This window comes from Salvelinus alpinus, chromosome 23, assembly GCF_045679555.1.
Source record: "Salvelinus alpinus chromosome 23, SLU_Salpinus.1, whole genome shotgun sequence".
NCBI lineage: Eukaryota > Metazoa > Chordata > Actinopteri > Salmoniformes > Salmonidae > Salvelinus > Salvelinus alpinus.
In genome coordinates this window covers 45,629,679-45,918,036 of record NC_092108.1, presented here as the reverse complement: position 1 = coordinate 45,918,036, position 288,358 = coordinate 45,629,679, and the positions used below count along the sequence as shown (strand labels likewise).

Genomic DNA, 288,358 nt, shown 5'->3' with positions numbered 1-288,358 from the left:
CTGAGGACGCGGCTGGGGATGCCGTCTAGGCCGGCAGCCTTGCGAGGGTTAACACGTTGAAATGTTTTACTCACGTTGGCTGCAGTGAAGGAGAACCCGCAGGTTTTGGTAGCGGGCCGTGTCAGTGGCACTGTATTGTCCTCAAAGCGAGCAAAGAAGTTATTTCGTTTGTCTGAGAGAAAGACATCGTGGTCCGAGACATGGCTGGTTTTCCTTTTGTAGTCCTTGATTGACTATAGACCCTACCACATACCTCTCGTGTCTGAGCCGTTGAATTGCAACTGTACTTTGTCTCTATACTGACGCTTAGCTTGTTTGATTGCCTTGCGGAGGGATTAGCGACACTGTTTGTATTCGGTCATGTTTCCGGTCACCTTGCCCTGATTAAAAGCAGTTGTTCACGCTTTCAGTTCTGCACAAATGCTGCCATCAATCCACGGTTTCTGGTTGGGGAATTGTTATGTAATTTAGTAATTCATGTTCATAAATTGCAATTATCTTTTTAGGTCTGAACCCCAGAGGTTGTAAAGTTCTGGTTTAAATGAAACCGACAGAATTCCCATCTCACAATTAGTCAGATACAATTTTATTGGCGAGAGCTCTCCAGTGCATATACAAAAACATTCCTTTTATACTTTGCTCTTAACCTACACACATACATACACACTAATATATGGGATTTTCCCCTGGAGTCTCACCACAGTTTATTACCACTCAGCTGACAGTTCCAGTCCCCCCCAGATACGGGAAACCTGGAGGGGCTCTCCCTGTCTTATCTTATCTCCCCAGAGTTTTCGCTGGGTTGGTTCAAACATCGGTCAAGGAGTCTCTTTGCTTTCTTTCGGCACACACATACATTCCTTTCTTCCCCAATGGTTATCATTTTGAATTACCCCTTGTCCATGCTACATAACCTCTAATCCTAATGGTTATGTTTCCGGGTAGAATTATTTAATAATTTATCTTAAACCTTGATAAAATATTTTAACAGGAATGTTTTTAATAGACGCTGTGGGGACAACATCCCCGATGCACTTGCTAATAAACTCGCTCACCGAATCAGCATATTCATCAATGTTATTGTCCGACGCTATGCGGAACATTTCCCAGTCCAAGTGATCGAAGCAATCTTGAAGCGTGGAATCCGATTGGTCAGACCAGCGTTGAACAGACCTGAGCACGAGCGTTTTCTGTTTTAGTTTCTGTCTGTAGGCTGGGAGCAACAAAATGGAGTCGTGGTCAGATTTTCCGAAAGGAGGGCGGGGGAGGGCTTTATATGCGTCGCGGAAGTTAGAATAACAATGATCGAGGGTTTTGCCAACCCGGGTCATGCATTCGATATAATGATACAATTTAGGGAGCCTTGTTTTCAGATTAGCCTTGTTAAAATCCCCAGCTACAATAAATGCAGCCTCAGGATATGTGGTTTCCAGTTTACATAGAGTCAAATGAAGTTCTTTCAGGGCCGTCGATGTGTCTGCTTGGGGGCGATATACACGACTGTGATTATGATCGAAGAGAATTCTCTTGGTAGATATTGTGGTCGGCATTTGATTGTAAGGAATTCTAGGTCAGGTGAACAGAAGGACTTGAGGTCCTGTATGTTGTTATGATCACACCAAGTCTCGTTAATCATAAGGTATACACCCCCGCCCTTCTTCTTACCAGAGAGATGTTTGTTTCTGTTGGCGCGATGCGTGAAGAAGCCAGGTGGCTGTACCGACTCTGATGACGTATCCCAAGTGAGCCATGAAACGTATTGCGTTTACAATAATTTTTATTGTAACCCTGGACAAGCACACCAGATTCAACTTGTCAACTAATCATCAAGCCCTCAATGAGTTGAATGAGGCATGTTTGTCAAGGTCTACAATGAGACTATGTGCTGTTGGGGGTACTCGAGGATCAGGGCTAGGAGACACTTCCCAAGAAAGATGCCAGTGTTCCTGAGTTGGATGACCGTTCAAAAGGTTTTTCCCAGTAGGAGCTCATGTTTTCCCGAGTTCCCAGTTGTCTTGAACGCGCTGAAGTCAGAAGTCAGAGATTTCCGAGTTCCCAGTTGTCTTCAGTTAGGCAATAACTTTTAAGCTACTCCAGGAAGTGACGTTGCAGGCTAGCTCAGTGCTGCCTCCTCTCATTGAGCAACTCAAATTGAAGGCCGACCGGGGTACTGCAGACTTCCATTAACAACAAAATTATTTTTATAATTTCTGTGTGAGATTTTAAAATAATCTGGTGTATTAGAAGAGGTCGGCTTTGAACTTCCGTGTCATGCACATTTTTTCACTTGAGAAATACTGCACCTAACATGTTAGTTAGATGTAAAATTGTGCGACTTAGATCTCCTTGGCAAAACCATCCAAATTAATGACAGTTTTCTTTAGTTAATTTAGATTAATTCTGACTATTGTCAGGCAGTATACTGGCTACGTCATCTCAAGATGAACACATAGGCACTTCCTCAAAACAGTCCGAATGAATCTAACAGAACTCAAGAAATATTAATATTGACGTTTTTGCCGAGGAGATTTTAGTCGTGCAAACTTGAATGCCTCATCTCCGACTCAGCCTCCCGAAAAAAACTTATCCCAAGCGGGTGTGACACCTACTGGCGCTGCTGCACTGCTGATCCCACCTGATGATCTGTTCCCCGTCTGCCCTGGCCTGTCTCCCCCTGTCTTGCACAAGTACAACCACCACACTTCCCCCCTCTCTCACGAGCTTTCGCTTGCCTCCAGCTTACACGCACATATACACACACGGTGTGCATGGACACACACACGGTGTGCATGGACACACTGATCTGAATTTTAGATAGGCTAATTAACTTGTGAAGCTTATTATGTGAGCTTCCTCAGAAACTCTTTAATTAACTAGTATACAGTAGGTGTACTATTTATTTATTTTATCTCAAACTTTTATAGCCTACAGGACTCATTTTTTTATATATTTTTATTTATTTAACCTTTATTTAACCAGGTAGGCTAGTTGAGAACAAGTTCTAATTTGCAACTGCGACCTGGCCAAGATAAAGCATAGCAGTGTGAACAGACAACAACACAGAGTTACACATGGAGTAAACAATAAACAAGTCAATAACATGGTAGAAAAAAAGAGAGCTACTCTCTCAAGTTATCTTGTTGGGGCAAGTGACTCTTTGAACTTACAATGGCTAGCCCCAAGTCGTTTTATTTTTTTCTTGTGCTTTATGCTATTTTCCCCATGACTCTTGCGTGCTTTGTTGTCTATGAACTTACTCATTTACCCAACCGTGGGACAGAATATGTTTGTCCCCACACTCGGGACTCTGACCCTCTATTGGTTACACGGACTATTGGCCTCCCATCCTATTCTAACCACCTTTCGCTGGCTTTGTATTCATATTACCTGAGGAAATTGCTGTACAATATGATCTGGTTACCACCTGATGCACATTCAAATGTCATATAAAATCAACACTGCAGAGCTCTCCCTGTCCTCTGCCGTGCCCTGAAATATTACTGCTGATGACATCTGGAAATGTGTACATACACCCTGGCCCATTTCTGTTACTAGCCCCAATTATGACTTGTGCTCTGATTTCTGCTTCACTGATTTCTGCTCTCGTAAAAGCCTTCGTAAAAGCCTCTCGTAAAAGTTTTCTTTACATTAACACGAGAAGCTTATTACCTAAAATGGATCAATTTAAAGTGTGGATTCACAGCTCCAATCCAGATGTGTTGGTCATTACTGAGACATGGTTAAAAAATAGTGTTTTGAACACTGATTTTAACCTTTCTGGTTATAACCTTTTTCAGCAAGACAGATGTTCCAAACGTGGGGGAGTGGCAATCTTTACCAAGGATCACCTTCAGTGCTCGGTTGTCTCTACCAAGTCTGTCCCCAAACAATTTGATTTGCTGGTTTTAAGCATTAAGCTTTCAAATTTCGCTTTGTTGACTGTTGCTGGGTGTTATCATCCACCATCAGCACCGGCCTGTACCCTACCTGCCCTAAGCTCTCTCCTGGCCCCTTACACTAAGTCTGAATTTGTGACAGTGATCACTGTTTTACAGCCTGTGTTCGTAATGGCTGCTCAGTTAATTAAACGACCTGTCCTGATTTGTCATAGACGCTTGCTAATAAACTTTAATGAGCAAGCCTTCCTTCATGACCTGGCCTGTGTAAATTGGTATAGAATCAGCTTGATCCCCTCTGTCGAAGACGCTTGGACCTTTTATTTTCAGTGGTATTGTTAACAAACACACCCCCATAAATAAAATTAAAATTAAAAACAGGTTCAGCCCCTGGTTCAACCTTGATCTGGCAGAGTTATTCCACCTCAAGAATTCCATTTGGCGAAAGGCTCGGCACACGCATACTCAGGCTGACTGGCTCTCCTTCAGGCAAATGAGAAATAAGTGCACTCAGGCTATCCGGAGGGCCAAAGTTAGTTACTTTAAGGAGCACTTCTCTCTCTCTGTGGGTCTAACCCCAAGAAGTTCTGGAAAACGGTTAAAGACCTGGAGATTAAACCCTCTCCTCACAGCTGCCCATGTCCCTTAATGTTGGTGATGTGGTTGTTACTGACAAGAAACACATTTTTTTATTTTTTTAACCGTTATTTTACCAGGTAAGTTGACTGAGAACACATTCTCATTTGCAGCAACGACCTGGGGAATAGTTACAGGGGAGAGGAGGGGGATGAATGAGCCAATTGAGGGCCAGATTGGGAATTTAGCCAGGACACCGGGGTTAACACCCCTACTCTTACGATAAGTGCCATGGGATCTTTAATGACCTCAGAGAGTCAGGACACCCGTTTAACGTCCCATCCGAAAGACGGCACCCTACACAGAGCAGTGTCCCCAATCACTGCCCTGGGGCATTGGGATCTTTGTTTAGACCAGAGGAAAGAGTGCCTCCTACTGGCCCTCACACACCACTTCCAGCAGCACCTGGTCTCCCATCCAGGGACTGACCAGGACCAACCCTGCTTAGCTTCAGAAGCAAGCCAGCAGTGGTATGCAGGGTGGTATGGCTGAACTCCTTAATCACCACTTCATTAAGCCAGGATTCCTATTTGGCTCAACCATGCCTCCTTGCCCGTCCAACATTTCCACATCTCCCAGCCCTTCTAATGCGACTAGCCCGGATGCTCCTCCCTCTTTTCCCCCTGTCCCACTACAAAGTTTCTCTCTGCAGGCGGTCACTGAGTCCGAGATGCTAAAGAAGCTCCTAAAACTTGACCCCCAAAAAACAGCTGGGTCAGAAGGTTTAGATCCTTTCTTCTTTAAGGTTGCTGCCCCTATCATCACCAAGCTTGTCTCTGACCTTTTTAACCTGTCTCTCCTTTCTGGGGAGGTTCCCATTGCTTGGAAGGCAGCCACAGTGCGTCCCTTATTTAAAGGGGAGATCAAGCTGATCCTAACTGTTATACGGCAATTTATATTTTGCCCTGTTTATCAAAAGTGTTGGAAAAACTTGGCAATAATCAACTGACTGGCTTTCTTAATGTCTATAGTATTCTCTCTGGTATGCAATCTGGTTTCCGCTCAGGTTATGGATGTGTCACTGCAACCTTGAAGGTCCTAAATGATGACACCATTGCCCTTGATTCTAAGCAATATTGTGCTGCTATTTTTGTTGACTTGGCCAATGCTTTTGATACGGTAGACCATTCCATTCTTGTGGGCCGGCTAAGGAGTATTGGTGTCTCTGAGGGGTCTTTGGCCTGGTTTGCTAACTACCTCTCTCAAAGAGTGCAGGGTATAAAGTCAGAACATCTGCTGTCTCAGCCACTGCCCGTCACCAAGAGAGTACACCAAGGCTCGATCCTTGGTCCCATGCTCTTCTCAATTTACATCAACAACATAGCTCAGGCAGTAGGAAGCTCTCTCATACATTTATATGCAGATGATACAGTCTTGTACTCAACTTACCCCTCCTTGGATTTTGTGTTAAACTCTCTAAAACAAAGCTTTCTTAGTGTCCTACAAGCTTTCTCTGCCCTTAACATTGTTCTGAACAACTCCAAAACTAAGGTCACGTGGTTCGGAAAGAAAAATGCCCCTCTTCACACCGGTGTGATTACTACCTCTGAGGGTTTAGAGCTTGAGGTAGCCACCTCATACAAGTACTTGGGAGTATGGCTAGATGGTACACTGTCCTTCTCTCAGCACATGTCCAAGCTGCAGGCTAAGGTTAAATCTGGACTTGGTTTCTTCTATCATAATCGCTCCTCTTTCACCCCAGCTGTCAAACGAACCCTTATTCAGATGACCATCCTACCCATGCTAGATTACGGAGACTTAATTTATAGATCGACAGGTAAGGGTGCTCTAGAGCGTTGAGGTGTTCTTTACCATTCAGCCATCAGATCTGCCACCCTTGCTCCTTACAGGACACATCACTGCACTATATACTCCTCTGTAAACTGGTCATCTCTGTATACCAGTCGCAACCCCCACTGGTTGATGCTTATTTATAAAACCCTCTTTGGCCTCACTCCCCACTATCTGAGATACCTACTGCAACCCTCATCTTCCACATACAACAACAGTTCTGCCAGTCACATTCTGTTAAAGGTCCCCAAAGCACACACATCCCTGGGTCGCTTTTCTTTTCAGTTCGCTTCAGGTAGAGACTGGAACGAGCTGCAACAAACACTCAAACTGGACAGTTGTATCTCAATCTCTTCATTCAAAGACTCAATCATGGACATTCTTAATGACACTTGTGGCTGCTTCACGTGATGTATTGTTTTCTCTATCTTCTTGCCCTTTGTGCTGTTGTCTGTGCCCAATAATGTTTTTAATATGTTATGTGCTGCTAACATGTTGTGCTACTTCCATGTTGTGTTGTTGTCATGTGTTGCTACCATGCTATGTTGTTATGTGTTGCTGCCATGATGTGATGTTGTCTTCGGTCTCTCTTTGTGTAGTGTTGTGTTGTCTCTCTTGTCATGATGTTTGTTTTGTCCTATATTTGTATTTAATTTATTTTTAATCACAGCCCCCGTCCCCACAGGAGGCCTTTTGGTAGGTCGTCATTAAAAATAAATAAAATAATGTGTGTTTTGTCCAATATATATATATTTTATATTCCCAATCCCCATCCCAAAAGGAGGCCTTTTGGTAGGCTGTCATTGTAAATGAGAATTTGTTTTTTAACTGACTTGCCTTGTTAAATAAAGATAAAAAATAAATACAAATAAATACATGTTCCGGATGGGAGCCTGAGGACGGCTTTACACGTAGCTGATGCAACCGGCCCCTGATCCCTACAGTCCAGTAGGTGGCGGTAATGCACCTTTGAAGTTGGTTGCTAGGAGCCAATAAACATCATAGAAGAAGAAGTCCTCATTGGCGTCGCCCTGTGCTGAAAGGTGTGCTTCATGGCGGTGGCTGTTTCTGCGGTAAATAAATCGAATAGCATTGTTTTTCGATTATATTTTACACCAATGGTCCATCTCTGATGGTTAAAAGGGATTATTGACCATATTTTGCACAGCTCATCGTTGAATGCGTACAGTACAAGCTTGTCCTGCACTCATCCTGTTCCCTTATTCAGTTGGCTAACGTTAGATGGCTAGCTAGTTAGCTTGCTAACCCAGCTTGACACTGGCTCGTTAGTTAGCATAGCCATTACTGGCACTACAAACCCAACCGCTAGTTAGCTTGCTAACGTTACTATCGAGTAAATGTGAATTGAGTACCGTTAGTTAACTAGATAGCAAAGAGCGGGATCTATAGACCTAGCTAACTATGAAGCTAACGTTCGTTCGCTAGGTACTAACCAACGAACTTGCATCTTTCGATAATAGTAGTTAACTAACGTTGGATAATTACTAGTAGTAGCGTCCCTCGCGAAACTGGGTAGGCGCCAGCTAGCTATCCAAGTCGGCTGGATGTAGTTAACTAGCTACCTAACTAGTCAATTAACGTTAGTCAGGTAGCCGAGCCTGACAACGGTCTGTCATAGCTAAGGTTAACTAGTAACGTTAGTAGCTAGGGAGGTCGAACGTTCAGCCTGCTACACACCCTGGCTATTGACGCTCTGATATAGAGCGCCTGGTTAAATTGTGTTTAGGAGCCTTTCTCCGTGGTTAAAGTAGGAAGAACAATGTATTGCATTACTTTGACATATTTCATTATACTACGTTAATGTCCCTATGGTGGACAGGAAGTGTTAGTACATTAGACTGACGTTATCAACACACAAGAACAGGAAATACACATTTTTACTTCCGATTGGTGATGTTAGTATCAAGTTTATAGTCATAACGAGCTCAAAATTCCATTGCTTAAAACAGATCAATAACTTTGGTTTAGTACCAGTGTTTTTGTCATACGCGCCAGGCTGTAGTGGGATTTAACGTAGCTGTCATTTTCAGACCACCGTGGCTAGGGAAGAAATCGGTAGCTCCTTCCGTAAGTCTCTGGCCTCATGAATTCATGGATTTGAGGATTAAACTATCATTCAAAACCTAGAAACTGGTGTAAGGTGGTGATTGGTTGAAATGATCCTGTGAAAACGGTTTCCTTTTCCGTATTGGCCATCATTTTCTCACAGAGATATAAGTTGATAAATGGCTACAACAGGTTGTCGTTTATCAACACACATGTAGTGTGTCCAAGTTCATTGAGGTTTGTCTGTTAGAACATAGCTTCCCAAACTTGGTCCTGGGCACCCTCCCAGATGTCCCCCCCCCCCCCTAGCACTACACAGCTGATTTCAAATGATCAAAGCTTGATGAGTTGGTCATTTAAATCAGCTGTGTAGTGCACTTAGGTTGGGCCCAGGATCGCGTTTGGGAAACGCTGTATTAGAAGAGTGCAAATGGTACATGTCGCTGCGGTTATTGTCCCAGTTCCATTGATTTCAATACAATATCAACGAGAGAGATTCATTTGCACGCACTATTGATTACAGTAGAACAGGGCAAATTAACTTTTTGGTCCACCAGTCACTGTGACAGGTAGATTTTAAAATCTATAAGTCACTCATTTTTTACCAGCCAAAATATACATTTTCCCTGCTCAAATTACACCAACAAAAAATGATGAGCATGCTTTGTAATTTTTCTAAAACAATACATGTATTACTAGTAAGAAGTAATGTGGTATATTGTTTAATTGCATTTTTTGTGATCTGAGTCTTTTAACCAAAATATCACAGATGAGACACAAATGTTTCCCTGCCCCTTTTAGGGTGAAATGTTATTGCGATAACTCGTCATGTTTGTGCCTGTGAGATTGAGTCTGCGTTCTCTTCTCTTTGCGAGCAGTTGAAACTCAACCATAGAAAAACCATCTTGCTTGTGAACAAAACCATGTAAATAGCCAAGAAACACAAGGACAAAAAGTCTCATTTCAGTAGACTTACCTTTCAAGTAAATTAGACCAACTTTTATACCTGTGCGCTGTGCTTCTAAAAATTAAACTTTCTCTCAGCTCTTCACATGCACACAGCCCCCAACCAGGCAGTGTTGCAGCGTGAGGTGGAATAGGTTATATAGGATTCATCGTTCATTGACTTTGTGCGATTCATTTACCAGCTATGAAACAGAATGGAAGAAATACTTTGAAAACAGCTGCTGCAGCATTTATTTGACTATAAATGTGGGGTCATACTTGACTATTTTCATTCACAAATGTGATTGAAATGGTGCCCTGAACATCCGCCAACGTGGCCAGTGAAAGGGACATCTTACCCGCCACTGCCAAAATCTACCTGCATTTGGCTGGTTGCGGGTGTTAATTTTAGGCCCTTCAGTAGAACATGCTAATCAATAACGCTTGGTAAATAATGGTGCGTGTGCAGTTTAGAAGGTACTAATTTAGTGTGAAATGTTCGTAGGGAGTAACATTTATGTATTGGTCTTCAAAATATCACAACTTATTTCAGCATATTGATTATTAATTTGGACATCTAAAACCGGTGTTTTGACACTCGGCCATAAATCAAAAATCCAAAAAGTCAGGAAGCAGCAACAGTATAATTTTCAGTGTATGTTTTAGGAATATAAATGGTTGTTACATTTTATACAGGATTTTACATTATTAGGTCAAAACTACCGAATGAGCTGCAAAATGTGCTAGGATTGATTGATTTCAATGATGTGAGTGAAATTGTGAAAATATGTTTGTCTTAGATACTCGTATGGCAAATTATTTTTGGTGATATCTGGTTTAACATCAAAAATCAATCAAACCAAGTTTTTGGACTCATTCAGCTGTTTTTACATAATTAGGTACAATACCATTTGAAATTAATGTTGGAAGTGAAATTTCTATTCCTGTTGACAAGACATTTTGATAAATAGCCCAATGACAAATTGCAATTTTAATGTGTCAATTAATAACCAATATGCAGAAACACTTTGTCATATATTGAAAAGTGAAAATGTACTATCTACACGTGTAACAATAGTAATCATATTACTTGTATTTTTTTTAAACGAGCACCCTATTAACTTCACACATACCAAAAACCCTGTGGATTTGACAAGTGGCAATAAATCACTGATATCGATTAGGGGAGACATCAGGTTGTATGAGTTTAAAAAAAAACATCAAAACTGGATATTTCTTTTACATCACTGGTTAGAGGACAACCTGCAGCAGACAGTCAGCTACATTTTGGAGTGATGCATTTGAATTTTGGGGTTGCCAAAACGGAAAGAGAAATTCAACACTTTTTTTCAATCACACTAGGGCTGGGGGTGATATATGGCAAAAATATATCACGTTATTTAAAAAAATTGGACTGTGGTATTTTTAGTTTTTGAGTAATAAAAGATCTACATTTGCTTTGAGTAGTGAGTGATCCTAGGGTGGCAACACATACATTCTAAGTGATTTCAAGTAGTCTTTCTCCAGTCTGATTGGTTTATACTGTTCAATTCAACTTCAACCAAACCAAATTCCAGCACTTTTATCATTTCTGCATTTGCTGCACTCAATTGCAGTGGTGTAAAAAGTACCCAATTGTCCAACTTGAGTAAAAGTAAAGATATGTTAATAGAAAATGACCCAAGTAAAAGTGAGTCACCCAGTAAAATACTACTTGAGTAAAAGTATTTGGTTTTAAATATACTTAAGTATCAAAAGTAAATGTAAGTATAATTAATTAAAAATGTCTTATATTAAGCAAACCAGATAGCACCATATTTAGTTTTTTTTTAATGGCTAGCCAGGGGCACACTCCAACACTCAGACATAATTTACAAACAAAGTATTTATGTAGTGAGTCCTCCAGATCATAAGCAGTAGATGACCAGGGATGTTCTCTTGACAAGTGTGTGAATTGGATAATTTTCTTGTCCTGCTAAGCATTCAAAATGTAACGAGTACTTTTGGGTATCAGAAACAATGTATGGAGTAAAAAGTACATTTTTTAATTTTTTTTACAGTATAAGTAATAGTTGTCAAAAATAGTAAAGTACAGATACAAAAAAAACAATTTAAGTACTTAAGTATTTTTACTTAAGTACTTTACACCACTGCTCAATTGAGATAATTTCCACACTTCACGATATGGGCAAATAATCTAGAACTTATTTTTAACCAAATGTTGCAATTGCGATTTGACTTGCTAATTACAGCAAAACTGTTGGAATCATGGAAGTAGAATGACTATTCTAATTCTATAGTTAGAATACAGTGTTGTTTGAGATGACAACGAATTAAAATGCGAGGGAAGAGTTATTGTGACAGGGTAGGAACTAAAGTGTTGATAAGTGTTTCCTAGGGGACCTTATAAGCTTTTGGCTACATTGCATGTTTTTTTCTTAGCTACTTCATGTAGCTTACATATTCTTGCTTTGCATATTCCTCTTTGATTTAGAAGATACTGTTGCACAAACAACATGCTGATTTAGGTCTACACCGTCATTAGTATTATCAGGCTGTATTAGCTAGCTACGTTTGCTCTTACTCAGTACATTTATTAGCTAGCTAGCGTGGCTAGGTCTGTGTGGAAAGTGGCGCGGAGAGAGATGACTCAAGTAGCGAGGTAAACTATAAAAATTGACATTACACATGGCGTATCACATTTAACAAACCAAACATTCAAATCCCGGTATAGAAGTTAAAGTAAAATCCCAAACCAGTCCCTGCATCAATACCGGTATATCATAAAATACGGTATACTGCCCAGCCCTAAATCACACATATCGATATAATGTTGAAATCAATAAAACAAGAGGGGGGAAGTCAGGTTGCACGTCCTGTTCAAACCACAGGCAATCTGGGAATAATATATATATATCATTGGTTTAGGACTTGTAGAAGACCGCCAGCTACATTTTGGATTGTTACATTTTGTTTCAAGGGGGTTACCAATACGGAAAGGTTATCATGTTGGTGCTGCCAAAATGTTTTATTCATGAAGGCTACATTGTCCTGCAAAATCATCCCTTTGTCCCGTATTTGGGTATTTTAAATGTGGTCATCTTAGTTGTATGCGCTGTTTAAAATAACATTATACAAAGACAGCACAGAAACTTGGAATAATCTATATATGGTTGGTTAGATGAGAATTTGTAGAAGGCTGCTATCTATATTTTGGGATGTTGATTTTGGGAAGCTGCCAATGCGGAAATGGGAGCAAACCACTTTTTCAATTTTTGGACTTCAACGAATCATGACCTGGCATAGGATATTAACACTGACAAGGGTTGGCTGTTAGTTTGACTCTCAAATCCATGTATTGGTGTGTGGTCAGCAACTTTTATAGAGAGACCGCCCAGAATTATCTGTGCCATTTTGAGAAAGAAAATTATTAATGTGTTCCTCAGTGTGTGTGGCAAAATCAACAGTACAAAACAGTACAAATTTTCTTCACTGGAACTTAGGGACCATGAAAAACAGCCCCAGACCATTTTATCTTCTCCACCAAACTTTACAGTTGGCACTATGGATTGGGGAAAGTAGCGTTATCCTGGCATCTGCCAAACCTGGATTTGTCCGTTGGACTGACATATGGTGAAGCATGATTCATCACTACAGAGAACGTGTTTCCACTGCTTCAGAGTCCAGCCGACACTTGGCATTGTGCATGGTGATCTTAGACTTGTGTGTGGCTGCTCGGCCATCGAATACCATTTCATGAAGCTCCCGACAAACAGTTCTTGTGCTGACATTGCTTCCATAGGCAGTTTGGAACTTGGTAGTGAGCGTTGCAACTGAGGACAGACGATTTTTACACGCTTCAGCACTCGGTGCTCCCGTTCTGTGTGCTTGTGTGGCCTACCACTTCGCGGCTGAGCCTCTGTTGCTCCTAGATGTTTCCACATCACAATAACAGCACTTCCAGTTGACTGGGGTAGCTCTAGCAGGGTAGAAATGATACATTATTTGCCACGGCTATAGAGTGCGCCGTACGTCATTAAGTTGGAAAAATGGCAGAGAAAGGCAAGCGACTGACGCGAACAGCCTGCTCTGCTCCTATCGAGTCTGCTGCTGTGCTTTTAACTCAGTGGTTCCCAACCTTTTTCGTTTACTCCACCACCAAGTGAAATTTGCTCTGCCCTGAGTCCCCCAGCATCTATGGTCTCATGAGTCTTCTCAAGTACACCCTGTTGATAGGCCAGGTACCCCAAAGTGGTCATAGTACGCCTGGTTGGGAACCATTGTTTTAGCTGACCCAATATTAAAAAAGTAGCGATTGGTGCTTTGGAAACATGCTGGGAACGTGTCTACAACTTCTTCAACAAGCTGTCAAACTATCCAGGGCTCTATTACCCTTTTTCACAAAGAGCACGTGTGCGCCAAAGTTGTAGGCGCACACAAAGAAATATAGTAGCACAACGAAAAATATTTGAGGTATTAAAGATAGAATTTCAAAAAATTCTAGGCGCAATGGTTCTTCTTAATAAAACTTTGAGGTCGCACAGCTAAATATTTAGGCGCATATCTGAGTAAAATGTTCGCAGACTGTGGAGCCTTGCTGTCGTAAATAAGTGATAAGCTACACGCTTTTTGTCAGTGCAGCGCCCAACCTTGGCTAGCTAGCTAACATTACTTGCCTGTGTTTGTCAGTGAAGCTAGCTAGCGGCAAGCAGGCTACAGCAAACTAAATCAGCTGATGAAATCACCGATGACCGAAATACAGTGTATTCGGGAAGTTCAGACCCCTTGACTTTTTCCACATTTTGTTATGTTACAGCCTTATTCTAAAATGTATTAAATCGTTTTTTCCCCTCATCAATCTACACACAATACCCCATAATGACAAAGCAAAAACTGTTTTTTAGAAATATGAAATATCACATTTACATAAGTATTCAGACTCTTTACTCAGTACTTTGTTGAAGAACCTTTGGCAGCGATTACAGCCTTGAGTCTTGGGTATGACGCTACAAGCTTGGCACACCTGTATTTGGGGAGTTTCTCCAATTCTTCTCTGCAGATCCTCTCAAGCACTGCCAGGTTGGATGGGCGGAGCATTGCTGCACAGCTATTTTCAGGTCTCTCCAGAGATGTTCGATCAGGTTCAAGTCCGGGCTCTGGCTGGGCCACCCAAGGACATTCAAAAACTTGTCCCGAAGCCACTCCTGCGTTGTGTTGCCTGTGTGCTTCGGGTCATTGTCCTGTTGGAAGGTGAACCTTCACCCCAGTCTGAGGTCCTGAGCGCTCTGGAGCTGGTTTTCATCAAGCATCTCTCTGTACTTTGCTCCGTTCATCTTTCCCTCAATCCTGACTAGTCTCCCAGTTCCTGCTGCTGAAAAACAGCCCCACAGCATGATGATGCCACCACCATGCTTCACCGTATGGATGGTGCCAGGTTCTCTACAGATGTGACGCTTGGTGTCGAGTTCATTCTTGGTTTCATCAGACCAGAGAATCTTGTTTCTCATGGTCTGAGAGTCTTTGGGTGCCTTTTGGCAAACTCCAAGCGGGCTTTCATGTGCCTTTTACTGAGGAGTGGCCACTCTACCATAAAGGCCTGATTGGTGGAGTGCTGCATAGATGGTTTTCCTTCTAGAAGGTTCTCCCATCCCCATAAACGACTTCTGGAGCTCTGTCAGAGTGACTATCGGGTTTTTGGTCACCTCCCTGACCATGACCCTTCTCCCCCATTTGCTCAGTCTGGCCAGGTAGCCAGCTCAAGGAAGATACTTGGTGGTTCCTAACTTCCATGTGTTCTTGGGGACCTTCAATGCTGCAGGAATGTTTTGGTACCATTCCCCAGATCTGTGCCTCAACACAATTCTGTCTCTGAGCTCTACAGACAATTCCTTTGACCACTTGGCTTGATTTTTGCTCTGACGTGCACTGTCAACTGTGGTACCTTATATAGACAGGTGTGTGCCTTTCTAAATCATGTCCAATCAATTTAATTTACCACATGTGGACTCCAATCAAGTTGTAGAAACAGACAGTGAGAAAGTTGTAAAAACAAAACAACATCTAATTCCGCACAAAATATGTGCAAGTACAGTGCATTCAGGAAAGTATTCAGACCCCTTGACTTCATCCACATTTTGTTAAGTTACAGCTGTAACGGCAGATTTCCTCCTCTTCGTCTGAAGAGGAGGTGTAGCAGGGATCGGACCAAAGCGCAGCGTGGTTAGTGTTTATCATGTTTTAATAATGACAAAAACGTGAACACTACAAACTACAAAACAATAAATGTGAAAAACCGAAATAGTCCTATCTGGTGCATAGACACAAAGACAGAAGACAACCACCCACAAAACCCAACACAAAACAGGCTACCTAAATATGGTTCCCAATCAGAGACAATGACAAACACCTGCCTCTGATTGAGAACCATATCAGGCCAAACAACAAACCCAACATAGAAACACAACACATAGATAACCCACCCAAATCACGCCCTGACCACACTAAAACACAGAAAATACAAAAGAACTATGGTCAGAACGTGACAACAGCCTTATTCTAATTTAAAAAAATCAAAAACCAAGCCATTTTTATCAAAACCAAGCCATGACGTCGAAAGAATTGTCTGTAGACAATTCATTATGGGGTATTGTGTTTATATTTGATAAAAAAAGTATATTTAATCAATTTTAGAATAAGGCTGTAACTTAACAAAATGTGGATGAAGTCAAGGGGTCTGAATACTTTCCTGAATGAACTGTACTTGCACATATTTTGTGCGGAATTAGATGTCGTTTTGTTTTTACAACTTTCTCACTGTCTGTCAGATGATGCGTCTGTGTTTTCCCCAGTGCCCGTGTTTCGTAGCGAGTGAGTCATGCACAAGACAGGTTGCGAGAGACGATGCTCGTGAATGGCTTTTGAATTTTGGAATATTGAGTGTCAGTTGGGACGTCGAGTGTGCATCGTCTCACTGCTCATTTTGGTGCATCCCTCTGGAGTTTGTAAATGCCACGTTAGTTTTTCTTCTGTGTGGTCGTCAATAGGGGGACCCAAATTCATGGCACGCACTGTAGAATTATGCACACTTATTGAGGAGATGGCACTCAGTCCCCCACATAGGCTATTGAAAGAAGTGGCCACACTTCTTCTTTTAGAAGACATTGTTATATTTAGTTAACATCATGTTTTCTTTAATCCTGTTATTCTTAGACTACACTAAATGTCTGAACCAAAAATGAGTCATATTTTAGTCTGAATTTATACCGTTAGAAAACCACAGTGCAGGTTTATCTAAATTGTTTCTATTTTTGTATATCAAATATGTTACTGTTCCCGTGTGTCATTTTACCACCACAGTGTAATGATGAGCACGGTTTATTTCAGAGCAAGCTCAAAATAGGCGCATCTTCTCAATTGTACCTGCATATTTGAGAAACGGCTACTTGTCTCTCAAACCTAGGTCATGTATGCTAAATGGTGCAAAAGGCTTAATTTGCATTATATTGTTACAAAACCAGCACAGTAGGAGATAGTGGATATAATTAGAACTTGTAAGTTAACTGCATTCATTATTGAGCCTTCTACTTGGAGTCTCGGATCATATTTGAGTTTGGGGGTAGGGGTTGGTTATACATAGTTAGCTTGTTTGTATATGTTAATTCAACCATCTTGGTCTTGTCTTTTCTGAGTAGAGATTTGCAGAGATTTGATTTGGGTGTTTCCGGCAGAGATTTGTAGTGGGTGTTTCCTCCCTGTCATCATAACCATACACTTGTGTGCCTGCAGGGAGGCGAGGCTCTGATGATGGAGAATGGACAGAGCACCGCCTCAAAGCTCGGCCTGCCGCCTCTCACCCCTGAGCAGCAGGAGGCACTGCAGAAGGTAAGGCCCCCTAGAACGGTTTTATTCAAGAGATTTTCACAAAAGCGATAGGCCAACAGTGCAGACATGGTATAGTCACAGGCTGCAGTATTCTTTTGTTCTGCTGGAGGAGTGGGGCAGTCACTCCTCACATATTTTTGTTGTTAATTGGATTGAACTGAAATGGGGAAGAAAGATAGAGGAGAGAGTGTGATTTAATGACAGTGCCCTATATAAAAGCAGGAAAATAGTCTGTAGTTTAACATGACAACATCTTTTGGATGGTAGACTATTTCATGATAACAATAATGGGAAAATGAGGTCTGACCTCGACGTGACATTATTTCCCTTACAAATATGTTATATGAACCATCAATTATACATCTTATTTAGGAGACCTGAGGCTATCATTACAAAAAGTCATGCTTAATGCTTTTGTGCAGTTGTCAAGTGAATTGCTTAAGTGAATAGCTCAATTGATGGTGATCAGTGTCACACGTTGTATGACATTACTTATCATTTCTGTTCAGAGCACAGTAAAAAATATATATATATTTGACTCATTGACTTAACGTCTTAGCCGAGCCTATCAACATCAAAGCGACAAACCGAAGATATCCACATCAGGGTTTCCGTTAGCACAATCTGGCGCCGGACAACGTGACCGGCAAGATTTTAATTTACCGGGCATCCAAATGCGTTGGGTGTGTACCGCATTAGGCCGTCCACCCACTGTGCTCAAAATCACATTTAGATTATTGTCATTTATCTTATCAGAATGGAAATTAGCCTGTAAAGTTCTAATAAAATAAAGTCAAACGATGTTCTTATACCAGCATGACAGGGTTTTATTGAAAAGCAAAACATTGCCTGTTGCTTCTTCATCCCTGCTATAAATCTCAAATTAATATAATAATAATAAAATAAAATAAACTTTTAGCCTAGAATGTGCCGCCTGCACGGTAATAAAACAACTTCAAAATATAATATTTGTATAATGTAATTTGCTAACGACCTGTCCTATAGACTATTTGTATGAAATGTGTTAATAAATAACATAACACAGCTGTTTTCAAATACAACCTAGGTCCCTCTAATGTAATTTAGCCTAGGCATGAACATTTTAATTAGGCCAATAACTAACAAAACATGGCTGTCTACATGGCTGTCTAGCCGGTCACGATTAGAAGGGATTCAGATTTTGTCAAATTTGACTTTTCCTAGTAGGTTAGGATAATTAGGTTAAGGTTAGGGTTAGCAAAATTGCAAAAAAAATGCGAAATGCAACTTTTGATGTTAGTTTGACAAAAGATGGATAAAAGATTATGCACACACTGACAATTATACATGTCTCTGCGCCCTAACAATGGGAGTCATTGTCCACAAAGCGGCACAGAGTGCTGTCTAGCTCCCGCCTTTCCTTTCTTTGGATTGGTGGATACATCTCATTATTGTAATTCCTTTTTGAATATTCGATAAGGGTTGTTGACTTCAACTGCCTGTATTCAATGGAGAGAGAAGCTATTCTGCTAGCGTCATGCAATGAATATGCGTAGTGTTAGGTTCTAATTCCCAGAGTAAAAACTCAACGGACACTATGAAAGCTCAAGCCAAGTTTATTCTTCCCTGAGGGTCAATACAGCTCCATTAGACAAAGACATGGTTAGAATAGTTGTTATATATGTAACCCACTTTGGGTGGTCTCCTTCTTCTCGCTAAACAAAGTGATACGGTAATACACTTTTCTTCTCTTAACGTGACCTGACCTGTCCTCAACCCCCTTCATCACGAATCCATGGCTCTCTCCCCTCATCAATGCCTGCCACATGTGATCGCTTTCCCTACACTCAGTACATTTCAAGCTTAGTTGCACCCACCATATACCTTCTTCCTACAGATAACCATTAACCTCTGGTGTAGACCCAAGACTACGGCACCACTCAGGTCTCTATTACAACTAATGATTAATAACATTTAAAGTTCAGAAATCCATTCCTATCAATAGCCATCTCGAGACAACTCCGATATAAAGTTTTTTTCCCAAAGTTGCCAGGATGTCACGTGTCCTACTAATATCAGTAACAACTTAAGCATTATGAAACTTTTATTAGATCAAATAAACCTCAAGTAGCAAATTTAGCCAGATTTTTTTTTGTTGTTGATCAGATTCGACATTCATAGACCTCCATGCAAAAACTCCTTGTTTGTTGGTCGAAACAAAGCAGAAACTCCACCTGCTGGAGGGAGACAGATTTTTTTGCCGAATTGGGCCTCTCTCTTCCTTTTCCTCTCTGGCTAGATCCCTTCTAGCCATGACCGGGCCGGCCGGTCCCACTCCCCATTCCCATTGTGATTCAGCACCACAGCAGTGGAAAGAGGACACTCTAGGTGGCCACAAAATGAACAAACTATAAAACTGATGTTGGACAATCAAATTCGATATGTAAATTAACAAAATTAGTTGCGGCTGGTTCATTGAGAGAGAGCTTATTTTACAATGCTCCTGTGAAACGAGGCCCGCTTCATGCATTTATAAAAGCACTTGTTTCCAAAGCTCAAATAATGTCTTTTCACAGTTCTACTGAATGGTGTTAATAAATGTTATGTTTATTGTAATTTGAACTATTGTGGGGTCGTGACTCGAGTCTTGTGATTATACGTGGCTTATTGATACAACTGTTTCCTACTATAGGTAGTTGGCTGCCTAGTGATGACAACATTGTAACTCTCCAATCTGAATAGTTGGCAACGATGTTTCGTTTCCAAGTGCTACTGAATAACCTCAACTGATATGCACAAATTGCTCATGATACACATCATTACTCTAGTCCAGTGATTCCCAAACTATTATAGTCCCGTACCCCTTCAAACATTCAACCTCCAGCTGCGTACCCCCTCTAGCACCAGGGTCAGAGCACTCAAATGTTGTTTTTGCCATCATCATAAGCCTGCCACACACACTATATGATACATTTATTAAACATAAGAATGAGTGTGAGTTTTTGTCACAACACGGCTCGTGGGAAGTGACAAAGAGCTCTTATAGGACCAGGGCACAAATATGAATCAATAGTTTTGTTCTTTATTTAGCCATCTTACATATAAAACCTTATTTGTTCATCAAAAATTGTTAATTACTCACCAAAGGTTAATGAGAAGGGTGTGCTTGAAAGGATGCACATAACTCTGCAATGTTGGGTTGTATTGGAGAGAGTCCCAGTCTTCAATCATTTTCCACACAGTCTGTGCCTGTATTCACGCTAGTGAGGGCCGAGAATCCACTCTCACATAGGTACGTGGTTGCAAATGGCATCAGTGTCTTAACAATGCGATTTGCCGAGGCAGGATACTCTGAGCGCAGCCCTATCCAGAAATTTGGCAGTAGCTTCTGATTAAATACAATTTTCACAGGACCTCTTGTCGCAATTTCGATGAGGCTCTCTTGTTCAAATATTGGCAAGTGGACATTAGGCAGGGCATGAAAGAGATAACGAATCCAGTTGTTTGTGTCGTCTGTTTCGGGAAAGTACATGTGTACTTGCTTACTCAGGTGCTTCGCAATATCACATTTGACATTGCCTGTAAGCTTGAGTTCATTTGCACACAAAAAATCATACAATAATGGAAAGACCTGTGTGTTGTCTTTTTTAATGCAGACAGAGAAGAGCTCCAACTTCTTAATCATTGCCTCAATTTTGTCCCGCACATTGAATATAGTTGCGGAGAGTCCCTGTAATCCTAGATTCAGATCATTCAGGCGAGAAAAAACATCACCCAGATAGGCCAGTCATGTGAGAAACTCGTTCTGAAAAGGATGTTCTGTAAAGAAAACTTTAAGCTCATTTCTCAATTTTAAGAAAACGTGTCAATACTTTGCCCCCTGATAACCAGCGCACCTCTATATGTTGTAAAAGTATGGTCCCTGCCCATATCATTGCATAATGCAGAAAATACACGAGAGATCAGGGGCCTTGCTTTACAGTGAAAATGGTTAACTTTGTTTGTGTTCAAAACGTCTTTCAAGCTGTCCCTTGGCAGCAAGAGCCTCTCGGTGGATGCTGCAGTGTACCCAAGTGGCGTCGGGAGCAACTGCTTGCATGCGCATTACCCCTCCACTATGTCTCCCTGTCATGGCTTTTGCGCCATCAGTACAGATACCAACATGAGCAGCAGCTACATACGAACCGGTAGTAGAATTCCCGCGAGAGAGTAACGGTTAATGTGATTGGATGTTAATTAGTTATTTCGTTGAACACTAGATGGTTTATTTTTCTTTTGGGCAGTGAAATGAGGCTACTCAGGCGACAAACTCACTCTCACGCACATTGGAAAATATAAATGGACTTTGAAAATGTGTAGAGATTTTTTTGGGGTGTTAAATGTGAATCACATTTTTATTTGGCGTACCCCTGACGACATTGCGTGCACCCCAGTTTGGGAATACCTGGTCTGGAAGAACTTGAAAAAGTATGTTCGACAATTTAATTTATTAAATTGAATGAGACCATGATATCCAATCAATTGAGATTGGCGGGGTTATCATAAGTGTAACCAGTAGTTTAAATGTTAGGGTACATTCACCACCCGGTTCACATATCCCTAAGGCCGAAGCCACATGGGACTCCCGCGAAGGTGGGACTTCCAAGCTTAGCAAAAACACATTTTACTGATTAATCAATGTTATTGATAAATCAAACCTGTATAGGTTATTGGGGAATTAAACTTTAATTAACCTGAAAGTGTAGCTGTATCAAGGTTAATGTGGAAGAGTTAAAATTGTCTCATTTGTAGAAACCAATCATTTTGGATGTAATTTAAAATGTCCATTTGAAAAAGGTAAGTCTGGCAATTTTACCTCTTAGTTAACTGAAATGAGACAACGATATCCAATCCGTTGAGATTGGCTGGATATCATAAGTAACCACTTGATATAAACGTGATACACGTTGGATGTCACAAATCATTATTAAAAAAAAATTCTGGTGTTTCTTCACCCCCCGGGGTCACTGATCGCAGAAAGCTGAAATAAAACGGAAGTACAACGGGCGGGACTTCCGTCGCCCAAGACAGAGGAGTTTCAACGTGACACAGGAAAACCAAAATGGTTGCTCTCCCTTTGTTAGCTGTAGCATCTCGTGCAAGCTAATCCTACTTTGCACACTTTCAAGCATAACATAAACAAGGGAATGGTTTTACTAATAACGTCTTCCGCTCAAACCCTTTACGGCGCTATTAACCGGAATGCGCAGAGAACAACAAAATACACCGTGGTCTCCTCACGCTTCTGAAATGTGAGGGACAGAGAATTATCGCTTGGTCAGGGTAATATGACCTCAAATTTCAATCGGCTGGCCCTATGTCCTCGCTCTTGAAATTATTAATGACCGAGTCTACCCCGCTTCTGAACACGAGAGACAGAAATAGCACTTTGGCCCAACGCGTCTGTTTGTCAGATATCTATAATTAGCACTAGAAATGTAATCTTAACCCTACACTGACTATGTCAGAGAAACAAGATGGAGGGAACCTCCTTGTATTGTTCAAATGGCAACACACGTCAACAAATCCTGTCTACAACTCCCATGTTGTATAATATAATCTGGGTGCGTAATGCAATCTGCTTTCCAATTTTATAAAGGCTGAATCAAAATAAATGCTTCATTCTATCTTAGATTCCTCGCATGGGAGCATCATTATGTCGTGTCGTTGACTATCATTAAATGTGAAGACTATCTTATCAAATCAATTCTCTGAGTAATTTAATTCCACGATTAAACAAATCATGTAACTTGAATTAACTTGGAAGTCGGGGCACCACTGGAATGTTTATAGAGTTTCAATTCCTGAATATAACTCTTAAGATATTTTCATATCCTATCGAGTACAGTCTTGTATTAATGTACTATTATTACTTCGTCAGTCTCATTACTGAATGTCGCAAACCCTTGAATATCTGCACGAACCCTAGCCTAAATCATGAATCAGCGATATACAAATTGGTTCAATGATTAAGTTAATTAGTAAATAAATAAATCACTGAATTGCATAAACACACACAATTAGTTCATACATGATACAAAGAAAAAGTCCCTAGTGGACGAAACCGATATGACGTCTAGGTAGACAAAGGAAAGGGGGTGGGGACCGCTCAGAGTGGGAAACTCATAGCTGATAACTACACTCATAGAAATTGCTAATACTTTGAATATGAACAACCGCTCATTCGAAAACAAATTGCAATTTACGTATTTACGAGTGTATGTCTTGCTGTCTCTCTCTGTGGTCGCCGGTCTATCTGCTGGAGAGAGTCGACAAGAAAAGTTTTGTTCCAAATGCATACGTCAGGCGTACCCATGTTGTCGCATAGAATAGATGTTTCGACGGTTGTCGGTATTCTTCGTCCTAGGTTACGTACATTTCCAGCTGCAGACTGAAAAGGCCTTGTCTAAGATTTGCTCCTTCTGTACATTTTGTAGGAAGTGGGTTTTATACTCTGGAAGAAGGGGGCATTCCATGATGCCGACCAAGTCTATGCCCACGTGGCCACTTATTTGGTTAAAACCTTTATAAAAATAACAATTGTCATTTAGAAGGCACACATCACATTACATCTTTTCACAAATAGTTTCATATTTACTAATTAATTTTATCCAACATCTAGATAGAAATCTGATAATTGAAAAGTGTACACAGAGATACAGTAATGTGGATTTCCTGTCTTTCAGGAGGTCACCAAATGAAACAACTTTGACAGGATTGTTCTTAAAATACCCACGGACAATTCCCACATTCTCAAAAATAGAAATCTTGTTTAATTATTCAAACGTTTAATTGTCCAAGTGTCTCTCTGTATTCCACAGTTTACATTCCAATCTCAAACACCACAGAGCATAGAGGCAGCGTATTTTACAACCGCCGTAAAACAGCCGACTTCCCGCTCTCCCCCCTCTACGAGAGAGAGCACGCTATGGAGCGGACCCACTGTAACCTGATCCTTCAGATCGTCATAGGAGAGTTATGACAACACCCAATGAGAGACAAACCTGGAGAGTTTTTTCCCCATAGACCAATGTGGCAAACAAATTGATATTTGAATGTGATTCGATTGCTAAATGTAATTTTGACAATATTTCCCCTGCATTAACACACCAGATTCTACTGATAAGATACTCAACAGGACCCTGATGAGCTGAGTATGTTGAGCATGGCTGGGAAAATAGCCTTGCACTCCAGTAGCTCTCCAGATGGAGAGTTGGCTACATTTGTTTCATACAGTAACAGTCCAGTTTCTCTGAGGCATTTTCTCATTGCGGTGTAGACTATAAAGTATTCTGATACTAAGTGTGCAGGCTAGTATTGGTATCAAAGGTCACATTTCTGGTATCATGTCACTAGTGTGATGTTGAAAATGTCAACCTCTTCTCTGCAGGCCAAGAAGTATGCCATGGAGCAGAGCATTAAGAGTGTGCTGGTCAAACAGACCCTGGCCCATCAACAACAGCAGCTCACCAACTTACAGGTAAGGAGAACCTTGGCACCATTGCACCAGCCTCATTTGTGGGGTGACAGCCCTGTCCACCAAGCTTCCGTCCTCATACGGTGCTGAGAACCCCTGCACAGTCTTCACATTTTGTTGGAACACTTAACATATTTAACTGTTCTACACAACGTACTACACACTTCATGGAAAACGAATACAGCCATACAAAGTTTATTTACTGTTGGGGAAAAAACTAGAATTGATGTCTGCACACCTGCGTAAATTGAATTAGCATAATACAAAAACAAATCCATAAAAATCTGTCTGTTTAAACAGAGATACATTTTTTGCATGAGCTGGGTCTCAGTCCACCGCATTCGCCAATGGCGACCTTCTGCATCTGCGGTGGAAGGTGGCCAATCTACAGCTGTGTTTATCAGACTTTATTTATGTAACCCTTATTTTACCAGGTAAGTTGACTGAGAATGTGTTCTCATTTATAGCAACAACTTGGGGAATAGTTGCAGGGGAGAGATGAATGAGCCAATTGCAAGCTGGGGATGATTAGGTGGCTGTGATGGCCAGATTGGGAATTTAGCCAAGACACCGACTTTAACACCCCTACAATAAGTGCCATATGATCTTTTGTGACAACAGAGAGTCATGACACCCGTTTAACGTTCCCAATAACTGCCCTGGGGCATTGGGATATTTTTTTAGACCAGAGGAAAGAGTGCCTCGTACTGGCACTCCAACACCACTTCCAGCAGCATTTGGTCTCCCATCCAGAGACCAACCCCAGTTTAAAAAATGAGTGGAAGTAGTTTAGTGACCCCCAAGGGGTTCTAAAAATCAAAAGATAAATTATCCTTCTTAAAACAATTCCATATGTTGGCAATGAGGCCCTTTATCTACTTCCATGAAGTCAGATGAAACTTGTGGATACCAATTGTATGTCTGTGTCCAGTGTGAAAGAAGTTCGAGGTAGTTTCGTGAGCCAATACTAACGAGCAATAGTAATAGTTAGTAATGACTGGGTCTCTATGGGTATCTACTAGCATGCTAGGAGATAAAATGGAATTGTAGACAGCAAACAAAAAAAGATATACAGAAAAATTGCAAGGTTATAGCAAAAATAATGTTCTCATGATTTGGTCATTTAATTTATGGAACATTGCATCTCTGTAGATGCTAGTCAGCCTGCAAAGTAAATATGGGCTCATGGTAGATGCTGTACTACTGGCCTAAGGTAAGATAAATATCACTAAACTAGTAACGGTACATTTCCCAAAGAAAGTGTGTGTTCTTGCTTCAGCTCTCTAGAACTATTTAATTAAAGTGGGCGATGTATTAACCTGTTGAACTCAGATGCCCTCTGATGGCATTTTCTAAACTACACATAATATTGAATACTACCCTCAAAGTACATTTCGGTTTCAAAACTATATGAACTATACTGAACAAAAATATAAACGCAACATGTAAAGTGTTGGTCCCATTTTTCATGAGCTGAAATAAAAGATCCCAGAAATGTTCCATACTCAAAAAGATCCTCTCAAATTTTGTGCACAAAGTTGTTTACATCTGTTAGTGAGCATTTCTCCATTGCCAATACAATCCATCCACCTGACAGGTTTGGCATATCAAGAAGCTGCTTAACCTTTCTAGCGCAGGCGTTCCTGCGGAAGGAATATCACACACTTTCCCTATTTCTCACTTTTTAAATACGGTGGATAAAGGGGGGCATGCCTTTGTCCACATTTTACTTTTCATCAGCCAACACGATGAGTAGGCCTAACGAACAGCAAAAGCACTAGCCTATGTCAATCTACTATCCCCCATAGTACAAAAGTCAACCTATTCTATTCTGTGCGAGAAATAAATATTCCAAACATAGTCCGGGACAGTTGTGGGATGCGATAGATCTCAAATGAATACAACCGCTAGTATCAAAAATCCTTTTTAATGCAATGTGGCTGACGCAACAGATCTGAACGTTTAGCTTAAAATGTTGATAAACTATTAGGCTATTTCTTCACATTATAAGCGCAGCCATGAGCACATGGTAGGAGGCAGAAAACACCATTATCAAAAGTGACCGCAAATGCAATTATGCATGTAATGCTTTTATTATAAAGGTGCATTTTTATGGTGAAAATTATTTTCCCCAAACTTGAAACTCGCGCGCTGCTTATGTATGCCAGTTAGGCTCTACACCCCCTTGTAAAGCAGATTAATCTGCTTATTTTAAGAAGTTATTTGACCACTTTAGTTGTGATACAAACCTTATCAAAACATATAGGCCTATAGGCTAGGCTACATGAGGTGTGTGACTATGATTTAGAAAAAGTCAAAACTGGGCGTCATTCACAAGTGATAGGCTAATATTGTCACCCATCAGATTATTCTTGATTTAATCTTGCGTTTACATATACAAAAAAAAAATATATATATATTTCACATTTATTTAACCAGGTAGGCTAGTTGAGAACAAGTTCTCATTTACAACTGCGACCTGGCCAAGATAAAGCAATAGCAGTGCGACACAAACAACAACACAGAGTTACAGATGGAATAAACAAACATACAGTCAATAGTAAAATAGAAAAAGTCTATATAGTGTGTGCAAATGAGGTAAGATTAGGGAGGTAAGTCAATAAATAGGCCATGGTGGCGAAATAATTACAATATAGCAATTAAACACTGGAGTGATAGATGTGCAGAAGATGAATGTGCAAGTAGAGATATTGGGGTGCAAAGGAGCAAAATAAATAACAGTATGGGGATGAGGTAGTTGAATGGGCTCAGTACAGATGGGCTATGTGCAGTGATATGTGAGCTGCTCTGACAGCTGGTGCTTAAAGTTAGTGAGGGAGATGAGTCTCCAGCTTCAGAGATTCTTTTTTGCAGTTCGTTCCAGTCATTGGCAGCGGAGAACTGGAAGGAAAGGCAGTCAAAGGAGGAATTAGCTTTGGGGGTGAACAGTGAAAGATACCTGCTGGAGCGCGTGCTACGGGTGGGTGTTGCTATGGTGACCAGTGAGCTGAGATAAGGCGGGGCCTTACCAAGCAAAAACTTATAGATGACCTGGAGCCAGTGGGTTTGACAACGAATATGAAGCGAGGGCCAGCCAACAAGAGCATACAGGTTGCAGTGGTGGGTAGTATATGGGGCTTTGACAAAACAGATGTCACTGTGATAGACTGCATCCAATTTGCTGAGTAGAGTGTTGGAGGCTATTTTGTAAATGACATCGCCGAAGTCAAGGATCGGTAGGATAGTCAGTTTTACGAGGGTATGTTTGGCAGCATGAGTGAAGGATGCTTTGTTGCGAAATAGGAAGCTGATTCTGGATTTAATTTTGGATTGGAGATGCTTAATGTGAGTCTGGAAGGAGAGTTTACAGTCTAACCAGACACCTAGGTATTTGGAGTTGTCCACATATTCTAAGTCAGAACCATCCAGAGTAGTGATGCTGGACGGGAGGGCAGGTGCCGGCAGCGATCGGTTGAAGAGCATGCATTTAGTCTTACTTGCATTTAAGAGCAGTTGGAGGCCACGGAAGGAAAGTTGTATGGCATTGAAGCTCGTCTGGAGGTTAGTTAACACATTGTCCAAAGAAGGGCCAGAAGTATACAGAATGGTATCGTCTGCGTAGAGGTGGATCAAATAATCACCAGCAGCAAGATCATCATTGATGTATACAGAGAAAAGAGTCGGCCCGAGGATTGAACCGAAATAATAAATGTGTGAAATGTGTTTTGATTTAGAATGCACCATTATCATGCACCTGTCTCAAAACAGGCAGGGGGACAAAAATACATGTCATCTATGCACTTAAATAGCAAAAGGAGGAGGCTTTTCCCGTGGTTCATTTTCATGCCAGCCAGGTAGGCTATACTCTTGTTATAAAGAGAAGCAATGTGCTTAATATTAAGGAAGTTGAGAAATGAATATAGTTGGCCTAGCTGAAGGGATCCTCATATTTGTATTAGTGTCCATCACTCTGTTTTCTCACGCAATTGCATAGCCCATAGAAATGTTGCCCAACAGGAGCTCATGGACTCTCATTAAGTGTTTTATTAGATTTTTTAAAACATTTGCATTGATGTCAGAGTGATTAGAGGGACAATAGAGTGCTGAGTACCAGGCAGTTAGCAAGTTTGGTAGGCTACTAATGACCAGCAGCAGCATCAGTGCTTGGAGAAGCCTAATTACCGTGACTAAAAGGCCATTTGGAATTTGACTGCCTCATGACTCGTGATCGCCGGTGTGGCAGTAATACGGTCACCGCAACAGCCCTAGTCGTGCCCTCTTCACGACTGTCGTGGTGTGTTTGGACCATGACTAGAATGCATTAGTGATTTGTATTTTCGGCAATTGAAGAAGCAACGGCAGGCCATGGGAATGTGTAGCCTAGCTCACGTAGCCTATCCAGGACACTTTGTGTAGCGTTTAGCGGTTTTGCTAGCTAATGATAACATATTCTGGTAGATTCAATGTAATGTTAACTACAAAGTAGTCTAGGCCTAGCTGGCAGAACAATATCAGGATTATTGGCATCATTCCGGTTGGGCATTTGTTTTGCAAACTCTGCTGTCACAGGAACAGTGTTCGTCAAAACAGTCTCTTGCTGGTGCACACTTTCCCAGACCTCAAAGGTTGGTTTAATGTCTGGATTCCATCCGTACGCATCATACATTTTATAGGGCCCTACTAAATCCGTTTTAAGCAATGCACGTTCATGAGATTAGATGCGTCATAATGATGGTTGCTAGGCAGCAGTCATTACTAGGCTGTTACCATCCTCGTGGCAGTTCTAAACTTTGCGAGGCATGTCAATTCGGTGTCCTTTTTATCCACTCCAAACTTGGTGCAAAACCACGCCCATGAGAAACCTAGCAACTTTCAAAGCCACACTGATTGGTCAGTTCGGTTGTTCTCCGTCAGAAGTAAAGGCACGCGAGAGAAGGAAGAACAAAACATTGCAATCCATACCTTGCATTTTCCCGAATTTGCGTATTTGCATTACACTGTGGCTTTTTAAGCGAGTGATTGCAGCCAGCCTGACTGACCAGATGGATAGCATCGACATCATGGATAGTTGCATTGTTTTAGAAGCTAAGTAAGCTGTGAATTACATCCAGTGTTATCGCTAGTTTACAATGCCGATTGGGCTGAAGCTGTATAGTAGTCTGCGTCACCTAGAGTTATCGAAGTTTTTACAAAAGGACTATAGAGAAACTTAGCTACATGACATTTGTGCTAGTCGGCAACTAAAAGAGATGCTGCATAGCTAGCTCTAGCTGAGTGGCCAAAGCTAGCTCCATTGATTCGCTATTACTGACAATCATGTAACGTTAGCTATCTACATTGTCACTTGTTGCTTGCATTTCGTTTAGCTCATTTCAAACGAGGCCGCGAAACTGCGCATCTCCCGTTGTTCGTGGCGTGGCGAACTCCGTTCGCGGTGTTGATGAATATTAATTCATGGAAGCAGGCAGAACTAATTTATCAGCAATAGGTTTATTCAAGCAATTGCAAGGAAGCTCACTCTCAGGATAAAGCCGGAGAGGATCCTTATATACTTCCTCTACACAAAGAGCTATAAAGCTTACAAAATAGATAGAGGGTAATTAGTTCTACTCCCTTAAAGTTCTCACAGCCTATGTGTCAAAGATAGGCTCTAAAGATCGTATCACTCCCCTAAAGAAGAATTCAGCCTGGATGGCTTTTAGTGCCCCAAAGATAAGGACGAATAACGAATCACTACTTTGTGGGGTGTATGAAGAGATTAATGGACAGCTGTGGAAAATGACCCGTGACTGTGGAAAATTACCAGTAACTGTAACACAACCATTTTGCACCCACAATAGCATTAGACTAATAAAGCTGACTGACCTTTCCATGATATCAGAGTTATAGTTTTAAGTTAAATCTCTCATTGTCATACTGCAATGTTTGTATGTTTGTAAACATTGTAAATGTGAAGAAACCCTGTATAGCCTCAAAACATGATTAAAAATTATTAACAAACTATTAACCATGTTTGGAGGCTATACAGTGTTTGTTCACATTTACATTGTAAACAAACATTGGAGTAAAACAAGCTCATATTTTGCCATGTTTGGCACACAAACATTTACAGCAAAGAAATTGTAAAAGATGGTTGGTTGTCGAAGGGGCAGTGCAGTTAATGTGATTTTTTTTTTTTTTTTTCATGCTAGTTCCACACTGTGAGGTCAAAATAACGCTCTGAAATTGTGAGAATGATGGTAATGCACTTTTTGTGTAAATTGAAAAAAATGCCTGGAATTTCAGCATCTTCAGGTAGGATGAAACTTTTTGCCAACATCATTACGTCACAATATGATCTGATTATAATAGACCAATGACTGTTCATCTGGGTAAGATGGTGGGCCAAAGGTGGCTCAGGGAAATAAATCATTTTTTTAGGGCGGTGTATTTTCATTAAATAAGCATACAGTGATGATTTAAAAAAATATATATAATAATTTAAAAATTACAACGACTGCATGGGGGCTTTAACCCTTGTGTGGTGTTCAGGTCTGTGGGACCCATTTTCAATGTTTACTAAAATAAGTGATCCAATTAATGATTTTTTCAACCTGAGACTCATTGGCCGTGGCTCATTTTCTGTGAAGAACATGTAAAATAACAAATTTTCATTGACTGCACACTGTGCACCCCCCTACACATTTATATTACACATGTGGTGTAAGGGTTCACTGTACTCGGGTAATACAAGTGTGTTTGTGTGTGGGTAAAAAAAAGTACAAATTAAACAAAAAGGTTTGCTGTATGCCTTCACTCGGTTTTCCTCTTCCACGGGCCTGCTGTCTCAACAGCACCAAGAACCTGTCTGTCTGTCTCCTGCTTTTCTCGCATTCTTTACCCTTTGTAGTGTGTGAAACTACACAATGTCTTATGGGAACCTGCACAATGTTATTTCGATACATTGTAAAATAAAAAATAAAATAAAAATAATAAATAAATATCTGAATTTTCCCACACTTTACCCCAGCCAGGTGCAAATTGGGGGAGGGACACAACAAATAAATAGCTTTGCATGTGTGGCTCCTAACCACAATCAATCAGTATGGCAAAAATAATCTCTGCTCAAATGGCAGAGATTATGTGTGGAAAGAGGCTCTTCCACTTTGGAAGATGAAGAATTTTCCTAATATGAGGATCATGTCTCTGTCAATTTGAGGTCTGACAGTGAGTTGGAAGAAGAGGATGAGATTGAACCTCGGCCAGGACCAGCCCGTCAGCAACCAGCTCATCATGTTCAAGATAAACATGAATTATTCCACCCATGTCTTGATTATAATTGATTTTTGTAAACAAAAATCACTTCCTTTAAAAAAAAACAAATATCGCTTTTATTGATAAATGTGATATAACAGGGGTAAATGGCAAATATTAACCATGTATGCTATCTATATTGCTTGTAATTGATCTAAGTATTAAGTATTTTTACGTAAATTGTTATGGCTGTGTTTTTAAAAACCCAATAATGTTGTGGGTACATCAGACAAGCGAACATTGGGTGAATAACAAAAACATGGACACCACACAAGGGTTAATACACAGATAAATTACTTTATCCACTCAGACCTTTGCTACCCAGGAAATTTGTGGGACCGGACCTTCTCAAATAGTACTTGAGTGCCCAAGGCCTAAATATTGTATTATTTTGTTCTTGATTTGCACATAGGCAACTCCAAATCCACGGAGGTTGTGAAATATGAACACAAGATGAGATGCAAATGCTTTTGAAAATATAGATTATACATTTTTTTATTATTATTGTGAATAGAACAAACGCTGTACTCATACATTGGGATAATATTTGAAACCCCCGACTTCCCAACATTCCTTCCTTACTGAGAAGATTTTGTAGTGTAGGAAATGTGAGGAGTTTATTAGTAGGTTTTATCCAAAATATAAACGCAACATGCAACAATTTCAACGATTTTACTGAGTTACAGTTCATATCAGGAAATCCGTCAATTGAAATGAATTAGGCCCTAATCTATGGATTTCACATGACTGGGCAGGGGAGGGCTTTGGAGGGCATATGTGACCGACCGCCTCGATTTGGTCTTATGTAGCAATATTTGAAATTGTGTTTTTTTTAAAACAAAGTAGAGACTCAGCGCTAGAAAATTGTATATCATACACTGCAGTTGAGGTACAATGGGAAAGTAATTTTACTTTGAAAGTACATCAACTTCTAGCCCCACTTTTGAGAAAATGGCCCTTGACTGTATTGGTACACCAACTGGAGAGCTCTGCTTTGTCTAAACCCATTCAGCACACTTCACGGCCTCTAAAGCCTTAGCCCCACCCATCTCTTTAGGGATACTGATAATGGCGGAGGTGATAGCTGCCGTTTTAAGGTCTCCTAACCAATTGTGCCGTTGTGTGTTTTTTTTGCGTTATTTGTATTTTGTACATAATGTTTCTGCCACTGTCTCTTATGACCGAAAAGAGCTTCTAGATAACAGGACAGTGATTACTCACCACGAACTGGTAAAGCTTTTTTTCTTTAATGAGTTGAACGCTAAGGATTTACATCAGACACCCAACAAGGTCCTCATCCCTGTGATTCGCATGAGAAAGAGACGGAGATATCGGGGACGTAGGTCTGGGTGCCTAATAAGCACCCAACAGCGAGTGGGTAATCTGCCTCTACCATCAGTCCTATTAGCCAACGTACAATCATTGGATAGCAAAATAGATGCCTCTTTAAGGATACTGGATGCACTCCTCCAACTCAATAATCAAGTTTGCAGACGAGTAGTAGCGGGCTTGATTACCAACAACGAGATCAGTACAGGTGCATCAAAGCTGGGACCGAGAAGCTGTTTTTCAGTCTCTATGTCAAGGCCATCAGACTGCTAAAAAGCAATCACTAACTCAGAGAGGCTGCTGCCTACATTGAGACCCAATCACTGGCCACTTTAATAAATGGATCACTAGTCACTTTATACAATGCACTCTAAATAATGCCACTTTAATAATGTTTACATATCTTACATTACTCATATCGCATGTATATACTGTATTGTATACCATCTATTGCACCTTGCCTATGCCGCTCGGCCATCGCTCATCCATATACTTACATGTACATATTCTCACTAACCCCTTTAAATGTGTGTTTATTAGGTAGTTGTTGGGGAATTGTTAGATTACTTGTTAGATATTACTGCACTGCCGGAACTAGAAGCACAAGCATTTCGCTACACTCGCATTAACATCTGCTAACCATGTGTATGTGACAAATAACAATTGAGTTGATTTAGACAAACTACGATCATGAATATCCTACCATCGGGACATTAAAAACTGGAATATCTTATGTTTCACCGAGTCGTGGCTGAACGACGACATGAATAACATACAGCTGGCGGATTTTACGCTGCATCGGCAAGATAGAACAGCCACCTCCGGTAAGACAAGGGGTGGTGGTCGATGTATATTTGTAAACAACAGCTGGTGCACGAAATCTGATACTAAGGAAGTCTCGAGGTTTTGCTCGCCTCAGGTAGAGTATGTCATGATAAGCTGTAGACCACACTATTTACCAAGATAGTTTAAATCTATATTCTTCATAGCTGTCTATTTACCATCACAAACCGATGCTGGCACTAAGACCCCACTCAATGAGCTGTATATGGCCATAAGCAAACAGGAAAATTGCTAATCCAGATGCGGTGCTCCTAGTGGCCGGGGACATTAATGCAGGGAAACTTAAATCCGTTTTACCACATTTCTACGAGCATGTTAAATGTACAACCAGAGGGGGAAAAAACTCGAGACCACCTTTACTCCACACACAGAGACACGTACTAAGCTCTCCCTCGCCCTCCATAATTCTATCCTCCTCATTCCAGCTTACAAGCAAAAACTAAAGCAGGAAGCACCAGTGACTCGATCAATAAATAAGTGGTCAGATAACGCAAATGCTAAGCTACAGAACTGTTTTGCTAGCACAGACTGGAATATGTTCCGGGATTCATCCGATGGCATTGAGGAGTACACTGCTGGCTTCATCAATAAGTGCATCGATGACGTCCCTCCCACAGTGACTGTACGTACATACCCCAACCAGAAGCCATGGATTACAGGCAACATCCGGACTGAGCTAAAGGGTAGAGCTGCCGCTTTCAAGGAGCGGGACTCTAACCCGGAAGCTTATAAGTAATCCCGCTATGCCCTCCGACGAAACATCAATCAGGCAAAGCGTCAATACAGGACTAAGATTGAAGTGTACTACACCGGCTCCGAAACTCGTCGGATGTCAGTAACACTGAAACATGCATGAGAGTATCAGCTGTCCCGGACAACTGCGTGATCACGCTCTCCGCAGCCATTATGAGTAAGACCTTTAAACAGGTTACATTCAAAAGGCCGAAGGGCCACCAGGACGTGTACTCCGAGCATGCGCTGACCAACTGTTTTCACTGACATTTTCAACCTCTCCCTGTCTGAGTCTGTAATACCAACATGTTTCAAGCAGACATCATAGTCCCTGTGCCCAAGAACACTAATGTAACCTGCCTAAATGACTACTGACCCATAGCACTCACGTCTGTAGCCATGAAGTGCTTGAAAGGCTGGTCATGGCTCACATCAACACCCATATCCCAGAAATGCCTTTTCTCACCTGGACAAAAGGAACACCTATGTGAGAATGCTATTCATTGACGACAGCTCAGCGTTCAACACCATAGTGCCCTCAAAGCTCATCACTAAGCTAAGGACCCTGGGACTAAACACCTCCCTCTGCAACTTGATCCTGGGCTGCCCCCAGGTGGTAACGGTAGGGAACAACACATCCACCATGCTGATCCTCAACACGGGGGCCCCTCAGGGGTGCATGCTCAGTCCCCTCCTGTACTCCCTGTTCACTCATGACTGCATGTTCAGGTGGCATGACTCCAACACCATCATTACATTTGCCGACGACACAACAGTGGTAGGCCTGATCACCAACAACGATGAGACAGCCTATAGGGAGGAGGTCAGAGACCTGGCCGTGTGGTGCCAGGATAACAACCTCTCCCTCAACATGATCAAGACAAAGGAGATTATTGTGGACTACAGGAAAAGGAGGACCGAGCATGCCCCCATTCTCATCGACGGGGCTGTAGTGGAGCAGGTTGAGAGCTTCAAGTTCCTGTCCACATCACCAACAAACTATCATGGTCCAAACACACCAAGACACTCGTGAAGAGGGCACGACAAAGCATATTCCCACTCAGGAGACTGAAAAGATTTGGCATGGTTCCTCAGATCCTCAAAAAGTTATACAGCTGCACCATCGAGAGCATCCTGACTGGTTACATCACTGCCTGGTACGGCGATTGCTCGGCCTCTAACCGCAAGGCACTACAGAGGGTAGTACGTATGTTCCAGTACATCACTGGGGCAGAGCTTCCTACCATCCAGGACCTCTATAACAGGTGGTGTCAGAGGAAGGCCCTAAAAATTGTCAAAGACCCCAGCCACCCCAGTCATAGACTGTTCTCTTTACTACCGCATGGCAAGCGGTACCGGAGCGCCAAGTCCAGGACCAAAAGCCTTCTAAACAGCTTCTATCCCCGAGCAATAAGACTCGTTAACAGCTAATCAAATGGCTACCCAGACAATTTGCATTGTCCCCCCCCTCCCCCTGCTCTTATGATGCTGCTACTCTGTTTATGATCTATGCATAGTCACTTTCACTCTCCCTACATGTACTTATTGCCTCAATTACCTCGACTAATCTGTGCCCACGCACTTTGACTGTTCCGGTTCCCCCTGTATATTTAGCCTCACTTCTGTTATTAACTTTTAAATGGATTTCTGAATTAAATAATATTACTACATAGATCATACACGTAACGTTAGCTAGCAAGCCACCAAGCTAATGTTTGCTAGCTAACTAATAGTACGCTTTAACTTGCAATGAAAACGACTTTCTGACTAAATTAGAAACTTATATCTGAAAATGTAGCTACACTCTTACCCGTATACATGAATTAACGCTTCACAGTTCACTGGAACTATTTAACTCTGTTTTGTTTGTAGCTACGTCTTGTTTGGCCAGCGTTGTGTCAAGGAATTCTCTCCGGTTCACGCTGACCGTGGCTTGTGCAGAGAGTAGCACATCACTTTTCCAACTGATTTGTCGATAGCGACTGCTAAATTCAGGGCATCAATGTTGTTGAGAAAAGTAGCAAAACTTTTGTAGTTCTCGATGTCTAACGTTATATCTTTCAAAAAGTCACGGTAGAAAGGACTGTCAACACATACTGAACAGTTCACGTTATAGACAGAAGCATGCTATATGGCAGACCAATCCAAACTCATCTCCCGGCATGTACAGCCCATCCATTATCTCAGCCATTCTTGGTTTGTGGGAATGTTCCTGTCTTATTCTGTGGCTAAGCCAACTAGGCTTGTAATTTAAGAATTGTATTCATATATATGGCTGGAATACAAGTTTGTTATGAAGGTATATGAAAGTTCACATGTTCCAGAAGGAATTTCTGCCAAAAAAACACATTTTGATAAGAAATAAATGTTTGCGTTCGATGGCTGCTCCTGTGAAGTAGTGACGTGCGACATACACCTAGTTTCCTGAAATGAGTAGTGATGCCCACCCACTGGGGAGCAAGAGAAGTTAACATTCAATTCTCTGGCAACAGCTCTGGCGGACATTCCTGTAGTCAGCATGCCAATTGCACGCACCCTCAAAACCTGAGACATCTGTGGCGTTGTGTGACAAAACTGCACATTTTAGGGTGGCCTTCTATTGTCCCCACCACAAGGTGCACCTGTGTAATGACCATGCTATTTAATCAGCTTATTGATATGCCACAGCTGTCAGGTGGATGGATTATCTTGGCAAAAGAGAAATGTAAACAAATTTGTGCCGTATTTTTAAAATATTTTTAAATAAGCTTATTGTGCGTATTGAACATTTCTGGGATATTTTATTTCAGCTCATGAAACATGGGACCAACACTGTACATGTTGCGTTTATATTTTTGTTCGGTATAGTATAAAACATGACCCAATTACTTTCAATGCTGCATTTTAGAATACTTTTTGATTGATGGGCCTTTGTCCTAAGCGGCATGGCCTTTTTTGACAAGCCTCTTTTCTGAGTTAAATGTATACTTTTTCTCTTAGATGGCATCGCTGACAATGGGCTTTGGAGATCCCCTCTCACCTTTACAATCGGTAAGCTGTTATATCATTTGTTATGTTAAAAACCTATGTTATTTTTATCATAACATGAATGTCTTGTTAAAACAAAATATAGAATCTTTGCATGATTTTCTCTGTATTTTTTAAAATTCAATTACACAATCAATAGAGTGGAATTCATGCAATGGAATGTCAATAACTGAAGCAAGCAATTCCACCTATCTCCATTTCTTGTGTGTCTTTGGTCAGTGTTTGTGTTTGTAATATACAGTGGAACAGCAAGTCAGTGCTATATTCAAGCACAGTTTCCTCCTATTGTAGGTAGCGGCTCAGAGACAGCGAGCATTAGCCATCATGTGCCGAGTGTACGTGGGCTCCATTTACTACGAGCTGGGAGAGGACACGGTCCGGCAGGCCTTTGCCCCGTTCGGCCCCATCAAGAGCATCGACATGTCCTGGGACTCTGTTACAATGAAACACAAGGTGAGATTTCACAACTGAACATTAGAACATCCCAGACTTGTATTCCTCAGCTGAACTCAGATGTTGAATGAGGGATTCCTTTACTGTATGTTCTCTGTATCTACCCACAATGTTGTAAGGATATTTATTATTATTGCATTTGTGTATAATTTAAACTATAGCCCGACCAATATCATTGTCTCCCGTCAGGTGGTGCCACTCCTGTTCAACGCTCGTCCCTCAACCGACCTGTCTTGTAGGTCGTGGAATAAAAATGTTTATATTTTAAGCATCCGCCACAGAAAATGAAAACATAGTTCCTAATTTCTGGAATTACTGAGCTCTCGCATGAATCTCTGACACAGGCAGAATTAGCTTCATTATTATACACACATTTTGACAGTGATTCAAAAATTTGCAATTGTGAGAAAATGTATTCAAAGCGGCTCTACCTCCTGCAAAAATGATCTGAAAGCATATCGTTTGCCACTGACTTGATCAGCTGATTGAACTTGTTGCTAGCTAGCTTGCTGAAATACTAGGTAAGCAAGCTTGTCTCTAAATGTTTAAACCTGTTGAAATGAAATGCTACTTCTGCAGCTTGCTGATGTACAGTGCTGTGAAAAAGTATTTGCCCCCCTTCTAATTCTCTCTACTTTTGCATAGATTTTTTTTTACTGAATGTTATAAGATCTTCAACCCAAACGTAATATTAAATAAAGGGAACCCGAGTGAACAAATAACACAACAATTACATACTTATTTAATTTATTTCATAAACAAAGGTATGCAACACCCAATGCCCCTGTGTGAATAAGTAATTGCCCATTACACTCAATAACTGGTTGTGCCATCTTTAGCTGCAATGACTCCGACCAAACGCTTCATGTAGTTGTTTATCAGTCTGTCACGTATCTGTGGAGGAATTTTGGCCCACTCATCCATGCAGAACTGCTTTAACTCAGTGACATTGGTGTGTTTTCAAGCAGGAACTGCTCATTTCAAGTCCTGCCACAACATCTTATTTGGGATTAGGTCTAGGACTTTGACTCCCATTATGTCTTGTGAAAACCAAACACTGCATTCCACATTAAGAACCTCCTACCAACGGTCAAGCATGGTGGTGGTAGTGTGATGGTTTGTGGATGCTTTGCTGCCTCAGGACCTGGACGACTTGCCTTAAAGAGCAGAATTCATGGTTCCTTCTATTATCACAGAATTCTACAGGAGAATGTCAGGCCATCTGTCTGTGGTTGCAGTCATTGCAGCTAAAGGTGGTACCACCAGTTATTGAGTGTAAGGGGGCAATAACCTTTTCACACAGGGGAATTGGGTGTTGCATAACTTAGTTAATTAAATAAATCAAATTAGTATACTTTAAAAATATATATATTTGTAAACTCAGGTTCCCTTTATCGAATATTAGGTTTTGGTTGAGTATCTGATAACATTCAGTATCAAAAATAGAGAAAATCAAAAAGGGGGCAAATACTTTTTCACTGCACTATATTTGTAGACTGCTGCACCAAACCGGTAGCCTGGCTGACGCACAGACCACGTGACACAGCGAGAGGAGCTGTGCCCCGATGGTCTGGACACCCTTTCCTTATTAATCCATATTCCACTCTCAAAAAGTGCATGCATTTATTGGGGGGGTTGAGACCTCTCACTGTTTTTATGACAAAATACAATCGTTGTAATTGAAGGGGTTGCCGTTCGGGGGCTGTGTGTGACTGTGCATGTGTAGGGCCCTATAAAATCTTTATGTTTTCCCAAATTTGTTTTTTCCCGGTTTTAGTTTTCCTGGTTTGGGATTCCTTACATCTTTTTTATTTTGTGACTCAAAATTACAACTGGATGAGTCCATGACCATGCATAAATCACAAAAAGTGTAATTGTGCATTTAGCAAGAGGAATGTTTGGCTAACGATGTTTCTGTACTGCACATGTGATGGCATAGTTTGCAAAACAAATGCCCGCCCGATTGATACAAATAATCATGATATCATTCTGCCCAGTAGGCCTACTTTGCAGTTAACATTTAATTCAAAAGGTTTTGTTGAAGGCCTTTCTCTCTACCCACAAGACGTTTGTCATTAGCATCGCTAACTGGCTACACAAAGTGAGAGACAAAAGTGAGCACTACACAGACAGGGGAATTAACATGCCATTGCTTCTTCAGAACATTGTAGGAAATTCTAATCCTTCATACATTTTTGTTCATGTCTTGTGAGAAAATAATGCTAATCAATTATTTTTCGACTAAGTTTAATACAATGATTTGATCTTCTACTAACGTCAACACGTTTTAAAATATTGTTTAATTCCATTTTAACATCTGGACCGTGATTCTGTCCGCATTCTCCGCATGGCGGATTTAATAGGGCCCTACATGTGGGTTTTTGAGTGAGAAAGACACAGAGGAGAACTAACCAGTAAAAGCCCTTCATTATCGACTCATCGTGCCGACTACTGACAGCATCGAAACGGCCTCCCAGACTCTGAAGCCAGGAGGACCAGGCTACCAAAAAGGAATTGTTTTCAGAGATTAGCTCGTAACGTTGGATCAGACTGAGCAGTGTAGTCAATCGCTACTTTGTAATGTTGGGTTGAATGCAAGAGCAGCAGCAGCGGCTGATGACACTTGTGGCAGAACTGCAAGTGCTTCTTGAAAATTCTTTATATTGGAAGTACAAGAGTAGAGCTATGTATATTCTTTAAAATTACTAAACGACAGTCAATTTTTTTACTTGATGCATAACCACAGATCTACACCTCATGCTACAACTACACATGAATGTCAGTTTTTTTGTTTGGTTGTAAAACTGATTGAACAGAAGCTCAGATTAGAAAATACAGTAGAATAAGGGAGTGGATGTTGACTGATATTATCAGCTGATATATAGGTAACAGGCCAATATCCATATATTGGTTGGGCTCTAATTTGAACATATTAATGGGCAATTCCACCACTTTTCAACCTCATATTCATCATCTTCAGCACCAAACTAGTGTCTACATCTGTGAAAACAGCGCTGTGATTAATCAGTGATTAAAAAGATAAGGTCCTTTAAAATGATTCTCTGTGACATCACAGTTCATCTTAACAGAATAGAAATTAGGCTGTAAATGCTGTAAATGTTTATTGTAATTTGAACTATCGTGGGGATAGGGTGAGGGTTAGACTCGTGTCACGTGACTCGAGTCGTGTGATTATACGTGGCTTATTGATACAACTGTTTCCTACTATAGGTAGTTGGCTGCCTAGTGATGACAACATTGTAACTCTCCAATCTGAATAGTTGGCAACGATGTTTCTTTTCAACGTGCTACTGAATAACCTCAACTGATATGCACCAATTGCTCATGATCCACATCATTACTCTAGTCTATCAATCCATTCCAAATCTTTATACTATACATGATGCATATGTTGATCTTGCCTAGGGTAGCAGCAGAACTGCTAGGACCGGGCCTGACTAACACAGTAATTTGTCTCTAATTTACTTGCGTTTGTGGCCAACCTTGGCCTGCTCAAAGTGAGTTGCTGTTGTTGGGACTGTTGTAACACTTTACCTGACACCCAGTGTCATAACACGTTATGACACGGTCATAACAGTTGACATAACTTGTCATAACCTGACATATTGCCATAACACTGTCACGACCCATATATTTACACCTATTGTGATATATATTGCGTTATTTTATGGCTTGCTATGACACCTACATAAGCGTTTCAAAATACACATTTAATCAAATTAGTTTTTTCCCTACCAAGAAGTTTCCTTTTGTTTGAAGGTTTCTCATAAATTCATTCTTTAGTTGTTTTTTTCATCATATTTTAAATAACATGTAGAAAATACACTTTATGACACTGTCATGAAGCATTATGACCATCCTGTGTCACTTTACTTGGACTAAGAAAATACACTTTATGACACTGTCATGAAGCATTATGACCATTCTGTGTCACTTTACTTGGACTAAGAAAATACTCTTTAGGACACTGTCATAATCATCACGTACATGCCCTTATATCAGTCAAAAAGAGGCTGTCTCGTCCTGCTCCTGAAATCTGCTCCTGCATTCAGCCCAGTCATCAACAACAGAACATTGGGGTAGGTGCATGTCTGACATCAATGTGTGTGCAATTACAATGATCATTTAACATGGTCAATTTAAAGAATAATTATATAACTAAAACACAGTTGACATGTAGGCTATGGTGTAATGTAATGTTTTGCCCTTGTGTAGTAGGTTTTGTGGGTTTTGACACTTATTTAGGTGTCATAACAGCCATAAAATAACGCAATATATGTCACAACAGGTCTAAATATGTGTCATGACAGTGTTATGATTATATTACAACAGGTTATGACAAGTTATGTCAGCTGTTATCACATTTTATGACATGGTTATTCCCGTGTCGTAATGTGTTATGACGTTGGGTGTCAAGTATTACCTTACTGGTATTTTTTTTATCTGAACTTACCGTCTAACGGAAACCCTCGAGGGAGGATGTTTTCTTGCTCCCCACGTCACCGCGAATCTCTGTTTGAAAATCAATGTTTTTAAAATGGTTTAACTTTTGATGATGTCATTGGGTAGAACCTTTTACATTTAGAAATTTGTTAGACAAAACTTGAAATGCGCTGTTTTCACACACTGAGTGTACAAAACATTAGGACCACCTTCCTAATACTGAGTTGCATACCCTTTTGTCCTCAGCAGAGCCTCAATTCGTTGGGGGTATGGACTCCACAAGGTTTCAAGCGTTCCACAGGGATGCTGGCCCACGTTGATGCCGATGCTTCCCACAGTTGTGTCAAGTTGTCTGGATGTCCTTTGAGTGGTGGACCATTCCTGATACACACAGGGAACTGTTGAGCATGAAAAACCCAGCAGCCTTGGAGTTCTTGACACACAAACTGGTTCGCCTGGCACCTACTACCATATCCCGTTCAAAGGCACTTAAATATTTTGTGTTGCCCATTCACCCTCTGAATGGCACACATACACAATCCATGTCTCAAGGCTTAAAAATCCTTCTTTAACCTGTCTACTCCCCTTCATCTACACTGATCGAATTGGATTTAACAAGTGACATCGATAAGCTTAGTGACATAGCTTTCATCTGATCATTCTCTCAATAACAGGTGCTCATAATGTTTTGTACACTCGGTGTATGTAGACACTGGTATTGTGCTGGAGATAATGAAAATTAGTTTGAAAAGCGGTGGAATTGCCCTTTAAGGTTTTGGTGCAGTGTGTTATAGTCATCAATATTTTTGCAACTATCCTGCCCTGCAATATAATTGTAAGCAATCTCTTGTATTTAGGAATAAGCTATTAACCATGAGTATTGATGGTAGTTGCAGGTACCATACCATCTTAAAATAAATAAACCCTAACAAATGTATTTTAATTTTAGTCCTAGTTGAAGTTTCTCCAGAGCGTATAGCCATTGTTTCCCAAACAGGTAAATCCCCTTTGCAAAGACCCGTCTCCCTGCTTCAGGTTGAAGCCTGACTTTTTTGTTGTTCCCCTGTCCCTCAGGGTTTTGCATTTGTGGAGTATGATGTGCCTGAGGCAGCCCAGCTATCCCTTGAGCAGATGAACTCCGTTTTGCTGGGAGGGAGAAACATTAAGGTGAGCTCTGCTGTCAATTTTTAAAGAGTTTTTTGATTTTGTTGCTCAATGCCATGACTACACTATTTTAACACACATCACACTTTAAGGTGGGACGACCGAGCAACATCGGACAGGCCCAGCCGATCATTGACCAGCTGGCAGAAGAGGCACGCGCCTTCAACCGAATCTACGTGGCGTCTGTGCACCCCGACCTCTCGGACGAGGACATCAAGAGTGTGTTTGAGGCGTTCGGCCGGATCAAGTCGTGCACTCTGGCGAGAGACCCCACCACGGGGAAACACAAGAGCTACGGCTTTATTGGTAAGGAAAACTTCTCCAGACTGCGACTTTAAATTGGTTGCAAACTAACCCCCTTGAAACAAATAAAATAATGCCGTTAAATCAATATATTTTTGGGGTTTAGTATTATTTCAGTGCGTTTGGAAAGTATTCAGACCACCTGATCTTTTCCACATTTTGTTACGTTACAGCCTTATTCTGAAGTGGATTAAATCTTTAACCCCCTCATCAATCTACACACAATTCCCCATAATGACAAAGCAAAAACAGGTTTTTCGAACATTTTTGTAAATGTATTATATATATATTTTTTTTATAAAACATTTACATAAGTATTCAGACCCTTTACTCAGTACTTTGTTGAAGCACCACTGGCAGCGATTACAGCCTCAAGTCTTCTTGGGTATGACGCTACAAGCTTGGCACACCTGTATTTGGGGAGTTTCTCCCATTCTCTGCAGATCCTCTCAAGTTCTGTCAGGTTGGATTGGGAGCATTGCTGCACAGCTATTTTCAGGTCTCTCCAGAGATGTTTGATCGGGTTCAAGACTGGGCTCTGGCTGGGCCACCCAAGGACATTCAGAGATTTGTCCCGAAGTCCCTCCTGTGTTGTCTTGGCTGTGTGCTTAGGGTCGTTGTCCTGTTGGAAGGTGAACGTTCACCCCAGTGAGATCCCGAGCACCCTGGAGCAGGTTTTCATCAAGGATCTCTCAAATTAAATCCAAATCAAATATTATTGGTCACATACACATGGTTAGCAGATGTTAATTGCGAAATTCTTGAGCTTCTAGTTCCGACAGTGCAATAATATCTAACAAGTAATCTTACAATTCCACAACAACTACATTATACCCACAAATGTAAAGGGATGGTATAAGAATATGTACATATAAATATATGGATGAGCGATGGCCGAGCGGCATAGGCAAGATGCTATAAAATACACTATATACATTTGAGATGAGTAATGTAAGCTATGTAGACATTATTAAAGTGGGATTTAAAGTGGTCAATGATTTGAGTCTATGTAGGCAGCAGTCTCTCTGAGTTGGTGACGGCTGTTTAACAGTCTGATGGCCTTGAGATAGAAGCTGTTTTTCAGTCTCTCGGTCCCAGCTTTGATACACTTGTACCTCACGTTCTGGATGGTAGTGGGGTGAACAGGCAGTGGCTCGGGTGGTTGTTGTGCGTGATGATATTTTTGGCATTCCTGTGACAACGGGTGCTGTAGGTGTCCTGGAGGGCAGGTAGTTTGCACCCGGTGATGCGTTGTACAGACCGCACCACCCTCTGGAGAGCTTTGCGGTTGATGGGCGGCGCAGTTGCCGTACCAGGCGGTGATTGAGCCCGTCAGGATGCTCTCAATTGAGCGTCTGTAAAAGTTTGTAAGGGTTTTAGGTGACTAGCCAAATTTCTTCAGCCTCCTGAGGTTGAAGAGGCGCAGTTGCACATTCTTCACCACTCTGTCTGTGTGGGTGGATCATTTCAGTTTGTCTGTAATGTGTACGCCGAGGAACTTAAAACTTTCCACCTTCTCCACTACTGTCTTGTCGATGTGGATAGGGGGGTGCTACCTTTGCTGTTTCCTGAAGTCCACAATCATCTCCTTAGTTTTGTTGACGTTGAGTGAGAGCTTGTTTTCTTGACACCACACTCTGAGGGCCCTCACCTCCTCCCTGTCTCATCGTTGTTGGTAATCAAGCCCACTACTGTTGTGTTGTCTGCAAACTTGATGATTGAGTTGGAGGCGTGCATGGCCACGCAGTCATGGGTGAACAGAGAGTACAGGAGGGGGCTGAGCACACACCCTTGCGGGGCCCCAGTGTTGAGGGTCAGTGAAGTGGAGATGTTGTTTCCTACCTACACCACCTGGGGGCGGCCTGTCAGAAAGACCAGGACCCAATTGCACAGGGCGGGGTTGAGACCCAGGGCCTTAAGCTTAATGATGAGCTAGGAGGGTACTATGGTGTTGAATGCTGAGTTGTAGTCAATGAACAGCATTCTTACATAGGTATTCCTTTTGTTCAGATGGGATAGGGCAGTGTGATGGCGATATGCAAACTGAAGTGGATCTAGGGTGGCAGGTAAGGTGGAGGTGATATGATCCTTGACTGGTCTCTCAAAGCACTTCATGATGACAGAAGTGAGTGCTACGGTGCGATATTCATTTAGTTCAGTTATCTTTGCCTTCTTTGGTACAGGAACATTGGTGGCCATCTTGAAGCATGTGGGTACAGCAGACTGGGATAGGGAGCGATTAAATATGTCCGTAAACACACCAGCCAGCTGGCCTGCTTATGCTCTGAGGACGCGGCTAGGGATGCCGTCTGGGCCAGCAGCCTTGCGAGGGTTAACGCGTTTAAAATGTCTACGACTGTGGCACTGTATTATCCTGAAAGCGGGCAAAGAAAGTGTTTAGTTTGTCTGGAAGCAAGACGTTGGTGTACGTGACATTGCTGGTTTTCCTTTTTGCAGTGTGTAATTGCCTGTAGACCCTGCCACATACGTCTTGTGTCTGAGCCGTTGAATTGCGACTCTACTTTGTCCCTATACAGGCATTTCACTTGTTTGATTGCCTTGCGGAGGGAATAACTACAGTGGTTCCTCCTTTAAAAGTTGTGAACTTACACCGCGGGACTTAGAGGTACCCAGCGTCACTGCTTCATTGCTCCAGACCACCACAAGGGGGAGTTAGAGCACTCATTATGCATTTGGGTCCCAAGGTTTTTATATGGCCATCATATCGAGTGGATCCAATGACAAATTTGACGCGGGCCACCCGTCCCTGGTGACTTCAGCAAAGATGGCTGACAAAACATAACGTCATAATGAGTCAAGCAAAAAATGTACAATTGAGAGGAATATGTTAGTGAATGTAGAGACAAACAATTGTGCATATTTTTTTGTCATAAAGTCCATTTACGGAAATCGCTTTTTAGCAAGTTTTTTTCCAGCCATATCCAATACTAGGTGTATCAAACTCATTCATTATACAATTCAACAGTGTTTATCGCTCCTGGGACATAAATGATTATACATTGTAACTATTTAAGTAAAGGCTGTTTTGTAATTCATATATACAGAATAAAAAACAGTACATCCTGCCAGCATGCCCACAAGCGTGCTGAATGACGCGTGGAAGAGGGCGAGCAACGAGATGGGAGTAACAATCCAGGCTATTTGTCTGAGACCAGCATAATAATGTAATGAAACAAGCAGGTAGCAGGTTTTGAACCCTCAACATTCTAGCCCGAAGTCCAGTACACTATCGACTGTGCCCAAATGTATTAATTGGGGTTGGGTCCGATTGTGGTTAAAAACACTATCAATTGGAATCTTTAACATGTGGAAAGGGGAAAAAATATTATTATTAGTTTTTCACAGGCATAGCAGGATGGGCTATTAGCTGAACAATAGACTATTCAACCTTTTTACTAAATAATTGTCTAATAGCCGAACTAGGTGTGAATCCTCCCCAACTTGAGCTAGATGTGAACCCCCCCAAACTTGCAACAAATCATTTTCAGGACTATCTAGAAAAAGCAGCGGAGAATGATTGGATGAAGCTCTTAATTTGGCATGGGGGAAAACACGAGATGAACTGTTACAAAAAAGCCCCGCTACAGCTAAAGAAAACGCCGTAATGTTCACAACTACATATACTTTGAACTCGCGAAAAGTGGGAGATGCAGTCAAGAAACACTGGCATGTTTTATCATCGGACCCAGCTTTGCCTGCTGAATTAAAAAATCCATCACTTATTGTATATAGGAGAGGTCACAATTTACACGATAAATTGGTCCCTGCCAGCCACAAAAGAAAATCAGCCAGGCTCTTTTACGCCCTCTTCCGAATGGTAGCTATAAATGCAGAGGTTGCGCACAGTGCAACAACATGATGAAGTGTGAATATTTCTGCCACCCACATACAGGAAAACGGTTCCAAATAAAGGACATTATGACATGCTCCACCACCCATGTTATCTACATTTATTAAATGTCCATGTGGGCTGTGCTATGTAGGTAAAACCTCTCATTCTCTCAGAGAATCAGTGAACATAAAAGTTAAAGTAGGAGAAACGACAGGAATTATCCAGTCGCTGTATATTTTAATGACCTAAAACGTGGCATTTCTAACTCTTTAGATTTTTTGGCATAGAGAAAGTTAAGATATCAGACAGGGGGATGTGATATAAATACTACTCTGAGTAAAAGAGAATGTTTTGTATTTTCACCCTCCAGACATTATTTCCTAAAGGTCTTAATGATGAATGCTATGGTATGTTATGTTGTAAATTTGAACATGAATTATGCCCCTATTTCAGCTTACATGTGTTTCTTACACTGTACCCAATAATTTATATGAAACCTTCTTGGTAGGTCGATGTCCTCATTGTGGTTTTACAGACGCGTTTAATACGTTTTATGTACACACTTTATTTGAATATTTATGAAATGCATATTCTTATATTTGGTAGCACTTATTTGTTTTTCCTTTGCCTCCAACCCCTTTCGATGCGTGGAACGGATGTGGGTGTGGCTAGGTCTACATAAGGGTGCTAATTTAAAAAACTCACAAAAGCTCTGACGAAGGCCGTGAGGTCGATACATAACGCTAAATAAAGATCAGTGATACTATCAAGAGCAGTGTGCGGGTTCCTTCTTCTTTTTCCTCATCTTATCGGCTGTTGCCATGCACTTGCAAAAAAGATAGCTCAGATGTGCGAGTGCCTTTTGAATTTTGAATTTGACTTTACAAACAACAAGAGGGCTTAATTGGAGTCTATTTATTCGGAGCCTAGACCTAAAATAACTTAACTGGCTGAGGTAGGCTATGAGGCTTAACAGCCAAATAGAAGTAGGATTTTTTTTTATTAGGCCAACTTACAATTGCAACTGGTCAAAAATGTAGTGTACATATGTACATAAAACAATAATTTAAAGAAAAAAAGTCTGCACTTTCTAACTAAAACAATGTTACTAAAAAGAAAGCGCACATTTGTATTTCCCAAACTCTAAAAGTAATTGGAAAGGTAGATACATATTATGTGTGACATTGTGGTTACAATAAAGAATGTAGCCCATCATGCAAATGATTCCTATTAGCAGGACAATAGACTTTTTATAGCCCGGCTACTGTTGTGAAAGTCCCTCAACTTGCAATGTATTCGATGCTTAAGTACTCCAAAGTGTTACATTTCTAACTCAAAACAGCATTTCTTCATCAACATCTTTATGCTTTCGTTAATCTTCTTGATCTACTTCCTTTTTTTCTGTAGCAATTTTGAAGCAAATTGCTCAAGGGCCACGGTTGATTCGTCTGTGAAGATGACGTTATTGAATGTCTCGGCAGCTTTGATCCATGCCTGGGCCTGCAGGACGTAACGTTGTTTGTTTGTTGTTTGTCAGACGAATCAATGGGTCGAAACTAAAGAACAGTACAAAACAAGTGAACACACATGGTTAATGTTCTGAGATTTAAAAAAATAATAATAATAATATACAGTGGGGAGAACAAGTATTTGATACACTGCCGATTTTGCAGGTTTTCCTACTTACAAAGCATGTAGAGGTCTGTAATTTTTATCATAGGTACACTTCAACTATGAGAGACGGAATCTAAAACAAAAATCCAGAAAATCACATTGTATGATTTTTAAGTAATTAATTTGCATTTTATTGCATGACATAAGTATTTGATACATCAGAAAAGCAGTACTTAATATTTGGTACAGAAACCTTTGTTTGCAATTACAGAGATCATACGTTTCCTGTAGTTCTTGACCAGGTTTGCACACACTGCAGCAGGGATTTTGGCCCACTCCTCCCTACAGATCTTCTCCAGATCCTTCAGGTTTCGGGGCTGTCGCTGGGCAATACGGACTTTCAGCTCCCTCCAAAGATTTTCTATTGGGTTCAGGTCTGGAGACTGGCTAGGCCACTCCAGGACCTTGAGATGCTTCTTACGGAGCCACTCCTTAGTTGCCATGGCTGTGTGCTTCGTGTCGTTGTCATGCTGGAAGACCCAGCCACGACCCATCTTCAATGCTCTTACTGAGGGAAGGAGGTTGTTGGCCAAGATCTCGCGATACATGGCCCCATCCATCCTCCCCTCAATACGGTGCAGTCGTCCTGTCCCCTTTGCAGAAAATCATCCCCAAAGAATGATGTTTCCACCTCCATGCTTCACGGTTGGGATGGTGTTCTTGGGGTTGTACTCATACTTCTTCTTCCTCCAAACACGGCGAGTGGAGTTAGACCAAAAAGCTCTATTTTTGTCTCATCAGACCACATGACCTTCTCCCATTCCTCCTCTGGATCATCCAGATGGTCATTGGCAAACTTCAGACAGGCCTGGACATGCACTGGCTTAAGCAGGGGGACCTTGCGTGCGCTGCAGGATTTTAATCCATGACGGCGTAGTGTGTTACTAATGGTTTTCTTTGAGACTGTGGTCCCAGCTCTCTTCAGGTCATTGACCAGGTCCTGCCGTGTAGTTCTGGGCTGATCCCTCACCTTCCTCATGATCATTGATGCCCCACGAGGTGAAATCTTGCATGGAGCCCCAGACCGAGGGTGATTGACCGTCATCTTGAACTTCTTCCATTTTCGAATAATTGCGCCAACAGTTGTTTCCTTCTCACCAAGCTGCTTGCCTATTGTCCTGTAGCCCATCCCAGCCTTGTGCAGGTCTACAATTTTATCCCTGATGTCCTTACACAGCTCTCTGGTCTTGGCCATTGTGGAGAGGTTGGAATCTGTTTGATTGAGTGTGTGGACAGGTGTCTTTCATACAGGTAACAAGTTCAAACAGGTGCAGTTAATACAGGTAATGAGTGGAGAACAGGAGGGCTTCTTAAAGAAAAACTAACAGGTCTGTGAGAGCCGGAATTCTTACTGGTTGGTAGGTGATCAAATACTTATGTCATGCAATAAAATGCAAATTAATTATTTAAAAATCATACAATGTGATTTTCTGGATTTTTGTTTTAGATTCCGTCTCTCACAGTTGAAGTGTACCTATGATAAAAATTACAGACCTCTACATGCTTTGTAAGTAGGAAAACCTGCAAAATCGGCAGTGTATCAAATACTTGTTCTCCCCACTGTATATATACCTGTGAGCGCTGGAACTCCACATCCGACAGGCAGAGTCAACATTCATGGCGGGTTCGTCAGGTTTTCGGTTCACCCTGACATTTCCATTCCTCTTATGACAACAGAACTTGACAAACTGCTCACCAGGCACAGCAAGGGCCGCCCGGACTGTTATGCTGTTCTGCTATTCCAAGGATGTGTAACCGAAGAGATGCCATGAGTGGGCACAGAATACATAGCCTTCCCGCTGTGGATGTCTATTTCAGTACCATTTCGCGCTGCTCTGAGACTAGCATGGAGAAACGAAAATGTTCAAATATTCCATGATATTCTTAAGATATGTGTTGACTGAATATAAGCAAGTGATGTCTGCTAAATAATCAAGTTAGGTTTCTCCAGAAATAAATAATTTTAAATAACTTTCTTTATTTACAAATTAGTGAGAATGTCTCACACCATATTCAAGAATAGCCTTTTTCTCGCTCAATCTAGGTTAAATGAAAACCAAATCTCCAAAATATTGTTACTTTTTAAACAAAGCGATTATTATTATTAATTAATTTAGAATGATATAAAAGCCCCTTAGATATTCTCACAGATCCTAGCGGAAAAGGCTCCTTAGATATTAATTTAGAGTCCTCCAATCCTCGAAATGTAATTATTGGTGGAGAGTCACGTCATTGAACATTTTTTTTTTCTCGATATACTGTAGGCCTACCATAGGCGAAATGAGTCTCACTAGTGTTGTGTAAAAATGGTGTAGGTCTTATTTATTTAAAGAACATATAAAAGTTAGAAGCAAAAACCTACAACTATTTTAGCGCCGTTTCGTGCTGCTCTGAGGCAAGCAGGGGACTGGTCTTGATAAATCAATTAGATTTTTATTTTCACTTAATCTCCATTTGATTATTGGTTAGACAAGAATTAGATAATTAGGGTGCAGAAATGTTATGCTCTTAGTGTAACATTTATTTAACTAGGCAAATTAGTTAAGAACAAATTCTAATTTACAAGGACAGCCTACTCCTTCCTCGTAAATAGCCCAGTACTGTACTGCCGACCTTCATTTTCCGTTCCAGCAAGTACCAGTCAAAAGTTTGAACACACCTACTCATTCCAGGATTTGTATATTTTATATCATAAAATAATGTTAAAAAAAATACACTTTCAAAATGCAGATGTTGATTTAGTTATGGATCCATATCGAATTACTATGGGAATAAATATCACTGAATTACAGAAATATTGGAACAAAGTTGTTAAATGAAGGCAAACAATTTAGAATCCTCCAGTCCTGTAGCCTACTCCCGACCGTCACTTTGTACAGCGCAGGGTTTTGTTTTTCATTTTTCTATGAATAGAAACACCATAATATTAATCAAATTAATTAAGCCAATTTTTTTTTTTATCAATCCCATATACTATCTTATTTCAAAAAAGGTTTTCAATTCTCTGGTAATGTCAATACGGAATACTATCAAATGCTTCTCAAGATGCCTTCTGGTGGTCAAACTAGCAATAACTTGCAGTAACAGAAAAAATGGCTGAGAATTAAATGACGTACCACAGAATGCTGCAGCAGCCTGCAAGGTGTGCCGCAGTATGACGCAACATTTAAAGGAGGAACCACTGTACGCTGTTTATATTTGGCCATATTCCCCTACATCTTTCTATGGTTGAATGCGGTGGTTCGCACTTTCAGTTTTGCGCGAATGCCGCCATCTATCCATGGTGTCTGGTTAGTGTAGGTTTTAGTAGTCACAGTGGGTACAACATCTCCAATGCCCTTCCTTATAAACTCACTCACGAGTCAGCATAAAAATCAATGTTATTCTCTGAGGCTTCCCAGAACATTTCCCAGTCCGCGTGATCGAAACAATCTTGAAGAGTGGATTCCATTTGGTCAGACCAGCGTTGAAGGGTTCTAGTCACAGGTACATCCTGTTTGAGCTTCTGCCTATAGGACGGTAGGAGCAAGATGGAGTCATGGTCGGATTTGCCAAAGGGAGGGCGGGGGAGGGCCTTGTATGTATCGCGGAAGTTAGAGTAGCAGTGTTCCAGGGTATTGCCTGCGGTGCTACAGTCAATGTGCTATAGTCAATGTGCTGGTAGAATTTAGGTAGCCTTGTTCTTAAATTAGCATTGTTAAAATCCCCAGCTACAATAAATGCTGCCTCAGGATATATGGTTTCTAGTTTGTATAGAGTCCAGTGAAGTTCCTTGAGGGCCGTCGAGGTATCTGCTGGGGCGGGATATACACAGCTGTAACTATAATCAAAGATAATTCTATAATCAAAGATAATGTGGTCGGCATTTGATTTTAAGGAATTCTAGGTCAGATGAACAAAAGGACTTGAGATCCTGTATGTTGTTATGATTACACCATGAGTCGTTAATCATGAAGCATACACCCCCGCCCTTCTTCTTACCAGAGAGATGTTTGTTTCTGTCGGCGCTACGCATGAAGAAACCCGGGTGGCTGTTCCGACTCCTACAACATATCCCGAGAGAGCCATGTTTCCGTGAAACAGAGAATGTTACAATCTCTGTTGTCTCTCTGGAAGGCAACCCTTGCCCTAATTTCATCCACCTTGTTGTCTAGAGACTAGACATTGGCGAGTAATATGTTCGGAAGCGGTGGGTGGTGTGCACGCCTTCGAAGTCTGACCAGGAGGCCGCTCCGTCTACCTTTCCTGCGGCGATGTTGTTTTGGGTTGGCCTCTGGGATTAGATCCAATGTCCTGGGTGGTGGTCCGAACAAAGGGTCCGCTTCAGAAAAGTCGTGTTCCTGGTCGTAAAATTGGTAAGTTGACTTTGCTCTTATATCCAACAGTTCTTCCCGTCTGTATGTAATAACACTTAAAACAATGTAAGAAGTAATACATAAAGAAACTAAATACTGCATAGTTTCCAAAGGACTCTCTGTCGGCGCCATCTTGCGTCATGCAGATCTCTCTGTACTTTGCTCCGTTAATCTTTCCTTTGAACCTGACTAGTCTCCCAGTCTCTGCTGCTGAAAACTTCCCCACAGCATGATGCTGCCACCACCATGCTTCACCGTAGTGTCAGGTTTCCTCAGAGACGTGACTCTTGGCATTCAGGGCAAAGAGTTCAATCTTGTTTAATCAGATCAGAGAATCTTGTTTCCCATGTTCTGAGAGTCCTTTAGGTGCCTGTTGGCAAAGTCCAAGCGGGCTGTCATTTTGCTTTTTAATGAGGAGTGGCTCTCTGGTGCTCTGTCAGAGCGACCATCACGTTCTTGGTTACCTCCCTGTCCAAGGTCCTTCTCCCCCATTTGCTCAGTTTGGCCGGGCGGCCAGCTCTAGGAAAGGTTTTGGTGGTTCCACACTTCTTCCATTTAAGAAGGATGGAGGCTACTGTGTTCTTGGGGACCTTCAATGCTGCATACATTTTTTAGTACCCTTCCCCAGATCTGTGCCTCAACACAATCCTGTCTCGGAACTCTACGGACAATTCCTTCGACTTCATGGGTTGGTTTTTGCTCTGACATGCACTGTCAGCTGTGGGACCTTACATAGGCAGGTGTGTGCCTTTCCAAATCATGTCCAATCAATTGATTTTACCACAGGTGGACTCCAATGAAGTTGTAGAAACATCTCAACGATGATCAATGGAAACAGAATCCACCTGAGCTCAATTTTGAGTCTCATAGCAAAGGGTCTGAATACTTACAGTATCAGTCAAAAGTTTGGACACACCTACTCATTCAAGTGTTTTTCTTTATTTTTACTATTGTCTACATTGTAGAATAATAGTGAAGACATCTAAACTATGAAATAACACATATGGATTCATGTAGTCACCAGCGAAGTGTAAAACAAATCAAAATATATTTTAGATTCTTCAAAGTAGCCACCCTTTGCCTTGATGACAGCATTGCACACTCTTGGCATTCTTTCAACCAGCTTTATGAGGTAGTCACCTGAAATGTATTTCAATTAACAGGTGTGCCTTGTTATGAGTTAATTTGTGGAATTTATTTCCTTAATGCGTTTGAGCCAATCAGTTGTGTTGTGACAAGGTAGGGTGGTATACAGAAGATAGTCCTATTTGGTAAAAGACCAAGTCCATATTATGGCAAGAACAGCTCAAATAAGCAAAGACAAACGACAGTCCATCATCACTTTAAGACATGAAGGCCAGTCAATCCGGAAAATATCAAGAACTTTGAAAGTTTCTTCAAGTGCAGTCGCAAAAACCATCAAGCGCTATGATGAAACTGGCTCTCATGAGGACCGCCACAGGATAGGAAGAACCAGAGTTACCTCTACTACAGAGGATGTTCATTAGAGTTACTAGCCTCAAAAAATGCTTCACAGACTTCAAGTAACAGACACATTTCAACATCAAGGCCTTCATGGTTGAATTTCTGCAAAGAAACCACTACTAAAGAACACCATTGAGACAAGGAGACTTTCTTGGGCCAAGAAACATGATCAATGGACATTAGACCGGTGGAAATCTGTCCTGTGGTCTGATGAGTCCAAATTTGAGATTTTTGGTTCCAACCTCCGTGTCTTTGTGAGATGCGGAGTAGGTGAATGGATGATCCCCGCATGTGTGGTTCCCACCGTGAAGCATGGAGGAGGTGTGACGGTATGGGGGTGCTTTGCTGGTGACATTGTCTGTGATTTATTTAGAATTCAAGAACACTTAACCAGCATGGCTACCACAACATTCTGCAGCGATACGCCATCCCATCTGGTTTGGGTTTAGTGGGCCTATCATTTATTTTTCAACAAGAAAATGACCCAACACACCTTCAGACTGTGTAAGGGCTATTTGACCAAGAAGGAGAGTGATAGAGTGCTGCATCTGTACATGGCAGCTAAAAGTTGAGTTGTGTATACAACAGAAAATTCTAGAAAACCAATATAAATCAATAAATGTGATACAGGTTTATTAAGACATTTTAAGTCATCAGGCAGTTGTTGAAGTATTTTGGATGGTTTTAGTGGAGGATGTATCGATGGTCTGGAGGAGGGAGCATCTCGATCACAGCCAAGGGGAATAGCTGGTCAGAGACGGGTAGGTCAGCAGTACACATAGCTGTCACCAATATTCTCAGCTTCTCCGTGCATTGGGCTTTGTAGATAGCTAGCTACTCTTCCAGTAATATTTGTGTAGCACCCACTTGGTTGATGCCACCAATGGCGCATAGGCCCAGAGTAGAAAATCTTCACTATTTCAAGTCATTTCCATTTGGGCAGTCCTCTCACTTCAGGCTTCTCCGATGTTGTGGCATTCAAATCAAAACAGTTTCATTCAGCTAGCTAGCTAAGCTTAACCAAGTGCCAACAGTTAGCATTAGCGCAATATTAATAGATGTGGTAGTGTGAAATGGTAAAATGTGGGGTTTGGAAGTATTTTAACTTTTAACAGGTGCAAGACTTACAATAGTGGATTAATTGACATACTCAGCAAAAAAATAAATGTCCCTTTTTCAAGACCCTGTTTTTCAAAGATAAAAATCCAAATAACTTCACAGATCTTCATTGTAAAGGGTTTAAACACTGTTTCCCATGCTTGTTCAATGAACCATAAACAATTAATGAACATGCACCTGTGGAACGGTCGTTAAGACGTAAAACAGCTTACAAACGGTAGGCAATTAAGGTCACAGTTATGAAAACTTAGGACACAAAAGAGGCCTTTCTACTGACTGAAAAACACCAAAAGAAAGATGCCCAGGGTCCCTGCTCATCTGTGTGAATGTGCCTTAGGCATGCTGCAAGGAGGCATGAAGACTGCAGATGTGGCCAGGGCAATAAGTTGCAATGTCCTTGCAGTGACAGACCACGTGTAACATCACCTGCACAGGATCGGTACATCCGAACATCACACCTGCGGGACAGGTACAGGATGGCAACAACAACTGCCCGAGTTACACCAGGAACGCACAATCCCTCCGTCGGTGCTCAGACTGTCCGCAATAGGCTGGGAGAGGCTGGACTGAGGGCTTGTAGGCCTGTTGTAAGGCAGGTCCTCACCAGACATCACCGGCAACAAAGTCGCCTATGGGCACAAACCCGCCTTCGCTGGACCAGACAGGACTGGCAAAAAGTGCTCTTCACTGACGAGTCAGGGTTTTGTCTCACCAGGGGTGATGGTCGGATTCGCGTTTATCGTCAAAGGAATGAGCGTTACACCGAGGCCTGTACTCTCCCTCATGTGGTACCCTTCCTGCAGGCTCATCCTGACATGACCCTCCAAGCATGACAATGCCACCAGCCTCAATGCTCGTTCTGTGCATGATTTCCTGCAAGACAGGAATGTCAGTGTTCTACCATGGCCATTGAGCACGCCTGGGACCTGTTGGATCGGAGGGTGAGGGCTAGGGCCCCCCAGAAATTGTCTGGGAACTTGCAGGTGCCTTAGTGGAAGAGTTGGGTAACATCTCACAGCAGGAACTTGCAAATCTGGTGCAGTCCATGAGGAGGAGATGCACTGCAGTCCTTAATGCAGCTGGTGGCCACACCAGATACTGACTGTTACTTTTGATTTTGATCCCCCCTTTGTTCAGGGACACATTATTCCATTTCTGTTAGTCACATGTTGGTGGAACTTGTTCAGCTTATGTCAGTTGTTGAATCTTATGTTCATACAAATATTTACACGTGTTAAGTTTCCTGAAAATAAACGCAGTTGACAGTAAGAGGACGTGTCTTTTTTTGCTGAGTTTAGTTAATGTTCTGTCCGGGTTGGGATGGCTATGGTGTGACCGACAGTAATACAATGTGTTGTGCATTTTGCAGAGTAGGCTACGGCACTCGTATGCATTACCACATTGGGGTTTGTTCTTTAACGAACCCCTTAATTGTGCAGGTATCATGACTGTGGGTGATAATCAGGTAATAGCAATTATGTTACAATAACGTTCATGCCAGTACTATGTTATGCATCTGTTAAACCCGCTTCCCAAATAAGACAATCAGGTATTGAATCTAGGGCTGTGATAGTCATGGAATTCGCCACACATTTTCCTCCTCTTTTCCACTCCTGACTGCATGTGCCGCTGCTGCAGTAAGGGGCGTTGCCTAGGCAACCAAAGACTTGTTTGCTACAACACCTTCCTTGTTTTAGCAAGGAGCAACAAAGTTTCATCACCGTGTAGAGTCCACGTTACAGCAGAAACGGACTCAAACGCACAAATTCCCAACCGTCCCGTCAGCCATTTTTTTTAATATTTTTTTTTACAGTTATGATGGTTATTTTATTTTCATGACGGTATTCATCCATAACTGTCGGTTACACAGTTATACGGTAATTGTGCCAGCCCTAATTTAATCTATTTTGTTTCCCATCTGCCACCCGTTAGAATACGACAAGGCTCAGTCCTCCCAGGATGCAGTTTCCTCCATGAATCTCTTTGACCTAGGGGGTCAATACCTGCGTGTGGGCAAAGCGGTCACCCCCCCCATGCCCCTGCTCACTCCGACCACACCTGGCGGACTCCCCGCTGCAGCAGCTGTGGCGGCTGCAGCTGCCACAGCCAAAATCACTGCCCAGGTTAGTACTGTCTGCGCCCTCATTTTAGAAGACACTATTTTCCACTGTTGGGGTCAGTTGCAAATTGAATTTACGTTGGCGCAAGAGATTCAATTTCAATTCAAGCTCTGTGATATATTCTTTGAATGATGTATTGTTTCATAAAGCCAGACTCAGTAAGTCCCAATTAATATTAGCTATGTCATTTGTGTATATGAAATATTAAACTGACAGGGTGACAGTTTTACCTTTTTGGAAACAAACACAGGCAAAACATAACTAGGGCCATGCATTTTAGGTACTTTTTGAGGCACTTTGGTTTTACTGGTATATCCAGCATTATCAACTTGTGTTGCTGCAGGTAGAAAATCTGAGGAAATTGTCTTTAATTGACACAAGCAGTCTCCAATCAATCAATGTCTGGTTGTGCATGTGTGTGTTCAGTGGGGGATTTGCCTAAATCAGGGGAGGCGTAGCTCTATGAATTGCACAAAACCTATTATTTGGCAGGGAATACTGTTCGTAGATCAGTGACTGCACCTCAATTAGCTCAAGCTGATCATCTCTAACGGAATAGTGACAAAGCAATGGACAGAAATGACAGTCTGTATTTATTGCTGTTGTAGTAAAGTGCCCTAGTAATTCCATCAAAATTTTCCAAATACTGAATCGATCCACAATATTTCACTTGGTTTGCAGCAGCATGAGCAAATGGCATGCCTGCCGGGGTAGTTCGGCAGTGACTCTGACCCCACGTAGCTCATTTGAATATCCAAGTGTATGTTCATCTTATTGGCTGAGCAGGCAAATCAGCAGTTTTTTCCCCCCCATTTTTTTCCTGTTATGCACCCAAACCAGGGCACAGAGAAAAACAGCTTTTTAACATCCTTATTTTAAAAAAAATTGGGAAGGACATCTATTTATTATATATTGTAATACATTTTAGGTCATATTTCTTTGAAATCTGGAACACTGGACAGATACTTTAAGGGCGCTGCATTTCCCCCTTCCTTTGGGAGCCCCAGATCCCGACACCTCACTTTTTTACGTGTGTCACTCTCATCCACTTCAATACATTATATTTCAAATGCAAGTATGCACGTGAATGTGCGCATGACTGACGTGATCCATATAAAATGCACTAATATGCTGGAGGAGAAAACAAAACACAATGCACACCTCGGTCTTCCAGGACAGACTATCCCGACTTTTTTTGTTTGTTGCCTTTCTCATTTTCTGTCCTTGTAGTCACTGGCACAGTCCAGGTGGTGTACCCTCATGTCTGGCTTTGTTCTTCCAGGAGACGGTTGGGTCATCGGTGCTGGGAGCGCTGGCTGGGCCCGCCCTCCTCTCGCAACAGTTGGGTGGCCTGCCCCAAGCCGTCATGGCAGCCCAGGCCCCGGGGATCATCACAGGTAAGCCAAGCACCTCAACCCCCCCGCCCCACACGCACACACACACACACACACACACGTTTGTTTAAAGAAAAGTGTATGCACATCCAACAAGTCTCCATGGTTGCAGGCTACCAACAATTCCAATTGGGGAAAAAGTATACTGTTTAAAAGCTCCTAAAAGTTTAATGGCAATGTTTCTACTACTAAGGACCTCGGCCATGCCTGCGCAGTTGGGAGGGGTTTGGAGTAGAGTCGTTAGTAAAGTATATACAGTCAACGCCATGTATTTGGACAGTAAAGCGGGAAAAAAAATATTTGTCTCTATACTCCAGCATTTTGGATTTGAGATCAAATGTTTGAGGCAACAGTACAGAATGTATTATTTATTTGAGGGTATTTCCATACTGTATCTGTTTAACCATTTAGAAATGAAAGCACTTTATGTATCTACTCGTGCTGAATGATTAGCCCGAAATTTCGGTTAGTTACGATTTTTTTAACTTAACTTATTTGAATTCCATTTAATTCGTTTTTTTTCTTCTGTGAGCTCAACACACCGTTTCTCCAGAGAGAAATCTAATCACAGAGTTTCTAAACCCAGAGACCCAACATCACGATACTTCTGGGAATGCTTCGCGAAGCAGACTCGACAGACCAGACAGGGGTTTGGGGTTTGGGAATTCAATGGGACAAAAGAAAAACTCTTTGTTGTTAATTTTCGCGAAATTTTAACGCACAACCTTGATTTGAGCCAATGTCTTAAGTAACTGAGCATGTTATTACGCCAACCTCGTGAAAGTGACACACTGACACGTTTTAGTTTTCGTCAAGAACAAGTTTATATCGAAGGAGTGCCTTTGATTTGACGGCCTGCACATGCGCAGTTCGGCGGGAGATGACCATTAAACCCGATGACTGCACATGAGCTTGTGTTTCTGCGCATGAGCTTAGCTAGCCGACGCTGCAATGACATCCCCTACAAGCGTGATCGGGGATTTCTATTGGAGAAGCAGTTTCTAGGCATCTTCGATTTAATCAAGCGTGAACTGTGGTAGGTTGTAGAAAGATGTGGTTTTCAACAGGCTAATCAATATTCATCATAGTTAAGTGTGGAAAACGGGGTAATTGACTACAATGACCAGAATCCATTGCACCTACAGCTGCCTGTTCTCATTGGTTTTTGCCCAGGCTTGCTTGGGGGGCCAGCAGACAGACATGGAAAGGAAGAGCGACAGAGAGCAGTTGCTTAGGTATCTCTAACCGAAATACATCTAATTGATTGATAGTTGTCTGTTTTGCCATGTACAAATGTGTTATTCAATGTGTTTCTATGGGCTACAGTGGTAAAGGCCAAATTCAATGTTTGCTCACATTTTTTATTTTATTTTGATATACACTACCGGTCAAAGGTTTTAGAACATCCTACTCATTCAAGGGTTTTTCTTTATTTTTAACCATTTTCTACATTGTAGAACAATAGTGAAGACATCAAAACTAAGAAATAGCACATATTGAATCATGTAGTGTTAAACAAATCAAAATATATTTTATAGTCTTCAAATAGCCACCCTTTGGCTTGATGACAGCTTTGCACACTCTTGGTATTCTCTCAACCAGCTTCACCTGGAACGCTTTTCCAACAGTCTTGAAGGAGTTCCCACATATGCTGAACACTTGTTGGCTGCTTTTCCTTCACTCTGCGGTCCGACTCATCCCAAACCATCTCAATTTGGTTGAGGTCGGGGGATTGTGGAGGCCAGGTCATCTGATGCAGCACTCCTTCACTCTCCTTCTTGGTCAAATAGCCCTTACACAGTCTGGAGGTGTGTTGGGTCATTGGCCTGTTGAAAAACAAATGATAGTCCCACTAAGCACAAACCAGATGGGATGGCGTGTCGCTGCAGAATGCTGTGGTATCCATGCTGGTTAAGTGTGCCTTGAATTCTAAATAAATCACCTACAGTGTCACCAGCAAAGCACCCCCACAACATCACACCTCCTCCTCCATGCTTTATGGTGGGAAACACACATGCGGAGATCATCCAGTCACACACACCACGTCTCACAATGCCACGGCGGTTGGAACCAAAAATCTAAAATTTGGACTCATCAGACCAAAGGACAGATTTCCACCGGTCTAATGTCCATTGCTCGTGTTTCTTGGCCCAAGAAAGTCTCTTCTTCTTATTGGTGTCCTTTAGTAGTGCTTTCTTTGCAGCAATTCAACAATGAAGGCCTGATTCACACAGTCTCCTCTGAACAGTTGATGTTGAGATGTGTCTGTTACTTGAACTCATTTATTTGGGCTGCAATTTCTAAGGCTGGTGACTCTAATGAACTTATCCTCTGCAGCAGAGGTAACTCTGGGTCTTCCATTCCTGTGGCTGTCCTCATGAGAGCCAGTTTTATCATAGCGCTTGACGGTTTTTGCGACTGCACTTGAAGAAACTTTCAAAGTTCTTGAAATTTTCCATATAGACTGACCTTCATGTAAGTAATGATGGTCTGTCGTTTCTCTTTGCTTATTTGAGCTGTTCTTGCCATAATTTGGACTTGGTCTTTTACCAAATAAGGCTATCTTCTGTATACCCCCCCTACCTTGTCACAACACAACTGATTGTCTCAAATGCATTATGAAGGAAAGAAATTCCACAAATTAACTTTTAAGAAGGCACACCTGTTAACTGAAATGCGTTCCAAGTGACTACCTCATGAAGCTGGTTGAGAGAATGCCAAGAGTGTGCAAAGCTGTCTACAAGCCAAAGGGTGGCTATTTGAAGAATTTCACATATAAAAAATATTTAGATGTTTTTAATACTTTTTTGGTTTCTACATGATTCCATATGTTTTATTTCATAGTTTTGATGTCTTCACTATTATTCTACAATGTAGAAAATAGTCAAAATAAAGAAAAACCCTTGAATGATTAGGTGTTCTAAAACTTTTGACCAGTAGTGTATGCCTCATTTAAATGATAGTTTATTAATAAGTGATACGCAGTAATAGGCAGTCTCTACCATCATAAGGGTTTTATTAATTAAATAATAGTCATCATCATACCAAAAACAAATATACAACACTAAAATATGTTATTTAAGTAATGTGAATACTTGTCTCATCGCTACAACTCGGGCTCGGAAGAGACGAAGGTCGAAAGCCATGCGTCCTCCGAAACACAACCCAACCAAGCCCCACTGCTTCTTAACACAGCGCGCATCCAACCCGGAAGCCAGCCGCACCAATGTGTCGGAGGAAACACCTTGCACCTGGCGACCTTGGTTAGCGTGCACTGCGCCCGGCCCGCCACAGGAGTCGCTGGTGCGCGATGAGACAAGGATATCCCTACCGGCCAAACCCTCCCTAACCCGGACGACGCTAGGCCAATTGTGCGTCGCCCCACAGACCTCCCAGTCGCGGCCGGCTGCGACAGAGCCTGGGCGCGAACCCAGAGTCTCTGGTGGCACAGCTAGCGCTGCGATGCAGTGCCTTAGACCACTGCGCCACCCGGGAGGCCCATAAATACAATTTTAATAATGATGAGTGAGAAAGTTTGACGCCCCTCTTATTGGTATTGGTGATTAATAAGGATTTATTCATGATTTTTCTTAATCTTGGCATCAGGATTAATTTCGAAGTGTTCAGAAACATATCACTTAGAAAGAAAATTGCTCCATTCACCATTCAGTTCCTAATGGACAAAGAATTTCCCAAAACACAACCAAAACTAACTGCAAATGCATCCAACAAGTTTGTGGAGTCACGTGCTATGAATATGAGACCAACTTTTAAACTTTTGAATACTTTAATACACAAATGAAATTACAGATAAATTAAGTGCATTAATTTCTAAATGGTAATGTATGTCTGAAAATACCCTCAAATCAAAGTTGACAGTCTGTACTGTCGTCTCATATGATACATTTGGTCTCAAATCCAAAATGCTGGAGTATAGAGCCAAATGAAAGGTGCAATATGCAGAAATAGCTCCGCCTTTTCCTGTTTGCAAAATTCAAATAGTTTTCCTAATTTCAGTTTATGTGGCAAAACAAGCAGTCATTGTGTAGAGAATCATTTTACTGGCCATGAAGAAGTTCTGTGGGGGTTCATTTGGGATTTAGCAAAAGATTAAGGGGATGTGGAAAGAGGAACTCTGACTTCCTGGTAACCTCGCCGATTTGAAAGGACATCATGGGGGGGTGGTAGAGGAATCTGATCGCTGCTGTAAACAGCCTGATTCTGTTTTACTGCTGTTATCACTCTGGCCTTTCTTCAACGGATGTCTGTTTGGAATATGCCAGAAAATGGCTGCTCCAAATAGAAACAGTGGCTGGGTTTAGGTCAAAAACCCTGTGGCCAAATATAGTGCTTTGAATATGCCGGGTATGCCCTCTGATTGGTGAAAGGTGATTCAATCACTGCCAATTTAGTTATGTATAATTCCCTCATAACAGACATAGGCTCAAACAGTTTCAATGAGGACGAATGCCAGGCTGATATGTGAAGTGAAATGGAATGATGAACGCCGCAATCGGGCTTGTTCCACCAGGCTAGCTTGTGTGGACTGAGTTGAAATGGGAAGATGGAAGATTGGACTGTAAGAAATTGAGTTGAGGAGCAGGTGCTGGTAATGGCAGCTTTCACACTCAGCCTTTTGTTTGGCCTTGAATCAGAAAGAAAATAAGTTACTTTTAAACACCCTCTTTGCACCACCATTGAACAATGTGCCTCTCATTGGCTGGCGAGGGAACTGTGTGCATTTATTAGCATGCCTTTCACTGCATGGGCTATCCAGAGTGAGACAGTGAGTTGGTGTGTATGAAAAGAGGCCAGATGCCCAGGTAAGTGCAGAATTGGACAGTTGTAGGGTCATTGGGAATGAATTGGATAAATACAAGTACTGGCAACAGACAAGCTGATGCAACATATATTATAAGATTTATGTTAGCTTTGTTATGTGGTCATTTAGAGGCCATTTCCCAAAACAACGCTGTAAACGCGCAATTTTGTAGCAGTCTTTTTAAGTCAAATAGAGGGGCTGTTCAGTTGACATATTTGGGACCAAATTACAATGAGAAGTAACGTGCAGTAATGTGTTTTGCCTATATTAACAACTACAGGTTGTTGACAAACTCCTATTAAAGATTGTATTTATTAGGGTTTTAACCATTCTCCCAAAATGACTATCAATTGGCATCTCAATGCCTTTCACTTTGAGTTCAGTAAGAAGAGAGAGACAGTTCTGTATAGAGCAGGGGTGTCAAACATATGGCCCTCACGCCAGATCTGGCCAGCGAGGGGTCCAATCCAGCCCGCGGGTTGGTTTGAGTTAAAAAGTATAGAAAAAATATATTTTAAGCGGGGGGAAACGAACTCAATATACTTTAAAATGACTAAAACCAAATCAAAACTGTGTAGAAATAATGGACCCATATTCGTACAGTTTCTTGACTGTCCAGCTCGCTAGAAGTGTCAGGGAGCATAGAAATTTAAAAAAATTATGGATAGAGGACAATTTTTTGTTCACTTTGTTGGCAAGGAAGTATAACCAATTTTCAGTGCAGCCCTCCGGACCTCGTTGAAGAACGAATGCGGCCCCCGGGGCAAAATGAGTTTGACACCGCTGGTGTAGCGTTACAGGGAGTCCTGAAAATAACTTAGTGACACCCTATAATGTTATACGGTGGAACCAAAACGAGATGAGGAATTAAACCGGTGCATATAGATATTTTTTTGTCTGAAGTGGAATTGCCTCTGTACTTTTTTCAGGCTGCTGTTGTCTCCTACAGTGTGTTAGTTGTACATAGCCTGTCGGAGGACCACTCCACTAATAGATTCTCTTTTATTGTCTCTTCTCTCCTTGTCTCTCTCTTTTTTCTCTCTCCTTTCTTCCCCTCCCTCTCTTGACTCCACAATCGCACCGACAGTGGCCACTTAATCCCTCCCCTTTGCTGCACACTGACCAACCAAGTGTGAAGAGGACTGTTTCTAGCCCCTCCCCTCATAAACATAGCCCCTCATTCCTATTGGCCAGTGAGTCTCAGATCCTGTGTGTTTTGTGGAGTTTACTTTTGGTATGCATCAACATGACCATTAAGAAGCTACAACCAGGGTGGTTAGAGGGTGGGGGGGATTAATTTGAATACATTCATTTTTCTATTGTAAGGAGTGTTTAGTTTGCATCCCGTGCCCCTCCTCCCTTTCCCCTTAAAGGGGCAGTCTGCAGTTGCTACATCCATTTTTGGATTGTGAATTAATGATGTACCCATTTGATTCTTGAAGAATATACATTGCATCAAGAAAGCATTCACACCCCTTGACTTTTGCCAGATTTTACTGTGTTACAGCCTGAATTTAAAATGGATTAAATATAGTTTTTTTTGCCACTGCCCTACACACAATATCCCATAATGTCAAAATGGAATTATGTTATACATTTTTTAATTTTTAATTAATTTTTTTACAAATGATTAAAAAGGAAAAGTTAAATGTCAAGAGTCAAAAAGTATTCAACCTTTTTGTTATGGCAAGCCTAAATAAGTTCAGGAGTAAACATTTGCTTAAGTTGCATGGACTAATAATGTTTCACATGATTTTTGAATGACTACCACATGTCTGTACCCCACACACAGTGTATCAATACAACCAGTCTCTACAAAAATACAGGTGTCCTTTCTAACTCAGTTGCCGGAATGGAAGGAAATCACTCAGGGATTTCACCATGTGGCCAATGTTGACTTTTAAACAGAGTTTAATGGCTGTGATAGGAGAAAACTGAGGATGGATCAACATTGTAGTTACTCCATAATACGAACCTAAATGACAGAGTGAAAGGTCAGAAGCCTTTACAGAATATAAAATATATATTTTTAAATGCAGTCTGTTTGCAACAAGGCACTAAAATAATACTGCAACGAAATGTGGTAAAGCAATTCAAATTTTTTCCTGGGTGCAATGTGTTATGTTTGGGGCAAATCCGATACAACACATTGCTGAGTACCACTCTCCATATTTTCAAGCATAGTGGTGGCTGCATCATGTTATGGATATGCTTGTGTAATCGTTAAGAACTGGGGAGTCTTTCATAATAAAAAAGATATGGAATGGAGCTTAGCACAGGCAAAATCCTAGAGGAAAACCTGGTTCAGTCAGCTTTCCACCAGACACCGAGATATGAATTCACCTTTCAGCATGAAAATAACCTAACCAAGAAGACAGTGAATGTTCCTTATTGGCCGAGTTACAGTTTTGACTTCAATCTATATGAAAAAATCTATGGCAAGACCTGAAAATGGTTGTCTAGCAATGATCAACAACCAATTTGATTGAAGGTTTTGAAAAGAACAATCTAGGTGTGCAAAGCTCTTAGAAACTTACCCAGAAAGACTCGCAGCTGTAATCGCTGCCAAAGGTGCTTCTACAAACTATTGAATCAGGGCTGTGAATACTTATGGAAATTAGAAATGTATGTATTTCATTTTCAATAAATTCTTAAAAACATTTGAACTTTGTCATTATGGGGTGTTGTTTGTAGATGGGGTGAGACACAAAAATCTATTTAATCCATTTTGAATTCATGCTGTAACACGACAAAATGTGGAATAAGTCAAGGGGTATGAATACTTTCTGAGGGCAATGTAACTTCAAGTTCAACTGATGTACTCCATCAGAACCCAAAATATACAAGCTTGTTTTACTCCAATGTTTGTAATCAAAGTCAATGTAAACAAACACTGTGGTTAAAACGATACATTTGATATCCTGGATGGTCAGTCTTTGCATCCATAGCTCTGCCTATCCATCTGAGAGTGGTTATATTTCTCCAGCCCCCTCCCTCAGCATTTTACCGAATCAGGGAGAGGAGGACGCTTGTTTATTGATTCAACTGCTGATTGCCGCTTTAACACTTACTTGACCAAGATTAATGGACTAGGAAATCCATATTTACCTGGAATAGATGGTAGAGCTTTAGAAGGGGGTTGGAAGGCTTTGCTATAGAGATTCTTTGCCATCTAACTTTTGCCAACCCCAAAACATCACGTGGAAATGTTCCTTATGCAACAGAACACACGTTGTCAGTCCAGTCACAGCCTGCTAGTGGTCACAACATTCCAATACCATGATTGCTAGCTCCAGTTCGATAGCACCCTTTTACTTGACAGTGAGCTGTCGTGTCACAATTAAACATTGCTAGACAGGAGCCAACCCAGCCAGTTATCTTGGGAGAAGCCCCTGAGGGGCCACTGGCTTAGGGCTTGGGGAGGCTCCTCTGTTGGCTGTCCAACCTTGGGGGGGTTTGACCTTTTTGTGCTGCCTCCTTCCGTTCTCTTTTACAGGGGTAACCCCAGTGCGGCCCGCTTTGCCTGTGCTACCTCAGGTGGGCCTGGTCAACCCAGTGCTGGCCTTGCCACCGGTGCTGGTCACCTCTCTGGTGGCGGCCCAGGAGGCCAAGAAGAAGGAAGTGGAGGAGGAGGCCTTGCAGGATGGGACGGGCCAGGAGCCGCTGAGTGAGCAGGAGCACATGAGCATCTCCGGGAGCAGCGCCAGACACATGGTCATGCAGAAGTTGCTCCGCAAACAAGAGGTCGGTTGAAATGTTCCTGTTTTTTTTTTCTTCTTCTTGAACACAGTGGATGAGTTAGCAGTGCTCCAGTCTAACCTTTTCCCCTTGTGGCACTAGCCCATATTTGTGACCGACTGGCTCAATTCGCTCTTATGTAGCAAAATTTGAAATTGTTTTATTTTGGATAAAAGTAGAGACTCAGAGCTACAAAATGGTACATCGTAGTTGAGGAACAATGGGAAAGTAATTCTGCTTTGAAAGTTGATTCATTTGTGACCTCACTTTAGTGAAAATGGCCCTTGAGTGTTTTGGTACCAACTGGAGAGCTAATCTTTGTCTACACCCAATAAAGCCCTTGAGTTGAATTGAATTGAGAGGGAAAGGGGGATACCTAGTCAGTTGTACAACTGAAATGTCTCTTCCGCATTTAACCCAACCCCCCTGAATCAGAGAGGTGCCTTAATCGACATACACATCTTTGGCCATGCCGATTAATCGGTCGACCTCTAGTATTCAGTAAATAAGTTGTTTCATCTTACATGTCCAAGCAGGAATGCATGATTCAATATATTTTAATGTGCAACCTAATCCAGTGATTGTCATGAATTTTGGGTATTGTTATATTTTACTGTCAAAATAGGGCTCCTGAATGTTATGGTATTTCTTTTTTCAATAGAGATGGAATTGCTTATATCTTTATGTGCGCTAACATCACATAGGCTAATTATACTGACCAAAAATATAAACACAACATGCAACAATGTCATTGATTTTACTAAGCTACAGTGCATATGCGGAAATCAGTTAATTGAAATAAAATGGCAGCCAAGCAGGAGTGGCTTCGGGACAAGTCTCTGAATGTCCTTGAGTGGCCCAGCCAGAGCCCGCACTTTAACCCGATCGAAAATCTCTGTCATTATGGGGTATTGTGTGTAGATTGATGAGGGAAAAAATATATTTAATAAATTTTAGAATAAGGCTGTAACGTAACAAAATGTGGAAAAAGTAAAGGTCTGAATACTTTCCGAATGTAAAATATAAACATAACCTACATAAAGCCAATAAATAAAAACATTGCAGCCTGCAGGTAGAAAATATCCTGTTAAAAATAAATATCCTATAATTTACATTGGCTACGTATGGCCTGTCTGCAAGGAACATGAAACATTATATCAACTGTTAACTTGGGTCCGGCCTGAAGCTAGCACTATCAAACTTGCAACATTTTCAAAAATATTCTGGGCCCTCAGTTTCCTACGCCAGTGAGCTCCGGACAGACAGACACAGCTGTAGGCTATTTGCACAAGGGATAAGAAGTAGTCCTATTTTATGACGTTTCCACCGGATCAGAGCATTACATTTTTTCTCCTTTCACGCCGAGTAATTATCGAAAGAGAGCTGGAAATATTTTTGAAATAGGCTACGTTAAGGAACTATTGTCATTCTCATTTTACTTGCTGTTTACTTGCTGTTTGAGGTGAAGAAAAAATTACTTTGAGAAGCTCCACAGTGGTGGTGAGCTAAGACTGAATACTCCACAGTGGTGGTGAGCTAAGACTGAATACTCCACAGTGGTGGTGAGCTAAGACTGAATACTCCACAGTGGTGGTGAGCTAAGACTGAATACTCCACAGTGGTGGTGAGTTCAGAAATATTATCAGATCTCCAAATGGGCACATTTATAGGCCTACATTTGCGCGCAGGCCAGGTAGCCTAGGCCTACTTCTATGCATAGTCAGATGCGCATCCTAACTCAACATTGACAGGAGAGCTACACACAAAAGACAATGAATAAATTGACAAAACGTGTTCCTCACAAGTGTAGCCTAGGTTGTGCGGTCCGCAAACAACTTGTCCACTCCGACAATGAGAACGGTAAAAGACTAATAATAATATATTGAATGCATTAACAGAAATTACCGTAACCAAACAAACATTGTAGATTAGACATTATCGGAATTAAAGGCAAATGTACTACTGGTGATGCTGGTGTGCCATCCCGGCGGCCTGCACAATGGATTAGTCCACTGAGACAGACATGATTTAGACAGGTGTCTTGTGTGCCATGAAAAATATACAGTACCAGTCAAAAGTTTGGACACACTTACTCATTCAAGGGTTTTTCTTTATTTTTACTATTTTCTACATTGTTGAATAATAGTGAAGACATCAGCACTATGAAATAACACATATGTTACCCAAGAAGTGTAAAACATAAAAATATATTTTAGGTTCTTCAGAGTAGCCACCCTTTGCCTTGATGACAGCTTTGCACACTCTTGGCATTCTCTCAACCAGCTTCATCTGGAATGCTTTTCCAACGGTCTTGGAGTTCCCAAGAAAAAGTTCCCTTTTCCTTCACTCTGCGGTCCAACTCATCCCAAACCATCTCAATTGGGTGATTGTGGAGGCCAGGTCATCTGATGCAGCACTCCATCACTCCCCTTCTTGGCCAAATAGTCCTTACACAGCCTGGAGGTGTGTTGGTTCATTATCCTGTTGAAAAATAAGTCCCACTAAGTGAAAACCAGATGGGATGGCGTATCGCTGCAGAATGCTGTGGTAGCCATGCTGGTTAAGTGTTCTTGAATTCTAAATAAATCACAGACAATGTCACCAACAAAGCACCATCACACCTCCTCCTCCTCCATGCTTCACAGTGGGAACCACACATGCGGAGATCATCCGTTCACCTACTCTGCGTCTCACAAAGGCACGGCTGTTGGAATCAAAAATCTCAAATTTGGACTCCAGACCAAAGGACAGATTTCCACCGGTCTAATGTCCATTGCTTGTGTTTCTTGGCCCAAGCACGTCTCTTCTTATTATTGGTGTCCTTTAGTAGTGGTTTCTTTGCAGCAATCAACCATGAATGCCTGATTCACTCAGTCTCCTCTGAACTGTTGATGTTGAGATGTGTCTGTTACTTTAACTCTGAAGCATTTATTTGGGCTGCAATCTGAGGTGCAGTTAACTGTAATGTACTTATCCTCTGCAGCAAAGGTAACTCTGGGTCTTCGTTTCCGGTGGCGGTTCTCATGAGAGCCAGTTTTATCATAGCGCTTGATGGTTTTTGCGACTGCACTTGAAGAAACTTTCAAAGTTCTTGAAATTTTCCGCATTGACTGACTTTCATGTCTTAAAATAATGATGGACTGTCATATCTCTTTGCTGAATTGAGCTGTTCTTGCCATAATTTGGACTTGGTCTTTTACTAAGTAGGGCTGTCTTCTGTAAACCACCCTTACCTTGTCACAACACAACTGATTGGCTCAAACGCATTGTGAAGGAAAGAAATTCGACAAATTAACTTTTAAGAAGGCACACCTGTTCATTGAATTGTATTCCAGGTGACTACCTTAGCTGGTTGCCAAGAGTGTGCAAAGCTGTCATCCGGGCAAAGGGTGGCTTTTTTCAAACTTTTTTCTGGTACTGTTTATATTTGCAACTGCTCAACCCCAAAAAATCTTGGTCGACCAAAAGCCTATCGGCAAAATATTTGACCAGTCTACTAAATGGGGTCAGCCCTACATGAGGATAATGCACTTTACTATTTCACCAAGTCACGGTTTTAGCCTCCCAAAGGTGATCAAGTAAAATGTGCAGCCGATGCTTCTTAAAACTTGAACTCGCACAGCCAAGTAAAAGGGTCGCAAAATGTTACTAAGTGGTCACAGTCTGGAGCCCTGGTTGGGGTTGTAATTGCGCAGTTCAGCCACAAGGGCTACAGTTGCATTCTCTGAAAAGTTTCCACAACATTAATAGTCGCAACGTGTGGGTAACTAACTGTACCGTCAGTGTTTTCTCTGATCAAGAAAGTAACTGGTAGCACACATATATTTGTGTTTTAATAATGCATTGTACAATAATAATGCTTTTCTTCCACTGTGCCCAGTCGACGGTGATGGTGCTGCGGAACATGGTAGGACCAGAGGACATCGACGATGACCTGGAGGGTGAGGTGACTGAGGAGTGCGGCAAGTTTGGCGCGGTCAATCGTGTCATCATCTACCAGGAAAAGCAGGGCGAGGAGGATGATGCAGAGGTAATTGTCAAGATCTTTGTGGAGTTCTCCATGGCGGCAGAGATGAACAAGGCCATCCAGGCACTCAATAATCGCTGGTTTGGAGGTCGCAAGGTCATTGCCGAGGTGTACGACCAGGAGCGCTTTGAGAACAGCGACTTATCTGCATAAGACGTTCTGACCTTTCTGAAAGATCTCTACTACTACGACCACAACCTCTGGTGTTTCTCTCTCCCTCACACACATACACACACACTTACACAGACAAGGCTGCCACGCACCACTGTAGGTGATGCTGGCCTCTTTTTAACCAGTTTTTTTTTTTTTTTTTCAATGTTGATATTAATATTATTAATGCTCCTGTTTGGGGACACCGACAAAGCAAGGAGACGCTCATGGATTTTTTTTAATTATTATTGTGGCCTACTGTGAAGGGCTGGATTTTTGTTTTTGTATTGTTTTCAGTTTCATTTCCCAGATTTTAGTTTTATTTCGGTTACACCTTTTTTGATTAAGTCAATTCTACAAAGGTTCTCTTGTTATATAGCTCTTGGTATTAATTGCCCAAAACAATAAATTCCTCATGAATAAAGTGGTTTGATATTTTGATTATTGATATTAATCCAGAAAGTAACTACAGGGAGCAGGGGCCGGTTAGTCTAGTTTGGTCAACAACAAAAAAAAGTTGGTTTTAAAATGCGAGGTCAGACATAGTTACGTCCGACTTTTTGATCAGAATTTACACCTGTTGCACCAAACAAAATAAGTCTACTCGTAGCTAAGTCCGGCATAAGCATTTCGCGTTCATGAGATTTGATGCTTCGTAATGATGGTTGCTAGGCAGCGCCCGTTACTAAGCAGTTGCCATCCTTGTGGAAGTACTAAACTTTGATGTCACTTTGTACATCTCTTCACAACGCCCACCACTATGCATACACGTTTTCTTAACGAACATTTGATGGATCCTAAAGAATTACTGTGGGAATAAATATTACTGAATGACAAAAAATATTTCAATAATAAGCTAATGCAATTGAAGGCATGTATCAAATGGTTGCTTAATGAAACGTACAGTAATCCATTCGTTATAATAATTGTAGCTAAAGCAATAGCCGTGTGTGGTCAACTAGATAATTTCAGCACCGCAAAATTGCTAATTAATAGACAGACACATATAGATATATAGATCGAGAGAGAGAGATCGATATAGACAGACACAGATAGCTAAATAGATCTAGCTAACGTTATCACCGCCAGAACACAGAGCCTTCTTGCTAGTGAAGCAGACAGGACAATTAAACCAAAATGCCCAGGGGTTGCTGTGTTCCATTCTACAGTAACACCAGCAGAACACACCAAGCCCAGCTAGAACATTTGGTTCCTTGGAAGCGTATGTATTTTTTTACCTAATACAGACATCTAAATGGGTGAAGGAGAATATGTATATGTAAGTATATGGATGAGCGATGGCCGAGCGGCATCGGCAAGGTGCAATAGATGGTATAAAATACAGTATATACATGTGATATGAGTAATGTAAGATATGTAAACATTATTAAAGTGGCATTATTTAGAGTGACTAGTGATCCATTTATTGAAGTGGCCAGTGATTCGTTCTTAATGTAGGCAGCAGCCTCTCTGAGTTAGTGATTGCTGTTTAGCAGTCTGATGGCCTTGAGATAGAAGCTTTTTTTCAGTCTCTCGGTCCCCGCTTTGATGCACCTGTACTGATCTCGCCTTCTGGATGATAGCGGGGTGAACAGGCAGTGGCTCGGGTGGTTGTTGTCCTTGATGATCTTTTTGTCCTTCCTGTGACATCGGTGCTGTAGGTGTCATGGAGGGCAGGTAGTTTGCCCCCGGTGATGAGATGTGCAGACCACACCCTCTGGAGAGTCTTGTGCTTGAGGGCGGTGCAGTTGCCGTACCAGGCGGTGATGCAGCCCAACAGGATCCTCTCAATTGTGCATCCTGCCCACATTGCAGTATTTACGCAGTAGCTCTTTTTCCAATGGTCAAATTAACTCACAAGATTGGTATTTTATTTGTATTTTTATTTAACCCTTTTTTAATCAGGTAAGTTGACAGAACACATTCTCATTTACAGCAACGACCTGGGGAATAGTTACAGGGGAAGGGGAGGGGGGGTTTGAATGAGCCAATCGGTTGGTCTTGGGTACTGTATGAAAACCTACATCTACTACCAGGGCGACCGCTATCATAGGTATGCTTTCATTTTTCAGAATTGGGTGTGGGCACGGGATGAATATTGTAAATAAAGCATTTGAAGAAAAAATATATCCACCCCATGTGGGATTAGAATCCACAGCCTTGTTACATTGGATGTAGCTACGAATATAAACTTATCCTCATAGCCTATTTGTTTTTTTTTCTTTGTAAAAGCACATAGATCTGTATGAAACGGTAAGCAAAAACCTTGAATTATGAGGAAATGTGCCTTAATGCCTTCTGAACTTTGTGTAACGTCAGTAGTCTAGTCAAGAAAGCATTATGCAAAATATATTGGCCCAGTCCACTTACCAAGACCATTGCCAATTAAGGCGCGCTGTCACCTGCTTTTATAATAAGCCTTGAGATGGTACTGAGTTGAATATTTTCCCGGTATTTTTCCAATGTTCCATTCCAAGAATACATCTATTTTCTCCTGGGTAACCCGGTATGTCCCGCCAAAACTGGAAGTGTCATTCAAAAGCCTCTGTCTGAATTTGATTAGACTTTTGATTGAAAATTCAACCCTGATGCAACCTGGACCTGATGAGCCATACATTAAAAACTTTTTATGAGCCCAAAAAAGCCCAGATGATTGTGCCATTATCCAATAGGACGTATTTTTCGTCGCTGTCTACATACCACCACAGACCGATGCTGGCAATAAAACCGCACTCAATGAGCTGTATAAGGCCATAAACAAACAGAAAAATGCTCATCCAGAGGCGACGCTCCTAGTGCCCGGGGACTTTAATGCAGGGAAACTTAAATACATTTCTAGCAGCATGTTAAATGTGCAATTAGAGGGGAAAAAAACTCTAGCCCACCTTTACTCAACACACAGAGACGCGTACAAAGGTCTCACTCGCCCTCCATTTGGCAAATCTGACCATAATTCTATCCTGATTCCTGCTTACAAGCAAAAATTAAAGCAGGAAGCACCAGTGACCCGGTCTATAAAAAAGTGGTCATATGAAGCAGATGCTAAACTACAGGACCGTTGTGTACATACGTAAACTCAGCAAAAAAAGAAACGTTCCTTTTTCAGGACCCTGTCTTTAAAAGATAATTTGTAAAAATACAAATAACTTCACAGATCTTCATTGCAAAGGGTTTTAACACTGTTTCCCATGCTTGTTCAATGAACCATAAACAATTAATGAACATGCACCTGTGGAACAGTCGTTAAGACACTAACAGCTTACAGACGGTAGGCAATTAAGGTCAGTTATGAAAACTTAGGACACTAAAGAGTCCTTTCTACTGACTCAGAAAACACCAAAAGATAGATCATCTGCGTGAACATGCCTTAGGCATGTCTCAAGGAGGCATGAGGACTGCAGATGTGGCCAGGGCAATAAATTGCAATGTCCGTATTGTGAGACGCCTAAGACAGCACTACAGGGAGACAGGACTGACAGCTGATCGTCCTCGCAGTGGCGGACCACGTGTAACAACACCTGCACAGGATCGGTACATCCGAACATCACACCTGCGGGACAGGTAAAGGATGGTAACAACAACTGCCAGAGTTACACCAGGAACTCACAATCCTTCCATCAGTGCTCAGACTGTCCGCAATAGGCTGAGAGAGGCTGGACTGAGGGCTTGTAGGCCTGTTGTAAGGCAGGTCCTGACCAGACATCACCGGCAACAACGTCGCCTATGGGCACAAATCCACCGTCGCTGGACCAGACAGGACTGGCCAAAAGTGCTCTTCACTGACGAGTCATGGTTTTGTCTCACCAGGGGTGATGGTCGGATTTGCGTTTATCGTCGAAGGAATGAGCGTTACACCGAGGCCTCTACTCTGGAGCGGGATCGATTTGGAGGTGGAGGGTCCGTCATGGTCTGGGGCGGTGTTTCACAGCATCATGAGCTTGTTGTCATTGCAGGCAATCTCAACGCTGTGCATTACAGGGAAGACATCCTCCTCTCTCATGTGGTACCCTTCCTGCAGGCTCATCCTGACATGACCCTCCAGCAAATGCTCGTTCTGTGCGTGATTTCCTGCAAGACAGGAATGTCAGTGTTCTGCCATGGCCATTGAGCACATCTGGGACCTGTTGGATCGGAGGGTGAGGGCTAGTGCCATTTCCCTCCAGAAATGTCCAGGAACTTGCGGGTGCCTTGGTGGAAAAGGGGGGTAACATCTCACAACAAGAACTGACAAATCTGGTGCAGTCCATGAGGAGGAGATGCACTGCAGTCCTTAATGCAGCTGGTGGCCACACCAGATTCTGACTGTTACTTTTGATTTTTAACCCCCCTTTGTTCAGGGACACATTATTCCATTTCTGTTAGTCAAATGTTTGTGGAACTTGTTCAGTTTATGTCTCAGTTGTTGAATCTTGTTATGTTCATTTAAATATTTACACATGTTAAGTTTGCAGAAAATAAACGCAGTTGAAGGTGAGAGGATGTTTCTTTCATTGCTGAGTTTATATACCCCAACCAGAAGCCATGGATTACAGGCAACATTTGAACTGAGCTAAAGGGTAGAGCTGCCGCTTTCAAGGAGCGGGACTCTAACCCGGAAGCTTATAAGATATCCCGCTATGCCCTCCGATGAACGATCAAACAGGCAAAGCGCCAATTCAGGACCAAGATCGAATCGTACTACAACGGCTCCGAAGCTCGTCGGATGTGACGGGGCTTGCAAACTATTACAGACTACAAAGGGAAGCACAGCCGAGAGCAGCCCAGTGACACGAGCCTACCAGACGAGCTAAATAACTTCTATGCTCGCTTCGGGGCAAGTAACATTGAAACATGCATGAGAGCATCAGCTGTTCCGGACGAATGTGTAATCACACTCTCCGAAGTCGATGTGCGTAATACCTTTAAACAGGTCATCATTCACAAGGCCGCAGGGCCAGACGGATTACCAGGATGTGTACTCCAAGCATGCGCTGACCAACTGGCAAGTGTCTTCACTGACATTTTCAACCTCTCCCTGTCTGAGTCTGTAATACCAACATGTTTCAAGCAGACCACCATAGTCCCTGTGCCCAAGAACACTAAGATAACCTGCCTAAATGACTACCGACCTGTTAGCACTCAAGTCTGTAGCCATGAAGTGCTTTGAAAGGCCGGTCATGGCTCACATCAACACCATTATCCCAGAAACCCTAGACCCACCCCAACAGATCCACAGATGATTCAGTCGCACTCCACACTGCCCTTTCCCACGTGGACAAAAATAACACCTATGTGAGAATGCTATTCATTGACTACAGCTCAGCGTTCAACACCATAGTGTCCTCAAAGCTCATCACTAAGCTAAGAACCCTGGGACTAAGGACCTCCCTCTGCAACTGTATCCTGGACTTCCTGACGGGCAGCCCCCAGGTAGTAATGGTAGAGAAGAACACAATTGCCAAGCTGATCCTCAACACGGGGGCCCCTCAGGGGTGCGTGCTCAGTCCCCTCCTGTACTCCCTGTTCACTCATGACTGCATGGCCAGTCACGACTCCAACACCATCATTAAGTTTGCCGATGACACAACAGTGGTAGGCCTGATCACCGACAACGATGAGACAGCCTATAGGGAGGTCAGAGACCTGACCGTGTGGTGCAAGGACAACAATCTCCCTCAACGTGATCACGACAAAAGAGATGATTGTGTGACTACAGGAAAAGGAGGACCAAGCACGCCCCCATTCTCATCGACGGGGCTGTAGTGGAGCAGGTTGAGAGCTTCAAGTTTCTTGGTGTCCACATCACCAACAAACTAACATGGTCCAAGCACACCAAGACAGTCGTGAAGAGGGCACGACAAAACCTATTCCCCCCCAGGAGACTGAAAAGATTTGGCATGGGTCCTCAGATCCTCAAAAGGTTTTACAGCTGCACCATCGAGAGCATCCTGACGGGTTGCATCACTGCCTGGTATGGCAACTGCTCGGCCTCCGACCACAAGGCACTACAGAGGGTATTGCGTACGGCCCAGTACATCACTGGGGCAAAGCTTCCTGCCATCCAGAACCTCTATACCAGGCGGTGTCAGAGGAAGCCCCTTAAAATGGTCAGACTCCAGCCACCCGAGTCATATACTGTTCTCTCTGCTACCGCATTGCAAGCGGTATCGGAGCGCCAAGTCTAGGCCCAAGAGGCTTCTAAACAGCTTCTAACCGAAGCCATAAGACTCCTGAACATCTAATCAAATGGCTACCCAGACAATTTGCATTGCCCCCACCCCTTTTTATACACTACTGCTACTCTCTGTTATTGTCTATGCATAGTCACTTTAATAACTCTACCTACATGTACATATTACCTCAATTCCCTCAACACCGGTGCCCCCGCACATTGACTCTGTACCGGTACCCCCTGTATATAGCCCCGCTATTGTTATTTTACTGCTGCTCTTTAATTATTTGTTATTCTTATCGCTTACTTTTTTTAGGTATTTTCTTAAAACTGCATTGTTGGTTAAGGGCTTGTAAGTAAGCATTTCACTGTAAGGTCTACACCTGTTGTATTCGGCGTATGTGACAAATACAAATTGATTTGATATATGAAATATAGTCTACTGCACATTACACACAACCGAAAAACATAACATTTCATAGATGTACCTAGCTATATGCTCTCTTGAGTAAGTAAATGAAACTAGCTCCAGTAGGCTGATATTTTTGAGTGGGAACTGTATTACTGTATCATATGGACTGAAATTACACACCTCATTCAAACCTGAAAAAAGCTGAGAGAACATGCAATTCTGTTTCAGCACATGCTGCCAACAAAGTTACAGGTATATGCTAGCGAATTTGATTTTAATATTGAAATATAATAGGGCCTTGTATAATTAGTAAGCTGACGCATACAGTATATAGGTCTACCTTTCATAAGTTCCACTAATGTTATTAGCCTACCTCTATCTTTCTCTTGTTGATTAATGAGGGGTCACTACAGTTCCTGGTTCATCATTGTAAATAAGAATTTGTTCTTATGACTTGCCTAGTTAAATAAAGGTTCAATATTTTTTTGTTTGTTAAATAAACATTAAAACAATTATGTGGTCTACAGCTTATCATGAGATACTCATCCGCAGGCGAGCAAAACTTCGAGACTTCCTTAGATGTCGTGCACCAGCTGTTGTTTACAAATATACATAGACCACCAACCCTTGTCTTAACAGAGGCTGCTGTACTATCCTGCGGAAAATGCGTAAAACCCGCCAGCTGTATGTTATTCATGTCGTTGTTCAGCCACAACTCGGGGAAACACAAGTTTTACAGTTTTTAATGTCCCGTTGGTAGAATATACGTGATCGTAGTTCATCTAATTATTATCCAATGATTGTACGTTAGCTAATAGGACCGATGGTAAAGGCAGATTACCCGCTCGCCATCGGATCCTAACAAGGCACCCCGACCTACGTCCCCGATATCTCCGTCTCTTTCTCCTGCGAATGACGGGGATGAGGGCCTTGTCGGGTGTCTGAAGTAAATCCTTTGCATCCGACTCGTTAACTTCTCTGGGATATGTGGGACAGTAGCGTCCCACTTGGCCAAAAGCCAGAAAAAATGTAGCGCGCCAAATTCAAATATATTACTCTAAAAATCAATCTTTCATGAAATCACACATGAAAGACACCAAATTAAAGCTACACATGTTGTGAATCCAGCCAACATGTCTGATTTCAAAAAGGATTTACGGTGAAAGCACACCAAACGATTATGTTAGCTCAGTACATAGCCACAGAAAAACACAGCCATTTTCCCAGCAAAAGATAGTAGTCACAAAAAGCAGAAAGAGATAAAGATTAATCACTAACCTTTGATGATCTTCATCAGATGACACTCATAGGACATCATGTTACACAATACATTTATATTTTGTTCGATAATGTGCATATTTATATCCACAAATCTCGGTTTTCATTGGCGCCATGTTCAGAAATGCCTCCAAAATATCCAGAGAAATTGCAGAGAGCCACGTCAAATAACAGAAATACTCATCATAAACTTTGATGAAAGATACATGTTTTACATATAATTAAAGATACATTTGTTCTTAATGCAACCGCTGTGTCAGATTTCAAAAAAACTTTACGTAAAAAGCACACCATGCAATAATCTGAGACGGCGCTCAAACATAACAACATTTCTCCACCATCTTGGAGTCAACAGAAATACGAAATTACATCATAAATATTCCCTTACCTTTGATCATCTTCATCAGAATGCACTCCCAGGAATTCCACAATAAATCGTTGTTTTCTTCGATAATGTCCATTACTTATGTCTAAGTAGCTACTTTTGATAGCATGTTTAGTGCACATGTCCAAACGCTCGCGCAAATTCAGGCGAACTCGGACGAAAACTTCAAAAAGTTATATAACAGGTCAAATACACTGGTCAAACTAAGTAGAGAATCAATCTTCAGGATGTTGTTATCATATATATCCAATAACGTTCCAACCGGAGCATTCCTTCATGTCTGTCGAAGTTATGGAACGCAAGGCGATATCATGAGGAAAGCGCATGACCAGGAACTGGCAATCTGCCAGACCAATGACTGAAACACCTCCCATCCGGCCCCACATCACACTAGAGGCTTCATTCCGTTCTACAGACTGTTGACATCTAGTGGAAGGCGTAGGAAGTGCAAACAGATCCATATCTTACAGGGAATTGAATCGGCGATGAGTTGAACATTGACCAGTCTCAGAACTCTCACTTCCTGTTTGGATTTTTTCTCAGGTTTTTGCCTGCCATATGAGTTATTGTATACTCACAGACATCATTCAAACAGTTTTAGAAACTTCAGAGTGTTTTCTATCCAATAGTAATAATAATATGCATATATTAGCATCTGGGACAGAGTAGGAGGCAGTTTACTATGGGCACGCAATTCATCCAAAAGTGAAAATGCTGCCCCCTATCATAAAGAAGTTAAAGAAAAAAAATCTAATTCCATTCCGAGGTGAGTAATCGCTGTCCTGATATCTAGAACCTCTTTCTGGTCATAAGAGACCGAAAGGGTGTAATTTAAGGGTGGCTATTTGAAGAATCTCAAATCTCAAATATATTTTGATTTGTTTCTCTTTTTTGGTTACTACATGATTCCATATGTGTTAGTTCATAGTTTTGATGTCTTCACTATTATTCTACAATGTAGAAAATAGTAAAAATTCAGAAAAACCCTTGAATGAATAGGTGTTCTAAAATTTTGACTGGTAGTGTAAATGCCAGACACGGACAAGAACCTGACACCCTCAGCACACAGGGGGACAAACACCTGCCTGGAGGTGACAGCATTCCCTCCCCCATATGCCCCCCTAGGCACAACTACGACAACATAACCAACAAAAACGGGTCACAACTCCTGCAGCTCTGTCGCACGCTGGGTATGTACAGTACATAGTCAATGGTAGGCTTCGAGGGGACTCCTATGGTAGGTACACCTATACAGTGGTTCTTCCTTTAAATGTTGCGGCGTACTGCAGCACAGCTTGTGGGGTGCCGCAGAATTCTATGGCAGTGTCAGCCATTGTTGCCAGAATGACACAATTTACCACAATTTGCCACCATCTACCACAAATGGTCGCGTCATAAGCTCCAAACTTTTAAAGGAAGAACCACTGTAGTTCATCTCTTGGCAGTACTACTACAGCCTACTTTATCACTGACCTTGTCATGGAAATATTCAGTCAATAGTATTTCTCAAATTCCGGAGCCTGTGAGTTCAAATAGACTTTTATTACAGAGTAATATAAGCCGAGCTGGATCATGAAAACAACTAACTTTCCAGCCTTGGCACACACTCTTTATACAGGTTTCATCCTTACGTCACACACGTAGTGACTCCTCTTTATGTTAATGATTCATCCCCTCTGGCATTTGGCCACTGTTATCCTTTTTGCCGTGCACTAATTTTAGTTTGGTTTCACATTAGGGCATGGGAACTTTAGAGCCATAGCAATGGTTCAAAAGTAAATAGACATGTCCACTCCCCAGGCAGGGGCATGTCTAATGGTGTCTAATGACCCAGACGCACATATAGAGTGCACTTATTCTTTTGACCACTCTGAAATGAACACACGTGTTCTGGAAAATTCCCAATAGGCATAACCAACCATAGCAACAGTAAATATTAGGACATAGCACTGGTACAGAATTAAACAGTCATGTCCATTTCCCAGACAGGTGCATGTCTAATGGTGTCTAATGACCCAGACACACATATAGAGTGCACTCATCCTGCTAACTCCTCTGAAATGTATAATGGGAACATACTACTGGAAATGTTCCAGTACATATCTGCCAGAATAGGTATGTCATCAGGAGCAACAGGCATGTCACTCCTCCTTATCCCTGGACTCTGGATATTCAGGAGAGAGTGTATGTTGGCTATTGGGAGTTGCACCTTGGTCCTCTTCTCTTTCCGTTTCCTCCGGGCTCCAGCCTGGTGTATCAGTATCCTCTGCTTCCTCATGGCTCGATGGTCGCTCACCGATCTCCTCCAGAACTCTGGTACAGTGGTTTAGATGGTACCACGTAGTGCTTCCTTTCACCTGGACGGCTGTTGGTGTTGCTAGGACTACTTCGTAGGGACCCTCTCGCCTTAGCTCGTTCCACTTCCTCCGGAACACTCGGATGTAGACCTGGTCCCCTGGGATCACCGGACATGGAACCTCTGGTCCTGGTTCAGGTTTATGCCTTCTTTCCGTGAGGTTTTCAAACTCAGAGACTAATGGCGTCTGTTCTATGATTACACCATACACAATCTTATTCCCATCTCTCATCACACCCCCACTTTCTCCTTCTGGTTCCTAAGAGAGTGATAGCATAAGACTTGGAAAGCAACGAAAAACACAAAACATAACAGTATTAACAATGTGGTAAGCTATGCAAATGATATATGCATGAAAACCAAAGTCTGAGACCATGACAATTCCCACTCTCTCTTCACCTGACTCTATGCCTCCAGGATACTTTTCTGCTGGCCCTAAAAAGCCTCCTCATGCTTTTGCCCAGTCTTCCCCTTTCTGGCCCCAGGTTCCAAGGTGTTCCCAAGCCATGTCATTTTCACTTTGTTCCCGATCTCCTTCATTGCCACTTGATAGGCACATCACCTGATAGGCAAGTGCATATCCCTAATCAATGCTACATCCTCTTGAGGTAACTCAGCACTGTATATGCTCTCACATCGATGCCTTCAAAATGTTGCTTAGAGTACAATTACCCCAACATCAATCCTCTTTCATATGATGCATTAACCAATAAAACAGCTAACCCAACCCAACTATGATGTTAAAGTAGCTCCTAGACGCAACCCATCTGCATGTATGTCTACAGTGGAATCTAGTCTCTCTCTCTCTTTAGCTCCGCTTCCTCTGTCATGGTGTCTTCAAGCTCACCCATTATGCAGCAAGACCTTACTTTTAGTGAGAACTATGCACTCACCGAGGAGAGACATGACGATCTTTACCGCTGCAGGTGCTGCAAGTAGTACTGTGTGTGGACCAGACCAATGCTGTCCCAACACCCCCCGCCTGGTGTTGAATTCAGCCCATGCCCTTGGTTATCTCTGGCTCCTTATGTGCTGCTTTCACCTAAGGACATAGACTGTCCTCTTATGGCAAGATCACTCATTTATTTGTGATATTTAAATAACAGCCCTATGTAAACATTCTACAAGGGCACAAGGCGAGACCCAGATGCAGACAAGGGAGGCAGATAGTTTGAGTCTTTGATATTTATTACATCCAAAAGGGGTAGGCAAGAGAATGGTCGTGAACAGGCAAAAGTTCAAAAGCAGTTCAGAGTCCAGGAGGTACAGCAGCTTAGGAACTGCAATCTGGGAGGAATTATTTTGAATATCCCATAGGCTTGCATTGAAATAACCTAAAAAAACAACAATTCCGGATGGATTCTCCTCGGGTTTCGCCTGCCATATCAGTTATGTTATACTCATAGACATTATTTTAACAGTGTTAGAAACTTCAGAGTGTTTTCTATCCAATGCTACCAATTATATGCCTATCCTCGCTTCTGGGCCTGAGTAACAGGCAGTTTACTTTGGGCACATCAGTCATCCGAACTTCCAAATACTGCCCCCTTGCCTTAAGAAGTTTTTAAACTCAGAAAGCTATCTACAATCTCAACCATACTCCACCTCTCTTTTCGCTAATGTTTATGTTACCAGGTGACTTTTTAATTAGACTTCCAGTCAAAACAAAATAAAGGCTCACGAGTTTAAAACTACTATGGTTTTCTTGAGTCGCATGGTTCTCGAAACCCCCAAATATGTTATCTTGTTTAGCCGGTTGTACTTTACCATAGCTATACTTCCTTGTGACCCTGCTCTACCACATAGTTTACATATCGTATCAACACAGAACCCCCAAATCTAAACCCTTTAGCGATTGTTTGAATGCGGCGTGACATAAAGTTAAACTATTTTTAAACATAATTTATGCTCTCGCCCATATATGCTGCCCATTTTAATATGTTACCTAATATCCACTGTCCTTGATTCTCACAAGGATTATTCAACCCCAAAATCCGCTAAGAAACAGGATTGGTCCATTTCCCTTAAGGCAGTCAAGCACCCAAGCTAACTGGCTAAAGTTGGCTAGCTAATTTAGCTAACACTACTTCCAGATATAAACAAGATAATATATCTTCACTCCATTCTACTCACCTCGCAGAGCTGGTTAGGTTCTTTACTTGTTTGTTAAAAATATTGGTGAGTAACTGTGCTGCTGGCAATAATTCAAATTACGCTGCTATTTTCAACTCTCTAGAGACAGCAGGAGCGGCAGAGATACTATGAATGATCGGCTATGAAAAGCCAACTGACAATAACTCCTGAGGTGCTGACCTGTTGCACCCTCTACAACCACTGTGATTATTATTATTTGACTCTGCTGGTCTCCACCCGGCACAACCAGAAGAGGACTTGCCACCCCGCATAGCCTGGTTCCTCTCTAGGTTTCTTCCTAGGTTCCGGCGTTTCTAGGGAGTTTTTCCTAGTCACCGTGCTTCTACATCTGCATTGCTTGCTGTTTGGGATTTTAGGCTGTACAGCACTTTGTGACATCAGCTGATGTAAAAAGGGCTTTATAAATACATTTGATTTGACAAGTTATCTCTGTGTCCCCCTACTCTACAGTTATAATACATGTTTACTGCTAATGAGAGTTTACGCAGTTCCAACATAATCCAAAGGATGGCAGCCTAAAATCACAATCCTACTACATTGCACTAACCAGAACATTATTTCATGCAAAACATTAATTTGTGGTCTAGGCTGCCATCCTTTGGATTATTTTGGAACTGCACAGTGCTCACTGCATGACAAGATCACATTAGTTAGCAGTAATGTGACCAATATCAACAGAAGGCTCTTTATTGTCAATCAAATATTGTAAAGGGTTTATGAAAACTTTGAAACAAAATAACGATTAAAAATACTTTACCAACAATTTTTGGTCTTGGAAAATTAACATTAGTTAAGCATTTGCAATTTGTACTTGCTAATAGATTTGTATAAATGTTATTATAACAGCAGTTATACAATAACCTAACACCATATTCTATGGGTTTATTGACCACAATCTACTGAGTATTTCCTGGTAGAATAGTTCTCTCTACAACCCAATATGTATCCCATGTACAGTCTATTACAGTGTATTGCATTTGGGCTGAAAGTTTGCTAGATTGAATCCCTGAGCAGACAAGGTAAAAATCTGTCGATCTGCCCTTAAGTAAGGCAGTTAACCCCAAACAATTTAAGCGGACCCCTGCACCTCTCAGATTCAGAGGGGTTTGGGTTAAATGCAGAAGACACATTTCAGTTGAATGAAATTCAAGGCTTTTATGTTGAAGGTTTCCTTATTACCATACAATTTCACGTCATAATTTGCGTTGCTGGCAGAATACTAGTGGATTGGAGAATATTCCGACTACGGTGTCTCGAGTCGGTCAGTTCCCCATTGTTAGGCGTTTTCAAAATCCGTAATTTCCCTTTTCCTCAATGACGATGGGTGATATGATATATGAAGAACTGGAGGATTTGATGCATTTTTCAGTCCACGATTTACCAGGTCGTGGATATGCTGTTATGGAGGAGATCAGAAGGCAAGGGAAACTCTGCGATGTCACCCTGAAGGTATGTGTGGAGTTAGCCTAGTAGCTAGCAAAGCGCACTACAGTAACTTACTTTGAGAAAATAGCTAGCCGGCTAACCAGCTATCTTGCTAGCAATAGAATTGAGGCAAGCTAACTAACTGAGTCTACTAACAAGTTGGGAGGCCAAATCGTGGATAAAACTACCATGACAATTGAAAGGGAAGGGATAAATGTGTTAGATAACTAACGTTACTTATTTGGCACGATAACCGCGACTTCTACATTCATATAATGCTTTACAGTCAGTAGCTACACTAGCTAGCTAGCTGCAGAGCCTTCTATTTGTAAATATAAAGCTCTAGCCTAAGTAAGTTATTGGCTAAGCAGCATATCTAGCTACTATAACTACTGACTGTAAAGCATTATATGAATGTAGAAGTCGCGGTTATCGTGCCAAATAAGTAACGTTAGTTATCTAACACATTTAGCCCTTCCCTTTCAATTGTCATGGTAGTTTTATCCACGATTTGGCCGCCCAACTTGCTAGTAGACTCACCCTACGTCCGGAAGAACCAATAAAAGAACCAATAAAAGCTTTAGCCAGAGGGAGTTTTACTTCGTTAGTTATTGGGTTGTAGAGAGAACTACTGTTAGCACCTACTAAGTCTACTCTAACGTTAACGTTACTGCCAATGCTGCAAGTAAAACATTTTTTGCTGTGATGGCGAAGCAGCACACTAACGTTAGCTAGTTAACGTTAATTGGGTGTACGGGTTACCTAAAACGTAAAGGTCATCTTTAGTACTAACATCATCTTGACTGTTTGTTTTTTGGGTAACTCACCGCTGGTGTCTAGCTAGCTATAGTAATGGCCTCTCAAGCAAGACTTAGCCAACTGGTTACTAACGTATACAATACACAGCCCTGCTGAATTAGAATAGTATAACGTAGCTAGTCCAGTATGCCTTGTTTTCAGACAAATATGGACTACTGACCATTGTTATCTCAGATTGCGGTATTCTTGAATCAAATTAACATGATTAGCCAGCCATTGCCCTTATCTTCACAAGCCTCGAGCTAAAATCTGTGGCGTTAACACCTGCAGCATCAACTAAAAGTTCACATTGCATGTGGTCAGTAGGACCTTCGTCAGGGAACATGGAAACAGGAGTTATATGTTCGCTCTTCAGGCCCTCCCACGTGATGCACCTGCTCTATTAATAAGCACCATCATTATGATAAGCTGCAGTGTACTGCCCGGTAGCCTACGTATCTACTGGGCCATATTCTGAAGCCCTTGGGAATTTCATCTTTATCTGTAATGCATCACCTCCAGCGAGCCTTCACTCTGGCTTCCATTAGTGCACTTTCTCTTTAACAAGACCTGCACTGTCCTTGGTATTGGTTAGGCCTAACAGTCAGTGCACCCACCTCATGCAAGATGTCTCTTTTGATTTTATAGTTTTCCATATAAAATAAACACACATTTCTCAAATAAGTAGCCTAATGAACAGTGGTGGAAAAAGTACCCAATTGTCATACTTGAGTAAAAGTATATATACACCTTAATACAAAGTTACTAAAGTAAAAGTCACTCAGTAAAATACTACTTAAGTAAATGTCAAAGTATTTGGTTCTAAATATACTTAAGTATCAAAAGTAAATGTAATTGCTAAAATTGAGTAAAAGTGTAAATCATTTCAAATTCCTTCTATTAACCAAAGCAGACGGCACCATTTTCTTGTTTTTAAAATGTATGGATAGCCAGGGGCACACTCCAACACTCAGACATCATTTACAAAAGGTGCATTTGTGTTTAGTGAGTCCGCCAGATCAGAGGTAGAAGGGATAACCATGTGTTGTCTTGATAAGTGCGCGAATTGGACCATTTTCCTGCCCTGCTAAGTGTTCACAATGTAACGAGTACTTTTAGGTGTCACGTAAAATGTATGGAGTAGAAAGTACATTATTTCCTTTAAGATTGTAGTGAAGTAAAAGTTGAAAAATATAAATAGTATAGTACAGATACCACAAAAAACTACTTCAGTAAAAATACTTTAAAGTACTACTTAAGTACTTCACACCACTGCTACTGAATACAATAGGCTATAATCTTATGTTGGTGTCGCCAAGGGGGAAGCAATGGTTAAAGGTAACATTAAGTTCTGTGATTACAGTTGAAGTCGGAAGTTACATACACCTTAGCCAAATACATTTAAACTCCGTTTTTTCACAATTCCTGACATTTAATCCTAGTAAAAATTCCCTGTCTTAGGTCAGTTAGGATCACCACTTTTTTTTTTCAGAATGTGAAATGTCAGAATAATAGTAGAGAGAATGATTTATTTCAGCTTTTATTTCTTTCATCATATTCCCAGTGGGTCAGAAGTTTACATACACTCAATTAGTATTTGGTAGCATTGCCTTTTTAAATTGTTTAACCTGGGTCAAACATTTCGGGTAGCCTTCCACAAGCTTCCCACAATAAGTTAGTGTAACTGAGTTACATTTGTAGGCCTCCTTGCTCGTACACGCTGTTTCAGTTTTGCCCACACATTTTCTATGAGATTGAGGTCAGGGCTTTGTGATGGCCACTCCAATACCTTGACTTTGTTGTCCTTAAGGCATTTTGTCACAACTTTGGAAGTATGCTTGGGGTCATTGTCCATTTTGAAGACCCTTCCTGACTGATGTCTTGAGATGTTGCTTCAATATATCCACATAATTTCCATGCCTCATGATGCCATCTATTTTGTGAAATGCACCAGTCCCTCCTGCAGCAAAGCACCCCCACAACATGATGCTGCCACCTCCGTGCTTCACAGTTGGGATGGTGTTCTTCAGCTTGCAAGCATCCCCCTTTTTCCTCCAAACAACAATGGTCGTTATGGGGAAACAGTTCTATTTTTGTTTAATCAGATCAGAGGACATTTCTCCAAAAAGTACGATCTTTGTCCCCATGTGCAGTTGCAAACCGTAGTCTGGCTTTTTTATGGCGGTTTTGGAGCAGTGGCTTCTTCCTTGCTGAGCGGCCTTTCAGGTTATGTCGATATAGGACTCGTTTTACTGTGGATATAGATACTTTCGTACCTGTGTCCTCCAGCATCTTCACATGGTCCTCTGCTGTTGTTCTGGGATTGATTTGGACTTTTCGCACCAAGGTACGTTCATCTCTAGGAGACAGAACACGTCTCCTTCCTGAGCAGTATGACAGCTGCGTGGTCTCATGGTGTTTATACTTGCGTACTATTGTTTGTACAGATGAACGTGGTACCTTCAGGCGTTTGGAAATTGCTCCCAAGGATGAACCAGACTTTTTTTCTGAGGTCTTGGCTGATTTCATTTGATTTTCCCATGATGTCAAGCAAAGAGGCACTGAGTTTGAAGGTAGGCCTTGAAATACATCCACAGGTACACCTCCAATTGACTCAAATGATGTCAATTAGCCTATGAGAAGCTTCTAAAGCCATGACATCATTTTTTTGAATTTTCCAAGCTGTTTCAAGGCACAGTCAACTTAGTGTATGTAAACTTCTGACCGACTGGAATTGTTATACAGTTAATTATAAGTGAAATAATCTGTCTGTAAACAATTGTTGGAAAAATTACTTGTAATCCACAAAGTAGATGTCCTAACCGACTTGCCAAAACTATAGTTTGTCAACAAGAAATTAGTGGAGTGGTTGAAAAACGAGTTTTAATGACTCCAACGTAAGTGTATGTAAACTTCCGACTTCAACTGTGTTACAATTCTGTCAAATGAATGCACTTGAGGTGGGCTTGATTTAGCTTGAAATATGCACCCTTTTGATGCTATTCCATTTGTTCCATTCTACCGTATGGAACATGTATTTGACAGGCTATATATTTGACCCATGTCTGGACTAAATCACTTGCTTGTATCGCCCTTACAGGTTGGAGACCACAAGTTCAGCGCCCACAGGATTGTTCTGGCTGCCTCCATCCCTTACTTCCATGCCATGTTTACAAATGACATGGTAGAGTGCAAGCAAGATGAGATTGTAATGCAAGGGATGGACCCTAGGTAAGGCCCTTGTAGCCTACTCACTCAGCAGCACTGAGAGTGGAGGCTGTTAAAGCAGCAAAGGGGAAACATCTCCATATTAATGCCCATTTGAAAGGAGATGTTCGAAGCGCAGGTGTATTGGCTGGATCAGAAACAACCCATCACCCTAGCCAATATGAATCATTGTAATAACACATTTAGAATCAGTTACAACGTTATTATCGCCTTCCTTTTGAAAATAAATCGCTGAAGTCGTGCACACAGGATGTTTCAAGTCATTTAAGTGCGTTATTCTGACAATTCACAAATTCTCTGCTGAACTGTCAAGCTGATCACCTAACAATGCAAACCATGTTCCAAAATGTTCAACAAAGCAGGCTAAGTGCTTTTTATGTAAAATGGACCTGTTTTAAAGATGCACTATGCAGAAATCGCTCTGCCATTTCATGGTTGCAAAAATTCTAATAGTTCACCTAATTTCAGTCTGTGACAAAACAAGCTAGTATAATGTAGAGAATCATTGCACAATCTAAACCGCTGTGAAATATTGTATTTTCAGCTTGTTTGAAGCTGGTGTACAAAACCAAAAGTAAAAGACGCAAAACTAAAAGGAAGAACTGGAAGCATAGAAATAGCACACATAGAACATATCTACCACTTTTTAAACTTGCTTTCAATGAGAATGACAGATCTGTAACTTGAAATTTCTATGTGAATTTGGTCGGGTCACCCAAAAAGTTACATATTGCAGCTTTAAGTTGATTCCCTCCTCGGAGCACCTGCAACCCAATGAATATGCATGCCTACCTGTATGAGACAAGAAATAAAATCTAATTTTATTTGTCACCGGTGCCGAATACAACAGGTGTAGACCTTACTGTGAAATGATTACTTACAAGCCCTTAACCAAAAATGCAGTTCAAGAAATAGAGTTAAGAAAATATTTACCAAATATACTAAAGTTAAAAAAAATCAGATCTATCAAAAAGTAACATGACATTTACATAACAATAACGAGGCTATATACAGTGGGTACCGGTACCGAGTCAATGTGTCGGGGTACAGGTTAATCAAGGTAATTTGTAAAGTGACTATGCATAGATAATATACAGCAAGTTGCAGCAGTGTAAAAACAAAGGTGGGCGGGGGGTTCAATGTAAATAGTCCGTGTGGCCATTTGATTAGTTTAGTTGTTCAGCACTCGGATTGGATTGGGGGTAGAAGCTGTTAAGGAGCTTTTTGGTCCTAGACTTGGTGCTCTGGTATCGCTTGCCGTGCGGTAGCAGAGAGAACAGTCAATGACTTGGGTGACTGGAGTCTTTGACAATTTTTAGGTCTTGAATGTCAGGAAGCTTGCCCCCAGTGATGTACTGGGCCGTACGCACTACCCTCTGTATTGCCTTCCGGTCAGATGCCGAGCAGTTGCCATACCAGTTGGTAATGCAACCGGTCAGGATGCTCTCGATGGTGCAGCTGTAGAACTTCAGGGGACCCATGCCAAATCTTTTCAGTTTCCTGAGGGGGAATAAGCTTTGTAGTGCCCTCTTCACAACTGTCTTGGTGTGTTTGGACCATGATAGGTTGTTGGCGATGTGGACATCAAGGAACTTAACTCTCGACCCGCTCCAGCAATGTTGATGTTAATGGGGGCTTGTTCGGTCCTCCTTTTCCTATAGTCCACGATCATTTATTTTGTCTTGCTCACATTGAAAGAGATGTTGTTGTTCTGGCACCACACTGCCAGGTCTCTGACCTCCTCCCTATAGGCTCTCTCATCATTGTCGGTGATCAGGCCTACCATTGTGTTGTCAGCAAACTTAATGATGGTGTTAGTTGTGCTTGGTCAAGCAGTCGTAGGTGAACAGGGAGTACAGGAGGGGACTAAGCACGCACCCCTGAGGGGCCCCAGTGTTGAGGATCAGCGTAGCAGATGTGTTGTTGCCTACCCTTACCACCAGGATCCAGTTGCAGATGGAGGTGTTTAGTCCCAGGGTCCTTAGCTTAGTGATGAGCTTTGTGGTGCACTATGTTGTTGTAGTCAATGAATAGCATTCTCACTTAGGTGTTCCTTTTGTCCAGGTTGAAAAGGGCAGTGTGGAGTGCGACTGCGTCATCTGTTGAGGCGGTATGCTAATTGGAGTGGGTCTAGGGTTTCTGGCATGATGGTGTTGTGAGCCATGACCAGCCTTTCAAAGCACTTCATGGCTACTGACATGAGTGCTACGGGGCGGTAATCATTTAGGCAGGTTACCTTCGCTATCTTGGGCACAGGGACTATGGTGGTCTGCTTGAAACATGTAGGTATTACAGACTCGGCCAGGGAGAGGTTGAAAATGTCAGTGAAGACACATGCCAGTTGGTCCGTGCATGCTTTGAGTACATGTCCTGGTAATCCGTCTGGCCCTGCAGCTTTGTGAATGTTGACCTGTTTAAAGGTCTTGCTCACATTGGCTATGGAGACCGAGATCACCCAGTCGTGCGGAACAGCTTGTGCTCTCATGCATGCTTCAGTGTTGCTTGCCTCAAAGCGAGAATAAAAGGTAATTAGCTCGTCTGGTAGGCTCGCGTCACTGGGCAGCTCGTGGCTGGGTTTCCCTTTTGTAGTCCGTAATAGTTTTCAAGCCCAGCCACATCCGACGAGCGTCAGAGCCGGTGTAGTAGGATTCAATCTTAGTCCTGTATTGATGCTTTGCCTGTTTGAGGGTTCGTCTGAGGGCATAGCGGGATTTCTTATAGGCGTCCGGATTAGTGTCCCGCTCCTTGAAAGCAGCAGCTCTAGCCTTTAGCTCGGTGCGTATCTTGACTGTAATCCATGGCTTCTGGTTGGGGTATGTACGTACAGTCAGTGTGTGGACGACGTCGTCGTAGATGCATTTATTGATGAAGCCGGTGACTGAGGGGGTATACTCCTCAATGCCATTGGATGAATCCCGGAACATATTCCAGTCTGTGCTAGCAAAACAGTCCTGTAGCTTAGCGTTCACGTCATCTGCCCACTTCTGTATTGAGTGAGTCACTGGTACTTCCTGCTTTAGTTTTTGCTTGTAAGCAGGAATCAGAAGGATATACAGTGGGGCAAAAAAGTATTTAGTCAGCCACCAATTGTGTAAGTTCTCCCACTTAAAAAGATGAGAGAGGCCTGTAATTTTCATCATAGGTACACTTCAACTATGACAGACAAAATGAGGAAAATCACATTGTAGGATTTTTATTGAATTTATTTGCAAATTATGGTGGAAAATAAGTATTTGGTCAATAACAAAAGTTTATCTCAATACTTTGTTATATACCCTTTGTTGGCAATGACAGAGGTCAAACGTTTTCTGTAAGTCTTCACAAGGTTTTCACACACTGTTGCTGGTATTTTGGCCCATTCCTCCATGCAGATCTCCTCTAGAGCAGTGATGTTTTGGGGCTGTTCCTGGGCAACACGGACTTTCAACTCCCTCCAAAGATTTTCTATGGGGTTGAGATCTGGAGACTGGCTAGGCCACTCCAGGACCTTGAAATGCTTCTTCTGTGTTTGGGATCATTGTCATGCTGAAAGACCCAGCCACGTTTCATCTTCAATGCCCTTGCTGATGGAAGGAGGTTTTCACTCAAAATCTCACGATACATGGCCCCATTCATTCTGTCCTTTACACGGATCAGTCGTCCTGTTCCCTTTGCAGAAAAACAGCTCCAAAGCATGATGTTTCCACCCCCATGCTTCACAGTAGGTATGGTGTTCTTTGGATGCAACTCAGCATTCTTTGTCCTCCAAACACGACGAGTTGAGTTTTTACCAAAAGTTATATTTTGGTTTCATCTGACCATATGACATTCTCCCAATCTTCTTCTGGATCATCCAAATGCTCTCTAGCAAACTTCAGACGGGCCTGGACATGTACTGGCTTAAGCAGGGGGACACGTCTGGCACTGCAGGATTTGAGTCCCTGGCGGCGTAGTGTGTTACTGATGGTAGGCTTTGTTACTTTGGTCCCAGCTCTCTGCAGGTCATTCACTAGGTCCCCCCGTGTGGTTCTGGGATTTTTGCTCACCGTTCTTGTGATCATTTTGACCCCACGGGGTGAGATCTTGCGTGGAGCCCCAGATCGAGGGAGATTATCAGTGGTCTTGTATGTCTTCCATTTCCTAATAATTGCTCCCACAGTTGATTTCTTCAAACCAAGCTGCTTACCTATTGCAGATTCAGTCTTCCCAGCCTGGTGCAGGTCTACAATTTTGTTTCTGGTGTCCTTTGACAGCTCTTTGGTCTTGGCCATAGTGGAGTTTGGAGTGTGACTGTTTGAGGTTGTGGACAGGTGTCTTTTATACTGATAACAAGTTCAAACAGGTGCCATTAATACAGGTAACGAGTGGAGGACAGAGGAGCCTCTTAAAGAAGAAGTTACAGGTCTGTGAGAGCCAGAAATCTTGCTTGTTTGTAGGTGACCAAATACTTATTTTCCACCATAATTTGCAAATAAATTCATAAAAAATCCTACAATGTCATTTTCTGGATTTTTTTTCTCATTTTGTCTGTCATAGTTGAAGTGTACCTATGATGAAAATTACAGGCCTCTCTCATCTTTTTAAGTGGGAGAACTTGCACAATTGGTGGGTGACTAAATACTTTTTTGCCCCACTGTAAGTGTCAACCCACATTTATTCAAATTATTTTTTCCCTGCCAAGAAATGTCCTTTCGTTTTGAAAGTTTGTTTCTTAAATCCTTTTTTTGTTGTAATGAGAGCTTCATGTTTTTTCCATCCATATTTGAAATAACTTGTTGAAATTACACTTTGACACTGCCATAAAGCACTATGACCATCCTGTCACTTTACTTGGACTAAGAAAATACACTTTGTGACACTGTCAAGAAGTATTATGCCCACGTAAGCCAGATAGGCCTATCACATACAACCCTTATATCAGTGATGTAGGAATTTGTTTCCTATATGTTCGTTAACCAATTTAATTATAACAATGCAAACACTCTGTCCGTTTATAAGAATTTGTAAGCTTCTTATTTGCATAAAATAGACAGAGACCCGTGTCCAATTTAATCAATAGCTTTATTCTCAAGAGTACTCTCCCCAAAAAACATGTACATTAGCTTATATATCACACACAGCGTCATAGAGTCCCTCCCCCTCTCCGACAAGGACAAAGCTGATTCCAAAGTCCATTCCAACACCCTAACGTGCATACATAACACACTATATCTGGATTATCTCCTGAAGTCTCACCACAGTTTATTACCACTTAGCTGACAGTTCCAGTCCCCCCCCCCCAGATACGGATAACCTAGAGGGGCTTTTGCTGTCTTCCCTTATCTCCACAGAGTTATAGCTTAGTCGGTTCAAACATAGGTTAATGATCCACTGATTTTTCTTTAGACTCACACAGACATTCCTTTCTTCCCCCGTACATGCTACATAACCTCTTTCTTATGAACTAAAATGATTTATCAATATAGAAAAACAGGGTAGAATTCAATTAGTTATAGTTAAATGTATACATCGTTTAGTCAATTATTCATAAAATTCATAACAATCAGTCAAAAAGATGGTGTCTTGTCCTGCTCCTGAAATCTGCTGCTGCGTTCAGCCCAGTCATCAGAACATTGGAGTAGGGGCATGTCTGACATCAATGTGTGTGCAATTATAATGATGTATGAAGATTATATGTAATATTAACATACTGTTGACACGCAAGCTATGGTGTAATGGAATGTGTTGCCTTGTGTGGTCGGTTTTGGCATTCTAATATAGGTATCATAACCAGCCATAAATTAACGCAATATATGTCACAAGTCTAAATATGTCAAGACAATGTTATGACCATATTATAACAGCTAATGACAAGTTATGTCAGCTGTTATGACATGGTTATGCCAGTGTCAAGTAAAGTGTTACCAAAGTAACTAATCGGTGGGGGGGGGGGTGTGTTTCTGTACTGGGCCATAGTGCTGCTCCCTTATATCAGGTGTCCTTTCTTTTTCCCCCTTGGCAGTGCACTTGAAGCTTTGATCAATTTTGCGTATAATGGCCATGTGGCCATCGACCAGCAGAACGTCCAGTCCCTGCTGATTGGAGCCAGCTTTTTGCAGCTGCAGAATGTCAAGGATGCCTGCTGCTCCTTCCTCCAGGAAAGGTGTGTTCTCACACACACACATTATACACACACACATTTAATTGATCCTTGAAAAATGTAAATGCATGTGCCATGTGTTGGCTGATTTTATATTGATCGATCAAGAGAGAACCTTGTTTAACCTTTTTTCCTCCCTCACTTCACGTTTGGGCTGCTCAAACCACTGAGGCATTTAAAGCAGGCCTTAAGACTCACCTCTACCAGCTGGTCTACCCTTCCTTTTATATTTGATTGTTGCGTTTTTTAATATATACAGTGGGGAGAACAAGTATTTGATACACTGCCGATTTTGCAGGTTTTCCTACTTACAAAGCATGTAGAGGTCTGTCATTTTTATCATAGGTACACTCCAACTGTGAGAGACGGAATCTAAAACAAAAATCCAGAAAATCACATTGTATGATTTTTAAGTAATTAATTTGCATTTTATTGCATGACATAAGTATTTGAATACCTACCAACCAGTAAGAATTCCGGCTCTCACAGACCTGTTAGTTTTTCTTTAAGAAGCCCTCCTGTTCTCCACTCATTACCTGTATTAACTGCACCTGTTTGAACTCGTTACCTGTATAAAAGACACCTGTCCACACACTCAATCAAACAGACTCCAACCTCTCCACAATGGCCAAGACCAGAGAGCTGTGTAAGGACATCAGGGATAAATTGTAGACCTGTACAAGGCTGGGATGGGCTACAGGACAATAGGCAAGCAGCTTGGTGAGAAGGCAACAACTGTTGGCACAATTATTAGAAAATGGAAGAAGTTCAAGATGACGGTTAATCACCCTCGGTCTGGGGCTCCATGCAAGATCTCACCTCGTGGGGCATCAATGATCATGAGGAATGTGAGGGATCAGCCCAGAACTACACGGCAGGACCTGGTCAATGACCTGAAGAGAGCTGGGACCACAGTCTCAAAGAAAACCATTAGTAACACACTACGCCGTCATGGATTAAAATCCTGCAGCGCACGCAAGGTCCCCCTGCTCAAGCCAGCGCATGTCCAGGCCCGTCTGAAGTTTGCCAATGACCATCTGGATGATCCAGAGGAGGAATGGGAGAAGGTCATGTGGTCTGATGAGACAAAAATAGAGCTTTTTGCTCTAAACTCCACTCGCCGTGTTTGGAGGAATAGAAGGATGAGTACAACCCCAAGAACACCATCCCAACCGTGAAGCATGGAGGTGGAAACATCATTCTTTGGGGATGCTTTTCTGCAAAGGGGACAGGACGACTGCACCGTATTGAGGGGAGGATGGACGGGGCCATGTATCGCGAGATCTTGACCAACAACCTCCTTCCCTCAGTAAGAGCATTGAAGATGGGTCGTGGCTGGGTCTTCCAGCATGACAACGACCCGAAACACACAGCCAGGGCAACTAAGGAGTGGCTCCGTAAGAAGCATCTCAAGGTCCTGGAGTGGCCTAGCCAGTCTCCAGACCTGAACCCAATAGAAAATCTTTGGAGGGAGCCGAAAGTCCGTATTGCCCAGCGACAGCCCCGAAACCTGAAGGATCTGGAGAAGGTCTGTATGGAGGAGTGGGCCAAAATCCCTGCTGCAGTGTGTGCAAACCTGGTCAAGAACTACAGGAAACGTATGATCTCTGTAATTACAAACTAAGGTTTCTGTACCAAATATTAAGTTCTGCTTTTCTGATGTATCAAATACTTATGTCATGCAATAAAATGCAAATTAATTACTTAAAAATCATACAATGTGATTTTCTGGATTTTTGTTTTAGATTCCTTCTCTCACAGTTGAAGTGTACCTATGATAAAAATTACAGACCTCTACATGCTTTGTAAGTAGGAAAACCTGCAAAATCGTCAGTGTATCAAATACTTGTTCTCCCCACTGTATATATATATAAAACACTAAACATTCTAAGCTGTGGGGGGATTTCCTCCCTCCTACAATTTTTGCGGCAGTTTTTGGGCTCAAAGGAAGTGCATCGTCCTCTTACGTCCGATTGGCCACTTCATACTCTGCTGTGTTTTGTATTTTTGTTTACTGCACCCAATGTTCCCAGACTGAATAATTTGGCTATATTTAGCCTGCAGATATTGATTTGATATACATCTTGATGAGGAATGCTTTTCCAACTGTCTAGAAGGAATTCCCACATATGTGACCGACCGACTGCCTTGATTCGGTCTTATGTAGCAACATTTGAAGTTGTGTTCTTTTACATTGGATAAAAGCAGAGACACAGAGCTACACAATTGTGCATCATGCACTGCATTTGAGGAACAATGGGAAAGTCATTCTGCTTTGAAAGTTGATCAAATTGTAACCTCACTTTTGAGAAAATTGTATTTTTTGAATGTTTTGGTACCAACTGGAGAGCTCTTCTTTGTCTGCACCCCTTCAGCATCGTTCACACTCTCTTAAGCTTTAGCCCGACCATCTCTTTTTAAGGGTTGATCTGAGCGTTCTGTCCTAACAGCTTTGGTGCTTGACTGCTAACTGGCTAAGTTGATAGATCTACTTCCAGACACAAATGAGAGAACAGCTCACTGAACATTACTTGCCGTAGCAGAGCTGGTTAGGCTGTTATGTTATCTAGAGCATTGGGGACAGTTTGTCTGTTCATAAATTCAGAGAGTTTTGCTCTCGGAGCGTTCACATCGCACACTGGATGCTCTGGCCAATGAGTAGGGTTGATCTGAGCGTTCTGACCTCACAACGGCAGTCACGCACCCAGGCTAACGTTCTAACATTGGCTAGCTTGCTAGCTACTTCCAGACACAAATGAGAGAACACCCCACTCTGACCATTTTACTCACTCTGGCAGAGCTGGTTAGGCTGTTTTCATGTTATCCAGAGCGTTGGTGACTAACTGTGCTGCTGGCAACAATTTAATTAAGATTTTTTCCCCCCCAACGTTTGCTGACACCGGCCATATTCAACGGGTGTTGAGCGTTTGTAACTAAATCAGTTATTCTGCGCTCTGGCACACTCAGACGAGAGTGTTCTGAAATCGGAGTAGATGGCCAGACTGAATTTACGAACGCACCCGAAGTGGTTACTTGCATAGTGGAGTCTTGTGTTAAGACATGTAGGTAAGTAGCTAGCTAACAATGACGCGTACCCCCATGACGTTACTACCCTGTATGAATCTGCAGGTAGCTAACCAACCAGGTATATCTCTAATAGTTTTATATCAATGAGATGGGCACATGTAGTTGTTACAGAATCTAATATATACAGTGGAAGTCTGAAGTTTACATACACTTAGGTTGGAGTCATTAACTCGTTTTTCAACCACTCCACACATTTTTTTGTTAACAAACTATAGTTTTGGAAGGTCGATTAGGACATCTAGCAAGTCATTTTCCCAACAATTGTTTACAGACAGATTATTTCACTTATAATTCACTATCACAAGTCAAATCCAAGATGGCGTAGCAGTCGGACGTGTCTTTGTCCTTGTCCTGTCCCGTGTAAATAGTCTTCGTATTTTTCGTATACATTTCGTATATATTTTAATTTCACTTTCCATCTAGGAACTGAATATACATTCCTACATTCCGCCTCACCCAATGTGGTACGGACCTGCTATTTTTTTTATACTTTAGAACCGTAACCCCAATCAGAAGCTAGCCAGATAACTAGCTAGTAGTCAGTTAGCCACTGCTGCGGTCTTCACCCTCAACTCGGACACAGCCAGCTTCAATACCGGGCCAATACCTGCCAGTCTGCAAGCGCGATATCAACCCAGAACATATAGGACTGCTTTTTCTCTACCACATCACCGGCTTCCTGACGCAAGCTCTGGACAATTACACCGTATCATCACAGCTAGCTAGCTGCAACCGAGTGGCTACTACTGGCTAACACCTCTGTCCCGAAGCAAGCACCAGTTAGCCTTGAGCTAGCCTCGAGCTAGGCCCATCTGCCGGCTAGCTGAAGAGGTCTACCAGCGAATTCTTGGGCTACAATACCAGCTACAAGCTAATTTAGCAATTTTTTTTGCCGCTGCTAGTAGCTTTTACCTTCTGCACAGACACCAGCCCTGTTATTAGCCTGGATATTACTCACCAATTTACCAGCATCGGACTGTCTCTCGACAACAACGCCGGATTCCTGCCGTAATCCCTGAGCCACTACTTCTGATCCTCACAGCTAGCTTGCAGCTAGCGCAGCTAGCGCCACTGCCACGAAGCTAGCACCAGTTAGCAAACACAATTCTACAATTCACAACCTCTCTTTCGCCATCGCCATCTGGCTTGGATTCTCTGTCGACACGACCACGTCTGAGCAGACCCCCTCCGTCTGAGCAGACCACCCCCCGGGCTACTAACTTTAAACGCCGCGTGCTAGCTTAGTGGAGGCCTCCCTGCTCCATCTACGGCTGCCCCCTGGACACTATGATCACTTGGCTACATAGCTGATGCATGCTTGACTGTCCATTAATTCACGGTACTCCATTCTGTTTATTTGTTTTTTTTCTGTCGGCTCTGTGCTTTAACTCAGGATCTGTGTGTAGTCGCCATTTTCCGACCCTCTCTGCCTAGTCGTCGCCATTTTTACCTGTTGTTGCTGTGTTAGACTAGCACCCTGTTATTGCTGCTGTTATCTTACCTGTTGTTTTAGCTAGCTCTCCCAATCAAGACCTGCAATCACTTTATGCCTTATTGTATGTCTCTCTCAAATATCAATATGCCTTGCATACTGTTGTTCAGGCTAGTTATCATTATCATTGTTTTGGTTTGCAATGGACCCTGTAGTTCCACTCTCCGTACCTCTGATACCTCCTTGGTCCCACCCCCCACACATGCGGTGACCTCACCCATTGAGACCAGCATGTCCAGAGATACAACCTCTCTTATCATCACCCAGTGCCTGGGCTTGCCTCCGCTGTACCCACGCCCCACCATACCCCTGTCTGCACATTATGCCCAGAATCTATTCTACCACGCCCATAAATCTGCTCCTTTTATTCTTTGTCCCCAACGCTCTAGGCGACCAGTTTTGATAGCCTTTAGCCGCACCCTCATCCTACTACTCCTCTGTTCCTCGGGTGATGTGGAAGTAAACCCAGGCCCTGCATGTCCCCAGTCACCCTCATTTGTTGACTTCTGTGATCGAAAAAGCCTTGGCCTCATGCATGTCAACATCAGAAGCCTCCTCCCTAAGTTTGCCTTACTCACCGCTTTAGCACACTCTGCCAACCCTGATGTCCTTGCCGTGTCCGAATCCTGGCTTAGGAAGGCCACCAAAAATTCTGAGATTTCCATACCCAACTATAACACTTTCCGTCAAGATAGAACTGCCAAAGGGGGAGGAGTTGCAATCTACTGCAGAGATAGCCTGCACAGTTCTGTCATACTTTCCAGGTCTATGCCCAAACAGTTCGAACTCCTAATTTTAAAAATTAATCTCTCCAGAAATAAGTCTCTCACTGTTGCCGCCTGCTACCGACCACCCTCAGCTCCCAGCTGTGCCCTGGACACCATCTGTGAATTGATCGCTCCCCATCTAGCTTCAGAGTTTGTTCTGTTAGGTGACCTAAACTGGGATATGCTTAACACCCCGGCAGTCCTACAATCCAAGCTTGATGCCCTCAATCTCACACAAATCATCAAGGAACCCACCAGGTACAACCCTAAATCCGTAAACATGGGCACCCTAATAGACATTATCCTGACCAACCTGCCCTCCAAATACACCTCTGCTGTCTTCAATCAAGATCTCAGCGATCACTGCCTGATTGCCTGTATCCGCCACGGGTCCGCGGTCAAACGACCACCCCTCATCACTGTCAAACGCTCCCTAAAACACTTCTGCGAGCAGGCCTTTCTAATCGACCTGGCCCGGGTACCCTGGAAGGATATTGACCTCATCCCGTCAGTTGAGGATGCCTGGTCATTCTTTAAATGTTACTTCCTCACCATATTAGACAAGCATGCTCCGTTCAAAAAATGCAGAACCAAGAACAGATATAGCCCTTGGTTCACTCCAGACCTGACTGCCCTCGACCAGCACAAAAACATCCTGTGGCGAACTGCAATAGCATCGAAGAGCCCCCGCGATATGCAACTGTTCAGGGAAGTCAGGAACCAATACACGCAGTCAGTCAGGAAAGCAAAGGCCAGCTTTTTCAAGCAGAAATTTGCATCCTGTAGCTCTAACTCCAAAAAGTTCTGGGATACTGTAAAGTCCATGGAGAACAAGAGCACCTCCTCCCAGCTGCCCACTGCACTGAGGCTAGGTAACACGGTCACCACCGATAAATCCGTGATAATCGAAGACTTCAACAAGCATTTCTCAATGGCTGGCCATGCCTTCCTCCTGGCGACTCCAACCTTGGCCAACAGCCCCGCCCCCCCCGCTGCTACTCGCCCAAGCCTCCCCAGCTTCTCCTTTACCCAAATCCAGATAGCAGATGTTCTGAAAGAGCTGGAAAACCTGGACCCATACAAATCAGCTGGGCTTGACAATCTGGACCCCCTATTTCTGAAACTGTCCGCCGCCATTGTCGCACCCCCTATCACCAGCCTGTTCAACCTCTCCTTCGTATCATCTGAGATCCCCAAGGATTGGAAAGCTGCCGCGGTCATCCCCCTCTTCAAAGGGGGAGACACCCTGGACCCAAACTGTTACAGACCTATATCCATCCTGCCCTGCCTATCTAAGGTCTTCGAAAGCCAAGTCAACAAACAGATCACTGACCATCTCGAATCCCACCGTACCTTCTCCGCTGTGCAATCCGGTTTCCGAGCCGGTCATGGGTGCACCTCAGCCACGCTCAAGGTACTAAACGATATCATAACCGCCATCGATAAAAGACATTACTGTGCAGCCGTCTTCATCGACCTGGCCAAGGCTTTCGACTCTGTCAATCACCATATTCTTATCGGCAGACTCAGTAGCCTCGGTTTTTCTAATGACTGCCTTGCCTGGTTCACCAACTACTTTGCAGACAGAGTTCAGTGTGTCAAATCGGAGGGCATGTTGTCCGGTCCTCTGGCAGTCTCTATGGGGGTACCACAGGGTTCAATTCTCGGGCCGACTCTTTTCTCTGTATACATCAATGATGTTGCTCTTGCTGCCGGCGATTCCCTGATCCACCTCTACGCAGACGACACCATTCTATATACTTCCGGCCCTTCCTTGGACACTGTGCTATCTAACCTCCAAACGAGCTTCAATGCCATACAACACTCCTTCCGTGGCCTCCAACTGCTCTTAAACGCTAGTAAAACCAAATGCATGCTTTTCAACCGTTCGCTGCCTGCACCCGCACGCCCGACTAGCATCACCACCCTGGACGGTTCCGACCTAGAATATGTGGACATCTATAAGTACCTAGGTGTCTGGCTAGACTGCAAACTCTCCTTCCAGACTCATATCAAACATCTCCAATCCAAAATCAAAGCAAGAATCGGCTTTCTATTCCGCAACAAAGCCTCCTTCACTCACGCCGCCAAACTTACCCTAGTAAAACTGACTATCCTACCGATCCTCGACTTCGGCGATGTCATCTACAAAATAGCTTCCAATACTCTACTCAGCAAACTGGATGCAGTTTATCACAGTGCCATTCGTTTTGTTACTAAAGCACCTTATACGACCCACCACTGCGACCTGTATGCCCTAGTCGGCTGGCCCTCGCTACATGTTCGTCGTCAGACCCACTGGCTCCAGGTCATCTACAAGGCTATGCTAGGTAAAGTGCCGCCTTATCTCAGTTCACTGGTCACGATGGCTACACCCACCCGCAGCACGCGCTCCAGCAGGTGTATCTCACTGATCATCCCTAAAGCTAAAACCTCATTTGGACGCCTTTCCTTCCAGTTCTCTGCTGCCTGCGACTGGAACGAATTGCAAAAATCTCTGAAGTTGGAGACTTTTATCTCCCTCAACAACTTTAAAAATCTGCTATCCGAGCAGCTAACCGATCGCTGCAGCTGTACATAGTCCATCTGTAAACTACCCACCCAATTTACCTACCTCACCCCCCATACTGCTTTTATTTATTTACTTTTCTGCTCTTTTGCACACCAGTATCTCTTCTTGCACATGATCATCTGATGATTTATCACTCCAGTGTTAATCTGCTAAATTGTAATTATTCGATTTATTGCCTACCTCATGCCTTTTGCACACATTGTATATAGATTCTCTTTTTTTCTACCATGTTATTGACTTGTTTATTGTTTACTCCATGTGTAACTCTGTGTTGTCTGTTCACACTGCTATGCTTTATCTTGGCCAGGTCGCAGTTGCAAATGAGAACTTGTTCTCAACTAGCCTACCTGGTTAAATAAAGGTGAAAAAAAAATAAAAAAAATAAATAAGAAGTGTACATACACTAAGTTGACTATGCCTTTAAACAGCTTGGAAAATTCCAGAAAATGATGTCATGGCTTTAGAAGCTTCTGATAAGCTAATGTACGTCATTTGAGTCAATTGGAGGTGTACCTGTGGATGTATTTCAAGGCCTACCTTCAAACTCAGTGCCTCTCTGCTTGACATCATGGGAAAATCAAAATAAATCAGCCAAGACCTCAGAAAAAAATTGTAGACCTCCACAAGTCTGGTTCATCCTTGGGAGCAATTTCCAAAAGCCTGAAGGTACCACGTTCATCTGTACAAACACCATGGGACCATGCAGCTGTCATACCGCTCAGAAAGGAGACACGTTCTGTCTCCTAGAGATGAACGTACTTTGGTGCGAAAAGTGCAAATCAATCCCAGAACAACAGCAAAGGACCTTGTGAAGATGCTGGAGGAAACGGGTACAAAAGTATCTATATCCACAGTAAAATGAGGCCTATTTCGAAAAACACCAGTCTCAACGTCAACAGTGAAGAGGCGACTCCGGGATGCTGGCCTTCTAGGCAGAGTTGCAAAGAAAAAGCCATATCTCAGACTGGCCAATAAAAAGAAAAGATGGTCGAAAGAACAGACACTGGACAGAGGAACTCTGCCTAGAAGGCCAGCATCCCGGAGTCGCCTCTTCACTGTTGACGTTGAGACTGGTGTTTTGCGGGTACTATTTAATGAAGCTGCCAATTGAGGACTTGTGAGGCGTCTGATCAATTTGGTGTTTATTTTAATGGACCAAAAATTCTCTTTCAAAACAATGACATTTCTAATTGACCCCAAACTTTTGAACAGTAGTGTATATGTACAAAATGACCAAGTAGGAGGCCTGGAAGGCAGGAAAAATGACATTCATGTAAGAAATGGTCTGATATCAAACTCTTGGTTCAGATCTTTAGGAGACATGGTGCATAAACGGTGAATCCAATAAAGTTCTCTTAATAAAAGATTATCAGGATCTTACCTCCTCCTAGGAGTCTTAACATGTTCGATATCGTTGTATCTCAGAGAGCTAATGTTGTGACGAGCCTCCAAGAAATGCGCAGCCACAGGGTTTCTCTGGTCAAGAATCCTGATATTACTCTTGTTCTGCTATCCTTTTTTTCAGAGCTTGTTTAGTTTTTCCTACATAGCTTAGACCACAAATACACTTGATCAGATATATACTTTTTTTGTTGTGTAACACGTTAAGAATACCATCAGGCTCATGCCCAATCTTTTCAACCTCTTGAGGGGGAAGAGGTGTTGTCATGCCCTCTTCACGACTGTGTTGGTTTGTGTGAACCATGATAGATCCTTAGTGATGTGGACATCGAGGATCTTGAAGCTCTCAACCCGTTCTACTACAGCCCCGCCAATGGGAATGGAGGCGTGCTCGGCCCTCCGATTCCTGTAGTCCACGATCAGCTCCTTTGTCTTGATCACTGAGGGAGAGGTTGTTGTTCTGGCACCACACTACCAGGTCTCTGACGTCCTCCCTATAGGCTGTCTCATTGTCGTCGGTGATCAGGCCTACCATCGTTTTGTCATCTGCAAATGTAATGATAGTGTAGGATTTATGGGTGAACAGGGAGTACAGGAGGGGACTCAGCACGCAACCCTGAGGGGCGCATGTGTTGATGGTCAGCGCGGCGGATGTGTTGCCTACACTCAGCTACACTCGTGGCGGCCCATCAGGAAGTCCAGGATCCAGTTGCAGAGAGAGGTGTTCAGTCCCAGAGTCCTTAGCTTAGTTGTGAGCTTGGGGGCACTATGGTGTTGAATGCTGAGCTGTAGTCAATGAACAGCATTCTCACATAGGTGTTCCTCTTGTCCAGGTGGGAAAGGGCATTGTGAAGTGCAGTATATGTTACCTTGGTGTTCTGCTTGAAACATGTAGGTATTACAGACTGGGTCAAAGAGAGGTTGAAAATGTCAGTGAAGACACTTGCCAGCTCATCTGGTAGGCTCACTTCACTGGGCAGGTTGCGGCTGTGATTACCTTTGTAATCCGTGATAGTTTGCAAACTCTGCCACATCTAACGAGCGTCGGAGCCAGTGTAGTAGGCTTTGATCTTAGTCCTGTATTGGCTCTTTGCTTGTTTTATGGTTCGTTGGAGGGCATAGCGGGATTTCTTATAATAGTCGGGATTAGTGTCCCACACGTTTAAATTTTAATAATAAAATATATATATTTTATTTAAACATGCACCATACATTGAAACTGAATCTGGAAAGCTAACCGTTGTCAAGGTTTTATATGGACTATATAATTGGTTTCTCTCTCTTCATTGTCAGTATCCTTTATTTTTTTGAGCAGTGTATATATGTATTTATATATATAAACTCAGCAAAAAAAGAAAAACCCTGTCTTTTAAAAGATCATTCGTAAAAATCCAAAACTTCACAGATCTTCATTGTAAAGGATTTAAACACTGTTTCCCATGCTTGTTCAATGAACCATAAACAATTAATGAACATGCACCTGTGGAACGGTAGTTAAGACGTAAAACTGCTTACAGACGGTAGGCAATTAAGGTCACAGTTATGAAAACATAGGACACTAAAGAGGCCTTTCTACTGACTCTGAAAAACACCAAAAGAAAGATGCCACGGGTCCCTGCTCATCTGCGTGAACGTGCCTTAGGCATGCTGCAAGGAGGCATGAGGACTGCAGATGTGGCTAGAGCAATAAGTTGCAATGTCCGTACTGTGAGACGCCTAAGACAGCGCTACAGGGAGACAGGATGGACAGCTGATCGTCCTCACAGTGGCAGACCACGTGTAACAACACCTTCACAGGATCGGTCCATCCGAACATCACACCTACGGGACAGGTACAGGATGGCAACAACAACTGCCCGAGTTACACCAGGAACGCACACTCCCTCCATCAGTACTCAGACTGTCCGCAATAGGCTGAGAGAGGCTGGACTGAGGGCTTGTAGGCCTGTTGTAAGGCAGGTCCTCACCAGACATCACCGGCAACAACTTCGCCTATGGGCACAAACCCACCTTCGCTGGACCAGACAGGACTGGCAGAAAGTGCTCTTCACTGACGAGTCGTGGTTTTGTTTCACCAGGGGTGATGGTCGGATTTGCGTTTATCATCGAAGGAATGAGCGTTACACCGAGGCCTGTACTCTGGAGCAGGATCGATTTGGAGGTGGAGGGTCCATCATGGTCTGGGGGGGTTTATCACAGTATCATCGGACTGAGCTTGTTGTCACTGCAGGCAATCTCAACGCTGTGCATTACAGGGAAGACATCCTCCTCCCTCATGTGGTACCCTTCCTGCAGACTCATCCTGACATGACCCTTCAGCATGACAATGCCACCAGCTATACTGCTCGTTCTGTGCGTGATTTCCTGGAAGCCAGGAATATCAGTGTTCTTCCATGGCCAGCGAAGAGCCCGGATCTCAATCCCATTGAACACGTCTTGGACCCCGGGGAACTTGCAGGTGCCTTGGTGGAAGAGGGGGGTAACATCTCACAGCAAGAACTGACAAAACTGGTGCAGTCCATGAGGAGGAGATGCACTGCAGTACTTAATGCAGCTGGTGGCCACACCAGATACTGTTACTTTTGATTTTGACCCCCCCCTTTGTTCAGGGACACATTATTAAATTCTGTTAGTCACTTGTCTGTGGAACATGTTCAGTTTATGTCTCAGTTGTTGAATCTTATGTTCATACAAATATTTACACATGTTAAGTTTGCTAAAAATAAATGCACTTGACAGTGAGAGGACGTTTCTTTTTTTTGCTGAGTTCATATAAGAGAAGGGAAAAAATGACCTATGAGGATGTGGGGCCTGGCAAGTTTTGGGGGTACTGGACAAATTTTAGATCTTGTGAGCGGAAACTTGAATATTGAGAATTTTGTGCAACTTCCAGCTCGCGTTTACAGTGAACATTGAGGCTGTACTCTTACAGTTTTAGACCGTAGTCAATAGTCTATTGTGGCTATTTAAGCCTACCAACAAAACCAATATCTAATCCCATAACATTTTCACATGGAAATCGCTTTCCATTTCTATGATATGTTCTACGGTAGGTTATACTAGGTGTTCAATGCAGGCCTACAGTGCATGAGACTTTTAAAAATGTTTTTACATTTTGAAGGGCTTGACAATATTTCATGATTTTTCACTTGGTCTGTAACACAATGGGCCAAATAGGTGACTTGTATTGTGTTGTATGATGCAAGAAACCACTTGACAAAATAAAATGCTATTACCATACAGAGAATTAGACAATGTAGGCTACCCCTCTGCCTATTGGCTTTTTGCATATTTGAGCCTGTCTCAAAATACAACACTGCCCCTTTTAATTAAGACAATTAAGTGGCACAGCGGTCTAAGGCACTGTATCTCAATGCTAGATGTGTCACTACATACCCTGGTTCGATTCCAGGCTGTATCACAACCCAGCGACGTCCGGTTTAGGGTTTGGCCGGGGTAGGCCGTCATTATAAATAATAATTTGTTTTTAACTGATTTGCCTAGTTAAATAAATATTTCTACCTGACTGGGTTTTCAAAGACGGCTTGAAATGTAGCCTACACATTTCGTGCTCTTGTAGGAAGCAATAACTCCCCATTGCGTACCTGTACTTATAACTGGGCTGCTAACTAGCAAGGATGATCAACAATGTGCTCACGCGTGGATCTGAACAGCGCAGATATGTTGATTCGATCACAGAAAAAACATTGCTCTATATAGTGCCATCTAATGGGGCGAACTCTGTGAATTTCAATCTCTTGCATCTCTGCGCGACATGGCATTTCTTCTGCGCTGCAGTCCTGGAGGAGGTGCGCGGCCACGCACGTACCCACGCGGTTTAGAGGGAACATTGGTGCCTGGCCTTGGGGTACTCTTCAGGTTACCTGTAATTATGCAATCCTAAGGAACTATGCCATCTGCTGACATTCCAAATGAAAACATGTGTTATGATAGATTTTGATCAAGAAATCTTTCAGAGTTGATTGTCTATTTCAGACTCTAACATCCATAATGGAGGGTGTAACATCCATAAGTTGTTTTTCCTCTAACGTAATAATGGAAATGACAATGTTCAAAATTATCGTTTTTGTGTTTCTTTCCACATGGCAATCCAGACTTTTGCTAATATATTCAGTCTCCCCAAAAATTGTGTCCATGTCATGTAACATCCATAACCCCAAGCACACATCAAAATCTACAAAGAAATGTATTATTTCACCACGAAATCAACATTTTGCAATGGCCATCAGTCTCCGGACTTGAACCCCATTGAAAACTTGTGGTTTGAATTCAAGAGGGCAGTCCATAAGGGCAAATCTGAAGGATCTCAAGGATCTGTAAGGATTCTGTATAGGGGTCCTTCCCAATGTGTTCTCAAATCTCATAAGACATTTTAGAAAAAGGCTCAGTGCTGTTATCCTCACAAGGGGAGGTTGCCAGGGGATAAATTTTGACACCTTTTGGTGCCAATAAAAGGTGCCAATTTTGAAAAAATTACTTAAACATGATCTTTCTCAGAGCAATTGTATTGGTATAAAATAATATTTTCCCATTTTGTTTGAGCATATAATATAGCAAAGTGTTAGTATAATTTATTTTATAGTCTTTTGGTCATCTTTATCAAGGGTGCCAATCATTTTTCGACCTGACTGAATATATATATTTTATTTGCTGTTATATTTTCTTTATTATTACTTTATTTTTCATTTTTATGTACTTTGAGAATTTTTGTAATAAAACCATTTTCAAATGTAATAAATAATTATGTCCAAAGAGGGGCAGTGCCGTACTCGGCAGCACCACCTTGTTTAAAATTCCTGGGGAGAACCCTATTACTAGCAGCACCCAACCCTTGTGGGTGGTAAGTCATTGACAATTTAATCATTTCATTCCTAATTTCTGCAAATCAAAAATGTGTTTTTCTGTTCAGCTTTTGTCTATTTATATGACAATAATATTCTCAACACTGGAGCATTTATAAAACTCCCAAAAGTCCTTGGCACTATAACTAAATTATTTTTCAATATTGCACACTTAGGGTGACATCTTGCGTGAGCAAAATAACCATGACATTTAAAAGTAACTGGAAGTTGCGAATAACTAATTTGAACTTTTGCTCTCTCTTTCACCCCAGACTTCACCCTAAGAACTGTCTGGGCGTGCGACAGTTTGCAGAGACCATGATGTGCACGACACTGTACGACGCGGCCAACAGTTTTGTCCACCAGCACTTTGTGGAGGTGTCCGTGTCTGAGGAGTTCCTCGGTCTCAGGCCAGAGGAAGTACTGGAGCTGGTGGGTTGTGACGAACTCAACATCAAAGCGGAGGAGCAGGTCTGTGGCTTTTATTGTCGTTAGGGGTTCAAGCAGTGAAACATGGTTAAGCGATACCAAGGGACTCGGTATGCAAATTTGGAAAGCTCAAACCCCGCACCCTGTTTGAGATAGTCACACATTTGGTCAAATCCATTCAATTGAAATACTTTGTAAAATAATTTCTCCAACTTCTCGAACATTTGCCATGATGGATTTTCCATCATTTTGACTTTTGTGAGCAACACTTGAATTTTTTTATCACTCAATCTGTATACAGTGCCTTCGGAAAGTATTCAGACCCCTTGACTTTTTCCACATTTTGTTACTTTACAGTCTGCTTCTAAAACTGATTAAATATAATTTCAGCAATCTAAACACTATACCCCATAATGACAAAGCAAAAACACGTTTTTAGATTTATTTTGCAAATGTATATATTTATTTAAATTAAATGTAATACCTTATTTACATAAGTATTCAGACCCTTTGCTATGAGACTTGAAATTGAGCTCAGGTGCATCTTGTTTCCATTGATCATCCTTGAGATGGTTCTGCAATTTGATTGGATTCCACATGTAGTAAATTCAATTGATTGGACATGATTTCCCACAGTTGACAGTGCGTGAACGGAGCAAAGTACATAGAGATCCTTGATGGAAACCTGCTCCAGAGCGCTTAGGACCTCAGACTGGGGCGAAGGTTCACCTTCCAACAGGACAATGACCCTAAGCACAGGCAAAACAACACAGGAGTGGCTTCGGGGACACGTTTCTGAATGTTCTTGAGTGGCCCAGCAAGAGCCCGGACTTGAACCCGATCAAACATCTCTGGAGAGACCTGAAAATAGATGTGCAGCAATGCTCCCCATCCAACCTGACGGAGCTTGAGAGGATCTGAAGAGAAGAATGGGAGAAACTCCAAATATAGGTGTCCCAAGCTTGTAGTATCATACCCAAGAAGACTCAAGGCTGTAATCTCTGCCAAAGGTTCTTCCACAAAGTACTGAGTAAAGGGTCTGAATACTTATGTAAATGTGATATTTCATTATGGGGTATTGTGTGTAGATTGAGGGGGCAAAAATTATTTAATCAATTGTAAGATAAGGCTGTAACCTAACAGTGTGGAAAAAGTCGAGGGGTCTGAATACTTTCCGTAAGCACTCTGTGTGTATATATACTGTACCAGTCAAAAGTTTTATAACACCTACTCATTCATGTTTTTTTTATTTTTAATATTTTCTACATTGTAGAATAATAGTGAAGACATCAAAACAATGAAATAACATATATGGAATTATGTAGTAACCGAAAAAGTGTTAGACAAATCAAAATATGTTTTATATTTGAGGTTCTTCAAAGTAGCCACCCTTTGCCTTGATGACAGCTTTGCACACTCTTGGCATTCTCCCGAGTGGCGCGGTGGTCTAAGGCACTGCATCTGTGCTAGAGGCGCCACTACAGTCCCTGGTTCGAATCCAAACTGTATCACATCCGGCTGTGATTGGGAGTCCCGTAACGCGGCGCACAATTGGACCAGCGTCGCCCTCGGATTTGGCCGTCATTGTAAATAAGAATTTGTTCTTAACTGACTTGCCTAGTTAAATAAAGATTACATTTAAAAACATTCTCTCAACCATGCATTCCAATTAACAGGTGTGCCTTGTTAAAAGTTATTTGTTGAATTTCTTCCCTCTGTGCGTTTGAGACAATCAGTTGTGTTGTGACAAGATAGGGGTGGTATACAGAAGATATCCCTATTTGGTAAAAGACCAAGTTCATATTTTTACAAGAACAGCTCAAATAAGCAAAGAGAAACGACAGTCCATCATTACTTTAAGACATGAAAGTCAGTCAATTAAGAACTTTGAAAGTTTGTTAATGTGGAGTCGCAAAAACGATCAAGCACTATGATGAAACTGGCTCTCATGAGGACCGCCACAGGAAAGGAATTTTTGGTCCCAACCACCGTGTCTTTGTGATGCAGAGTAGGTGAACGGATGATCTCCACATGTGTGGTTCCCACGGTGAAGCATGGAGGAGGTGGTGTGATGGCATGGGGGTGCTTTGCTGGTGACACTGTCTGCCTTGATTTCTAAATAAATCACACACTTAACCAGCATGGCTACCACACGCCATTCCAACTGGTTTGCGCTTAGTGGGAGTATCATTTGTTTTTCAACACGATAATGACCCAAAACACACCTCCAGGCTGTGTAAGGGCTATTTGACCAAGGAGAGTGATTGAGTGCTGCATCACATGACCTGGCCTCCACAATCACCTGACCACAATGCCAAGGGTGTGCAAAGCTGTCATCAAGGCAAAGGGTGGCTACTTTGAAGAATCTGAAATCTAAAATATATTTTGATTTGTTTAAACACTTTTTGCTTACTACATGATTCCATGTGTGTTATTTCATAGTTTTGATGTCTTTACTATTATTCTACAATGTAGAAAATAGTAAAAAATAAAGGAACTGTTGAATGAGTAGGTGTCCAAACTTTTGGCTGATACTATATGTGTATAAATTAAAAAAATTATAATATGCACAAAACAAATTTAGGCAGCAGGGATCTTGATACAGGAGGGGATTGATTGTCTCTGCTGTAACCAAGAAGCTTGACACATATGTGTGTGTGTATAGTGCGTATGTTATCGTGTGTCTGTGCATATGTTTGTTGCTTCACAGTCCTTTGTTCCGTAAGGCATTTTTTTAATCTGTGTTTTAAATGAAATTTTACTGCTTGCATCAGTTACGTGTAATAGAGTTCCGTGTATTCAGAAAATGTTAATGTCCTCAGAGGCAATTCAGCTTGCAGCAGTCAAAGGATATTTAGAAACAAATATGCAGGGTAAGTGCAATTTCATAGTGCAATTAGTCCAACATTTGTTACGTTGCGGAATTGCATTCGGAATAAAAGAGAACTTGGCCCTATTTAATTTTTTTTAACCTTAGGTTGTCTGTACCTGTGTCCAGAGGGAAGGAGCTGGAATTCAGGGTGGAGTGGATGGGAAGAGTCAACCTCTATTCTTTTGGCTCTGCCCAGGTAGAGAGATGACAGCTCTTGTTGTTGCTGCCCCATGATTTTTCCCCAAGTCCTGACTATCTTGCCCAACCTATTTTTCTGTGCAACCTTGATATTCCCAAACCAGCAGGTCAAGCAGTAGGACAGAATGCTCTCAATTAATGATTTTAAAAAGTGCAGTATCCGTAGGCCAACAGACTGTATTTCCTTTCTTAAAAATAGCGTCAGTACACTGATCCCAGGACAGCTTGTTGTCAATGACTAGCCCATGGTATTTGTACTCCTCCACTATGTCAATGGGCTCACCTTTTATCAGTGATGGTGTGTGCATGGTAGTGTTTCTTCGAAAGTCAATCACCATGTCCTTTGTTTTTTATGTATTTAATATTAGATGGGATGACGACACCAGACAGTAAAATCATTCAGAACCGGTCCGTGCTCAGTCTCATCCGCTTTGAGAAGACTGACCAAAGCAGTATTGTCAGCATATTTGATCAGGTGGCGCCCTGGGAACCGGCTCCGGCAGCTGTCTGTATACAGTATGTATAGTACTGGTGAAAGAACACTGCCCTGTGGGGTTCCTTCTGAAGTGGTGCGCACCTCAGAGAGTGTGTTGCCAACTCGTACCTGCTGAGACCTATCAGTTAGGAAGTTGGTGATCCATGTGATAAGCATAGCATCAAGTCTGAAGTCTCCTCTGTCTGTCTGCGAGGACCAACGTAATTATTGTGTAAATTCCGAGGAGAAATCTGCAAACATGATACACACATGGTTTTACTGCCCTTTTAAATGCATGTACAGCAGATGTAAGAGTGAAAGGATGGCATAATCTGTCCCTCTCTCTGACCGGTATGCAGATTGGAGGGGGTCAAGAAGGTGTCGGGTGGTGTTAATTATGTATGCCTTGATGATCTTTTCAAGAGATGTAATCAAGAGAGAGGTAAGAGCGACAGGTCTGTAATCATTTGATGCAGATGGATGAGAGGTTTTTGGGATGGGTACAACAATAGATTGTTTCCAATGTATCCAGGGACCGCTGAAAGATAGGGCAGAAGACACCGCTCAGCCGAGTGGAACAGTGTTTCAAGACTGTATCAAATATCCTCTGGTCTGATGAAACAAAAACAGAACTGTTTGGCCATAATGACCATTGTTATGTTTGGAGGAAAAAGGGGGAGACTTGCAATCCGAAGAACACCATCCAAACTGTGATGCACGGTGGTGGCAGCATCATGTTGTGGGGGTGCTTTGCTGCAGGAGGGAATGGTGCCCTTCACAAAATAGATGGCATCATGAGGAAAATAAATAAAAGCTGAAATAAATAATTCTCTACTTTTATTCTGACATTTCACATTCTGAAAATAAAGTGGTGATCCTAACTGACCTAAGACAGGGCATTTGTACTAGGATTAAATGTCAGTAATTGTGAAAAACTGAGTTTAAATGTATTTGGCTAAGGTGTATGTAAACATCCATCTTCAACTGTAAGTGGGTTTCAGAGATATAATGCGTATGAATTTGGTGGGTTGAGATTAAGTATAAAAGCACTAAACCTCTCTCTAAAACCTTCACTTATTCAAAAGTTTTACTTGAACCCTAAAGAAAAGCTCATCCATTGTTTAAAAACGGCCTTTTTGCCTTTGTGCAGATTGCCATGTCTCATTTTCGATTAATTTAAAATTACACTTTTTTCAAAGTAACTCTCTTTTTCAAACAAGCATTGCAGAGCTGGCTACAATTTCAATTTCATCCCCCTGAAAAGATAGAAAACATTATGGCTGAACTCAAATGTGCTGGTTGATAAAATACCTGTATTTATGTGAAAGATGTCTGAAAATTGTATTTTGTTCTTAAATGATATTATAAATTGGAATGGTAAAGTTATGTCCTTCATGGAGGTATCAGAATTGTATGGGAAGGTCTGCTCAATCCAAGAGTACAACCAATCGATTACAACATTACCCCAAAAATGGAGGAGGTGCACACACACACATTTAGTTGATTCCCTCCTAAGGTCAATACAATGTCGTTGAATGCCATGTTAATGCCTGGATTCTGTGAGGGCCCTAATTATCATTTTTGGACCAGAATGAGGCTCTCATTACCTATTTTTCTTGCGGTGATGATTTGCCATCTTCATAGAATTTTTTATAGTTTATCTGCAGATAAGCATCAATAAGAATGGCTCTCTCAGCGATGCGATTCGGTAGGCTGCACTGACTGACGAGACAAGTCACTCAATTTATCATCACTGTCTGGCAAGCCCCGACATCCTAGGAAAGGAAACCTAGGATATCCTGTGGTCTACTTGTCCCAATGCGATAACTTGATATATAACCAGGGGAGATCTCAATTCTGTTTTTGTACATGTGTTTACATGCATATGCTTCTTAATAGAACCTATTTGAAACAAGTCATTACACCTCTTTATCATGGCATTTCATTATTATTATTCAGGTTACTACTTATAAATAAATTAAGAAATACATTTTTGGATTGACACATTAATGGAGTCAGTGTCTGTTGGCTTTTCTGCATTTTTTTGGAATAGATATCCTATTTTGATGCACAAAACCATTCAAACAAAGTCTGAGGGGTTTTCTCTCACTTTTCCCGAAATATTCGCATAACGTCACAAACCCTGCTGCTGCGGTCATCCGACAATTCTTCAAAGAGGGGACGCGGTAATGAGAGAAATAATGTAGCTTAACTTCTTATGGCTAGGTGGCAGCATTTTCTCATTTGGATGAAAAGCGTGCCCAGAGTAAACTGCCTGCTATTTCTGCTTACCTGACCTGTTTCTGATTACATGGCTTCCAGCTAACGTCACTCCGTATCTTGCCCGGCTTCCCCGTTGAATAGCAGTTTGGAGTAGCTAGCTTGCTACTCCCCCCGGGTATTCCAGTTTGTTTTCGCCCATCCGGTCTAAACAAATGTCGACGGGTTAACCGACCAAGTCGTCATGGCAGGGGGAGGGAAAGCAGCGCAAGCCTAGCAAGGCTTTCCCTTGCAGTTGCGGCCATTTCGTGTCCCAGTCTGATTTACATTGCATTCAGCTGGGCCCCGGTGTCCTTAAACGTAGAGCGTGGTAGGCCTCGTTCTTGCTCGGGGAAGAAATCTCAGAAGAGGGACAGCCATCTTCCCCTCAAGCTCCCAGCATATTCGGAGGACGCCTATCTGTCCCTGGGGGCGGACCTTTCAGATAAATCACGAAGTGAGGATGACGGCATGTCTCTTGCTGCATCAGGCAGCACCCTCTCTGACCAGGGGAGGTATTACGCCCCTGAGGAAGAGTGCATCTCCTCTGCCCAGCCAAACTGAGAAGGGAGGGCAGGAGTCAATGGCTGATCTCCCCTTCTTCAAACCGATCAAACGCGCTGCCTCCAAACTCGATCCCGAGTATTCTATGTCTCCCACACCTACAGTACCAGTCAAAAGTTTGGACACACCTACTCATTCAAGGGTTTTTCTTTATTTTGACTTTTTTCTACATTGTAGAATAATAGTGAAGACATCAAAACTATGAAATAATCATGTAGTAACCAAAAATAGTGTTAAACATCAATATATTTGAGATTCTTCGAAGTAGCCACCCTTTGCCTTTGACAGCTTTGCACACTCTTGACATTCTCTCAACCAGCTTCATGAGGTAGTCACCTGGAATGCATTTCAATTAACAGGTGCGCCTTGTTAAAAGTGAATTTGTGGAATTTCTTTACTGTTTAATGCGTTTGAGCCAATCAGTTGTGTTGTGACAAGGTACAGAAGATAGCCCTATTTGGTAAAAGTCCAGCTCAAATAAGCAAAGTGAAACGACTCCATTATTTTAAGACATGAAGGTCAGTCAATCCGTAAAACATGAAGGTCAGTCAATCCAGTGCCAGGCTACGCCCACTTGGATATGAATGGCATGGAGTTGTTGGGATATTTCATAGCCCCCCACCTCGAGACCTATAGCCCTCGTTGGGGTGGGTCAAAACCACTGTTACCCCAGTTTAGTTCTTTAAAGAGTTCCCATCATATCCAGGCCCAGGGGCAGAAGGGTGATGGTTCCACATTTTGCCTTTTTAACCATAAACCTCTCAAGGCCAACCTTGTCTGGCCAACAGGCCTGACAGGTCCCCCTTCCCTACCATGGGACAGGTTGCCCAAATGCGCAGTTGCCCCATTGGGGCGGCCACCAGAGGGCTCTCTCCACCCACCTATTCCCCTGCTCTGGGTTCCCCCGCTCTTCACAGAAGTCTCCCCCTGGGCAGTCTCCCCCTGGGTCCTGCGTTTCATGGGAGTAGTGCAGTCCACTGCACAGGGTGAATCGGCCGTGCCCTCAAAGATGAGTGTCTCTTTTGGCCAAGGGAGTGGTACGTAGGGAGGAAGCTCACCAAGGCTTCTTCGGGGGGAGGGGTACACCCCGTCTTAGATTTATGGTACTTCAAGTGTCTGAGTGTCTACGGATTTCGAATGCTAACGCATCGCATGCTGTTAGATTCTATTCGGCTGAACGAGTAGTTCACTACTGTTGACCTCAAGGATGCTTAATTCCACATCAGTTTGTTCTGCACACAGGTGATATGATGTTCACCTTTGAGAGCATAGCTTAGGAATTTCTCACCTTTCCATTCCGTCTGTCCCTGGCCCCACAGACATTCAGGAAGTGTGCTGAAGCCACCGTAGCCCTAGTCCTAACCTACACCCGGGTTCAGGAAGCGGAGCACACAGCCCTCCTGATGTCGCACCTGCTCACCGTGGAGAGCGCAACAGCTTTTTGCCGCTGCTTCTCGGTGTTTTGCCACTGCTTCTCGGTCACGTACTGGATGTGTCTGAGGGGTCTTAGGCTCATGACCTCCATGATTGTGGTAGTCCCGCTTGGCCTCCTCCTCGTGAGACTTCCAGCGTGCCCCTCTCTAATGCTGGAGAGACCCATCCCTCTGGATGCAGGGTTGCCCCACGGGGAGAGTCATACGCAAGTTGGTGACAACAGATGCGTCACTACAGGGATGGGGGAAAGTTCACAAAGGGCATATGGTCTGACCATATCAATGTTCTCCAGCTCTTTTTTTATTTTTTATATAACCTTTTATTTAAGGGAGTACCATTGAGACGAAGGTCTCTTTTGCAAGGGAGCCCTGCAAGATCAGCAAAAATTACTAATTTAAAGTTAGACATAAAAACTTCAAGGCGGGAGCACAGGAAACTCAAAAATGCTAAAACATGCACATTCCTCTCTAAAGAGGTCTTCAACTAAGTCTCTGAACTGCCCGAAAGGCACCAATGCATCCAACTGTCCAAAGAAACAAAAAGCCATCCCTGTGAGCGGGTATGGTATCTCATACTTCTATAGGTTAGTAATGATTTAAGGTAATGCAGGAGTTTTTTGCGCAAGAGCTTTATAAATGATCAGACCGATGTTTTGACCTACGTGATACCAATGAGGGCCAGCCCACTTTCTGATAGAGAATGCAGTGATGAGTTCAAAATCGTTCGCCTGTGATAAAACTGACTGCTGTGGTAAACAGCGTCTAACATGACCGGATTTGAATCCCTAAACTTTTTCCTAATCCCTCTGACATTCTGTGTCCCCTCATTCCAGGTGTTTGAAGCAGTTCTTGCGTGGGTACGGCATGAACGCGAGGATCGGGAACCTCGGCTCCCTGAGTTGCTCTCCAAGACCCGTCTGCCCCTTTGTCGACCCCAGTTCTTGGCAGACCGCGTTCAACAGGATGAGCTGGTGCGCTTTTGCCACAAATGCAGGTGACTGACGCTGTTTGTTGCATCTATTTTCATTTTCTTTCATGTTTTAATGTATGGTTGCTTTAACAGTGCCTTCAGAAAGTATTCACACCCCTTGACATTTCCACATTTTGTTGAGCTACAGCCTGAATTTAAAATAGATTAAATTGGAGAGAAAACATGTCACTGGCCTATAGACAATACCCCATAATGTCAAAGTGGAATTGTTTTTCAAAAGGTTTACAAATTATTATAAAATGAAAAGCTGAAATGTCTTGAGTAAGCCTAAATAAGTTCAGGAGTAAACATTTGCTTAACAAGTCACGTAATATGTTGCATGGACTTACTATGTGTGCAATAATAGTGTTTAATATACAGTGGGGAGAACAAGTATTTGATACACTGCCGATTTTGAAGGTTTTCCTACTTACAAAGCATGTAGAGGTCTGTAATTTTTATCATAGGTACACTTCAACTGTGAGAGACGGAATCTAAAACAAAAATCCAAAAAATCACATTGTATGATTTTTAAGTAATTAATTTGCATTTTATTGCATGACATAAGTATTTGATCACCTACCAACCAGTAAGAATTCCGGCTCTCACAGACCTGTTAGTTTTTCTTTAAGAAGCCCTCCTGTTCTCCACTCATTACCTGTATTAACTGCACCTGTTTGAACTTGTTACCTGTATAAAAGACACCTGTACACACACTCAATCAAACAGACTCCAATCTCTCCACAATGGCCAAGACCAGAGAGCTGTGTAAGGACATCAGGGATAAAATTGTAGACCTGCACAAGGCTGGGATGGGCTACAGGACAATAGGCAAGCAGCTTGGTGAGAAGGCAACAACTGTTGGCGCAATTATTAGAAAATGGAAGAAGTTGAAGATGACGGTCAACCACCCTCGGTCTGGGGCTCCATGCAAGATCTCACCTCGTGGGGCATCAATGATCATGAGAAAGGTGAGGGATCAGCCCATAACTACACGGCAGGACCTGGTCAATGACCTGAAGAGAGCTGGGACCACAGTCTCAAAGAAAACCATTAGTAACACACTACACCGTCATGGATTGAAATCCTGCAGCGCATGCAAGGTCCCCCTGCTCAAGCCAGCGCATTTCCAGGCCCGTCTGAAGTTTGCCAATGACCATCTGGATGATCCAGAGGAGGAATGGGAAAAGGTCATGTGGTCTGATGAGACAAAAATAGAGCTTTTTGGTCTAAACTCCACTCGCCGTGTTTGGAGGAAGAAGAAGGTTGAGTACAACCCCAAGAACACCCTCCCAACCGTGAAGCATGGAGGTGGAAACATCATTCTTTGGGGATGCTTTTCTGCAAAGGGGACAGGACGACTGCACCATATTGAGGGGAGGATGGATGGGGCCATGTATCGCGAGATCTTGGCCAAAAACCTCCTTCCCTCAGTAAGAGCATTGAAGATGGGTCGTGGCTGGATCTTCCAGCATAACAACGACCCGAAACACACAGCCATGGCAACTAAGGAGTGGCTCCGTAAGAAGCATCTCAAGGTCCTGGAGTGGCCTAGCCAGTCTCCAGACCTGAACCCAATAGAAAATCTTTGGAGGGAGCTGAAAGTCCGTATTGCCCAGCGACAGCCCCGAAACCTGAAGGATCTGGAGAAGGTCTGTATGGAGGAGTGGGCCAAAATCCCTGCTGCAGTGTGTGCAAACCTGGTCAATAACTACAGGAAACGTATGATCTTTGTAATTGCAAACAAAGGTTTCTGTACCAAATATTAAGTTCTGCTTTTCTGATGTATCAAATACTTATGTCATGCAATAAAATGCAAATTAATTACTTAAAAATCATACAATGTGATTTTCTGGATTTTTGTTTTAGATTCCGTCTCTCACAGTTGAAGTGTACCTATGATAAAAATTACAGACCTCTACATGCTTTGTAAGTTGGAAAACCTGCAAAATCGGCAGTGTATCAAATACTTGTTCTCCCCACTGTACTTTCTGAATGACTACCTCATCTCTGTACCCAACACAAACAATTATCTGTAATGTCCGTCAGTCGAGTAGTGAATTTCAGACACAGATTCAACCACAAAGACAAGGGAGTTTTCCAGTGCCTCGAAAAAAGGCCATCTATCGGTAGATGGGTAAATATAAAAAAGCAGACATTGAACATCCCTTTGAGCATGGTAAAGTTATTAATTATACTTGGGATGGAGTATCAATACACCCAGACACTACAAAGATACAGGCGTCCTTCCTAACTTAGTTGCCGGAGAGGAAGGAAACCGCTCAGGGATTTCACCATGAGGCCAATGGTGACTTTCAAACAGTTACAGAGTTTAATAGCTGTGATAGGCGAAAACTGAAGATGGATCAACAACATTGTAGTTACTCCACAATACTAACCTAAATGACAGATTGAAAAGAAGGAAGCCTGTACAGAATACAAATATTCGAAAACATGCATTCTGTTTGCAACAAGGCACTAAAGTAATAATGCATAAAAATAAGTAATAATAATAATAATAAGTACATAAGTAGAGTACCACTCTCCCTATTTTCAAGCATAGTGGTGGCTGCATCATGTTATGGGTATGCTTGTAATCGTTAAGGACTGGGGAGTAAGACTAAAAAAGAAACGGAATGGAGCTAAGCAAAGGCAAAATCCTAGAGGAAACCTGGTTGTCTGCTTTCTACCAGACACTGGGAGATGAATTCACCTTTTAGCAGGACAATAACCTAAAACACAAGGCCAAATGTACACTGGAGTTGCTTACCAAGAAGACAGTGAATGTTCCTGAGTGGCCATGTTACAGTTTTGACGTAAATTTGCTTGAAAATGTATGGCAAGACTTGAAAAGGGTTGTCTCGCAATGATCAACAACCACCTTGACAGAGCTTGAAGAATAAAAAAGAAATGTATAATAGACAGATTGTACAATCCAGGTGTGCAAAGCTCTTAGACTCACCCACAGCTATGATCACTGCCACAGGTAATTCTAACATGTATTGACTCAGAGGTTCAAATACTTATTTAAATGACATATTTCTGTGTTTCATTTTCAATAAATTTGCAACAATTTCTAAAAACATGTTTTCACTTTGTCGTTATGGGGTATTGTGTGTAGATGGGTGAGACAAACATATATTTCATAAACTTTTTATTCAGGCTGTAGCACAAAATGTGAAATAAGTCGAGAGGTATGAATACCTTCTGAAGGCACTGTACTAGCAGAACCAATTTTATTTTAGTCTACTTTAATTAAGACAAATGGCATGGACAAAATGATTGGAACCCCGGAGCTAGTACTTGTATGCACATCCTTTGGCCAAGATAACTGCAGACAAATTCATTTGCTGCACTTTCTTACTGGCAATTTGGCCCACTCTTTAGTAGCACAATGCTCTAGTACTTTAATGTTTGAGGGGTGCCCTCCACCAACGGCTGTTTCCAGCTCTCGCCATAGTTATGGATGTGATTCAGATCTCGACTCTTCGCTGGACTGGCCAGCGTTTTCTTCTCGAACCGTTCCAGGTTGCTTTTGATGTTATGGGGTCGTTGTCCCGCTGGAAGACTTCCAACCTACAACAGAGACACAGTTGGACACTGGGTTGAACATTGCACTTCAAAACACCTTGATAATCTGCTGATTTCATGATGTCTTGCTCACGTTCAAGGCCCCCCAGTACCCGATGCAGCAAAGTAACCCCACAGCATTATCGAACCTCCCCATGTTTGATTGTAGGGAGGGTGTTATGTTTGAATGTTTCATTTCGTTGTTGGTAAACAGGAAGACCCCACTGCTGAAGGAGACACGTGGTTTGATTCTGTGGTTTCCAAGGCGCAGAGATGGCAGCTTTGGATGATGACTTTTATATATTTATTCATTATTCACTCTTAAGTGTTTTTTTATGATAAAAAAAAAAAAAATAAGTATTAGATTTAGGAAGCTGATTTAAGAAAATGTTACATTAATTTAGAAATGTTGGACGTGGAAGAATGGTAGATTTGAGAATAATACAGTCCTATTAATTTAATGTTTTGATTCGAATTCGCTAAACAATGACAACGTGCATCCACTATTCAAGATGATTCCTTAACGGTCATCAGCAGGTCAAGACTACCCTGAGTAAGCAGCTTGAAAACATGGAAAAACCATAGACGCGACGGAGAGGTAGAAAACGTATTCACTGACCGAAAATGTTAGTTTGTCCTCTTGGCCGCAGAGACAACATTTTTCCTTATATTCTACACATTTTTCCATGGGAGAGAGAACATTTCAGTTTTAAAGCTAGTTCCCTGCATTTCTACACATTCTGGCATGGGGCTGAGAGAAAATGTGCAGCTTTAAAGTACATTTTCCTGCAGTTCTACACATTTTGCCATGGCTTACGCTGTGTTCTTATGTTATCTGAGTGGCTCAAACATTATTTAAAAAATCAATGAGTGCCCCATGCCATGCCATTTCTTGAATTTTAGATTCTCCCTGACTGTCTAGTTTTTATTTTGGTGATTTGTTAGTTCTCAAATAATCATATTTTAAAAAATGTAGATCTATTATCTTTTCTACATTCGATTTTTTGATCATATATTTTAGAGTGGCGGCAACGATTTGAGTATGTGGCACAGTTGGTGGAGCATGGCACTTGCAACACCAGGTTTGTGGGTTCGATACCCATGGGGGACCAGAGGTTCCGGCGCCTTCGTCCTTGATTGCTTCCCAATCAAGATCGGATCCAGAGGTACCTGCCTCTTCGTCCTCGGTTCTGTCTCCCTCTCCGGTGGCTTCTACCTCGGGTTCAGATCCTCGGCGCTCCCAGCCTCACCAGACCGTGAGGCTGCCTGAGAGACCGTCCCATTCAACATCACCAACTGTCATCATAGGCAGCTCTATGGTGAGAAACATCTCGGTCCCCAAGGAAAATACCCTGTGCTACCCAGGAGCACGAGTACAGGACATAACAAGGCTGCTTCCGACTGTTCTACCACAGATGCAGGGAGAAGACAGTCGTCGTCCATGTGGGGTCAAACGACATCAGGAGGGCTAGCTCGGAACATTTGAAAATTGATTTTAAAGAACTGATTTTAGCATGAAAAGACTCCAAAAACGGCCAATAATTTCAGGTCCAGTACCATCGTTGGGGCGCGGGTGTGAAAGATTCAACAGACTGCTGGCATTACACATCTAGTTAAAAAACTGTAGCTCTGCTGGAGTCACTTTTATTGATAACTTTGACACCTTCTGGAAACAGAAGATACTCTACAGGAATGACTGAGTCCATCCAAATCATCTTGGCTCCTGGACACACATTTCAAGGCTGCGTTGAAACAATGACTGGTAATGATCCAAGACCAGCTCAGTTCGTCCCTACTATTGTGACAATGAGTCATAATGCTGCATCAAATGTACATGACCTTAGGGGCATTGGCAAACACAATGTAAGTAATTTAATTTATGTACCCCTAACTGCACCGAATACATCTGTTTATCCTACAGCTATTGTAAGCAGTAATCATGAGCCTATAAACCAGAGTTACACTGTTAGCACTGAGGCGGTGTGCAATAGTAGAAAGACCACTATGCAGCTCACTCTGCACTATCAGCTCCAATGTAAATAACATGAGTAAGTCTACCTCTGATAAGCTTCCCAGTAAAGCATTAAAAACAATCAAGCTACCCATAAAAGTGCTAGAAATAGCCCATATTAACATATGTAGCCTAAGAAACAAGGTCAATGAAGTCAATAACTTGCTTGTAACAGATGGCATTCATATTCTGACTATCGCAGAAACCCACTTAGATAATACCTTTGATGATACAGTGGTAGCAATACATGGTTATAACATTTACCGAAAAGACAGAAAAGCCAACGGGGGTGGTGTTGCGGTCTATATAAAGAACCACATTCCTGTAAAGCTTAGAGAAGATCTCATGTTAAATACTGTTGACGTAATATGGCTACAGGTTCATCTGGGAAGCTGCTATCGACCAAGTGCTAACAGTTAGTATCTGTATAATATGTGTGAAATGCTTGATAATTTATGTGATATCAACAGAGAAGTATATTTTCTGGCTGATTTTAAATATTGACTGGCTATCATCAAGCTGCCCACTCAGGAAAAAAACTTCAAACTGTAACCAGTGCCTGCAACCTGGTTCAGGTTCAGTCAACCTACCAGTAATTTACAAACAGCACAGGAATTAAATAATCTACATGTATTGATCACATCTTTACTAACACTGCAGATATTTGCTTTAAAACAGTATCCACATCCATAGGATGAGTGATCACAATATAATGGCCATATCTAGAATGACTGTAAAAACTGTTAAATCCCTTTGGATTGATGAGGAATTGAAAAATTGGATGGTTGAGAGGGATGAGGCAAAAGGTATGGCAAATAAGTTTGGCAGCCCAACTGATTGGCAAACATACTGCAAATAAATAAATCATGTGACTAAACTAAAGAAAAAGAAACTACACTATGAAACAAAGATGATTAAATTATATAAAGAATGATAGTAAAAAATCTTTGGGGCACCTTAAATGACATTTTTGGGGAAAAAGACAACTTGGCTCCTTCATTCATTGAATTCAGATTCATCACAAAGCCCACTGATATTGCAAACTACTTTAATTACTTTTTCATTGGCAAGATACGCAAACTTAGGGATGACATGCCAGCAACAAACACTGACACTATACATCCAAGTATATCTGACCAAATTATGAAAGATTTGTACTTTTGAATTCCGTAAAGTTAGTGTGGAAGAGGTGAAAAAATTATTGTTGTCTATCAACAATGACAAGCCACCGGGGTCTGACAATCTGGATGGAAAATTACTGAAGATAATAGCAGACGATATTGCAATGCTATTTGCTACATTTTCAATTTAAGCCTACTAGAGAGCGTGTGCCCTCAGGCCTGGAGGGAAGCTAAAGTCATTCCGCTACCCAAGAATAGTAAAGCCCCCTTTACTGGCTCAAATAGCTGACCAATCAGCCTGTTACCAACCCTTAGTAAACGTCTGGAAAAAATGTTTTGACCAGAAACAATGCTATTTCACAGTAAACAAATTGACAACAGAATGTCAGGATGCTTATAGGGAAGGACACTCAACAAGCACAGCACTTACACAAAATACTGATGATTGGCTGTGAGAAATTGATGATAAAATGATTGTGGGGGCTGTCTTGTTAGAGTTCAGTGCAGCTTTTGACATTATTGATCATAGTCTGCTGCTCGAAAAACTTGTTATGGCTTTACATCCCCTGCTTACTTACAGACTTTATTGTCCCCATGGGGAAATTTTGTTGCAGTGTCATGTACACGTTTAAATACAAAACAAAATTGGCAATACAACTTTCATAACAGTTACATACCAATAAAACATTATTTTTTTTAACGACTAGCCTGCTGGCCTTACTGAGTCGATAGGAACATTAGCCCGGGCTATTTAGGAGGGATAACACACCTGGCTCAAATGATTGTCTAGTTGTGTTTTTCCTGCTGAGGGGTGCCCTATACCTGCGCCAAGAGGGGAGTAGTTCAAAGTCCAGGTACAGGGGGTGGCTTGGGTCTAAAATTATTTTGTGAGCCTTGCGGAGGGCCCTGACCTTAACGATCTCATCCAGCCTGTCTAGTTGACTCCAAGTACCTTGCTTGCTGTGGTGATAATCCTTCTCAACATATTTCTCTGGCTGACACTGGCATTGCCAAACCAACAAACAATACAAAAAGTTAAAATATTCTCAATAAAAGATTTGTAAAACAGAGTCAGTATAGTACAGTCTACATTAAAAGATCCCAGCTTTTTGAGAAAGTACAGTCTCTGTTGGGTCTTTTTGTAGATCAGGTCTGTACATTTACTCCACTGAAGCTTATTGTTCAAGAGGACACCCAGGTATTTGTATTCCTCTACAATTTCTATGTTCTTACCTCTGATAGATGTTGCAGAGGTAGGTGTTGTACACTTCCTGAAGTCAATGCACATCTCTTTGATCTTGTTGGTGTTGAGGACCAAGTATGATTCCTCACACCACTCTACAAAGTTATCTAGGACCGGGCCATGATGTTCCTCATCATCATGCAACAGGCTGATCAAGGCAGTGTCATCAGCAAACTTAACGAGGTGTCTGTCAGGATGGGAACTAGTATAATGCTATAATGTGGATAACGAGTTACTTGTCTAACAGAACACAGAGGGAGTTCTTTAATGGAAGCCTCTCAAATATAATCCAGTTAGAATCAATAATTCCCCAGGGTAGCTGTTTAGGCCCCTTGCTTTTTTCAGTTTTTACTAACGACATGCCACTGACTGAGTAAAGCCAGAGTTTCTATGTATGCAGATGACTCAACACTATACACGTCAGCTAGTACAGCGACTGAAATGACTGCAACACTCAACAAAGAGCTGCAGTTAGTTTCAGAGTGGGTGGCAAGGAATAAGTTAGCCCTGAATATTTCTTAAACTAAAAGCATTGTATTTGGAACAAAACACTCACTAAACCCTAAACCTCAACTATATCTCGTAATGAATAATGTGGAAATTGAGCAAGTTGAGGTGACTAAACTGCTTGGAGTAACCCTAGATTGTAAACTGTCATGGTCAAAACATATTGCTGCAGTAGTAGCTAAAATGGGGAGAAGTCTGTCTATAATAAAGTGATGCTCTGCCTTCTTAACAACACTATCAACAAGGCAGGTCCTACAGGCCCTAGTTCTGTTGCACCTTGACTTCTGTTCAGTTGTGTGGTCAGGTGCCACAAAAAAGGACTTAGGAAAATTGCAATTGGCTCAGAACAGGGCAGCATGGCTGGCCCTTGGATGTACACAGAGAGCTAATATTAATAATATACATGTCAATCTATCCTGGCTCAAAGTGGAGGAGAGATTTACTTCATCACTACTTGTATTTATAAGAGTTGAATGCACCGAGCATTTAAACTACTGGCACACAGCTCGGACACCCGTGCATACCCCACAAGACATGCGACGAGGTCTCTTCACAGTCCCCAAGTCCAGAACAGACTATGGGAGGCAGACAGTACTACATAGAGCCATGACTACATGGAACTCTATTCCACATCAAGTAATTGACTCAAGCAGTAATATTAGATTTAAAAAACACCTTATGGAACAGCGGGGACTGGGAAGCAACACAAACATAGGCACAGACACATACACATGGATTTAGTACTGTCGATATGTGGTGGAGTAGGGGCCTGAGGGCACACAGTGTGTTGTGAAATCTGTGAATGTATTGTAATGTTTTTAAAATTGTATAAACTGCCTTAATTTTGCTGGACCCCAGGAAGAGTAGCTGCTGCTTTGGCAGCAGCTAATGGGGATCCATAAATACAAATACAAAAAAAATGCACTACTGTAAGTCGCTCTCCTAAATGACAAAATATATATATATGGGAAACACTGTAATAGTACTCATAAGGTCATAGTATGCAAAGCACGGACACTGGTTGACAATTTGGATTAATTTGGATTCTTTCTGCTGGCAGAGAGGACTGAAATTGCTACTGTCAGAGACATGGTTTGACCCAAATGTGTGGATTATGTGTGGATTATCCCCCCCACAATCCAATTCAGAGGATTAACTTACCCAACATCTAACCGACAGCATTGATACTATCAGGGGAAGGTACATTGATGCTGGGATCCTTATCATGGGGGATTGTAACCATGTTGATGTGTCTGGACTATACCCAGGGAATGGATTAGAACAACGTGTTAACATTACAACTAAACAGAATGCCATCCTTGACTTTGTCAATCACAATCTAGAGGACTTTTATAGTAGCCCTACAACAATGTCACCTTTTGGGTCTCAGTGATCCTAATATTGTAGTTGTCACACCCAAGTCTCACTCTGCCTCCCACACCAAACCAGGAAAACAGTTATTCAACCAATGAAAGAGTCCAGCATCAGAGCATGTGGCCAGTAGCTTTCCCTCCATAAATGAAGTAACAAATGTGTAGAGAGCACAGGAAAAAACTGAGAACTTCTATAACACCCTGAATCATGCCATTGCAACTTTCTTCCCAAAACGGGTGGTTAGGATGCATGCACAGGATGAGTCGATTTCACCTAGAATCAAAGAGCTGATTAAAAAGACTGAAAGCCTTCCGTGAAAAAGACTGGCCTTCATGGCGCACTCTGAGGAACAAAGCCCATAGAGAGATCAAGGCAGCAAGATGAACATTCTACCACAACAAAATCCAGAATAACAAGAGGGAGAACCCAGCCACATGGTACCATCAAATGAGGTCTCTGACCAGCAGTAGAAAGACCATCTCCATCAAAGTTGACAGGCTCGATCCAGACAACCATTCTTCCATTGCCAATCATATAATTACAGGTTTTTTCATCTGTTACCACAGATGAAAATTACCACCACTAAACTTGTCAGACCTACCTGCATTCTTGCCAGCTATGCCACTGTTGAACCTTGTAAATGCACAGGAGAGCACTCTCCGTTCCAACCAGAATAAAAACGATTTAACCAGGGGAAACCATTGAGACCACGGTCTCATTGACAAGGGTGGCATGGGAACAATACATCAACATGATCAGACCACGGTCTCATGGGAACAATACATCAACATGATCAGACCAGGGTCTCATTTACAAGGGTGGCATGGGAACAATACATCAACATGATCAGACCACGGTCTCATTTACAAGGGTGGCATGGGAACAATACATCAACATGATCAGTCTCAACACAACACTATCACATTACAAATTTCTGTAAATGTTATAACCTTGTATTGCTATCACTGTATGTTGATGAGCATGACCTTTGTGTTGCTGCAGTTGGTAACCAGGCCGACTTTCTCGCCAACATAATTGGAGTCCGTCAGTTGTCTTTTAGATGTTGGTGTGTGGGATAAAAGAGCCAGGGGCTCCTGAGTGGCGCAGCGGTCTAAGGCACTGCACCTCAGCGCAAAAGGCGTCACTGTAGTCCCTGGTTTGAATCCAGGCTACATCACATCCGGCCGTGATTGGGAGTCCCATAGGGTAGCGCACAATTGGCCCAGCGTCGTCCAGGTTTGGCCGGGGTAGGCCGTCATTGTAAATAAGAATTTGTTCTTAACTGACTTTGAATCACTGTAGTCACTCTTACTTGGTCTTCTGTTGTCTGCTGCATGACCCAGTCTATTGCCAGGTTGAAGAGTACGGCTGACATCACACAACCTTGACAAACTTCGGACTTCACAGCAAAGCTCATGTTGCTCGTTCCCACAGTGCATGAAAAGTTGCTATAGAACTGTTTTATGATAACATGTGTGGGAATTCCATGAATTCTTAAGATCTTCCATAGGCTTTCGTGGTGGATGCTGTCAAAAGTCTTCTGGCAGTCAATAAAGTTGATGTAGAGTTTTTGTTGCCAGTTTACATTGCTCGATGATGTTCCGGAGGGTGACTATCTGGTCTGTACAGCTCCTTCCTCCCCTTAAATCCATTTATTCGTTCCTAAGTACTTTGTTTACAGCTGAAGATATCTGTTGTATGATAATCTTGCAAAATATCTTGCTGGGAACAGATATACATGTGATGCCCCTCCAGTTGTTGCAGTCAGAAAGTGGGCCCTTAGGTACCTGTATGATGACCCCTCTTGGCCCAATCTGAAGGTATATTTCCCTTCATCCAGATGTCAGTGAAGAGTGGAAGAAGGATGTTTGCAGGCAATACTGGATCGATTTTGAACAGCTCTGCGTTGAGGTTATCAGGACCTGGATTTTTCCCATTCTCTAGTGACTTGATGGTAGTGATTGTTTCTACTTTGCTTGGTGGGTCAGTGTCTGGAGCAGCTTCAGACATGTTCATTGGATCCACAGGGTGTTCTCTGAGAATCTCTCTGAAATGTTCTGTCCATCCTTTCTTCCTGTTAATTTTCGGTAGTTAGGAGATTGCCTTGCTTGTCTTTGATTTGAGTATTTGCCACAAATTAAGTTAGTGATTTTGAATACTGTCCCTTGCTGTTTTTTCATTTTTTCATTTTTATTTAACCTTTATTTAACTAGGCAAGTCAGTTCAAAAATACATTCTTATTTACAATAATTACCTAACCTGGACGACACTGGGACAATTGTGCGCCGCTCTACGGGACTCCCGATCACAGCCGGTTGTGATACAGCCCGGGTTCAAACCAGGGTCTGCAGTGATGCTTCTTGCACTGAGATGCAGTGCCTTAGACAGCTGGGCCACTCGGGAGCGTGCTGCTGATTTTTCAGCTGCACTTGCCAGCTACTCCAGGTAGGCCATTTTGTCTCTTCTTACTAGCCTTTTGACTTGTGTGTTGGTTTTTCTGTACTGCTCCTTCAATTTCTATTTCAGCCTTTGTGATTTGGCATCTGTTTTTTTTTCAGGTCCCTTCTTTCCTCAATCATTCACCATGTTTCTAGGGTGATCCATTGCCTTCTGTGTCCTATGGTTTTCTTTCTACTTTCTCCCACTTCCTATCTACATTCCCTGCTGTCTCCTCCTCGTCTTCTTATGTGTTGTTTGAAAGGGCTTGATACTTGTTGCGAACTTGCATTGTGAAGGTTTTCTTGGCAGTTTGTTCCCTCAGCATGCCAACATCAAATCTTGGTGTTCCTTTTCTTGGTGGTCCTGAGCGTTTCCACTTTAGTTTGATGATGGTGGTCACTGGCGACATCTGCTTACCTTCGCACCTAGGCTTTGTTACTTTGGTCCCAGCTCTCTGCAGGTCATTCACTAGGTCCCCCCGTGTGGTTATGGGATTTTTGCTCACCGTTCTTGTGATCATTTTGACCCCACGGGGTGAGATCTTGCGTGGAGCCCCAGATCGAGGGAGATTATCAGTGGTCTTGTATGTCTTCCATTTCCTAATAATTGCTCCCACAGTTGATTTCTTCAAACCAAGCTGCTTACCTATTGCAGATTCAGTCTTCCCAGCCTGGTGCAGGTCTACAATTTTGTTTCTGGTGTCCTTTGACAGCTCTTTGGTCTTGGCCATAGTGGAGTTTGGAGTGTGACTGTTTGAAGTTGTGGACAGGTGTCTTTTTTCCCCTCATTTTGTCTGTCATAGTTGAAGTGTACCTATGATGAAAATTACAGGCCTCTCATCTTTTTAAGTGGGAGAACTTGCACAATCGGTGGCTGACTAAATACTTTTTTGCCCCACTGTATATATATATATTTTTTTTTTAGAGTACTGATTTTAGTACTTCTTGAACGGAGAATTTCTCGCTGAACATACACAGGACTGAGTGGTAATAATGGGAATTACCTGGGGGCTTGGGCTGTCAGTCACTCGGTTAGCTACTGTGCTATGTTCGTAGGGAGGCTCTGTGTTCCCCCGCGGCCGTTTGAGTGTATTCCGCCTCCCTCTTCCAAAACCGTTCGAAATTGTCAATGAATGCCACTTTCACCGTGGCACAGTGTTTTCCACCAGTTGTGGATTTGGAGGAGACCCGCTAAAGCGGTTAGACCCACAGCCTATTGAGGGTAGCGGACCAGAGATAAGAATCTGCTTGCCTGCATACTTTGTGGCTCCTATCAGGTCCATGAAGTCTTGTTTCAGGTTTTCGGAGGTACACTGTTTAATGTCAATCGAACCCACATGTATTACCAGAGAGTCATCCTTAGGTACCTGCTGCTTGATTGTGGGAAGCATCACTAGAATGTCATGGATTTTCGCTCCAGGAAAGCACCAAGGAGTGGAACAGGTCGGTATCTCCCAGCTCGTCTCTATTATGGCCGATAGAGAGATTTAGCACCAAGACGTGCTGTGGCAACGTCGCTGAACTTGGTGGGCTGTAGCAACATCGGTGAACTTGGTGACGAGGCTCTCCTTTTGCTTTAGCTCCCCGATGTCATCCACCATCCGGTCACACAAGGCACTTTTTACAGACAAATCCCTGCCCCAGGTGAATTCGGTTTTCCACCTCGTCCTTTAGTTCAGGTAACATTTCACAGCGGCTGCAGTGGAGATTCAATGGTTGGCTGTTGGTAGCCATTTGATAATTGCCATTAGCCATTTGGCTAAAAACAAGGCAGGCTAGCCTTTCTGAAAGTTAGAAAGTCCAGTAAAGCTCCGGTAAAAGTGACTTCCAATGTTGTAAAGTAAATAGAGATGTTAGTACCAACTGCAAACCGTAGACGAGTGTGTCATGTGCAATTTATAGGCGGAGTAAAAATACAAATTTAACTGATGTATTTTTCCGGACTCATACAGGCCGTCTGTAAATACACCCGATACAAAAAAATGTAATTAAATGAAAGTAGACTCTAGCCTGTTTAAAATTTTACTTTCTGCAACAATTCACGCTCGACACACAGCTCACTAGACTGAACCCCTGATTCTAAACCTGAGAAGCCCACTGCATGCGACAGAACATATACCAAAAGCAAAAAGGATACTCAAAAGCAGAGAGGTCATCGTATGTCTTTTAAGTCATTTTTCCAATAAGCATAGCATAGGCCTACTGTATTTACTGCCACAGCATGACCCCTCTTCCTTTTGCTTGTTTCCATCTCCGGACATGCACCTCAGGTGGTGTCCCGCTCCAAAGCGCTTGGCGTGACATTCCAAGCCAAACTAAAATTGGACTTGCACATCTCTGACATTACCGAAGGCTCTAGACCTTCTCCAGTACAGCGCTCTGGTCTGGCACCCAGGTCTCACAGCCCACCAACACAACCAACGATGTGGGCCCCATTATCGCCAGTAATGGGGCCCACATCATTATTGGCTGCAAGAAGCATTTGTCGGCAGTTATCTTGGCTAAAGGCTGGGCAACCATATACTAAATTGTTATCTTTTGAACACCCAATAACTAGGTGTGGAGACAGTTTTTAGAAGAAATTGTGAAATATTGAAGATTAGTGCAAGGGTGCCAATATATTTGGCCGCAACTGTATATCTGGCATGTGTATCTAAAATGGTTATTGCGAAATAGTTAATCTAAGTTTGGATAAATGTGTATATATCTGCTACTTTTGGAGGCCAAGTAGCTATCATGTAATATTACTGTCATACATTACCAACCTTTTGAGGTGTGTGTTCCTTCCAACAGGGATCTTGTTGATGAAGCGAAGGATTTCCACCTCATGCCAGAGCGCCGTCCTCACCTGCCCGCTTTTAAGACTCGACAAAGATGCTGTACTTCAATCGCAGGGCTAATATATGCAGTCGGTGGACTAAATAGTGCAGGTACACTTTTAACATCGCCTGGATTTGTCCCAATGGTGTAAAAATGTTGGTACACATCCACAACTTTTTCCACCTCATATCCAGTATCTCCAGCACAATATCAGTGTCAACATATGCGAAAACGATCGTTTCTCCATTCGGTACTTAAAAAGGTAAAAAGGTCCTAAGAAAGTGCCACCTGACCAAATCAACATTTTTTTTTTAAAACAACAGTGATTGTCACAGACAACGAGATTTGCAGTAATGCGGAAACTCATTGCAGGTTTTGAAAGTGACTGTGTTTTTTGATGACATCAGCTGGCACTTTCAAAGGACCTTTTTCTTTTAATCTATTTAACTACGGAAAGTATAAACGTGCCTTTTATGGTGTGGTGCTGGAGATAATGGAGGTTAAAAAGTGGTGAATTTACTCTTTTACAATGAAATTGCCAGAGGGTCTGTGAGATGTCCAGTAATTTCAACTAATAATTTGTGATTGAAGAAATGACTTAAATACCTTAATGAGATGTAAAGATCTAATCCGCATTTGCGGAAACACTGCCACTGTTTGGCCCCCCCAGCGCCTTTGCAATTCTTGTTGATGAAAGAATATATTTTTTGCAGTACATATTCTGCTGTTCTATCGCCTGTGCAATGTCTGAGGAAAACAAACAATGTTAGTTGTTTGCAGTAATTCTTTGTTGTTGTAATATCCCAAATGGATGCTGCAGTTTTACCAATTAAGGATTCTCACTTTAACGGTTTTACTTAAAGGCCCAATGCACTCAAAATGTTTGTTTTTACTGTGTCATATTGTACAACAGCTGATGAAACTAACACTGTAAAAGTGTGAAAAAATATGATAGTTGCTGGTTGAAAATACAATCTGAATCTATACGTCTAATCGGCAGATTTTGCATGGGTGAAGTTTAATAGATAACAGCTAGTTTAACAGCTAGTTTCCAGGTTTCCCCTCCTCACTCAGACCACTCCCAGACAGTCTTAGAAAAAGTATTGCTTTCTTTTTGACCATTTTAATGAGAAGCTATTACAGTAAGGTACTTAAAGGAGAGGTTTATCCAAAACCCGGAAACTCCCAAATGATTGCAAAAATTGAAACTAGTTAAGTGGAGTTTGCCCTCACTCTCCCTGTTAGTGCTATACTGAAACAGCTGCAAAAATGGGTCAGGTGACTCGTGACATTGCCGGATGCTCATTCGGGCCAGACGCTTTCAATAAAACAACATTTGTCCACACTTCGCGGATTTCTGAATCTTGAATTCACTGGCACCTGAGCAGATTAATGCCTGCATCCAGCAACGTCATGAGTCACCTGACCGCTTTTGCAGCTGTTTCAGTACAACACTACAGGGAGTGCGGGCAAACTCCACTGAACTAGTCTCAATGTATGGAGTCACTTGTGAATTTTGTGTAAACTTCTTCTTTAATTGTTACCCAGAAATGTGGTATTAATATAAAAATGTATTTTATTTAGTTAGCACTGTGTGATTGAATGACTCTACATACGGTAATGAGAGAAAATTGACAGGGTTACTCAGTGCTTGGAAAGGAAACATTGTCTGCCAGTGGATGAGGGCACATGAGACATGGCTTCAGCTCATGTCAGGAAAGCATTGACACTGGTAGTGGAGACGTCCTGCTCCTTGCCTGACTATTCCTAAATGTTTGTATTTTACACTGCTCATTTGTCCGAATTTTTATATTTCACCCCCCGAAAAGTATTTAGTGCCTTTTTACCTATTCCCAGCTTAGCCAGCCAAGACAAGGGGCTGTAGGATGAGACTGAGATGTTTTGTATTGAAGTCAAAGTACCCAGAGGAGGATGGAAAATAGCTTACCTCCAGCTACACCATGGTGCTACCCTAGAGGGTGCTGTTGAGACTACTGTAGACCATTGCAAAACAGTGTGTTTTAACCACGTATTTGGTGACGTGAATATATTTAGTATAGTTTTATCTAAAAAGGATAACATTTTATGTTGGTTCACTTGTTATGCTCAACGCGCTCAGGTTTCCACCAGCTCAACTGCTTTTAAGCTATGATTTGACTATTATATTTTCAATGTTTGGGGGGGGGGAAAGGAATAGTTTCACCATAATTAAGAGTTCAGTTCACGTAACAGGGTTGACCTTAAAATGAGGGACAGACGTTTAGGATTAAATGTCAGGAATTGTGAAAAACTGAGTTTAAATGTATTTGACTAAGGTGTATGTGTTTGTGTGTATACAGTTGAAGTCGGAAGTTTACATACACCTTAGCTAAATATATTTAAACTCAGTTTTTCACAATTCCTGATATTTAATCCTAGTAAAAATTCCACCACTTTATTTTAAGAATGTGAAATTTCAGAATAATGGTAGAGAGAATGATTTTATTCAGCTTTTATTTCTTTCATCACATTCCCAGTGGGTCAGAAGTTTTGGGTAGCCTTCCACAAGCTTCCCACAATAAGTTGGGTGAATTTTGGCCCATTTCTCCTGACAGAGCTGGTGTAACTGAGTCAGGTTTGTAGGCCTCCTTGCTCGCACATGCTTTTTCAGTTCTGTCCACAAATTGTCTATAGGATTGAGGTCAGGGCTTTGTGATGGTCACTCCAATACCTTGACTTTGTTGTCCTTAAGCCAATTTGCCACAACTTTGGGAGTATGCTTGGGGTTATTGTCCATTTGGAAGACCCATTTGCAACCAAACTTTAACTTCCTGACTTGAGATGTTGCTTCAATATATCCACATAATTTTCCTACCTCATGATGGCATCTATTTTGTAAAGTGCACCAGTCCCTCCTGCAGCAATGCACCCCCACAACATGATGCTGCCACCCCTGTGCTTCACGGTTGGGATGGTGTTCTTCGGCTTGCAAGCATCCCCCATTTTCTTCCAAACATAACGATGTTCATTATGGCCAAACAGGTCTATTTTTGTTTCATCAGACCAGAGGACATTTCTCCAAAAAGTATGATCTTTGTCCCCATGTGCAGTTGCAAACCGTAGTCTGGCTTTTTTATGGCGGTTTTGGAGCAGTGGCTTCTTCCTTGCTGAGCGGCCTTTCAGGTTATGTCTATATAGGACACGTTTTACTGTGGATATAGATACTTTTGTACCTGTTTCCTCCAGCATCTTCACAAGGTCCTTTGCTGTTGTTCTGGGATTGAGTCGCACTTTTCGCATCAAAGTACGTTAATCTCTAGGAGACAGAATGCTTCTCCTTCCTGAGCGGTATGACGGCTGCGTGGTCCCATGGTGTTTATACTTGCGTACTATTGTTTGTACAGATAAACGTGGTACCTTCAGGCGTTTGGAAATTGCTCCCAAGGATGAACCAGACTTGTGGAGGTCTCCAATTTTTTATCCCTGATTTCTTGGCTGATTTCTTTTGATTTCCCCATGATGCCAAGCAAAGAGGCACTGAGCTTGAAATACATCCACAGGGACACCTCCAATTGACCCAAATGATGTCAATTAGCCTATCAGAAGCTTCTAAAGCCATGACATAATTTTCTGGAATTTTCCAAGCTGTTTAAAGGCACAGTCAACTTAGTGTATGTATACTTCTGACCTACTGGAATTGTGATACAGTGAATTATAAGTGAAATCATCTGTCTGTGAAGAATTGTTTGAAAAATTACTTGTGTCATACACAAAGTAGATATCATAACTGACTTGCCAAAACTATAGTTTGTTAACAAGACATTTGTGGAGTGGTTGAAGAACGAGGTTTAATGACTCCAACCTAAAGTGTATGTAAACTTCCGACTTCAACTGTAGACTTTTTTCACAACTACCACCAGTTTGGTTCCAAAAAATGTACAAGAAATACATAGACATAGTAAAAAAAAAATTGTTAAAAAAAAAAATATATATATATATTTCAAGCTGAAACCCTCATATTAAACATCAGTGGTGTTCACTAAGTTGGTTTATATTTAGGATCATGTTTCACAGCTGTCATTCTATTTTTTATTTGAAAAAAATATATTTTACATGTGTTATTAAGGCCACACAGAGGGCCAGAGATAATTACAGACATCTGTGATAATCTAAGGTATCCAAAAGGGCTACTAGATGTCTTGTTATAAATAACATAAAATCCTTAAATTACAAAAATTCTGATAGTTTACTCGTAAACGTTTGAAAGTTTCCAGTAATATACCGTCCCTTTGCAACCTAAATCAAAGCAACAAAGTAACTAGGGCTTTACATTGATGGTGAAAACTTTTGTGGTAAAGTGGGATAAGTTGTAAAAACACAACTAGGGACATTTTTGGCACTTTAGCAAGTCTTTATAAAAAATCTGATATATTGAATTTTCCATGTGGTTCATATTAAAGTGCACTTCATTTGTGGATAACAGTCTTTTAAAATGTAATATTGGTGCACAATTTCTACTTAAAATATCAACGGGACTCAAAAGGCACTCTTTGTGGAATGACCCACATATCAGCCATTGGAAGTTATTGAACCCGTGACCCCAAAACTGAGGTTCAAATCAAATCATGGACTAAGTGAATCGTTACACCCTAAACTTGTTTATTTTTGTTTAAATGTTGTGCATTGTTTTTTTTTATCCAGGTGACTCATTGACTGTAGTTGAAGTATTTGACCCAATTGCAAATTGCTGGGACCGCTGTCAGCCAATGAGTACAGCTCGAAGTCGAGTGGGTGTGGCAGTTGTCAATGGGTTACTTTACGCAATCGGTGGATATGATGGACAATCACGGCTAAGCACAGTGGAGGTCTATAACCCAGAAACGGATACTTGGACATGTGTTGCTAGCATGAACAGTCAACGCAGGTGAGAATGTCTTTCCAATGATGTACTTTAGGGTTGTTTTATATGAATTCAATCACTTTGACTGCACCCCTTTTTGATTTAAATGAAACTTTCCATAAATGTTTGTCCATGGTAGAAGTAGTCCGAAACGTTTGAACCTGAATACCAAAACATTCAGGAGATAGGTGCTCAAAGATGACTGATTTTAATCACTGAAAAATATACACGCTTGAGTTTGATATTATTTGATCGCTTACAAAAGGGATTGTCAAACTGGAAAAAGGGTATACCCAAACACGCTTCAGCCCAGCTTAAACGAAAAGGGGGGGGGGTGTCAAGTGCTTAACTGTGGAATTTGAAAATCCCCAAAAACATTCCTTACCCCAGGATACTTCAACTGGTGACTATCTGGGGGAATAAATATAAAGGAGCACTTTGTTGCTGCGTAAATCTGATCGATTTATTGACTGGAGAAACAAACAATAGGCTTGCGATTTGGCATGAATCGCCTTCATCGGAACCTTGAATAGGAAAATGGGGGAAGGCACCTATATTCCCTCACAAGGGAGTGTCCCGCTTGTCATGTCAATCAAACATGTCAATACTGTCAGTAGTAGTAGTAACTACCCAGGTTATTCAAATGAGTATGATCATCATTCAAGATTCCTACACATACATTCAACATTCAACATACATTCAACATACTTTCAATAACAAGACAGAGAAATAAACCAACAAAGAAAAATGTACTTACAAAAAAGGAGAGGGCTGTTCATTCAAACCTTTTGGCTCCACGAGATCTAAGCATTCGATCCAAAGTGCCTCTCTTAACAATTTCCTCACCATATTGCCACCTCTGGAGGAAAGAGAAACTTTCTAAATTTCCCATAATTTCCATGATTGGCCTTCATGTATGCCTGCGCGATTGCATAGGGTTGTCAAACTATTTGATAGTTTCTCGTACATTTTTTTAAACATTACAAAAAAAATTTACCTTTAACGTCCATGATAATTTTTCATGTACCTTTAACGTCCATGTTAATAATTATGTGCATGCCATTTGTTTCTTTTCCAAATTTAAAATTTGGTAACTTAAGTACAATTTTTTTTTTTTATAATTCTGTAATGTTGAAGATCTAATACTGTGTGGAGACAAGTTTTTATAAATTTCAATTTATTTAAGAAAAGTGCAAGGGTGCCAATATATTTGTCCGCAACTGTATGTGAAAATAACAAATATATTTGAGATAATTGATTTTTCAAGGGCTGAAATAAAAGATCCCATACATTTTCCATACACACAAAAGGTGTATTTCTCTTGGACGGCTGGCATTCTGACTGCAGGGATGTACACCAGAGCTGTTGCCAGAGAATTGATTGTTCATTTCTCTGCCATAAGCTGCCTCCAATGTCGCTTTAGAGAATTTGGCATTACGTCCAACCGGCCTCACAACCGCATACCACATGTAACCACGCCAGCCCAGGACCTCCACAGCTAGGCTTCTTCACCTGCAGGATTGTCTGAGACCAGCCACCCAGACAACTGATGAAACGGAGGATAATTTTTGTCTGTCATAAAGCCATTTTGTTGGGAAAAACTAATTCTGATTGGCTTTTTTCTAGATATTATAAAACAGTTTTGAAACCCTGTTTATAAGCTTTCAAATCAAATCTGAACTATTCATCTTTTTCAGTGACGCTGCCATGGATGTCTCATGGTAGGGTGAGGTATGCAAAATTGGTCACATTTGAGCACCTCTATCTCATGAATGTTTTGGCATTCAGGTCCAAAATGTTACTTTCTGACATCTTCTACCATCGGCAACCATGTATGGAAAGTTTCATTCAAAGCAAAATGGGTGTGGTCGAAAAGTGATTGAATTCCTATAGAACGGCCAATTATTAAGTAGATACAGTGTACTGATTACTTGTAGATGTACTGATTACCTGTAGATTTTGATAAGTTGTTTAGTAGGCTCCAAATTTACCCTATTTTATCTACCTAGTAGCTGATCGAGACATTCTAAAATGCTTAAAGGAGGATTGTTCACATGTTTTACTTTGCACTAAAGTGCGGTGGTCCTTGTAAATTAATAGGTTTATAATGATTTGGAGAGGAATCAGGCATGCAATTTAAAACATGATAAATAGGAGTAATTGACTGGGATTTTAGTCCCTGGATGCAATTTATTAGTATATGTTGGCATTGGCTAGTTTATCAAAACCAGATTGCAGTCACTCTTTGTCCATCGACTGCATTCAAACAAGTAAATGAATTATCCCCCAAACCAAACAATGATAACTTTCCCCAGTTGTGGAACAGCTACTATTGTGAAAAGTTCTACTAGTACCCACCCTATTTAAGTCATGTAACCTACAACTCGACTTGGTGTGCTTGAACGTCATCTCATCAACGAATCGAATAAGCCCCGGGGAAAGCATAGACATACAGTACCAGTCAAAAGTTTGCTACACATATACTCATTCCAGGGTTTTTATTTATTTTTTACTATTTTCTACATTGTAGAATAATAGTGAAGAAATCAAAACTATGAAATATCACATGGAGTTATGTAGGAACCAAAAAAGGCAAAGGGGGCTCTTTGAAGAATCTCACATATATTTTGATTTGTTTAACACTTTTTTGGTTACTACATGATTCCATATGTGTTATTTCATAGTGTTGATGTCTTCACTATTATTCTACAATATAGAAAATAGTAAAATAAAGAAAAAGCCTTGAATGAGTAGGTGTGTCCAAACGTTTGACTGTTACTGTATATTCTATGGTTTTTATACACCATTGGCGAAAACCCTAGTTAAATGGACAGGAGCTTCTTGATCCAGTTGATGGGTCTGCAAAAGCACGTTGTTTTTCTCAGTGTGTTTATCCTCGTTCCCCTTTCTCCATCTCTCCGAATGCAGTGCAATGGGAACAGTGGTGGTTGACGGACATATCTATGTGTGCGGGGGCTATGATGGCAAATCCTCACTCAACTCAGTAGAGTGCTACTCTCCAGAAGCCAACAGGTTCTGTACATTTCCTATGTGATTTACTTTCCTTTGACTCCCTGAATTCCAAGTCAAGCTAGACCAGAGGGTATTCTTACGTACCTGGTTTGAGGAGTTAGTGAGGTAACTTTGGTCAACTCTGAGTTCCACTCGGGATAACCGGTACCATGAAAGTGGCTCACCTTTTAGCCAGGTACATTTCTATGGCAACAAATGCTTCAGAACTAACCTGCTCCGGGGCAGGCTAACTCAGGCCCAACTCAGTTTATCCTGGATGATTTTTGAGCCGTGAGTTGAGGACCAATTGAATCAGATTCCCTCTCTCTCGCAAACATTGCGTCATCATGCCCTTCATTTGAGGAAGACGATCAATTGAAATATTTTATTAATTCAATGTTTTTTCTGTTAAATTTTTTAAAATTAAAATACCTATCACATTGCATATTTAGTAATGACAGAATGCATTTGAAAGTTCACACACAGTAATACTTTTGTATGACATTCTAAAATGATTTTAATAGACTGCCACTTGCGTATCACTGACCTAGTCCCTACTCCCATTGTACTTGTGGAGATCTGTGAGGATTGGATTTTTAAATTGTACCTTTACTTAACTAGGCAAGTCCGTTAAGAACAAATTCTTATTTACAATTGCGGCCTACCCCGGCCGAATCCGCACGACGCTGGGCCAATTGTGCGCCGCCCTATGGGACTCCCAATCACGGCCGGATGCGATGCAGCCTGGATTCGCACTGAGATGCGGTGTCTTAGACTACTGCGCCACTCGGGATAGGTGTCTGCCGTACAGCAACAATTCCCCCTTGAAGGAGAAGATGGAACTACTTCCACATTTAACCCAAGGCTTTGACCCTTGATTGACAATGGAGATGTAATCTACAGTGAGTGTACAAAACATTAGGAATACGTAATGTTAGTAACACCTAATATTGCGTTGCATCACCTTTTGTCCTCAGAACAGCCTCAATTCGTCAGGGCATGGACTCTACAAGGTGTTGAAAGCGCTCCACAGGGATGCTGGATCATGTTGACTCCAATGCTTCCCACAGTTAGTGTCAAGTTGGGCCATTCTTGATGCACATGGGAAACTGTTGAGCGTGAACCCCAGCAGCGTTGCGCCTGGCACCTACTACCATACCCCGTTCAAAGGCACTTCAATCTTTTGTTTTGCCCATTCACCCTTTGAATGGCACACATATACAATCCATGTCTCAATTATCTGAAGGATTAAAAATCCTTCTTTAACCTGTCTCCTCCCCTTCATCTACACAGATTGAAGTGGATTCAACTAGTGCCATTAATAAGGGAACATAGCTTTGACCTGGATTCACCTGGTCAGTCTGTCATGGAAAGAGCAGGTGGTCTTAATGTTTTGTACACTCAGTGTATATACATGCTCCTACCTCCACATGAACTGTTGTGGAAGTCGGCCTGATACTGCTGTTTACTTAATGCATTTAAACATGTTTTATTATTATTATTAAACCTTTATTTAACTAGGCAAGTCTAATTTACAATGACGGCCTACCCCGGCCAAATCCAGACGACGCTGGGCCAATTGTGCGCCGCCCTATGGGACTCCCAATTACGGCCGGATGTGATACAGCCTGGATTCGAACCAGGGACTGTAGTGACGCCTCTTGCACTGAGATGCAGTTCCTTAGACTGCTGCGCCACTCGGGAGCCCCGCCGACTACCTTTTTAATTCTGAGCTTGGTTGTGGAGGAATGTAAAAGTTATTTTTATATATATTTTTTATTGCTAATGTCATATTTTGTAACATTAATTTTGTGTATTTCTGCTGTGTTTTACATGCTTACACTTATCCAATCCTATCCAAAACCATTACTTTAGATCATATCACACATATCAAGTATGTAAAACCATTTTTTCAAATGTATCCAGGAAATAGAATTGGTCATTTCAATTTTTGTCTTTAATAATTAGTCGTAGCAAATCAAAATGTCGTCGCAGTGTGACTTTTATATGAAGTGAAAAGGTGTAGCCCATCTGTATCAACATTAATTAACGTGCATCTGCTTTTCTTTATACACTCGTGCAGGTGGACAGTAATGACAGAGATGAGTGCAAGTCGCAGTGCAGCTGGGGTGACTGTTTATGATGGAAGGATTTTTGTATCTGGGGGTCATGACGGTTTACAGATCTTCAATACGGTAAGGATGCCATTTGACACACAGCCTGCACATTGCTGACAGGACTACGGTAGATGAACGGGAGAGATATTACGAATTTCACAGTATGGTGGTTCTAAACATGAGAGGATTAGGTCTATTCGGCACTATTTGCAGGTGGGAAATGTGACATGCATGGCCTCTTTAAATCTAAAAATGGATTAGATATTTTTCTTAAGATCTACACAACCTACTTGAAAATGAAATTAGAATTTTGGATTACATAATGTAGGCCTTCGCACTCCTTAAGATCAGGAACTAACATTTTCGCACTCCTTGCTGTGGTACATCTTAAAGATCAGGAACTAACATTTTCACACTCCTTGCTGTGGTACATCTTAAGATCAGGAACTAACATTTTCACACTCCTTGCTGTGGTACATCTTAAGATCAGGAACTAACATTTTCACACTCCTTGCTGTGGTACATCTTAAGATCAGGAACTAACATTTTCACACTCCTTGCTGTGGTACATCTTAAGATCAGGAACTAACATTTTCACACTCCTTGCTGTGGTACATCTTAAGATCAGGAACTAACATTTTCACAAAATATGTCTAGTCTCAGCCCTGACTTTTAAAACTGGTTGAAAATCAAAGACAATAGTTACATATTGCAGTCCATCAATGATTCCCGACCAATTTGACTGAGCTTGAGCAATTTTGCTGAGAATGATGGATAGATGTTGCCTCAAAAGTTGTGCAATATTGGTGGAAACTAATAACAATTATTCACAGCTGTATTTGCTGCCAAAGGTGCTTCCACTAAGTATCAACTATAGGGTGTGAAGATGCTACGCCATCAATATAATAATACACAATTATACCTTTTTTTGTGGAACTTTTAAAGTGTGCAGTAGGTTGCTTTGATCAGTGGGGGAAAATCCCAATTTATGCATATCTAGATTTTAAATGAAGGGAGCAAAATGTGAAAACTGTGCAAAAGATGTGAAGACTTTCAGTAGGCACTGTATATACGCCTCTCCCCATCACAGACTGGGATTCAATCCCCACCCCCCGCTCCAAACCCTTCACTCCCCGCTCCGAACCCTTCACTCCCCGCTCCGAACCCTTCACTCCCCGCTCCGAACCCTTCACTCCCCGCTCCGAACCCTTCACTCCCCGCTCCGAACCCTTCACTCCCCGCTCCGAACCCTTCTCCTCCCCGCTCCGAACCCTTCTCCTCCCCGCTCCGAAACCTTCTCCTCCCTGCTCCGAACCCTTCTCCTCCCCGCTCCGAACCCTTTACTCCCCCCCCACTCCCCGCTCCAAACCCTTCTCCTCCCCGCTCCAAACCCTTCTCCTCCCCACTCCGAACCCTTCTCCTCCCCGCTCCGAACCCTTCACTCCCCGCTCCGAACCCTTCACTCCCCGCTCCGAACCCTTCACTCCCCGCTCCGAACCCTTCACTCCCCGCTCCGAACCCTTCAATCCCCGCTCCGAAACCTTCAATCCCCACCCCCCGCTCCGAACCCTTCTCCTCCCCGCTCCGAACCCTTCTCCTCCCCGCTCCGAACCCTTCTCCTCCCCGCTCCGAAACCTTCTCCTCCCCGCTCCGAAACCTTCTCCTCCCCGCTCCGAAACCTTCTCCTCCCCGCTCCGAACCCTTTACCCCCCCCCACTCCCCGCTCCAAACCCTTCTCCTCCCCGCTCCAAACCCTTCTCCTCCCCGCTCCTAACCCTTTACTCCCCCGCTCCCCGCTCCAAACCCTAGTCCTCCCCGCTCCAAACCCTTCTCCTCCCCGCTACTAACCCTTTACTCCCCCCCGCTTCTAACCCTTTACTCCCCCCGCTCACTACTCCAAACCCTTCACTCCCTGCTCCAAACCCTTCACTCCCCACTTCCCGCTCCAAGCCCTTCACTTCCCGCTCCAAGCCCTTACTCTCCCCGCTCCAAGCCCTTACTCTCCCCGCTCCAAGCCCTTACTCTCCCCGCTCCAAGCCCTTACTCTCCCCGCTCCAAGCCCTTACTCTCCCTGCTCCAAGCCCTTACTCTCCCCGCTCCAAACCCTTCTCCTCCCCTCTCTAAACCCTTCTCCTCCCCTCTCCAAAACCTTCTCCTCCCCTCTCCAAAACCTTCTCCTCCCCGCTCCGAACCCTTTACTCCCCCCCGCTCCCCGCTCCGAACCCTTTCTCTTCCCCGCTCCAAACCCTTCTCCTCCCCGCTCCTAACCCTTTACTCCCCGCTCCCCACTCCAAACCCTTCTCCTCCTCGCTCCAAACCCTTCTCCTCCCCTCTCCAAACCCTTCTCCCCGCTCCAAACCCTTTACTCGCCCCCGCTCCAAACCCTTCTCCTCCCCGCTCCAAACCCGTCTCCTCTCCGCTCCAAACCCTTCTACTCCCCGCTCCAAACCCTTCTACTCCCCCCCCCGATCCCGCTCCGAACCCTTTCTCCTCCCCGCTCCGAACCCTTCCCCCCCCCCCCCGCTCCAAACCCTTTTCACTCCCCACTCCGACTTCTTCACTCTCCGCTCCAAACTTTTAAGTGTATCTGGTACTATACCCATGTATCATCTCTGATGACATTAAGTGGCTGCACAGGCAATTTAGCATTTTCAAAATTGACACTTTAGTGCTGTTTAGACAAGCAACAAGTTTTGCCCTTCCACTTCCATTCTAATCAGTGTAATCTACTGTAGGCTGATCTGGTAAAAATAATCAATGACCAATAGATAGCTTACATTTCAAAAACGGTTTGGATCAATCAATATCATCACGGGTGAATGGTAAAAAGTTCTTAATCTCTTAAATCGTGAACATACCCTTTAAAATGCATTAGACACTGAAAGAGAATGACTAATGACACCTCCCATCCTGTAGGTGGAGTACTACAACCAGCACACAGCCCTTTGGCACCCCGTTGCTGGCATGATGAACAAGCGCTGTCGCCACGGCGCTGCAGCCCTTGGCAGCCAGCTCTATGTGGCAGGGGGTTATGATGGCTCCGGGTTCCTCAGCGGGGCCGAGGTGTACAGCTCGGTGGCAGACCAATGGAGCCACCTGGTGGCCATGAACACACGGCGCAGCAGAGTCTCACTGGTGGCAAACTGTGGCAGGCTTTACTCCGTGGGTGGCTATGACGGACAATCCAACCTGAGCTCAGTAGAGATGTACGATGCTGAGACCAACCGCTGGACATTCATGGCACCCATGGTGTGCCACGAGGGTGGGGTGGGTGTTGGTTGTATACCCCTTCAGCCTGCTTAACCCCTACCATCCCCAAAAGCCCAAAGACTTTTTGATTTTTTTTAATGAATTTTTAAATCAATTAACAAGAAAAATTTATAACTGTATGTTTCTGTATACCAGGTACCACAGTTCAAACCATTTGATTTATTTAAGTCTGGTTTAGCCATTGTACCATTTGAAAGGTTTATAATGAGAATGTTCATAGGGCATTAGTACATGAGTAAACATATGTTGGGATTCAGTTGCGTAGTTTGTAGGGATACAGAGGCTGGGGTTTTGGGATGGCCGGAGGTAACTGCCCTGACCATTAGGCTCTAAGCTCCTATAAATGAACTTGTAATGAACAAGTAGATTTAGAGAGCGATGAATGGATCGCAGGATAAGTGTGGACTTGTATCGTATGATATGTGCATCAGACTTTACAACCTTGAAGTGATACTACATACCAGAATCTGTCCAGAATGTTACTATCACTATCAATGTCTGCACCATTGTACTGAGGATTGAGTTGCACTATCTGATCTGGAAGCCTTGTCATGGTTTCATAATATGGTACAGGTTTCACAATGTTGGTGAATTTCTTTGTGTTTTGGGAAAAAAGGTATTATTTGGATTGGGATCATTTGTAACTGACCACCATAACTGCTTGCCCTTTGGGTGTGGGAACTGTTTTCCCAACAAGGATCCCAGCCAAAGGGAACTGAAGAACTGTCTTCCGGTTGATTGCATTACGATGCCACAACACCAAGTTGTATAGCAACTTGATAACCCTTCACAATGAACAACACATGAGGTGCGTTCAACAGAGGAAATTGTTTGCTAACGTTATCTTAACATATTCCGTTTGTTTTCTGTTAGCTGCGAAAGTTGGCTAACAGTGTGAGAAGGTGGTAGTGTGCTGCGAACGTAAACTATCTGTTTCGGGTCTAAGCCGCCACCACGTAGGCTTTCTATTGCATGTAGTAGGAATAGGAACGTCATTTTCAGTTTGATTCTCATTGCTAAACTGTCATGGTAATCCTTACAAACATTTAGCTTTTTATTAATGTTTCACCAGAACGTTCATTCAAAATCGTTCAACTTGAGATTGTTACTAAGTAACATGTTCGTCACAAACAGAACCCTTGTTGAACGCACCTCTGCTCAAAGTGCAATTCCATCTTTTATTATACATTTACATTTAAGTCATTTAGCAGACGCTCTTATCCAGAGCGACTTACAATAGTATGGGAGAACTTAAGTGGCTAAAATATGATGAAGGGTGATTTGAAGAGTGGCGACAATGCATAGCGACGATGTTACTGCAAATGTTATGCTTTATTACCCAAAATATTGAATATGTCAAAAGCAGACTGTGTGCAGCACATTTAGGGAGCGTTCCAGTAACATTCGGAGGTCTTATAGCATCTGCCACTGGTAACGTTGTGTGGGAGCTTGCCATTCCCTTGGAACAACAGTGGCAAACTATTTTAAGAATGAGGTATTGTGTAATGTAATTGAAAATGGATTGTACAGTGAGATGTAGTATTGCTTGTTTGTCAGACTTTACCTGCTGCATTTGTCACGATTTAAATAACTTTAATTTGGGATTAATTACTGTGAACTATTGAAATGTTGATGTTTTGCTTATTTCTGCTGATGTTCTGGTAATATATTACACACACACATTTTATATATATATATATATTTTTTTTTTTTTTTTGCATAATTATGTTTGCAGTATTCTTACTGCTCTTCACTTTTGGTACTGTCTGGTCCCAGGCTACAAAATTGTATTTATTAGTGCATTTCTTGTTGTTGTTGCTTGATTCTTAACTGTACAATTAGTACTACTATCACAAATATGTAAGCTTGAAGGGATAGTGATTTTTTTTAATGACTTCCCTAGGGTGTTGTTCTTTTCTCCAAACCGTTTACGAATTTGTTAGAAGTTCATTTAGCAACGTCGAGAATAATCTGACTTGCATTTCGGGAGAATGTAGGATTCCATCCGTTAGTAGTGCATTCAAAACCATCACAATTGGTGCAAATTGAGTTGCAGACATTTTTTTTAAATATCAACAGGGACATCCCATTGAGACCATGGCCTCTTTTTATAAGGGAGCCCTGCACACAATCATATAAATTCACAATATTTACAATTCCAACGCAATAAAAACATACACTATTTACAAGTCATTTAAGAAAAGTAACTTACAAAACACGATCATGACAAACGAACACATTCCCTCAGTAAAAAAAGGTAAATCAACCAGTCGTCTTAACTGCTCTAGTGGCACCAAGACATCCAACCTGAGAGAGTTCTGGGGATCATTCCACAAGTAAGGCGCAAATAAACGTAACGCAGATCTACCGAACTCAGTGGACACCGATGGGCTCTCCAGAGTTAGCCATCTCTGAGAACGGGTCTGGTCGCTCGTACATCTTTAGGTTACGATGAAGTGAGGTACGGCGGATGTTTGTGTAAGAGCGCTTTATAAACACAAATAGTGCAATGCGTCGATCGATGAGACTTCAAAGAGGGCCAGCTTACTTTCTGATACAGAAAGCAGTGATATGTACTAAACCTGTCACCTGTAAATAAAGCGCAGTGCGCTATGAGTAACTGCGTCCAATGGTTTCAATACAGTGGGAGCCGCATTCATATAGGCGATATCACCATAATCTATAACCGGTATGAATGTCAACTGAATGTTTTGTTTTCTGCGACTTAATGAAAGGCATGCCCTATTCCTATAAAGGAAGCAGTCCATTTTGAAATTCTTAACTACCTCATCGATATGCTTTTTGAAAGATAGCTTTGTATCAATCCAGATACCCAGACTTGATCAATGTGGGCACCATCCAATGCATAAATAATCAGTTACATTTTTAAGCTTTTTGGAAAATCACATATGCTTACTTTTACCTGGATGAAGTACCAATTTCAGTTCAACAAAGGAAAGTAAAAAAGGCAGATTGTAGTTCTGAGAGAGTCTTGTCAACAGAAGGGGCAAAAGAATACACAACGGTATCGTCCGCATACAAGTGGAGGTTATCATTTCTTACAGACGAACCAATATTGTTTATATAGAAAAAAATCGACCCTTGGGGGACACCTTTGGTAATATTAAGGGAACTTGACAACGCCATCAGAAGAAACATGTCCTCTCTGTCAGATAGTTTTCAAACCAATTCCATGCCCGACCAGGCCAATTTCAGACAGTCTACAAATTAGTAATGAATGGTCAACAGTGTTGAAAGCCTTCACAATCAAATTGTATTTGTCACATGTGCTGAATACAACATTTCACTTACAGTGAAATGCTTACTTACAAGTCCTAGCCAACAATGCAGTTAAGAAAAATAATGATTAGAAGAGAAATAAAAGTAGCAAATAATTAAAGAGCAGCAGTAACATAACAATAGCGAGGCTATATAGAGGCGGTGGCACCGGTTAGTCGAGTAATTGAGGTAATGTGTACACGTAGGTAGAGTTATTAATTGACTATGCATAGATAATAACAGGGTAGCAGCAGTGTAAAAAATGTAAATTAAAAAAAGGGGGGGGGGGGGCAATGCAAACAGTCTGGGTAGCCATTTGATTAGATGTTCAGGAGTCTTATGGCTTGGGGGTAGAAGCTATTTAGAAGCCTCTTGGACCTAGACACGGCGCTCCGGTACGTCTTGACATGCGGTAGCTGAGAGAACAGTTCAGGGCCTTCCTCGGACACCGCCTGGTATAGAGGTCCTGGATCAAATCCAATTTATTTATATAGCCCTTCTTACATCAGCTGATATCTCAAAGTGCTGTACATTAACCCAGCCTAAAACCCCAAACAGCAAGCAATGCAGGTGTAGAAGCACGGTGGCTAGGAAAAACTCCCTAGAAAGGCCAAAACCTAGGAAGAAACCTAGAGAGGAACCAGGCTTTGAGGGGTGGCCAGTCCTCTTCTGGCTGTGACGGATGGAGATTATAACAGAACATGGCCAAGATGTTCAAATGTTCATAAATGACCAGCATGGTCAAATAATAATAATCACAGTAGTTGTCGAGGGTGCAACAAGTCAGAACCTCAGGAGTAAATGTCAGTTGGCTTTTCATAGCCGATCATTAAGAGTATCTCTACCGCTCCTGCTGTCTCTAGAGAGTTGAAAACAGCAGGTCTGGGACAGGTAGCACGTCCGGTGAACAGGTCAGGGTTCCATAGCCGCAGGCAGAACAGTTGAAACTGGAGCAGCAGCACGGCCAGGTGGACTGGGGACAGCAAGGAGTCAGGTAGTCCTGAGGCATGGTCCTAGGGCTCAGGTCCTCCGAGAGAGAGAGAGAGAAAGAAAGAAAGAATTAGAGAGAGCATACTTAAATTCACACAGGACACCGGATAAGACAGGAGAAGTACTCCAGATATAACAGACTGACCCTAGCCCCCCGACACATAAACTACTGCAGCATAAATACTGGAGGCTGAGACAGGAGGGGTCAGGAGACACTGTGGCCCCATCCGATAATACCCCCGGACAGGGCCAAACAGGCAGGATATAACCCCACCCACTTTGCCAAAGCACAGCCCCCACACCACTAGAGGGATATCTTCAACCACCAACTTACCATCCTGAGACAAGGCCGAGTATAGCCCACAAAGATCTCCGCCACGGCACAATCCAAAGAACAAATTCTTATTTTCAATGACGGCCTAGGAACAGTGGGTTAACTGCCTTGTTCAGGGGCAGAACGACAAAGCAGCATCTGCTATGGCAGTGTACCTGTCAGACCGACCAACTCATACTAGAGACCAGCCCATACCGCAATCCATTCACTCAATTATTTTACAAACGACTGCAGGTCCTGCGAGGTAGCCGTCATTATTTGACCCATTTTTCTCCCCAATTTCGTAATATCCAATTGTCTCATCGCTACAACTCCCCAACGGTCTCGGGAGAGGCGGAAGTCGAGACGTGTCCTCAGAAACATGACTCGTCAAGAAGCGCTGCTTTTTAATACACTTCTCGCTTAACTCGGAAGTCAGCGATACCAATGTGTCGGAGGAAACACTGTTTGACTGATGACCGATGTAAGCTTGCAGGCGCCCGGCCTGCCACAAGGAGCACGATGAGACAAGGAATTGCCAACCGGCCATCCCTCCCCCAAACCCGGGCGGCGCTGGGCCAATGTGCACCGCCCTTATGGGATTCCCGGCCACGGATCAAACCCCAGGCTGTAGTGGCGTCTCAGCACTGCAATGCAGAGCCTTACACTGCAGCACCAGTCAGGAGGCCACCAGTCGTTAATTTATTCAGAATCGACACCTCAAACTGACGTTCAAAAGACGTTTGTTGTGTAATTGTCTTTAGGTGAACACTCAAGGCGGTCTCTAGTACAGGTCTCTTGGTGTACAGTATGTACACTTTCTAATCCTGAAACATTATCGGGAGCAGTGTCTTCCATAATGTGGTATATAATGTTGTTTGCATCTACAAACCTCTTGCGGCGCTTGACGTTCCCTATCATGGCATCGCAACCCCTATAACCGTGACACTGTAGTGAGCTAGCATCTGATTTCTACCAAGTGCTGTTCTCTTGTTGATTAGTTTCATAAGGAACTGATTTAGTAGTGCAAATGTTAAAGTCGAGACTGTGTGTAATCGATGTGGTCAAAGCAGTTTGTTTCCACAAAAGATTTAAGACCTAAATGTGGATCTTATTTCCTGTATGATTCTGTTCGTATGAAATTATCAGTTACACTTAACGTAGACTGCAGGTATAATGTTTTATTAGTTTAAAAGCATGTATGTGCCATTCATTGTCTTATTTTAAGGCTAATAATGTTATATTTCTATGTAAGTAACGTTTAACTGACTCAGCGGCTGTTTATTTAGTCCGGATCATTACGAGATAAGTATCACGCCCTGACCTATTTTTAGTTTGGTCAGGGTGTGATGTGGGTGGGTATTCTATGTTGTAGTTCTAGGTTTTCTGTTTCTAAGTGTTTGGCCTGGTATGGTTCTCAATCAGAGGCAGCTGTCTATCGTTGTCTCTGATTGAGAGCCATACTTAAGGTAGCCTGTTTTCCCACTTGTGTTTGTGGGTGGTTAGTGTTTGTTGCACCTGTCAGAACTGTTCGTTGGTCGTTTTGTTGTTTTTGTTCGTGTATTATGGATACGTATCACGCTGCACTTTGGTCCTCCTCTCCTTCTCCCGACGACTTTCGTTACAATAAGACATTATAGAGGGTCATAAATGCTTATGACAAGTCTTACAATGCATTATAATTGCATTATACCTGCAGGTTGAGTAAAGGGTAAGCAAGTTACCTTTTTTTTTCGGTTGCTGTACGCTCTGTTTTCTTTAGGGGCTTAGGTAATCTATCTGCTCCTTGTTATTTTGCGAATGGTAATGTAAAGAAATCCAGTTTTCTGTGGTGTATATTGTTTTTACTTTATCGACACTTCTTTGCAATCATTATAGTTATTGATTTTCAGATGTTTGAGTATAATTTGGATGTGTATGAGAACCTGTCATTTGTTAGTGTAAGCCCAAGGGAGACGTTGTTTTTGAGAAGTTTACCCTATCCAATTATGCTCACACAAAAAGCCAGACATTATGAATTTAGAACGGAGTATTACTGATGGGAAATAACATGAGTGTTCTAGAGAACAACCTCCTAACTTGCACAGCAGTCACTAAAAGTATTGTTCTTAAACGTGTTGTTTATTTGTTTATGGGAGACTCGTTGACTGAGTATTTGACCGTCCGACACACATCTGCTCTACAGGTAGACTGAGTTGTCATTTCACAAGTCACAATTTTTTTAATTTTTTTTTAGTACTGGATAACATGGCTTTCAAATCCCTTTGGGGGCATTTAAATTATATTTTTTTACAGATTGAAAAACTATGGGTAGCATATTTTGAAAAGACTACTTATCGGATGTTTGACAAAATGTTTTTGGGGGGTTTAGGACAGCAGGCGAAATTGCTTGTCTCCTGTGTTTGCTGCAATAAATCATGGTGTTTTTGTCTTTTGTCAAATGTCAAGAATGTAACACATGTAACACATGTCTGAAAGGCAATATGTGTAGACTATTGCAGGAGTAGAAAAATACATTTCAGCGTAGGGTAGACATTTTCAGTTCAATGTTGCTTTTCACCTTGGTGTGTCATGGAGGATTTTTGCCCATGTACACTGAACAAAAATATAAATGCAACAATTTCAAAGATTTTACTGAGTTATAGTTCAACTGATATTCACGTCAATGCTATATTCCTGTCTACTCGATGCAGAGAGAAAGCAGCAGGTACACCCGGTGCTCTACAGAAAGACCTAAAGAGAATTACTAATCCAGCCCATGTGGGACAAAACTCGAACCACCCTACAACAAAGGATATTGTAAATCTGTGCACACAAACCCTGTCTCCACCAAAGTCCACAGTTTGTAGAACCCGTTATATTCCCTTGCCTGATGAGATGGAGCAACTGGAGACCATTCTGGGATTGTTGGTTGTAGAGATACGCTTCCTCCTTGACTGTAAATTGTAGTGCTTGCACTACATGGTAGGTATACGTTTGATAATACATTGCTTATTATATGAATACATAAATGTGAGATTGAGTAATGAAGGCATGAACACATTGAGTGATGAACGCACACACGGGTGTTAGCCTGGCCGTGTAGTTTCATTATATCACCACTTGATGACGACAGAGGACAATGATAACAACCTACCAGGGACTCTTTCTACATGCACAAATCCAGTGACAAACTCAATGATTTACATATACACAAGTTGACTCATAGGATACTGTGTCAAGCACCGCGCCTCCATTTTGGCATTCCCCAACATTGTAAAAAATATTTTGGAAGTTATAGAAATACATTTACTAATGTGTTTTTGCCAAGTGTGTTCTATTACAGACACCTTAATGCATACTATTATATTATGTGAGCTAAACATACTTTTTTATTTAACCTTTATTTAACTAGGCAAGTCAGTTAAGAACAAATTCTTATTTACAATGACGGCCTACCCCGGCCAAACCCTAACCCAGACGACACTGGGCCAATTGTCCCCTATGGGACTCCCAATCACAGCTGGTTGTGATACAGCCTGGAATTGAACCAGGGTCTGTAGTGATGCCTCTAGCACTGAGCTGCAGTGCCTTAAACCGCTACGCCACTCGGGAGCCCACCATGAAAATTATATAGAACATTTTCCTTAAAGTATAATTTTACTGTCCCCACTACAACAACAAAAAGACATAAATAAATTACATTTATTTTAAATGCAGAAATACATTAATTCCTATGGCATTCCTATGGAGGACTGCTTTTCTGAGAAGTGCCAATATGGCCGACCGGTGGCTTCAACCCTCTCCATGGCCAAAACATAGCATTTCTATCAAGGGTTTATATACATCATTGCATACATTACAGTCAATGGAGATACAGTATTTCTTCCAAATATGCTCTTCCTACACTTTTTATTTACAGTATTACAATTATGTGAAACCACTTACAGTTTAATATTAAGTATATATTAATATAAACAACACTGGCTGCACATGACAGCAAAGTCAGTCAGCAAAGAAACATTTAATAATTGCATTCAGCATTATTTTGTGTGTCTACGTGAAATTGCAGTCAAATGTATTTTAAATAGTGTAGGTGTACGTATGGGCACTACTATTAACGTTCAGAAAGTACTGTATTTTACGAGTAGTCATACATTGTGTCAAAACAGGGACAAGTAGCTTTAAGAGTGGGTTGACAGCGTTGAGCGTGTACAGAGAAAGCGACGAATTGGGCGAGTTCTTTTTACATGTCCCGGTGCAAAGGGTTGCGGGGTATAAACATTTTACATCATTCCATTGGTCCTTAAATTAAATCTGACTCGACCGGGGCACCAGGCCTTGCTAAATGAACTGGCCCATTGAGTGTTGACGCCAGCAATGCAATACCCAATTTGTCTCGAGCAGATGCAAGCAAGCATAAAATACAGCCAATTGAGAATAGAATAGTTGAAATAAGTTATCCATGTTTAAGTTTTCAGAAAGAACTGAAGAGTTTAGAAAATGTCAAGTCATGCCTTAAGGTAATTTACTTGTTTGTTAGAGAAACAGGCATCGCGAGGGAGCAACGCTGTGAGAGAAAGGAGCAGAGATCGGCAGGTAGGTAGGCTGTGACAGTGGGCTCATAACGAAAATGCCTTTGAGAAAAATACTCGCTAAATTTTTTCCCCCTCCATTTAACTAATTGTAGCTACACTTTGTCAGTCTAACAATTGACACCCTGTCCACTTCATAATTGTGAACGTATAGCTAAGACGGAAAGAGAACATGTAGCTCGGAGTGAGACGGAGAGCAGTATAGTCCAAGGAACTTTGCTATGTTTTTCATAAAGGCAAATTGGCTCTGGAAGCCAAAACAGCCAAATACTCAATCTAAACGTGAATCGATTCTCAATTGTGGTACGGATCTAGAAACATTAATACCTATACTTCCATAAAACATCCAAAATTATTTCACAATGCAAAATAGTGGCAGTCAACAGTTTTAAGTAACACCACGTTTGTGGCGTCGGTCTTCTGTTTACACACAGGTGTTCGGGGAGACAGACAGCTAATAGCACAGGTAGTCCACACTGTATCTTCCCTTTTCCGTAAACAAGCGCTGTGACATGGAAATATAGCCAACCCTATAAAGGTGTACTATCAATTAAACTTTTTGTTTTCTGAAAAGTATTTATTGTTGATATGAAAGATAAGGTCCTTGTCAAGCTTCCAAAACTGCCTTAGCTGTTTAGACCGAAATGTGGGGCTCTTAACAAAACTCATCTGTACAGAAGTCGCCATTGTCCAATGACTTCTGTGTAAGTAATAAATGGAACTGAGAGTCATGATCTAGGGCTAGTTCGCTAGCTAGTCCAACAACACCACAATTCATGGAGCAGAATACCCAGAAACCTGGTAGTTTGTTCACTGTTCTCGGGTGCAGGATGTCAATGTTAGCCTTTTTCTATAATAATAATATTTGCTGCCTGGTTAAAGAACAGATACCCAGGCTACTACACGTGACAACTTTGTGAACTTCGGTATGCTATATTGATAGAGTATAGGTGTGGTATGGCAATGGGCCATTTGTCAACTGCAAGTCAAGTTCACTAACCATGTCCAGTCTCTCCAATTTGGAGCTCTGGCAATGCCTGTCTATCATGTGCAGATAAGTTAAAGCCTTTTAATGGTGTATATTTATATTACATTTTGCAAGTAAGTGTTTGCTCACTGGGAAATTAATATCCAATTAGTCAATGACAACTGTGTGGAGTTCAGTGTTTGTGACAGAAACTGTGAGCTTATTATAGACACAATTTCCTATGAAGATGAAGCTCTTAACTACTCGTGTAGCAATTATTTATTTATTTTACCAGGTAAGTTGACTGAGAACACATTCTCATTTACAGCAAGAACCTGGGGAATAGTTACAAGGGAGAGGGGATGAATGAGACAATTGTAAACTGGGGATGATTAGGTGGCCATGATGGTATGAAGGACAGATTGAGATTTTATCCACTCTTATGATAAGTGCCATGGGATCTTTAGTGACCACAGAGAGTCAGGACACCTGTTTAATGTCCCACCTGAAAGACAGCACCCTACACAGGGAAATGTCCCCAATCACTGCCCTGGGGCATTGGGTATTTTTTTTAGACCAGAGGAAAGGGTGCCTCCTACTGCGTCCAGCATCTGGTCTCCCATCCAGGGACTGACCAAGACCAACCCTGCTTAGCTTCAGAAGCAAGACAGGAGGATGCAGGGTGGTATTCTGCTGGCTTATGAGTGACAGCGCAAAAGATGTTACAGTTGAAGTCGGAAGTTTACATACACCTTAGCCAAATACATTAACTCCGTTTTTCACAATTCCTGACATTTAATCCAAGTAAAAATTCCCTGCCTTAGGTCAGTGAGGATCACCACTTTATTTTAAGAAATAGAAATGTCTTATTTATTTAAGGTTTTATTTCTTTCATCACATTCCCAGTGGGTCAGAAGTTTACATACACTCAATTGGTATTTGGTAGCATTGCCTTTAAAATGTTTAACTTCGGTCAAATGTTTCAGGTAGCCTTCCACAAGCTCCCCACAATCCTTTGGGTGAATTTTGGCCCATTCCTCCTGACAGAGCTGGTGTATCTGAGTCAGGTTGTAAGGCCTCCTTGCTCGCACACGCTTTTTCAGTTCTGCCCACAAATTTTCTATAGAATTGAGGTCAGGGCTTTGTGATGGCCACTCCAATACCTTGACTTTGTTGTCCTTAACCTCTCTTGGGTACGTGAGACGTTAGCGTCCCACCTCTTCAACAGCCAGTGAAACTGCTGGGCGCCAAATTCAAATACAGAAATACTCATTATAAAAATTCAGAAAACAAAACATATTTTACATAGGTTTAAAGATGAACTTCTTGTGAATCCAACCACGGTGTCAGATTAAAAAAATGCTTTACGGCGAAAGCATACCTTACGATTATTTGAGAACATAGCCCACTAGACAAATCATTAAACAGTAACCAGCCATGTAGAACAGTTACACAATTTAGAAATAGAGATAAAATTAATCCCTTACCTTTGATGATCTTCATATGGTTGCACTCAGCAGACATTCATTTACTCAAATGTTCCTTTTATTCGATAAAGTCTCTTTATACCCAAAAACCTCTGTTTTGTTTGCGTGTTTTCTTCAGTAATCCACAGGCTCAAACGCAGTCAAAACAGGAAGACCAAAAAAAATCTAAATTGTATCCGTAAAGTTCATAGAAACATGTCAAACGATGTTTATATTCAAACCTCAGTTTTTTTTGTTGCCTAAATAATCGATAATATTTCAACCGGACAATAACGTCAATATAAAATGTAAACAAGAAAGGCACTCTCTCGGTTGTGCGCATGAAAAAGCTCCGTGACACTTTAGGGTCCACTCATTCAGACTGCCCTTACTTCCTCATTTTTCAGAATACAAGACTGAACCAATTTCTAAAGACTGTTGACATCTAGTGGAAGGCATAGAAACTGCAATTTGAGTCCTAAGTCAATGGATATTGTAATGGCATTGAATAGAAAACTACAAACCCCCCCCCCCCAAAAAAAAAATCCATTCAGGAAGTATTTTCAGGTTTACGCCTGCCAAATCAGTTCTGTTATACTCATAGACACTATTTTAACAGTTTTGGAAACTTTAGAGTGTTTTCTATCCAAATCTACAAGTTATATGCATATCATATCTTCTGGGCCCGAGAAACAGGCAGTTTAATTTGGGCATGCATTTCATCCAAAATTCCAAATGCTGCCCCCTACCCTAGAGAAGTTAAGCCATTTTGCCTCAACTTTGGAAGTATGCTTGGGGTCATTGTCCATTTGGAAGACCCATTTGCGACCAAGCTTTAACTTCCTGACTGGTGTCTTGAGATGTTGCTTCAATATATCCACATCATTTTCCTCCTCATGATGCTGTCTATTTTGTGAAATGTACCAGTCCCTCCTGCAGCAAAGCACCCCCACAACATGATGCTGCCACCCACGTGCTTCATGGTTGGGATAGTGTTCTTCGGCTTGCAAGCCTCCCCCTTTTTCCTCCAAACATAATGATGGTCATTATGTCCAAACAGTTCTATTTTTGTTTCATCAGACCAGAGGACATTTCTCCAAAAAGTACAATATTTTTCCCTATGTGCAGTTGCAAACCTTAGTCTGGCTTTTTTTAATGGCGGTTTTGGAGCAGTGGCTTCTTCCTTGCTGAGCAGCCGTCCAGGTTATGTTTATATAGGACTTGTTTTACTGTGGATATAGATACTTTTGTACCTGTTTCCTCCAGCATCTTCACAGGGTCCTTTGCTGTTGTTCTGGGATTGATTTGCTCTTTTCGCACCAAAACACGTTCATCTTTAGGAGACAGAATGCTTCTCCTTCCTGAGCGGTATGACGGCTGCGTGGTCCCATGGTGTTTATACTTGCGTACTATTGTTTGTACAGATGAACGTGGTACCTTCAGGAAATTGCTCCCAAGGATGAACCAGACTTGTGGAGGTCTACAATTGTTTTTCTGAGATCTTGGCTGATTTCTTTAGATTTTCCCATGATGTCAAACAGAGGCACAGAGTAGGTCTTGAAATACATCCACAGGTTCACCTCCAATTGACTCAAATTATGTCAATTAGCCTATCAGAAGCTTCTAAAGCCATGACATCATTTTCTGGAATTTTCCTAGCTGTTTAAAGGCACAGTCAACTTCCTGTGTGTAAACTTCTGACCCACTGGAATTGTGAAATAATCTGTCTGTAAACAATTGTTGGAAAAATTACTTGTCATGCACAAAGTAGATGTCCTAACCGACTTGCCAAAACTATAGTTTGTTAACAAGAAATTTGTGGAATGGTTGAAAAATGAGTTTTAGTAACTCCAACCTATGTGTATGTATTCTTCCAACTTCAACTGTACATGTGCGTGTTGTTTTCATAGATAGCTTTTAATAGTTTGTAGCTCAAACCATTTGGACTCTACAGACATTTTTGTAATGAAGACCCAATGATCCGTGAACCGTACATGATACAGACAACCGGAGTCCTATACAGTGCATTCAGAAAAAATATTCAGACCCCTTGACTTTTTCCACATTTTGTTACATTACAACCTTCTAAAATGGATTAAATAAAAAATCCTCATCAATCCTCACACATCACCCCGTAATGACAAAGTGAAAACAGGTTTTTAGAAATTTTTGCAAATGTATTAAAAATAAAAAACAGGTACCTTATTTACATAAGTATTCAGGACCTTTGCTATGAGACTCAAAATTGAGCTCAAGTGCATCCTGTTTCCATTGATCATCCTTGAGATGTTAATCCAACTTGATTGGAGTCCACCTGTGGTAAATTCAATTGATTGGACATGATTTGTAAAGGCACACACCTGTCTATATAAGATCCCACAGTTAACAGTGCATGTCAGAGCAAAAACCAAACCATGAGGTCGAAGGAATTGTCCGTAGAGCTCTGAGACAGGATTGTGTCGAGGCACAGATCTGGGGAAGGTTACCAAAACATTTATATACCATTGAAGGTCCCCAAGAACACAGTGGCCTCCATCATTCTTAAATGGAAGAAGTTTAGAACCACCACAACCCGGCCAAACTGAGCAATCGACCCTAAGCACGCAGCCAAGACAACGCAGGAGTTGCTTCGGGACAAGTCTCTGAATGTCCTTGAGTGGCCCAGCCGAGCCCAGACTTGAACCCAATCGAACATCTCTAGAGAGACCTGAAAATAGCTGTGTGGCGATACTCCCCATCCAACGAGACAGCGCTTGAGAGAAACTGCAGAGAAGAATGGGAGAAACTCCCCAAATACAGGTGTGCCAAGCTTGTAGCGTCATACCCAAGAAGACATTGCTAAATAGCCCAGTACTGTAGCCTACTCCCGACCGTCACGTTGTACAGCGCCATATTTTCTGTTCCATCCTAACTGAAACCCAGAGGGTTTTTAGTTTTTCTTGTAATAGAAACCCCATAATATTAATCAAATTAATTTAGCAACATTTCTTAATCAATCCCATGTACTATGTTCTTACAAAAAAAAAAAAATCTCTAGTACAGCCACTATTGAAAGCTATCAAATGCTTCTCAAAGATGCCCTTTGGTGGTCAAACTAGCACTAACTAGCATTAATGGTACCAATGGTTTACACTTATATAACGTGCCATAGAATTCTGCGGTACCATGCAAGCTGCGCCGCAACTTTTTTAAAGGACAAACCAATGTACTGAAGAAGACCCGAGGCTGTAAGCGCTGCCAAAGGTGCTTCAACAAAGTACTGAATAAAGGATCTGAATCCTTATGTAAATTTGATATTTTCAGTTTTTAAATTTATAAAATCCCCACATTTCTAAACCTGTTTTTGCCTTGTCAATGTGAGGTATTGTGTGTATGTGTGTGTAGACTGAGATTAATATATATTTTTTTGCCATTTTAGATTAAGCCTGTAACGTAACAAAATGTGGAAAAAGTAAATGGGTCTGAATACTTTCAGAATGCACTGTAGTCACAGATTTGTAAAATCATTCTCACAGATCATACCACTGCTGAGAAGAGATTAATAATATTTGACCGACTGGGGATAAAAACAAAAACAATGGCTGGTGTGAGAATCTAAATCCATTGTACATTGTCAATTATTTGTGTTTGCTGTACTTTGCATCACATTCAGACTTCTCTAGCAATACGAAGCAAGTTCAACAGTGTTAGAAAACCGCCAGAAAAGAAGGTAGGTGAACCTGCAGGAGAAAAGGAGAGTAAACGTGTAGCTCCACTCTATAGGGGCCCTGCCTGCCTTCACACGCAGTGTCTTATCACACACCTGGTGTCAGATACGGGGCCTGAGGGCAGCAGTTAGGCCTACTGACTGAGCACGGCTCTCTACCTCCTACGCACTGTGCCCTGCCTCACCCCAGCCCAGCCCAACACAACACAGCCAAACCACAGAGACTGTCAAAGAACTCCCATACAGAAACCAGAAGGTACATATTTACAGGGATTATACTAATAATGACAAAATCCTACCACTGACAATGGTAATACTGTTGATACAGTTGTAATGGCTTTCAAGTATGAATAGAAAAAGTCATAATGAGTGATTTCATTGATTTGAACTGTTTTTAGTCAACAAATTATCTTATTGCATGTAAATGTAAGTCATATAAGTGGGATAATCTCAGTGCCTTAACCATGTAGGGATCATTCAAAGAATCTGACTACCTGTATGATGCAAAAATAATCTACTGCTAATGGAATTATTTACATGTACCCAAATTTGATAATTTGTCTTTTGTAGAGACCCCTGCATGCTGACATGCACATTAGCCTACTCATTAGCATAGACTGGTGCCATTATATGGAAATCTGATAGCAACGGTGGTTATGGTTTTATACCTGTCATTACGTGACCAATTTATACACATCTAGTGTTTTTACTGGAGCAATTAAGGTTAATGGCTCTTCGCTAATTGTAGAACTGAAGTCCCTGATTGTGACCAACAGCATAAAGTCCCATGTGGGTTTTCCCCCATTTTTAAAAATGTATTTTACCACATGAGTCTTATTCACTAGGCACCAAACTTTCACTCACTCTCATACACTATATGGCAAGCTTCTCCCCTCAGTGTTTTACATTTAGATAATGAATCACTCAACAAACCTCACAGGGAATGGTGAGAATGGCCGAATCAGGAAGTTTATTTGATCAGTGCAAAGTGGAGTTGTTAAATTAAGTGCAGTAATCTCTTCACAGAAGCTGAACGACTGGCTCCCCATGCCTCAGTGAGTCCTGAGTGCATTTTGGACTCAGTCAATATCTGACCGCTTAGGGTGCTGATATCTCATTGACTGCCTGAGAGGATCAATGCCTTTTCTGGCACTAACAAGTGCTCGTGATCAAAACAATAGCATGTTATGCCATGAGTAATGCCTAATTGCCTATATGGAGCCATAGAAGGCCACACATTTTGAGAGCAAAAATGTTTTTTATAATCTTGCCTAGTGTTTGCTAATCAAACAGGATATGACTTGTCTTTTACAGACCCAATGTATAGGCTAAACAATTTTCTTCCTTGTATTTTTCACCTTTAATGGATTGTCAAATAGTCAACTTCTTTTGTCATGATAACAATAAGTGACAAATGATCTATGTGACAATATATTTGTCAATCTCCTTTAATTAATTGCCTCACCAAATGCATCATAGCTGTTTTCTTCACCAACTCCTGATGCCAGCCGGAACTCCCTTCAGAATCCAGTAGCTGTAGTGATGGGGTGACAATTGGATGATTACTTCCAAATAAGTAAGCTATTAGCACAATTATTAAGGCCAGATCAATTAAAGATGCACTATACAGAAATTGCTCCGCCATTTCCTGGTTGCAAAAATTAGAATAGTTCGCCTAATTTCAGTTTGTGACAAAACAAGCAATTATATTTTAGAGAAGCATTGTACAATCTAAACCGCTGTGAAATATGTTTTCCATTACCAAAAATATTATATTCTCAGCTGTTTGAAGCTGGTGTACAAAACCGAAAGTAAAATATGCTAAAACGAAACTTAAGCAAAGGAAGCGTAGAAATGGCGCACTTACAACCAATCTACTGCTTCCTATACTTTTCTTTCAATGAGTGACAGATCTATAACTCAAATTTTTCTGTGAATTTGGTCGGGTCACCCAAAAAGTTACATATTGCAGTTTTAACCTCAAACCAACGATACATTTTGATTTTAGCCTAGCTACTGCTTCTCATTTTTTATTCCGTACATTTAATGCTATCTTGCATTGCATTAGTGAACTCCCACTACACTCGCTACACATTGAGCCTCTTTGCCACTTTGATTGGCCAATGTAAATAACAAGCTGCACTCATGAAGGATCCCGGACAGCAACCGGTCTCTTTTTATGGGCTGCATGTCATAAACTGCATTGAAAAGTTTTTATTTATTTTTTAAAAGACTTTTCAGTGTTAAAATAGAACTATACATTCTTTCGCTGCAAAAATGAATACCCACACAAGTACTCGAATACTAACGTCCATTTGGATATTCAAATAACCGTGCACATCCCCGGTTTCTACCTGAGGCAATTATTTCGAGCCCACTCATCTTTGTCATATCATCCACCTCCTCCAATTGATAGAGAGAACATTGGTCCCTGTAGTACTTTATCAAATTTCCTGCTACGACTTTGTACATTTAAGCCTTGCTTTGAATGATGGTCCTCTATCTGTTACCAACTGTGAAGGAACATTCTTTAGTATCTTCTATTGAAATACAGTATGTTGTGGATGAAAGTAGGTTCACAATTTCATGCAAACCTTCAGTTTTTACTACAAGTGAAGGTTAGCGATACAAAGAAGAGTTTGTGAATGTTCAATCAGCAGGATCTAATTAGGCCTATATCTTTTACTACACGCAGGGCCTTTTTAAAATATATTTGTCGAGTAGGCTACTTACAAGATTCAAATAACGGGAGATCAAGACAAGCAGCATTGCATGTTACAACACTTAAAGCAAAGCCTTAGTCAGTACCAATAGTACTGCCCTTAAACGTCACCTCTTAATGGGTTTTGTCCGGACACGTGGAACAATTGCGCAAAGAAACAATGCCAGTTGTCTGTGTTCAAGTGCTCATGATTAATAAAGATTGCCCATTCAATCGCCCTTGTTTTTCTAACAGTGGCGTGATGACTTCATTATGACCACATCAGTGAAAGGCCTCGCTGTACTGTTGGCGCATGAATCAGCAATTACTCGACTGGGTGAACTGGACCACTTCCATTTTCTCTGCAGTTTGTCGTTCAGAAAAGTTCACCCAATTAATGGATCACAGTCATATCACAGCCATGGTGCAATTCTGACGCAATGTTGTACCATGGAAAATTGCCTGTTTTTAATGACAATTCAGATACGGTAATGAACCTTACAACATTGACCATCTACATTAGGCCTAAGTGAAAGGACTGGTCTGTATCAATGACTGTCCTCCCTGGGTTTTGGGGGGGGGGGGCAGTATGTAAATAAAATCTACAATGATCAAATAAATGCAAGCTAGGGTTGTATGGCTTTTTAGCTATGTATAGTAGTGTGTGTATAGTATAAGTATATATATTTAAGTATATATATGTATAGTATAAGCCTCTTCATGTATATCTCTTGGTGGTTTATATCCCAGGAAGTCTGAAGTGTGTATTATCTAAGGACAAAGGAATCATTTGTGAGGGCATGGCGAAGAATGGAGTGGTGTTTCTCTCCGGTCCTAACCCTACACTAGGTGGGTGTACAGTCAATCCTGTCTGTGAATCGGTTTGATTCATCGAGCTCCCTGGGGGCCCCTTGGGCATTCCTCAACTGCCAACATATGTATTTATTATTATTTCTTTTTTGGTACTCACTTGGGGTCACCACCCCAAAAATATATACATTTTGATAATACAACATTTTGACATATGCAAGTCAATTTAGATACTATATCAACCTTTTGATAATCTGCCCTTGCCTTCCGTCCTGCTAGCTAACGTTCAATCTCTGGAAAATAAATGGGACGAACTGAAAGCGCATTTATCCTACCAACGGGACATTACTGGGGCCAAGCTTCTTGCCATCCAGGACCTCTATACCAGGCGGTGTCAGAGGTGGCCCTAAAAATGGTCAAAGACTCCAGCCACCCTTGTCATAGACTGTTCTCTTTGCTACCGCACGGCAAGAGATAACGGAGCGCCAAGTCTAGGTCCAAGTGGCTCCTAAATAGCTTCTACCCCCAAGCCATAAGACTTCTGAACAGCTAATCAAATGGCTACCCAGACTATTTACATTGCCCGCCCCCCCCTCTGTTATTATCTATGCATAGTCACTTTAATACCTCTACCTACATGTAAATATTACCTCAATTACCTCGACACCAGTGCCCCCGCACATTGACTCTGTACTGGTGCCCCCTGTAAATAGCCCCGCTATTGTTCTTTAATAATTTGTTTCTTATCTCTTACTTTTTGGGGGGGTATTTTCTTAAAACTGCATTGTTGGTTAAGAGCTTGTAAGTAAGCATTTCACTGTAAGGTCTACTACACCTGTTTTGTATTCTGTGCATGTGACAAATACAATTTGATTTTGATTTGACACATCAGATTATGGTCAATTTAATCTTGGCTATAGTTTAAAGGTGGTATAGTTTAGGCTGTGCAGGCTGACTGACACGTTTGTTTCCCACTCATCAGCTTGGATAGAGTCAAGAATATGTTTAGCATTATTCTAAAGGCCTACTGCAACACACAGCATGTTTTTGTTTCCCTTACAATACATTTGATTAGTTATAGTAAATAAAACAGTCCCATAACAGATTATTTTTATAAAGTAAAAGTGAATGATATCAACCTGCAAGGTCACCTGGTCAAATTTTTTGCTGCTGATAAATAGGCATAACACAATATTTTTTTTATTAAATCAACCACTTCACCCTCATTCATTTAGGCCAAATTGAATTATTAATAATAATAATATTATTATTATTATATAAAAAATGTTACCTTTATTTAAGTTCTTATTTAAGTTCAAATTCTTATTTACAAATTCTTATTCTTATATTATTCTAATTTAAATTAACGGCCATTCATTCAGTGAGGAGAGAGAGAGAAGCATCGGCGTCTGTCTGGGTACCAACGTTCTACTGTGCGTTGTCTTGGCGAGTTAAGTTTGGTAAAAGTGTGGGTGGAAAAAACGGTAAAAAGGCTCAATACTTTTCTGTTTGTGATTTCATAGTTCTGAGAAATTAGCAATGTAAAATAAAAACATTTAGGAAAAGTCAGGGAAGGTTCTAGTGTTAAATGTGTTAAACTCACATCGGCTGCAAGATCACACAGTCGTTTTGGTACAGCTGGTGCTCTCATGCATGGTTTAGTGTTGCTTGCTTCAGAAGCAACACTCACCAGGCAGGCTCTTGTTGCTGGGCAGCTCTGGGCTGGGTTTCCCTTTGTAATCCATGATAGTTTGCAAGCCCTGCCACATTCGTCATAGCCGGCATTGTAGGATTCGATCTTAGTCCTGTATTGACGTTTTGCCTGTGTAATGGCTCGGAGGTCGTAGCGGGATTTCTTACAAGCGTCCAAATTAGTTTCCCGGTCCTTAAATGTGGATGTTACCTGTAATCCATGGCTTCTGGTTGGGGTATGTACTAGAGGTCGACCGATTAATCGGAATGGCCGATTAATCGGGGCCGATTTCAAGTTTTCATAACAATCGGAAATCGGTATTTTGGGGCGCAGATTTGCCAATTTTATATATATATATATATTTTTTTACACCTTTATTGAATCTTTATTTAACTAGGCAAGTCAGTTAAGAACACATTCTTATTTTCAATGACGGCCTAGGAACGTTCTGCCTCGTTTAGGGGCAGCTCGGGGGATCCAATCTTGCAACCTTGCAGTTAACTAGTCCAATGCTCTAACACCTGATTACATTGCACTCCACGAGGAGCCTGCCTGTTACGCAAATGCAGTAAGCTAAAGTAAGTTGCTAGCTAGCATTAAACTTATCTTATAAAAAACAATCAATCAATGACTGTCATCGCTCCAATGTGTACTTAACCATAAACATCAATGCCTTTCTTAAAATCAATACACAAGTATATATTTTTAAACCTGCATATTTAGCTAAAAAACATCCAGGTTAGCAGGCAATATTAACCAGGTGAAATTGTGTCATTTCTCTTGCGTTCATTGCACGCAGAGTCAGGGTATATGCAACAGTCTGGCTCTTTGCGAACTAATTATGACATAACATTGAAGGTTGTGCAATGTAACAGGAATATTTAGACTCATGGATGCCACCCGTTAGATAAAATACGGAACGGAATAAACGTCTTGTTTTCGAGGTGATAGTTTCCAGATTAGCCAAAGGTATATGGTTTAGAGAGAAATAGTCGATGCGTTATAATTCCTGTAATAATTTGCGGCTGAATTTGAAAGGGGTTCCTTCGTTATTTTACCGTTCATGTCTTCCATAGAGAATGTCTTGATCTACTTCAAATAAGGTCTGTGTTTCGTGCAGGCTTAAACCGCCTCGGCGTTTCGATACCCGTGTAAATCTCACTAGGATAAGGTAACGTTTGTCAACATATTTTCATAAATCCACTCTACAATTTTTTTTTATCTTTGCTTATATTTAGCCAATATTGATCATAGTTACCTTGTCCTATGGATATCTACACAGTTATAAAATTGGCGGTGTAAGCCTACACGAAACACAGACCTTATTTTAAGTGAATCTAAAAATATCCTATGCAATAAATGAAGGAACCGCTTTTCAGATTTTGCTAGGTGTCATGGGAATTATGACTCGCACTTTGGTTGTCAATTCTTACCATGCCCATTATTAAAATAGGATTTCCTGCATATAGAAATTAAGGTTTTTGTTTTCAACATTCATCACAGGTAACTTAAACTCTATTTTTATTCAAACAGTTGAGAGTATTTGTCTCCTAAGCAGACTCTTCAGTATCATTGTCACTTCAGAGCTGTGTGCGTGTGTGTATTTATGTATTATATTAAGTCAAAATAAAAGTGTTCATTGTTCATTCAGTATTGTTGCAATTGTCATTATTACAAAAATGTGTGTGTGTGTATGATATATATATATAATTTATTTTTATTTTTTATAAATCGGCCGATTAATCGGTATCGGCTTTTTTTGTCCTCCAATAATCGGTATCGGCATTGAAAAATCATAATCGGTCGACCTCTAGTATGTACGGTGCCTTCAGAGAGTATTCACACCCCTTGACTTTTTCCACATTTTGTTGTTACAGCCTGAATTGAAAATGTATTATATTGAGATTTTGTGTCACTGGCCTACACACAATAACCCCATAATGTCGAAGTGGAATTTTGTTGTTAGAAATTCCCGGAGAAATTCCCGGAGTGTCGCAGCGGTCTAAGGCATTGCGTCGCAGTGCTAGAGATCCGGGTTCGATCCTGGGCTGTGTCGCAGCAGACCGGGGAGACCCATGAGACGGCGCATAATTGGCACCGCGTCGTTCGGGTTAGGGGAGGGTTTGGCCGGCTGGGATGCCCTGCGCCCTGCCAGGCGCATGCACGCTGACTTCAGGTCGCCAGCTGTACGGTGCGGCTGGCTCCCGGGTTAAGCGAGCAGTGCGTCAAGAAGCAGTGCGGATTGGCGGGTTGTGTTTCGAAGGACGCATGGCTCTCGACCTTCACATCTCCCGAGTCCGTACGGGAGATGCAGCGATGGGACTGTAACTGTAACTAAAAATGAGACTGTAACTAAAAATATGCTTAACAAGTCACATAATAAGTTGCATAGGCTCACTCTACTGTATGGGCAATAATAGTGTTTAACATGATTTTTGAATGACTACATCATCTCTGTACCCCACAGATACAATTTTATGCAAGGTCCCTCAGTCGAGCAGTGAATTACAAACACAGATTCAACCACAATGACCAGGTAGGTTTTCCAATGCCTTGCAAAAATGCAAATGAAAAAAGATGACATTTTAATATCCCTTTGAGCATGGTGAAGTTATTAATGACACTTTGGATGGTGTATCAATACACCCAGCCACTACAAAGATACAGGCTAACTCAGTGGCTGGAGAGGAAGGGAACAGCTCAGGGATTTCACCATGAGGCCAATGGTGACTTTTAAACAGTTTAGAGTTTCATGGCTGTGATAGGAGAAAACTGAGAATGGATCAACAACATTGTAGTTGCTCCACAATACTAAACTAAATGACAGAGTGAACAGAAGGAAGCCTGTACAGAATAAAAATATTCCAAAACATGCATCCTGTTGAGCAATAATGCACTGTAGTAGAACAGGCAAAATCCCTGAGGAAAACCTGTGTCAGTCTGCTGTCCAAAAGATACGGGGAGACAATTTCACCTTTCAGCAGGACAATAACCTAAAACACAAAGCCAAATATACTCTGGAATTGCTTACCAAGACGACATTGAATTTTCCTCAGTTGTCTTTTTGCAGTTTTGACATAAATCGCCATGGAAATCTAGGGCAAGACTTGAAAATAGCTGTCTAGCAATGATCAGCAACCAACTTGACAGAACTTGAAGAATGGTGAAAAGATTAACGTGCAAAAATAATTCCAGGAATTCAGGTGTAGAAATTTCTTATGGACTTACCCAGAACGACTCACAGCTGTAATCGCTGCCAAAGATGAAAACGTATATAAATGAGATATTTCTGTATTAAATGTTCAATACATTAGCAAAGATTTCCAAAAACATGTTTTCACTTTGTCATTATGGGGTATTTTTTTTGTTATCCATTTTGAGTTGTGTCTGTAACAAAACAAAATGTGGAATAAGTCAAGGTGAATGAATACTTTCTCAATGCATTGTACGCACGGTCACTGTAAAACGACATCCCTACAGGTTTCATTTTATTAGGGATCATTTCCCCCTCAGGTTGTAGAATTGTCCGATTTGTCTGTGGAGGTGGCCGTGGCACTTGACTTTACAGAAAAACTGACTGGTGGACTGCACTTAAGGACGTTCTCAAGCCCACCAACTATCACAAATTCCTACTATCTTTCAAAGCGCTGTCTCAATGTTTTACCTCATTAGATATTAATGCTTGTTGGAGATAAGGGCTGGGAGGCAGTTGGCCCCCTGCTGAGCACTCTGCTTTCTCACTCTGACCCCATCACTCATCAGGGTGTCATGATTACGGTGGTTGTATGTGTACCAAGAACAGAGGGTTATGTTTTCAGTCGGTGAGAGTTAGAGAGGGGGAGAGGAAGAAAGTGTAGGTGTTGCACTGTCTCCGCAACCCACGCTACCAAATTTGATAGTAGGACTAATACAGCATCGATGTTGTACAGTGTTCTTCGTCAAGTAGGACCAACCTTGATTACAACTTCCAGTAAATATGACCATATATTGACATTAATTGTTATGCAATGGTATTGATTCTGGGGGTGTGCTTTTTTCTCTCAGGCAGTTTCCTGAAATAGACTCCTTGGGTGTGTGTGGTTTCCCATGGACGGGGACGTGCGAGACCATGTGACCCACTGACCTTTCCGCACCATCCCACAGCGACATAATGGACTCTTAGCCGGGGCTGCGCCTCGCCACGGACCGGGGCCTGCCGCCATCCAGTCCGTGCGTGACCTCTGACCTTCCTACCCCCCCCCCCCCCACCCAGCCGTACACCCTACTGTCCCTGAGGGTAGGCTCGTCCCCAGAGAGAGAGAGAGCGAGAGTGTACAGACAGACGGAGGGACAACTTCTACTTTCGGCCTTCAGCCTACCATCACCTAGGAGGTAAGACATGTGTTGTGTTTATACATTATGAATGCTTGGTGAAAATCTTTGTTAGTTAGGATGTGTGTGTGTGTGTGTGTGTGTGTGTGTGTGTGTGTGTGTGTGTGTGTGTGTGTGTGTGTGTGTGTGTGTGTGTGTGTGTGTGTGTGTGTGTGTGTGTGTGTGTGTGTGTGTGTGTGTGTGTGTGTGTGTGTGTGTGTTGCAAGAAAGTTGTTCTTCTGTCAAATGTGGTCTGAATCTAGAGTCTGGGCTAAGTTTTCTTGGTCTGCAAATTCAGATAAAGGAACGATGCAAAGATAGATGCCCATTGAGATTCACCCTCGCTGTCAAAGCCGTGTTCATTCAGTTTCCAGTCCAAATTCTTATGTCCAAAGCATCTCAGCAATGCAGACATGCAATGAAATCAGTCTGACTTGCTTTGCTTGGTGGAAGGAATGTGCAAGTGAGATCCAGTTTTGAATGGAGGGTATTTATTCACTTTAATAGGGTTAGCTAAGGAGGATGTCATTCGGGGGTCACAGGTTGTCCAGTGTTTTCTAACTGAGACTGCTGGAGCAATTTTTTTTGTACATGGTGGTGTTTTGGCTTTTTGTGTTTTTGTAGCAGTAAGACCAAAACAAAGTTGCACACACACATTGCACTTTGTACTGTGTGTACACAACCACCCAACCACATACTCCTACACACGCAAACAGACAAAGCGATGCTGATTGGTTGGCCATTTCCTGCGAAAACAGGCGTGTGCCCACGCAAAAGCGAAGCGTATCTGAGAGCAGTGGTTTTTTTTTCTCTTTGGCTGAAATGTCTGCATGACAGTGGCGTTTCCAGAGCCAGCTGAGCTGATGAGGTAAGAGTCAGTCCGTCAGGCCCTGCTTGGCTACACAAGAGCTCCTCTGTTCCTTCCTCCCACTCAAGACGAGATACAGGCCAGCCATGCACCCAAACAGCTGTCTGCTGCTCACTGTTGCTGTTTAAAGAGGACTGCCTGAGAGGTGTGTACAGGAAATAATTAGTGAACGCTCCCTACTTAGCAGCTATTATCTTCTTTTCTCTGGTAGACCAACAGTCTTTGGGTAAATGGGGGGGAGGAGTGTGAGGCCGGCCCGGAATAGCAGCGAGTGTGCTTCTTGTGAAGTGTCTCTCAATGTTGGGAGGGCCTGGGGGGCCCAGACTGACGGCAGAGAAGTAAGAGGAAGGAGCCCTTGCGGTGGTGGCAGGGGGAGTGTTATTTTAATCAGGGTGCCACGTTCCCCCCCCCCCCAACCCACCAACCCTCTCGCTCTCTGTCCCTCAAACAATTTTCCCTCTTAAATTCTCTTCTTTTCTGTTCCTTCTTGCTCTCTTTCTGCACACACCTCTCCCTTCATCCTTCCCCATTTGAGCTCATCTTCAGTGTTTTTGCTCACATTCTCTCGCTGTAATAATGTATGCCATTTTAGCAGATGCTTTTATCCAAAGTGATTTAGTCATGCACGCATACATTTTACATACGGGTGGTCCTGGGAATGGAACCCACTATCCTGCCGTTGCAAGTGCCATGCTCTCCTCTCTCTCCCACATAAGCACACACAGTTATCGCCTTACCACAGTCAAAGACATGCAGTGTGCCTATTCCGGATATATGTCAGGTGTGTCATGGACGTGTCCGGGAGCGTGTTCATATGGCCTTTTTAACGGGGGCAGGCCGTTGCGTTCTCCAGTTATAGGTTGGTGGTGCTGTCTCGTTTTCTATGTTCCTCCTCCCCAATGGACTGTATGTGTTTGTGGTGCATTGGTTTCATTTTCATTTTTAATTTTGGGATGAAATACTGTTAAGAATAATAGCCCACTTGTTTTTCAGTACAGTGTGTGGGGCCCAGTGGTGTGGTGTTCTTAAAGAGATAAATTACCCCAACACAACAAATACAAAATAGAACCTGGTTGTTTTCCCCACACTAAAACAGTTTATTTTTTAAACATATGAAAAATATATATTTTTATAATTATATATATTTCAGCAGCTTAGGGAAAGAAAAAAAAAAGCTTTTTTCATGTATCCTACTCTACTCTGCCCACACACAGGCAGCTCAATTCTGATATTTTTTCCACTAATTGGTCTTTTCACCAATCAGATCAGATCTTTTGCCAATAACCGGGCAAACGCACACCATGTGTTGTCTGCTATAGTATGCTTTAGGAAAAATCTGCAGGCTTCAATCCAGTTCTTGTCAGTTGGACAGTGACATGTGTTCTCCAGGACCACCTGGGAGTGTTGAGCTGCTCTAAGCTAGTTGTCACACGTTGGCATGCAGTCAGACTAGCTATCCGAAGGCTGTAACGCCACTAGTTACTAACCTTGCCCATACACTCGTGATTCACGGCAACCAGAAACATATCAGGGACGTGCTGGAGATGGAGCGTCTGATAAGCGTACGTACGACTCACTCACTTAGATTGTCTGTGTTAACAGGAGTCCTAGTAACACAGACAGCCCTGTAGTAGGTGGGAGACTGCATTCATCTCAATCTTGTGTAATCTATTTTTTCTCTCTCCTCTCTTCTCTGCCCCTTATTTCTAGACTCTCTCTCCATGTGTTTCCACCTCTAGAGTCTTTTCATCTTTTCGTCTCACAATCTCCGTGTCTTGGGTATATTTCTTGCTTCGGCACACACCTCTCTTAAAGTTTCTATTTTCTTTCTTCTCTTTCCCCCCCTCTCACTCTCTGGTTCATCAGGCTGTTATGTGCCGCTTCTCTTCTCTTTTCCTTTTTATTCTTTCACTCAGGAAAACACCGGAAGAGCGGGTAACACATCGACCAGATTGGCAGTGTAGTCTAGCGCACTCACCGCAGGTGTGACTCAATGCGATCTCTGACAGAGCACATCAGCAACACCACACATACGCCACACTAGCATGCTTACGCCTACGCGTGTCCACATAACCAACCTATCATGAAAAACAGTGTGCCACTGTGCCTGTTCTCAGTTCATCCCATTTGAGCACTGTTCGACATCAGGAGTATGTCAGTGGACGACAGAGTTGAGAGATGGAAAACGGACACACTAGTTAGCTAGTTTGCAGATGCCTCGATTCTCTATAAATAGAACAAATGCCTCAGGGAAGTTCTACAGACAGGGAACTATTAACGTGCAAAGAACTTCAACACGCCAACGAGGCACTCGGGTAAATGTTTGCATGTTTCTGGTGCTGGTTCTGGCTTCCTTTGATCGTCTCCCGTCCTTCATCCAACTCAGCAGCACAGATCTGAAATAGATCAACAAGTAAAATAAGGCTAGATAGTGAAATCCTGAAAGTATTCAGACCCCTTGCCTTTTCTAAATTTTGATACGTTACAGCCTTATTCTAAAATTGATTATCAATCTACACACTGCCCCATAATGACAAAGCAGCCTCGAGTCTTCTTGGGTATGACACTACGAGCTTGGCAGACATTTAGGGCTCCCGGGTGGCGCAGCGGTCTAAGTCACTGCATCTCAGTGCAAGAGGTGTCACTGCAGTCCCTGGTTCGAATCCAGGCTGTATCACAACCGGCCGTGATTGGGAGTCCCATAGGGCGGCGCACAATTGGCCCAGTGTCGTCCGGGTTTTGCCGGTGTAGACAGTCATTGTAAATTAGAAGTTATTCTTAACTGACTTGCTTAGTTAAATAAAGGTTAAATAAAATATGTGTCAGTGAGGACTGTTAAATGTCAGTGAGGACTGTTCTCTACATAATCTACATCAATATATCTGAAAGCTCCACAACGTTGTACTCTACTGAACGTTGCCCTGTTTCAAACCACGTTCTTATTAGAAGAGCTGGTAATGCTTTAATCTATTGTGAATCTAGAGCATTATATTACTTACTTACCTCCCCCAGGTCATAGAGTGCATGAGTCTGAGAAAATACTGCCTTAGTCCACCACCTCCACCTGCCTACATGTCTAAAAGCAAAAAGCAGGTTTTTTCCCTCTAGAATTATTGTTATTCAATTTTGAAAGTAGACTAATCCCAGAAAGACAAGTCACAAGTGACGGTGCGTCCTACTGAATTCAACGGAAGTGGCTGCCCATATTGAGGTTAACGTAGGTTATTTGTTGTTGATGTGATGGTATGATAAGGGGTGGTACTGAGGAGTGGGGCTGGAGGGACTGTGGTGACAGCAGAATAAGCCACACAAATGTGTCAGGCTGAAGGTCAAGCTGTGCGTGATGCTGTGTGTGCCCGTGCAGCAGTTTTTAGTTGCTAGACAAACTGAATCCATGAGATGCCATCAAAGCCCAGCAGCTTTGGGACATTTGCTCGTGTAATCATGCCAATCTCTGGGGGATTTTTGGGCCCCTATCTTTGTCATTTTCATGTAATAGCCTATGGAACAAAACAAGTTCCAACTCAGTCAAAGCTATTTTTCTTTTAATTCCTTCAGCGTAAAGTGAGATGAAATGCATGTTCAGGTTCCACCTCCAAGGAATGACAAAGGCTACTTAAACATATTCATGGGTGTGGGTATTTCCATGTGGAGTTGATGAACATCAACAAATAGTGCACTGACCGCTCTGTGTAGCTAGCTATCTTGCTAACCTTATCTAGCTAGCTAATGTTATCTATTGTTGCTGGATTTTTTTAAACTATACCATATTCAAAAGATTAGCCAGCTGGCTCTATGGCTGGTACTAGAACTAGATTTGTTATAAGCATTGATTTAGGGAAAACGTCACCACAAAATCTTTGACTTCATCATCAAAGTACTGAGTAAAGGGTCTGAATAGTTATGTAAATGTAGTTTTATTTTTATTTATTTTATTAAATTTTCAACAATTTCTATACCTGTTTTTGCTTTGTCATTATGGGGTATTGTGTGTAGTTTGATGAGGAAAACAAACCATTTTATCAATTTTAGAATAAGGCTGCAACATAACAAAATGTGAAAATGTCAAGTGGTCTGAACTTTCGGAATGCACTGTATATCATATTTTCACTAAAACGATTACTTATTTACTTAAATATGGGAAGTTCTGGACATTGTCTTTCAGCTCTAAAAAGTGGATTTATACTGGTGAGGCCGTTAAAAGAAACTCAATCCAGATGCAGCTATCAGCCCTCTAATTCGTTTCATACGAACAGGCCTACTAGCCTATTAGCATTTGAGTTATTTTTGATCATATGTTTTTTTTATGGGATGTCGATGATAGACTGGAGAACTGAGGCAATGATTATTTGGAAGTACCAGTTTTTTGGGTTGGTGTTATGACCTGACTCTGGCTTTGAACCGTTCTCTTCCTCCTCACTAAGCTCCTTGCTCTGTGCAGGGATAGGCCACATAGCTGGCTGGCAGCTTGTAGCTACTGGTTTGGTATGAAGAATGCCTCTCTCCCCACAGGTGTGATTACCACCTCTGAGGGTTTAGAGCTTGAGGTGGTCGCCTCATACAAGTACCTGGGAGTATGGCTAGACGGTACACTGTCCTTCTCTCAGCACATATTAAAGCTGCAGGCTAAGGATAAATCTAGACTTGGTTTCCTCTATCGTAATCGCTCCTCTATCACCCCAGCTGCCAAACTAACCCTGATTCAGATGACCATCCTGCCCATGCTAGACTACTTAGACGTACTATATAGATCAGATGGGAAGGGTGCTCTCGAGTGGCTAGATGTTCTTTACCATTCGGCCTTCTGATTTGCCACCAATGCTCCTTATAGGACACATCACTGCACTTTGTAAACTGGTCATCTCTGTATACACGTCGCAAGACCCACTGGTTGATGCTTATTTATAAAAACCTCTCAGGCCTCACTCCCCCCTATTCTGAGATACCTACTGCAGCCCTCATCCTCCACATACAACACCCGTTCTGCCAGTCACATTCTGTTAAAGGTCCGCAAAGCGCCCACATCCCTGTGTCGCTCTTCTTTTCAGTTCGCTGGAGCTAGCGACTGGAACGAGCTGCAAAAACCACTCAAACTTGACAATTTTATCTCTTCATTCAAAGACTCAATCATGGACACTCTTACTGACAGTTGTGGCTGTTTTGTGTGATGTATTGTTGTCTCTACCTTCTTGCCCTTTGTGCTGTTGTCTGTGCCCAATAGTGTTTGTACCATGCTTTGTGCTGCTGCCATTTTGTGCTGCTGCCATGTTGTGTTGTCATGTGTTGCTGCCATGCTATGTTGTTGTATTAGGTCTCTCTTTATGTAGTATTGTGGTGTCTCTCTTGTCGTGATGTGTGTGTTGTCCTATATACAGTGGGGAGAACAAGTATTTGATACACTGCCGATTTTGCAGGTTTTCCTATTTACAAAGCATGTAGAGGTCTGTAATTTTTTATCATAGGTACACTTCAACTGTGAGAGACAGAATCTAAAACAAAAATCCAGAAAATTACATTGTATGATTTTTAAGTAATGAATTTGCATTTTATTGCATGACATAAGTATTTGATCACCTACCAACCAGTAAGAATTCCGGCTCTCACAGACCTGTTCATTTTTATTTAAGAAGCCCTCCTGTTCTCCACTCATTACCTGTATTAACTGCACCTGTTTGAACTCGTTACCTGTATAAAAGACACCTGTCCACACACTCAATCAAACAGACTCCAACCTCTCCACAATGGCCAAGACCAGAGGGCTGTGTAAGGACATCAGGGATAAAATTGTAGACCTGCACAAGGCTGGGATGGGCTACAGGACAATAGGCAAGCAGCTTGGTGAGAAGGCAACAACTGTTGGCGCAATTATTAGAAAATGGAAGAAGTTCAAGATGACGGTCAATCACCCTCGGTCTGGGGCTCCATGCAAGATCTCACCTCATGGGGCATCAATGATCATGAGGAAGGTGAGGGATCAGCCCAGAACTACACGGCAGGACCTGGTCAATGACCTGAAGAGAGCTGGAACCACAGTCTCAAAGAAAACCATTAGTAACACACTACGCCGTCATGGATTAAAATCCTGCAGCGCACGCAAGGTCCCCCTGCTAAAGCCAGCGCATGTCCAGGCCCATCTGAAGTTTGCCAATGACCATCTGGATGATCCAGAGGAGGAATGGGAGAAGGTCATGTGGTCTGATGAGACAAAAATAGAGCTTTTTGGTCTAAACTCCACTCGCCGTGTTTGGAGGAAGAAGAAGGATGAGTACAACCCCAAGAACACCATCCCAACCGTGAAGCATGGAGGTGGAAACATCATTCTTTGGGGATGCTTTTCTGCAAAGGGGACAGGACGACTGCACCGTATTGAGGGGAGGATGGATGGGGCCATGTATCGCGAGATCTTGGCCAACAACCTCCTTCCCTCAGTAAGAGCATTGAAGATGGGTCGTGGCTGGGTCTTCCAGCATGACAACGACCCGAAACACACAGCCAGGGCAACTAAGGAGTGGCTCCGTAAAAAGCATCTCAAGGTCCTGGAGTGGCCTAGCCAGTCTCTAGACCTGAACCCAATAGAAAATCTTTGGAGGGAGCTGAAAGTCCGTATTGCCCAGCGACAGCCCCGAAACCTGAAGGATCTGGAGAAGGTCTGTATGGAGGAGTGGGCCAAAATCCCTGCTGCAGTGTGTGCAAACCTGGTCAAGAACTACAGGAAACGTATGATCTCTGTAATTGCAAACAAAGGTTTCTGTACCAAATATTAAGTTCTGCTTTTCTGATGTATCAAATACTTATGTCATGCAATAACATGCAAATTAATTACTTAAAAATCATACAATGTGATTTTCTGGATTTTTGTTTTAGATTCCGTATCTCACAGTTGAAGTGTACCTATGATAAAAAATTACAGACCTCTACATGCTTTGTAAGTAGGCAAACCTGCAAAATCGGCAGTGTATCAAATACTTCTTCTCCCCACTATATATACAGTGGGGAGAACAAGTATTTGATACACTGCCGATTTTGCAGGTTTTCCTACTTACGAAGCATGTAGAGGTCTGTAATTTTTATCATAGGTACACTTCAACGGTGAGAGACGGAATCTAAAACAAAAATCCTGAATATCACATTGTATGATTTTTAAGTAATTAATTAGCATTTTATTGCATGACATAAGTATTTGATCACCTACCAACCAGTAAGAATTCCGGCTCTCACAGACCTGTTAGTTTTTCTTTAAGAAGCCCTCCTGTTCTCCACTCATTACCTGTATTAACTGCACCTGTTTGAACTTGTTACCTGTATAAAAGACACCTGTCCACACACTCAATCAAACAGACTCCAACCTCTCCACAATGGCCAAGACCAGAGAGCTGTGTAAGGACATCAGGGATAAAATTGTAGACCTGCACAAGGCTGGGATGGGCTACAGGACAATAGGCAAGCAGCTTGGTGAGAAGGCAACAACTGTTGGCGCAATTATTAGAAAATGGAAGAAGTTCAAGATGACGGTCAATCACCCTCGGTCTGGGGCTCCATGCAAGATCTCACCTCGTGGGGCATCAATGATCATGAGGAAGGTGAGGGATCAGCCCAGAACTACATGGCAGGACCTGGTCAATGACCTGAAGAGAGCTGGGACCACAGTCTCAAAGAAAACCATTAGTAACACACTACGCCGTCATGGATTAAAATCCTGCAGCGCACACAAGGTCCCCCTGCTCAAGCCAGCGCATGTCCAGGCCCGTCTGAAGTTTGCCAATGACCATCTGGATGATCCAGAGGAGGAATGGGAGAAGGTCATGTGGTCTGATGAGACAAAAATAGAGCTTTTTGGTCTAAACTCCACTCGCCGTGTTTGGAGGAAGAAGAAGGATGAGTACAACCCCAAGAACACCATCCCAACCGTGAAGCACGGAGGTGGAAACATCATTCTTTGGGGATGCTTTTCTGCAAAGGGGACAGGACGACTGCACCGTATTGAGGGGAGGATGGATGGGGCCATGTATCGTGAGATCTTGGCCAACAACCTCCTTCCCTCAGTAAGAGCATTGAAGATGGGTCGTGGCTGGGTCTTCCAGCATGACAACGACCCGAAACACACAGCCATGGCAACTAAGGAGTGGCTCCGTAAGAAGCATCTCAAGGTCCTGGAGTGGCCTAGCCAGTCTCCAGACCTGAACCCAATAGAACATTTTTGGAGGGAGCTGAAAGTCCGTATTGCCCAGCGACAGCCCCGAAACGTGAAGGATCTGGAGAAGGTCTGTATGGAGGAGTGGGCCAAAATCCCTGCTGCAGTGCGTGCAAACCTGGTCAAGAACTACAGGAAATGTATGATCTCTGTAATTGCAAACAAAAGTTTCTGTACTAAATATTAAGTTCTGCTTTTCTGATGTATCAAATACTTATGTCATGCAATAAAATGCTAATTAATTACTTAAAAATCATACAATGTGATTTTCAGGATTTTTGTTTTAGATTCCGTCTCTCACAGTTGAAGTGTACCTATGATAAAAATTACAGACCTCTACATGCTTTGTAAGTAGGAAAACCTGCAAAATCGGCAGTGTATCAAATACTTGTTCTCCCCACTGTATATATTTTTTTTTAATCCCAGCAGGAGGCCTTTGGGTAGGCCGTCATTGTAAATAAACATTTGTTCTTAACTGACTTGCCTGGTTAAATAAAGGTTAAACTGGGCCATACCTCAAAATGTGACCTTGAGTCCTGCCTGGGCCCTGGCCTCCCGCCCTCTCCTGTCCCCCTAATCCTCTCACTGCTCCCCTCACGTCCACCCAGAGCCCCGGAAAGACCTCTAAACATAACGTGTCACCCCACTTTCCTAGAAAGGTGCAAGCGAGTGAGGATTAGGCCTATATGGCACGGAATTGCCGGTTGCTCGCATACGCAATCACACATGCCCACACTGACTCTCATGAACATGCATTTGTATCTCCTGGGGATTTTCTCACCGTCACCATGCCGAAGCCCGTCCTCCTTTTGTTGCAAAGCGGAAAAGCTTTTCTAGGAAAAGGAATGATGAAAGGGCTTTGTTGTGTTCGTGTCTGGATCTGGTGACTCCAGCCAAGTGCTGCGTTCAGTATGATACAGGCAGCTCTCCACGGAACACAGTAGCCCTCAGAGGGTAAATGAGGGAGGAACCATAGTTCACAGAACTCTCCTGCACTGACTGGGCCAGGTGGTTTGTACCAGCACTGCACTGTGGGTATTTTTCCCCTATAACTTCCGCTGGTTGCACTTACCTGTAGGTTTCTACCCCAACCTCCAGCTTTTGCATTTTAACAAGTTCTGGTTAGGGCATTTAGAATGCTACAATAATAGAAACACACTGATAACATTTAAACAATTCCTTAAAAGCTAGTAGAAAGCTAGTAGAAAGAAAAGGGAAGTGCTTCTAGGATACAAAATCACTTTTTTTAAATACTTTTTGGGGGGCAGGGTTTTAATGAATTGAACCTTGAAATGCACTCAATCTGCTCAGTACAGTTACAGCAGTGGTAACCAACCTTTGAGTCAAAATGCTAAAGCATGACTTAAAAAATGTGAACATAATATAAAAAATATTTCGGTAGCAATTAGGTTTGTAAAGCAGGCTACAGGCCCATTGCATTATCACTGCATATTGGCTATGCTTGGATTGCCCTGCCAATGTTGTTCTTCTCAGACCATTTGGAAATTATATTTTAAAAATGTAGTATATATGATCACCCTGGTAATAGATAATTTGTTGTATTACTTGTGAGCATAATAAATGTCAAACATTTATTTAAATGTTATAACTGGACTGATGGCCTGCATCTGATGGTCAGTCTGAGGGGAAGGGGGCAGCATAGTGGCTGCCTCTGACCATCCCTCCGCCCTTCTTCCTTCCGCTGAGAAAAGGGGACACAGGCTTCCAGCTGATGGCCAAACCGAAGTCGCACTGAATTATTTCTGCCTCGTGCACCAATTCATGTTCCTCCTATCACCAGAAAAAGTGAACTATTCCTCAATATTAAAAAAGAGAAACACCAATAATAACGACGCGAGCTTATCGGAACACTTTGCTACACTCCTTCGTTGCAGCTGCAGTGCTGGTTGCAGCGTGTGGAAGTAGGAAGAAAGAATTTTATGGCTTATGAAGGTGTTGAACAAAGTGTTGACAACGCTGAATAACAACTTCAACATGATCTTACACAAACAGCAGCTCTTTGCTGTATTCGTTGAGTCTCTCTAGTCATGGTTTTAAACCTTTTGTAATCTCACCGTATCAACTTTGCTGTGCCTGTCGAACTTCGGGGCTTCTTTTTACAGTCTACAGCTTGAAGGAAACCGTGCAGACATGGTAATCTGAGCTACCTGATTGGCCAGAGGTAGGCTTATGGGCGCACTTGATTTGCTCTCTGGGCCTGCTGGGTAGGCGGAGTTCTATCATCACACGCATGCTGAATCAAGTGCACCTACCACCAACAGCGTGAAACGAATACAACAAATTATCGTTGTTTCTTTTACAGAAATGATCAACTAGGAATGCCTTGGAGATTGACTGGTGACCACTGAGTTAGCGCATAGGCCTGATATTTGAATGGATCCTTGTTATACAGAACTAGCACCTAGATGGTTTGCTGTGTAGCTTCTACTGACAACTATTTCCTCAAAAAATTACGTTTTGAGTTGTTGCAAAGCTTCTACATCACCCCCTGTTCTTGATCCTACAGAGAAACAAGTCTTAATATCACAAGAGTATTTATCTCGTCTTTCGGTCTCTCCCGCTTTGCAACACATAGTGGGGACTTGGGATATAAGAGGAGAAAAGGACATTTTGTTTTCAGATATGACCGCTAGCACATGGCCTGGGAGTCTGGCTTTACCAGTGACCTGCCACTGGCAAGCTATAGCTTTTAGCCTAAAGCAGTAATCAAATGGAAAAGCTACCCAGCTAAACAATTCTCTGCAGTAGAAATCAACAATCTTTACCCCAAGCTCACAATATCAACTGTCATATGATATGACCAGGCATTATTTGTTGTGATAAAGAAGTATAATTTTGTTTCAGAAATATTAGGCCTACATCCTTGGATGGTATACATCCACCTGTCATCGTAACCTATATAGTTTATAATTCAAGGCTGTCTTACTTCAGCCATCATTTTTCCTCAATCAAAAGGACTCGGGGCTATCGCCATATTGCTATCCAGTGGGTCACATAAGTATAACACCTTGACAGTATCATTTTTGAAGTTCAATTTCTTTAATCAGGAAATGTAACATTAGTAGGACAGTATTGCAATCGTTACTACCTCCTCTTTAAAATGGGATTCATACAGTAGCATGTCTGAAGGTTTCACCCTCAAGGATGAAGTCATCCACTAAGTCAACAGCAGTTGATCTTACACTGGAAAAGGTGGCACACACACATTGAATTTGCAGTTAACTTGTCGTCAGTGGTTACTGTAATGGTGTAGATCTGTTGTTCTTGAATGGCTCTTCCTGTATTCCTGGTGTGCACTAGCGTGATAATAATGCCGGTCTGCATTAACATGCTCGCCTAAAGGCTAGACGTTAGTTCCGAGGGAAATGGGATAGTGGCGCCATCTTTAAGATCTAGGTCACGGTTTCCCAAACTCACAAAGTTCCCCAGATGCCTGCGGGTGATCATCTCGGATTCTGTACCGCTGTTCGTCTCATGGCGACCAGCATATTGGTCGTCTTCCTGACCTATGAGACGCCACACAGCCACTAACTGTGCTTGACAGATTCTACCGCATGACTTAATGAAGCTCAAGTGTCTATTCTATTAATGCTGCGATGAGTCCTATGGTTCCGTTTTACTTTATACACCCAACTGTGATCGCTCTGGCTATTTCATTGTTTAAGAGAGGATGTAGGCTAATTGTCATAGCAGAGTTGTGAGTGTACATTAGTGTGTGTGTGAATTTAATTGGTCTGGTACGATCTCCAAAGGATGATAGGACTTTTGATTCTTCTTGGGGCTCCTCGGGAACTTCCCTCACACCCTAACTGTGTTTCCCTAAGTGTCATCTCAAACTGCCAAATATAACGATGCACCATCTGCTAGCATCTAGTATGTATGTAAAACAAATTCTGGCGGTGACATACTTTCCTGCTTACTGCAGCATACTTAGTCAAGTCCCTGATTTTAGATTTCCACTATATGAGCCCTAAGCTTTGAGAGTAGACCACGGGGATATAATACAGTGCTGATTTAAAGCTTACCTCAGGACTGCCTGCGGTCTACCCACTAACTGTCGTAAAGAGACTGGTGGGACTGGGAGCCATGTCTTCATGAAGGGTTGCGCCTGCCAAAAATGGGCTGTGATGTCGGAGTTCAGAATGATACAATTAGTAGCGTACACCCCCAGCCTGTCTGCGGCACTTTCTATCACAGGGAAATAAAAGGCGTAAGCCTACATGTTTAACAGGCCTCGGCTAAATGTCTACCTTGAGACAAAATGGCGGGCAAATAGAACCAGAGAGCCCCCCCCCCCCACTTCCTAAACCTGATTTGGCCATTAATGGAGCGTGTTAACTTAATCGGTGAGGCAGTGACCCAGCACGGCTCAGCTCAGCCTGGTCCGGCCTTGGCCCACGCATGCCTCCCCACTTCCTTATGCTCTCTCCTACGCTATTGTTCTTTTTTTCCTCGGTCTCTCGCGCTCTCCTCCACTTATACCTCTCTTTCTCTCTCTTATTCTCTCCCCCACTATGTTTTTGTCTCAGTATTGTATACTTCCTGGAGGGATAAGTGCTGGTGCTGATGTGAGAATGAGGGTAAAGAGATCTGGGGGGGTGGGTGTTTAATGACATTGCTGTTGATTCTGCAGCCATCTGGTGTGTGTGTGTCTGTGTGTTTATGAGAGACTGAGTAACAAAATGTGTCGGAAGTGAGAGAAAGAGCGATAACAGATTGAATGTGAGTTGAGGAAAACACATGGAGTGAGATTTGTTTCTTTATTCTTTAGTCTACCACAATCTCTGTGTGTATTTGACATAAGTCACAAATATAACTATGATCTGTGAATATATACAAATATTTTATAAATAAAATCATAATCTGTAAATATGTAAAAATATTTCACCTATATTCACCTTAAGTCACAAATTAACTCATGATCTTTAAATACACTATCCAAAAGTATGTGGACACCTCTTTAAATTTGGCGATTTTAGATTTGGCGATTTCAGCCACACCCGTTGCTGACAGGTGTATAAAATCGAGCACACAGCCATGTAATCTCCATAGACAAACATTGGCAGTAGACTGGCCTTACTGAAGAGCTCAGTGACTTTCAACAGGGCTGAGGATGCCACCTTTCCAACAAGTCAGTTTGTAACATTTCTGCCCATGCTAGAGCTGCCCCGGTCAACTAAGTGCTTTTATTGTGAAGTGGAAACATCTTGGAGCAACAATGGCTCAGCCGCGAAGTGGTAGGCCACACAAGATCACAGAACGGGACCGCCGAGTGCTGAAGCATGTGGCGCATAAAAAATCGTCTGTCCTCGGTTGCAACACTCGCTACCGAGTTCCAAACTGTTTCTGGAAGCAAGGTCAGCACAATAACTGTTCCTCGGGAGCGTCATGTAATGGGTTTCCGTGGCCGAGCAGCCATGCGCAAGCCTAAGACCGCCATGCGCAATGCCAAGCGTCGGCTGGAGTGGTGTAAAGCTGGCCGCCTTTGGACTCTGGAGCAGTGGAAACGTGTTCTCTAGAGTGATGAATGACGCTTTACCATCTGGCAGTCCGACGGACAACTCGTGTTTGGCAGATGCCAGGAGAACGCTACCTGCCCCAATGCATAGTGCCAACTGGAAAGTACAGTACACAATGACATTATATAGACAACTCTGCTTCCAAATTTGTGTCAACAGTTTGTGGAAGGCCCTTTCCTGTTTCAGCATGACAATGGACACCTCGCACAAAGCGAGGTCCACACAGAAAGGGTTTGTTGGCCTGCACAGAGCCCTGACCCCAACCCCATCGAACACCATTTGAGATGAATTGAAACGCCGACTGCGAGCCAGGCCTCACTCGCCCAATATCAGTGCCCGGCCTCACTCATGCTCTTGTGGCTGAATGGAAGCAAGTCCCTGCAGCAATGTTCCAACATCTAGTGGAAAGCCTTCGCAGAAGAGTGGTGGCTGTTATACCAGCAAAGGGTACCAACGAGCATGTGTCCACATACTTTTGGTCATGTAGTGTATATTCAACATAGCTCACAAATTAAATGTAGAATGATTTGTGAGTAAATGTTTAGAAATCCCTGACATTAACAACTGTGGAATGTGCATTCAAAAAGTGCTTGTGGATCTCTATTCACCCACTAATTAATTTGTCATTTTTGTGTTCGCTTGTAATGTATCAATATTAATATATAGCTAACTTTGGATTTCACCCTGGTGTCATAATCAAATAATTTAGACCGTTTGCAAGTTTTGACGGATTGGGAGTGAGCTTCTCTTCTCCCGCTTCGACCATGCAGTGCAGGTAGCTAAAGTGATCGCTGTCTTCATTATGAAATGATCAACTTTACCCTGTATATGGAAAAATGACCATATATTCTGTTGTTTTTTCAAGCAAAACTACCAAAACTATTGCTGATAGCGTACCTGAACAATCAAAATAAAATGTAATGTAAGCCCTGATGAGCATGTAGCCTACCTATAGCCAGATGAGAGTTGTGTCTCCGGTGGTAGCTCTGGCTACTTTCCGGTAAAACATCATTTTCAACTGCGCATTTGACAACCAATGTAATTTGTTAGGATATTCTTTGTCACAAAAAAAGGATATTGCGCAAGCCATTTTTACAAACATTTGAATGCTGAATGTGACATGCAGATGTATCAGATCAGGAATAGGCCTACAGTGCCTTTTAGAAAGTATTCACACCCTTTTAACTTTTCACATTTTGTTGTTACAGCCTGAATTTCACTGGCCTACACACACAGTGGAATTATGTTTTTAAGATTTTTCTTTACAAATGTATAAATGAAAAGCTTAAAAGTTTGAGTCAATAAATATTCAGTCCCTTTGTTATGACATAAGTTGCATGGACTTACTGTGTACAATAATGGTGTTCAACAGGATTTTTGAATGATTACCTCAGCTCTGTACCCCACTCAATTATCTGTATGGTCCCTCAGTCGAGCAGTGCATTTCAAACACAGATTCAACCACAAAGACCAGGGAGGTTTTCCAATGCCTCACAAAGAAGGGCACCTATTGGTAGATGGGTAAAAATAAAAACAGTAGACATTGAATATTCCTTTGAGCATGGTGAAGTTCTTAATTACACTTTGGATGGTGTATCAATACACCCAATCACTACAAAGATACAGGCGTCCTTCCTAACTCAGTTGCTGGAGAGGAAGGAAACCGCTCAAGGATTTCACCATGAGGCCAATGGTGACTTTAAAACAGTTACCGAGTTTAATGGCTGCGATAGGAGAACTGAGGATGAACAACATTGTAGTTACACCATAATACTATCCAAAATGACAGAGTGAAAAGTACAGAATATTCCAAAACATTCATCCTGTTTGCAATAAGGCACTAAAGTAAAACTGCAAAAAATGTGGCAAAGAAATTAACTTTATGTTCTGAATACAAAGCATTATGTTTGGGTCAAATCCAACACATCACTCTCTTCATATTTTCATGGATGGTGGTGGCTGCATCATGTTATGGGTATGCTTGTCATCAGCAAGTACTATAGTTTTATTTTTGGACAAGAGGAAACGGAATAGAGCTAAGCACAGGCAAAATCCTAGAGGAAAATCTGGTTCAGTCTGCTTTCCAACAGACAAAACAAGGCCAAATATACTCTGGAGTTGCTTACCAAAATGACATTGAATGTTCCTGAGTGGCCTAGTTACAGTTTAGACTTAAATCGTCTTGAAAATCGATGGCAAGACATAAAAAATGGCTGTCTAGCAATGATCAACAACCAACTTGAACGAGTTTGAAGAATTTTTAAAAGAATAATCTGCAAATATTGTACAATCCAGGTATGCAAAGCTCTTAGACTTCCCCAGAAAGACTCACAGAATACAGATCCACAAGCACTTTTTCAATGCGGAAATGCACATCCCACAGTTTTAAAATGTTAAATATTTCAACATTTGCTCAAAAATAATTGTACATTTGTCAAAATTGTAGTTTTTATTTGTGAGCTATGTTGAATATATTTACAGTTCATGAATTTATTTGTGATTTATGGTGAAAATTTGTGAAATATTTTTACATTTACAGATTATGGTTTTATTTACTAAATGTTTTGCTATATTTATAGATCATAGTTTTATTTGTGTTATGTTGAATATACACACGGGTCGTGGTCGACATAATTACAGAATAAAGTAACAAATCTCACTCTATAGAAACACACCAGCATGGGATATCCACCTATATCAAAAGGAGTAGATGAGGATAGACTCAGAGGGGGAGAGGAACAGCAGCTCATCTATGAATTACAGCTCTATGGAGGCCACTGCTTCAATAGAGAACGAATGAGGGAGGATGGAGAGAGGGATTGAACAACCAAATGTTCTGTGAGAGTGGAAGTGAGGATGAGAAAGAAGTCAAGCAAGGCAGGGAGGTTTAAGCCCACTGAAAATGTGTGATTACGGATTGAGCTGTGAGAGGGGGTGGGAGAGCCCACAACAGCACATTGCAAGGACAGGACAACAAAGCCTCTCGTTCGGGAGAGAGAAAGAGGAGGGAGCATGGGTGAAGAGTCGGCAGGTTATCGCTCTTATCTGTGTGTTTTTGGACTTCATTCTGGAAGTAATTGGACCTTCTGTCTTAACCTTGCCAAACATCTTGTAGAAGAAAGTATTGTTTGTTACTTAAATAAATTGTAATAAATTCTTAATTGACTCCTGGACCCTACACCAATCCTAACCTACATGAAGGGGATAGGGGTTGGAATGGGGCATTCCTCTAGTCTCAAGTCTGTAAAACTGTGTGTAGTGTGAGTTGTTTGCAATAGTTTCTCCTAAATATTTTCTTAGACATACACAGCTTCAAGCACCATTACATGGGAGGGAAGTCAATGAATCATCTTCATTTGCCAAATATCTTGATTAATTGCACAAGTCACAGGAGCAGAGGACACAACTATGCACACAACTGTACAGTATGTTTGTGTCTACCTCCGTGTGTGTACAGTATTTGCTCGCTGTGCAGGACTAGGAGGGTACAGATTTAGCAACGGAGCTGGAGAGGGGATGAGAGCATTAAGCCTGCTCAACAGGCTGCGAATAGCAGGCCCCAGGACAGGAACAGGATTGGACTGGACCGGCCAAACATAGAGGGGGGAGAGAGAGACGATCAACAACCGCAGTGCTAATGCATTTGACAGTGCCATCGAGACCATGACTCTACCGTCAAATTTAGACTGCGGAAAGAGAATCAGTGGGCGCGCAGAAGCTGTTTCTGGTTCTGCTTCTTGTTCTCATTTCTTTCCCCCCGTTCGTTCTCTCTCTACTCCCCCCTTCATCCAGATGTCTGCTCAGCTTGTCTCCAGATGTCCTCTCCCTCCCCTCCCATAGTGGAGAGGTGTTTTCTACGCACACACACACACACCGCCCATCGTGGCTGTGTTTTTCTCCCTCTCCGGGGAGGATTAGTGCTCCTCATCAGTGCCTGCTGTCGGCCTCCTGCCACCTCATTGGCTGCTGCTCTCAGGACCACCGCTGACTGGAGATCACTGTGACGACGACCAGGAAGGGGGGGGGGGGGGTTCTGTTATTGCCGTGGCGGTGGGGAGGCGGCCACTCACCAAATCACCGACCAGCTGGGACCCCAAAAAAATTGTGAGGGGGAAAAAAAGGATTGGGAAGGAAATAGAGAAAAATACAATAACAAGGGATTAACTGTCGGCTTCAACGGAGCAATCAGGGAGTATGTTGAAAACGGACCAAAAAACACACCCAGATTCTCTCTCTCTCTCTCTGTCTATCTCTGTGTGTGCTAAGTTGCTGGTCGGAGTGGACAGCTGTTCAAAAACAAGGGAAGAAGGATGGAGGAAAAAACGAGTGAAATAAAAAAACAGCCCTGGGTTAAAAGACTCATTCTGCATCCTCTTGTTTTCCAAAGCCACCATCATATAATGAGGGAGAGGTGCATGGCTGAACGAGTGCAGCGTGCATCAGCACTGAGGCAGGATGAAGGAAGGAGCGGCGTGTGAGAGAAAGAGACGGTGACAGCCTGTGATGGAGGAGGAGTGCAAGGGAGAGGGAGTGAGAGCAGGACTGGAAGGTCGTTACCACAGGGCGAGACAGAAATAAACAGGGATCCGTCACCCTTTGACATCTCTTAAAGGCTACTTTCAACACAAATCAACAAAAGAGCTGAATCCTGCTGCAGTCGCATATAGGAAACCCCTCCGCAGAACCTGACTCAACCTGCCAACCAGCCAATGCATTCCCAGAGGAATGGCCTGTGTCCATTGTGAAGAGGACACTCCTACCTTGTTCCTATCCTTCTAAATGTACCTAACCAAAGAACTTGGTCACTCGTTATGACTGTCTGACCACAACATCCCCTTTTGACTGCGACCCAAACCAGGAATTGGCCTCTGTCTACAGAAAGGAAGAAGGGACTATCTTTGACCATCCGCTGCTAAGAGGAATAGCCTCATCTGTTGTTCACGAGAACACACACTGGAATGGTGAATGTGTCTCAAACCAAGGCGGACTAGGTGTACAGCTAACTAAAGAGACATCCCTATTCTCTAGTATCCCTACACTGCTACTGTACTACAAACAGGAATATCTGTATCGGTTGACGTAAACACATACTGGAGGGGTAGGCTGAGGCAATTGGAGAGCTGACAGACAGACTGGCCGTCAGACAGGCGGCCTTTGACCTCAACATGGGAGAGACGGCCGAATACCAGCGACTGTCCAGCGATGACGAGGAGGTAGTTCCCTTCACACCCACACCCATCATATAATGACGGTCACTTGTTTTCTAACAGCACTGCTGTCTAGCTATTTATCGGTAGAATATGTAGCCTGCATTATGACATGCCAGGAAGTATATGTCTGTGTGTCTTTCAGGTCCTGTTCTTGTGGGTGTACCTGAAAGGAGTCAGTGTATTATTTATTAGTCATTATTTTGATTGTGGGTGAGGTATTTCAAGTCTACTGATTCAACAAATGACTGTCTTTTCATATCTCCCCAAGTCTAGTGCTTTGTATTGTAGTCTGAATTTAAAGCACACCTCCAGGCTAATGTGCCCTCTGTGTGTGTGTGTGTGTGTAGACTCAATTTATGCTGTATGTGTTCCAGGTACCCATCTGGTAGAATAATCATAGCCATCCTTTTTCTCCCATTGGTTGAACAAATGCAGTGTTTACGGCTAAGCTAGCTATATTGTTTGTGTCTCTATCTGTAATGGTCTGTGTGTCTGCTCAACCCTTCTGTTCATGGCCCAGTCACACACTCACGCATACACACACACACACACTCACCCAGCCTACGTTATTGAATGCAGAACCATGAGGTCATTGATGAAGTGCTGCTGAATGAGCGTCGTGACAGGACTCACCCACACCCTGCTTCTGTCCTCCATCCATCCTTCTCTCTCATGTTCTTTCCCTCCTTTCTCATTAGTGTGATATGCAGTCATTAGAGGGCTGTCTGTGTCTCTGCATTGACAGAGTAGCCTGTTCTGTTAGCTCGGGGGAGGAGGGCTACGGTTGCCAAAGAGGAATTAGCTATGCCAGGGAGTGCCTTCTGAGGAGAAAAGTGTCTTTTTGACTTTGTTACATTAGGTTTTTCATAACCCAGCGTGTGTGTTTTTGTCTTTTTCCCTCAATTGGTTTCTCTTTTTTTTTTGCCGGGCTTGTAAAGTACATATTGACCTTGCAAAGAAGTCAGGTATGCGTTGTCTCTGACCAGAATGTTGGTGCTCGGGTTGGTTGGCTGTAGGCTCAATTATTCGGCTGGCTTTAAGGTGGCGTTCGTGTCAAACGCACGTTAGTTTGATATTTTGGAATGTAAAAACTGGCGCACTGGCGTTTTCCAGCCCTAAAGCCAGGTTTGGCAATTTACCTGTCTTCTATTAGCTCGCTTGCCCTGAGATGGGCGTGGTGGAAATGTTTGAGGTGTGTCCTTAAAAACATGATCCAAAGTGCTAATTTCAGGCAGCGCTGATAGGGATATTTAAGACCAACCAAAAGCTGGTTTTAGCGGTAACGCAGTTGGTTATGGCATGAATTTTGACAGCGGATACGAAGCCTATCCAGCCGTGAATCACAGTGCCCATATGTGACCCACCATCTGTATTCGGTCCTACGTAGCAACATTTGAAATAGTTTTTTTACATTGGATAAAAGTAGAGACTCTACAAAATGGTATATAATACAATACAGTTGAGGAACAATGGGAAAGTAATTTTGCTTTGAAAGTTGATAAACTTGTAAACTCACTTTTAAGAAAATGGCCTTTGAATATTTTGATACTACTACTGGAGAGCACTTATTTTTCTACACCCATTCAACATCGTTCACACTCTCTTAAGCCTTTGCCCCACCCATCTCTTTAAGGGTTGATCCGAGCATTCTGTAGTAAGAGTAGTCAAGCACCCAAGCTAACTTCCTAGCTACTTCCAGACATCTAAGTGGGAGAGAACAGCTCACCTAACATTACTCACCCTAGCAGAGCTGGTTAGGCTGTTATGTTATCCAGAGCGTTGGTGACTGCAACTGTGCTGTCAAATTGTCCTTTTGGTAAATTCAGAGCGTATCAGGTTCAGAGCGTACCCTGAGCTATTCTGTGCTCTGGCACACTCAGACGAGAGTAGATGGCCAGACTGAATATACAAATGCACCCAAAATGGTTACTTGCAATGTGGAGTCTTTTGTTAAGACATGTAGCTAGCTAGGTTAACAATGAACCATAATCCCAACTAATGATGAATCTGCAGGTTGGTTAGCTTGCTAACATTAGGCTATAGCCAATCAAGCAAAATACTATGAGATACGAATAATAATATTATACACGTAACGTTAGCTAGCTTGGTAGGTTAACAATGATCCGTAATCCCAACTCATGACGTTACTACTCTGCCTGAATCTTCAGGTAGCTAACCGACTAGGTTCAATGTTAGCTAGCTAACATTAGGCTAAAGCTAGCCAAGCAAATGACTCTGAAATACGAATAAGATCATACACGTAATGTTAGCTAGCGAGCCAGCCAGCTAACGTTAACTAGCTAGCTAACAGTACACTTTAACTTGAAATGAAACCACTTTCTGTCAAAATTAGAAAGGTGTAATATCTAAAAATGTAGCTAGCTAGACTATCTTACCCATATACATCATTCATGGATGGACGCGTCTCCTGACGGATGCCATGGTTGCCCTCAGTTTGAAGATGTAATCCGGAGACAGGTGTTTTCTCCATTTCATTAGCTGACATACTCGAAATCCACTGATTTCAGAACTTGGTCCTCCAGAAAGTGGAGAGCAACACTTAATGCAGTTTTACTACACGATACCTTTTTTTTTTTAAAAGCTGTGTTAGACAGGATTACCTACATATACTGACCAGCTCAAATAGACAGAAGCGTGCTATTTGGAAGACCAATCCAAACTCATCTCTCGGCATGTCCAGCCCACACATTATCTCAGCCAATCATGACTAGTGGGGAAGTTCATGTATTTTCCCGTGGCTAGCCAACTAGGCTCGTAATTTAACAATTGTAATTGTATTTACAGATGGCATACACGTTTGTTATTAAGGCACATGAAAGTTCACATGTTCCAGAAGGCATTTCTGCGAACAAATGTATCTTGATAAAATTTTTAGAAACATTCAAATGCCTCTCCTTTGAAGTAGTGACGTGCGACATACACCTAGCTTCTTGAAATGGGTCACATAATGGCATGGAACAAGAGTAGCCTAATGTGCTTTGAGTGCCTTTTTATACTTCGTTTTTAGAAACATAAACAGTTGATTTCCCATTTCGTTGTATTTGATTAAAAACCAAGCATAGCCTCCCCTCTCAATTAAGGCTCTTTTTTTGTCTGCCCAATGCAATTGTGAACTAGTCAAGACTGTCGATAAAGGGTTTGGCTCCTGAGACCACTTGGAAATAAATATTAATCACCAAAGCTTTATTAAAATGTCAAGTTTGAGAGTAGTAAAACAGTGAGCTGACATTCCCTTTTTATCTATGCATTGTAGGCAGGTCCTGTTTTCGACGTGGGTAAAACCCCCTCTGATGTAGAACCCAAGTCCGCCTACTATATCGAACGCTGGTTCAACAGCAATTTGTTTTTTTATCTTGCCGATTTTATGATATCATTACATTTTACATGATTGCTTGTTTTTTCATTTTAACTATATATTGCAACCAAATTTATTAAAATGATTTACCTTCCTGGTTTGATGGTGACAATGTCCGCGGCACGCTTGAACTTCTGGAGATGTGTGGATGCAATCTGATCTGTAAGATAGTTCCGATTTATGTTCATAAAACAGGCCTATTTAGGAGCAGTATAATGCTGAGTGGACATTCTCCCTTTCTCTTTATATTGGATCTTTGTCTAGCTACTGTGAAAAGTTTGTATGTGCGTAAAACCCTCCAAAATCTGTGTTTTAATATTATGTGCCCATGAAATGATGGTGCCTGTAAGTGTGACATAGCCTATTTAAAACAACTTGTTTCATTTAAAACGTTTTCATGCCGTCCTGCCTAGTTTGATCAGGGTCGTCATATTCAGTAGGGATACACAACAGAAAACGTTTTAAAACATTCTGCATTGCAAAGGAAGAACTGGAAAAATGTCCGCTTCCAGGAATTGTGTACAGATCCTTGCGACATGGGGCCGTGCATTATCATGCTGAAACATGCAGTGATGGCGGTGGATGAATGGCACAACAATGGGCCTTAGGATCTCGTCACGGTATCTCTGTGAATTCAAATTGCCATCGATAAAATTAAATTGTGTTCCTTGTCCGTAGCTTATGCCTGCCCATTCCATAACCCCACCGCCACCATGGGGCACTCTGTTCACAATGTTGACATCAGCTTTAACGACGCCATACACACGGTCTGCCATCTGCCCAGGTAGAGTTGAAACTGTGATTCATCTGTGAAGAGCACTCTTCTCCAACCTGCCAGTGGCTATCGAAGGTGAGCATTTGGCCACTGCAGTCAGGTCAAGACCCTGGTGAGGATGACGAGCATGCAGATGAGCTTCCCTGAGATGGGACAGTTTGTGCAGAAATTCTTCAATTTTGCAAACCCACAGTTGCATCAGCTTTCCGGGTGGCTGGTCTCAGACGATCCAGCAATTGAAGAAGCCAGATGTGGAGGTTCTGGACTGGTGTGGTTACACATGGTCTGCGGTTATGAGGCCGGTTGGACGTACTGCCAAATTCTCTAAAACGACGTTGGCGGCGGCTTATGGTAGAGAAATGAACATTAAATTATCTGGCAACAGCTTTGGTGGACATTCCTGAAGTCAGCATGCCAATTACACACTCCCTCAACTTGAGACATCTGTGGTGTTGTGTGACAAAACTGCACATTTTACAGTGGCATTTTTTTGTCCCCAGCACAAATTACACCTTTGTAATGATCATGCTGTGCTATATGTGCTATATTATGTTTTTTCACATCTGCATAAAGCCTTTTTTTCTCTCTTTTTTTTCCTTCTCATAATTCACCCACAGACATTACAGGCATAGAAAGACTGGGATACAGATGATATTAAAGGCCCATTCTTTTTATTTTATTAATGATTTATAGGATTGATGGGGTAGACCCTCATGAAGGACCTCTGAGCACCGAAGATGATCTGGAGTGTAGTTGCCTTGAAGAGTGGTGTGATGGGTCAGATCTCCAGTGAAGAGAATCAGCGCATTACAACTTTATCAATTAGAGATTTTAAAAGAACTAGAAAAGGGCATTCCTGAATAAACTTTGGACTCAGCTGGCTAAACGTTTTCCCATGGTACTAGTTGAAGTTTGTGGCAGTTATAGCTTGTTTTCAAAAAAGAGCAACTTGCTGATATACATACTTTGCGTCCTCCTCCAACGCGGCGGTCAGGGACATATTTTAGGACATTCCAGAGGGCCTGCAACACATTTTCTGGCTTTTCATGGCACTTACTGTAAGCATAAAAATAAATTTACGATTGGGATAATGTGGGCATGCAGGACACGACAGAATAGTAAAATATATCTTTAACAGTCAGAATCTACTAAACATTTCTCATTGTCTATGTCATGGAGCACACACACGAGTGGTAGCAAAGGCATGTTATTCTTCTGTCACTTCATGTTGAAGTGGGACAATTAATTCATTGGTCATCAATCTGAAACATTTTAAGAAAGGGTATCAAAATTAGACAGTGGTAAATGCTAAAGTTTTGCTTAATCCTAATACATCTAATATTCAAAAAACTTTTTATAAACACACCGCTCCGTATTCCTGAGGACATTGTCCCAAACAAAGGTTCCCCCAATTGAGGACAGTCTTAGAAAAGAAAGTATGTGTAATGAGACAATAAAACATGATATTTTTCAAAAGTGATCCGTCATACCATCAATTATTGATGGTAATAAATGCGATTTTAAAAAATAGGGTTTTTTATATCCTGGTGGATTTTATTTCAATATCCAACTACAAGACAGGCCTACGTGTTATTTATTAAATTCTGAAAACAAATGTAGTTAGTCCCAATAGATGAACATCAAAATTGCATTCAGTGGAACAGAAGGCAATGTGCTGCACAATAAACAGTGCAATTAGCTAACAGACTAAATATTCCCGTTAGAAGCCATCAAGCTAACAGATATCATTCATTAGACAACCATCTTTTCATTGTACTGAAGTTTCACTGCATTTTAACGGCAGCTATTTTTTTCCCGGGTATCCTGTTTTTAAACAATTGTTATGGATGTGAATGTGCACTTTTGCTATTGAGTGGACTGCAACTATGAAAAACATTTGCCATAGCCTGTAGTAAATCAAAAGTGTTTATAGCATTGGAAATTCTCTCAATTAGGGAGCATCTCTGATTGCTATAAGACCACAGAGACTGTCACAAATTAGCTTATAATGACCTAGCAAATTCAATGACTTGGATCAATGACTTGGAGGAGAAATCCAGTGTCTTCAGAAAGTATTCATACCCCTTGACTTATTTCATATTTTGTTGTGTTAGAGACTGAATTCAAAAATGGATTAAATAGATTTTTCGCCATACTCCATAATGACGGTGAAAACGTGTGTAAATCTGATTTACCTAAGTATTCACACCCCTGAGTCAATAATGTGTAGAAGAACCTTTGGTGCTTCGCACCTGTATTGTACAATTCAGTGCATTCGGAAAGTATTCAGACCCCTTTACCTTTTTCCACATTTTGTTACGTTACAGCCTTATTCTGAAATTAATTAAATCGTTTCTCCCTCTCATCAATCTACACAAAATACCCCATAATGACAAAGCAAAAACAGGTTTTTATTGTAGCAAATTTATTACAAAATATAAAACTGATATTACATTTACATAAGGATTCAGATCCCTTACTCAGTACTTTGTTGAAGCACCTTTGTAAGCTATTACAGCCTCGGGTCTTCTTGAGTACAGTGGTTCTTCCTTTAAAAGTTGCAGCGTAGCTTGACTGGTGCCGCAGAATTCTATGACACGTTATTTAAGTGCTAGTTTGACCACCAGAGGGCATCTTTGAGAAGCATTTGATAGCCTTCAATAGTGGATTAATTAATTTGATTTATATTAATGTTACGTTGTTTTAGTTTGAACGTGCAGACTGGCACTAAGAACAGAACAGCGGTAACGTTTCCCTAGTCAGTGCCATTATTAGTGCAATGCCCCTTAAAGTATTGCCAGTGTGGCGGGGTGGGGGTCCACACCCCTCCCTTCTGTTTTTTTACCCCCTAAAAAAACTCCATAGTCCTTGCCATTGACAGGCATACCCATAGCATGATGCAGCCACCACCATACTTGAACATTTGAAGAGTGGTACTCTATGATGTGTTGTGTTGGATTTGTATTCAGGACATTAAGTTAATTTCTTTGCCACATTTTTTGCAGTTTTACTTTAGTGCATTATTGCAAACAGGATGCATGTGTTGGAATATTTATGTTCTGTAAATTCACTCTGTCAATTAAGTTAGTATTGTGGAGTAACTGCAATGTTGTTGACCCATCCTCAGTTCTCTTATGACAGCAATTAAACTCCATAACTGTTTTAAAATCACCATTGGCCTCATGTTGAAATTGTTTTCCATCCTCTCCAGCAACTGAGTTAGGAAGGACGCCTGTATCTTTGTAGTGACTGGGTGTATTGATACACCATCCAAAGTGTAATTAATAACTTCACCATACTCAAAGGGATATTTAATGTCTGCTTTTTTTTTTTACCCATCTACCAATGGGTGTCCTTCTTTGCGACTCATTGAAAACCTCCCTGGTCTTTGTGGTTGAACCTGTGCTTTGAAATTTACTGCTTGAATGAGGGACCTTACAATTATCTGTATGTGTGGGGTAAAGAGATGAGGTCATTTTTTAAAAAGAATGCCATAACGAAGGGAATACTTATTGACTCAAGACATTTCAACTTTTACATTTAGTAAATTGTAAAAATTTCTAAAAACATAATTCCACTTTGACATTATGGGCTATTGTGTGAATGCCAGTGACGCACAATCTCAATTTTATCAATTTTAAATTCAGGCTGTACCACAACAAAATGTGACCAGGGCTGTGAATACTTTCTTTAGGCACTGTATGCCATGAGACCCTAACCCGCTTTGGTGGTCTCGGTCAGCTGTTTGCTGAATCATGCAAACCCTGCAGAAAAGGAATATTACTCAAATTTGAACAATTTATAATGGTGCTAGTGTCTTACTGTATATGCAATGGGTGCAAGTCCCACAAACACTATGCACATGTTTATATAGATTGGTGTCTATTGATTGAGTACCATTTTGAAAACTGGTCAGTAGTTCAATCAGATTTCAACCAAAAAACAGATATCAACCAAAATAAGACATATAAATAAGACAAGTCAAAAAGACGTCATGAAGAAGACGTTGTGATCTGGTTATAAGACTTCCGGACCAGATTTCAACCAGAAATATCATGTATGCCCACTTGGTGTAATGTACCCATCCTCTGGCTGTGGTTCAATGTGGAGTAGTACTGAACCAGGACTTGCATTCCATAGCAGTTTGACATATAACAGTCACATTTCCTTCACTCAGTCATTGCTAGGGAAAGCATTGTAGCTAGAACAATTAAAACCCTGAACGGATATTTCTCAAACTTATTAGGGTCCATAAACAGATCGACTACATAACTACACATCCATAGCATACAGATCATTTTATCCTCCGCTACACAATCTGCAAGAAAAGTTAGATAACTACTGCTATGTTATCTGCATTGGTAAATATCTTCAATCTCTATTGTTACGTTACTACAATAAAGATCGATGACAAGTGATTGACTTGAATTTTTTATGAACAGCAAGGCAAGCGTTTAAATTTGTACATTCAATTTGCGGTAAATGGTTTAGCTAGCTAAGCTAGATTCTTTACATCCACTGGGTTTCACAAGATGACATCCTGGTTTGCTCAGGAGTCCCTAAAACATTTAAACAACACAAATTACGTTTCAAAAGTCAAACGCCCATATAGCAAGCTATATGTTGTTACGTTCCCCAGTTTCTGTGTTGTAGTTTGTATTTGAGTGTGTGTTTCAGGAGATGGCTTCCTGAAATGATCCCTGAGCAGCTGATTGGTCGGCCCCAATTGATGATTGGAGAGCTGACCCCGCCCCCTCGTCAAGACGCAGCTGTTTCTAATTACCCATTCCGTCTGAAGCTATATAAAAGCCACTGTTCTGTTGTTCAGAAGAGAGAGATCATAGGCACTCTTAGATCATTGCAGGCTGAGATCATTGCTGGAGTGATTGAATGTGATATAGATTATTGCTGAGAGAGGAGGTTGATGGCTGAGGGTTATAGCATGTTGGTCGTTGGTATGTACTGTGTTAGTTGTTGGGATCAGTTGGTATGTTCTGTGTTAGTTGTTGCTGGGAGCAGTTGGTATGTTCTGTGTGAGATTGTTGCTCAGATAGAGCTTATTTGATGTCCTTTGTTTCTTAGTTTGTTTGAGTAATTGTTTGATATTCTGTTTCATTTGTTCCCAGGGGGGAAGGGGAAGGCACCTAGGGAGTGCTTAGGCAAGAGGCCCGCGGGCATAGATATACCTGTAGTGTATATTCACTGTCTAGGCACACTAGGTAAGACCTGGGCGGACCACCCCTGTATTTTGGTTAGGGCACCAGGTGGTGCTAAGATAGGTAAGTAGTGGGTAGGCAGGTTAGATAGGAGAGGGGGAGCTTTGATATTTACTTTCTTTGCTTTGGTTCCATCCAGCCCCTTTTCCCCATATTACCGTGTAAGGAAATAAATCCTAGTAAGCGGTCAATTCTGCCTTTTGTCGTCCTTTCTCGCACCTACAGTTCATACCTCTTTTGCTTCACGGGGAGTTGAGTTGCAGCAGGGTGTTGCGTTCCCTCTTCTCAGAGGCGTGCGTATCATATGTATAGCTAGTTGGCTAATGGTATCTAGTCAGCTAGCTTGTTAACACAGATTTGGTTGGAAAGGCTGAAACAGAGGCTTGAGCATTGCTTGGATGTTGGGTTGTGCGGACACATTTGTGAGTAGGGCACTTACAAGCGAGGGCACATTTGGGCAGGTTCTTGGGTACTTGTAGAACCCATATGTGCCTGCTTGAATGTACAGGTAACTGCCAAAATAAAAGAAACACCAACATAAAGTGGCTTAATAGGGTGTTGGGCCACCACGAGCCAACAGCTTCAATGCTGTTGCGGCGGTTTACAAGCATTTCGCTACACTCGCATTAGCATCTGCTAACCATGTGTATGTGACAAATAAAATTTGATTTGAATGCACCGTGGCATAGATTCGACAAATGTCTGGAACTCTATTGGAGGGATGCAACACCGTTCTTCCTCAAGAAATGCTATTATTTTGTGTGTATTGTTGGTGGTGGGAAACACTCTCAGGCACTGTTCCAGAATCTCTGTTAAGTGTTCAAATGGGTTGAGATGTGATAACTGCCATGGCATATGGTTTATATCGTTTTCATACTCCTCAAACTCCTCCCCAAAAAGTCTATAAAAGAAAACATTCCGTGCCCTGTGGATAGGGACATTGTCATCCTACGGGGCCATTGCCTTTGTAGCCAAAATAATGGCCTGCCCAGCATTTGTATACATGACCCTAAGCATGACGGAATGTTAATGGCTTAATTAACTTAGGAATCACACCTGCTTTCAATATACTTTGTATCCCTCATTTACTCAAATGTTTCCATTATTTTGACAGTTACTTGCATGTTAAACATGGTAGAATGACTGTACACCCCATGTGAGCCTGATGTTTGGTGCCACCCTGTGGCTGACTGCTAGAGCTACAGGTGGGCTGGCCTGGCATAGACTGGCATCATTATTCCCTTCAACCTCAAAAGTTGTGCATGTGTACTCATAACTGTATTATTTGCGAACACTTAAAAAAAAAAGAGGAAGTGTGTTCAGGGTTTGTGTATTCTTGTAAGAATGACAGTATGCAGTACTGTATGTATATATCTTTAGGTCTGTTTTTTTTTTAATCCTCTGCCCGAACTGGTCCAAACAGCTATTTTTTTACCCACATGTCAATCTTGCAACCCCTCAGTATCTGTCAAGCTTTATTTCTGGAAAGTTGATCCCAGCATGGGTCTGTTTTCAAAGATTTAGGCCTACATTAATCATATAACCATTCATCTCAATGGCCAGCAGGAGTGCTCCTGTATCATTAGGAGCAGACACTCACTCAGTTTGGCTGGCTCTATCGCTGTCAATTGAGTTTGCGTATGACCTCTGAGTCAGCATATATAATGGAGTATCTTTTAGGCCTGAACAGACAGACTGATACATGGACAGGCCTATTGCTGCAAAAGCCTCCTCGCGTTCTCTCGGAGTCGCGCTCTCAAATTCAGTTGCTTTATTGGCATGAAATACAATTTGTAGATATTGCCAAAGCAGTATAGTGGTACAGCATGTCAGTAAATACAGTACAATGCAAAGAGGATAATGAAGTACAGTTAATTTCAGTAGTGATGATACGTATAATCATGCATACAGGTACAACACTACTGCTGTTGTATTGTGTCATCTTTGGTCAATACATTTTTATTAGGGATGCACCGATATGACATTTTTGGCCGATACCGATATCCAATATTTTCCTTGCCAAAAAAAACAATACCGATAACCGATATTTAAAAATGTAGCGGCCTTAAGCATTCTAGTACAGTTAAATACACTGCTCAAAAAAATAAAGGGAACACTTAAACAACACAATGTAACTCCAAGTCAATCACACTTCTATGAAATCAAACTGTCCACTTAGGAAGCAACACTGATTGACAATAAATTTCACATGCTGTTGTGCAAATGGAATAGACAAAAGGTGGAAATTATAGGCAATTAGCAAGACACCCCCAAAAAAGGAGTGATTCTGCAGGTGGTGACCACAGACAACTTCTCAGTTCCTATGCTTCCTGGCTGATGTTTTGGTCACTTTTGAATGCTGGCGGTGCTCTCACTCTAGTGGTAGCATGAGACGGAGTCTACAACCCACACAAGTGGCTCAGGTAGTGCAGTTCATCCAGGATGGCACATCAATGCGAGCTGTGGCAAAAAGGTTTGCTGTGTCTGTCAGCGTAGTGTCCAGAGCATGGAGGCGCTACCAGGAGACAGGCCAGTACATCAGGAGACGTGGAGGAGGCCGTAGGAGGGCAACAACCCAGCAGCAGGACCGCTACCTCCGCCTTTGTGCAAGGAGGTGCACTGCCAGAGCCCTGCAAAATGACCTCCAGCAGGCCACAAATGTGCATGTGTCAGCATATGGTCTCACAAAGGGTCTGAGGATCTCATCTCGGTACCTAATGGCAGTCAGGCTACCTCTGGCGAGCACATGGAGGCCTGTGCGGCCCCACAAAGAAATGCCACCCCACACCAGACTGACCCACCGCCAAACCGGTCATGCTGGAGGATGTTGCAGGCAGCAGAACGTTCTCCACGGCGTCTCCAGACTCTGTCACGTCTGTCACATGTGCTCATGTGCTCAGTGTGAACCTGCTTTCATCTGTGAAGAGCACAGGGCGCCAGTGGCGAATTTGCCAATCTTGGTGTTCTCTGGCAAATGCCAAACGTCCTGCACGGTGCTGGGCTGTAAGCACAACCCCCACCTGTGGACGTCGGGCCCTCATACCACCCTCATGGAGTCTGTTTCTGACCGTTTGAGCAGACACATGCACATTTGTGGCCTGCTGGAGGTCATTTTGCAGGGCTCTGGCAGTGCACCTCCTTGCACAAAGGCGGAGGTAGCGGTCCTGCTGCTGGGTTGTTGCCCTCCTACGGCCTCCTCCACGTCTCCTGATGTACTGGCCTGTCTCCTGGTAGCGCCTCCATGCTCTGGACACTACGCTGACAGACACAGCAAACCTTTTTGCCACAGCTCGCATTGATGTGCCATCCTGGATGAACTGCACTACCTGAGCCACTTGTGTGGGTTGTAGACTCCGTCTCATGCTACCACTAGAGTGAGAGCACCGCCAGCATTCAAAAGTGACCAAAACATCAGCCAGGAAGCATAGGAACTGAGAAGTTGTCTGTGGTCACCACCTGCAGAATCACTCCTTTTTTGGGGGTGTCTTGCTAATTGCCTATAATTTCCACCTTTTGTCTATTCCATTTGCACAACAGCATATGAAATTTATTGTCAATCAGTGTTGCTTCCTAAGTGGACAGTTTGATTTCACAGAAGTGTGATTGACTTGGAGTTACATTGTGTTGTTTAAGTGTTCCCTTTATTTTTTTGAGCAGTGTAGTTAACACACACATGGACGCGGCGGTCTAATGCACTGCATCTTAGTGCAAGAGGTCCCTGGCTTGAATCCAGGCTATATTACATCCGGCCGTGATTGGGAGTCCCATAGGCGGCGCACAAGCGGGTTTGGCTGTCATTGTAAATAAGAATTTGTTCTGAACTGACTTGCCTAGTTAAATAAAGGTTACACACACCACACTGACCAAAAAGTGATTTTGTTGGCATTTACGTGTGACCCCATTAACAGCAAAACATAATCAAAACCTATTTCTTTCACTTACTTGCTGTGCTGTTTCATTGTTCATTTGTTCAGTCTCAACCAGAATTTCATCATACATGTCAAGCAGTGAAGTTTCAGCTCTGTCTGTCCGTGGCCTCTCTTCCTAGGTGCGCACTGTCACTGTGTCCATTTCCATCTTGTCCAGCTGTGTATGTAACATTTCATGTAAACCCTGTTTCCTGTCTGCATCGAAGTAGCGGTCCTTGTACTTAGCATCGAGCATGGGGGCGACACAGTAAAGAGGGTCAGAGAGAATGCCACTGAATCTGTAACGAGTGCGCTGAGAGTCGGGAAGAAAGTTCAGGGAGTGAGTTTTAATGAAACAATAAAAACGTAACACAAACAATGCACCAACATGAAAACAGAGTCAATAACACCTGAGGAAATAACCGAGGGGAGTGACAGATATAGGGAAGATAATCAAGGAGGTGATGGAGTCCATGTGAGTGTCATGAGGCGCAGGTGTGTGAGACGATGGTGACAGGTGTGTAGGATAATCAGTATTTTGACTGTTATATTTGCAAATTCCACTCAGCTATCCGAGCAGCTAAACGATCGCTGCAGCAGTACTTAACCCATATGTAAATATCCCATCCAATCTACCTACCTCATCTCCATATTGTTTTTATTTACTTTTCTGCTCTTTTGCACACCAGTAATTCTACTTGCACATCTATCACTCCAGTGTTCATTTTCTAAATTGTAATTACTTGCTACTATGGCCTATTTATTGTCTTACCTCCTCACGTCATTTACACACAATGTACAGTCGTGGCCAAAAGTTTTGATAATGACACAAATATTAATTTTCACAAAGTCTGCTGCCTCAGTTTGTATGATGGCAATTTGCATATACTCCAGAATGTTATGAAGAGTGATCAGATGAATTGCAAAGTCCCTCTTTGCCATGCAAATGAACTGAATCCCCCAAAAACTTTTCCACTGCATTTCAGCTCTGCCACAAAAGGACCAGCTGACATGTCAGTGATTCTCTCGTTAACACAGGTGTGAGTGTTGACAAGGACAAGGCTGGAGATCACTCTGTCATGCTGATTGAGTTCGAATAACAGACTGGAAGCTTCAAAAGGAGGGTGGTGCTTGGAATCATTGTTCTTCCTCTGTCAACCATGGTTTCCTTGCAAGGAAACATGTGCCGTCATCATTGCTTTGCACAAAAAGGGCTTCACAGGCAAGGATACTGCTGCCAGTAAGATTGCACCTAAATCAACCATTTATCGGATCATCAAGAACTTCAAGGAGAGCGGTTCAATTGTTGTGCTTCAGGGCATCCAAGAAAGTCCAGCAAGCACCAGGACCGTCTCCTAAAGTTGATTCAGCTGCGGGATTGGGGCACCACCAGTACAGAGCTTGCTCAGGAATGGCAGCAGGCAGGTGTGAGTGCATCTGCACGCACAGTGAGGCGAAGACTTTTGGAGGATGGCCTGGTGTCAAGAAGGGCAGCAAAGAAACCACTTCTTCCAGGAAAAACATCAGGGACAGATTGATACTCTGCAAAAGGTACAGGGATTGGACTGCTGAGCACTGGGGTAAAGTCATTGTCGCTGATGAATCCCCTTTCCGATTGTTTGGGGTATCTGGAAAAACGCTTGTCCGGAGAAGACAAGGTGAGCGCTACCATCAGTCCTGTGTCATGCCAACAGTAAAGCATCCTGAGACCATTCATGTGTGTGGTTGCTTCTCAGCCAAGGGAGTGGGCTCACTCACAATTTTGCCTAAGAACACAGCCATGAATAAAGAATGGTACCAACACATCCACCGAGAGCAACTACATCCAACCATCCAGGAACAGTTTGGTGACGAACAATACCATTTTGCAGCATGATGGAACACCTTGCCATAAGGCAAAGTGTTAACTAAGTGGCTCGGGGAACAAAACATCGATATTTTGGGTCCATGGCCAGGAAACTCCCCAGACCTTAATCCCATTGAGAACTTGTGGTCAATCCTCAAAAGGCGGGTGGACAAACAAATACCCAGAAATTCTGACAAACTCCAAGCATTGATTTTGCAAGAATGGGCTGCCATCAGTCAGGATGTGGCCCAGAAGTTAATTGACAGCATGCCAGGGCGGATTGCAGAGGTCTTGTAAAAGAAGGGTCAACACTGCAAACATTGACTCTTTGCATCAACTTCATGTAATTGTCAATAAAAGCCTTTGACACTTATGAAATGCTTGTAATTATACTTCAGCATTTCATAGTAACATCTGACAAAAATATCTAAAGACACTGAAACAGCAAACTTTGGAAATGAATATGTGTGCCATTCTCAAAACTTTAGGCCACGGTTGTATATAGACTTTCGTTTTTTTCTATTGTGTTATTGACTGTACGCTTGTTTATTCCATGTGTAACTCTGTTGTTTGTGCACACTGCTTTGCTTTATCTTGGCCAGGTCGCAGTTGTAAATTAGAACTTGTTCTCAACTAGCCTACCTGGTTAAATAAAGGTGAAATAAAATGTAGAAACAAATCTATAGCCTATTCTTAATGAATGCAATGTATGGGTTGTCCTGGGAATCAAATCCACAATCCTGCCGTTGCAAATGCCATGCTCTACCAACTGAGATATACAGGACCACCGATAGCTAAAAGGTACCCTACTTGTGTGTGAACAGACTGGGCTGTACTAAGGTATGTGTCTGAGTAGATTGCTCATCTGTTTTACCCTTTTCAATCATAATGAATGAGTCTCTATGAGACACTGTGAATTTTCTCATCTGTTTTAATGAAATGCAACATACACTGCTCAAAAAAATTAAGGGAACACTGAAATAACACATCCTAGATCTGAATGAATGAAATATTCTTATTAAATACTTTTTTCTTTACATAGTTGAATGTGCTGACAACAAAATCACACAAAAATTATCAATGGAAATCAAATTTATCAACCCATGGAGGTCTGGATTTGGAGTCACACTCAAAATTAAAGTGGAAAACCACACTACAGGCTGATCCAACTTTGATGTAATGTCCTTAAAATAAGTCAAAATGAGGCTCAGTAGTGTGTGTGGCCTCCACGTGCCTGTATGACCTCCCTACAACGCCTGGGCATGCTCCTGATGAGGTGGCGTATGGTCTCCTGAGGGATCTCCCCCCAGACTTGGACTAAAGCATCCGCCAACTCCTGGACAGTCTGTGGTGCAACGTGGCATTGGTGGATGGAGCGAGACATGATGTCCCAGATGTGCTCAATTGGATTCAGGTCTGGGGAATGGGCGGGCCAGTCCATAGCATCAATGCCTTCCTCTTGCAGGAACTGCTGACACACTCCAGCCACATGAGGTCTAGCATTGTCTTGCATTAGGAGGAACCCAGGGCCAACCGCACCAGCATATGGTCTCACAAGGGGTCTGAGGATCTCATCTCGGTACCTAATGGCAGTCAGGTTACCTCTGGCGAGCACATGGAGGGCTGTGCGGCCCCCCAAAGAAATGCCACCCCACACCATGACTGACCCACCGCCAAACCGGTCATGCTGGAGGATGTTGCAGGCAGCAGAACGTTCTCCACGGCGTCTCCAGACTCTGTCACGTCTGTCACATGTGCTCATGTGCTCAGTGTGAACCTGCTTTCATCTGTGAAGAGCACAGGGCGCCAGTGGCGAATTTGCCAATCTTGGTGTTCTCTGGCAAATGCCAAACGTTTTGCACGGTGTTGGGCTGTAAGCACAACCCCCACCTGTGGACGTCGGGCCCTCATACCACCCTCATGGAGTCTGTTTCTGACCGTTTGAGCAGACACATGCACATTTGTGGCCTGCTGGAGGTCATTTTGCAGGGCTCTGGCAGTGCTCCTCCTTGCACAAAGGCGGAGGTAGCGGTCCTGCTGCTGGGTTGTTGCCCTCCTACGGCCTCCTCCACGTCTCCTGATGTACTGGCCTGTCTCCTGGTAGCGCCTCCATGCTCTGGACACTACGCTGACACACACAGCAAACCTTCTTGCCACAGCTCGCATTGATGTGCCATCCTGGATGAGCTGCACTACCTGAGCCACTTGTGTGGGTTGTAGACTCCGTCTCATGCTACCACTAGAGTGAAAGCACCGCCAGCATTCAAAAGTGACCAAAACATCAGCCAGGAAGCATAGGAACTGAGAAGTGGTCTGTGGTCACCACCTGCAGAACCACTCCTTTATTGGGGGTGTCTTGCTAATTGCCTATAATTTCCACCTGTTGTCTATTCCATTTGCACAACAGCATGTGAAATTTATTGTCAATCAGTGTTGCTTCCTAAGTGGACAGTTTGATTTCACAGAAGTGTGATTGACTTGGAGTTACATTGTGTTGTTTAAGTGTTCCCTTTATTTTTTTGAGCAGTGTATATAAGACCTGCTTTTGGCCAAAGCAGAAATTCACAAACTTTTGTTTATTTGTGTATTGTACGGATCGGTGTCCCTAAACCGGTCCGGTTGTTGCTAACGTGCGCTAATGTGATTAGAATGACGTTGTAAGTAACAGCCAGCATTCCAGGACATAGATATGTCTTATATGGACAGAAAGCTTACATTCTTGTTAATCTAACTGCAGTGTCTAATTTACAGTAGCTATTACATAGAAAAAATATCATGCTATTGTTTGAGGAGAGTGCACAACAACAAAACACTTTTCACGGCAAGTGGTTTGATACATTCACCTCTGAAGGTAAATAATGAACTTACATTCAATAATCTTGCTCTCATTTGTCTTCGAGTGTTCCAGAGATAAAATGGAGCATAGATTTGTTTGATAAAATCCATTTTTATATTCAAATGTAGGAACTGGGTTGTACAGTTTGAACCCCTGCTGTCTGAAACTTTGCACACACTGCTTCCATCTGGTGGCCAAAATCTAAATTACACCTAAACTCCTATCTGATAGTATGGCCTTTCTCTTGCACTTCAAAGATGAAGAAAAAAATATATATATCAAAAACACATGTTTCTTTGTTTGAATTATCTTTTACCAGATCTAATGTGTTATATTCTCCTACATTAATTTCACATTTCCACAAACGGCAAAGTGTTTCCTTTAAAATGGTATCAAGAATATGCATTTCCTTGCTTCAGGTCCTGAGCTACAGGCAGTTAGATTTGGGTAAAAGGGTTCCGATCCATGCAACAAAGCTCTTTTATTTATATGACAGCAGTTCAATTTATCGTGGTTGACCATTGAGAAATGCTGAGCCGCACTGCATTCTGAGGTAGACGTGACCACTGACCAATAAGACCTGCTCACTTGGTGGAAAGGTCTCTTTAAATCGTCTCTGTCTCTAACCACGCTGTACTGTGGGGAGTTTGCAGACTGTATCCCTGGGCAGTGGGCGTTGGGGAAGGAGAGCTCCCTTTGTCATATCCTGTGGTGATGGTCAGGAGCCAGATACATGACTTCACCTCACTCTTACCAGCTGTGAGCACACAAAGAATTTCATCAATTTTAATGAACACAACAGGGTCACCATTGTCACCTTTAGTGGGAGTAGCCATTTGGAATGAAAACAACTCAAAATATAGGAGTGCTTGGGGACCAACCAACGTTGCTTTGAAAACTACAGAGGAGCCATTGTGGAACCACCAATTAACTTTTTGGCTCCCCAGCTGTTCGTTTTTTTTTCATTCAGAGAGGATGAAGAAAGGTGTAGACTGAGTATGTTAACCTGGACCCAACAAACAGTCATCACCTCAACGTTAAAAAACGTTTCAAAAACTGTACGAAAACATTCTCCTCGTGTTTGCCGAACTGTATCGCCAAGCAGTACTGGCTGGATCCTCCTCGGACATTCCTCCTTTAATTAGAGGCAGACTGTTTGACAACGGGATCCCAGTTTGTTGTAGTTCACGTCTCTCTCTTCCTTCCCTCCCACCCTCTCTACTGTCTGGTAGCCTTCCCGTTCTTTTCCTCTCATAAAGAAAGAGCTGCCTAATTAATAACTTTGGCTGTTATGACTGTGTGCTCAGAGTGAAGCCTTCTGCTGAAGCCTGAAAGAAGTGTGAGACTGAAAAAGAGGGAGAGAAAAGGAAAGCAAGGATAGACAAAGTTTAATAGTTCTGACTCATGGGCAGTGACGGACCAAAAGAAAATAGCCTGCCATTGAGTGGGAGAAAAACAGCTGGTATGGGTTTGTTTATAGTCTGCAGAGAACATTTTTGGAGGGTTAGCAGGCAGGAAATAAAGACCGCACCAAATAAAGAAGAAAATGCTGTCGGCCTGTTAGTCCCACGGGAATGGAGAGACTGTAGGGAGGAGTGAATGACAGAAGAAAAGGGTGACAGGGAGAGAGAGAGAGAAAAAAGCCGGAGAGGGTGGGAAAAGCGAGAAATGGTGGGGGGAGCTGGGGGAGAGAGGCAAGAGAAGGGCTGACTGGGTCAGAGGGAGAGGGAAGGAGAGTCAGTGAGTTGGAGCGAGAGAGGGGAGGAGTGTGTGTGGTGGTGGGGAGGGGGCCTGTTAAGATCCTAACATAAGTAGGGGGTGCACAGGAAACGAGCTCTCCATCCTGCAGTTAAATCTGACCTCTTGGCTCCGGATCAAATGCTCCTCTAGCCGAATACCATGGAGCCTCTGTCCTCGACACGGGGCACTTCCCTGGCCGTCTGAGAGCGGGAGGGAGGGAGAGAACATGGGGTAGGGGTACACTGTAAACCCCAATGTTATGTCATTACTCAAAACTTTTGAGGAAACCCATTGCACAATATTTCTGAGTACAGTTACTTAGTGATTTTGTAGTCATTACTCAAGCCGATAGTCACTGTGACCAATGTTCCCTCAAAACTTTTCAGTCACTGAGCGTGCTGAGTGCTAACTTGAACGTTGTGAAAATTCTATGCACCTTTCATTGCGCATTTACTGTGAACACTTTAATTTAGTTTTAACAGTGGCTATTTGATCGTAATGTAGGTCTACCACAGTGGCCTACCATCAAAAACAATGGAGAAAATGCATCCCATAACATTTTAACATGGAAATAGCTGCTCCATTGTTCAGCCTACAGTAGCAGCCAATGTGTGGTCTTCAATGTAGGCCTGCATTCCATAAGATTTGTAAAAAAATATATATATCCAGGGCTTGACATTTACCTGTTCATCCACTTGTCCTTCAAACAATGAGGTGACTGAAAATGTTGTTTGATGCAAGAAACCACTTTACAAAATAAAATCCATGATTATTCCCACACCATTATTACAGAGAATCAGACAAATTATGCTACTCTGCCTATTGGCTACTTAGCTTATTCAAGCCTGTCTCAAAATACAGCACTGCCCCTTAACTGGGCTAATAACTCACTAACTAGCAAACATATGAACACATGTCCATCTACATTATTTTGATCTCAAAACAAGCGCATCTAATAACAACCACTCATGCGGTAAAAACAGCGCAAAGTGAATTACATAGATCCATCTATTGCAATGGTCTATTTGAATATAGGCCTACTGCAGCTCTGATTTGGTTATGGCGGACCTGTCTGTGTAGAGTACAGGCCTGAGTCGTGCCTATCAATGCAATAGAATGGTACTCCGATGGGTTCTGCCTTCATAGTTTTGCATACTCAGTCTTGGATAGTTTGTTTTGGTATGTTGCATTGAAAGTGGCAAATATTGCATTTTTTTAATGTATATTTTATATAACCTTTTTAACTAGGCAAGTCAGTTAAGAACAAATTCTTATTCGACCACAATTCTCACAGTGAAGGGAACCATTGGTGGTATTAACTAATGGTGAAAACTCTAGAAAGTTGAGTGAAGTTCAATCTCGTGCTTCTCTGCACGGGCTGATATTTCTTCTGTGCGTCACTCCCGGAGGAGTGCGCGCATTCTAAACTGAATGCGCGCAGTTTAGAGGGAACATTGACTGTGACCCAGTAGGGGCTTCAGACGCACCCTCTAAACCACACCTCCAATATAATTTCCCAGTGTGCCTTGCCTTTTCGAGTGAATTGTAGAGTTACCACCTATGATTGTATTTGTTAGTGACTGAGAAATAATTGTTGAATTCGTTCATTTTCTGTCCTGTGGCCTTCGCTAAGTGAATATTCCTAGGCGAATATTATCATTATAATTAAACTTTTTATGACAACACATTACACATCTCATAAGGCCTTTATTTTTAGGGTAAAGTTTAACTCATGGTTTACAGGCCACATCAGGCCTGCAAGTAGGGTAATTGTGTTAACTTTCCCAAAATTAACAGATAGAAAACATAAAACTGTTTGGAGGATTTCCAGCAATCTTCCAACCGTGATTCCTGGAAAACCTGGAAAAAACAGAAGTTTGCAACGCTACCTTATGCTTACTTGCAAATGTAATTCCTTTTGGAATCCAGACAGTTGGAGAAACTCCAATAGTGATCACTAGATTAGTATTGTATGTGCAACAGTGCATGAGGATAGATGGGAAATCACAGATTGAAAACCCTATCAATTTATGTTGAGAGATGCTGATTTGTGTGTGTAGAGCACACTTCTGGGAAACCAGAATTCAGCCTCCAGGTTTTGTGCAATGTTGCAAATTCTCATACGGAACAACTCTCTGCAAAATGTCTGTCCTTCCCGGTCTGAAAACGGACGAACATAACACATAACACCACCAGGCATGTGGGGGGAGAGTTATTGAAATGTAACATCCAATCCAAATCTTGAACCAGGGGACCATTCAAACCGTTTTTGCAGTACAACATTCTCCAGACCACCAAGGCAGACGTGACAGCGACGGGATTTTGGAGGTATGGCAACGTGAGAATTGGAACAGTGTAAGAAGACTACCTAAGCCATTTAAACTGGAACAACCATTTGTGACCCGATTCAGGAAACTAGATGTATGTCGCAAGTCACGACTTCATAGGAGAGCCGTTTCAACGTTATTTTTACATTTATTTGATAAAAATGTTTTTTTTTGTCTGAAATGTCTTCTCGAACACGTTAACTTTCATGTGCCTCAATAACAAACTTGTAAACCATATGTAAATACAAATAAAATTGTTAAATTACGAGCCTTGTTGGTTAAGCCACAGAAGAAGTCAGCAACCTTCCCACTAGCCATGATTGGCTGAGATAATGAATGAGCTGGACATGCCGAGAGATGAGTTTGGATTGGTCTGCCATATAGAAGACTTCTGTCTATTTGAGCTCGTCAGTCTGTGTTGGTAATCCTGTTGAATGCTGCTTTAAAAAAAAAAAAAAATCAAGTGTTGCTCTCCACTTTCTAGAGGATCAAGTTTTGAAATCAGTGGAATTAGAGTATGATAGCTAAAGAAATGGAGAAAACACCTGACTCTAGGTTAAATCTTTAAACTAAAGGCAACTGTGGTATGGCATTCCTGACAGAGAGACACGTCCATCATGCATGAGGATGTATACAGGTAAGATAGTCTAGCGTTAGCTAGCTACATTTTCAGATATTACACGTTTCTAATTTTGACAAAGTGATTTCATTTCAAGCTAAAGTGTACTGTTAGCTAGCTATATAACATTAGCTGGCTGGCTCCCTAGCAGAGCTGTATTAATGCAGGTTAGTAATGACATGATTTGGCACTGTGTTCATTGTTGTTTAACTAGCTAATGTTAGCTGGCTGGCTCGTTAGTTAACGCTACGTGACGTGTGTGATCTTAAACGTTGTTTCCCTAGCGAGGTTCATTGTTTACCTAGCTACATTTCTGAAGCTAAAGTGTACTATTAGCTAGCTATCTAACGTTAGCTGGCTGGCTCCCTAGCTGACGTTATTATTCGTTTCCCAGAGATGTTTTATTTTCTAGTTAGAGCCTAATGTTAGTTAACTAACATTGAACCTAGTTGGTTAGCGCCCAGCTCTGTGGCATTGTTGGCACTGTTCATTGTTGATTAACTAGCTAACGTTAGCTGGCTGGCTCGTTAGCTAACGTTACGTGACGTGTGTACAACAACCATTGAATATGCGTAATGAAATTGAAAATGAAATTGTTGCCAGCAGAGCTGGTTAGGCTGTTTTCATGTTATCCAGAGGTAAACAAATCATCGGCAGGAGCGTCAAGTGTCCGCTCTGAGAGCGAAACGAGGGTGGGGCTAAAGCTTAAGAGGGTGTGAACAATGCTGAATGGGTGTAGACAAAGAAGAGCTCTTCACTAGATACCAAAACATTCAAAGGCAATTTTCTCAAAAGTGAGTTTACAAGTTTATCAACTTTCAAAGCAGAAATACTGTCCCATTGTTCCTCAAATGCAGTGTATGATATACAATTTTGTAGCCCTGAGTCTCTAGTTTTATCCACTGTAGAAAAACACAATTTTAAATGTTACATAAGACCAAATCCAGGTGGTGAGACACATTTCAGTATCGGGTGCAAAAAATTTAACTAAATGATTGGATCAGTTTAGAAATTTGATTTATTTATCATTGAGTAGCATAATCAATCACTCAAGTGGGTATAGAAATTCACCGCCCACTTTCAAAATGTTCACCTTTTGCTGCCTTACAGCCTGAAATTAAAACACACAAAATAAAGCTGGCTTTTTACTGTTTTGCTTTTAATACATTTTCAGATTTTATAAACATTTTTCACTTGGATATTGTGGGTTACTGTGTGTAAATAAAGCCAGAAAAAGTCTGATTTTAATGTGTTTTCAATTTAGGCTGTTAGGCAACAAAAGATGGACATTTTCAAAGGGGGTGGTGACGTTCTATACCCAATGTACATGCACAACATGTTTTTAGGATGTTCTTGGGATGATGTGTCATGGTCCCCTGGAGGTTTTGTTTAGTTCCCGGTTTGTCCCAGGGACGTCCCAAAGGACGTTTTAGGACATAAGATCAGCATACCCCAAATCCAGATGTTGTGAGTTTAAATCCCAGGTGGGGTAATATTGAAAAGTCAGTTAGTGGTCATGCCAGATGTAATCATATTGCCATTGATTTAAGAGTTATACACTATATTTTAGCTGAACAGCGTACCACTTACCTTAACCCCCATATATATTGAATTACTTTTTAATGGATTGGCACACCTGGGGCCATCAAGTGAAAAAAACCTCCGGGGAACATGACACAACGTCTTAAAAACGTCTTTGGGGACGTTTTTACACGATGTCCTTTAGGGGACCATTTCGCGACGTTCCTGGGACGTCCTAACAACAAATGTTTGTTTGCAGAGACATTCCCTTGACCATCACGCAACGTCCTAATGACTAGTAAAATGAAAGTTCTGAGAACGTCCTACAATGGTCCGGACATAGTCCTCAGTGACGTCCTGGTAACTTACAGGGAACTAGACAAATGTCCCTCAGAGAATGTTCCCTTGGGACAATCGTGCGACGTCACCTTGGTCATCATGAAACATTCCCTTGTGTTCATTGAATGTCCCTTGGATAACGTCCTATGAGAACCAAATAGAAATCTTTTCATAACGTTCCCTAATGGACATCAAAATACCTTATTATCACATTATACTCCGACCAAACAGGGACCTGTATTGAACGTCCTCTTATGGTCCTGAGGTTAACGTTATGTTTTAATGTTCCTAGAGTGGGATAACGTCTCGCTGAAACCTTTAAAGGGACATAATGGGAACGTCATCGAATGTCCTTAGGACATCCCATTTGCTGGGAACCCAGTTTTAGACTGACCTGAAACTTACCAGAGAGAGGGAGGCAACGCAAGAGTCATATCTTTGCCCTAAATCTGTCCACGTTAAGCAGAGCCTTAATTATTAAGCTGGTGAGATTTTTTTGTATGGGGGTAATGAATGTCGAATTTAGTCAAGATGAACACAAATTACTATATGTGAGGCTTATTTGATCTAATATTAATGTTGTAATACCTAGGTTGTGTACTAATAATATACGTGTGAGGCATGTGACATACTAGCAACTTTAAGAAAAAACACTATCCCTGTTGAAATTCAAGACGGGCTATGCATATTCATCACGTCGATGAATTTAAAATGCCTTCGCCATATAATTCCTTATCGAATATTCAACTCCCCCTCATCTTTATATCAGAGTTGTGCCTGTTGTTCACATGCGTATCTATCCTCTGATTGTGGGAGGGGGGTGTTGACATGAGTCTGGTTTCGCCTCCACTCTGTAAGGCAATGCGGTCTTACAGAAAGGCCTTTTGAATATTTTTGTGATCATTCGAATTTTGCAAATCCCATGACTGCAATGTGTGTCTTCAAATTGAGGAGTGTTAGTGACACGATGTTTGCTAAGTAAGAATGGAAGTGAAATAGTACCCCCCCTCTTCACCCCCCAGTGGATGCAGATGCAAAGTGTTCCTCAAATGTGTGACAGTTAACAGGCATGCCATTAAAGAAAGAGTGATTTTAGTTATTACAGTATTGGTTCAAGTTATTACACTATTGATTTTTTTTTACCACTTTATAATGTAACAATCAGTGCATAATGTAATATAATTATTTCATTATTACATTATGCACAAAAACTTTATTGCGTTGTGTTTAGCATATTTATAACTTTATTACATTATATATATGCAAAAGTTATTACATTATTAGCAGTTATTACATATATGGCAGTTATTACATTATCAGTTGCGACAGGGTTTACAGTGTGTAGAGGGTGAGGTAGAGGGATATAAAAGGGAGGGCAGGGGAGGTATCGAGACAGGGGTTAGAGGAAAAGGGAGATTGAAAGGGAAAGAGAGCGAGGGAAGGAGAGAATAGCAGGGAGAGCGGGAATACCAGGAATTACCAAACTGTCAGCACCAGCCATCCAGCAAGAGAAAGAGTAGAGAGTGAGGAGAGAGCCAGAGCGACACAGAAGGAACAGCTCATCCTTCCACTGCACACACACACACACTAACACATGAATGTGCACCACAAACAAATAAATACACAAACTCACTCATTTAAATAACTTACCACACGTACACACACTGTGAGTCAAACGCTCCGCTGCTCCCCACTTTCCTTTTCTCTCTTCTGCAGCTGGCTGCTCTGAGTGAACTGAGACCAGGTCGCTACTATTTTTAGCCCCACGATGGAGGGGATGGATAAACGAATGGGTGGAGAAGAGGGGGAGGAATAGGAGAGAGGGAGAGGTGGAGGGGGACCCGTTTTAGAAGTTCTGCTATAGAGACCTTGCTGCTTTGCATGGAAGACTGTCCGAGTAGTCTTACAAACTCGACGTAAGCTGACATACCTTGGCTACTGAACACTGGACAGTGTTGAGATAGATCTCAGCCAACCTCGGAATGCTGCCAGACAAACTAACAGTCCCTCAAAGCGCTTTCCTCTGGATTTATCCCTCTGATTCGACCATTGCTTAGGTTTCTTTTGATTTTTTTCCTGTGTTGTGTCAAGGAACTAAAGGAGCTTATGTGGATTGCCCCGCGATGGAATGTAGCCTGGCTACAAAAGCTCACAAAGTTGATCTTTTCCTTTCCCGGGATTGGGATTCGGATCGGTGGACGCACAGTGTTCCCCCTCCGGTGGTAGACCTGGGACTCCCGCTGCTCTGATACTGTCAGGCCACAGGAGAAGGTGCCTCTGAGGATTTAAAAACAGACATTCATACACGGAATTCGGGATGCGGCGTTTCGACAAGCTCAAAAAGTCGTTCCCTTTCCTGGCACACTTCCATGTGTACGGAGTAAGTCTACTTGTTTCCTCTCGTTGGCAAGTTGTTTTGATATTGGTGATATGGTAATGAAATGAATGGGTATAATCGTGGCTGGTCTGGTAATAGAATTGTGAGTGTATCCAAGGCATTTCTACCAAGGTGGAGGAAGTTTGGTGAAGATAAGGTTCCTCAAATGAAAGATGTTTGGGTCGCCTATGCTTGTATGGGTCTATCCTATGTCAAAGTGTACGCACCTGACACAAACACACACGTTCAGTGGCATGTCTCAACTTTGATATATACAGTGGTAGGCTGAACCTGTCCACATCCAATGTGTTTTTGATATGTAAGATCAATTAACATTACTAAGCCTGGTTTCAGTGGCAAACATGTTTTAGTTAGAAGCCAGACAATTCTTGGTTTCCTCCTGGAATTACTAGAGCTGTGTTTGAAAACCCATACTAACATACTGTATACTACAAACTTAATTAGTATATACTATATACTATTAGTTCATTTTAGTATATTGTAAACAAACGGTATCCTTTCAGTTGTGCGTACTATGGCTTTGCCTGTCTACAGGAAGTTGATGCTGTTGCTATGCAACCTCTTGCTAGCATGAAGCATAACAAATTACTAACTAGACTTTGGGTGTGTTTGTCAATTCAATATGGAGTGTCATAGTGCGCTCTGGGCGTTCGTAAATTCAGGGCGTTGTCAGATTGTCCGTTCAAAAATTCGGAGCGTTTTGCTCTCGGAGCGTTCAGAGCGCACACTGGACGCTCTGGCCGAGGAGTAGGAGGGTTGATCCGAGCGTTCTGACCGGCAGTCAAGCACCCAAGCTAACTGGCTAACTTGCTAGCTACTTTAAGACACAAATGAGAGAACACCTCACTCTGACTATTTTACTCACCCTAACAGAGCTGGTTAAACTGTTCATGTTATCCAGAGGGTTGGTGACTAACTGTGCTGTTGGCAATAATTTAATTTTAAAAAATTGCAGACGTTTACTGACACCGGCCACATTCAATGGGTGTTGAGCGTTCGTAAATTCATCAGTTATTCTGCGCTCTGCCTCTGGCAGTCAGACGAGAGGGCTCTGAAATCTGAGTAGATAGCCAGAGCGAATTTACGAGCGGACACGAACGACTATACCACTTAGCTAAACTATGAATGACGTGAATAATCTAGTCAATAAACGTTGGGTAGTTAGTTAGCATGAAGTAAATATACTGGCAAGTTCAATGTACTAGTAGCCAACTAACAACGTTACTGTAAGTAGGTGGCTAACATACCCGGTACATACAGCTGCTGTAATGATATGCTATGAGGTCCGTAAGGATAGCGTAGCTAACAAATTGTCAGCCAACGTGTAACTTACTTTATTACTTGATTCCATTGCTCAACATTTTCTTAACATTTGTCATTAGTTAAAGCAAAGAATTTGTATCCGCTCTCGTCGGACATATTTTCCCCCTAAAAGCACGGAAATAGTGTCCACTGCGTGTATACTTCGTATTTTGACGTATTTAGTACTACATCCGGGAACTTTTGGCATACTAACTATATCCATACTATGAGCAATAAGCATACTATATACTTAATTTACGTCACAAATAGTACGGTTAGTGTGGTTAGTACACGATGTTTGCAGGGCTGGACAATACGGCCTTAAAATCATTTTTACTTATGGGCAATTTCCCAATATACACTGAGTATACAAAATATTAAGGACGCCTGCTCTTTCCATGACAACTATTGATCAGGTGAATCCAGGTAAAAGCTATGATCCCTTATGGATGGCACTTGTGAAATCCACTTCAATCAGTGTAGTTGAAGGGGAGGTGACCGCTTAAAGAAGGATTTTTAAACCTTGTGACAATTAGGACATGGATTGTTTATGTGCCATTCAAAGGTTGAATGGACAACAAAAAAAATATTTAAGTGTCTTTGTTACTGGGTATGGTAGTAGGTGCCAGGTGCACCGGTTTGTGTCAAGAATTGCAATGCTGCTGGGTTTTTCCACACTCAACAGTTTCCCTTGTGTATCAAGAATGGTCCACCACCCAAAGGACATACCGCCAACTTGACACAACTGTGGGAAGTATTGGAGTCAACATGGGCCAGCATCCCCGCTTTTGACACCTTGTAGAGTCCATGCCCCGATGAATTGAGGCTGTTCTGAGGGCAAAAGGGAGTGGTGCAAATCAATATTAGGAAGGTGTTCCTAATGTTTGGTATACTCAGTGTATATCTCGATTAAATACAAAAATAAAAAATGATTTCTCTAAATAGGCTTTGTTGTATTTTTGCAATCACTGATCTGGGTTTTGAATTTTGTAGCAGGCATTATAGAAAATGAACACAGGTCTTATAAACTAAACTCAAGCCCAAGTGCTAGTGAGTAGCCAGCTAATCTTTTTATATTTAAAGTCCAGCCATCTATTTGCTAGCTAACAAGGTAGAACAGTTTAATTGTTATGATCAATGTTCCCTCAAATTTTTTACGCCAATGAGTCAAATTTCAGGTCTGCTGAGTGCAAACTTGAACGTTGTGAAAGTTCTATGCAACTTCCAGCACACGTTTACTGTGAACACTGAGTTGTACCCGCTTTAAGTTACAATTTCAGACAGTGGTAACGCAGGCTACTGTGGCTCTTCGATCATAATGTAGACTTACCAGAGTGGCCTACCATCAAAAACAATGGAGAAAATGCGTCCCATAACATTTTAACATGGAAATAGCTGTTCTATTGTTCAGCCTACAGTAACAGCCAATGTGTGGTGTTCAATGTTGGCCTACATTCCATGAGACTTTTGAGAGAAAAAAAACATGCAGGGCTTGACATTCTTATTTATCCACCTGTCCTTCAGGCAATGAGGTGACTGAAAATGTTGTGGTGTTTGATGCAAGAAACCACTTTACAAAATAAAATGCATTATTTCCATACCATTATTACAGAGAATTACAGACAAATTATGCTGCCTATTGGCTACTTAGCTTATTCAAGCCTGTCTCAAAATACTTTTCAAGGATGTCTGGAAATGTACACGTTTTGTGCTCTCTTAGGAAGCAATCACTCCCCCTTTGCTGACTACAAATGATCTATAACTGGGCTAGTAACTCACTAACTAGCAAAGCATATGAACAAATTTGCACACGTGGCTCATGCTGTAAACACAGTCCAGTTCAAAGTAAATGACACAGATCCATATATAGCAATGGATATTTGCATATAGGCCTACTGCAGGTCTGATTGGTTATACCACACCGGTCTGTGTAGAGTACAGGCTGAGTTGTGCATGCAATAGAATCTTACTCCGATGTATTCTGCCTACAAAAAAAATGTTTTGCATAGATCATTTTGTTTCGGTATGTTGCATTGAAAGTGGCTAATATTGCATTGATTCGATCCCAGTTCCCACAGTAAAGGGAAACATTGATAGTGTTAACTAACTAGAAATTTGAGTGAAGTTCAATCTGATATTTCTTCTGCGTGGCAGTACCGGGGAGCTATGCACCCGCGGGAACATTGGTTATGAACACACCCTTCTGTCCGTCTTTGAACAGCATGCTGGTCCACTTTGTGAAGATGTTGAAATCAAATGGCCTACCTTATTTCACAGAATGAGAACGAGTTGTGAATTCCTTATATAACATGTTTTTTATGCTCATTGCACTTTTTATTAAACACAGACTACAGCTAGTATAAGTCTGGCTAAAATGCTAGCAGTACATGGTACCGGAATGTTGCTCACAACAGAAACGGAGCATTCATTTTCCAGAATCAATCAACCCATTTTAGTAGGGTCTGCTCTTCACACAATTTGAGGAGTTAAAACACAACCTTTCTAAGAATGCCCTTTTTAACTTACATTTTTACATTTTAGTCATTTAGCAGACGCTCTTATCCAGAGCGACTTACAGTAGAGTGCATACATTTTTTTTTATTACATTTATTTTTTTTTTTTTTACATACTGAGACAAGGATATCCCTACCGGCCAAACCCTCCCTAACCCGGACGACGCTATGCCAATTGTGCGTCGCCCCACGGACCTCCCGGTTGCGGCCGGCTGCGACAGAACCTGGGCGCGAACCCAGCCCAGCCTGGGCGCGAACCCAGAGACTCTGGTGGCGCAGCTAGCACTGCGATGCAGTGCCCTAGACCACTGCGCCACCCGGGAACTTCTCCTCTGTTACAGTAAAATAATGTCTCTCTGTGTTTCGGTGTCCATATGACGGATTCTGTTGGACCAAACCTCAAATGCAAATAACGAGTTGAAGCTGCTTCTTGTCAGAGAGGAAGAAGTGATCTTAAATCTTTGTTGCTCTGAGTGGCAGGGGGAGGGGTTTGGTATCTGTGTGCAAGTGGAAAGATACACAGAAAAGGAGGAGTGAAGGAGACGACCAAAAAGTCAACATGAGAACAAGCGGACATATAAGCTCATAAAAACTAAAAATAAGAAAAAAACTTGATTCTTGCGATACAGGCGATTGGAATATTGCGCAAAATTAATTTGATATACTGCCCCGGGCCAAAATGTAAATTAGCTTGGATTGCATAAATCCCTGACCCAAAGATGGTCACACACCTGGATTTGTTTATTGCCAATGAAAACTGAAGTAACTTCTGCAGCTGGGTATTTTCGATGCAACAGAGACGCTCTGGGACGGACAACATTGCTTCACTTTGCCAAATGTCAAAGCCCTGCCACATGACGGTCATTGTTTCACATTGCGAGGCCAATGCTAAATGCCTTCTCCCAGTTATGAACTGCAATGATGAGGCCCATTTGCCCATTTAAAAAAACTTGCTTAATCTTTTTCTCTGGCTTGACCAAACCTCACCACAACAGCTGTGCTTGCTCTTCTTGAGCTTAGGACGACATACTAACACAGTCTACCCACTAAATGTATTCTACTAAACACGCTAATGAATACACTATATATAGAAAGGTATGTGGACACAATTCAAATTAGTTGATTCGGCTATTTCAGCCACACCCGTTGCTTCACCATCTGACGGACGAATCTGGGTTTGGCTACCTGCCCGAATACATAGTGCCAACTGTAACGTTTGGTGGAGGAGGAATAATGGTCTGGGGCTGTTTTTCATGGTTTTGTCTAGGCCCCTTAGTTCCAGTGAAGGGAAATCTTAACGCTACAGCATACAATGACATTCAAGACGATTATGTGCTTCCAACTTTGTGGCAACAGTTTGGGGAAGGCCCTTTCCTGTTTCAGAATGACAACGTCCCCATGCACAAAGTGAGGTCCATACAGAAATGGTTTGTCAAAATCGGTGTGGAAGAACATGACTGGCCTGCACAGAGCCCTGAACTCAACCCCACCCCGCGAGCCAGGCCTAATCTCCCAACATCAGTTCCCGACCTCACTAATGCTCTTGTGGCTGAATGGAAGCAAGTCCCCGCAGCATTGTTCCAACATCTAGTAGAAAGCCTTCCCAGAAGAGTGAAGGCTGTTATAGCACCAATGCCCATGATGTTGGAATGCAATGTTTTGAAGAGCGGGTGTCCACATACTTTTGGGTATGTAGTGTACAAGTCTAGACATCCTAAAACAGTCTCCATGTCTCGATTCATTCTTGAGACGCTCTGACTTTAAGGCTAACGTTACAAGTGGTCGAAGTAGGCATCCACAGATCCAGTTGAGGAAAGCACTGCTTGTTTTTGCCTGGCTCTGTCTCTTTTTGTTGCCTGACTCATTTTGACTCAGGAACACTGAGACAAATACCTCTGGGCTGACTTGTGGAGACTACAGGGAGGGGTTTTGCGCAGCATGTCTTGAGGGCAGTCCAGGACCTTTTGTATTTCTTCATTCCGACTAGGGGAATGAGTTCTGGCCAGAAGCATTTTTCACCAGGGACTTCTTGTAGCTCTTCCAACCCCATTCCATTACTCCAAACCCTCCCTCCTTTCTCCCTCCACTTGGAGGTGAAAGTTAGTGAGCTCAATCCTCAAGGAAGAGACAGCATTCTGAAAACTTGTGGTGGATTTGTCATTATACTGCACTTCCTATCCAATTGTTTCAGACCAGAAGGTGCAGATGACAGAAAGGTGACAGAGACCTGACCAGTTCTTTTCAGACCAGACACTGCAGGTCAAGGGAAGGAGACGAGCAGAGAAAGCCACTTTAGACCATTGAGATGCAGCCTTTTCTGTTGGCCAGCATTCCCCACCGCCCCGTGACAAGTGACACCTAGCAGCGGAACACCGCATCCAGCTTCCGCCCCTCGTGCCTCCTAAGCGCCAAATCCGTGTACACAACGTCAATATTTCTCTTTCTACCGCCAACTGCCTTGCTCCAAAAAGGTCAGTGGAAACTTACTACCAGGGCACAAGACTGATACAATTTAGTGGCATTTTGCGACCCTTTGACTTGACTGTGCGACTTGCGATTGGTTCGAGCTGCACATTCTACATAGTCACCTCACTCTAAGCGTCCTATTTTTAGGAGGCTAATAACATGATTTGGTCAAATAGTAAAGTGCATTATCCTCATGATTCCTGTAATGAAAGTGTCTGTCCTGAGTCAGATGCTGTGCCTGTTTCGCTGGGGCCTGCTGCTGTGATGAGCGACCTGCTCTCACTGCCTCTCCCATTGCGCTCCGGGAGAAAAAGAAAAGTGTCCTGATTTGTAGAACATTTCAAAATCCAATAGTGGGAAAATACAACTATCTTGTGTAATATTTGTCACCATTGAAGAGAGGAGGTTCTCAGCGTGCTGTAGGTATACCTTTTGAGTTCTATAGCACCTATTTTACATCCAATCAATATGATATGGCTTTGAGATACGGAGCATGCAAAATTCACGTTGGCCATTGCGAGTGTATGGGCCTCATTGGGTATTATGCTACGACTGCAAAGTTTCTTTTTAGGACATTACATTTACTGTTAGATTAATACATAGCTTATACCAGTGGGTATTACATTTAGCATGCAATCTAGCTAGTGTGTTTTGAGTTTCCGCTTACTCGGGTGGTGAATTAGCCCCAAATAAATTAGCCTATGATAAAGATCTAGGCAAATTAATCTTGATTGAACAAAAGTCTGTAGTCCTATTTTTAACAGTAAAATATAACAAAAGCCTAATTGCCAACCCAAAATTCATGACAATCACTGGATTAGGTTGCACATCAAAATATCTCGAGTCATGCATTCTTGCTTTAACTTGTTAGATGCAACGTATTTATAGAATACCACCTCTGTAGTGTATGACACTTTTTAAAGCACTGTGAATGACATTATAAAATGATTAGGCCTACTAGTTCTTTCTATTCCCTGACGCCGTGAAAAAGACTCCTGCTTGTTCTCGTGTTGGACTGGACAGATGCTGAGGTTGTTTAAACGTTTCAAGGCCGACATTTAACCTCTGTTGGTATCGGCTCTGACAAGCCTGGCTGCCAGGCAGGGGATGTCGACTCACGTCTTAGGCACTGCCACGAGTGGTGACACTTCTGGTTGCAACAGCTAAGCAGGGAAGTTTCAGCATCGCGACCAAAATGAAGATCTACAGAAGGTAATGCATGAATAAAGTACCTTGTAGAGCAATTCTCATCCGTTTCTTTTTCCGTTTCCCACAGTACAGCTTAGCAGAGTGGCTTTTCTTCAAACACCTGATTTTCAGCGAATGAAGGTATCAAATCAGCTCCGCACTGAGCTGGAACAAAAGCTTGCAGCTCAGCTGTTTTGCACTATTGCTGCAATGCTAGTTCAGTAGACGACTGACCTTAACCTACTGCATGAGGTCATTTTTTTTAATGAGTGGAATTAAGCCAAAAAGCTATTTGGGGCTGTGGTCATTTGTTTCACGAATTCGCTACATTTAAAGTTGAGTGTTTCCCCTTAAATGAGACGGATAACCTTTAGCCTGAGCATGGTTGAGTCAGTTGAGCCCACTACTTTCTACTTGGGGGTTGTCGAAGTGGATAAAGCCCAGTTGCCAGACCACTAAGAGGTGTGAAATTCCAAAGTGCTGCTTGGAATATTGAGACAGGAATATTACTGCATGTGACCTAGTTGTATGTGCTTGTAGTGGATTCGTATCAGGATGCAAACATCTGCTGTAACCATTTTGAAACACATTTTAATCAAAATAGAAGTCAGCTCTTCTCATGTCACTCATTTGAGTGATATGCTATGTGTATATGTCTTGCTAGTTAGTGAAAGGTTTTTGGACTTGGTCATAAAGACCTGTGTGTGTACATGGGTGCATAAGTGTGGGTGCGCTATCAGGTGTGTGTCTGCAAAAATGATGAGTTGAGATTGTACTTTATTGTCTGCTTGACTGACTAATCGTAGACTCATTTTAACTATGAAACTAAAAGAAGCGACACTCCAGTCTCCAACCCAAACCCATTAACAGTTGAACTGGGAAAGAGGAAGCCATGACCCCCTTTGCTCCTTAACCTATGACCCTGCCTTGGTCAATACCGGAATCCCATCAGTCACAAAAGGCTGATTGAGTCCTCTGACCTAAATGACATACAACTTAAAAACCTGGGTCACATCATATCATTTTGCAATGTCTAACTTTTTTGGGGTTCGTTTTGAAGATCTTAACTGCAAAGCTAGGGAAGTTGGTTTCATGTATGCTCGTGAGCATTGTTGTGAAGTTGCAATTTTATAGATCCGTTTCAGTACAACAGTTTTTGGGAAACCAATCAGATGCTAACAATGCGTGTGACATCACGGAGTTGTCAACTTGTCATTGAGGAAACTTCCAGCCTTTTCACATAGCATTAGAAGTTTAAACAGCATAGCACAGGAGCTACTGTAGCATGATGTCGGTTTTTCTGCAGTAGACTACACACACACACACCACACTTATGAGGCACTCACTGAGGCACTCACTGAGGGACTTACTGAGGGACTTAAAGACTTCCTGACACTCAGGTGACCCCTTGTCTTCTTATGGGGTCATGTCTAGATGGGATACAGCTTTTGTCAAAAGCTGATAAAAAAATATATATATTTATTTATTTATTTATTTATTTTCTCAATTTTAGCTAAGCCTAACCCTTTTCCTAACCTTAACCTCATTCTCCTAACCTTAACGCAGCAGGTTAGGAGAATGAGGTTATCTTAAACCTGCTACGAAAAGTAAATTTTGACCAAAGTTGTATCCCTTCTAGACAAAACCCTCTTGCGAAAGAGGAGCCCCGTATCTGAGGTACTAGTCATTGCTGCTCTTCCGCCAATAGAAAAATGCAGCAGCCAATCATATAAAACATTTCCCTCTCTCTTTTTCCCCCTCACTATCGTTTCCGAGCCTCTGTCTGTCTGTCTGTCTGTCTGTCTGTCTGTCTGTCTGTCTGTCTGTCTGTCTGTCTGTCTGTCTGTCTCCTTTTTTTTTCTCTCCCGCTTGATCTCTATCAGGACTAGATCGGTGGATAATTGAAAGCACCTGATATCCGACAAACGCTCCGAGTCAAATAGAGAGGAGAGCATCCGGACATGTTTGATAGAAGTCAAAACAACTCTTGGTATCCTGATGACATTTGTTTGTCAGTTTCAGTTGACCGCTTTCGCCACATAAACAACTCAGCACAGTAGTCGATGTGTAGGCTATCAACCAAGAGCATACAGCTCTATATGCAGCTCTATATATTCTACGCAAGGTATGTTTGAGAATGAGGAAAAGGGCATCATTTGTTTGGATTGATTGGTTATCTGCATAGATTGTCTGTTTGGATAGATTGACTGGGACTTTTGAGGGATGTCATGTAGGCAGGCCTACAGTACATCGTGGTACGATCTGATGAGCGGTGCACAGTAGGGTACATGAAGCCTGCTGTGTATCATCTGGACTCCAGATGCACGTTTTTTTTTCCTGTGTCTATGTGTACTGATGTGTCTGTCTACCAATCCATGACAGTGTTAGTGTATTCTTGGGGGGGGGACTGGTGTGGTAAATTTCTGTGTCTGACTGTGAAGAGGTTGTGTAGTCTTCTGGTTTTTCAGTTCGTTTTGAGTGTGTGTTTTTTTTGTACAGGTAATGTGTGCATGCGTGCGAGGAGAACACATAATGGCTCAATGTTTAAACCCAGTTTCTCCTCCATTTTTCTGCGTGTTATCCAGAAGCTGGGCAGTAATATGCAGTCGGAGGAGGGCACAGAATGGCTCCTGGAGCTGCTGATGGAGGTGCAGCTGCAGCAGTACTTCCTGCGTATCCGCGACGACCTCAACGTGACGCGACTCTCCCACTTCGACTACGTCAAGAACGAGGACCTGGAGAAGATCGGCATGGGGCGGCCCGGTGAGTTTTATAGTGGGGGTGGAGTGTGTGTGTGTGCAGCCACCTTTCAAATCAAATCAAACGTTATTTGTCACATGCGCCGAATACAACAAGTGTAGACCTTAACATGAAATGCTTACTTACAAGCCTTTAACCAACATTGCAGTTCAAGAAGAGTTAAGAAAAGATTGACCAAATAAACTAAAGTAAAGAATAAAAAATTATAAAAAGTGACACAATAACATAACAATAACGAGGCTATATACAGGGGGTAATGGTACCGAGTCTGTGCGGGGGTACAGGTTAGTTGAGGTAATTTCTACATGTATGTAGGGGTGAAGTGACTGTGCATAGATAATGAACAGCGAATAGCAGCAGTGTACAAAACAGCAGATATTTTCTTTCCAACACGAATGCCCTTAATATCTTTTCATAATTCACATTTAACCGGTAATTAAACCCTTCAAATGTAATTTCCCCTAAGCCGTTCTAACACGGGCGTGCGTCCTTAAGCACATTAGTGGGAGAGTGAAAACAGTCGTCTTCCTTTTCCATTCGTCACTCTCTAAGCCACCCTCTCAATGCCTCTCTACTCACTCGGATTTCCACTGTCCTCATTTTTCTCTCTTTTTCTCTGGTTTTCATTCCTTTCATTTACATTGTCTGTAGGTGAGCTCAGAGTTGCAACCTGTGAGTTGATTCTTTAAAAAAAAGTTGTAAGTCACTCATATACACTGAGTATACAAAATATCAGCTACTACCGCGATGTCATTCGCTGCAACACATAACAAAGAGCTGCAGTTAGTTTCAGAATGGGTGGCGAGGAATAAGTTAGAGCTAAATATTTCAAAAACTGAAAGCATTGTATTTGGGACAAATCATTCACTTAACCTCAAGTAAACTGTTCACTGTGGACATACCAATAATGTGGAAATTGAGCAATCCTGGATTGTAAACTGTCATGGTCAAAACATGTTGATACAACAGTATGTAACGCTCGTCTTCCTCCTCGTCTGAAGAGGAGCAAGGATCGGACCAAAACGCAGCGTGGGTTGAATACATAATAATTTTAAAAATAATAACGAAGACGAAAAAAACACTTGAACAAACTACAAAATAATAAACGACGTTAACAGACCTGAACTTGAGAACACATAAAACATGAACGCACGAAACGAACAGGTAGGAACAAACGAACGAACGAAACGAAACAGTACCGTGTGGTGAAACAAACACAGACACAGCAACAATCACCCACAAACAAACAGTGAGAACAGCCTACCTAAATATGATTCCCAATCAGAGGAAACGTAAAACACCTGCCCCTGATTGAGAACCATAACAGGCTAGAAACAACCCTAAACCAAACATAGAAACACATAACATAGAATGCCCACCCAGCTCACGTCCTGACCAACTAAACAATACTGAACAAAGGAAATAAGGTCAGGAACGTGACACAGTAACCTATTGATGTCACTTGTTAAATTGATGTCAGGTTAAAGAAGGAATTTTAAGCCTTGAGACAATTGACACATGGATGTATTTATTTTTTATTCTTTTACCTTTTATTTAACTAGGCAAGTCAGTTAAGAACAAATTCTTATTTTCAATGATGGCCTAGGAACAGTGGGTTAACTGCCTTGTTCAAGGGCAAAATGACTGATTTTTACCTTGTCAGCTCTGGGAATCGATCTTGCAACCTTTCAGTTACTAGTCCAACGCTCTAACCACTAGGCTACCTGCCACCCCATTGGAATGTAGCCAACAATACACTCTATACTAAACTATGTGTTCCATTCAGGGTGAATGGGTAAGACAAAATATTTAAGTGCCTTTGAACGGAGTATGGTAGTAGGTGCCAGGGGCACTGGTTTGTGTCAAGAACTGCAAAGCTGCTGGGTTTTTCACACTCAACAGTTTCCCATGTTTATCAAGATCGGTCCACCACTCTAAGGACATCCGACCAACTTCACTGTGGGAAGCATTGGAGTCAAGGGTGTTTAGTATAGAGTGTATGTTGGCTACATTCCAATATCCACACTAGGATACCACTTAGAAAACATACCCAATCAATCAAATGTATTTAATAATATTACCAAATAATACTTTGATCACTGCACTACACACATTGTAACCAATCACAGCACTTTCACTGCATAAAATGGTTCAATCGAGCCACACGTCAACAAAACTTTTCCCCATAACTTGAAGAAAATCATCTCAAATTGCTATGCAAAATGTCAGAAGTGCTGCATCTAAACCGAGCAGTTTTGCCCGGTTCTATCACAAAAACGCTGTGGAATCCTGGAGGGACTGAACAGTACAGAACAGTGCAGTCCCAGGGGATGCTTTTCTTACGTATCAAGTACAGCAATGGTGCGCAACTCTTCTCCGAGAGGGCTACCCCTTCTGGAAGCTTTTGCGACAACCCTAATCTTGCCTGATTCTACTAATTAGCTGCTCACCAGGACCTTGATTGAATTGAATGAGTTACAGCACAACAGGGTTGGAGCAAAAGCGTGCATTGTCAGTAGCTTTCCAGGAAGAGGGTTTGCCGACCATGAAGTATAAATGCAACATGCAACAATTTAAATTATTTTACTAAGATACAATTCATATAAGGAAATCAGTCAATAAAAATGTATTAATTAGGCCCTAATTTATGGATTTCACATGAATGGGCAGGGGCACAGTCATAGTTCCACCCACTTGGGAGCCAGGTCCAGCCAATCCGTTTTCCCCCACAAAAGGGTTTTATTACAGACAGAAATACTCCTCAGTTTCATCAGCTGTCCGAGTGGCTGGTCTCAGATCATCCCGCAGGTGAAGAAGCTGGATGTGGAGGTCCTGGGCTGGTGTGGTAAAACATGGTCTGCGGTTGTGAGGCTGGTTGGACTTACTGCCAAATTCTCTAAAACGATTTTGGAGGCGGCTTATGGTAGAGAAATTAACTTTACATTCTCTGGCAACAGCTCTGGTGGACATTCCTGCAGTCAGCATGCCAATTGCACGCTCCCTCAAAACTTGAGACATCTGTGGCATTGTGTTGTGACAAAACTGCACATTTTCGAGTTGCCTTTTATTGTCCCTAGCACAAGATGCACCTGGGTAATGATCATGCTGTTTAATCAGCTTCTTGATATGCCAAACCTATCAGGTGGATAGATTATCTTGGCAAAGGAGAAATGCTCACTAACAGGGATGTAAACAAATTTGTAAACACAATATGAGAGAAATTAGCTTTTTATTTGTCTGGAAAATTTCTGGGATCTTTTATTTCAGCTCATGAAACATGGTGACCAACACTTGACCAGTTGCGTTTATATTTTTGTTCAGCATAGAATAGGATATTCACATATGAACAGGTCCGGAGAGTTTAGCATTAGTATAACACTGATTGTTATGTAAGCGACTCAATGTTTGGTTTACAACACTCTGCTTCCCATACATTAATTAATGATGATGAATTGAATATGACTATCACTATCACATGCCATAGTGATATCACTGTAGTTTGGAAGAAGTAGTTTCTGATTTTTGGTCTACATAGTCAGTGACATTATCCTTCTCGCTCTCCCCCTCTCTCTGTCGTGGGTGTCGCTACAGGGCAGAGACGGCTGTGGGAGGCGGTCAAGAGGAGGAAAGCCATGTGCAAGCGGAAGTCCTGGATGAGCAAGGTACAGTACACAAACGCATACATGCAGATACCCTACATATGAATATAATACATACAGTACACTCACTCTACAGTACAAACTATCTGTCTCGCACATGCACAATGACCCTAACATTTTAACATGTGATCGTGTGTATATGTTCGTCTGCTCATACGGTGTCTTGATCCATCCTGTCGCACATTGTCAATCTCTGTTCCTTGTGGACATTAGTACGTGTTACCTTTGGTCTGAATTCACTGTTTCCATAGCTTGGTTTTACATACGGAGTTCAATTGAGCTGAGCAGTTGTGTATACAATGGAGTTGTATGGGGAGGTTAGATGTCAGATTCATTTGTGTGAGCGTGCACATGTACAGGTAACTGCCAAAATAAAGGAAACACCAACAAAGTGTCTTTAAAGTGTCACGCTGATCCTCAACATGGGGGGCCCCTTAGTCACCTCCTGTACTCCCTGTTCACCCACGACTGCGTGGCCAAGCACGACGCCAACACCACCATTTAAGTTTTCTGACGACACGACAATGGTAGGCCTGATCACCGACAACGATTAGACAGCCTATAGGGAGGAGGTCGGAGACCTGGCAGTGTGTTGCCAGGACAACAACCTCTCCCTAAATGTGAGCTTTACAAAGGAGCTGATTGTGTACTACATGAAAAGGAGGGCCAAATGTGCCCGCATTCACACCGACAGGGCTGTAGTGGAGCGGGTCGGGAGTTTCAAGTTCCTCGGTGTCCACATCACCAACAAACTATCATGGTCCAAACACACCAAGACACTAGTGATGAGGGCATGACAACACCATTTCCCCCTCAGGAGACTAAAAAGATTTGGCATGGGATCCTCAAAGTTTTACAGCTGCACCATCTAGAGCATCCTGACCGGTTGCATCACCACCTGGTATGGTAACTGCTCGACATCCGACCGTAAGGTGTGACAGAGGGTAGTGCGTACGGCCCAGTACATCACCGGGGCCAAGCTTCCTGCCATCCAGGACCTATATACCAGGCGGTGTCAGAGGATACCATATCCGAGGCACTTAAATCTTTTGAAGGGCACACATACACAATCCATGTCTCAAATGTCTCAAGGCTTAAAAATCCTTCTTTAACCTGTCTCCTCCCCTTCATCTACACTGATTGAAGTGGATTTAACACGTGACATCAATAAGGGATCATAGCTTCAACATGGATTCACCTGGTCAGTCTATGTCTTGGAAAGAGCACGTGTTCTTAATGTGTTGTACACTCAGTGTACACCGAACGCATAGAGACGGACAGACTCTAGTATACTCACACACTTACAGTGCACACATACACATGCATGCACACACACAGCTTGGCTGACTCTATCGCTGTCAATTGAGTTTGCATATGACCCCTGAGTCGGCTTGTATAACTCTGAACTGTACCCCAAACTGTCTGCTGAATAACAACACACACACACACACACACACACACACACACACACACACACACACACACACACACACACACACACACACACACACACACACACACACACACACACACACACACACACACACACACACACACACACACACACTTACTCACTGCCATGTCACCCTCTGAGGTCTAGTAGTACGGAGCTGCAGGCCTCTGGGATGCAGACTGCAGTGTTGGCCGCTCCAGCCAGAATGCAGCCAGGCCGAGGAGATGATAGCTTTCTAAAATTACACGTGTTTGTTTCCGCTTCTGGCACCAACCACCCGTCCAAATAATCTGCCTCCTCAGCCACTGACTGAGGAAAGCTGACCACGACTCCATTTTGTTGATTCCAGCCTACAAACAAAAACTCAAACAACAAGCTCCCGCGCTCAGGTCTGTTCAACGCTGGTCCGACCAATCTGAATCCACGCTTCAAGACTGCTTCGATCACGCAGATTGGAATATGTTCCGCATCGCGTCCAACAACAATATTGACGAATATGCTGATTCGGTGAGCGAGTTCATTAGGAAGTGCATTGACGATGTCGTACCCACAGCAACGATAAAAACATTCCCAAACCAGAAACCGTGGATTGACGGCAGCATTCGCGTGAAACTGAAAGCGCGAACCACTGCTTTTAACCAGGGCAAGGTGACCGGAAGCATGACCGAATACAAACAGTGTAGCTATTCTCTCCGCAAGGCAATCAAACAGGCCAAGTCTCAGTACAGAGACAAAATCGAGTCGAAATTCAACAGCTCAGACACAAGAGGTATGTGGCAGGGTCTACAGTCAATCACGGATTACAAAAAGGAAATCCGCCCCGTCGAGGACCAGGATGTCTTGCTCCCAGACAGGCTAAACAACTTTTTTGCCCGCTTTGAGGACAATACAGTGCCACTGACACGGCCCCCTACCAAAACCTGCGGGCTCTCCTTCACTGCAGCCGAGGTGAGTAAAACATTTAAACGTGTTAACCCTCGCAAGGCTGCAGGCCCAGACGGCATTCCCAGCCGCGTCCTCAGAGCATGCGCAGACCAGCTGGCTGGTGTGTTTACGGACATATTCAATCAATCCTTATCCCAGTCTGCTGTTCCCACATGCTTCAAGAGGGCCACCATTGTTCCTGTTCCCAAGAAAGCTAAGGTAACTGAGCTAAACGACTACCGCCCCGTAGCACTCACTTCCGTCATCATGAAGTGCTTTGAGAGACTAGTCAAGGACCATATCACCTCCACCCTACCGGACACCCTAGACCCACTCCAATTTGCTTACCGACCCAATAGGTCCACAGACGACGCAATCGCAACCACACTGCACACTGCCCTAACCCATCTGGACAAGAGGAATACCCATGTGAGAATGCTGTTCATCGATTACAGCTCAGCATTTAACACCATAGTACCCTCCAAACTCGTCATCAAGCTCGAGACCCTGGGTCTCGACCCCGCCCTGTGCAACTGGGTCCTGGACTTCCTGACGGGCCGCACCCAGGTGGTGAGGGTAGGTAACAACATCTCCACCCCGCTGATCCTCAACACTGGGGCCCCACAAGGGTGCGTTCTGAGCCCTCTCCTGTACTCCCTGTTCACCCACGACTGCGTGGCCATGCACGCCTCCAACTCAATCATCAAGTTTGCGGATGACACTACAGTGGTAGGCTTGATCACCAACAACGACGAGACGGCCTACAGGGAGGAGGTGAGGGCCCTCGGAGTGTGGTGTCAGGAAAATAACCTCATACTCAACGTCAACAAAACAAAGGAGATGATTGTGGACTTCAGGAAACAGCAGAGGGAGCACCCCCCTATCCACATCGACGGGTCAGTAGTGGAGAAGGTGGAAAGTTTTAAGTTCCTCGGTGTACACATCACGGACAAACTGAACTGGTCCACCCACACAGACAGCGTTGTGAAGAAGGCGCAGCAGCGCCTCTTCAACCTCAGGAGGCTGAAGAAATTCGGCTTGTCACCAAAAGCACTCACAAACTTCTACAGATGCACAATCGAGAGCATCCTGTCGGGCTGTATCACCGCCTGGTACGGCAACTGCTCCGCCCACAACCGTAAGGCTCTCCAGAGGGTAGTGAGGTCTGCAGAACGCATCACCAGGGGCAAACTACCTGCCCTCCAGGACACCTACACCACCCGATGTCACAGGAAGGCCATAAAGATCATCAAGGACAACAACCACCCAAGCCACTGCCTGTTCACCCCGCTATCATCCAGAAGGCGAGGTCAGTACAGGTGCATCAAAGCAGGGACCGAGAGACTGAAAAACAGCTTCTATCTCAAGGCCATCAGACTGTTAAACAGCCACCACTAACATTTAGCGGCCGCTGCCAACATACTGACTCAACTCCAGCCACTTTAAAAATGGGAATTGATGGAAATTATGTAAAAATGTACCACTAGCCACTTTAAGCAATGCCACTTAATACAATGTTTACATACCCTACATTACCCATCTCATATGTATATATACTGTACTCTATATCATCTACTGCATCTTGCCATCTTTATGCAATACATGTACCACTAGTCACTTTAAACTATGCCACTTTATGTTTACATACCCTACAGTACTCATCTCATATGTATATACCGTACTCTATACCATCTACTGCATCTGCCATGCCGTTCTGTACCACCACTCATCCATATATCTTTATGTACATATTCTTTATCCCTTTACACTTGTGTGTGTGTGTAAGGTAGTAGTGTGGAATTGTTAGGTTAGATTACTGTTGGTTATTACTGCATTGTCGGAACTAGAAGCACAAGCATTTCGCTACACTCGCATTAACATCTGCTAACCATGTGTATGTGACTAATAAAATTTGATTTGATTTGACTGTGTTTGTGTGTGTGTGTGGGAGCTCTGAGTGTTCGTTTGTATGTATGGCTAGCTGTGTGTGCGTGGTTACAGTTTAGGGTTGCGTGCTGGTCTTCCATCTTCACTATTTAAAAAAAACTGTCACGTCCCCTATTTAGAACACCAGACTCACCACCGAGACAAACACGCACACACTGAAGAAGACTCATTGATACACACACCACAGACATGTGGAGCTGTAAAAATCCCCTCAGCCAGTAGTGTCCAACTCCAGCTTTAGATACTGAGGATTCGTTCCTACTCACTGACACTGGGCCTCCCTGCTACCTAAGACTTCAGCCCCTGCCTCCACTCTAACCAAGCCCAAGGCTTGGAACGAGCCCACTAATAGGGTGCTCTAACGAATGCTCTTCCGATCGGCTGTCTAATTCATGCCGTGTTCAATCAAATGAATTTATAAAGCCCTTCTTACATCAGCTGATGTCACAAAGTGCTGTACAGAAACCCAGCCTAAAACCCCAAACAGCAAGCAATGCAGGTGTAGAAGTACGGTGGCTAGGAAAAACTCCCTAGAAAGACCAGAACCTAGGAAGAAACCTAGAGAGGAACCAGTCTTAAAAATGTTGCCTGTTGCCTGCTCTTAAGCCAAGTTTCAAGTTTCCTTCTTCCTCTCATAAAGATAATGGAACATCGTGGAGTTATTGGGGAATATAGAATTTTGTGTGTGCATGTGTGTCTGTTAATTCTGTGTTAACTAATGTGTGTCTGAGTTTTGAGTTCATCCATGTGTCTTGTGTGTGTGTGTGTGTGTGTGTGTGTGTGTGTGTGTGTGTGTGTGTGTGTGTGTGTGTGTGTGTGTGTAGTAATTGTCTGTTTGTTCATGTTTGTGGCAGTATTGTTTGAGTGTGTGTGTGGACGTGTTTAACTATTCCTCACAAGAATAGTAAACAAACAAAAATGTGACTAACTGGGAACATTTTATTAGTCTCCGTGAGGTCAAATGCTATTTCTAGGGGGGTTTTAGGGTTAACGTTTGAATTAGTGTTAGGGTTAGAATTACATTAAGGGTTAGGAGCTAGGGTTAGTGTTAGGGTTAGTGTTAGGAGTTGAGGTTAGGTTTTCAGGTTAAGGTTAGGGTTAGGGTAAGAGTACGGGTTAAGGTTAGGTTTAGTGTTAGGGAATATAGGATTTTGAATGGGACTGAATTGTGTGTCCCCACAAGGTTAGTTGTACAAGTGTGTGTGTGTGTGTGTGTGTGTGTGTGTGTGTGTGTGTGTGTGTGTGTGTGTGTGTGTGTGTGTGTGTGTGTGTGTGTGTGTGTGTGTGTGTGTGTGTGTGTGTGTGTGTGTGTGTGTGTGTGTGTGTGTGTGTGTGTGTGTGTGCATATGCATACACTCCTGCCCACACCACCCCCCATATCAAGATAACAGACTAGGGATCACTCTGCACCCTCCCTGCTGTGGCACCCCTGGCCAAGTGAGCCGACCGCGGGGCGCTGGACATAATTGAGTCCTGGCTCGCCTCAAGACACACCTGCTACAGCACACACACACTGGTTGACAGGGGGGGAGGGAGGAAGGGGAGGGAGTGAAGAGAGAAAAGAGTGACACTTCACACAACTGGGGCTGGGGAGAGGGCTAGGGAGAGGGAGAAACGAGATAGAGGGAGATGGGTGGGGGGATCGAGATACAGAAATGGGGGAGACGGAAAGAGAGAAGGCAATATCAGGCCCACGTCCCCCTCTACACAGCACAAGCCCGTGTCTCCCCTTTACAAAGTGCCTCAGTAGATAGCTCAATGACCGTTAGAGTTGAAAGACATGCTATCTCAACTCAACTAGGTGTTGCGGTCCTACCGCCTCCACACAGACAACCAATGTTACTCTCCTTCTTTGAATACTGTACAACTAAATCAAATCAAATCAAATTTTATTGATCACATACACATGGTTAGCAGATGTTAATGCGAGTGTAGCGAAATGTTTGTGCTTCTAGTTCCGACCATGCAGTAATATCTAACAAGTAATCTACCAATTTCACAACAACTACCTTATACACACAAGTGTAAAGGAATGAATAAGAATATGTACATATAAATATATGGATGAGCGATGGCCGAACGGCATAGGCAAGATGCAGTAGATGGTATAGAGTACAGTATATACATATGAGATGAGTAATGTAGGGTATTGTCACGCTCGCTATCCTCAAACTCCCTGTCATAAATCGACCAAGGCGCAACGTGCATGTAGTTCCACATCTTTTAATAAAGTGAAACCGAAACAATTAAAACACAAACAGGTAAACAGCAAAGAACATGACGCAACCGAGGTGCACACAAACACACGGAAAATAATTACCCACAAAACACAGGTGGGAAAAGGCTACCTAAGTATGGTTCTCAATCAGAGACAACGATAGACAGCTGCCTCTGATTGAGAACCACACCCGGCCAAACACATAGAAATAGAAAATCATAGAACATAGACTGCCCACCCAAATCACACCCTGACCAAACCAAAATAGAGACATAAAACGCTCTCTACGGTCAGTTCGTGACAGGTATTGAAACATTATATAAAGTGGCATTGTTTAAAGTCACTAGTGATACATTTATTACATCCAATTTTTTCATTATTAAAGTGGCTAGAGATGAGTCAGTATGTTGGCAGCAGCCACTCACTGTTAGTGGTGGCTGTTTAACAGTCTGATGGTCTTGAGATAGAAGCTGTTTTTCAGTCTCTCGGTCCCCGCTTTGATGCACCTTTACTGACCTCGCCTTCTGGATGATAGCGGGGTGAACAGGCAGTGGCTCGGGTGGTTGTTGTCCTTGATGATCTTTTTGGCCTTCCTGTGACATCGGGTGCTGTAGGTGTCCTGGAGGGCAGGTAGTTTGCCCCCGGTGATGCGTTGTGCAGACCTCACAACTAGAGGTCCACCGATTATGATTTTTCAACGCCAATACCGATTAATCGGCCGATTTATTTTATTTGTAATAATGACAATTACAACAGTACTGAATGAACACTTATTTTTACTTAATATAATACATCAATAAAATCAATTTAGCCTCAAATAAATAATGAAACATGTTCAATTTGGTTTAAATATTGCAAAAACAAAGTGTTGGAGAAGAAAGTAAAAGTGCAATATGTGCCATGTAAGAAAGCTAACGTTTAAGTTCCTTGCTCAGAACATGAGAACATATGAAAGCTGGTGGTTCCTTTTAACATGAGTCTTCAATATTCCCAGGTAAGAAGTTTTAGGTTGTAGTTATTATAGGAATTATAGGACTATTTCTCTCTATACAATTTGTATTTCATATACCTTTGACTATTGGATGGCACTTTAGTATTGCCAGTGTAACAGTATGGCTTCCGTCCCTCTCCTCGCTCCTACCTGGGCTCGAACCAGGAACACATCGACAACAGCCACCCTCGAAGCAGCGTTACCCATGCAGGGCAAGGGGAACAACTACTCCAAGTCTCAGAGCGAGTGACGTTTGAAACGCTATTAGCGCGCACCCCGCTAACTAGCTAGCCATTTCACATCAGTTACACCAGCCTAATCTCGGGAGTTGATAGGCTTGAAGTCATAAACAGCGCAAGGCTTGAAGCAATTTGAAGAGCTGCTGGCAAAACGCACAAAATTGCTGTTTGAATGAATGCTTACGAGCCTGCTGGTGCCTACCATCGCTCAGTCAGACTGCTCTATCAAATCATAGATTTAGTTATAACATAATAACACACAGAAATACGAGCCTTAGGTCATTAATATGGTCGAATCCGGAAACTATAATCTCGAAAACAAAACGTTTATTCTTTCAGTGAAATACGGAACCGTTCCGTATTTTATCTAATGGGTGGCATCCATAAGTCTAAATATTCCTGTTACATTGCACAACCTTCAATGTTATGTCATAATTACGTACAATTCTGGCAAATTAGTTCGCAACAAGCCAGGCGGCTTGCGTGACTCTGCGTGCAATGAACGCAAGAGAAGTGACAGAATTTCACCTGGTTAATATTACCTGCTAACCTGGATTTCTTTTAGCTAAATATGCAGGTTTAAAAATATATACTTCTATGTATTGATTTTAAGAAAGGCATTGATGTTTATGGTTAGGTACAGTCGTGCAACAATTGTGCTTTTTTCGCAAATGCGTTTTTGTTAAATCATCCCCCGTTTGGCGAAGTTGGTTGTCTTTGTTAGGAAGAAATAGTTTTCACACAGTTTGCAATGAGCTAGGCGGCCCAAACTGCGGCATATACCCTGACTCTGTTGCAAGAGAAGTGACACCATTTTTCCTAGTTAAAAGCAATTAATGTTAGCAGGCAATATTAACTAAATATGCAGGTTTAAAAATATATTCTTGTGTATTGATTTTAAGAAAGGCATTGATGTTTATGGTTAGGTTCACGTTGGAACAACGACAGTCCTTTTTCGCGAATGCGCACCGCATCGATTATATGCAACGCAGGACACGCTAGATAAACTAGTAATATCATCAACCATGTGTAGTTAACTAGTGATTATGATTGATTGATTGTTTTTTATAAGATAAGTTTAATGCTAGCTAGCAACATACCGTGGCTTCTTACTGCATTTGCGTAACAGGCAGGCTCCTCGTGGAGTGCAATGTGATCAGGTGGTTAGAGCGTTGGACTAGTTAACGTAAGGTAGCAAGATTGAATCCTCGAGCTGACAAGGTAAAAATCTGTAGTTCTGCCCCTGAAAAAGGCAGTTAACCCACCGTTCCTAGGCCGTCATTGAAATGAAGAATGTGTTCTTAACTGACTTGCCTAGTTAAATAAAGGTGTAAAAAAAAAAATGCCCAAATCGGTGTCCAAAAATACCAATTTCCGATTGTTATGAAAACTTGAAATCGGCCCTGATTAACCCACTCTGTTAGGATGAATGGTGCCACAGGACCATACATTCAGCTTCCTCAGGTCTCTAAACAGGTTAGGACTTTGTTGTTGTCCACAAACAGTTTGTAGCCCTTCCCCAGCAGTGGAAAGTCCAATATTTCCATAATGGAATCATAACTAAGTCCATTACCGGTGGCTGAGATGAATTTCCCATCGTAAACAAGAACATTCCAAGTGTAGGCACACAGAATCAGCCAAAACAAACAGTTTGTAACCCCATATTGTTGGCTTGTTACGCATATATTGTTTGAGGCCTCCTCATCTATGGACAGGTTCTGGGCGGGCTGAAAATGGGTCTTGCAGGCCTCAACAATGCTGGAGTAGAGAGGTTTGATTTTTCAGAGCCTATCAAAGCTTGCTGTGCCTCTCTTCTTCTCATTGTCGCTGTCAGCTTATGAGTCACTGATATGAAGTGCCCATGAAATAGTCAGAAACCTGTTAGAAGACATGACAGTGGTGGGGAAAGGCAGTTGGTAGTCTTCAGCTTCTCCAGTAGTCCTTCAGGTTTTTCAACTTCACAAGCCCCATGTAAATGACCAGTGAGATGTGACAGTATAGGTATTGGATGGAAATGGGCTTCCATGCCTCTTTCTTGCCTACGTGGTTCTTAGCCCCATACTTGTTGGTGTTAGACACCAGCGAACCAAGAACATCTGCGAACCAAGAACATCTGGAGAAAAACATCTGGAAAAGATGAAGGAAGGGGGCTGTACTTTCCAGTCATGTCCAGCTGAGGTCCTGGCTGCCTTTTAGGTCAAAATGTTGGTGGAAGTGGCTCCACATCATCCTCTAGCACAGTGTGCCAACAGTCCTCTCCCTTGGTGATAGTCGCTGCTGTTGCACTGGCCCTCCTCCACTTCTGGGTTGGCCTCTTCACACCTCTAGATGGCTGGGCGGGGTGGGTGTGGAGCCAGAGACAGCAGCAGGGATCAGACTGGAGGAACCAGTTCCTACGTTTGAATGAGTGGGGGATGGAGGACTTGAATGTGGTCTCTTTGGAGTTGGCTCCCAGAGGTCATCTGAGTCAGTCTCTACCACTATTGAAGATTTGTTTTAATTCAGTTAGAACGCAAGTTTACTATTACTTATTTTATTTTACCTGTATTTTATCAGGGGGTGAGTCCTGCATCAATACTTTTACGGATGAGCCCTGCATCAATACATCAAATACACAGCACATACCTATAAACATATACAGTACCAGTCAAAAGTTTGGACACCTACTCATTCAAGAGATTTTCTTTATTTTTACTATTTTCTACATTGTAGAATAATATCAAAGACATCAAAACTATGAAATAACACATATGGAATCATGTAGTAACCAATAAAGTGTTCAATGATATTCTTCATAGTAGCCACCCTTTGCCTTGATGACAGCTTTGCACACTTGATGACAGCTTTGGCATTCTCTCAACCAGCTTTATGAGGTAGTCACCTGGAATGCATTTCAATTAACAGCTGCACACAGTGAAAATCACTGCTGCATCTTTATGGGACCAAACAATTAAAAACTGTTTTAATTTAAACGTTTTCAAAGTTTAAAACATAGCTATCGAATCATAAATGGAGGTAGCTGAAGTCTGAATCCCGTGAGGGTGAAAGACAGTCAATAGACAGACTTGCATTACGGCCTAGCATTACATTTAGCTGGCTATCTAACGTTACCTTGAACAACAATAACAGAAACACTTAACCGCTAAAAACATATGGACTCCGGTAGAAATCTACGCAGTGGTGAGAAAAGCATGGCGTCGAATTTATCAAGGAAAGAAAGGGCCAACAGCATGGCTAATCTCAAGATGGAGATAAGGAGTCTATGTACAAAAATGGAAAAAAATATGGACAAAATGAAGCTGAGTATTGAAAAAGGAATGAATAGTAAATTTGAAAGCTTACGTGCATCTTTGGAGAAAGCCATTCAGGATAATCATACAACTTTGCTGACTCAACTGGAGAATAATAACTAGCAGCTACAAGGCCACATAGCTCTTGAAGTTGGACGTCTGGAGTCCCGTGTAGAATTCCTAGAATCTGGGAGAATAGGCGCTGCCAAAATAACAAAGTTAGACCCAGACGTGTCTATCATAGTGGCAGGACTGCCAGCTGATGGAAACGAGGACCTAATCTCCAAAGTGAACCAGTTGATATCGGTAGGGCTAGGCTGCGAAACAGAGGTGATTGCAGTTGAGAGGATGAGGGAGAGAGGTAAAGGTCCCGGGGTTGTGAAGGTGGAGTGTCGGTCTGTGGAGGAGAAAATGGCTCTGTTAAGGAAAAAACGAAAGCTGCGAGACCATCCTGATTATAACAAAGTCTTCCTTCGATCAGCCAATTCCCACACCGATTGCCCTATAGAACTGAACGTCAAGACGCTGCTGAGAGAAATACCAGGAGGAAAGGACTATTTTGTCATAGGAAGCGGACGGGTCATGAAACGAGATCAACCAGAAGGACAACTCGGACAAGGACATGGGGTGGACAGACATACTACATACTGAGGGGCTTTCCATCCCCTACGAGATTTGATTTCAATAGCACATTGGAATGTTAACGGATGGACTACATTGAACAATAAATTACGAATAATAATACTAAAATCCTTAAACCCAGACATTATCTCAATAAATTAAACGCATTTGCGTCGGCAAGAAACTATTGATATTGAAGGGTATGTATGGTATGGACACAACAGAAACACTCATGTGAAAGACCGCAGGGTCTCTGGGGGAGTGGGAATATGTGTAAAGTCTGATAGGATGAAAGCATATACAATTTCAATTATCGATAAAGCCATAGAAGGAATTATTGGTTTGCGCTTTGAACACAGGGAGTCAGATTTTTGTTTTGTTGTGTTTTCATGCTATTTGCCACCTGAACAGTCCACATGGGGTAGAGATGCATCCTCCTTCTATAGTCATTTGTTAAGTCAAGTATACCAGATGCAGATGCTATTTACATATGTGGGGATCTTAACAGTCGAATTGGGAGGTTAGATGACTATATTGATGATATTCCATCACGTGTTGCTTTGGATGACTTTGTTAATCATCATGGGGAAACCCTATTAGAATTCCTTTGTGACTCTAAAATGTGTATCATTAATGGAAGGAAAAGCCCCTCATGCGATAACTTTACATCCATGTCTGGCAAAGGAAAAGCTGTGGTGGACTATATAGTTTCCCTCCACGACTGTCTAGAAACTTGTTTGGAATTCAAGGTGTTATCTCCGACACGGATGGTTGAAAAATACGGATGTTTTGACTTAATTGGACTTCCTGATTATTCTCTTTTATTTATGAGCTTTTCTGTTGGCCACAAACTTCCTCAACCAAGTATTGCTGTGATACATACCCCGCATAGGCCTAAATGAAACTCTGGAAAGGTGCCAATAAACAACATTTGATTTAGATGAAACATTTTGTGATATTATATATTCTGAAATGGCAAAAAATTTGAATAAAGAATACACCCCCAAGTCTAGGAAAGTTTATAAGCCGAACAAACCTTATTGGAATGATGAGTTAAGGGATCTATGGTCAGCAATGTGCAAGGCTGAGTACTTATTTTTACAGTGTTAAGATAGGAATACAAGAGAACAGTGTAGGAAGGAATTTAAGAGAAAACAGCACGTGTTTGATAAAAGACTGCGCCTATTTACACGGAGATATCAGGGAGGGCAGCTATTACACCTTGAGGAAATACAGACAAGAAATACTCAACAGTTTTGGAGCCAAATAAACAAGTTAGGACCAAAACGACATAAGAAAATTCCAATGGAAGTCAGGGAAGAGCAAGGGGGGCTGAGTTCTGATATTACACAGGTACTTAAGGAGTGGGAGAAGGGGTTTGCTAGTTTGTTCTCATGTAACGAAAATGTGGCATATTTTGAGGATGAATTTTACAAAGACATATGTTCCCTGAGGACCAAACTGGAAAATACAATGTTAGAACCCTCTTATATATGTAACCCATACTTAAATGAGGAGCTGTCTGTGGCAGAAGTTAAGGTGATTGACCCTGCAAAAAATGGGTAATCGTTTGATATTGATGAATTGCCTAATGAGGTTTTAAAATCCCCTAAATTAATTGACGTCCTATATAATTTGCTCCAAATATGTTTTGAGTACAGTATACTGCCATCCACTTGGTATAAGTCTATAGTGAAACCCATTCCCAAATCTTCAAAAAATGGCCCGAGAATGCCACTGAACTATAGTGGCATAAGTTTATTAAGTACATTTTATAAATTATATTAATCCATCCTCAACAATAGGCTAATTACAATTACATCAAAACATGCTGGTGGAAGAACAAAATCATTTTTGTAAATCCAGAGCCTGTAATTAGAAGCCTATTTTGCGTGTTTCATTGATTTCCAGAAAGCTTTTGAATTTGTAAATAGGGATCTTTTAGCCTATAGTTTGTTAAAGATGGGTTGATGAGAAATTTGATCAAGCAATCCAGTCTCTTTACAAAGTACCAGTTGCTTGTGTGCGTGTTAATGAATATGGTACAGATTGGTTTCCCACACCCTCTGGTGTAATACAAGGAGACGCCTTTTCACTGACTCTGTTTGCTTTGTTTATAAATGATTTGGCAAAATAAATTAAACAGTTAAATACTGGAGTAAGATATGATGATGAAATGCTAAGTTTTCTTTTATATGCTGATTATATTATTTTGATGGCAGAAACTGAACAAGTGTCACGCCCTGGCCTTAGTTATCTTTGTTTTCTGTATTATTTTAGTTAGGTCAGGGTGTGACAGGGGGGATGTTTGTGTGTATTTGTCTCGTCTTGGGTGGTTGTATTGTATAGGGGGTTTTGTAGAGTGTATGGGGTTGGGTTCAGTGTAGGTGTTTAGGAAAGTCTATGGTTGCCTGGTTTGGTTCTCAATCAGAGACAGCTGTTTATTGTTGTCTGTGATTGGGAGCCATATTTAAGGCAGCCATAGGCATTAGGCTGGTGTGGGTAATTGTCTATGTCTAAACGTTAGTAGCTTTTGTGTGCACTTTCGTTTTGTAGCTTCACGGTCGTTTTTTTGTTTAGTTTTGTAAAAGTGTTCGTTTCTGGTTTTCGTCTCTTCTAAATAAAAGAAGATGTATTTGTATCACGCTGCGCCTTGGTCCACTCTTTCACCGAAAGACGATCGTGACAACAAGACCTGCAGAACATGTTATTATGTGCAGTCAATTGGTGTAAAAGATGGAGACTCATGATTAACCAGACAAAAACTCAGATAATGCAGTTTAGAAAAGCAGCTACTAAGATAAGTGTTTTTCGGTTTTGTTTTGGTGAAGACATTCTTGAGTTTACTAGCATTTATAAATATTTGGGTCTTTTTATTGATGAACATATGACCTTTCTATACGCCAACATCTGCTCTAGCCGACTCAGGAAGTAGAGCTCTTGGGGGAGTTACAGGAAAAACAAAAACACTTAAAGATATTGGTTATGTTACGTACTCCAAACTGTGTCAGACATGCGTGTGTCCTGTTCTGGACTATTCAGCACGAGTGTGGGGTGCCAAGAGGTATTTTAAAAACAAACATGTTCATAACAGAGCAGTAAGTTACTTTTTAGGTGTCCACAAGTTTGCACCTATACTTGCAATAACAGAGGACATGGGCTGGGAATCCTGTGAGGTGAGATGGAAGGTGTGTATGGTGAGACTTTGGAATAGACTGTTGGATATCCCAACTGCCAGAATAGCTAGTGACGTTTTTCAATGGGATCTATCCATAGGGGGAGCCTGGGCAACAGTCTGACTGTGAACATCTGTATGAAAACCAAATTAAGGGAGACAGAGATATGATTAAAAAAACAACTGTTGATGCAATATGGGGGAAAAAAATGGGTGGAGGAGATTAGTCATAAACCCAAATTGAGAACCTTTTGTTTGATTAAGGGTGAATTAGTGTGTGAGAGATATATTATGTATAACCTACCTAAAAACAAGAGATCGTTATGTGCAGAGGTAAGATCAGGGATATTGCCTTTGCGTATTGAAACAGGTCAGTATTGTGGCGAAATGGAAGAGGAAAGACTATGTATTTATTGTGACCTCGAAGAAATAGAGAATGAAACTCATTTTATCCTCTATTTCCCTTTCTACCATGATATACGCTTGCTCTTATTCCAGAAAGCACACCAGATATACCTTGGCATTATGTGGCTGAGTGCTGAGGAGATATTGAAATGTTTTTTTGTCCATTGTGTATTTCTGTTGACGGAATATTTACATAAAGCATGGAATAAAAGAGAAAGGGATACCTATAAGAACTACAGGAAACGTATGATCTCTGTAATTGCAAACAAAGGTTTCTGTACCAAATATTAAGTTCTGCTTTTCTGATGTATCAAATACTTATGTCATGCAATAAAATGCTAATTAATTACTTAAAAATCATACAATGTGATTTTTTGGATTTTTGTTTTAGATTCCGTCTCTCACAGTTGAAGTGTACCTATGACAAAAATGACAGACCTCTACATGCTTTGTAAGTAGGAGAACCTGCAAAATCGGCAGTGTATCAAATACTTGTTCTCCCCGCTGTATATATATATCTCAAAGAAAAATATCTCAAATGAATATGCAACCATTAAATTAACTGCATTAGCATGAGAAGCAAAAATGTATTTTACTTGCTGATCTAAAAGTGGACCTTTTCCCTCAAAAACATTTATTCCGCACTGGAATCAAAACTGTGCTCAATCATTCGTCCTCATCCATTCGTTTTTTGTCGCTCTCACGATCAGTTTCTGCAATAATCTCATCCAAATTTTTATACTTTGACTTCGATTGAGCTTTTCCACTATTAGTAGCCATTTTTTACTTTTTAGTTTTGAGAAAAGTTTGTAGAAGAGAACGAACCGCTGCATATTGTAAACTACTGTGCGTCCTGTTTGCTTTCACATGAAAATGAAACTGTTGCGCACAGCTCTAGCATGATGGATGTTTGTCGTACAAAGAGCGTTAACATACTTCTGGAAAGCCCAGATCATTGGCTATCTAGCTAGCTATGTTTCAAAACAATAGGTGGTCATTGGACCAAGACACTGTCAATCAAGTGAACACCGCTCGACTCATTGGTGCGTAATAATGGCTGACCTTCATGGGCTAATTTGAAATGTTGTGTAGCCAATACGTAATGTAGAATGATTAAACCAGTTCGGTTGCCTTCTAGACTGTCTGAGGAATGCACAGTAACCGAACATGACCGGGTTAACTTTTTAGGAATAGGGGGCAGCATTTTCACTTTGGATGAATAGTGTGCCCAAATTGAACCGCCTCCTACTCTGTCCCAGATGCTAATATATGCATATTATTATTACTATTGGATAGAAAACACTCTGAAGTTTCTAAAACTGTTTGAATTATGTCTGTGAGTATAACATAACTCATATGGTAGGCAAACTTCCAAACAGGAAGTGTAAATTTTGGGGCTGGTTGATTTTCAACTCATCGTCTATTCACATCCCAGTAAGATATGGATCTGTTCACACTTCCTACGTCTTCCACTAGATGTCAACAGTCAGTAGAACGTTGAATGAAGCCTCTAGTGTGATGTGGGGCCGGATGGCAGCTATTTGAGTCAGTGGTCTGGCAGAATGCAAGTTCCTGGTCACGCGCATTACTCATGATATCGCCATGCGTTCCATTACTCTGTAGACAAAAAAGAAATCTCCGGTTGGAACGTTATTGGATATATATGATAACAATATCCTGAAGATTGATTCTCTACTTAATTTGACCTGTTTATTCGACCTGGAATATAACTTCTTGAAGTTTGTCCGAGTTCGCCTGGACCGGCGCCAGCGTTTGGACATGTGAACTAAACGTGCTAGCAAAAGTAGCTACTTGGACATAAATAATTGACATTATCGAACAAAACAACAATTTATTGTCGAACTAGGATTCCTGGAAGTGCATTCTGATGAATATAATCAAAGGTAAGGGAATATTTATGATGTAATGTCGTATTTCTGTTGACTCCAACATGGCGGAGAAATGTTATTGATATCTGAGCGCCGTCTCAGATTATTGGATGGTGTGCTTTTTCCGTAAAGTTTTTTGAAATCTGACACAGCGGTTGCATTAAGAACAAGTGTATCTTTAATTATATGTAAAACATGTATCTTTCATCAAAGTGTATGATGAGTATTTCTGTTATTAGATGTGGCTTTCTGCAATTTCTCCGGATATTTTGGAAGCATTCCTGAACATGGCACCAATGTAAACTAAGATTGTTGGATATAAATATGCACATTATCGAACAAAAAATACATGTATTGTGTAACATGATGTCCTATGAGTGTCATTTGATGAAGATCATCAAAGGTTAGTGATTAATTTTATCTCTATTTCTGTTTTTGTGACTCCTATCTTTGGCTGGGAAAATGGCTGTGTGTTTTTTGAACTTGGTGGTGATCTAACATAATCATATGTTGTGTTTTCGCTGTAAAGCATTTTTTAAATCGGACATGATGGGTAGATTAAGAAGATGTTTATCTTTCATTTGCTGTATTGGACTTGTTAATGTGTGAAAGTTACATATTTCTAAAAACTATTTTTGAATTTCCCGCACTGCCTTTTCAGCGGAATGTTGTGGGGGGGGGGGGGGGTTCCGCTAGCGGAACGTGTGTGTCCTAGAAAGGTTAAACAACGTTTTGCCAATTTTTAGATTTCATAAATTGTTTTGTTGAAAGAGTTGGAATTCACTCAAAACGCTGTATACAACATGGATCGGGTTAGGATATAAAAATGTATTTTATCAAACAAAACTATGCTACATTATATCTCTGGGACCCTCAGGATGACAAATCAGAGCAAGATTACTGGATATAAGTAGATTATTTACTGTCAGAGGTGAATGTATCAAACCAGTTGCCTTGATAAGTGTTTTGTGTTGCCCTATCTTCAAACAATAGCATGGTATTTTTTCGCTGTAATAGCGACTGTAAATTGGACACTGCAGGTAGATGAACAATCATTTTAAGCTTTCTGACGTTATAAGACATGTCTATCCTGGAAAGTTGGCTATTGTTTACAACACCATTCTAGTCACATATCGCATATTGAGCAGCAACTGTCCCGATTTTGGAACACTGATCCTGTAGATGATAACTCCTGGGCTACAGCACCCAAAGACTCATTTACAGAACTTAGTAAGAGTGGAGCACATATTTTTGTTCATGTTGTATTAACACTCTCTTTCCCTCTCTTCTCTTTCTCCAGGTGTTCAGTGGGAAGCGTCCGGATGGCGGGGACTTCCAGCAGGCGTCGCCCACCTCCTCCTTTCGCAAGCTGTCCCCCACGCCACCCCCAGCGGTTGAGGGGGGTCATCAGTCCCTGTCCCAGCCCCCCCAGCACCAGGCCCTCACCTGTCTGATCAGCGAGAAGGACCTTGCTCTCTTCGAGAAGCTGGGCGACGGCTCCTTCGGGGTGGTCAAGAGGGGCGAGTGGTTCACGCCCGCCGGGAAAGTGGTGAGAGGGACTGGGGGGTGGGAGTGTAGTGTGTGGGCACTGTACTGTTTGAGTGTGTATGTGTGTTGGAAAGGCTGGTAGTGGGAGAGGTATTGGTCTGCAACTTACCCCCTATAGGCCCCCGTTTAGAAAACGGGGTCCCATCTAGACACACCTAATAACACACGTGCTTCTGGAACACTTATGGAACGCTTGAGGTATACAGTAGTAGGGATCAGGATAGAAAGACAGAGGAAGAGAGGGAATAGGATATAAAAGTCCCTCATGATCACCCTGGGAAACAAAGTATCAGTGGGTTCAAAGTTCAAACCATGACAGCATGTGAGAAAATGACCAAAACACCCTCCCTTCAACATCCGTTCTGGTCAAACCCTTGACCACTAACCCCTATAGATTTGACCTTGAGAGAGGGAAGGAGCAAGGGAGTGATGAAGAGAGAACCTTGTCCAAACATTCTCCAGCAGTGACCCCAGCATGGCCAGATGGAAATAGTAAAGCCAGGTGCAGTGTCACAACAGAACAGCATCCAAGGGAATAGTTTACAAAACCTTTTAGAACAGGGGTATTCAATTCTTACCCTCTGAGGTCCGGAGCCTGCTTGTTTTCTGTTCTATCTGGTAATTAATTGCACCTACATGGTGACCCAGGTCTCAATCACTCCCTGATTTTGAGGGGAAGAATGAAAATAAGCAGTGGAACTGGCTTTGAGATCCAGATTTGAATTTGAGGGCCATAGAACATCTAGTCCCGTGGTTAACCACCAATCTAATGGGAATAAGGTCAGCTGATCTATGTTATGCTGTAGTAGGACCTCCATTCCCGTCTTTTTTATCCTACTGCATAATTTATAATCATTTACCTCATAATTTCAGCAAGTTGCCGCTGTCCTTAACAGCATTTAGGTTAGCATGTAGGGCAGGCCAACTTGTACAACAAACAATAAAGTAAAAAAATCATCTTGTTCAGGAAGTGCAACCTGGTGCTCTATTGTCTCCTTGTTTAAGACTGTTCTGCGGCCTCCAGACTGTTAGCAAGTGCAACTGGCTATCAATAGCTTTCCCTTTTGGATTTAGCATTTTGCTAACATGGTCCCCCATCTTTCTCTCCAGTTGACTGTAGCGGTCAAGTGTCTGAAGACAGACATGCTGAGCCAGCCGGAGGCGTTGGACGACTTCATCTGCGAGGTCAACGCCATGCACTCCCTGGACCACCAGAACCTCATCAGGCTGTACGGAGTGGTGCTCACACAACCCATGAAGATGGTATGGACGGACACACACAACAACACATGTTAAATGATTAATTTGAGTCCCCAAATCAGATTACATTTTGCAAAAGGATCATGGATACAAAATGCACCTTCTTCACCCATGACAGCTGACACGGAGCGGTATCTTTCCAGCTGCTTTGCTTTGCTTTGCTTTTTGTACATGCTTGTGTACATGCCTAAATAGCAGCACCACCAGCTTACACTCGAAACTTATACTGTTCATAAGCGCAGACAATGTCAAGTTTACAAACTGTGTGAACCCTTTAAAATAATATCTAGGGCAGAATCTCAAGGCCTGTTCCGCTCTGTTCGTTTCATCTCTGCGTCATTACCTCCCTGTACTTCCTCAGTATTATTTTGTATCGATGTGGAGTACATTGTGTTTGGAGTCGATCAATAATGTTAGTGTTGTCACCTCCTTACCCCTCCCCTGGCGCTCTCCTCAGCACCACTCCCTGTAAAGCCGGGTTTCCCAAACCTCTCTTAAAGTACCACCAGCTGTTCTACTTGTTTTGCGTATTGCCGGACTGGTAGCAGATTCAATTAGTCAACAAGCCCTTCATTAGTTGAATTTTGTGTGTTAGCTCAGGAATACATCAAATACCTGGAGGTACTCGAGAAGAGGTTTGGGAAACACTGCTCTAAACTCTTGGGAGCTCACAGACATGACAGTTTTGTTCCAGCCCAGCACTAACAACACACCCTCCTCCTCCAGGTGACCGAACTAGCCCCGCTTGGCTCCCTCGTGGAGCGCCTGCGCTGCGTTCGGCCGCAGGGCCCCATCCTCATCCACACGCTGTGCCAGTACGCCGTGCAGGTGGCGTGCGGCATGGCCTACCTGGAGCAGCGGCGCTTCATCCACCGCGACCTGGCCGCCCGCAACATCCTGCTGGCGTCGGCCCAGAGGGTAAAGATCGGCGACTTCGGTCTGATGCGGGCGCTGCCCGACAACCACGAGCACTACGTCATGCAGGAGCACCGCAAGGTGCCGTTCGCGTGGTGAGTGGGACGGGGAAAGGGGATGGTGGTTGGGTGAGGGGGAGAGTGCGGTGGGAAAGGGAGTGTGTGTGTTGCCACCGGGGGAGGAAAGGTCGGCGTGTATTCGTGTGTCGGTGTTATCAGGGCCACATTCAGTAGGAAAACGTTGTCTGACGTTGCAGATAGAATGCCACGAATAGAGCTGACATGATTCTGTTGTTTTACATGCATGGGACATGTTTGTTCTAAGTAAAGTATTTTTTTATCTGAACATTCTACAACATTGTGCCCTGGGGAATGAGCCCCTGATGTGGCTATGCATAGTGTGTGTGTTTTTTCCACTTTCTCCTCACCTTCTTAAGGTGTGTTTGCTGTGTGTGTTTGCTGTGTGTGTGTCCTCCCCCTCCAGGTGTGCCCCGGAGAGCCTGAAGACGCGGACATTCTCCCACGCCACAGACACCTGGATGTTCGGGGTGACGCTGTGGGAGATGTACACCCACGGACAGGAGCCCTGGCTGGGCCTCAATGGCAGCCAGGTACACGCATACACAGACACAAAGCAAACACACGCGCAGACACTCACTCAGTCTCACACACACACACACACACACACAAAATAGAAATACTCATATTTTAGGGTTTTATGTTAATGGTTCATTGTGGGTTCAATTGAAGTATTTTGTGAATGTGTATGTGTTTCAGATCTTACACAAGATAGACAAGGAGGGTGAGCGTCTACCCAAGCCAGAGGACGGTCCCCAGGACATCTACAACGTCATGCTGCAGTGCTGGGCCCAGAAACCTGATGACAGGCCCACCTTTGTCGCCCTCAGGGAGTTCCTGCTCGAGGTACACACTTCTCTGTGTGTGTGTGTGGGTACATCAGTGTTAGGCCAGTGTTAGTCGTCTGCGTGCATGTTTTCACGGGTGTGTTTTGCCCGAGTCTATTTTCAATGTGTACGTTTGAGATTGAATACACAACCTTCATGTGTTAAATGGAGCTATAGCCCCACCTAGTGAATCTTCTACTGTATGGGCATTACCAACTGAGGAATCCTAACTTGATGTTCGCGCTGAACTGATGTCAATAGAAGATTTTTTGGGGCAAAACTCAACACTGATTTCAATGTAGATTTTGGGCCCAAATTATTACATTTTGATGCCTTGTTGTTGCACTGATGGCGTGCAGTGTTAGTTAAACGTACTCAAACTTGGTGTTTGTGTGCGTATGTATGTGTGTGTCCATTCCATTCCAGACCATGCCAGCAGACATGTGCGCGCTGCAGGACTTTGAAGAGTCCGACAAGCTTCAGATTCAGGTCAATGACGTGATCACCGTCATCGAGGGCAGGTATGTGTGATCACACTAATGAACTGTAAAATCAATATTCTGTCATTGTGTTTTTCTATGCATGCTTGTGTATGTGCATGTGTCTGCAACTTCTTGCATGCCTTTGGGAGTGTGTCTGTGTCAGTGGGTGTATGCGTGTGTGAAAGAGAAAAAGAAGAGGGCGAGAGAATGAAATAAATAAAGTACAACCACGGAGACGGACAAACAGATAAAAAGCAAAAAGGGACGAGTACAAGTCAGATTGGACTCACTGTGTAAACAGTCAAGTTTAGAAAAGCCAGAATGAGAGGGAGCTCAACCACAAAAAAGATAAACGATATAGTAGGTTGTTTAGGAATGGGACACTCACTTTTTGCTCGTCCTGGTAGCGGAGTAGGCCGGGCAGCGTTGAGGTCCAACCCCAAGACATCTGGTGGGTCCATGGGGTTCCCTAGGTACAGACTAGAAAGAGAGGAGGAGAGAAAGGGAGAGAGAGAAAGTGGGAGATAGCGGAAGAGAGAGGATGAGAGAGAGAGCGGATGAGATCAAGAGAGGGGGTAGAAAGGAAAGAGAGAGAGGGGACATTTATTGACTTACCATACCAAGAGGTTCTCTACCCGGTGCTAGCCATAAATCAGGTGTACAGTGGCTCTCCCCAGGTTTCACATCTGCTTATCCAACCTGCCTGTGTGCATAATATTAATATTTTATTAGGATCACCATCAGCTGTTGCTGAATGAAGCAGCAACTGCTTTTCTTGGGGTCCACACAAAGCATAACACATTACATAATACAGAACATTAAAGGGGCAATCAGCAGTTGCTACATATATTTTTTTTCTTCAGACATTTTTAGTTCAACAGTCGTACCCCATCAGAACCCAAAATATAAGCTTGTTTTACTCCAATGTTTGTAAACAAAGTAAATGTAAACAAACACTATATAGCCTCCTAACATGGTTAAAACTATAATTGTGATATCATGGATGGTCAGTCCTTGCATCCATAGCTCCCTCTATTAATCCGAGAGTGGTTACGTTTCTCCAGCCCCATCCCTCAGCTTTTTACCAAAACGGGTGGGGTGAACCCGTTTTTATTTGCCTGCTTGTGGTGGAGGTGTGCGTGCCATGCGTCCCACCTGTGTGTGTCTGTCTGTACCTGGATGTTTTCTCACATTCACCTGTACGCCGACCTACCTCCCTCTCTTTGTCAGAGCGGAGAACTACTGGTGGCGGGGCCAGAACAAGCGCACGCTGAAGTTGGGCCAGTTCCCCAGGAACGTGGTGACCTCGGTTGCAGGCCTGTCGGCCCATGACATCAGCAGACCCCTCAAACACAGCTTCATCCACACAGGCCACGGAGACACAGACCCGCACCGCTGCTGGGGCTTCCCGGACCGCATCGACGAGTAAGACATATCCTCAGAACTTGTGCTTCCATCTACTTGTAGTGATATGTGCCTCTTTACAGTGCATACATTTTTTTGTAATTATTTGTTATACTTGCAGGACCCACAGCTTTTTTTTACCACTAGAGGACAGTAGACTAGACTGTTCATATTACTGTCTAGTCAGCTGAAATGACAGTAGCAGGCAGACCTGGGGCGCCTTCAGCAGGACGCAACGTTTTGAAACAGTCAGATACAAATATGCTATGTAGGACATGCCTCTGACATTTAGAATAAGGAATCACTTCGGCTCTATTCTTGGCATTTCTATCTGCATCGTTCGACAACTGAACCTAGCCCAGGGTTGGATAAGCAGATGTGAAACCTGGGCCGAGCCTCTGTACACCTGATTTATGGCTAGCCCCGGGTAGAGAACCTCTTGGTATGGTAAGTCAATAAATGTCCCCTCTCTCTCTGTATCTTTCTCTTTCCTTTCTACCCCTTCTCTTGCTCTCATCCGCTATCTCTCTCATCCTCCCTCTCTCTATCGCCCACTTTCTCTCTTCCCCTCCTCCTCTCTTGCTCTCTGGCTCTCGCTCTCATCCCCTCTCTTTCTAGTCTGTACCTAGGGAACCCCATGGACCCACCAGATGTCTTGGGGTTGGACCTCAATGCTGCCCGGCCTACTCAGCTACCAGGACGAGCAAAAAGTGAGTGGCCCATTCCTAAACAACCTACCAGGCTAAAGTATTGTCGGTGACTCAAGGAATTATCGTCACAATGGCATGTTTTTCTTCGTGGTTTATCTTTTTTAGGGTTGATATTTTTTGGTTGAGCTTTTCTGAACTTGACTGTTTACACAATGAGTCCAATCTGACTTCTACTCGTCCCTTTTTGCTTTTTATTTGTTTGTCCGTCTCCGTGGTTGTACTTTGTTTATTCCATTCTCTCGCCCTCTCTTTTTCTCTTTCACACACTTTTGTGATCTCCCTCTATCGCTCTCTCCTATACCCCTCTCCTTCTCTCTCTGGTGGTGGCATTTTCAGAGGAGGCACCTACTCGTCCCCCCCAGCCGTTGGTGCTTGTCAAGAGTAAGTGTAGTCTCTCGCTCCAGCTCACCCATTGCTCCTGCCCTCTCTGTTATCTCCTAGCTCCAGTCTTCAAAGGTACACCGTGTGCAATCTCTTCTCTCATCTCTCACTCTCTCTCTCTCCCTCTTCTCCCCATACCTCCCTTTTTCTCTTTCCTTCTCTTCCCAGTTACTCCATTTCTCTTCCTCCTCCCTAACCTTGTTGTTTCTCCACCTCTCTCACTAACAGGTGTGCAGTCTGGGTTTCTGTGCATTGAGTGGTTAACTCGCCTAACCGGAGAGTTGAGAAATTAAGCATGTGTGGACCAACTTGTTGTGTATTGCAGCCTGGCTTAAAAGACATGTTATGGTTGTTTATAACGTTTGTGTATGATTCCATCACCAAAAATATTCTAATCTTCTCTGTAAGATGTTGTTTGTTTCCGTTCATGTACAATGTATGAAATGGAAACAGTTTATTTATATCCGCACATTACAAATAGACACGCTGAGGATTATTACCTTTTCATTTCAGGGACAAGTACAGAGTCATTCATTATGTACATAAATAAATCTTGCATCAAAGGCAGGCTTAAGGTTGATCACTCAAGGTAGACTGTTGGGGCATTGTGGATGGACTACAGGGCTACATGAGTAATGAGCGGTTACGGCGTAGAAGTATTGTAAAGTTGCCAAAGTCATTAGATGCCAAAGTCATTAGTTGCCAAAGTCGTTAAGTTGCATTTGTCTGTTGGTTTTTCCAGAGCCGTGCTACGACTCGGTGACTGAGGACGAGGAGCTGACCGCCTCAGGCCTCAAGGGGCTGTCGCTACTGAAAGCGGGCTCCATCAAAGGCCTCAAGCTGAAACCCGCCACATGTGTCTCCGCCTCCAAACAGGGGGGCCGGACTATGGGCTCAGGCCACACCCCCAGTGATGTGTCACTCATCGACTTTGGGGAGGAGTTTCCCCCGGCCGCATCCTCCCCCTCCCCTGTGGTGGAGCTCCAGGTGCCCTCGTTGGCCAAGCTGGCCCTGGACGCAGAGTTTATTCTGGATCGTACTCCTACCCAGAGCCCGTGGCGCTCGCTGCCCCGCCCCTTACACCCCACGCCAGTGGTGGACTGGGACACCCGGCCCTTACCTCCACCTCCTGCGTACGATGACGTGGCGCAGGACGAGGAGGACATGGAGGTGAGCTCCATCAACAGCCTGGATCAGCAGCAGGGGGGGATGGGTGAGAGCCACAGCCCCACAGAGACCTTGCCGGCTGGTGAGAAGAAGGCCATGGCCGGTGCAGCCGACAAACCCCTGGAGGACAACCTCTTCCTGCCCTCTAAGCAGGGCCTGGCCTCCACATCCTTCTCTCAGTCAGCTGAGATCTTTCAGGAGCTCCAACAGGAGTGCATGAGGAGGCTCAATGTGCCCACGGGAGGAGGTCCCCAGCCCCCCTCGCTGTCCCCAAGCTCAGGCCTCCAGTCCAAGGACGTCCACCACCAGATCATCTTGTTCTTCTCTGAGGACAAGCCCCAGATCCCTCCACGCGTACCCATCCCACCTCGCCCTGTCAAACGGGGGGACTACACCCGCTGGTCCGGTGACCTCTCCCTGTCCCTGACTCCAGCTTCTGAGGAAGTTCAGGACCGGCCCCCTCAGATCCCCCCGCGGGACCCTCTGTCCCAGCCGGGCTCGCGCACCCCCAGTCCCATGGGCCAACAGGTGGGCTCCCCCCAGCAAAGGACAATGGTTTTCCCCAGTGCCCCTCCTCCGCCCACATACGGATCCTACCTCTCTACGTCCCCGGGGAAACTCATGCCCACCACACATAGCTTTGCCTTGGACCCCAAATACGCCGCACCCAAGGTCATCCAAGCACAAGCCCAGGGTAAGGACCTGGCCAAGGGGCCCTGCATCCTGCCCATTGTCCGCGACGGCCGCAAAATCAGCAACACGCACTACTACCTCCTGCCCGAGAGGCCGCCTTACCTGGACCGCTACGACCGCTTCTTCAGGGAAGCGGAAAATGTGCCGACTGGTGGCAGTGGTGGGATCTGCGAGGAGAGGCGGCAGGCCAACACGGCCACGGTCAGGCCCATGATGGTGAACCAGCAGCCGCAGAACCAGGGGGGAGACCTCAAGCCCAACTTTTCCTGCAACAACAACACTAGCCTGGGCTTCCGGCTGGGCATGAAGTCCTCCATCAGCCTGCCCAGGGTCAGCTCTGACGGGTCAGCCGGCAGGGCAGAGGGGGGAACCACAGCAGACGGGGTCAAGATGGTGAGTAGTACAAAAGGCTCCAGCCTCAGATTCTTTATTTTTTTATCAGTAATCAGTTGATTTGATTTTCAATAACAAACGAACACAGGAAAGAACATGGCCTAATAAACAAAATCAAAGGGGGAGGAAACCACTACTGTTATATTACAAAAACTAGACTGAGTAATGAAGAACACAAGAAAAGGGATACAAAAAAGTAGAAATAAATAAGAAATCGAGGATACAGCCACCACTGTATTTTTTTGCAGTATTTGTTTGTGCTGCGTTTGTAATTTTGTTCTATGATGCCAAATCAAAGGCTTGGCTACAGGGACTTTGGACTTTTATGATGTAAATAAACCACAGCAGGGCAGTGTATTAAAGTACTGAGATGTGGTCCGCAGACACACACACATGCCTTAACTTTTTGCAACAATGCGCAAAACTTTCTAACCAATCGATCTAAATCAACACTTTCAACCAATCAAGTCTCCATCAAAACTGATTTAAAAGATTACACTCTGGAATGACATTCTGAAAAATATTTGTTGTTACATTTAAGTCATTTAGTTGTATTTCTTTTTTATTCAGGGAATATCCATTGAGACCAGGGTTTAATTCACAAGGGTGCCCTGATCACAGTAAGACAACAATCAAATACAATCTGAAACAAAACAGCGATCAATACAATGTAAAATAAATTAAAAGTACAGAACAACAATGTAAGAATAGCATTCCTCAGCTACTATGTCCTCAATACTTTTAAATTGGGTTCCCTAGGTACAGACTAGAAAGAAAGAGAATGAGAGAGAGAGTAAGAGAGGAGGATGGAAAGAGAGAGAGAAAGTGGGAGATAGAGAGAGTGGATGAAAGCAAAAGAGGGGGTGGAAAGGAACGAGAGAGAGATATACAGCAAGCGAGTCAGAGAGAGAAAGAGGGGACATTTATTGACTTACCATACCAAGAGGTTCTCTACCTGGGGCTAGCCAATTGCAAGCGGCACTAATACAGTACATCTTTGCCCCCAACCCATGTCATTGGCACAGTCTTAAGGTAAGCTCTAGGCATAACACTCCTAAAGGCAAGTCTGTCGGTTAAGTTGCAATAAACACCATAATATTGTTGTGCTCTTGATCAATTGATGAAAGTATGGCTGCGGCTGAAATGGCACCCCATCCCCAAAAGTAGGGCATTATATAGGGAAGAAGGTGTCATTTCGGACACAGCCCCAATCTGCCTTCAGAACGTGCCTTCAGAAAGTATTCACACGCCATTGACTTTTTCCACTTTGTGTTACAGCCTGAATTTAAAATGTATGACATGTATAATTTTTTTGTAACTGGCCTACACACAATACACCATAATGTCAAAGTGTAATTATATTTTTATTATTATTATTTTATTTTTACAAATGTATTAAAAATTAAAAGCTGAAATGTCTTGAGTCAATAAGTATCCGACCCCTTTGTGATGGCAAGCCTTAATAAGTTTAGGAGTAAAAATGAGCTGCATGGACTCAAGCTCACAGAACGGGACCGCTAAATGCTGAAGCGCGTAGTGCCTAAAAATAATTCTGTGCTCGGTTGAAACACTCACTACCAAGTTCCAAACTGCCTCTGGAAGCAACATCAGCAGAAGCACTGTTCGTAGGGAGCGTCATGAAATGGGTTTCCATGACCAACCAGCTTCACACAGCCTAAGATCACCATGCGCAATGCCAAGCGTCGGCTGGAGTCGTGTAAAGCTCGCCGCCATTGGACTCTGGAGCAGTGGAAACGTATTATCTGAAGTGATGAATCATGTTTCACTATCTGGCAGTCCGAGGGACAAATCTGGGTTTGGCTACCTGCCCGAATGCATAGTGCCCAACTGTAAAGTTTGATGGAGGAGGAATAATGGTCTGGGGCTGTTTTTTTGTGGTTCGGGCTAGGCCCCTTAGTTCCAGTGAAGGGAAATCTTAACGCTACAGCATACAATGACATTCTAGACGATTCTGTGCTTCCACCATTGTGGCAACAGTTTGGGGAAGGCCCTTTCTTGTTTCAGCATTACAATGCCCCCGTGCACAAAGCAAGGACAGTATAGAAATGGTTTGTCGAGATCTGTGTGGAAGAACTTGACTGGCCTGCACAGAACCCTGACCTCGACCCCATTTGAACACTTATGGGATGATTTGGAACGCTGACTGCGAGCCAGGCCTAATCGCTCAACATCAGTGCCCGACCTCACTAATGTTCTAGTGGCTGAATGGAAGCAAGGCCCCGCAGCAATGTTTCAACATCTGGTGGAAAGCCTGCCCAGAAGAGTGGAGGCTGTTATAGCAGCAAAGGGGGGACCAACTCCTCCATATTAATGCCCGTGAATTTGGAATGAGATATGCGACGAGCAGTCATGTAGTCTACTTTTGGTCATGTAGTGAACCTCCCTGGAATCTCTGTACCCCATAAGGTCCCTCAGTTGAGCAGTGAATTTCAAACACAGATTCCAGGGAGGTTTTCCAATGCCTCGCAAAGAAGGGCTCCTATTGGTAGATGGAGAAGAAGAAAAAAGACATTTGATTATCCCTTTGAGCATGGTGAAGATATATAAATTACACTTTGGATGGTGTATCAATACACCCAGTCAATACAAAGATACAGGCGTCCTTCCTTACTCAGTTGCCGGAGAGGAAGGAAACCACTTGGGATTTCACCATGAGGCCAATGGTGACTTTAAAACAGTTACATAGTTTAGTGGCTGTGATAGGAGAACTGAGGATGAACAACATTGTAGTTACTCCACAATACTAAGGGACGGATAGGAATTTACAGAATGGCTACCTGGAGGAAAATGGGGGAGGGTCCTGCTTTTTCAATTTCAGTCAAGGGGAAGATTTAGTATTTAAATCTAGTCCAGGGGAGCGTCATGTAATTGAATTGACAAAATGTCAATATTTGTCAGTGTTAGTATTAGTTGCTTATTAGGCTATATATCGATGTGTGCCCGATGCAGCCCCTCATCTCTGATTCTCCACTGGGCGCGTAATATCAATTGTTTAGTATGGTCTCGATCAAATGATCCATAGGCTATGAAGTACATGCTCAGAGAAGCATAGCGCAAAGATATATTTCTAAGATAGCTGCTGGGAAGGTGTAAATAAAACTAGGTTGCATTACAAACCAACCCTTAGCCCCCGGGCCTTCTCTGTTCTTGCTGATCAAATACTTTTTTTGTGTGCTGCTTAACCAATGGCTGTGCTGTGTATGGCTACGTTGTCAGTTCAGGAGGAGAGTCAAACGTTTCTTCTGATTTCATTTTTTTTTTGATTAGGCCTAGTCCAAAAAATGCACCATCTTGCTCATGGACTAGCCTATGTTCTGTTCAATTTGAGAAGGAGTGTGCGAAGATGAGAAGGTGGACCGGTGGTCAACTTTGATAGCTGCCTACTACTATAATTTAATTTATGAAAGACAATATGTTTCTTGCCCATTTATGTATTTATCAGAGTTATTGACCTCACAATAAGCCAGATTTGAGTAACTGGAGGCAGCAGCCGCAGCACAATCTATCGGAAATGGACAGCTCATGTATACTGAAAGTAGGCAAATTCAGTTAGGCATAATTCATTTCAACCGTTTTCATTTTAATTAGACTTTACTAACAGCAAGTTGGCTTTGTGTTGGAGCATATTTCCTTCTATTTAAGAAATAAAAGGTCATCCTACCTGTTTGACAGACGAAATTAGGCTAATAGTCTAATAGCTCGGCTAGGGGTGTAAACCCCCCAGTTTGTGCCACAGTTTAGACTACCGATAGATGCTGCGGTCAGTCAGAGTTGAGTGTAGCCTAATGGCCAAAAAGGGCAAAAGTGCAAATGTATTCAACGTTTAAGTCATCTAAGGTTTTATATGTCTAACTCAATATCACAGACCTGATTTGCCCTAACAAAAATAGCATCCGTACAAATATATAAATGTATTATAATCCATATAATTCAAACGAAATGAGCTGTAGCAAGAGGAGAGAGACTGCATATGCTAAAGACAGTCATAAAGAATGTGTCTTTAACCCTACATTATGATATAACTTATTTTGAACAAAAGCCAGGAATGAGTGAGTCACTCAGCCCTATGTTTCTGTTCCTGCATCTGTTGCCTATTTGAGTGTTTGTTTTTAATATCCTAGTGATTCTGGTGATCACCAAGCCTCATGCAACTGCAAAATGTTGGATAAAGCAATTTCACAAGTCCGTCTGTTTTTATTTGTTGCTTTTCTGTATTAAAGGCTTTAAAAAAAAATCTCATTAGAACAGACTATCTGGTATTATTTCAGTTATTTTGTGTTGTTTACACTGTTCCAAATGGGCAGAAATATAATATTGTAATCTAACAGCATTTGTTTGTCATGCAACAGTATCTCTTGCGCTTTTGACAATGATTTGACAATGTATCATGTGAGTTATCACTTTTGACAATGATAACTCACATGATATGCCTAAAATATCCACTAGGCTAATAGATAATCAAATTTTTCCTTTTGATTATTTAATTAACCTATATTAACCTAATTACTATGGGAATAAATATCACTGAATGATGGAAATATTTGAAAAAAGTAGGCTAATGCAATTGAAGGCAACAAATTGTTGCTGACTGAAACACCCAAAGTCATCCAATTGTTATAATAGGATATGAAGTTATAGCCTACCCGCATGTGGTCAACTATTTCAGCACTGGTTGGTGCTGCTTTGAGACAAGCATGGGGACTGGTCTTGATAAATCAATCCGATTTTTTATTTTCACTACATCTCCATTTGGATATTGTTTAGCCTACAATTAGGCTGTGGAAATGTTAGGATTATTTTGCTCTTCACTCTGTCGCTTAATAGCCTAGGCCTACTCCCAACCGGTCACGTTGTACAGCGCCATATTTTCTTAACGGAAACCATGAGGCCTACATAGGCTACTGTAAAATGTATTTTAGTTTTTCTTGGAATAGAAACACCATAATATTAATCAATTGAATTAAGCAACATTTCTAACAGTATAAACAACAAAACAATACAATAATAATTTGCAAACTAATGGATAATCGATCCCATATGGTCTGTTCTAACAAAAACGGTTTTAAAGTCTCGTACAGCCAATATACAAACAGTCAAATGCATTTGTGAATTCATTCGCTTTACCCGACGTTGTGGTTTATTCAAGGCTCCCTTTTTTATTTTATTTTATAACTAAAATGCTTGACTGTATTTAAAGACATGGATGACTTGTGTGCTGTGCGACGACGTGCACAAATTAATGATTTGATTGATATACTGTATATGGCCTTTATGCCAATAAGTAAGTTACGTTAAAACGGCTACAGTAAACGGGACTCTTAGGCCTACAGCTCCATGTAATTTCAATAACTTCATTTTAATAAAAACCTTGAACCCACCTGTCCCTGACATTTCCTAAATATTTATATTTTCCACTCTAGCAGTAGGCCTACATAGAGATAAATATGATACAAGACTAAAACTTCCTGAGCATTTCATCCTCCAAGCGCCATGAAGGTCTACTGCGCAATATGGATATTAACAGTAGAATAGACGGGACTCGATGAGTAGCCTACCAATAGCCGCCAGTCTAATAAATCTATTTAATATACACAATCACAAAGAAATCATTTTTTTTGTATTCGGAGGTCATAAAAAAAAATGGTACTTATACAATTTATTTAAAAATAACAGAATGGCATGTATTTATCTGTGCTATAGTAGCTGAGGCTATGGCTGCGCAATGTCAATGAATTTAACTTGTTAATTTAGCAGACATCACATGCTTATATTCCCCAGCCCTTTTACAATATGAACATGATGGAATATAACAGAATACAATAGAAAGGATATTTTCCCCAAATCTGTATTTGCTGATTGTAATCAGTAAGCTGTGGTTATTCTATGAAAACATTATATTTTGAAAGAGAGACCATCTGTAAAACAACTTGTGTTTGGCAAAACTAGGTTCATGAAAAACCTTGGCATATGCTCTTTCGGATAGGGTATAACAATCAAAGCATCTGACCTGCATGGACCTCTGTTGGATTATTTGGAAAAGTAAGCAAGCACCAACAGGCTTCATGAAGACGCCCTCCAAGATCCCCTCTGGTGGTCGAACTAGCATTAATGGCAACAATGGTTGACCGTAAAATACTATGACTTCATGCACGCTAACATGCCATAACATTCCGCAGCATCCCGCAAGCTGTGCTGCTGTATGACGCAACTTTTAAATGAGGACCCACCTTATAAGCACAAGCAAAATCCTAGAGGAAAACCTGATTCACCAGACACTGGGAGATGATTCATCTTTCAGTATGCCAATAACCTAAAACACAAGGCCAAATCTACACGAGTTTCTTACCAAGTTACAGTGGCTGAGTTACAGTTTTGACATAAATCTACTTGAAAATCTATGGCAAGACCTGAAAATGTCTAGCAATGATCAACAACCAATTTGACAGATCTTGAAGAAATTTGAAATGAAAAATAGGCATATTTTGCACAATCCAGGTGTTGGTTCTACTAAGTATTGACTCCGGGGTGTGAATACTTAAATTTGCAAACATTTCTAAAAACATGTTTTCACTTTGTATTGTGTGTAGATGGGTGAGAAAAAATCTATTTAAGCAATTTTGAATTTAGTCTGTAACACAACAAAATGTGGAATAACTCAAGGCGTATGAATACTGTATATTATAGGGAATAGAGTGCCATTTCAGACACAGCCGTTGTTTTGTTGTTGTGTGTGCCCTCATTGAACAGGAGGAGGCAACAGAAGGCAATTCTTGACCAGTCTTTACATAACACTAACTCATGTTTAGGCACTTTGTGTGCTTACTGTTTTGTTTGCTTGCTTGCTTGCATCTACTCCTTACTGGTGGATTGATTGCTTCCTCACTAAACTGAAATTCAATATTACAAACTGTAACCAAATTGCAATTGATGTATAACAACCAAATATATCATTTGTGCACAGAGACCACTTGGGTGATGGATATACTGTGCAAAAGGTCTTGGAAAAGGATCAATAGGGAGTCGGGATTAAAGCAGTCTGTCAGTCACTCACTCATTAAAGCTAGTGATGCACCGCTATGACATTTTTGACCAATATCGATATCCAATATTTTCCTTACGCCTCAAAAAACGATACCGATAACCGATATTTAAAAAAAGCGGAATTTGAAGCGTTCTAGTACAGTTAAATAGTTAACACACACACACATGGACGCAGCGGTCTAAGGCACTGCATCTCAGTACAAGAGGCGTCACTACAGTCCCTGGTTCGAATCCAGGCTGTATCACATACGGCCGTGATTGGAAGTCTCATAGGGCGGCGCACAATTGGCCCAGCGTCGTCCGGGTTTGGCCGAGGTAGGCCGTCATTGTAAATAAGAATTTGTTCTTAACTGATTTGCCTAGTTAAATAACTAGGCTGACCACCACACTGACCAAAAAGTTATTTTGTTAATAACATAATAATAACATCATACATTTTTTAATAGTTATTACACATTGATTACACTATCACTCGTATTTCAAATTCGCAACGATTAATCGATACGTATGCTATGATGCTGGTAAAGTTGTCTCGTTGGTCATTAAAAAAAAAAGCTAGCTAGTTCATGGATGCCAACAATGTTCTTCCCCAAAAACATAGCAAAACGAAATAATCTGTTCCGGTAGCTATATTTAGCTAGCTTAATATATAGCTAGGTGTCATCATCTAAAATAACCCTAATTTATAAGACAGTTCTTATTTGATTAATGGTGGTCAGACCCATCTATGTGAAGCTAGCCACAATAAGGATTAGCCACAATAGTGGACTTTGCGGTTAGCTTTCAAAATAAAAGTATGTATTTGACAGTGATGCAAATTAATACAAATAGTAGAATTATGCCATAATTGAATAGATCATGCTAAATGAGGTTGGAATGTTTTTATATCAAATCAACAAGACAATTTATTAATTTGACAAAATTCTGTTGAAATCACACTGGATGCATTATACTTTAGAATTGCATTGGGGGCATACTTATTTCACTGTACAGCCTTACCCCATGTCATTGATCCACAATCCATTAGCGTCGTAGCTCTTATTGCGGGACTCTGAAACAACTGTAAATTGAGCCACTTTTATTGTCAACCTTTGTATTGAACACTATTCCCGAGGAAAAACAATACTGTGTGAATGTTTTGGAGTCTGATACCCTGAGGAGGATGTTGGGAAAAAAATATCTTTGGTATTAAGTAGACATACCCCATTTCATTGATCCCCAATCCTTAGGTAAGGCTGTACAGTGCAATATGAATGTCAATACACACAATAGGCTGACTGGGGTGGTGATTTCAGTCAGTCCCGCGATAAGCGCTACAACGATAATATTTGCGTAAACTTTTCGCAGTTGTGTTCTGTGGGTGTCAGCGAGTAGACTGATACCCCATTTCATTGCTTCACATTATCTAGTGTAAATATGGCACCTACTGTAAGATTCTGCATCACGTTCAAATAGGGACTTTTATTTTGAAGGCAAACCGCAAATTCCACTTGTGCCTAATCCTTATTGTGGCTAGCTTCACAACACGGTCTGGACGAGCCTCACTAGCCAGATGAAGCTAGCTGGCTGCTTATAACGTTAGCTTTGGGCAACAGGCTTAAGTAGCTGGCTAGCTATTTATTTTCATGAACTGAAGTTCAATTCCAGTAGGCGAACAACAAGTGGCTACCTAGCTAATACTTACTCACAAGGAGTCCTAAATCATTGCTAAGAACATTAGAAACTGCAGTCATTTTCACTAGTCATTGTTTTCAGGCTGGTTGTATTGGTGCTAGCTAGGTACCAAGCTAGCTAGCTACCCCAGAAGTTGCGGTCGAACAAATAATGGTTTATTACCAACGCGGTATTGTAAACACGTCGTTCGTGGCCGGTGGTTGCTTGTTTGCAGACTTTTTTGTACAGCTCAGTGCTACAGATAGTAGTGGTGGCACTTGGCTTGCACGTGCAAATTCAGAACACACAACATTCTATAATAGAACTGTGTTATTTGACGTGTCAAATAGTGTTATTGTAAAATAGTGTTATTTGACGTGTATCTTTCTTGACACGCTAAGACCCAAACGCTGATATGTTCACCGATATACCGTGCATCCCAGATTGAAGCACTCACTCTCATTATAGAATTTACTCACTCACTGCAATCTGATTCACTACCCTTCTCCAAAAGTGTGCACTCATTTACCCCCTCCTGCATTTAAGAGCATTGGATTGGTGCAATGATGGCTGCAGACACTTTCAACCATATTCCTCACACCAGTCTATTTCTTTTAAATCCACGAGGGGAAGTGTGTGAGTGCACACTTCGGGATAAGGGTAGAGAAACGTAATGTAGCCACTCACACCAAAAGAATGACAGACACTCAAAAAAGCAAAAGTGTATTACTCTTTTGAAAAGTTTTTGTTTATGTTGTTTTGATTGACAGCAGAGGTCTGCCGAGCTGATTGGTCAGTGTAGCAGCAACATTGACCTAATTTGTTGTTTGTGTGGCATCCACAGGTGCAGGAGGCGGTCCATGGAGTGACTATAGAGGAGTGTCAGACAGCCCTCCAGAACCACAACTGGAACGTGCAGAAAGCTGTGCACTACCTCAAGGTAGGGGCCCTTGGCGGTAGTACACTATTACCGTGCCACACTATTGAGCTGTACTTCGTTGGCCTGGTTGCACATCCACCTTAATTGCACAGCCTTAGTTAACCTTCTATAAATCAAGAGTAAATAATTAGATCTGAGCCTTAGGAAGTTGTGTGTAAAAAAGCATGAGTTGACCCACAGTTGGAGAGTTGCTGACTAACGGAATAGTAAACTTGTGAAAAAATATTCACATGCAATATAAACTCTCAATGATTTATAAACAGGCAGTTTATGTAGATTGTGTGACTTCATTTTTCTTTAGGACGTTGTGCAAATAGAACAGCACTAGCTTAAAAACGGGATTGAAATATCTGATGACGGATACATAAGTTCCGATGGTGAGTTGTAACTGATCCTGTTGCTCTCAGGTTGAGCAGCTGTTCTGTCTTGGCCTGAAGACCAGGGCGGAGTGTCTCAAGGTGCTGGAGATGTATGACTGGAACCTGGAGGTGGCCAGCACTCAGCTCCTGGACTCCTACGGCTCCGTCCGGCAAAGGTAAAATAGGGACCCCATGGAACTTAGAGAATTTAGGAGAACCTAACCCTGCGGGTGCAGGCTTTTGCTCCAGACAAGCAGGCATACAACTGGGACATATTCAGTAGGGCACACTCACTGTTACAAAATGTTTTTCAATTAAAAATGTAAATGAACTTTTCTTATTGGACAAGTCAAGGTAGTCCCCATTTCAGTCAGTTTTATTCAGGTTTGTGCAAGACACTGATTCTACTAATCAAGAATCAGTTAGTTGTGTGTTGCTGCTTGGTCCAGCCCTATAACCTCTGATATACTCTGTCTATCCACAACTTCGACAGTATTGACTCACGTTAATCTAGCACCAAAAGAACTAGATGGAATTGTGAATTTACTTTGATTTGTTTTCGAAACATCTAAATAAACCTCTCCTCCGATTGCAGGCGGTGACCGATGTCACGAGGAGCAACGGCTAAGTCCGTTCAGAACTCTTTTCATTCATCAGCGGTCTTTGAAGGGGCGGAGTCTGCTCCCGTCTCTCCGTTACGATTTGCCAGATGCATCCAATATGCAGTCTTCCCCACACTGAGGACCTGGAGGCTAACCCGCACTAACACCGAATAGGAGCGGAAGTCTGCTTAGAATGCAAGGAGTGGAACCATACTCTTGAAGGGACCATGTTGTCTGCTGGTCCCTTACCTATAGCTCAGCACTGAAGGAAAAATGTCCTCTATGTTGGTGCTGGTCTACCCAATTCAGTTATATCACTGCCACAATAGACCTTTGACCAACTTAGATTCACCCTTGTGTTATTACTAACTTATATGAATCAGGTTTGTGTTGCATCCCTTTGAAAATCAACAGAAACTGCAGTACCATAGAAAAAGAGTAGACCTCTCCTCTGCCAAAGCACTCCCCTACACCCCTACAGTATGTGTGCTGTATTAGGCTCCTCGGTTTGGATAGGGACTTTGTTTTCGGGTTGTCAGCATCTTTCTGCTGCAATGCCCGCCTTCCCAGGCCTCCCAAGGTGCTCTACTGCGTTTCAGCAGAGGTCAAAGTTCAAAAAGCCCACCTGGAAGGAGAGAACGAACATTAAAGAGAACTAAACAATATGCAGCTGGTCCACGTTTAAGTCGACTCCTTCTTTTATGTTCTGTTCTACAGAGTTCTATTTGATTTATATTAAGGAGAGGAATTACTTTTTTATGCACACATACAGTATATTATATATATTATATATAAGAAGAGTTCAGATGTTTTGAGTTTATATATTTTCAGCGAATATGCGCTGAAAGTTGGTGTTTTTTGTTTTTAGTTCTCTGTTCTTTCATATATTTAGCTTTTGAACCGGTCGTTTGAAAAAAGGGGGACATATTGAAAACGTTCAACTCTCTTGAGATGTTTTATTTTCATTTGATCAGTTAAGCCGTTTATGTTAGAATGTGCTCCCCCTGAATTGAGTTCACTTGTGGCTCTAAGTGCTATTAATTTGATCCACTCCAAATGTCCATTTAATCGTTCCCTACTGGTGTACAGAACTATTTGACACCTGACTCTTTTTTTTGTGCTCCCTCACTATCTACTCTAAGCACTTTCCCCACACAAAACTACTGTTGAAAATGGCACACTGGCTTGCTTATATTCAAAGCACATTGATACTTAAATAATTCATTAACAACGTTGCCACTGCTCCAGGACAAAGATTCCCCCGAGCAGAGACGATACCCCTCGTAATTAGTCTTTACCTCGACTATTAGGAGCTAAAACCTTTAGTCGGCACCCATAGGTTGCAGAGAATTCTGAGGGGAAGAAATGTCAGTACTGGCCCTAGTTGGTTACGCACATCAAGCACATGCAAGATCCAAAATGTCACAATACTGGATTAGACTCGGCCAATAAAGTATGCAGACCTCTCAAAACCTAGAGCAAACTGTATTGTAAAATGTGAGTGTCTGTTTTCAATGTATTTTCTATACTGTGCTATCCTCTGTATTCATCGTAGTGGAGCAGAGATTCTGGAATGGTTGCACGCAACCTGTTGGTTTTCTGTGTGTTACGATTCAAATGATGTTTTTGAACATTAAGATCTTTTATAGTTGATTCCAATATGTAAATAAGTCTTACCTGAGAAGGCCTGTAACTGACCTCAAATCAGTTAAAATTCCAGCACAGACCAACACGGTTAAACTAGCAGACTCCTAGTAGACCACTCCTACCAGTGTAGCGGGCTTGCAGGCTGGTCTTTCCCCAGTCTTTCTGTAGTCACTGTACCAATTTGGACATTCGACTGGGTTTGTGCCTGTCTCTGTGTGTGAAACAGACTGTCTAGACATTCTCCGGTGTCTGTTTGTGAACATAGTGTACTGTCTCATAAACACTTTGCTCATGTTCCAAACTCAAACTTTGTCTCCTTGCCCTGTTCTTTCAGTCGTTTGCCCTCGCAGATAAGGTCTGGATGTGTTAAATCAATTTGACAGTACGCCACATAGCCTAACGCATGGTTTAATAGAGTGAAGCGATCTGTCTTACCTATCCTCCCCTAAAGATTTATGCAAGCCAATCCTCAAAGGGCTGCGGTAAAGGGTACACATTTTTGGTTTGGAACACAGCCATTGTTGAACTTTTTCTGTACGCAATAATAATTATCCTCTTCCAAACAGTCAAGGCCATCCAGCCGTGACAAAAAGAGAATGCTTCCATTGCTGTGAACTCCTTGATATACATCAAAATCCATGTTGTAGTTCCAAATGTTTAGTGGCGCCATCTGATGATGTCACCGTAAGGCAACCCTGTCCCCATGTCTTACACCGTTGATATATTTGATACCAAGCTGCTGTAGTTGTAGAAGGACTGAAGCGACCTTGTGGTATTATTACCCAAATCAATGTTCTCCTGTTCATGTTTTTTTTTTATGTTTTATGGTTGTATGGTTGTATTTTTGTTGGTTTGTTAGTTCAATCCGACATACCTGTACCAATGTACTTTCCCAGAAAGTGTTTTATTTTCACATGGTTGTACAGTAGATTTTCCCCCTTCCCCCTGGATGTTCGGAATTGTGCAAGAGGGCAAATGCAAGTTAATGCTGCCGATCTCAAATGTATAAATGTATTTTTTATTAAAGAATTAACTCTTCTTTTTTTTTTACCTTGCTCTCATTACGTCTGATTCTTTCTCTTGGAACATCTTGATGACCGTTGATTGGGTAGCATTTAATGTACAGCGAGGAAAGTGCCAATTATCACACTCTTATTTTGAAGTCAGAAGAGCATCTTACACAAAACTTAGAAGAATGTGCAGCTAAGTACTCACCTAGGACTAATTAGCAATAACGAGCTAAAGGGTAGCCTGACAGCTCTGTATGCTCTTAATTTAGCTGAAAGAGAATCTGTAACTACATATTTTTGATAAAGCCTCAAATGAAATGCACTTAGCTAGCTTTGGGGCATCTTACTCAAGTCCCCTATGACATGTGCATCGTTTGTTTGCACCTGAAGGACCGAAGGAACAAATGGCCAAATCGATGGTTACGGTTTAATTTCAGTCTGTGTGCATGAAATGTGTGTACAGTCAAGTCCACCTTCTGTGTCTTGTGTTTGTGCGCGTATCCACCCTTTAATGTCCTTGGTTTGTGAGTGATCAATCTGAATCAATTAGGTTGATTTGATTCAACCTCTTGACAGATGGCTTTGCTCTCTACAAGGACCCAGACCTTGATTATATTGATCTTAGTTTTCCCATTTATGAATGAGTATTTTCCTTATTATAAAACGATGCCACTTGTGTTTGAGTACATGAAGTGATCTTCCTTTATACAACTTATATGAAAATGTTCCATTTATGTTTTATGATACAGTGGGATTCCTGATGATGATTTAAAATGACTCGCAGTCAATAAAAAGGAAAATGTAACTTTATTATGCAATAAATATGTCAGTTATGTAGCTATGGAGTCGCTTGTTATAAATATCGGAGGTTGGCATTTCCAAGATAGTGGGCCTGAACATACTCTTTCTCATACACACACACTGCCACTTTCTGGGCTGCTGAAACTTTTGCTTACTAATGAAAAGTGCGTGTCCTCCATTCGTCTTTGTGATGTCTGCACAGTATGGTTGCCGTTCCCAGGCAAAATTATTCATATCTGTCGCCCCGGTCATTATGGGCTAGAGGAGGCATCGGCGTCAGAAGATTCCCCGGAGAAATTATTTTGTTTCTGGCAAATAAAAGGGAGAAAAGGAAAGGATGGAGAGGAAAGATTTGTGGAAATAAATTGAATCAAGTAAAAATGTTATGTCATATGCTTAGAAGAAAACTGGTGTAGACGAACAGTGAAATGCTTACTTGTGGCAACCTTCCCAACAATGCAGTGAGAAAAAGAGAAAAAGAATAACACGAGGAATAGCTAAATGCACAATGAGTAACGCTAACTTGGCTATATTCATGGGCTACCAGTACTGAGTCGATGTGCAGGGGTACGAGGTAATTGAGCTAGATATGTACATATAGGTAGGGATAAAATGACTAGGCAACAAGATAGATATAATCAGCGTATGTGATGAGTTAGTGGAAAAAGAGTCCATGCAGATAGGCCCGGTAGCTATTGGTTAACAATTAAACTACCTATTTAGCAGTCTTATGGCTTGGGGGTACAGTAGAAGCTGTACATAGTCCTGTTGATTCCAGACTTGGCGCATCGGTGCCGCTTGCCATGCGGTAGCAGAGAGAGAACAGTCTATGACTTGGGTGGTTGGAGTCTAACAATTTCTAGGGCCTTCCTCTGACACCGCCTGGTATAGAGGTCCTTGATGGCAGGGAGCTCGGCCCCAGTGATGTACTAGGCCGTACGCACTACCCTCTGTAGCGTCTTGCGGTCGGGTGCCAAGCATTTGCCATACCAAGCGGTGAAGCCACCAGTCAAGATGCTCTCAATGTTGCAGCTGTAGAACTTTTTGAAGATCTGAGGGCCGATCTGAGGGCCCATGCCGAATATTCTCGATCTCCTGAGGGGAAAGAAGCGTTGTCGTGCCTTCTTCACGACTGTTTTGGTGTGTGTGGACCATGATACTTCCTTAGTGATGTGGACACAGAGGAATTTACAGCTCTCGACCCTCTCCAGTACAGCCCCATCGATGTGGATTTGGACATGCTCGGCCCAGGATCCAGGGAGGTGTTCAGTCCCAGGGTGCTGAGCTTAGTGATTAGCTTGAGTGTGCAAGGGTGTTGAACACTGAGCTATAATCAATGAACACCATTCTCATGTAGGTGTTCCTCTTGTCCTGGTGGGAGAGGGCAATGTGGAGTGCAATAGAGATTGCATTACTGTGGATCTGTTGGGGTGGTATGCGAAATGGAGTGGGTCCAGGGTGTCTGGGCTGATGGTGTTAATTTGAGTGATGACCAGCCTTTTAAAGCATTTCATGGCTACAGATGGGAGTGCTACTGGGCGGTGGTCATTTACACAGGTTACCTTGACCTTCTTGGGCACATGGACTATGGTGGTCTGCTTGAAACATATAGGTATTACAGACTGGGTCAGTGAGGTTGAAAATGTCAGTGAAGCCATAACGGTAACAACATAAATCTCTCTCGAATCTTATTGTTCTCCTCTTTCCTCTCTATCCAATCCTGCGGATTTCTCATCTCCTCAAATGGTTGATTCAGTAATTCAGTCATCTGATCAAATCTAAGTTTATTTGTCACGTGCGCCGAATACAACAGGTGAATGCTTACTTACAGGCTCTAACCAATAGTGCAAAAAAGGTATTAGGTGAACAATAAGTAGGTAAAGAAATTAAACAACAGTTAAAAGACAGGCTTTAAAAGTAGCGAGGCTACATACAGACACCGGTTAGTCAGGCTGATTGAGGTAGCATGTACATGTAGACATGGTTAAAGTGACTATGCATATATGATGAACAGAGAGTAGCAGTAGCGTAACAGAGGGGTTGGTGGGTGGTGGGTGGGACACAATGCAGATAGCCCGGTTAGCCAAAGTGCGGGAGCACTGGTCGGTCGGCCAAATTGAGGTGGTATGTACATCAGAACGCAAACCTGTGTGCAAAGCCATCATTGACATCATAGATGCATGGTTTGTGTGAAAATATACGTGAAATGTACATATCTCAAGATGGTCTTCGGGCCCCAGACGCCACCTGACATCAAGCCATCATATTGCTCTAAAAACAATGCCATCATTACCTAATGCTGGCAAAATAATGACAGACTGCTCTGAGGAATGGTTAGCTAAAATGTTGCGGTTGTCCCCAACGCTACTCAAACACGCAACCTTTTGATTGCTAGACAGTCGCGGTATACGCTCAGCCATCCTCCCTGACCAACCACCCTACTTTATTTACTGTCTGAAGTAACCAGACCATTGCTACATACATGATATTATCATACATCTTGGAGTTGCACAAAAAATATACATAATGTCCTTCACATGGCTCTGAGGCCAGGCTGGTTATCTGGGTCTGATCTGTCCATATTATCAAATTTTTTACACTTTCAGTTCCTAATATCAGTCAAGTATGCATTCATTGTATTTCAATTTACCTTGTCCCATTTAGATTACATTTACTTCGCGGACTCATTGCTATGGTCAATACTTTTTTATTTAATCTTTATTTAACTAGGCAAGTCAAATTCTTATTTACAATGACGGCCTACCCCGGTCAAACCAGGATAACGCTGGGCCAATTGTGCGCCAAACCTATGGGACTACCAATCACAGCCGGATGTGATACAGCCTGGATTCGAACCAGGGACTGTAGTGACGCCTCTTGCACTGAGATGCAGTGCCTTAGACCGCTGCGCTACTCAGGAGCGAGTTTACTGTTGGAGGCTCTCTTTATCTGTTTGTTTTAGTCTCTCACTCTCCTTTTCCCTCATCTCTCTGTGCCTCTCCTCCTTTAATTTCTATTTCCCTTGAAGCGCAGCCCTTGCGTAAAAAATCACCTTGTGACGTAGCCCCATGATCACTAGGCCGAGGATCGGAGGAGAGAGAGGCAGTTAGCTGTGAAATGGAACTAGTAGTCGACAGTGCTTAAAAACAATATTTTTGGAATATAGGCAGAGCAGATGATTTAGTTAGCGCAGTCACTACTTGCCAGCGCCACTTCCCCTCTTCATGATCCCTTTCCTATAACTCACAAAGTTCAGTCACCGGGCAGTCCGATGTATCTTGCCCCTTGCTCTCTCTCTCTCCCTCACTGGCTATTTCTCTTGCTCTCCCTCTCCCTCTGTCATTTGCTATCATTTGAGTAAAGTGTGTACAGTTCCTAAATGAACAATGGGATTGACTGTACCATGGTGATACTCTGTACACATCAGCATAGTCTACCGACTTTGTGGAGGAGTGGGTCTGCATGCATGTGTGTTTGTGATGTATACATGCAATCATTGCCTTTATTTCAGTTTGTGTGTGTGCGTGCATACAAGAAAGTGTGTTATGGTCTGTGTGTGTCTGGCTGACTGGGGCCTCTTCAGACTGTGGCTGGGAGTCCTCTTAGAACCCTCTCCATGCTCTGAGTGAGAGACAGCAGAGCAGCTGTTGAGTGAATTGGAGTGCCTAGGGAGCCGATCAGCAAGACCACAAAGCAGCACTCTACTTTGCACCAGAGGAAAAGTCAAACCAGTAATGAGCAGAGAGACTGGTGGGATTATGTGTTGTCAAGCCGAAGTCCCCACTGCTGGTTTATTGATCAGGCACATGGCCGGGCAGCCCACCGACCACCATTGACGTATAGAGTCCTGCATGCAAGGGCATTGAAAGTATCAATTAAAGCTGCAATATGAAACTTTTTGGGAAAGTCTAAGAAGCGGTAGAGCTGTTCTATGTGCGTTATTTCTATGCTTCCCATTCTAAAGTTTAGTTTTTTCGTCTTTTACATTCAGTTTTATCCACTAGCTTCAAACAGCTGAAAATACTATATTTTTGGTTATGGATAATATATTTCATATGTCAGTTTAGATGATTGGCACATAAACTAAAATTAAGCGAACTATTAGAATTTTAGCAACCAGGAAATGGAGGCGTGATTTCTGCATAGTGCCTCTTTAATCATTGCGCAAATGAAAAAGTGTGGTCAATCATGTTGTTGCCTTCCCTGTGGTCAATCATGTTGTTGTTGTCTTCCCTGTGGTCAATTATGTATATTTACAGGTATTTACATAAAATACTAGGTTACAAAAGGTTAGAATTCAGGTTACAAAAGCTGAAATTAATTGATGGCTTACTGACTGCCGAGCCATCATGGAATGAACCTTTGAGGCCTAATTCACAAGGATAGATGACTTACTCCCTTATTCATGCTTTATTCAGCATTAATTACATGTTTATTAAGCGCTAAAAAACCATTAGAGAGAATAAAGTAGACGGCACGGGTCAAACGTCTGATTTATGTCCGGATGACGCGTACATGCCCAAATATGTTATACATCATTACCAGACAGTACTAAACTTTTAATAACCTTTCATGTTTATAACTGTCACGCCCTGACCATAGTTTGCTTTGTATGTTTTATGTTTTGTTTGGTCAGGGTGTGATCTGAGTGGGCATTCTATGTTGTATGTCTGGTTTGTCTATTTCTATGTGTTTGGCCTGATATGGTTCTCAATCAGAGACAGGTGTTTTGCGTTGTCTCTGATTGGGAACCATATTTAGGTAGCCTGTTTTGTATTGTGGGTTGTGGGTTATTGTCTATGTGTTAGTTGCTTGTGTCTGCACTATTATATATAGCGTCACTTTCGTTTTGTTGTTTGTATTAGTTTGGTTAGGTTTTCTTCTTAAATAAATAGAAGAATGTATTCACTTCACGCTGCGCCTTGGTCCTCCTCTCTTCCACATTACGACGAACGTGACAATAACATAACGTTGTAGGAAAGACTGTATTCGTATAAAATAAGACATTGCATTTCTCCGCGACAGACCGGGGCTAGAGAGAAAAGACAGCTTCCCCGTTCGTTAAGGGTTGAGATATAGCATTAATCCCCTTTAATTCTAAAAATCTTTAGTACATACAGTTTAAAACATGTTATAATTAATTAAACATTTTTACTATTCATTTATTACAGATAAAGGGCCTGGTTAGCCCTGACCCCCATCTGTCTCCAATTCACCTGCGTCAAGACAGGCTCTCTTGCTCGCAGGATATCCCACACACGATCCGTCAAGGCTTTTCACTCCAGGGATAGATCCGTAAGTTTTCACTCCAGGGATAGATCAAACGTCTGGCATGTAGATCCTGGGTATGTCTTAAGGATAGACGCGGCCAGCGTCGTAATTGTTCACGGTTTTGGAAAAGACTGTCCAGCTTATTCATCAGGGTTATGAATATAGGGTAATCAATCTATTTAAAGCTAAACACTGGCATAAAAAAAGTTTACATCCTCGCAGGCTTTGGAAAATACATATGAACTGACAGACTTCGTCGCATTTGTACTATCAAATTGTTCACATGCTAAAATTGTCACTTTGGAGTCGGGGCTATACGCCATTGAAGCGATTCTTAGGGCCTTCAAATCACTGCGCCCGCACACAAGTTCTTCCATTGCATATCCTGGCAGGGCTGTACCACTCAGGGCCTGTTCAATTTGACAGAGCGCTAGCCTTATCTTAAGCCATTCTCTCATCCGCAGCGCCATTCTCTCATCCGCAGCGCAGGAGAAAAACTCCCGGGTTTTGCATGATAAAGGGGTTTGGGGCCGCTGTCTGTGAATATCCTAACAGTAGAATCCTCATGTAAGACATATTTCCATCACTCGTAGCCAAAACTCCTTTAAAACATTCAGGGGCCTCACCCAAAACGTCCTCGATGCTTTTATCATTGGGTTCGTGACAAGAGACGCATAGCACCCCGAGAATTGGCCTAGGAGACATAATTTTCTGTTTAATGTTCTGGGTTTTATTTTTAAAATCTTGTTTAGTGTTCTCGGGCCCCATGTCTTGTTCTGGGCTTGATTTATAATGCGTCTGCCTCAACCACCCCCCCCCCCCCCCCCCCCCGGACATTCCTACTTCATAGACAACAACCCTAAGGGCAATAAAATAGGGTGGGTGTGGGGTCATCCTCTATGAAATGTTCAACCAGGTCCCTACACATCAATCATCATGACAACTTCAAAGGAATAGATGCAATATAGATATAAAATAACACACCCTCTAACACGTGACAACAGGATGTCCTGGCTGGATGCCCATATTTGGGCATGTATGCGTCATCCGTACATAGGGTCATAAATCAGACGTTTGACCCGTGCCGTCTACTTTATTCTCTCTACCATTACATTCACAGATTGTTTAGTAGCATGGACTCCACCTATCCTATGCTCAGAAATCCCATCACTTGCTATTTGACGAGGGCCTTATCCAAGACAGTACTCAAGCGATATGGATAATATCTCATACATGTTGATGGCATGCATGTTTCTTCTACCTCTCTCCTCTCATGTATGCAATTGGATTCCTCCATGCCGACTGACATTTGATGTTCTGTGGCATGGATATTTTCATGAAAAACATTTTTGGCTGAAAACATCTGCACCATCGAGAGCATCCTGGCCGGTTGCATCACTGCCTGGTATGGTTTAAGGGCTTGTAAGTGAGCATTTCATGGTAAGGTGTTGAATTTGGCGCATGTGACAAATACAATTTGATTTGAAATTGCGATGCACACACCTACACACACAGCTGCAATTGCTATTATATACAGTGGGGAGAACAAGTATTTGATACACTGCCGATTTTGCAGGTTTTCCTACTTACAAAGCATGTAGAGGTCTGTCATTTTTATCATAGGTACACTTCAACTGTGAGAGACGGAATCTAAAAAAAATCAAAAAATCCAGAAAATCACATTGTATGATTTTTAAATAATTAATTTGCATTTTATTGCATGACATAAGTATTTGATCACCTACCAACCAGTAAGAATTCCGGCTCTCACAGACCTGTTAGTTTTTTTTTTAGAAGCCCTCCTGTTCTCCACTCATTACCTGTATTAACTGCACCTGTTTGAACTCGTTACCTGTATAAAAGAAACCTGTCCACACACTCAATCAAACAGACTCCAACCTCTCCACAATGGCCAAGACCAGAGAGATGTGTAAGGACATCAGGGGTAAATTGTAGACCTGCACAAGGCTGGGATGGGCTACAGGACAATAGGCAAGCAGCTTGGTGAGAAGGCAACAACTGTTGGCGCAATTATTTGAAAATGGAAGAAGTTCAAGATTACGGTCAATCACCCTCGGTCTGGGGCTCCATGCAAGATCTCACCTCGTGGGGCATCAATGATCATGAGGAAGGTGAGGGATCAGCCCAGAACTACACGGCAGGACCTGGTCAATGACCTGAAGAGAGCTGGGATCACAGTCTCAAAGAAAACCATTAGTAACACACTACGCCGTCATGGATTAAAATCCTGCAGCGCACGCAAGGTCCCCCTGCTTAAGCCAGTGCATGTCCAGGCCCGTCTGAAGTTTGCCAATGACCATCTGGATGATCCAGAGGAGGAATGGGAGAAGGTCATGTGGTCTGATGAGACAAAAATAGAGCTTTTTGGTCTAACTCCACTCGCCGTGTTTGGAGGAAGAAGAAGTATGAGTACAACCCCAAGAACACCATCCCAACCGTGAAGCATGGAGGTGGAAACATCATTCTTTGGGGATGCTTTTCTGCAAAGGGGACAGGACGACTGCACCGTATTGAGGGGAGGATGGATGGGGCCATGTATCGCGAGATCTTGGCCAACAACCTCCTTCCCTCAGTAAGAGCATTGAAGATGGGTCGTGGCTGGGTCTTCCAGCATGACAACGACACGAAGCACACAGCCATGGCAACTAAGGAGTGGCTCCGTAAGAAGCATCTCAAGGTCCTGGAGTGGCCTAGCCAGTCTCCAGACCTGAACCCAATAGAAAATCTTTGGAGGGAGCTGAAAGTCCGTATTGCCCAGCGACAGCCCCGAAACCTGAAGGATCTGGAGAAGATCTGTAGGGAGGAGTGGGCCAAAATCCCTGCTGCAGTGTGTGCAAACCTAGTCAAGAACTACAGGAAACGTATGATCTCTGTAATTGCAAACAAAGGTTTCTGTACCAAATATTAAGTTCTGCTTTTCTGATGTATCAAATACTTATGTCATGCAATAAAATGCAAATTAATTACTTAAAAATCATACAATGTGATTTTCTGGATTTTTGTTTTAGATTCCGTCTCTCATAGTTGAAGTGTACCTATGATAAAAATTACAGACCTCTACATGCTTTGTAAGTAGGAAAACCTGCAAAATCGGCAGTGTATCAAATACTTGTTCTCCCCACTGTATGTATTTCATAGCATTGATTTCCATTTATATGACTGAGACAACGTGTGGATATTTTTCCTCAATGAGCCCTATATTAACGATTTGTGGCCAGTATTGATGATCATACGTCAATGGAGATTGTGTACCTTGTGGAAAGCCCCCCAAGGCTGCTTCATTCTATCCTGGTCTTTGTTTGTCCACCACAGAACAGAACACAGCAAACCCATAGAGCCAAAGTGAACAGATGAGGTCAACAGAGAACATAACAGAATGGACAGAACAGGAAGACGTTTTCCGTAGTAGTCCGTAACAGCAGGATACAGTTATCTAGTGGGTGAGCTAATTTCACAGATGGGATCCAGTTTCGGCCCTTATCTTCCATATGACCATGCATTATGCATTAATGCTACCGTACCAATATTCAGGACGTGGCAGTGCGGCTGCAAATATATTTTATCTAAAAAAAGTAGGGAGTGAGCCAAATCTTTTTCAATAGGAGTCTTCCATTGGCGGATGTTGGACAGTGGAGATGATGGTCTGTCACCGCACAATATGTCTGCCTTTTATGTATAAACATCGTCCGAAAATAGTTTACTTGAGTTTAACTTTTGCCGGACGAAAAGGGACAATTGATCATCCGTGTTTATACCTCTGTGTGTAGCCATATGCTGACATCAGCTCATGTCAGGATGGTGATCTGACTTCTGAATTTGACACATTTTATGCAGACTATCTGTTCTGTGTGGTGTAGTACAAGGTGCATGGGGAAATAAAGGGAATAAGGGGGGGGGGGGGAATCAACTCTTGACAGCAATTGCGAATGCTAATCGTGTCCATCTCCTTCCAGTGTACTCAAGCCTTCAAAGCTCCCACATCTCCGATCACACTGTCGGCATTACTTCTGAGATCTGTGCAGTGTGAGTTTGGCTGGTTCAAGGGGATATTTCCAACTAAGTGCAGACACTACATGAGAAAGGGTCTAGAAAAATGTGTGCTTTGTCTGTCGTATTGTCTGGTGTGGGTGGCGGTAGGTAGTTGGGTGCACATACTCTTTCTAGCTCTCCACACAGTGACAGGCCACTATTGTGAGAACACACTTAGGGGAACGCTTAGACCACTTGGCCATCACCTACAGCATAATAGCATGATAAGTGAGGAACTACTAATATAATGGACTGCCAGATCCAATCTCAAATGTACTAAACATCAAGGTCAGAGGTACATTCAGTGGTCATGAGGCCAGGTGGTTGTCTTCCAGCCATTACCCCTTTAGTGCCAATGCACTGCCCGATTTAGCACTGGTATCGATTGCTCGCTCCTCTCCTCTTTCCCACTCTCTCTTCCTCACTCTCCTCTCTTTCTCTACACCCCATTAAGGTTCTAAGATCCACAGTGAGTTCTCATCAGAGAGGCCCCAGGCTGGGAGCTGAACCGAAGAACTCACTGACAGAGGGAGAGATCCGAGGGAAGGAGGAGGGGGAGGGAGGGACATTTGATAAGCTTCATATGAGAGCAGAGGAACCTTTCTCAATCCACAGACAGTGAGACACACAAACAAGCACAAACATATATTACATGACCAAAAGTATGTGGACACCTGCTCGTCGAACATCCAATTCATCCCAATGGTTTTCGATGAGGTTGAGGTCAGGGCTCTGTGCAGGCCAGTCAAGTTCTTCCACACCGATCTCGACAAGCCGTTTCTGTACGGACCTCACTTTGTGCATGGGGACATTGTCATCCTGAAACAGGAAAGCGCCTTCCCTATACTGTTGATCTAGAATGTCATTGTATGCAGTAGCGTTAAGGTTTCCCTTCACTGGAACTAAAGGGCCTAGCCCGAACTATGAAAAACAGCCCCAGACCATAATTACTTCTCAAACAAACTTTACAATTGGCACTATGCATTGGGGCAGGTAGTGTTCTCCTGGCATCCACCAAACCCAGATTAGTCCGTCAGACAGCCAGATGGTGAAGCGTGTTTCATCACTCCAGAGAACGCGTTTCCACTGCTCCATTGCGCATGGCAGCTGCTCGGCCATGGAAACCAATTTCATGAAGCTCCCAACGAACAGTTCTTGCGCTGACATTGCTTCCAGAGGAAGTTTGAAACTCGGTAGTGAGGGTTGATTTTTACGCGCTTCAGCACTTGGTGGTCCCGTTCTGTGAGCTTGTGTGGCCTATCACTTCGCGGCTGAGCCGTTGTTGCTCTTAGACATTTCCACTTCACAATAACATAACTTACAGTTGACCACGTTGAAAGTCACCGAGCTCTTCAGTAAGGCCATTCTACTGCTAATGTTTGTCTATGGAGATCGCATGGCTGTGTGCTCGATTTTATACACATGTCAGCGATGGGTGTAGCCGAATCCACTAATTTGAAGGGGTGTCCATATACTTTTGTATATATATAGTGTAAATACAAATGAACAAACACCCACACACACGGTTGTAGACAGTGAACCATGATGTTCCACCACTAAGGCCCCCCTTGTCTCCACACTTCCCCATGAGCACGTGCACTGCTCGCATCTCAGAGACAAGGAGAAGACAAAGGGGCTTTGGATGGGAACTCAGTCATTCTAATTCAGTCAATGATATTCATTATTTCTCCTGGGATCCCTCTATTGGTAAGACAGTAAACATGTCAATGTTTTCCAAGAACTGCAGTTAAAGGGGGAGAAAAAGGGCGCGGCGGAGTGCTTATGAATCTCCATCCATCCACCAAACCATGACACACATACTATAACTAGCAACAAGCTTGTTATGGTACATCTTGACGCTTGTGTCAATGCATCTCAAAGAAACCGAAGTGAATATGATGCAATTATTAGATAAATACGATGCAATTATTAGGTAATTACTGTTTGTAATTTGTAACTACTTGGTAAACTGCGTTGTAAAATGAAGTGTTACAATACATTAAGCAATATTAACATACTCTGTCATCAGAGCTGAACACTGTATTCTGGAAACACTGTGTTTGGTTATTTTTGGTCAAATACAACAATCTTCGTTAGATATAAATACTGAACTTGTTTTTGCATGGATTCTGCAACGCGGTTAGCTATTAACAGCTAGGACCACTATTTCTTCTCCCAGTATTCCCGCTTAACAGACCGGTTGAAGCCTACTTGACAGAGCCGCTAACCTTAGCTAGCTAGCTAAGCTGCTACTGTTTGTAATTTGTAAGTAACTACCTGGTAAACTGCGTTGTAAAATAAAGTGTTACAATACATAGATCCTGAAGTTAGTCCCAGATGAGTTTTGAAATGGAGCACTTTTTTGTCTGAAGAGGTAAATGAATGGTTCCAGTGCTGTAGGAACTGTATCTATTATGCTTTGTTTCGGGACAAGCTGGATCACTCGGAATTCCAATGCAGCAATTGTTTGCTTGCCGAGGATTGAAGTGGCTTCCTTGCTCAAGCAGGTCGCCAATCTACGTAAAAAACGGAGGAAAACACAGTGGAATGTTTAACTTTTTTGACGCCGGTGGCTGGACGGCGTTCACGCTTGTTGGATGCATTTCCGCTTTTTCCCCGTCGTTGTCCGACTGGCTGGTATTGCCTGGAGTTCGTTCACCAGGGGAGCCATCTCCTGCCTCTCCTCCCCCATCTTATAGCGGAGTCGAAGGAGCACAGCAAGAGGCACATGCCAATCAACGATGGTCGCATGTCACAAGCCGAAGACCGAAGCCTTCCACAAAGCAGGCTACACTCCCAAGAAGAGGCCCGAAGCGATGATGTAAACAACTAATAGTTTTGCTGCCCTGGAGCCTGATCTTTCGTCACTGGGGGTACCTGTGTCTGCGGCCGCTGTGCCTACTCCTTCCCCTGCGATTCTGAAGTTGACGTCGGCAATCTTCCGTCCCCGCTCTGGATTGAGCGGGGCTTCTCCATCTGTCGGAGGCCTGCACCAAGCTACGGGCTCGAGTTATCCTGCCTCTCGCCTGTCCTTAAAGGTTCCTCCGAATCCTGTGAAGCGTTGGATTGGGCGGATTTCCTCTTCCTTCTCGCCAGCCATAATTTTGGCCAGCTCCATGGTAAGAAACGTCACTGTTCCTGGTGCAAAAAGACTATCCCATCCCGGAGCTCGAGTAAATTACATTACTAAGCTGATCCCGAATGTTATGCGCCAGGATATTGTAGTCCATGTGGGTTTTAATGGCATTATGAAGGGCAGCTTTGAACAGTTGAAATTGGATTTTAAAGAGCTGATTGATTCTCTGCTAGACACTAATGAAATACCCATCATATCTGGCCCTGTACACTCTGAATCGTGGCGTTGAAAGCTTTAGCAGGATTCTTTCTCTTCACAACTGGCTAC

The 288,358-nt window shown here is 42.3% G+C and overlaps 3 protein-coding genes and 1 long non-coding RNA gene across 8 annotated transcripts; 3 read left to right on the top strand and 1 right to left on the bottom strand.

The window, feature by feature from the left end:
• Window positions 1-7,275: 7,275 nt before the first annotated feature.
• On the top strand, window positions 7,276-73,480 carry puf60a (poly-U binding splicing factor a). The gene is made up of 11 exons (XM_071362567.1): window positions 7,276-7,396; window positions 17,121-17,216; window positions 24,625-24,714; window positions 37,888-37,938; window positions 38,227-38,388; window positions 43,927-44,019; window positions 44,109-44,322; window positions 58,738-58,928; window positions 60,208-60,322; window positions 68,638-68,885; window positions 72,760-73,480. Exons 1-11 carry the CDS (start codon window positions 7,376-7,378, stop codon window positions 73,057-73,059), a joined length of 1,581 nt encoding a protein of 526 aa, XP_071218668.1. The 5' UTR covers window positions 7,276-7,375; the 3' UTR covers window positions 73,060-73,480.
• A 13,541-nt stretch (window positions 73,481-87,021) lies between these two features.
• Window positions 87,022-151,166, top strand: klhl18 (kelch-like family member 18). Its single transcript, XM_071362566.1, has 10 exons — window positions 87,022-87,241; window positions 91,116-91,246; window positions 97,224-97,364; window positions 111,815-112,013; window positions 120,606-120,766; window positions 135,800-135,936; window positions 140,507-140,729; window positions 143,634-143,738; window positions 145,801-145,912; window positions 148,751-151,166. The coding sequence occupies exons 1-10, from the start codon at window positions 87,107-87,109 to the stop codon at window positions 149,135-149,137; spliced, it is 1,731 nt and encodes a 576-aa protein (XP_071218667.1). The 5' UTR covers window positions 87,022-87,106; the 3' UTR covers window positions 149,138-151,166.
• Window positions 151,167-158,022: 6,856 nt separating this feature from the next.
• LOC139551142 (activated CDC42 kinase 1-like) lies at window positions 158,023-274,871 on the top strand. Of its 5 annotated transcripts, XM_071362564.1 has the most exons (18): window positions 158,023-158,264; window positions 172,071-172,139; window positions 173,648-173,974; window positions 230,718-230,895; window positions 234,484-234,554; window positions 253,004-253,252; window positions 254,362-254,514; window positions 255,238-255,521; window positions 255,910-256,036; window positions 256,203-256,349; window positions 256,757-256,851; window positions 258,043-258,237; window positions 258,835-258,926; window positions 259,263-259,307; window positions 260,050-261,560; window positions 271,120-271,215; window positions 271,623-271,750; window positions 272,170-274,871. In XM_071362564.1, exons 4-18 carry the CDS (start codon window positions 230,733-230,735, stop codon window positions 272,174-272,176), a joined length of 3,363 nt encoding a protein of 1,120 aa, XP_071218665.1. In that variant the 5' UTR covers window positions 158,023-158,264; window positions 172,071-172,139; window positions 173,648-173,974; window positions 230,718-230,732; the 3' UTR covers window positions 272,177-274,871. The 5 variants fall into 5 exon arrangements, with proteins under 5 accessions (XP_071218665.1, XP_071218666.1, XP_071218663.1 ...); XM_071362565.1 differs by lacking the exon at window positions 172,071-172,139; XM_071362562.1 differs by lacking the exons at window positions 158,023-158,264; window positions 172,071-172,139; window positions 173,648-173,974 and adding an exon at window positions 192,339-193,765.
• LOC139551144 (uncharacterized) lies at window positions 211,811-219,979 on the bottom strand. The gene is made up of 3 exons (XR_011670208.1): window positions 219,916-219,979; window positions 213,580-213,659; window positions 211,811-212,476 (listed from the first exon to the last, which is right to left on the bottom strand). It is a non-coding gene; the product is annotated as an uncharacterized lncRNA (long non-coding RNA).
• Window positions 274,872-288,358: the final 13,487 nt, after the last annotated feature.

Coding starts and splice junctions, on each gene's coding strand:
- LOC139551142 (XM_071362561.1), top strand. CDS start 220,583: ATGCGGCGTTTCGACAAGCTCAAAAAGTCGTTCCCTTTCCTGGCACAC. Junction 256,350..256,756: donor TCAGGGAGTTCCTGCTCGAG/GTACACACTTCT, acceptor ATTCCATTCCAG/ACCATGCCAGCAGACATGTG. Junction 258,927..259,262: donor GCTACCAGGACGAGCAAAAA/GTGAGTGGCCCA, acceptor TGGCATTTTCAG/AGGAGGCACCTACTCGTCCC.
- puf60a (XM_071362567.1), top strand. CDS start 7,376: ATGGCGGTGGCTGTTTCTGCG. Junction 7,397..17,120: donor TGGCGGTGGCTGTTTCTGCG/GTAAATAAATCG, acceptor GTGTGCCTGCAG/GGAGGCGAGGCTCTGATGAT. Junction 24,715..37,887: donor AGCAGCTCACCAACTTACAG/GTAAGGAGAACC, acceptor TTTTTCTCTTAG/ATGGCATCGCTGACAATGGG.
- klhl18 (XM_071362566.1), top strand. CDS start 87,107: ATGACGATGGGTGATATGATATATGAAGAACTGGAGGATTTGATGCAT. Junction 91,247..97,223: donor ATGCAAGGGATGGACCCTAG/GTAAGGCCCTTG, acceptor CCCCCTTGGCAG/TGCACTTGAAGCTTTGATCA. Junction 135,937..140,506: donor CGGTGGACTAAATAGTGCAG/GTACACTTTTAA, acceptor TTTTTTATCCAG/GTGACTCATTGACTGTAGTT.